The sequence below is a fragment of the Odontesthes bonariensis genome, chromosome 19 (assembly GCF_027942865.1).
Source record: "Odontesthes bonariensis isolate fOdoBon6 chromosome 19, fOdoBon6.hap1, whole genome shotgun sequence".
NCBI classification, from domain to species: domain Eukaryota; kingdom Metazoa; phylum Chordata; class Actinopteri; order Atheriniformes; family Atherinopsidae; genus Odontesthes; species Odontesthes bonariensis.
The window spans coordinates 20,937,405-21,221,399 of record NC_134524.1 but is presented as its reverse complement, the minus strand read 5'-3'; the positions used below and the strand labels follow the sequence as shown (position 1 = coordinate 21,221,399).

General features: G+C 42.1%; 15 protein-coding genes and 2 long non-coding RNA genes across 27 annotated transcripts; 13 read left to right on the top strand and 4 right to left on the bottom strand.

Annotated features, from left to right (window-relative positions):
- Positions 1-3,115: 3,115 nt before the first annotated feature.
- Positions 3,116-9,808, bottom strand: vbp1 (von Hippel-Lindau binding protein 1). Its single transcript, XM_075451316.1, has 6 exons — positions 9,693-9,808; positions 8,716-8,840; positions 6,924-6,990; positions 6,455-6,553; positions 4,675-4,813; positions 3,116-4,108 (listed from the first exon to the last, which is right to left on the bottom strand). Exons 1-6 carry the CDS (start codon positions 9,771-9,773, stop codon positions 4,032-4,034), a joined length of 588 nt encoding a protein of 195 aa, XP_075307431.1. The 5' UTR covers positions 9,774-9,808; the 3' UTR covers positions 3,116-4,031.
- A 1,568-nt stretch (positions 9,809-11,376) lies between these two features.
- On the bottom strand, positions 11,377-19,863 carry LOC142368879 (E3 ubiquitin-protein ligase TRIM38-like). Its single transcript, XM_075451081.1, has 8 exons — positions 19,793-19,863; positions 16,844-17,434; positions 16,480-16,575; positions 15,558-15,791; positions 15,120-15,267; positions 14,922-14,948; positions 14,419-14,594; positions 11,377-14,323 (listed from the first exon to the last, which is right to left on the bottom strand). Exons 2-8 carry the CDS (start codon positions 17,429-17,431, stop codon positions 13,940-13,942), a joined length of 1,653 nt encoding a protein of 550 aa, XP_075307196.1. The 5' UTR covers positions 17,432-17,434; positions 19,793-19,863; the 3' UTR covers positions 11,377-13,939.
- A 14,341-nt stretch (positions 19,864-34,204) lies between these two features.
- LOC142368709 (GTPase IMAP family member 8-like) lies at positions 34,205-49,667 on the top strand. Its single transcript, XM_075450900.1, has 4 exons — positions 34,205-34,322; positions 36,363-37,188; positions 45,354-45,442; positions 48,585-49,667. Exons 1-4 carry the CDS (start codon positions 34,316-34,318, stop codon positions 49,364-49,366), a joined length of 1,704 nt encoding a protein of 567 aa, XP_075307015.1. The 5' UTR covers positions 34,205-34,315; the 3' UTR covers positions 49,367-49,667.
- A 3,923-nt stretch (positions 49,668-53,590) lies between these two features.
- Positions 53,591-60,176, top strand: LOC142369040 (E3 ubiquitin-protein ligase TRIM21-like). The gene is made up of 10 exons (XM_075451268.1): positions 53,591-53,651; positions 54,440-54,670; positions 54,758-55,130; positions 55,275-55,370; positions 56,041-56,274; positions 57,127-57,274; positions 57,464-57,490; positions 58,406-58,470; positions 58,579-58,701; positions 58,901-60,176. The coding sequence occupies exons 2-10, from the start codon at positions 54,444-54,446 to the stop codon at positions 59,285-59,287; spliced, it is 1,680 nt and encodes a 559-aa protein (XP_075307383.1). The 5' UTR covers positions 53,591-53,651; positions 54,440-54,443; the 3' UTR covers positions 59,288-60,176.
- Positions 60,177-63,070: 2,894 nt separating this feature from the next.
- On the top strand, positions 63,071-67,831 carry LOC142368839 (cerebellin-1). The gene is made up of 4 exons (XM_075451036.1): positions 63,071-63,202; positions 63,915-64,572; positions 66,702-66,821; positions 67,352-67,831. Exons 2-4 carry the CDS (start codon positions 64,267-64,269, stop codon positions 67,547-67,549), a joined length of 624 nt encoding a protein of 207 aa, XP_075307151.1. The 5' UTR covers positions 63,071-63,202; positions 63,915-64,266; the 3' UTR covers positions 67,550-67,831.
- On the bottom strand, positions 63,796-65,223 carry LOC142368840 (uncharacterized). Its single transcript, XR_012767435.1, has 2 exons — positions 65,055-65,223; positions 63,796-64,203 (listed from the first exon to the last, which is right to left on the bottom strand). It is a non-coding gene; the product is annotated as an uncharacterized LOC142368840 (long non-coding RNA).
- A 12,454-nt stretch (positions 67,832-80,285) lies between the features above and the next one.
- Positions 80,286-95,840, bottom strand: ripk3 (receptor-interacting serine-threonine kinase 3). Of its 3 annotated transcripts, none has more exons than XM_075451586.1 (14): positions 95,769-95,840; positions 90,144-90,307; positions 89,894-90,062; positions 88,640-88,795; positions 87,611-87,759; positions 87,415-87,447; positions 87,135-87,184; positions 85,303-85,464; positions 84,965-85,047; positions 84,771-84,834; positions 83,370-83,434; positions 82,251-82,302; positions 82,013-82,149; positions 80,286-81,233 (listed from the first exon to the last, which is right to left on the bottom strand). In XM_075451586.1, the coding sequence occupies exons 2-14, from the start codon at positions 90,299-90,301 to the stop codon at positions 81,048-81,050; spliced, it is 1,464 nt and encodes a 487-aa protein (XP_075307701.1). In that variant the 5' UTR covers positions 90,302-90,307; positions 95,769-95,840; the 3' UTR covers positions 80,286-81,047. The 3 variants fall into 3 exon arrangements, with proteins under 3 accessions (XP_075307701.1, XP_075307700.1, XP_075307702.1); XM_075451585.1 differs by lacking the exon at positions 95,769-95,840 and adding an exon at positions 93,245-93,341; XM_075451587.1 differs by lacking the exons at positions 87,415-87,447; positions 95,769-95,840 and adding an exon at positions 93,245-93,341.
- khnyn (KH and NYN domain containing) lies at positions 94,852-115,056 on the top strand. Of its 2 annotated transcripts, XM_075451584.1 has the most exons (10): positions 94,852-95,188; positions 97,464-97,731; positions 102,687-102,821; positions 105,332-105,641; positions 105,816-107,184; positions 107,956-108,086; positions 111,123-111,219; positions 111,318-111,425; positions 111,520-111,621; positions 111,726-115,056. In XM_075451584.1, the coding sequence occupies exons 2-10, from the start codon at positions 97,501-97,503 to the stop codon at positions 112,114-112,116; spliced, it is 2,874 nt and encodes a 957-aa protein (XP_075307699.1). In that variant the 5' UTR covers positions 94,852-95,188; positions 97,464-97,500; the 3' UTR covers positions 112,117-115,056. The 2 variants fall into 2 exon arrangements, with proteins under 2 accessions (XP_075307699.1, XP_075307698.1); XM_075451583.1 differs by having other exon boundaries at positions 105,332-107,184.
- A 5,788-nt stretch (positions 115,057-120,844) lies between these two features.
- Positions 120,845-145,449, top strand: LOC142368436 (adenylate cyclase type 4). 2 transcript variants are annotated; one of them, XM_075450601.1, is made up of 27 exons: positions 120,845-121,121; positions 123,914-123,958; positions 124,232-125,584; positions 129,226-129,435; positions 129,531-129,692; positions 130,314-130,463; positions 131,091-131,245; positions 131,466-131,577; positions 131,706-131,833; positions 133,379-133,537; positions 133,629-133,788; positions 133,915-134,091; positions 134,308-134,339; positions 134,480-134,533; positions 134,739-134,802; positions 134,911-135,008; positions 135,119-135,203; positions 135,447-135,584; positions 135,667-135,744; positions 135,939-136,114; positions 137,277-137,361; positions 137,500-137,658; positions 138,096-138,242; positions 138,339-138,446; positions 138,657-138,771; positions 141,804-141,928; positions 143,988-145,449. In XM_075450601.1, the coding sequence occupies exons 3-27, from the start codon at positions 124,643-124,645 to the stop codon at positions 144,120-144,122; spliced, it is 3,954 nt and encodes a 1,317-aa protein (XP_075306716.1). In that variant the 5' UTR covers positions 120,845-121,121; positions 123,914-123,958; positions 124,232-124,642; the 3' UTR covers positions 144,123-145,449. The 2 variants fall into 2 exon arrangements, with proteins under 2 accessions (XP_075306716.1, XP_075306717.1); XM_075450602.1 differs by lacking the exon at positions 123,914-123,958.
- A 156-nt stretch (positions 145,450-145,605) lies between these two features.
- Positions 145,606-156,320, top strand: cyld3 (cylindromatosis (turban tumor syndrome) 3). Its single transcript, XM_075450974.1, has 17 exons — positions 145,606-145,707; positions 145,930-146,155; positions 147,234-147,351; positions 147,629-147,786; positions 148,941-149,414; positions 149,559-149,664; positions 149,801-150,276; positions 150,551-150,716; positions 151,960-152,101; positions 152,358-152,474; positions 152,689-152,780; positions 152,882-152,945; positions 153,612-153,807; positions 154,188-154,296; positions 154,452-154,570; positions 154,908-155,115; positions 155,253-156,320. The coding sequence occupies exons 2-17, from the start codon at positions 145,985-145,987 to the stop codon at positions 155,435-155,437; spliced, it is 2,901 nt and encodes a 966-aa protein (XP_075307089.1). The 5' UTR covers positions 145,606-145,707; positions 145,930-145,984; the 3' UTR covers positions 155,438-156,320.
- A 219-nt stretch (positions 156,321-156,539) lies between these two features.
- On the top strand, positions 156,540-163,473 carry emc4 (ER membrane protein complex subunit 4). The gene is made up of 6 exons (XM_075451393.1): positions 156,540-156,684; positions 157,345-157,489; positions 158,239-158,353; positions 158,649-158,802; positions 158,978-159,138; positions 162,666-163,473. Exons 2-6 carry the CDS (start codon positions 157,386-157,388, stop codon positions 162,699-162,701), a joined length of 570 nt encoding a protein of 189 aa, XP_075307508.1. The 5' UTR covers positions 156,540-156,684; positions 157,345-157,385; the 3' UTR covers positions 162,702-163,473.
- A 2,286-nt stretch (positions 163,474-165,759) lies between these two features.
- Positions 165,760-177,042, top strand: lpcat4 (lysophosphatidylcholine acyltransferase 4). The gene is made up of 13 exons (XM_075451557.1): positions 165,760-166,248; positions 168,246-168,609; positions 171,261-171,373; positions 171,454-171,514; positions 171,797-171,855; positions 173,156-173,190; positions 173,939-173,993; positions 174,327-174,409; positions 174,792-174,917; positions 175,012-175,168; positions 175,646-175,738; positions 175,854-175,989; positions 176,293-177,042. The coding sequence occupies exons 1-13, from the start codon at positions 166,159-166,161 to the stop codon at positions 176,457-176,459; spliced, it is 1,539 nt and encodes a 512-aa protein (XP_075307672.1). The 5' UTR covers positions 165,760-166,158; the 3' UTR covers positions 176,460-177,042.
- A 7,849-nt stretch (positions 177,043-184,891) lies between these two features.
- On the top strand, positions 184,892-186,155 carry nop10 (NOP10 ribonucleoprotein homolog (yeast)). The gene is made up of 2 exons (XM_075451027.1): positions 184,892-185,098; positions 185,748-186,155. The coding sequence occupies exons 1-2, from the start codon at positions 185,045-185,047 to the stop codon at positions 185,886-185,888; spliced, it is 195 nt and encodes a 64-aa protein (XP_075307142.1). The 5' UTR covers positions 184,892-185,044; the 3' UTR covers positions 185,889-186,155.
- A 1,530-nt stretch (positions 186,156-187,685) lies between these two features.
- Positions 187,686-216,342, top strand: slc12a6 (solute carrier family 12 member 6). 5 transcript variants are annotated; one of them, XM_075451611.1, is made up of 28 exons: positions 187,686-187,845; positions 190,483-191,235; positions 196,129-196,223; positions 196,885-197,013; positions 198,484-198,630; positions 198,725-198,779; positions 201,511-201,641; positions 202,110-202,336; positions 202,432-202,556; positions 202,694-202,879; positions 203,788-203,952; positions 204,167-204,265; positions 204,559-204,616; positions 204,738-204,912; positions 206,475-206,593; positions 206,695-206,793; positions 206,867-206,986; positions 207,158-207,262; positions 207,552-207,720; positions 207,829-208,024; positions 208,124-208,293; positions 208,394-208,525; positions 208,732-208,839; positions 209,622-209,678; positions 212,051-212,125; positions 212,287-212,519; positions 212,611-212,744; positions 213,945-216,342. In XM_075451611.1, the coding sequence occupies exons 2-28, from the start codon at positions 191,022-191,024 to the stop codon at positions 214,034-214,036; spliced, it is 3,615 nt and encodes a 1,204-aa protein (XP_075307726.1). In that variant the 5' UTR covers positions 187,686-187,845; positions 190,483-191,021; the 3' UTR covers positions 214,037-216,342. The 5 variants fall into 5 exon arrangements, with proteins under 5 accessions (XP_075307726.1, XP_075307727.1, XP_075307728.1 ...); XM_075451612.1 differs by lacking the exon at positions 209,622-209,678; XM_075451613.1 differs by lacking the exon at positions 212,051-212,125.
- A 753-nt stretch (positions 216,343-217,095) lies between these two features.
- Positions 217,096-230,141, top strand: tox4b (TOX high mobility group box family member 4 b). Of its 2 annotated transcripts, none has more exons than XM_075450720.1 (9): positions 217,096-217,224; positions 221,166-221,234; positions 223,653-223,940; positions 224,023-224,283; positions 224,364-224,684; positions 224,876-224,956; positions 226,959-227,603; positions 228,573-228,727; positions 228,852-230,141. In XM_075450720.1, the coding sequence occupies exons 1-9, from the start codon at positions 217,219-217,221 to the stop codon at positions 228,907-228,909; spliced, it is 1,884 nt and encodes a 627-aa protein (XP_075306835.1). In that variant the 5' UTR covers positions 217,096-217,218; the 3' UTR covers positions 228,910-230,141. The 2 variants fall into 2 exon arrangements, with proteins under 2 accessions (XP_075306835.1, XP_075306834.1); XM_075450719.1 differs by having other exon boundaries at positions 217,096-220,589.
- Positions 230,142-231,937: 1,796 nt separating this feature from the next.
- On the top strand, positions 231,938-245,604 carry supt16h (SPT16 homolog, facilitates chromatin remodeling subunit). Its single transcript, XM_075450612.1, has 24 exons — positions 231,938-232,329; positions 233,434-233,526; positions 233,790-233,960; positions 234,937-235,089; positions 235,196-235,342; positions 235,432-235,583; positions 236,131-236,303; positions 236,863-236,953; positions 237,033-237,106; positions 237,257-237,366; positions 238,076-238,141; positions 238,258-238,356; positions 238,775-238,890; positions 239,104-239,257; positions 240,179-240,306; positions 240,411-240,673; positions 240,752-240,870; positions 241,266-241,504; positions 241,621-241,696; positions 241,856-242,025; positions 242,121-242,250; positions 242,331-242,457; positions 242,602-242,676; positions 244,736-245,604. Exons 1-24 carry the CDS (start codon positions 232,264-232,266, stop codon positions 244,831-244,833), a joined length of 3,090 nt encoding a protein of 1,029 aa, XP_075306727.1. The 5' UTR covers positions 231,938-232,263; the 3' UTR covers positions 244,834-245,604.
- A 23,329-nt stretch (positions 245,605-268,933) lies between these two features.
- Positions 268,934-270,306, top strand: LOC142369158 (uncharacterized). 2 transcript variants are annotated; one of them, XR_012767529.1, is made up of 5 exons: positions 268,934-269,275; positions 269,367-269,437; positions 269,641-269,699; positions 269,780-269,833; positions 269,950-270,306. It is a non-coding gene; the product is annotated as an uncharacterized LOC142369158 (long non-coding RNA). The 2 variants fall into 2 exon arrangements; XR_012767528.1 differs by having other exon boundaries at positions 269,641-269,833.
- Positions 270,307-283,995: the final 13,689 nt, after the last annotated feature.

Sequence of the window (283,995 nt, the reverse complement as noted above, 5' to 3'; positions counted from 1 at the left end):
CATGAAGGGTTCCATTTTTTTACAAACTTCACATTGGGCTTAAGTACTCCAGTAAATTTTGTGTATATCCGTACTCAAGTTATGGGAAGGACAGACCTACTTTCTCAGTTTGTCAGAGACTGTATCCCTCCCTCTTCTGACCTTAAAGGGCTTTTTCTGTTGAACGATTTTGTGATGCAAATGTATTACTCTTTTGAATGCATATTGTTTTGAGAAGCAACGCCAAAACGAGGCTGGAACTCGGCTCACAGGACGCAGCAGGGGGTAAGTCAATGTTCATAAGTGATATTGCTAATATGGAATGTCATACAGCTTCATGTCAAAAGAGGCGAACTATCCCTTTAACCAAGTACTTGTGATACCTAACCCGAACTCTTTAATGCCTAATCAGGTAGTGGGCTACAGTACTAGACAAAGGAAACTGAAGTCAAAAAGAATAAAAATAAAGAACCACACTGTCAACTTTGGATAGACGCCCCACTTTGAGGTGGTGGCTAGTTTTGTGATCTCTGGACTAGACTCGACTGTCTCTATGCTACTAAACAGAGGATAAACAAAGTCAAACTACCTAAATTTGATGTTTCCCAAACCAAAAAGCTGCGATACTAACACTTAACCAAGCAGCATATGGAACGGAATGTAAACAACTTGTTATTACAACAAGAAAGTGGGAAAATATGCTTTCTGAAGAACTGCAGTTCCATTTGTGGGTCCTGTGCCTTTCACTCACTTCCCCTCCGGTTGCTTATTGGGACCCGATTGCCTGCGTATGAGACTCAACAATGACGTAAGGACGGTCACCAAAGGACACCTTGTGCATCTCGGAGACGTTATGGGCTTTGATGGAAGTGCAGTATTTGACACTCTGTGAATGAGAATGGGTTGTCCTAACTGCTGTAAAGATTAACCTTCAGTTGGTCCTTCACATGCATTACTGTCCCATGAAGACGCAGAACTAAGCCTGCATTTAAATGGCAAAAGAAACAAAAAAACCTGCTTGAATGATGCAGTGAACAAAAAGTGGTTTAATCTAAGGGAAAGGGACAGGTTTACAAGGATTCTGTAAAAAAAAAAAAAAAAAAGACTTCAAAACTGCATTAAATCGTAACCGACAAAAGACCTTTAGGTTTTGTTTTTTTTTGGACAACTAAGACGGTGACGCCTGATAATGCTGATATAAGGAGCACACTAATGTGTATTTTAGACGTGAAGCCACTGCCGGTTAGTTTTGCGTCACATCCAGAAGGCAGAGCAGCTCGCAAGGTGGGCAACGCACACGTGCCGCTTCATATTCGACATAAAGACTCGACCAGTCAGCAAGAAGTGGATAAGCAAACTCTCCAAAACGTGCATAATTTCTGAGGCATTTTCAGCCAATCTGTTGTTCAAAACATGAAAAAACCAGATACCTCCAAACTGAAACTTGGGGAACTCGTGGACATCATTGGTCCGAACATTTCAAACAAACATTTCATGTCCATTACCTTTTCACAGACAGTAGGTTTAGGGATTCAACCAAACCAGGTTGATGAATATCATCCAGTGGCAGTCACTTCACATTTGAACCTTTGATTTCCTGACAGATCAGTTTTAGAGTGCCAGCCTTGTACTGAAAAGGATTAGTCTGTTGGGTAACAAAACTGATTTCTTTCCCCTTGAACATATCCTTGTTCCCACAGGTGCTGCGTGCTGTACTGTGTGTCTTCTATCCCGTCAAAGATGACCATTTCACCTCCTCGGCTGTGCTCATCAAGCAAACTGAAAAGTCTTTTTTTTTTCCTCATCTCATTTATCTCATCTCACTTCATCTTTCTAGCTGTCTGGACTACTGATTCAAGCTAATCAGTTTGGAAAATTGGTATTGTTTCGCATGTCTTTTTTGAAAGCCTACTTCCTCCTGGATGGTTTACGCAACTTACACACATCATAACATTTGGCTAATTCTGGAGGCTCATGCTGTGCCTTTATTTAAAGTTCTTTAAAATATCAAGCTCCTGTTATTTTTATTCAAAGCATGAAAACGACTGGCCGAGGCTTGATTCGTTCAGTGAGACGTCCACAGTAATGCACCACCGATGCTGCTGGCAGGGCCCTTTTGCCACATTTGATCCCTTGTTAATGGTAGAAACACCAACAGTCTTGGCAGAAATGTTCACAACAAGCTGAATAGTTTAAATGGCCTAAAGTCTGCAGAAGGAGCAAGCTTTCAAAAAGCATGATTCAGCATAATTCACATGAATAACGAGGGGAATGTGCATGTGTGCCAGCTGTTGAATGAGCTCACTTCTTGAAATCACTTTACAGCAGCAGATAAGATTGCGATGACTATCAAAGGCACTACTTTGGACGGCGCACGTTTAGTGATCTTTAGCCTACAGTTCGCAGCACGTTTCCTGTTAAAAAGCTACTTAAATGAAGCGTAAGAACTTTTAAAGGTTTTTCAGCAGAGTAAAGTGCATCCGTCTGGCAATCGGCAATCTGCCGCAGTTTTGCAGGGACAGCATTCTTCTGGTTTATTTTTGTCTCAGTCACAGGGAAGATTTTATTGCCCTACGAGCACTTTTTACGTTTTTATTGCCTTAGTCAGCTGATAGCCATATGCGTTCTGTTATTGAGCTTTTTTCCTGGCACTTGCAGAGCCATCGTGGATGCTGTTGCTGAAGGAGACGCAGGCTTCTTCTCAGCCGTCATGACACGTCAACATCGAACGTAAGAGATCTCTTTCAACCCCGACGGATAACTTCAACTGAAGTACGGGCATGAGGTCGGTTGAGGGAATTAAAATGATGGTCAGCTGAGCAGCTGTCATTGCGTGCTGGACTCTTATTTCATTCTGATGCTGGAGGAAGGAGAACGATGGGGACCAACTTCAGATAAATGGACAACGCATCAGAAAGCCATTAAGATTCTACATGCAACCTTATTTTAGAAGTTCAGTGTTGCTTTTGTTTTGTAAATATACATTTCCCAGGCCGTTATTTATTCTAATTGAAAGATATCTTCAATACCGATGCTCATCGTGACAGCCTCGGCCGGCAGTTGCACACGTTTTCATCCACTCAATGCAAAAATCAAGCATTTTTCTAGCAGCGGAAAAATAAACACAGAGCACCCCTCAAGGTCTCGTTTCTTTGCCCAAATGTTCATCTTTTACTTCATTCATTATGTAATGAGTACAGTGAAAGACAAATAAATACAGACAGGACAGCAGCAAGGAGGAGCGGAAGACGGGGAGGAGGAGAAGAGATGGTGGAGTGTGGAAGGTCAAGGGATGGAGGGCGAGCAGCGGGTTTGAAACGGGACCGAAGCTGATCAATGTGAACCCCCAAAAAGTCTTTTAGTAACTGGAAACCAAAGCTGAAAGGCAAAACCATTTTATTCTGTATTGGTCTTCGGTTGATAATCGCCAACTTGCTGAGCAGACTCCACTCGGAGCACCGGCGAGCGTCGGTCTACAAAAACCTAAAGGCCCATGTGTGAGTGCTGTTGCAGGGTGAGAGAGAGCACAGGCTGAGGATAGAAAATGCAGGGAGGAGAAGATGGGGTGAGAAAACCCTCACTCAGAATCTGCCAGAAAAACAAAAAACAAACAAACAAAAAAAAAATACAACAGGAACATATTCAAATCGATAAAAAGAATACAAAACTGCTTCGTGGCCTTTTGTTTTTTGTTAGTTTTTACTTGAAAAAATACTTTAAAAAGTAAGAAGTCAACAGAAAACAGTGGTGGTGGTGGTGGAAAGTGGAAAGCTTGGCTGGACAAAGTGGACACTGAAAATCAAACTGAAGTTTTACGTATGCTCGATTCCCTCCGACCTCACAAATGGCGCCCGCACATCCAAATAACCTCAATGAGTTCAAATCAAGCACGGGCAAAACTTGCAGAAGTGTTTCAGAGCCGTCCTCTCTGAGCCGAGCTCTGGGGTGACCATAGACGTGACTTTGAGGGGGGGGTGGGGGTTTAACATTTCTAAATGACTGTGAAAAGACAGTGAGCACAAGTGGATGTGGACTCGCGAGTCCTGCGGTTATTAAGACTTTTCAACTGATTTCAGGAGGTTTTCTTTGCTCCTTCTCTTCACGTCCCAGTTGTAGACGCGTGCCATGTCTGAGGGGAGCAGCGAGTTAAGAAGAAACAGAAACGAGGGCTCTCACGAGCAGATGCACATTTCCTCATGTGTGCGCTGAAAGATAACAATGCTTATGAATGCAAATGAATGGAAACTTCTCTAAAGTGACATTTTTTTTTCCCTCCACAGCAGATTAATTAACCAACTTCAGCTTACTGCACATGGAGGCTACAAGTATATCGCCCATCTGCTCTCATATTGAGTACGTTTATCAAATTATTTCAAATGCTGGGACTTTAAAAGAATTTTCCCCTTAAAATAAAAATGCGGTACACAATCAAATGTTTATCGAATAAGAACAGTACTACTTCTGCTATGACTAACCGTGCAATCACGGCTCCACTCACACATCGGCCCAGCAGGTGTCGCCATTTGTCTGCTGCATAAAACGCCCCCAAAGCCCACAACACGTTTTCACCGTGTTTATTCGGTGCTGAAGACAGAAGCTGGGTCGATCCCTTTAGCAGGAAAAGCTGGAACAATAAGTGTGTGCGTGCAAAAGAAAAACTGAAACTTTTATCACCGTAGCACTGTGGAAGGATACTGACTTCGGTGGTGGTGAACTGGTCTCGCAGGAAATCCAGATCATCTTCGAGCGTCTCCAGGTTGCGAGATGCTGTGGACAGGTTCTTCTCCAGGAGAGCCTGGGCTTCGTCGATGTCGTACTCTAACATGACGTTGGCCTTTAAGGGAAAGGAGGGGCGGTCGGAAGCACATGAAATGAGAAGGACTTTCCACTGGTGGCATTTTTATTCCTGCAACAGCACTGCGTTTCATGCAAATTAATATATAACAACTGTTAAAGGGGACCGGCGGTATTTTCAACATTAAGCCTCTTTTATGAGTCGTCTGCAATGTTTTAGAACCCCCCTCAACGCTTTTTCAGAATGGCAAGTCATATGCATGTCCTAAAAGGTCCGTAAAAGCACCATAAACGTCCGTTTTCAAAATCATCAACTCACCGGAGTGGTTACTGGTGTGCACTGGTAATCCATATCAAATTTCGTGGCGAAAAGTTGCTTCTGTCGTGTTTTATTTGACATTTTGTAAATCCCATTGAGTTCTATGGAAGACTGGATGTTCATTGATATTACTCCGCCATCAAGTGGTGTAGAGTATAGCAAGTCAGATTCAACTGCTGAGCGGAAGTTTATCCACGGCTGTGAGGTGGCTAAGAAAATAGTTCGAGCATGAACGAGCTGCCAAATAATGATATGGATTACCAGTGCACACCAGTAACCACTCCGGTGAGTTGATGATTTTGAAAACGGACGTTTATGGTGCTTTTACGGACCTTTTAGGACATGCACATGACTTGCCATTCTGAAGCAGGTTGAGAAAAAGAGGCTTAATGTTGAAAATACCGCAGTTCCCCTTTAAAGGTTCAAATGAGGTCAAGAAGACATTATCCACTTAAATTAAATCGTCTTGTGCAGCTTCAATGCAGCCTGATGCACTATTTAACACACACATATATATATATGTATATATATATATATATATATATATATATATATGTCTTTAACATATAGACATATATATATATATAGATATAGAGAGAGAGAGAGAGAGAGAGAGAGAGAGAGAGAGAGAGAGAGAGAGAGAGAGAGATTTCTAATTAAGAACAAGTTATTTTGGAAAATGTTAACATGATGAAAAAAAACAAGTGTTTATAGTACTTTATATCGCACAACAAAAATGCTCAGTGTCTCACTTTGATATTAAGATCTGATTTATTGGTCATGCATACACACTAAATTTGTCCTCCGCTTTTAACCCATTCATTTTGGCACCTGTTGACACACACATGCACAGGGTCACACACTCAGAGACTGATGCCAACCTGGAGCGGTGGGCAGCCATTCACAGCACCTAGCACATATTTGTCAGTTAAAGGCTTTCTAGTTTCTTTCGCCATCTTTTACCACGGATCTAATACAGATCACGGTACAGCATCAGGTACAGCACTACAGTCGCCACCCTCGACCACAACGGATGCAGTAATCGCGTGTGTCCGAGCTGGATTAGCGCCACCAGGTCTCACCGGAGGCGTGCTCGTGCGACTGCCGTACTAAATACAGTACAGACCCCGCCCCGTGTTCTTTTCTTCTTCTAAAATCCAAATATTTTCCAGATGATAGACTGATGATGCACCATGGACTTCATCAGCGCTGGTTGTCAGATAGGTTTGCGTTTGCCTCCTAAGCAACAACCGGCAACTATTTGCAGGTTTCACTGCGTTACATCTGAGAGGCGCATCTGGCATTACTCTGACGTTTCCTCCAACGTTGTGGAAATAAAAGCTTTGCCTGATCATTACTTACCCCTAACCATAGGCACACTTTGTCGGTGGGCGGCACTGAGGCCTTACAGTAAACGTTGTCAGCCAATAGGAAGTGTGTTTCCATGGGTTCTGTGGTTTCCTGTGGGAACAAAAAAAAAAAAAAAAAAAAAAAAAAAAAAAAAAAAAAGGAGATTATGTGGTTGGTTCACTTTGTTCAGGACTTTGGATAAAAAAAATAGAACCAGAAGCTTAACTGCACTCTGGATCTGATCAACATGCTTAGAAAGATGCTGACAACTCCAGTAGTGTTGAAACTCATTATTAAGCCATTCCTGTCGTCCTCTGGAAGGCCTGTTAACATTAGCGGCCGACCAACCAGCACTGACTCAGTTCCAGTTTCCTGCTTTGCTTGTGATGTTGTGTAAGTAAACTCAAATCTCAGAGTCACATTCACCAGCGAACACTTGTACAAGCAGCCAACAGTGGACAGTTAGTAACAACAGCGCTACCTTTTTCTTCTGCATGTGCCGTAGGATTTCTAGCGTCTGTGTGATTTGTGGGATCTGGTTTTTCAACCTAAAAGAAAAGAGAAATAAATTAGTTTTACGATAGAAAGAAAGAAAGCCATCATGGGAATCTTTACACTGTACTTTCCTTGAATGCGAAGTTAGTTTGTGTCTGCTGAAGCGAGACCATTTTAAGCAGCAAGTAGAACCACGTGGCAACTCAAACTCAAAGTTTCAATTCAGAGGGCTGCAATGCTACTCCAAAATGACTATTGATGATATTAATGCATCTTTATTCTATACAAAGCTTTATTTTTTCCCCCTTCATATGAGAAAACGTTGTACTTTTAAGGCAAAGTATTTGTGTCAACTTATTAACTTCCAATACCTTCAAATAAGAACACTATAATCAGGAAGTATGTTTACATTACACTAGAAAATACCCCCCCCCCCCCCCCCCCCCCAACCCCCCCAAAAAAAATTAACTGTGTTAGTCCCATCTAAACTGGATTTTAAAATGTTACTCTGACCAAAAATGGCATGAAATCGAGCTTTTTTTTTTAAATCCGGCCGACACACCCAGATATTCCACTCCTGCATGTATGCGCCGCTGGACTCAAATGCACCTAGAAGCTGTGTACATGCTTCAAATTCCCAACTTATTGGCTTTTTTTGTAAAAACATTAATCCAGATGAATTTCCTAAAAAAGCTTCTCTCATTCACATGTTTTCTGTTTTTTTTTAAATTTGTGACTGAATATCAGCTCATTAAGACTGCGTCAACCTGCGGTCACTGAAACGATTTCGAGACTGCCGCTCTGCTCTAATAAAATCCTGATTTTATAAGCAGCACATGACAGCCATATTCAACCTGCTTTCTTTAATAATTCCACGATTTCAGTTTTGGGTTTGTGTCGAGTTTTGGAAACGATGCATAAATCTTCGCGATAGGACAGTTTATCTCTCAGCTAAAAAGTGTGAAAAGGTCCTGGTTCTCAGACCAGATATGGACCCAATTCTGTGGTAATAAAAGTACGAAAGAGTTTGTAATTCGCTTCATATTTGTGATGAAACTAGTCCGTCATGTTTAAAAAAAAAAAAAAACATGATTTCATCTTCACAGAAGACGTAGTGCTTCTAAATGCTAACTCTTTATGCAAAAACACAAGCTAGCCGACTGTGACATGAGAAACTCATAAAGACAGCACTATGACACAAAATACATTCTTTTTTTTTTTTTTTTAATCTTGACTACATCACATCTACCGTATTTTCCGGAATATAAGTCACACTTTTTTTTTTTACATAGTTTGGCTGGTCCTGCGACTTAATATCAAAATATATATAATTTAACATGTTTTTAAATGTTAATTCATACTGACTGACATGACCTAAGGAGTAAGAATTGCCATCTACAGCCGCGATTGGACACTCTAGGCTAACTATACACTGCTCCTGAACATCTGAAAAAATTAACTTAAAGACGACTGAGAAGGAAAATCCTATCCTGCAGGTAGTAAAATGCGCAGCCGAAAACTGTAATTGAGCAGCAGAAGGAAAGTTTGGAGCAAGTGAGAAAGTTGTGAGGGACTGGCGAAAAGCAAAGGTTAATCTGACCGCAATGAAGAAAACAAAGAAAGTTAATACAGCCATCTGAAAGCAAGACGGCCAGAGGTGGAGGAACGAATTCAGAGCACCAGTGCTATAATAAGAAAAAGTGAGTGAGAAGCCCTGGACATGTGTAAAGAACTGTGGAACTTGTGCGTGTGGTCAAGTGTTCTTCAGGTTGTGTTACCTAAGTTTCTTCTGAGACAGATTGAGCTCCATGTATTTATATTTCTGGTACTGTTCGTCCAGCCTCCTCAGCGCCGCATCAGCCGTCTCATTGCCGGCCTGCTTCATAAAGGAGTCAACATCCTCCTGTACAAAAAAAAAATCCACCAAGAGTGAGTCCAGACAAACTAAATTGAAATCCTGAGAATTGACAATGACAGGTCAGATTAGAGTGGGATTTTAAGCAGACACTGCTCAGTTAAGAATGTTTGGTAAGACGCATCACAATGAAAGGCAGAAGAATATATTTTTTTTTTTTAAAAAGCAGCATCCTCGTTCCTTTCCATTCTCTCTTTAACTAGTGACAAGAACATTAATACAAATGTTGTAGTTTATTTTTGACGGACTTGTGCAAACTGAGAAAAGTTTTTCAGTTAATGCCTCGTTCACTTCTTCTGAAACTTATAAAATAAAATTCACTCTTACTGAAAGTAGTCCCTTGTAAGGTTTTTGTTAGAATATATTTCTTAAAAGATAATTCTATCCAGTACACCTGCAAAGTCCCCCCGAAGAGGAGAGCTGACAGCCAAGAGACTGCACATATTAAGCTGTATTCACTACTCTTCCAGATGTAACTGCTCATTCAAATACATGGGTTTGGTAATATTTTGAGAGAACATTGAATGGGGAAAATTATAACGAGTCAACCCCGTTATAACTCCTAGTTAGACTGACCAAATGAATATTTTAAATCTTAGAAAAGAGAAAATGTACACTAAATCTAAGAAACGGCTATTACACAGACAGCAATGCCCATAGATGGACGGGGAGCAGCCGCCCAACATGCACACACAGCAGGATTAACTATGTTAGCTATACCGTTAGCTTAGCTAACTAGCTCGTTAGCAAGCGTGACGCACGTAAACATCGGCTACAGCTAGAACGGTTTAATTCCACAACAGACAAGTGACACTCGGAGAAATGTCAGGCTTAACGCACCACAAACACTGCTTCGGGGATTCCGAGGTGCCTTTTCTTTGTCGCCTGGACGGCATTGCTGTTGTCTATGGTCGCCGCCATGTTGAAGAGAGGCTACTCCTTCTTCCTGACGTTCAAGCATGCGCACAAGTCGTCTCTCACACTCTCTCCACAGCTCTCTCTCTCTATTTCGTTTTCTTGATACTCTGTCCACCAGATGACACTGCTGTTCATTGTGTATGTTGTGCTTCACGGTTCAAATAAGGTTTGGAGAGGACTTGTATACAGGGATTTCTGGAGTATTTTTTGAGCCCCTGCAGGGATTTCCATGGCAAAATAATGTCTGTTTTTAAAGCAGTGCTGCTCAAAGGTGCAAAGGGCTTACAATATTTATTTTTCGAATAAAATACTGGTTTGTGAGGTTTGCAAATCATTGCATTCTGTTGTTCATTTACATGTGTACACTGCATCCAACTTTTTGGGGGATTTGGGGTTGTATATCATGTTGTTTAGTGTTTTAATGCCTCTTAGTATTAGGAGATCTTTATGAACAGTTATATTTGGTGACTGTTGCAGTTTGAAATCTATCTCATGTGCTCAATCGATAGAAAAATCCTTTAATTTCAAGTCCTTCAGCAGTGTATTTTATGTTACCCTTGTGGGAATACGCTCTGTGGCTATTTCCAGCGGAGGTTTAATCCATGATGAGAAATTCTTGTGGTGGGTTGCATGAGTTCAGAGGTTTGAAAAGGCCGACTTGGACATGCTGTTGTTGTAACATGGTCAATCGTACCGATCTTTTATGGCAGCAGCCTGGAATGCAAACCGCATGGAAATGACTGTTCCTTGATGGAGGCAAAGAGTATGTAAAGTTTCCAATTTGATTGCAGTGTTTCTTCCCTCTTTGTACATCCTTGTACAACAGAAATGATCTGTCTTAGTCTTCCATTTTTCACTCGATTGTTGAATTGATTCAAAAACAGTTGAAACAAACACAAAAATAAAATCTGACAGCTCACACACAAATTTCCTTGAGGTCATGTTTACGTTTGATCCGGAAAATTCAGCACTGACAGCCACCATCTTGAATCTCACCAAGAGTATTTTACAAATACATTTCTGCAGCCTCTCGCCAATTTTTAGAAACACGGTTCATCAAAATTCATGACTGCTGACATAAAACAGTAGGTTATGTGTAGTTTCCTTGATTAGACACTTTATCAACCACACAGCAATCAAATATTAGAGTTTCCGGAAGCAAAAAGTACTTTTAATTTAAATGAATAGGTAAATGAAATAGTTGACAACAAGATGCTCGATTGAGACATCTTCTGCACTGGCCCATTCAACGCTTCATTTTAACATTATCTACTTCAATTAGCATTTCATAAATCCATGTTATGCCCACTCCCCTCGGGGTAAAACGAAAACAACAACCCCAGACTCTCCTCAGTAGCACGGTCTATATGGTGGAAAGTTTCAGTTTGATAATAAAAGTGTAAAAAAAAGTCAACATTTCAAACATCATTAATAGAATCATCATATTACCATACTATCTTTGGTGGTGGTCGATTGAGAGCAGCTGAGGGTTGTCTTGTCGTATGTAAATTAGAAGCACAAGGCCTGCTTGGTCTCACAAAAATCCACTGTTCCTCCAAACTCAGAAAAGTTTTGTGGTAGTATACAAAGATTTTATTAAGCTTTATTTATCAATATTTCATATTAACAACGGATACAAATAGTTATGTTTACTACTAAAGATGTAAGAGAGAAGTGTATTACCGTCCTCTGTAGTTTTTTTCCAGCTTCAAAGATAATTTTTGTGTCTTTGAGTTGGAAAATTGAACCTTTCCTATAATTTCACCACCACTCTTAACACATGTTTCAGCCACAAATGAAGACAAACTAGACAAAAAGCACTAAAAGCCTTTCATCCAGAAAACAGATGTTGAAATTAGCAGCAAGCTAGCTAGCTAGCAAAGCACAGGGTAACCTAGCTAAAAGTATCATAGGAGTTGCTGGACTTGGATTCATCAGGTTCCCAGTAACAGAACTCTAAAAACTAAAATGGCATTTTTACAGAATGTCTGTTTGATATGCACAAAAACAGAGAACTGCTGTCCCTTCAATTTGGTCGGTTTAATGCGCTTATCAAGTTGTTAACGTGGCTAAACAAGTTGTTCTAACAAGTTTGCAAAATCTTGCATAGCCATAAAACTTGATCAATAAGAACTTAAATTAAGCAATTTACTGAGTTACCAACAACAATTCGTTGAACTTTTATTTGAAAATGAGCGTTTTTTTTAATGTCATGTTTAATTTGATCACATTTCAGAATCAACATTGCAAGACAGTTTGCACTAATATTCGAGTGCCAAATGATTCCTTTCTTCTGCAGTGATCCTCGATGGGTTTGGACCACAAAGCCTTTTAAATGCAAATCACATGGAAACACGGATAGTCTTTTGAAGTTGATGGAAAAGTCTTGCAAACCAAATTAGCCTTCTGGGCAAAGAATAACATAACCAACCCCTCTTTATTTGAAAAACAAAATCACCATAGAAACATTGATCAAAACATGTTGGTCATGGCATTATTCTTGCACAATTTTTGATAGATTAATGTGATGGTAAGGGAGATTAAGGAGCACCATAGGAGCACCGAGTAGCTTGATCGCTGTACCACGAAAGCTCTTTCTTTGTAGGCTACAGAGCGAATGTTGCATTTTGTTTACATCTAAGACATATCATCAAATTTAAATCCCGTTATCCCTTCTAAAGCAGCGCTATAAAAAATATTTTGCTATACAGCAGTACAATATTAAGTTTTGACTTGAAAATGGGGCTCAGAGGGTGCAGGTATTTATGTGCGTCAGTGTAAAAATCCTACACAATACCAAATAGGCTACAAAGTTAATTTAGGGAGAAACTACAGATGGTTTAAAGTCTATACTAATTTATACCGCTCTGATGTCTGATTAATCTAATACAAGAAATAGAGGCACATACAGTTAGCTGTTGTGTAATTGATGGTATAGCTATATTAATCATATGGTAAAGTTTTAGGGCTCTTTGTGACATGCATTCATCAGATCAGTTACAAAAAGTGAGTCAAGTTAGTCCAGCTTGTTTAGAGACAGAGTGTTCTTCTTTCTTACACTCTTAATGTGTTCTTCAGTGGGAATACTACAACTTTTATGACAGCTGTGTTTAGGCAGAGGGCAAAGGTTGAAGGATCTTTCATACTGGTTCATAAACTGCCCTTTTGAAACCTTTTGACAGCGAGATTTGTTCAGCCACGTCAGCTTTTTTGCAGGAAAATATGACAATATTTAGTAGTGATACTACTTTGCACATAAGAGGACAAAAATAACCTTCCACAAGGGCTAAAAAGTATTTAACTGCTGAATTCACGGGAAAAGTTGATAATTTATTTTAAGCGAAAGCCATTTTTTTTATTGGCTTCACATCCCCATCTAATGGCTACATCCATCTTTTGCATACAGTCCATGTGTGAACTGTATGTCATATATAATGAGGATTAGTGCTGATCTACAGTCATTTCTATGATATCTTGAGTTAGTGTTTGTCAGCAAAACAAAACCAGGCAACAGGCCATTCTTTGCTCGCATCTTGTTTGTAAAAAAACAACTTTGAAACTGGAAAAAGGTTCAGTTTTTACATGAAGTTCCTGCATTTTTAAGCAATATGAATCACTATCAGCAGATACTTCTACAGTTCCACACCACTGACTGCATTTGCTATAAAAGAAGGATGTCACCACCATGACATCATCCACTATTTGCAAACTGGAGTTGTTAAGCCTTGATTTTGGCATTTGGTCATCACTATTCTTAGTCGTTTTTCAGCTAGAACTGACATTTGGAAAAGAGGGTGGAGGAGCTGAGGAGGGTGAAACTTGACAGCCAGTTGAAAATAAAATACATGATGGCCATACATTTACACTTTTGAGGCCTATTATTTATTTAAGGATGGATTTATTTTTAAGCACATTAAAGAACTCTGATCAGAGGGAGAGAATCTAAAATCATAATGACTGGTGGAAAAGCACAGTATTTCATGAAAGAAGTTCAACAAAGAAGTTTTCTTAACGTGAGTCCATTGGAGCCATTTTGAAGCCATACCTTAGAGGCTATCACTGACACTCTATATGAAAACACAAATAGCAAAAAAACCAACATATTACTTAAAAACACTGAATCAGCTCTGTATAAATATCAATCCCATCTTCAGAATATAGTTAGAGGCTCATTCTGGAGTCGACATCACATCATTGGCAGCCTTGATAATCAATGGCTCTGCGTTCTTCCCATCATCAAAGACTCCTGGACTGAAGAAGGGGAAAATCCTCTCAGAGAACAAACACCCGGTAAAGGTGTAGATGTGAGAGCCTGCATCCGCATCGAAGAACGACACCGTTCCTTCCTCGTGGTCTGTAAACACTCCGACAGTCTGTGGCTTTTCATGGAGAGCAAGAAGGACAGAGGGGGAGTCCAGAGCTCGATACTCACTGCCGTTCCTCAAACGCACCGTCCAAAAGCCGTTCTCTGGCGTGGAGGTGATCATGCCTTTCCTGTTGACAGTCTCTTTGACCACGCCCAGGTCCCAGAAGGTCTTTTGACCCACAGCAACCTAATTTACAGCCAAACCCATTACAAGGATTAGTGACACTTTTAGTGTTGGTGGAGCTTCAGAAGCGACTGTGGTTGAAAGAAAAAGCAATCCACCTGGAAGTAGAACCTCCCAGACAGGAAGCCTTTCTTGCCCAGAACGCAGATGACGGGGTCGAAGCGTTGGGGGTTGTCAGGGACGATGTGCAGCAGCTCACCTCGGCCCGCCTGCTTTCCATCAGCTGATAAGACGATGTTTGGATGGGCAGTGTGTGGGTCCAACACCACATCGACTATAGAGATAAGGCATTGTTCAAACATTACCGTCACAAATGGCATTATTTTTTCTTTTCCACTGCCAGCCTTTTACATGGATTGATCACCCAGTCTACAACCACCAGTATCAAAGGTCACGAGTAGGAATCTCCTAGTCTTTGGGGAAGCCTGCAGCATAACTGAGAAGGTTAAGGGTAATGAGCAAATTAAATGGTGAAATAGTTCAGAGAATAAATGACTGGACACAATTGATTGTAAGGTTAAATGGGGAAAAAAATGGAAAAATGTGGCTTCTTTAGTTGATAAAAAAGTGATTTAGATATCAGTGTTAAACATGTTCATACCTGCATATTTCTGCATCCTTCTCATCTCTGTCAGAGGAAAAAAGAAAAGAAAGTAATGCTTTGAAATGTGTTTAAATGTAAGGACTGTTTGTCTGACCTTAGTGTGTATATGACAGTGTTAGATTAAATTTTTCATCTCATGAAAAATATTATTTCATCTTGAATTTAATGGTAGCAGCCCGTCTTAGCTCACTTTACCTTCTTTCTTCAACCTGTCCAGTTCATTCTTTAGCGTGACATCCAGTTTGGACAGCGCTCTCCTCACCGTGCCCACGCAGAGCTCAGGGTGGACGCCGATTTCCATCCATTGTTTGGTGGGTGGGGGCGACATGAGAGAGGGCAAGCTCTGCCACAGGGAAGAAATTCCAAATTTTTGCATGAATGTGTCATATTTTCACCCCCCAAAAAATGGTGCACTATCAAGGCCAAAATTGTTTCCGACACAAAACTACAAATTCATTTTTTTTACCACAAAACCTCACCTTCATCTAATTGAAAAAGAGTTCATGTGATGGAAACGCTGGGTCGGATAGAGAAACACATATTCCTTCCCTCTTTTTTATCAATCTTGTTCAAAATCCTTGCCTTCCTAAGTTAAACACCCCACACTCACCACAGTCTGATGTCCATGCTAACCTGTAAGAGATGCAGGTGGTCATCGGTGTTCCCCAACACCTCCAGCTCAGTGTTTCTCCTCTGCAGCTCAGTGACTTCCTGCTGCAGCTCGCCGATGAGCTCCTCCGCCCTCCTTTCTGTAGCCTCTTGCTTCTCCTTAATCTCTAGGTTGACTTCAGCTCGTATCTCCTCGATGGAGCGGCTCAGAGATGCAAAGAGACGATCGCTCTCCGTCATCTCCTTCTCTGCACTCAGCTGGATAAAGATATTAGAAAGCATGTTTGAACTATAACCGTGAGTATATGTTTCAGTGACGATCAATGCATTAAGCTCAATAAACTTCTTTCAATTAAACTTGCCTACTTCTGGGTCCATTTTTGTTTTATTTGCCCCAAATAGCAGGGCTGGAAATATTTAGTATATCTGAAGAACCAAAGAGAGCAGTGGAAGGTATGCTTTAATGAATTCTATGCTGTTGGAGAAATCCGTATCCCTGCTGCCTTTTACCAGGCGGCTTTATCAGCATACTGCTCATATGAGAACATAAATAGCAAGTACACAATGATGCCATGATCATGCCTTCTACTTTTATGGTCTTCCAAAAGCCTAAACTGCTTTTCTAAACCCATTTCTGATGACAACCTAAACGTAAAGTGAGGAAGAGGACCTTCTTTCTTTCTCCAGCATGAAAGCTGATGTGGAGATATGTTTTACAGCACGAGCTCACCAAATCTCACGAAACTTGGTTCGAGAGCGTCGGCGAAACAAGAAGCGCAACGTTTTGTTGCAAGTCGGGATCACATTGGTTAAAGCTGTGAAACCCAGCATTGGCCTCGGTGGAGTACACGAGATCCCCTATAATTTCAAATGTTTGATGACTCAACTCCATTCATCTGCTTAGTTCAACTAGATGACAGGAATGAATGTTTCCATGACAACTTACTGTGCTAAGCTTCAGACAGTTTTTAATCTCCCCTGCTTTCTTCAGTCGCTCCTGGGTGGTCTGTTGTAAATCTGCCCCAGTCTGCTTCATTTGGACCTAAACAGGGAAAAAAAGAGAGCAAACTTTGAGTTGTTGGTAGAAAGCATATAATGTATAACATTTAACTCAGTTACATTGGGACATTCATAGTCCTGAAAGTACACCCTTTTTCAGTTCTAAGGTGTTACGCTTTTTAAAAATCATGTCCTGACATGTAAATTCTTACAATTAAAATGGGGCGTTCTTTCTGTCTCACATGATCTAGTCTTGAAACCCCCCGTTGTCTTAGACCCACATTCTATAAAGCAGAATATCCTCCATATACCTTCCTCTCGTTGCTTTCCTCCTCCATAGTGACGGTCTGGTGCTCTTTGTGCTCTGTCTCGGTGCAGAACTGACACACACACATCTGCTCGTCCCTGCAGAACATCTCCAGCAACCTCTGGTGCTTCTTACACATCCTGTCCTGCAGGTTCTTCACCGGCTCCATCAACTTGTGCAGCTTCAGGGTGACGACCCTCCGGTGTGGCTCCAAGTGGGCTTCGCAGTAGGACGTCAGACAAACCAGGCAGGACTTTAGGGCCCTCACCTGCTGGGATGTGGCGGCGCAGACGTCACACACCACATCACCCGGTTTGGCTGCAGACAGCGGTGAAGCCGACGAGCAGACTATAATTTGCTTAAACGAGTCGGCGAGCTCTTTGAAGGCGGTGTTGATGCTTATTTCAGGCCGGGAGGTGAAAGACTTCTTACAGGTGGGGCATTGGCACGCATCACTGCTGTCCCACACAGTCTGGATGCAGGCTTGGCAGAAGTTGTGTCCACAAGGAGTGGTCACTGGGTCGGTAAACACGTGCTGACAGATGGTGCACTGGAACTGTTTTTCCGGCAGCATGTTGCCCGAGGAGGCCATTATCTGTACGACGAGAAATGAGGAAGTTGTGATCAGCGAGAGGAAGATCTTTAATCTAGGAAGTGCAGAAAAATCACTGTCACGGGCAGAAAGAGAGCTGCTTACCCATGTTGCTAGTTTTCTAAAACAAAACAATGATACCAGTGATTCTGCTCCCATTTGTGTGCAACTGTGTAAATACGTTGAAGCACAATATGTTTTTCCTAAAATTCAGGATTCATATGCCCAGCTCTGTTTGCTTTGGTCAGTGCATTTGTCATAGTTTTCTCCACAAACCACATACACAAGGCACACCCAGTCTTTACTCAGATTAACATAACAGCATGTCACAATAACAACATAACAACGGTTGCACATTTACACACTACTACCTCAGACATGAAATTACATTCCTGCAGTCCTACCGAAACATGAGTCAAACATCTGATCCAAAAATAAATACACCGTATTGTTAATACAATTAACTGCTCACATCAGAAGTCAAGACTTTGAATTGGTCATTCCAAAGCATTGGCTTTATTCCTGTCAACCATTCTCTGGCAGAGCATTCTTGCTTGCTTAGAGTCATTGTCTTGTGGCACGATGACCCATCTCTTAAGGTTCACTTTGAGAATATTTGTCCTGGCATTTTCTTTAGACTTGCCACCCCTCCTATTCCACACCCTATACTGGAACGTAGCGTTTTTCCTCTCCCCAAACATAACGTCGATAAAATTGCAGATGGCGATATGTTCTTTGTGGAGATCAGTCTGTGCTTTCCAGCTGTGCACTCGGTTGTTTTACAGTATTATTCCAGTTGTGGAGTCATTGACATTAACACTAGCCAACATAAAAACAGCCCTTTGACTGAGTTCCTCATAAATTAGCTTTGTTTATCCCAGTAAAGATTCAACTTTGATCATTTTTATTATAGGAAAAACATTATGCCTAGTTACAACCAGCTCTCATTCCACTGACGGAAAACTCATAACTATCTACCCCTTTATATAACAGTACATTAACTCAGACGTTCACACATACTCATGTATATGTGAACATGTAACATTGGATAATAGCCCTCAATAGAAAATAAGCAGTAACAATATTTCTAGGAATGGTTAAAGGCTTAAGTGACAGGATTTATTTTATGCTAATCTAGCTAAGACTAAGACTACAAGTTATTTTCATCTTAATGCTTTACAATCTAAATCTTACTGTTTATTTCTTATGAAAGTGTACATATATACTATCAATCACATTCCAAAGTAATTCTTTACTCCCTCACTCTAAACTAATAAGGCGTTAGATATCAAATTTCGTTGTTAGCCACAACAACTACTCTGTGAACATTAAGCAAAAACTGATTTCAGTAAAAGAACTGCTTTAACTCATCATCCAAATTGCAATTCAGACTACAAGTTTTCATGATTTGAACTTACCACTGTGCTAACCTGGCCTAACCAGATGCTTAGCTTAATACTGGAATTAAAGGAAATTGACTAGCTTGGATTTCTCCAAAATTGCTTGCTACATGACACGCTATTCTTTCTCGTTTATTCAATCCAATTTGTTAGAACAATATTTTGTGGTTTTCCAGAACAAGACAAACGTTTTAGTCCTTTTTCCCTTTTTAAAAGTGGTTCAGATTATACGCCGCAGAAAGTGAGAGACCTGCCATTAAAGCTGCGGTTTTTAGTGGCGGGGTGCAGATATCGCTTGGAATTGGTATGGAAGAAGACGACATCATGCATGAACAGGGCTACCAAGAAATCTAAGAATTGGACATAAAGCACTTTGGTCACATCATGGCACTATGTATTCAGTCATGAATAAGCTTGGTATACAAATCCTTGTGCATTCAAAGTTTAAAGGTCCACGCTGGTGTTTCCAATGTGGCTGCTGAGTGACCAAACTCATTCAGACTTTTAGGTTGAAGCAGCTGCAGCTTCATTTACATAGTGCCTACAAATGAACGGTGTCAGTCCTCTGACCTAAGAGCTAAGTCTGTTTTCACCCACATACTGAACTACCCTTTTACACATGAACACAAAGACACCAAAGGTGACTAAAGGGTTAACTCATCTCGTAAATCCACTAAACTGTTGCTCAAAGCTGCTTACTTCTTCATCTGTAAAAGTAAAAAGGCACAGTGGCACAAAACAAAGCCCATTTAAATACAAATATCAGCATTTGTAACATTCTATGCTTTTCTGAGCAGCAGGTCAGACATAATTGGCTAATATCTAACAGTTCCTCTTTTCATCTATCTGTGACTGAACCTTTAAAACTGATCAATGAGCACTTTCTCAGTCTTTTTCCACTATAAAACATTTCTATTATTAAGATAATCCTTAGCTCTTACTGCATATTGCTCATACTTACTTCTCTCAGTTGAAGCAGCCACTTGTGCGTGACGGCAGAGCAGGTGACTCTGCTGTATGAGTTAGCATGAATACATTACAGGCTGAGCTGTCACACAGGGAAACGTAACGTCAACAGTTATTCATCAGCCAAGCCCTCCCTCTCCTAAGCCACTCTGACCGGTTTCTCTGTTCGCTTCACTTAAACCACCTAATCTTAAGATAGCTGCATTTCCAGCACAGCCCATCATTAGTTACTGTGCCAACACAACAGAACTGGCAGGTTGTGGCACAAACTTTGTGTATGGATGTGAACATGTATATGTGATCATGGAAATACTTGATAATAGCCCTTAGACAGGGTAAGAGTGTGTTTGCGTCATGGGTGTGGCGTTTGAGTCCAATGGTTAACATTTTCCACTTACAACAGACCTGAAGTATCTGCTTTAGACAGCAGACAGGTTGGAGGAATGCTGCAGTGCATTACATGGTTAAAGGGACACATTTAGCTTCAGATAAGAGCAGTGTCAACATGTTAAAAGCTTTCCTTTTTACACTTGAATAAAGGCAGTGCACATTAGCGTACAGGAAAGACTATTATTGATGGAGACAGAGTGGTTGTTATTTACCCTTTGTGCCTGTCAGATAACATCTTGAGCGCAACCAGTTGTAATTTGGAGCACATTTTCAGATAAGAATATATGTGACAGGCAGTCACGCGATGGGGCATTTTACCAGTGGTGGAAGCCTTTGCTTCCTTTTCAGTACAGTACAAATTTGAAATACTCTCGGCTTCTACTCAACGGCATGTCAGAAGGAAACGTTTTACTCCTCTTTGGTTCACATGATTCTGATTTTAGAATGTTTCAAGATTTGATATCTAAAAAATAAAATGGTTATGAACGAGACTATTGCCAGTCAACCATACCATGAACATCGATGGACAGTGATGGTGTGGGCGTTCAGCCTGGATGGTCTTTCTCATCTTTGGCACGAAGAACCAGATTTAAGTAGTTCACAGAGAAAGCTGAAACGTGTCCACTCTCTTTTTATCCATTTGAGATAAGTTCGTGCCCAGAAATCTCAGTGGCGTTTCTGCAGAGTAGATACACTATATTGCAAAAAGTATTCACTCATCCATCCAAATATTTAAATTCAGGTGTTCCAATCACTTCCATGGCCACAGGTGAATAAATTTGAGCACCTCGGCATTCTACAAACATTTGTGAAAGAATGGGTCGCTCTCAGGAGCTCAGTGAATTCCAGCGTGGTGCAGTGATAGGATGCCACCTGTGCAACAAGTCCAGTTGTAAAATGACATCCGGGGTCAGGTGAGGTGCATAGTGCGCAAAGGTCGACAACTTTCTGAAGAGTCAGTCGCTACAGGCTTCCAAACTTCATGTGGCCTTTAGATAAGCCTAAGAACAGTGCGTAGAGAGCTTCATGGAATGGGTTTCCATGGCCGAGCAGCTGCATCCAACCCATACATCACCAAGTGCAACGCAAAGCGTCGGATGCAGATGTGCAAAGCACGCCGCCACTGGACTCTAGAGCAGTGGAGACGCGTTCCCTGGAGTGACGAATCACGCTTCTCCATCTTTGTGGAAACAGTTTGGGGACGGCCCCTTCCTGTTCCAACATGACTGCAGCTGCACCAGTTTACAGGAGAAGTTCCATAAAAACATGAATGAACGGAATTTGGTGTGGAAGAAGTTGACTGGCCTGCACAGAGTCCTGACCTCAACCCGATAGAACACCTTTTGGAATGAATTAGAGCGGATACTGCAAGCCAGGCCTTCTCGTCCAACATCAGTGTCTGACCTCACAAATGTGCTTCTGGAAGAATGATTAAAAGTTCCCATAAACACACTCCGAAACTTTGTGGAAAGCTTGCCCAGAAGAGTTGAAGCTGTTATAGCTGCAAAGGGTGGGCCGACGTCATATTAAACCCTCTGGCTTAAGAATTTGGTTGTCACTTAAGTTCATATTAAGGCAGGTGTAAAGGCAGATGAATACTTTTGGTAATGTATTGTATATTCTGAATGTAGCAGAGGACTGTGCTGACTGAAAATGGTTTTCGAAATGATCCCTGAGTCCATGTGGTGATAACAATCGCGGTGGCTTGGTGAGAAAGCTCAAAGGTCAAGTCTCTCCTGGGCCTTTATGCGCTGAGATTTCCCCAGACTCCCTGAATCTTTTTACAAGATTATTCTCTACGGATGTCAAAAGATCGATGCAATTTCTTATTGATTTCATATTGTTTCAGATCTGGTCAGTAGTTCTCTGCAGGAGACGGATAAAAATAGATGAGCTTGCATGAAAAGACTACTCCGTGGGTTAACGCTCCTTTTATATCCAATACTGGCACCCCCACTTGTCACTTTCATATTTCATAAACTCTTCTTTGCTTCTCTCTCTTTTCTTTCTTTTGCTGGGTTGCTGGCATTGCATCCTACTTTTATTTTTTTGTTACAAACCCTATATAAAGGCACTGAAAGTATTTTTCTTTTCTTTTGTACTTGTGTTTGTTAAAAAAAAACCTTTTTAGGAAATGGGGTTTGTAACCTTTGTGCACTCTTGCCATATTACACCATCTCCTGATAAAAAAAAAAAACTTTCCAGAGGTATGCCAATTTATCCAACCAGGGCACCACGCATCAGCTTACATTAGCATGCTGTTTGCATCAGGTGAATCTGTGTGGTTTCACATCTGCTTTGTAGTACCGAAGACGGCACGAAACTAAATCAAACTCTAAGTCACCTCCAATTCAACTGGCGAAAAAGACCCCAGGCTCTATCTTCAGTCTCTTCATCTACATCTTTTATATAATGCACCCTAATCTTTCAGCAAGGAGAGTTATTATTCACCCATAAGTTGATGGTTTTCCATTCATAATGCCTCCTTCATGTGATTTGCAGGAGCGTGACTATATCGGAGGGTGTTTTCCTGTAGGGAGGGATCTTTAAAGAAGATGTAAATGGCATTGTGACAGTGATGCAGTTTTTGCATCTCAAGGGGACTCAGATATATTTAAAGGGAGCAAGTCAGGAGAAAACAAAGGATTGAGGGAAAAAAGGCAGGAAATAAGGAGGCGTGAGCGCAAACTTTGTCCACAGAGAATCAAGACAAATTTCGGGGAAAGGACGACTGTTGGGGAGTTTGGAAATGTTGCCCACCTGCACTCCAGTATATTCAGGTATACAATATGCCTACCGATTAAGATGAAAGCAGATAAATTGTTATGTTTTTTTAACCTTTTTATTTTCTGCACTTCTAAAGCGTGGAAAAGAGATTGACAAGTGACTGGTCGTAGATGGACCAACTCATTGTAGACTAACTAAATATCATCAGATAATGTTAGAACAGTTCCTGAAAGTAATTTTTTTTTCATCAACAGGGTTTAGAGGGGCCATACTATGTACTGTCCTTTTATCAGGTAAGTTTGCAGACTTGTTTTTAATTTGACATTACATGCAATGGTTTTCTTCAGAGAGCATGCTTACAATCCCATGCAGACATTTTCAAAGAGAGTTGACCCTCTTTCAACTGATTTTAATTTCAAAGTACATTTCTCCTTCCTTACACTTTTCTGCCACGTTTTTCTGTGCAGGATGGTCAAACACTCTTATGTGCTAATATATTTGGAATGCTCAGAACAACAGTCGCATCAAAACGATATTCAGCAGCTACTGTTGAGTATGTCATCAAAATGATGGCTTTTTTTTCTCAAGCGTACATGGAAATGTGGGGTCAATTTGAACCGAACCCGCACAAAGAAAAAGACGATGCATTTTTCCCATTGACGAGGAGGTGTGAATTTAGTTTTTAATTCCATGTCCGACTTGTTTAGGGATTTGACCCGATCTGTTATATGCAACGTGTTAAAGATACACCAGTATCTGGTCTGTTTGATCCACAGCATGCTTTTCCTCACACCTTTCACCTTAAATTAAGATTAAGATCAGATTTATTGTCATCCATACATGCATACACACAAAATTTGTCCTCCGCTTTTAACCCATCTAGGTTGGATGGGTTAAAAGCTGGAATGGGTTGGATTCTTGTTTAGAATAAATGCGCACTTCAATAGATGGCTTCATTTGATTTTCCTAATTCTAATGAAACAACATGTGTCTTTGATCGAAGGACTTGGTTCATGTTTCCGTCGGTACATCGTTGTTTCTGAGGGCAAGAATTGGTTTGAAGCCCAAAGCTACTGCAGAGAAAAGTATACCGACCTGGCCACAGTAGACAGCGAAGAGGACTTGGAACGATTGGTAGCATCTGCCGGCAGCGGCTACAACGGAAGAGCTTGGATAGGTCTGTATGACATATGGTGGAGCTGGCGGTGGCCAGAGGGTCACCTCTTTCAACAGGGAAATTACAATACTGAGTGGGACCCTGACCAGCCAGACAATGCGAGGAAACGGTGGGAGATATGCGGTGCTCTATTGAAAGGCACTTGGAGTGATGTTGACTGTGATTATTCACAGCCCTTTGTGTGCTACAACAACACAGGTGGTGGTGAGTAAAAAGGTTTCCTGTTCTAGTTTCTAAAATTCCAAAAAAACAACAACATAGAAACGTTTTTACATTTATTATCTGATGTCTATTTACAAGAATAAAACCAGCAAAAAAACAGCCAAATGACACGATTTATCATTTTTCCATATTCTTTTTACATAGAATAGAAGAATAGAATAGAAAAATACTTTCTTCATCTAATTCTAAATAAAAAAAATAAAAAATCATGTTTGCAGAAGGAGTATGTTTGACTGTTGCTTAAATGGAAATAAGGAGAATTTTGAGTAGCAGGAGTATGAGTGAAAGAAGTGATGATCTTTCAGGCTCGCAAAACACCTCCACGAAGAGATATTTCTTGATAAATGAACCAAAGCCGTGGCATGAAGCTCAGACCTACTGCAGGCGGCACCACACGGATCTGGCCAGCGTGAAGACGAAAGCAGACGATGAGGAGATCAGGAAGGTGGTGGCCCATGACACGATGGCTTTGGTTGGCTTGCACAGACACACCTGGATGTGGTGGTCAGATGGGTCTGTGCACAACTCCCAACACTGGGTGGGGGGACACCCTGGAGGCCAAGCTGGAACAGACTGCGCAGTCACCATGCTTGACCCCGTTAACAGCGGAAGGTTTGCCGAAAATAGCTGTGAAGACCCATTTCATTTCATATGCTATGAACGTGAGTTGTTTTCCATACCAACTCATACCAACTTTGCCTCTTTGACACAGTTGAATTCAGACCTCTTTCACAGTGGAGTTATTCTATTTTGCGCGCAGGCCCAAAGCCGATGTTTCGAATTAAGATGACGGCACTGAAATCTACGATTGACTTGAACGACCCCGCCGTGACGGAGGCCATCCTGACTCAGGCAAGTGTGGGAAGAGATCATACAATATTCAATTGGAAAACGCAATATGAAAAAAATAAAATAAAGGCAAAGGCTTTTAGATTAGACTTTATTTTTTAATTATATCGTGTGTGGTTTTTTTTAACGTGTTTCCGTGGAAATCTCTCTTTTGCAGATAGAGAAGAAAATGAGAGAGGATGGGATTGCAGCAGGATTTAAACTGACGTGGGTAAAAAGGGCTGACAAGGACATCTTTTACAAGGAGAATCAGACAGGTGTTTGATTTGAAGTCCTATTTGCAAATGAAAGCGTAGTGCAAACTTTACTTATGGAATGTCTGGAAGTGGGTTTTGTCTCTAAGTTTAGTAGTCGAGGCAAAGATAGTCAAACGTCCTGATTAAATAGTTCAGAGTTACTTTTAGCAGATGTTGTCGTGGCTCAATCCACGCACACGTTGTTGCAAATTGTTTTTTTTTTTAGAAAAAATGTGTTCGGCTATTTGCACTTAGGATGTGTTACAAAGTCAGCTCTATGAATCGTAGTGGGCGAGTCACCATATTTATTTCAGATTTAATGCAGAACATATGAACATTTCCACATTTTCATTTGGGGTTAATTGATGAGTGAGTAGGTTGTTCTTGAAAATAACAAATGTGTTCGGCTATCAACATTGCTTGCGTGTTATGGACTTAGCTTTGTGTTGGACGAAATTATAGTAGTTAAGGAGTTATGGTCAAAAGTTTCTCTTTAATGTAACTTCACTGTGTGGAAATGTAATGATTTATAAAAAAAAACCATTAGTGCTGTCTACTAACTGGTGGTATGTGGTCATTTATAATGTGTGAATATTCAGTCAAAATCTGTTTTATATGAATATAATATTTTCGCAAATCTAGCATGTGTGTGTCCTTTGTGTCAAAAGTTTCTTTATTTTCTATAAAAGATCACTTTTAAAGATAAGTGATCTTTAAAAAAAACTTGTACCAATATGTAGAATGATTAAATGAGAAAAAAACTACATAAAACATGTCATACAGAACAATGTGCACTTAGTGAAAATGTATATAAAAGACAGAAAATGATATGACTAGGGCTGGGCAACGATTAAAATGTTTAATCTAATTAATCACATGATTTCCCTGATTAATCACGATTAATCGCATTTGTACGCAAAAAATTTTAGCATTTAGTTTTATTTTAAATGTACGAATATGTATATGAATGAAAGTGTCATAACATTTATTGTGCAAACACACTTTTAACATCAGCATTTTTATGTAGTTTTTATGTAGAAGCCTCGCTCCACTGTCTGTTTCGGTTTTACCGGACCGGTAAAAGGTAACCAATCAGGTTACGAGCTGGGCTCTGCTGCCTGTCAATCACCGATTGTGCACGCGCGATACAAGGTAGGCTCGTCCCCACACTTATTTATCTAGACTATTGAACTTCATTTCGGGCTAGTCTACTTACTGTGTCTTCCATGATCGCAAATGACAGGTGAGTTGATGAATGAGGAGTCGTGTAGGCGCATCGAGTTCTCATGTGTTTTGAAGGGGCGGGACAGGAAGTTGAATAACTTTTTATTTTTCGGTTAAAAAATAAGCATTTCTTGCATTTTGCGACTACGGAGGTCACCGTTTTCAACTTCAAGCGTTCTGATAGATCATGTAAACTCTTAAAATGCCAAAAAGTAGGACTTTACATATGACAACAACAAATCTTGCAGACTGCAGCTTTAAGTGATATTTTAGACTGGAACTAATACGGTGAGAAGATAATTCAACCTGGCAGTGTTTACAGATGACTTTGGTTCTGTCGACTCCGCCGTCTGGAAGAACTTTAAAATGAAAATGGCCGAGTAAAAGTTCCGTACCCTTCTCCATGTTTGGTGGATCCGCCGATTACTTTTTTTTCCGGTTCCGCAGCAGACAGCAACAGACTTTTACAAAATAAAAGCCTGTGAGCAACAGACTTTTACAATAATAAAATTAATAATAAAACCTGCTCTAATGCACGATAGAATATTTGTCGGCGTGAAATAATTGATGAGTTAACGCGATAATAACGAGTTAACTCGCCCAGCCCTAGATATGACACAATAAAATGGGAAGTTACATGAAAATAGATAGTTTTATAAAATCACATTCCAATGAGTGAAAATGAGATTTCAGACCCCATATTTAATCATGGGGAGGCAAAATGGTGTGAAGTGCAAAAATGACAATGACATTTAAGGAGCTATGAGATTAGTTCAGAAAAAATGAGGCTATAAGATTACTGGATAATAGCAATGATAAGGAATTATTTTAACAGTGTAGAAACAAAGTGGGGAAGAGAATAGACCTGCAAGAATAGCTCATTTTCACCGCGGAGGAATGGAGACAGAATAAGAGAATATATGTATTTTTTTAAGTTTCGTCAAAAGAGGGGGCAGACTACGAAAAATAAAAATGATAATACATTTTAGAAAATTAGTTTTTTGTGATTAAAAAAGCATGTTTTTCCAAGTGTCTGAAGTGGCACCCATACTCAAAAATTCTGAAATGCCCTTTGCCCGAAAATATCTAATTCAGTGAGCGGTTCAGATTTACTTCATGGGCCGAGCTCAAGCAGATTTATCCAGCCCCTCCACCACCATCCAGCTTCAACCTCAATTAGCGCTGCATTCACTGTGCTTTGCACAGTGGGAAGTCAAAACTCTTTTGTTTTTGCTTTTTAAGTTATGCAGCTATGAATATCTTAAGTAACAAATAAGTGAGTTATGCTCCACTGGTGCTTTCTAATGTTTTGTGTCCTAACTGGGAAATCCTACTTATTGCTAAAGTTTTATTTGATACATCAGTAAAGAACTTAAAGAACTTCCTTTTAGGCAGTGCATGCTCATAAGAGTTCGAGCGTGAAAGTTATACAAGGTGAGCATTTAAAAAAATAGTTATTGCGCCCAATGGAACTAGTGATATGGTAAATGGATTCTACTTACAAATGGACTGTATAGCGCTTATCTAGTCAGACTGACTCCACGTTCAACCATTCACGTCAAGACTGGCTGAGATTCTGTTTTTTAAAAGAAAAAACTGTTTTCTGATTAAGCCTGCGCTTTAGGAAACAGACTGACCTCACTGGTTGAAATGCAAAGGATAAATAAGGTATAGAACAGAAAGCATGTGGGGACCCAAACAGTCTCCGTTTTTCAATGAAGTATGTTTGAAAAAAGAGAAGGGGAAAAAAAAAACCACTGCCAAGCATATCCTCGGTGTACTCCCTTCCCTACAAATAGGCCCATTTCACCCTTTCAATACGTCAATGAGCGATTTCTGTTTTTAATAATAAAGTTGCAGAAATTAACATTACTTCAAAGAAACTTATTCATGAATATAAATAAACAATAACACAAGTCTGTAGATACCCAAGATGCTACCAAAGGCACAGGATGTATGTAGATGGGACTGGATGGTGTTTCATGTAGGTGACCTGGGCTTAAATCCCTCGCATTAAAGGTGCTACCTCCAGTAGGGGTCCTTAGGCAAGACCCCCTTACCCTAACTGCCTACCAGTGTAAGTTGCTTTGGATAAAAGCGTCTGCCAAATGCAAAAACAACATAAACAGCTGTTGCTGGATTATTTAACTGGCTATGGTCACTGTGCTGCACAAGCTTTCTTTTCAGTTCTCTGACTGACTTCCTGTTCACAGATGACATATTTTCTTGTTACAGGCTTTGCTGAGCTTAAGGTGGCGCCAATGAGTTACAATCACAATATTTAACATCTAATAAATCTAAAATAACTAGGCAGACAAGGTAATGACATTTTTTTTTTTTTTTTATCACCATTGTCGTTGTCAAAAGGAAACTTGACACATTCTTGGTACAAAGTGAAATCAGGGTAAATATTATCTATTATGAATTTAATCAGGTCCTTCTACAATATTTGGTTATGGTCTCAGTATCAAAAAATAGAACAAAGATCTTGAGATGTACAGTCCACATTCTATGGAGAAAGTGACTAATCCAAACAGGGAACCATACATCACCTCGCGTTGGTGTGCTGCTTGCATCAGGTAACACCTGTTTTTACATCTGTTTTGCATTTCTGAAGACAGCACTGAACCAAATAAACCTCTATGACCTTCGAATGTAGCCTCGCGTGGCAAGGGCGTCACGGTTGTCCTCACTTTTTGCAAGTCAAAAACAGTATTTATAACTTTTATCAGTTTAGTTTTCAACATCCGAAGATGAAAACAACAGTAAGTCACCTTTATTTCAACCAGTGATAGACCACAGGCTCTGTCCAAAGCTGTTTCTACACTGTGCACCAATGGTCATCACTCTTTCAGCTGATCAAGAGAGGCGCCTGACACCATAAACTCATCAGCAGTCATCCACGAGAATCTTAGAATTTAGATTTATTTTAAATTATTTGCTTATTTTTTGGTTGATAATTAGTATTTTTGTTTAATTTTAGTTGTTTAGGATAAATTGGTTAGTAATTAAGTACATTTTTTTGGGGGGGGGGGGTGCATTTTACAGTTATGTTTATTTTTAGTTTGGTCACCTTTAAGTCAAAAGTTTTTTATTATTATTATTTTCATAGACAAATAGTCACTACAGTCATGATTGAAGGTGTCATTAGTTCTTCATTCGGTAGACTTTTTTTTGTTTGTTTATGTAGTCAATATATAGTCTTTCGTTGGTTTGTACAGACGCACCTGGATGTGGTGGTCAGATGGCTCTGTGTACACCTTCAAACACTGGGTATGGACTTACCCAAAAGACCTAAAACCCCCAGAACACTGTGCAGTCACCAGGATCGACACTGAATTCCATGGACTTTTGTTTAACCAACCTTGTTCCAAGATCCATGAATTCATGTGCTATGAAGGTGAGTTGTTTTTCACACCAACTCATACTAATTTCCCCTCTTTGACACAGTTGAATTCAGACCTCTTTCACAGTGAAGTTATTTCTATTTTGCGTGCAGGCCCAAAGCCGATGTTCCGAATGAAGCTGACAGCACTGAAATCTATGATTGACCTGAACGACCCCCCCGTGACGGAGGCCATCCTGACCCTGGCAAGTGTAGGAAGAGATCATATTTACATATAGCCAGACAAACCTCCTCAAAGAAAGGCAGTCACATTTAAAAGAGGGCAAAATCTTGGAAATATAATTTTTTTTTCTCCTTAGTGTTGTAATCGTCTTTGTTTTGCAGATGAATCAGAGGCTAAGAGAGAAGGGGATTACCGCTGCGATTAACATGACATGGGTGAAGAGGCCTGACAATAAAATCTTCTACAAGGAAAATCAAACATATGTTTGATATGGAGTCCTATTTACAAATCAAAATGTAGCACAATCTGAATTTATGGAGTGTCTTGAAGTGTGTTCTGTCTCTAAGGTTTATATCCTTGGCCAGGGATCTCAAACTTTGGTTGTGGCGGGGTGCTGTGCTGCAGGTTTTAGATGTTTCCCTGCTTCAACACCCTTAATTCAGATCGATGCCTCATTGGCCGGTTTGTGCAGAATTTAACAATCTTTTGAAGAAAGAGTGTGTTGAAGCAGGGCAGCATCTAAAACCTGCAGGACAGTGGACTGATCCCCCGAGGTCCAGAGTTTGAGATCCCTGTTCTCGGCAAAGGTAGTAAACCTGTATAAAAAATTGCTATTTAATTATTTCACTTTTACTTCAAACGTTTAGGTTCAGTGAACAAATAAATCATGGAAATTGTTTGCTATCTTATGCTGTTAACTAGTTTATTTCAGTGGCTGGTGTTTTGTGTGGATATACTTTGTAGTAAATGCGGTTAAATCTTTGTTTTAACAGGAGCTTGGGTTGCTTGAAACTTTATTTTCCCACGCTGTCAGATATAAAACAGATGCAAAGCTATGCTCTTCTCATCTAAACTGTATATTAAACTGGGAGATGCCTTCTTTTAACATGAGTGCACAAACCATGAAATAAATGTTCTGTTGGAACGACGCTGGACTCGTGAATTCTGTTCTGAAAAAATGCAGTGTTATACAGGTTCACACTTCACAGGGACTAGTTCAAAGTTAATTTCATTGTGTGCGTTCTTGCTATGTACTCTGGCTCCACCATTCCAAAACGTCCATGTTGGATAAAGCAGATCTGGAAAATGAATGAACTTTGCCTTAAGAAGTCACGGTCATATTACAACTTATGGCAGAAATTCTGCTTTATCCTCAGTTAATAAGGCAGGGGTGCATGTGTGTGTGTGTATAGAATAAAATAAAATATCCGCACTTGACAGAACTTGCCGGCACTTATTTGATCATTTTTGTTTACTCAGCGGTTTGGAAAAATCAAACACTTTGACGGGGTCACTCTTGGCTCAGATCATTTTCTGAAATTCTGAATCGGTCAATTGAGAAAATAATCTGTAATTAATGATGAGCCTGAATAATTATAATTCTAAGAATTTCTGTTCTCCTCACATATAAAGCTCTTAATGACCGAGCTCCATCCTTAAAGATCTCATTGTAAGATATTTTCCTAACAGAGCACTTTGCTCCCAAACTGCAGGTTTACTTGAGGTTCCCAGAGTTTCTAAAAGTAGAATGGGAGGCAGAGACTTCAGTTATTTGATATTAATTAATTGGATTTCTTTGGCTTATGATTCCAATGAACTGAACTCTAATTGGCTTGAATTGGACGATATTATGGAAGTGCCTTGAGATGGCATTTGTTGTAATTTGGCACGATATAAATAAACTGAATTGAACTGAATTACATTTACATCATTACAAATGAAATATAATCATTTTATATATATTTTATATTTGATCTAATAGTATTTTATAGTAAATATAGGAGTCGCAGGAAACAGTTTTTATTGCATATCATGTGAAGGAGTATTTGTACAAAATTGGTTTCCTATTTTTGCTTCAGTAAAGCCTTTGAACACTTCTTTGGGAACATCATCCGATTGTTGGCACCGGGCTTGTTCTTGCACACCACTTTTCCCTCCTGCTGTCTTCTCTGGTAATGCTGCGCCATTTTAAAACGTCCATTGTTGGCATGACCCCACATTCCAAGCGTAATTTTCTAACATCAGTTCATCCGCTCAGCTTCTTCGTTTCATGCTTGCAACGTATATGAAAGTTAATCGATGTTACACCTGCATACGTGGGAAATGCATTTTCTAAATGCGTGAATGCCATCGAGCATGTGACACTGACACAAAATCAAGTTTCTGATGTTGAAAATTTTAGCAAGTACTGTTACTGAACTTTTTTATTTGCACAGTAATTTGTGTGTATTAGTTGCATAAATCGTGGCACCTGTTACTGGTACAGTGTGACTGAATGTGCTCATTTGAACCCATTCATGCGCAATACCGTGAGTATAATGTGTTTGCTAATGTAAAACTAAACAAAACCAACAAATGGTAAAAAATAATATTTTTAAACATTCTCCTTCTTTAAATCCCTCTTTATAATCCAGGGTTCAAAAGTTACATAGAAACCTTGAATGCTACTTGACTCCATTACTTTTTTTTAAATGAGAGATGCTTTGACTGAGAGGAAGGCACAGTAATGAGTGGCTAAATCTGCCCAAACAACAGAAGAACATATATCAACAAATGTGGAAGCAGAGCGTCAGTGTCTAAGAGCACTACTCACTCGACGCATGAAATTTTCACCCTCTTCCTCTCAGGCAGAAGGCTGCGCAGCCTCACTTCCTCAATCGATTGTTGGTATATGTCACCTTCCATGATGGTTCCTCTTCTTTCTCTTCTTCTTCACTGGCTTTCAGCTGCCTGTTACTGCAAGTACAAATTCAAATCCTGGAGGCAATGCCTCTGATTTACTCCTGGATCTTTGTTATTTGTACAGTCTCTGGGTGCTGGACTTGAAGTGAAACCCTCCATGCATTCTGAGGAGGTTTCAGTGGTTCATGTGTTATCCTTTGGTCAGCTTATTATACCAGCAGGGTATCTGATAACTGGCAGAAAATACTTGGTCTAAAAAACCAAGGTATTTCACCATCTTATCTTTTGATTTAATTCGGATTATGGAAGTTTCAGTCCTCCACATGCAGACATGGTTGCTGCCGTCGCTGTACTGACACACAACATTAAACTGTCATTTAATGGAGGACAAAGACATGGTTTGGTTACTAATGCAGACATGTTTTACTCCAAATGTTTGCCTTCTAGCAGAGCTGCATGGTGACAGTTGGAAGGAGGCAGCAGGGCGGAAGAGAAGCAGTTGTCTAAAACTTCGATCCATGCATTTTTTGTGTTTTTCTGGTTTGTCTGTTTAGTTTCCATTTAGTTTAGTCTTGCCATTTCCTCATCTTTCCTCAGTTCCCTCCTGTCAGTCGTCAGCTCCACTCCCTTCACCTGTATCAATTATCCTCAGCTACTCACTAATCACTCTCCCCACAGTATTTAGTCTGTTCTTTTTTCAGTCTGTGTCAGATCCTCCGTCAAATTATCCATGAGTTGGTTGAGCGTCCTTGGTTTTGTACAGTTAAGTTTTTGTCGTGTCTTCTTTAGGCGTTGTTGTTTTTCTAGTTTAGTTTTTGTGGTTCTCCAGCAGTGGCTGTGAATTTCATTTCTATTTATAATAAAGCCTTTAAGTTTCCTCCTGGCTCCTGTCCCGTGTCTGCATCTGCAATCTGCATCCTTCGTCTCCATTGCTGAACCCTAACAAAACTTTCCAACCCATTTTTTAAAAAATCTATATTTAGTATAAGCACTGAGACTGCATATCATCAGGTTCTGCAGAATGATAGTCAGGTAAGGTTCACAATAACATAGGCTTAAGGTCATTTTAAGTCCTCCTCTTATGTTCCTAATGTGAACAAAATAAAACTGCATGTGTGTGAATGATGGGGAGTGGCTGGGATTAGGTTAAATTTCAACAGTATATTAAACCTCTTGCACCGTTTTACACCCAAAAATTGTACCACTCCTTTTACTGTAAAAAATACTATTTTTGACTCAGGTCTACAGTTTTTTTTTATAACATAATATTTCACAATCTCGATGAGGCGGTACGTCATTGGTGGAAATGACGTACAAAGTAGAAAGAGAAACTAAATCGTGAAGTCTTCAGAGCTCAGGAGCAGACGCAGCACCGAAGCTGGCAAAACCTTTTTGATATTTTATCAGACAAATCTTCACTCTGTGTCGCGCGCTTCTTCATCATGAACGGTGAGTCACATTGGCTTCTTTTACCATTCTGTGTCAACGCTTCACATTGAACTTTAAACAGACATTTACTCTGTTATCTATTTAGCACCCGTCTGGTCAGCCTAAACTCGGCTTCCTTATTTGTAAGCGCGGCTTGATGGCAAACATGTAGAAAATAAATGCTGATGATGCGGAAACCTTATGTGTTGCGGACATAAACAGGATTTATGTCCAATATTTCTCTGTCTATTTTCGGCTGAGGCATCTAGAGCAGAATACTCATATAGTTAGGGTTACAGATACCAATATTGTTAGAGATCTAATGTTTGCCATCTTCTACTTCATGTTAGTGTGTCAATATATATATATATCTATATATATATAGATATATATAAATAGATATATGTCATTATAATTAACATCTGAATCAATCCCTTAATTGAGCCATGGTTGCAGCGAAGGAGACACATAGCCTACTGTGATGACAGCCTGTAAACCCTGAAAGACAGTGAATATTTCAGAGTGGTTCATGGTGAATGTTTTGCTATGATGTAATAAAAAAATAAAATAAAAAAAAACAAGGGCAATGGTACATTTTCTTCAAAACGCCATCAAGTCCACCAGTTGAAGTGACCAAACATGTTGTTTGTTAAAGCTAAGGCTGTCAAACTCGTTTTCCCTGAGGGTCACTTCCGTATTATGGCTGCCCTCAAAGGGCCAGTTGTAACTGTAAGGCTGTAATTATGTAACTACCCCATAACCTGTTGGTAATTTACTGTTTCTGTATTTATTTATTGTTTAGCTGCTGCAATCTCAGTCTGCCTTTTAATTCACAGTCAATTTGTTGTTTTTTACATAGGCAAAATTGAGCAAAACGTAGCACAGTGTTTGGTGTCAAAATACTGACGTAAATTGTACTCCTTAAACAGCGACACTGCCTCATAACACAAACTATGAACCCTTTTTTTTTCCTTCCATCCATCAATTTTTAGTATCCACTTAATCCAATTCAGGGTCGCTGGGCGGGAGGGTAACAGTCAGTGGGGTTACATGGCACTGAAAGGATCGGACTATTGGCTAAATTACAATAAGAATGAGTTGAGCAAGGGTAATTATCCTTGGATGTATGGTGGTGAATGAATCGAATCATAGGCACAAAGCATGTCATACTCCGATATGATAGGTGGCGCTGTACCCATTTCAACTATTGCTAATAGAGCCACTTCCTGTTGACCGCTTCACCACTAACAACAACAAACTCAGGTGTTCGAGAAAATGGCGAACGAAGAGCAAGATGAAGCTACGTCCCTCTACATTTCGTTTGTGGTGAGCTGCTTATTGCACAAACGCGATGCCCAACGGCGCATTCTCCATCGCGTTGTTTGTTTCTTTCTGACGGCGACAACAACAGTAATATCGTCTCTTCAGACTTTCGGTTCACGACCTCGGGAAAAAAATCTCGAGCATGTGCTGAACGCAAAGTCTAATTCACCACGTGCTTCACCCGTTTGCAAACACGTTTAATTTAACTTTCAACCGAGTTATCTCGGGGTCTTAATCCGGTCGCGAGTAATCCGATCCGACCCAATTTCTTGTCAGATTCAGGTGTCTACATGAACTTAATAACTCAGTCTTATTGTAATTTAGCCAATAATCCGATCCTTTCAGTGCCATGTAACCCTACTGAGTGCTAACCACCCCACCGCCATATTGTAAGGAGAAAAGATATCTGTATGACTGTAGAGGATGCTTTCACATGGTGGGTCAGACAAGCATTGTGAGAGATGCCAACAATTGTTTTAGTTCGGTTAGGTTCAGTCAATCACATGACATGACTTTATTAAAAAACTTGACTAACTAACAAAATAAATTGACATGGATGCCAGTTTTACAGCTCAGATGTAGCTTCTCTCACAATCACTGGACACTGCATATTTCTCTGAGAACATTCTCCAACATGTATGTGATATTACAAATTGGCTGAATACTATAATGGATAACTTTTCTTCAGCGATGTCACCCATAAATATCTGAAGAAAATACGTTTGTGCTCTTTCCTAGGGTCAGATGAAACGAGGATTGTGCTGCTGGGAAAAACAGGTTATGGAAAGAGCAGCCTCGGAAACACCATATTGGGAGACAGCCTTTTGAAGGTAAAATTGTCTCCCAAATCTGAAACAGGTGCATGTCAAAAAGAATCCAAAATTGTCAATGGAATACGAACCACAGTGATCGACACTCCTGGTTTCTTTGATACTGAAATAGATGAAACAGAGCTGAAGCGTGAGATCATAAGGTGTATTGTTGAGTGCGCTCCTGGGCCTCACGCTTTTCTCATTGTGCTGAAAGTGGACCGATACACAGTCCAGGAGAAGGATGTCATCACAAAAATCTATGAATATTTCTCAAAGGAGGCTTTGAAACATGCTGTGGTTGTCTTCACACATGGCGACCAGCTCCCTGAAGGAAAGAAAATCGAGGACTTTGTTCGTGAAAGTGACGATCTGAGTCGTCTGGTCAAAAAGTGTGGTGGCAGGTGCCATGTTGTTGATAGTAAATACTGGAACAACAACAAAAATGGTGACTACAGGAGCAACCAGTTTCAGGTGAAACAGCTTCTCAACACCATAGAAACGCTGAAAACCAGAGAAGGCTTCTACACCAATGAGTTCCTTAAAGAAGTGAAGAAAAATAAAGGCGGTAAAGATGTGGCCATTGCGGACTGGCTTTATTATTCGCTCATTGGTGTCGCAGTTGGAGCAGTTTTGGGATTATTCTTTGGTGCAGTTTTATACCAAACACTTGCTTGTGCAGTCGTTGGCGCAGGCGTTGGCGCAGGCGTTGGCGGAGTCGCTGGCGGAGTCATTGGAGCTGCAATAAGATTTATGCGATGAACTCATCAAAGGAGGCTGTGGGAAAAACAGCGTATGTGGCAAATGGCATATGATGTGAATCGATTTATTCATCGATTGTCCTTTTTTTTGTGATGTAAATCAATTTGACTTGGAAAATCAGTTTCTTTTGTTGTCCATCTTAAACGACCCATCTTAAAAGGAGAAAGCGTGTAGAGTAATTCTGGATGCCTTTGAGTTTGAAATGTTGGACTTTCTGAAAGGTGGAAACCGATAAAGCAAAAAAAACACCAGGATGAATGTGCAGATTTGAGTTTGCATTTTCAAAGTTGGACCAACAAATAAGTCACTCTCAGAACGCAAAGACTGCCATGCAGCAGTGATAAGAAACCCGCCAGATTTCCTGGAAACGGTTTTTCCTGTAAATTTTGCTTTCTGCATGTATGTGGGGTGGCTGGAGCTCAGGAGGAAGAGCAGTTGCCCACCAATCAGTGGGTTGGTGGTTCAACTCCGGCTTCCCCGGAGCCACATGTCAAAGCATCCTTGAGCAAGACACCAAACCCCACGTTGCCTACCGATGCATATGTGTTTGAATAAGTAGGAAGCACATAGTTATGCATAGACAAAGACACGTTTTGTGAATGTAATGCAGAGATACTTATTGCGCGGCTCCTCAAGCTTTAATTGGTGGCTCGCACTCGCATAGTAGCTTATAACAATATGGTAACAATAACAATAATTATTTTCAAATAACATACAGCGAATACTGCACAGCATTAAGTATTTTTTATTAAGTTTGCGTTTTTGTAGTATTAAAGGTGGGGTAGGGGATCTTTTTCTGGAACATCTTTTTACATATTGCTTGAAATACTCTTCACACCCCCATTGCAACCAATTAATTAAACGTTTTGACACAAATATGAAAAGTTTTAGTGGCCTCTAGAACGTACAATCTAGGAAAAACACTATCCAATCATACTGAACGGACTGTTCACAATGATTGGATTCTGATGCCGTCTATCAAACTGCAATCTGCTCCTCCCTCCCCCTCCTTCCCCCTGTGCGCGTACCCTGCTCCGTGAACGAATTACGCGTCCAGAAGCTTGGCAGGAAGCTAAACTAGAGCTAGCTTGGCTAGCACCTAGCATTATTAAACGTATAGTTATCATATACTAAATACTAAATACGGCAACGATCGATGCTTGCTGTCAGAACAGCGCTCGTGCACCTTCGTGCTCGTGTGCGTCCATGTACTCTAGAGGCGTGGCTTCGGGGGGAAAGTGAAGAAAAGGGTTGGGACTTTTTACCTGTGTATTTTTAAAATACAGCTTCGCTGGACTCAAAATCCAGGATCTCCTACCCTACCTTTAAGTATTTTTATTAAGTATTAATTAAGGCTTAATGGTGTTTCCTAAAGGGGGCACTGTTAAACGGCAACGCAGCCCGCTTAAACCACCGTCACACTTGACCGCAGCGCACGCTAGCTCCTTTAGCCAGCGCGAGATGCAGGCACAATGGATCGGTTTTTAATTAAAAAAAGACAAAAACAGGCACAAAAACCATGCTCATCTTGAATGTCTCACTATGATTACAACAACAAACTAAGAATACAACATGAAGAAAGTCAAGGACATGCATGCCAGCTTCCGCTCATCCCAGTATTAAGGTAAATGTGGTCTGAATTGAAGATGTATTGGCTGTGTTGTTTCTTTTTTTGTGGGATGTTTTATATGTAGAAATGCATATTTGCAAAAGGGGACTTAGTATGTTGTTGCAAAAGTGGCTCTTCCCTTGATTTTGCTCTGCCAATGTGGCTCTTGTGAAAAAAATAGTGAGTATCACTGGTGTAGTGTTAGAATGGGTCAACTAGACTAAAAAAAATTCCTTTGATACTTAAAACTGAATATGAATTTAACTGCTTTTTATTTTCAAATTTCTTTTTTATTGTTGCCTAGTAATTGTTCACATGTTGAGTGAAAAGCAGTTTGAATTTGTTTTAGTCTAATCGGGGCAGGTTTTATACTTTTATCATTTATATTGATGTATACTGACAGTGGTGGTTGTGCATGATTTATTATTCTCTGTTTTTGCTCATGATAAAACAAATTGTTCATGTATTCATTAAGTGTATATTTCTTGTAAACATTTAACACTGAATGGCAAATGTTTAAAAGGCTGATTTCAATAAGTACCATATTTCTGTAATTTAGTCAGATATAATCGACAAAGCTGGCTCACTAAGTGATGGATGTTGCTTGAATTAATTAACATATGTACTGCAAAGAAGTTTGATTGGAAAAACATTTTGTTTAGTATGTTCACAGTTACAAAGAGTTAATACTTGTCAATTATTCTTGTCTTTCTAATGTGACTCAAAGCTAAACATTTATTTCTAATTTGAACAAAACCTAACACTGTAAACAGCTTTGGTTGAAATGTTGGTTCATGAATCAAAATGGATATTGCTCAGAGTTTCAGCTTTTGTAGCTTGAATCATATTTGTATACCCAGAAACTATTAGCATGAAATAAAATGTCAGTAAATTTTGTTTGTCAAGACTTGGTTCCTGGATCTCTTCTCAACATGGTGGATCAACTGTTTTCAATCTAAAATTTCTCTCGACACAGAGCAGCAAGCGGCTCCTTAAAACCACTGCCTGCAAATGCCTCTGGTTTCCTGGAAATGCTCTTGGTGTCCAGCCAAGTCAAAACTGAAACTGAGCTCTGCAGCCAGTTTTTTTTTATCAGACAGGAGGAAAGGACAGCAAGAACACATAATCTAGCATTATCTGAGTGAACTTTACTCTGCTTTGCTTTCTTTTTCCATCATGAACAGTGAGTTACATTTGCTTCTTTAGTCAGCGGACATGAGAATCTGAAACGCAGAGTCTTTAAACACTACTTCGTTCTTAGGTCTGAATCAGTCACGGAGGACTGCAGACACGTGACTGCCAAAGTGGCCTGCAGATCCTCCCTTCCTGTGTACGCAGAATTTAACAGAGCAATATGTGAGTCATGATGTTCTTCTGTCATCTCTTTAGAACCCATCTTATACTGCATATGAACAAAGAGTTTTATTTGCAGAGACTACAACGTATAATCACTGATGTGGCGGTGTTGTCTAAATTTGACCTTTATGATGATTACAATTTATGCACCTTTAAGAGATTATCAAAATAATACATTTGACATGAAGCCCAAGCATAGCACACTCTGGCAGATCATGATAATTATGTCTTTAACTGCCATTGCACAAATCGAATGCAAACTTTGGAAACAATGAGTTATGAAAGGATGATTAAAAACAAGAGACGGAGACAAAACATGCAAATGGGCACTGGCACAGTGTTTAGCAGCATAGAACAGGAAACAGTGCTCTTATTGCACATTGGAGTTCATGTTTTTTTTTTTTTTTTTACTGCACATAGGTAAAGAGCTGTTAAAGAGCCTGCTGGTGCAGGTCTTAATAGAACTGCAGCGCTGCCTTGCTGCCAGGGGTGTGAACAGGGAGTTTCCAGGGTCAAAAAGGAATCTTGGATGATTTTTGTGTCTCTTTGCAGGCATATGGCTGCATGTATGTCTGTAAGAGAGTGACTGTGGTGATGATTAAGTATTCAAATACTTTACGTCTTAGTGATTACAATTTATCATTACAGTACATACATATATCATTTACTAATAGTTTGTGTGTATTGTGTTAATAATTACATCCTTAATTGATGAGAAAACATATATTGTGATAAATTACCTATCCCAGCTGTGGGGGCGGTATAGGCTCAAAACACCACAGGAAGTGAGAAGAAGACTGTCTCTGAGGTTGGCATGAAAAGTGTGACAGCCGCTAATACTGCTAACAACACAGATTCAAAGCAGGATGAGAGAGAGAAAGAGCAGTAATTCTGGATTGGTTGAATTAAGTAAAGTAATATAACGCATTATATCTAATAATTTGCAGGGTTTACAAAAAAATCCCTTGTGAAGGGTGTTCGAAATGTTAGAAAGCTTGAAATAAAAACTCAACTCTTCAAATGGAGTTGAGTTCCCTTTCCTTTCCAGATGGACACACCTCCCAGGTTTGCAAACTGCAAAGATCTCTTCCATCCTTCCTCTTATCCTGGCCACATTGTCCAGAGGCAGCATGTACCTCACATCCACAGTTCTTCCACAAGGGGAGAGGACATGATCTGCTCTCCACACCAGTCAGTTCCTAGGTCAACTTGCCAAGCTCATGATCGGCACACCTTGTTAGTAGCCACACTGAAAAAAACAACTCATAAGATTTACTTAAAAAACCCTTTGTAAGTATTTGCACTCAAATGATTTAAGTAATATTTAATGCTGCAATATCAAGTAACACTCACTTGCCAGTATCAAGTAAATTTTACTTACCATAAAAAACAGTTTTGAAGATATTAAGTAAGATTTACTTAATTACATCTAAGTTTTAAGTTATATTTATTTAAACAAATTAAGTAAAGTCTACTTGTTTTTCATAGGCAGGAACATCATTTTACTCAAAATTTTAAGTAAATTTTATATATCTGTATTATTTGCTGTTATGAAGTAACAGATTTTAACGATACACTTTCAGAGTAAAGTTTATGTAGTATTTCTAGGTTCATGTACATACAACTATTAAACATTTAAATTGTATGAGTAAACCAAAGTAAAACTTACTCTTCCCCCATAATTCATGTATTACGTTAATAAAATGTTTAATTTTACTTAAGAAGCTCGAGTTCTTACTGAATCTTAAAAATACAAGGTAGAAATTATGAGTTACTCTAATAGAGTTTACTTCACCAAAAAGTCACTTTTTTCAGTGCACCGAACTCCAACTCTCTCGTGCAGCAACATTTGTCCAACCAACTGCAGCAAATGTACGGCTGAGATATCTTCAGAGAGCAACACGAGTTAGCATGGCTACTAACTCTGCAAGAACAAGAAAGAAGCAACCAGTTTCCTTCTTCCAAAAAAACAGAAAAGATTGGACATTTACGCAGCACCGGACTGTCTAGAACTCTTTTTTTTTTTTTCCACAAGGGGCAACATGGCCAGAAGGCAGAACTGTGGTAACACACTGGACATTGGACATTGGACACAGCTGAGTGTCAAACAGTAAAACTATGCTGTATATGTACTGTATTGATCTGCTCTTTGAAATTTGTGTTGTGATCATTTTTAAGCAGCTTGGTTCAAAGAGCCATCCTTCCCCCTTATCTCATTTCCCTACCTGCACCCACTGAATTCCTCCATTAGATTCCTCCATTTGGTGGGAGTCCATCCCACCAGGTATGTGTGTGAGGGATTTAATGACAGATGCAAAGAGAGATGAGGATAGGTGGCTAATGTAACACCACTGTCATAAAAACAAATCTATATTCATACATTTGTTGTCATGTTGAGGTGGCCACAAAGACACCACCAAAAGTCCACAAGAATGTCAAGCTTTCTGGCCTGCAAAAATTCACACACCTCTTAAAACCAACTAAACTGACTTGTTTAGTTGTAGCTCAACACTTTATTTCTGTCAGATAAACATCAAATCTGTTTGCAGCAAAGTCTATATTCACTTTTTATTAGACTTGATCAGTAAGGTGTGATTGATTTATAATCAATGTGCTAATGGCATCCAGTTTCTATCTCCACTTGATGCATTTCAGGTTCCCGGGGGGGAGCCTATCCTGACATTGGCCAAGAGGCAAGGTGCACCTGGACAGGTCGCCAGTGGGCCACACACAGACAAACAACCATGCGCACTCACACCTACTCCTTTACGGTAGATTTAGAATGACCAATTAACCTGATATGCATCTTTTTTTTTTTTTTTGGACTTCGGGAGGAAGCCGGAGTACCCGAAGAGAATATGCACAGAAAGGCCAGGAATTCAGACCAGGGACCCTCCTGCTGTTACTTCTTTATGTCTTTTAGGTTTTAAATATTGGAAGAGAGTTTCAGAACTGGAAACAGTTTTATGAAACCATAAACTTTACATACTGTTAACTGCACAACCTGTAAAAAAATGTTTTTCCCAATATGTAGCCTACATATCACTGCAGCTTTGTATTTCTTTGCTCATTTTACACAATAAACGTAGGAACAAAATAGTATTATAATATTTTTATATTACAGGAGGATGAGGATGAAATCATATTGGCCCTCATTTATCAAACTTGCGTAAGACGAAAAACGTGCGTAGGTCGTGTGTACGTTCTTTTCTGCGCAAAGGTTGGCATTTATCAAATCCATCGTGAGCGCAGGAAAGATGAAATCGCCACGACAGGTCTGAGGCCGTGTACGCACTTTTCCATTTTGACTTGCGGTGACTGCAATACAGCAGCGTCACTAGTGCGTGCTCAGGAGTCGCAACAAATCCCTTGGTTAAAATGACAGACTTATCACTTTAAAGAAGGCCCATGTTTTATTTGACTTCAACATAAATATAAACATAAACGCAAATTAAATAAATTAAACAAGTACAACTCCGTAATTGGAAGAGTGATGGCTCATTATTCAACCGTGCACCCTCACACCGAACAAGAGAGGCGCTTTAACACTGCGCATTCGCGCACGCGTGCCACTGTGGAGAGGTGTATAGGGCTCCTAAAGCTGGATCTGTCTCTCGGCTGCGGGGGGAACACTATACGCCCGAAAAGGTATGCAATATTATTATAGCATGCGGGGATCTCCATAACATTGCCCAAAAAAATGGAGTGCCATTTCCAGGTGTACATCCAGAGGACCCCGCACCCAGAGATCCCTACCACCAGCCTGCACAGCCAAGAGCGCTCAGGAGGAGAGAGGAACTTATTCAGCGATTCTGACTTTTGGTAAGCATTCTGTTATTCAAGGAAAAAAGAAAGGAGAACAACGATTTCTTTCAGCATTTATTCTGTGACTTCAGTGTTTCATTTATGTCTTTCAATGTACTGTCGATAGATTGCATGGTGTGTGTTAAAGCCATCATCCACTTCACGATCTCTGTTTGTCTTTCTAGGACCTCTGTGGTCAACACGGCTGGCCGGTGTGACGCTGCAGACCGGGGGGGGGGCAGAGGCAGGCAGACGCTTCGGATGTTGACGGGGCCGCGTATTCGTCGCGCGGGTCAGGTTGCCCGGATGCCACTTCGGATTCATCTGTGAATGAAAAATATTAGTTTGATTAGGAACCTCATTTGTGTTGAAAATTAAAGCAACTGTTTTATTTAAACGTCTTGGGTGTGCAGTCATTCTTACCATTCTCGAGCTCTAGCATGGGCGCATCAGTGTGAAGTTTCCCTGGCACGCCCGATGAGGACGTAGCTCCGATCAGGCCAGCCACCCTCTCCTCCAAGGCACTCAAATCCAAACCTGGATTCCCCCCCCCCCCCCCGTCCCCCCCGTCCCCCCCGTCCCCCCCCCTGTTTGTGACATGCTGCATCGGAGAGCTGCGACCTTCTTTTTTGGCCAATTTCATATCGGACCACTTCTTCCTGATCTTACTGGAGAAAGATTTAATTTAATCTGGAGTTTATCACATTTTATTGACCATCACAGTAGGGGAAAATACATAACTTGTCCGGTCTGCGATTTACATCGCCAACGCTGTTGACAGCTGGGACGGCTGTCAACGCTGTTGGCAGCGTTTCTTTGCCGCCTTTCGTCTATCCATGTCGCAAACTCTAGAGGTGCGGCCTCTCAACCCCCTTTTGTAGAAGGCGTGGTTAGGATCATTACGATGGATTTCAGCCGCCGGATTTATCAACAGCCGCTCGGTCTTACGATGGGATTGGTGTGGTACGCATGTTCTGTAAATCTCACTTGAGCCTCTGCGTACGACGAGTTCTCCGCTCATATCTACGATGCTTTCTACGACGGCTTGATAAATGAGGGCCATTCTGTTTTGGAGAGCAATAAACATCCTCTGCACAGCATCCTGGCAGGACAGTGAGGCTCATCTCACTGCGCTGCAGGACTGAGAGGTTCAGGAGGTCCTTTGTCCCCACAGCCATAAGGCTTTTTAACAGTGATTGCTGACTTTGATGTTTTGTCATGATCATCTGTGGCTGTGCTTTGAGTTCTAGGCGGGGCTGGGTAGGTCTCTTTACTGTGGTAATTCGGCCTCTCCAAGCTTTATTGTAAATTGATATTTTCCCAGCGTTGCTTACCTTGAACCTGTGTTTCCAGTACTCACCCATCTCGTCATCCTCCGTGTCCTAACAGCATATCACCGTCCAAGATTGGATCTCCAGCCTGTCCGTGCCTCAACCTGCCTGCTCACCCCGCCGTGCTCTCTCGCCTGTACACAGCCTGTACCCTTCCCCAGCCTTCACCTCATCTGGATAAAGTAAGGACATAAACCCCCCTGGAACCTGGAGACCTCACTTAACCCTCTTCCTCTTCCTGCAGCCTCCCCGGTTATCTCCTGGATTCAGTCTCCACTCTGCATTCTCATACTGTAAATAAACACTTTTATTTTGAACCTAGTCTGCTCTTGAGTCCTCATACTTTTCAGGCGGCTACAATCCAGCCGTGACATGTTTTTCAAATGTATTTATTTATGTATGAATTTATTATTGTTGTTGTTATTGTTCTAATGTAAAATCATTGTAAATATTAATATTTTTTCTTTTTTAAGAAACAAATTTGAACTACTAATTTTGAATTCCCCCCTCTAATACCTGAATAAAGTATTATTCTATTTTTATAGATGTTTTAATATTATAGATTATTTCACCAATGTTAAGTAAAACCAATAAAACTTGAGTGGATATTTTGCAAACATCATGAATTGATTCTGACTCAGTCAGGACCTATTCCCCACCGGTCGGCAGGGACTAACTTACATCTCCTTCTGCCTGTGAGGGGGGAACTACGGCTGTATCAATGCGCCCCTTCTTCAGACGCACACACAGCGGCATACTTTAATGGGAAGTCATGTGTGGAGTTTTTTTTTTGTAACATCCCGAAAGTAAAAAACGACGCTGCATGTGACTTAGGGCTGAGGTACATCTGGACTTGCTCGTTCAACATATATGAAGGAATAATCATTATGTTTTCATTTCAACTCTTAATTACAACTGAGGTGCTCTCTGTAAATAAAGAATGAGACAGATTATCTGAGTGTTGGTGTCATTGGGTGTCGAGAGTTTGGAAAAATCCCCCCCCCCCTTCTCTTGCTGTCTTTATTTTACATTTCAAGCACAGATTGTATAAGTTTTCTGTTGTCAGCCACACAAATAACACGATTATCACCCAAAGTGTGCAGAGATTTTAGGCACAGAAACAGGGATAGGAACATAGAAAGCTTATCATGCTGAATATTTGCCTCCTTGCAGCCTGCTTGTTGCAGCAGTTTGTTGATGGAACTATTCTAGGAGGGCAGCCAAGTGGAAAGCGAAACTAAAAACTGTGGCCAGTTTTGAGCCAGACAGCAGAAGAGGAAACGCGACCTAAAGACGCATTACCAGACATTCATCTGAGGGGTCGCATTCTTCTTCATCATGGACGGTGGGTTACATTTTCCTCTTTTATTCATTCCGTGTCAGGGAAACAATAATCATTGAGCTTTAGACACTAACATTTACAATGTGCGTGTCCCAAACATGTGGACAGATGTTTCAGAAACCAATCGAACCACTGTAAAAGGGTTATGCGGATACTTCAAGTCTCCCCTGTGTGGAAACAGATGTTAACAGAGGGGCACATATTGGACTCAGAACGTGGAATCATTTTATTGTTGGACTTGAACATCTTTACAACTCCATTTTGTGAAAGCCAGCGTTTATTGCTCCTTGCACAGATATGGCAGCCATTTTATATTTACACAGAGAGATTTGTTCACGGTGACCAGCTTTACCTGATTGGAGAGAGCATTACTTTAACATTCTCTCAGAATAACATTAGCTTTCCAACAACGTGTATGGAATACATTCAAATTAGATCAGTGTAATTTCATACTCAATGGAAAATACATTTAACTAAAGCAACAGCCTGCAGCAAGAAGGAAAGAGCAAAGATATGGTTTTCTTTTCTTATCTTTTTAGAAACAAACCTATAATAGAGTACGACGCTGAAGTTGGCATCCGATTCGTCAGCCTCTGATTCGCGAATTAAAGGGATGGGCATAAAGGGCCATTTCACTGCATTTTTTTTGCATTTTGATCGACCAAAACAAGGTCCTGTATGGAAACTACAATAGTTCCACTGCTCAAATTTGGATGGAATTATTCTAAAGAGGTTGTAGATTCATTAAAACCTCGTTTGGGATTGTGAAACGTTTTTCTAATTTGTGAAAATGCAGAACAGGGCCATTTCACTGCATTTTTGGTATTCCGATCACCATAAACTGGGTCCTGTATGGAAACTACATTAGTTAGACTGCTCATATCTGGATGGAATTATTCTAAAGAGGCTATAGATTCATTAAAACCTTGTCTGAGATTTGTGAAGCCTTTTTCTGATTTGTGAAAATGCAGAACAGCGCCATTTCACTGCATTTTTGGTATTCTGATGTAACTAGTAACCAGTGTAACTATTGTAGTTTCCATACAGGACCTTGTTTTGGTCGATCAAAATGCAAAAAATGCAGTGAAATGGCCCTTTATGCCCACCCCTTTAATTCGCGAATCGGATGCCAACTTCAGCGTCGTTAATAGAGTCGCCAAAACGTTTAAAAAAAAAAGAAAAAAAGAAGGTTGATTCGGAGTCCATTGGGACCCGTTCGTGAGTCGACAGATTAATGAACCAATGATCATTAACTGATTCATTAATGAGCGAGCTTCCTTCTCTCCAACTCACTGCTGCTTACTATAAAGCTTACCATTTTTTGTTTAGCAATTATTAACTAATCATTATTCATTTTAGACAAGGAGTTACGAGTAGTTAGCCAGCAGCAGCATATTTGTTCTGAGGTAACTTCTAAAAATGTTGTGTTTACTACATTTTTTCTTTGAAATGTAGTACCCACACAGCAAAATTGTTCTGCTAAATATGCACCTACATCTGGCCCACAAACCGCAAAGAACGACGGCCCTTTACTGGCCCAGATCCGGTTTACCAGAGCTGTTCCACACATGGGCCACCACTGGGACCATTGTCAGATCTGGCCCACATCCGGTTCACTTACCACTTCCCCAAGCCAGCAGTCGGCCAGAAGTTGCAGCTTGATGCCAGATTTGGCCCAGACCCGTCTGCTATCAAATTTCACTAACTATTATAGTATTATGTATAATGGTAATAATGTATACATCATAGTACTAGAATCTGCTGGGACTTCAGCCTGTGTTACATTCTGGACAGAGTTCATGTCGGCTCATGTCTGAATGCTGACAACACTGATAGCAAAACAACAAAGTTACTGCCACAGTTTTCCCTTTTCTTCCCCCGACAGTGTAATATTCTGAAGTGAGAAAAGTAAAGCAGGACTGATGGTGACTGTTTTTCTCCTCCTAGTGCCAAACACGCTGAGGATTGCCCTGCTGGGGAAAACTGGATCTGGGAAGAGCAGCCTGGCTAACACCATACTTGGGAAAGTTGCGTTCAAAGTCAAACATTTTTCCGTCACAGAGGCAAGTTTCTGTCAGGTGGAATCCGGAACTGTCCTCGGGAGAAACGTCACTCTGATCGACACTCCGGGTGTCTTCTCTCCAGGGGCGTCTGAGCGGGAGCTGAAGCGTCAGATAGTGAGGTGTGTCACAGAGTGCGCTCCTGGGCCTCATGCTTTTATCATCGTGCTCAAGGTGGAAAAGTTCACAGAGCAGGAGGCCACTGTCATCAGACAGATCGCTCAGTATTTCTCTGCAGAGGCGTTTAAATATTCTACCGTCGTTTTCACGCATGGCAACCAGTTATCTGAAGAAATGACAATTGAAGCTTTCCTCAGACAAAACAAGCTTCTGAAAGATCTGGTGGAGAAGTGCGGCGGTCGGTGCCACGTTGTTGATAACAAGTACTGGAAAAACAACCAGCAGGAGGAGTACAGGAACAACCAGGTCCAGGTGGCAAAGCTGCTCAACACGGTAGAGAACATGGTGATGGAGAAGAGAGGAGGCTGCTACACCACCAAGATGCTGAAAGAGTGGGAGACGGAGCAGCTACCGGTCCTCAGGATGTTAAAGTATTTGATAAGAGTTGTGACAAACAAGCCTCTGAGAGCCATTCTTGGTGTGGCGGTGATCGTAGGTGTCATTGTCCTTTTTAACGCTGTGAAAAAAACAGCCACAGAGATCATTTGAAGGAACATTTAGATGTCAGATATTTCAGCTCAAAGATCCCTCTCTGATTGATTCAGCTCTCCATTTTCAATTAATCAATACCCTTCATGTGGGACTCTCGTTCTTTTTAATGTTTCTGAAGAATTTGCATAGTTATTGATCTATTGCTCTCTGAAAGGTGTTTCCGTAAAGTCAAACTGAAGTGTTCAGGAAATCTTGATATATTTAGATTCTATAAGAAAATCTGTTTATATGACATACTTAGTGTATACTGTTAATGTATCATTAAGTGGCCATTAAAGTACAAGATATTTAAAGTTGATCTTTTGTTTCATTCAATTAAACCAAGGAGACTTGCTCATAAAATGACCAGCTCTGCATTTATTTTTCTTCTACAATACAACACTATATGATACAGCCAATGAGCAGTTTGCGTGTTTGGCTGCTTCTCGTGTCATATTTCCGCTTTGTATGTGGTGTGTGGTGAGTAGCCTTTTAAATTACAGCCACAGCATATTTACTCCAATGCCGAGTGTAACCTTTCCTACTGACGGTGTACCAGTGCAGCACAGAACGACATTCTGTTGATGCCAAGAAGCCATGATGAACTCTAAACATGCCCTGGCTGGTTCTATTGCTGGCAGGGTCTGGCTGGGCGGTACGGTTCCTGCTGGGATTGGGGGGGGAAATCCAGAGCACTGGTGGCCCAACACACTAGCACCAGCTGTGATCCAGCCTGTCACTGGCTGTGGCCACTGGTTGATGCTGAGTAAGTGTCGAAGGTCAACATCACTGCTTTATATCTGGCTGCTGGAAGGCTTCATCTTTCTGTGGATACGGGGGTTACTTACAGACAACAACATAAACTTCCACACATTCATCGATACGCACCAGTACACCTTACACACACACCTGTCATTGTCTGTTTTTCTGTCTATTGTACTTTTTTGTCCTTTTGTGTTCCACTGTTGGGGATTCTAGTCCTCTCTGACTAAATCAAGGTTTTTTTAATCAATAAAGCTTGTTAGATTAGATGGTCAAAGAGGGCTGAAGAAATAAATAAAAAAATATATATATAAACTAAACTGCTAATCTACTAATCTGATGACGAGGCCATATGAGGTAATGGTCTTCAAACCAAGCCAGGTTATACAAAAAACTGTTTTGCAAGAAGAGTTTGTAAAAAATATAAAAAAATGCAACTTGGACCTGCAGATGGAGCTAAAGGAAAAGGAATTGATATGCAGTTCAGACTGCACTGTCTGAAGTGAGCTGCATGATGATCAGTCCTGTGTTAAATATTGAGCTCAAAAAGCCTTTGAGTATCATATTCACTTCATCAATAGCAGCATGCTCGGTGTGAGAGGAATCGAGAATGTGCAAACTCAGTTCCAATCAAGTTGGGACATTGTGCAAAAAGTGTTAACAATTTAGAATGCGATGATTTACTAATCTTGTAAGTTAACCATTAGTGTATTCACAAGGTATTCACGAGGTTCCCACCTGATGACCCCAATATTGGTCAGCACTGCTCACTGATCTATATAGGGAGTATAGGGAATTATATGGTCCATTTTTTTTCTTTAGTACAAGTTTCTTGTGTTTACCTTAAATCACAATTGAAAATCTAATTTCCTAGTTCCAGGTATGTAGATTACAATCATTGCTGTTCCATCATCACAGTATTTCAAATACAGCTTAAAACTACAAAAAAGCGGTCGTGTACAAGGCGTTAATCATGAGCATCCAATAGTTGTTTTCAGCTGTGTCACTTGTGTACAGATCATCTGAATCATTTGATAACCGTGTACTGCAGACATTTTGTGAAATTGAAGTTGTAAATCATTGCATTCCGTTTTCAATTCACATTTTACACAGTGTTCCAACCTATTAGGAATCGGGCTTGAACAAAAAAATTGTTTTTTGTCTGCTTGCCTACACTGTCACTCTTCAAGCTTCAACAACAGAGGTGTCAGATGTTGCCTACGGTCAGTCCAGCGGCATCTTTAGCTCCACAATGTGTGATATTCTTTGTGTGATAAACAACTTCCGCTGTTTTCTGACAATCCTTGTTTATCAGAGATAAATCAGAGACTTTGCCTCTGTTCATAATGAACGGTCAAAATTGATGTTATACATACAAGTAAAATCATATTATTTACAAATCAAGACAATAAAGTCACAGAAGATTGAAACAGTAATGTCATGTCCTCCTGAGGACTAAAGTTCAAACTCTGGCTGAACCACTCTAAAATATAGATATAGTTCTTTAACCTTTTAACCATTTCTCCACCACTTTGGCAACAAGTTTCAGAATATTGTCTTTATGGAAGGTCCATGATGGCTGACTGTCTTATATATCATGACTGAACCTCTATGGTGTCACTGTAACACAATGACCCAGTCTTTACAGGAATGACTCAAACTGTATACGAGAAACTATGAGTTTCTGCCACTATATTTCTATTTTTATTACTTATATTACTTTTTACTGTCATTGTTATTCCTATTATTAGTTCAGAGGAAGGGGGAGGAGTTGTAGCAGAAGTGAAAGGACTTGTGTTATCATTGTATGTGCACTCGTATTTCCAGTTTTAGTATAAAGGAAGTTTGTTTTCACTTTGTATGTTTGTGTCGTGCCAGTATCCTTTCAACTGGAGAAAAAAAACAAGTGTACACATTGTCAAATAGGCCGGGGAGGCTTGGGGCTTGGCCCAGGCAAACCGGTGTGGAGTAGAGCAGGTCTCAGGAGAAGAGAAAGCTAGTTGTTGACAGGAGGAAATGTTAAGGGGCACAAAGGCAGTGGCTCAGGCTAAGCAGGGACGGTGGTTGTATTGGGAAGAAAAAGCTTAGTTGGAAAGAGCTGTGGAGTATGGAGGAAAGGAGTATTAGATTTTCGATAGGGGCAACATGTGATGTATTGCCAACTCCCCAGAACCTAAAACTCTGGGTAAATGGAGACCTGTTATGTTCGTTATGTTCAGGTACTGCAACTCTAAGGCATATTTTGTCAGGTTGTAAGGTTAGTCTGTCACAAGGCCGGTATACATGACGACATAACCAACTATTACGAAGCTTAGCTGCAGGTATTGAAGATAAACGAAGGCAGGTAAACTTAGGAGGGTCTAAGTTGAAGAGAGTGGCAATTTAGTTTGTTTAAGAGGGGGAGAAAGTAATAAGAAAATAAGGAGGCAAGGCAGCTTAGATGATGCTTGTGATTGGGAGATGCAGGTAGATTTAGGAGGAAAACTTGCTGTTCCCCAGGAAACAGTCTCCACAAAATATAGGCCTGATATAGTCCTGTGGTGTAGGAGTAGAATGAGAGTCTATTTCATAGAGCTGACTGTTCCTGGGGAGGAATTAGTAGCAGAAGCATATGAAAGGAAAAAGCTTAGGTATGTGGAGTTGTTTGTCACTTTGTCTGCTCTAAGAACATCCTGATTTTAAAACTGCAGCGTCACCAGATTAAAATAACCATTCAAGTAACTCAAAGAAATGTGTTCAGTGAATTCAGCTGATTCAGTTTATCTCCCACAGAAGGTTAGGAGTGACGGAATATCTTGACAGTTTTCTCATTATGCTCCACAGCTCTGCAGCATCAGATGTACCTCAGTCAATAACTCGATTTTAAATCAAATTGCCAAGTCAAACTGTAACCATAACTCAATTCAGCTGTGTAGACTTACTGATGCAGTATAAAACTACACAATATAATGTTTGCCTGAACTGTTATGAAATTTTCTGCTATGAAAGGTTTGAGATGTTTTAGATGGTGAAAAATGACTTTTTCTCAGGCAAACCGTAGCTTTTAGTTTAAAATCGGCCCTCAAGAAACCTTCTGATTCTCCAAACTGAGAGCACTGTGATTGCTGTCCTCTGTGGGTGAGACATCAACTGCTCGTAAATGCTTCATACAACAATACCTTAAAGAGAGAGGGAATATAAACCATCCCGTTCTAACCTCAAAGGGGAGCAACAATGAGGAAATCACAGACATTGAGTTTCAGCAAATAAGAGTTGTTGTCATTGTGCTCAGCTCTACTTCATACAAAGAGAAATGATACTAAGACTGATGAAGGCCAGAAATAGCAGGTTTTTGTTTGTACCAGGAAGGGCTGTGTAACTAATTCATTTTTGGCTGAGTGCTAAGAACAGCTGAGAAGAAGAACCAGAATTGCCTGTTTGCTGCTTTGGCAGATGAGGAACCTTTAACACGTCACCTTGTGCATATTAGGAGAAAGAAACCTGTTTCGAGGCACTTGTGCTGCATTCAACTCAAGAGAGGAGCATCTGTCAGCTCACACAGGTAAGACACCATTCAAACTAAACAGACACTTTGGAGAGTAAGAGCATACGTGACAAGATGTGGCTTATGTCTTTTTCCGAGATAAACTGACTTTTGCAATGAACATTAACGATGCAAGGAATGTTTTGCCAAAAGGATTCTCAGTGATTAAACTATATGAAATGTATTTTTTGTGGATGTGCCAACCTTTTAAGTTCAAATGAAAATGCGGTTTACCAATGTAGGAGGGCACATTACTAGGTTATTAAAAGGTAATAATGTTGTGGACCTTTTTTTTTTTTTTTTTTTTTTCAAATTCAGTTTGAAAACAATGGGCAAAGAAACGTGCAACACCGCAACATACTTGGCTCAGATTAAAACTGCTACGCCCTGAAGCTGTTCTGATATATTTGTATTCCTGCCAAATTCAGAATGTTCCTTTGATATTATCTGAGATGTTTGTCGGATTTGACGTGAGCCCGAGACTCTGAAGGCCGAACTATTCAACAAAAAGTTCATTGTTACAGTTTAAAGAACATAAGAGATGTTGAAGTTTCTAAAAGTATTAAGTTTATAAGGCTGTAAAAAATGATACACATGACTGTGAGTATCTTGGTCACATCACAGTGGTTGTTGCACAGTCGGAATTGCTGCTCTTTTACTATGTTTAAAAGCTAAACTATTGCATGCAGTTCAACTCACAACTGCCTCTTGCAAGAGCCAAGAGTGCTCACCTCATGTTTTTCAGTACAGCAGAAGGGTTTCACTTGCATATATATGAGTGTAACACAATGCAATTCTTTGAGCAGAAATATGGCCTCCGTATTGTCGGAAGAGGAGTTTCTGTGCGTCATCTGTCTGGATTGCTTCACCGACCCCGTCTCCATCCCATGCGGCCACAACTTCTGCCTGAAATGCATTAAACGTTTATGGGATATAAAACCTCAGTCGGATTGTCCGCTGTGCAAAGAGTTGTTCCAAGTGTGTCCAGACCTCAGGATCAATGTAGGCCTGAAAGACATCACTGAGAAATTTAAAAGGTATGTAGATGTGAAACACACTTTGATTTTGACAAAGTTCTTTTCACAAAACTGAAACTGACTCGTTCTTTTTTTAAAAACCAAAAGATCTCTGAGGGAAAAAACGGCAAACAAGCCAGTGCCAGCAAAGAGACAGACGTCAAGACAGTCCTCTAAATCTGAAGACATTCCTTGTGACGTCTGCCACGGAAACAAGCTGACGGCAGTAAAGTCGTGCCTCGTCTGCCAGGCGTCGTATTGTGAAATGCACCTGGCGCCTCATCTGAGAGATCCAGTGATGACGAAGCACAGGCTGACGGATCCGGCCACCTTCGCCACCAGTCACCTCTGCCGAAACCATAACAAGCCCCTGGAGATGTTTTGCAAGAGAGAGCAGACGCCTGTTTGCGTGAAATGCATGGAGAGGGACCACAAACACCACGAGGTCGTGCCCATAGAGAAAGAGAGCAAGAGGATCATGGTCTGCTTTTTCAAAAAGTCATAATGATTCATCACACAAACAATCTCAGCCTTCTTCTCTTTGTATTGTATTAGTCATCTAGCCGTATTCCAGGTCACTGTAACACATTTGTTCCATCTGTTTTCTTATCTTGAACCTTTTCAGACTCAGATGAAGACGTCCCAAGCGGAGATTCAACGGATGATCCAGGACAGAATCAGAAAGACCGACGAGATCAAGCACTCGGTAGAGCTAAACAGAGTAAGGCTGGCCTTTTGATTGCTCTCTATTTGAACCATTTCCCGGCAAATGTGCTCTCTGTAAGTCTTTCAACATTTCTGCCGAATGTTTTTCAGAAGTCTCTAATCAACACAAATACTGCTGCATACTGTGCTGGCACATGGTCCAGAACCATTGGTGTTTCATTGCAAGGCACTAGATATCCTTTACTTTCATCACATTGCACGAACACCATATCTGTGGTTTTAATCTGAGCAGTTTATATCCCATGTGGGACCATTGCTTTTATGTTTACTTTCTGCTTTCAAGTTCAGGACTATTCGGTTGGGTTTGGACACCAAAATTATTCAATCAGCTTTCGAGAAACATTATGCTTTGTTTGCTGGCACCAGCCCGCTTCCCTCCTTTCCATTTTCTTGGTGTCATTGGGGATGATTTATGCCTCAAAGTCAGCACCAACAAAGAACATTTGGCTCCAGTCTTAAAGCACTTACCTCAGATGTTGACAGACTTCAGTAAGACCCATTGAGCCACAAGGTGGTCATGGTGGAGTGTTTGTCCTCCAACTGGAGGGTCAGCAAACTGATCTGCATCGTGTCCATGTGTCGAATATGCTCATTGGTGCATAATTGAAGTGCAAGAGTTCCAGGCAGTACTAATTTAATTCATTTCAATGTATGCATATCTGCAGAAAGATAAAGAAACAGAGATACAGACAAGTGTGCAGTTCGCCACAATGATAATAAGTGCCGTTGAGAGAAACCAGGCGTTGCTCATCGATGAGATTGAAAAGAAACACGAAACAGCGGAGAAAAGAGCGGAGGAACTGCTCAGCGAGCTGGAGGAGGAGATCACTGAACTGCAGAGCAGATGCAGTGAGCTGCAATACCTGGAAGACACCAAGGACCCTCTTCATCTCCTGCAGGTTTGAATCCTGAATACTTATAGTTGCAGTTTGATTCTAATACAACCCCCAATTCCAGAAAAAAGTTGGAACGCTGTGTCAAATGTAAATGACTGAATGAATTTACAGTCCATCTGCTCTTCTGTCTGTAGGACTGGGTTTCGATGATTTCTTCAAAAATATATGAAAGTTTGATGCATCTGATCAAAGCATAGTTTTTCCACTTTGCCTCGGTCCATTTCAAATGAACTTTGGCCCAGAAAGACGACAGTGTTTCTTCGTTGTACGATACTGTGTTCTCAGACTTCTGGAAGCGTTTCTGAGCCCATTCAGTGATTTCCATGACAGAATCGTGTCTGTTTTTCAGTGCCCAAAGATCAAAGGCATCCAATTTTGATTGCAGGTTGTTTCCCGTTCACTCAGACATCTCCAGATCCTCTAAATCCTTTGATGATATTATTTACTTCAAAGTCTTCGGGTTTGTACGCAGTTTTTTTTCGTAAATTGCTGAACCTCAGAAACAGCCTTGCAACTGAGAGACTCTGCCTCCCGAAGGTGCTCTTTTTATACCCAGTCATGTTACTGAGCAGTTGAGAAATAACAGAATTAGTCACGTGTTCGTCCTCCATTTGTTTTTAGTTCCACCGACTATCCAGCATTTCCTTGCCCCTGTCCCCACTCTTTTGTGTGATGTTGCTGCCATCAAATTCAAGATGAGATGACATTTTTTTTATATGAAATGATAAATTGTCTCACTTTGTCTACGTTTGATATATTTTCTATGTTTTAGCATGAATTAAGAAAAAATGTTTTAAGATTTGCAAATCAATCCCCATAAGAATGATTTATTTGTGTCAATGAACAACGTTTTAGAGCTTTCCATGTTTGAGTGCTCCACCATCCACCAAGGACTGGTCTGAGGTCAGAGCTGAGCCTGATATTTACATAAGGACCGTGAGGAGCGCTTTCTCCAAGCTGGTGGACATCTGCCATGAACTTGAACTGAAACTGTCTACTGAAGGTCAGTGATTTCAAAGTAACTTTTTCTTACTTTGTAATGTTAGAATCCTAATGCAATATCTTAATTAGACTTGTTTTTATCTATATCATGTTTCATACATAAACTGCCGGAAGAATTTTCCTCCTAAGGGTTATTGAAGAACTGAACTGAAATTAACTGACTGAGTTGTTTTTGTCCGTTTCTTTGCAGAAGTAGGCAAAGTCAGCGAATATGCAGGTACGAGTATGAACTTAATAGTGGATCTAAGTGCACATAAAAATGGATGTCATCCCAGCATCCGATCAACTTTGTTGCAATGCAAGCACAGAAACAAACTGAAAGAAGAGTAAAATAATCAGTTTTTTCTCCCAAAATACGTGGAATCAAAATATTCGGCCAAACTTAAAGGGATAGTTCGCCTCTTTTGACATGAAGCTGTATGACATCCCATACTAGCAATATCATTTATGAACATTGACTTACCCCCTGCTGCGTCCTGTGAGCCGAGTTCCGGCCTTGTTTTGGCGTCGACGAAGGTAGTCCGGCTAGTTTGCTAGGGTCCCAAAAATAAAGCGTCTTGCTTCTCAAAACAATATGCGTTGAAAAGAGTAATACATTTGCATCACAAAATCCTCCCTCCAGAAAAAGTCAGACCTCACAATCGCTTGATGCTATTTTTGCCTCCCTTCATATCAATGCGTACAGCCACCTAGCAAAAGCCGCACCTGTTACGGTGTTTACTGCTCGGAAGCAGAGGACTGCTCAGTCTGCACTTCGGTTTGCACAGTTTACACAGCCCGTAGTGATATGAAGGAAGAGAGAAATAGCGCCAAGCGATGTGAGGTCTGACTTTTTCTGGATGAACGATTTTGTGATGCAAATGTATTACTCTTTTCAATGCATATTGTTTTGAGAAGCAAGACGCTTTATTTTCGGGACCCTAGCAAACTAGCCGGACTACCTTCGTCAACGCCAAAATGAGGCCGGAACTCGGCTCACAGGATGCAGCGGGGGGTAAGTCAATGTTCATAAATGATATTGCTTATATGGGATGTCATACAGCTTCATGTCAAAAGAGGCAAACTATCCCTTTAATCGTCAGTAATGATCAGTAGCTTTTCCTCTCCTCTTCTTCTCGCTTTGTGTCTCCAGTGGACGTGATTTTGGATCCTGCAACTGCTGCAGGTTGGCTGGTTCTGTCCCCAGATGGTAAAAAGGTACATTGTGACAAAAGATCTGACGGCATGATCCCAGACTACAAACCGTTCAGTGTTCTGCCATCAGTGTGTTTGTCGTTGATGAATTAAGATGATGGTGATCCACAGGTGAGCCTGGGCTCCCAGCAGAGGAGACTATCTCTTCCTCATGACCACAGAAGGTTCGACTCCTGCGTCGCTGTTCTGGGGAAACAGAGCTTCACCTCTGGTCGACGGTATTGGGTGGTTCAGGTAGGAGTGCAAAAGATTTGCGGTGTTTTCTGTGCGACTACTGTAAATCAAAGTAAGATTTTGTTTACAAGACATCCATGTGAACTTTTGGACAAACAAACTGGCTCAAAACACTTCTTCAATCGAATTTTTGTGGATACAGCATCCTTTCTTTGAATACTGTCACATGGCGGCCTGTCTTGTTCACTCTCTGGTGCAGGTTGGAGATAAAACAGACTGGGATCTCGGTGTGGCCACGGAGTCCATCAACAGGAAGGGGTCCATCACCGTCCGTCCTGACAACGGTTACTGGGCAATCTGCCGACGGAAAGGTGGGAGTCTGCGGGCCTGCGCCGGACCCTCCATCACCCTCAACCTTTACGAACCCCCCCAGAAGGTTGGCATACTCCTGGACTACGAGGAAGGATCAGTGTCCTTCTACAACACAGAAGCAAAGACTCATATTTATACTTACAGGGGGTGTAAATTCACTGAACCTTTGTACCCGTACTTCAACCCCTGTCTTCATGACAACGGGAGGAACATGGAGCCGCTGGTCGTCTGTCCCGTCAAAGCCGGTCAGACTGTAGAGACCGCGGCACTTTGAACTCAGGGTGAGATTCGGTGGCAAAGTCCACATTCGGTGCTGAAATTAAATCAGATTTTATGCAAGATAAACCATTTCCCATCTATACCCGTAAATGCACCTCTGTACATTTGGGGGAGAACTGGAACCAGTTGTGCCGCATGTATTCACAAAAAGTAACACTAAACACGGAGCTCAGTACTTCATGACAAACACCTGCGTGACCAGGAAATGGATCAAATGTGAGCTTTGTTTTGGTAGTGCCTAAAGGACAGGGCGGGTTGTTGTGCTTTTTACACATACCCGTCCAGGCTTAGTCAGTTCAATTTTTTCAATAGGATTTAGACAAGCAGATTGCATATGAAGGGGTGAAATTAACAGGCATCGTGAGCACTTTGAATTGCGATGCACAGATTATATTCTGGCAGGCTGGCATGATAGTCCAGAGAGACAATCTTTTCTTATTGTGTAAAATGTTTCGTTTTTTTTGTTGATTGAAGGCTAATTTGGCCCGTTGAGTACTTTGGTCCAGGCTGAAATATCACATGGGAATCAAGTGGACCAAGCCCCGAAGGATGATTCTCACTCATTTTTTTTTTTTTTTGTGATGCCACCTTTTCATCTTGCTCCTTCATCAGGTCAAAACAGTAAATTGTTCTCTGAATACTGCAAAAGTAATAACATAAGGCGAAGTCTCTCACATGATTTACTTTGTACTCATGAATTAATTGTCTCATGACCAAACAACTTTTCTAATTAGTCTTTAGTAGACTTATTGTGGAGGTTAGAATATTAAAAATATATTATTTCAGTAACTTCTGTGGTAGAATGGGGGTTTCAACAATTTGCTACTGTAATACATTGATTTTGGACTATGCTGCATTGAAATAAAAATATGAAGAATGTAAAACACATAGTATGGAGTGATTATGCCAGAGAGGTCTGCTGCCTTAACTCGTGTAAGTTCACAAACAGTATCTAAACACATACATATGCAAACACCCTCATATATTTATGCATACATATACAAAGTGCTCCCTGAATACTGCCCTTGAAAGGCTACCTGAACAGGTTGACGTGTGAAGTCCAAACTCCACTGCCATATACGTTTTCTTTCTAACCCTGCACCTAATTCATTTCACGTCTCACCGCTCCATGACCACATGAGGGCCTGCACAGTGTTCGATGGGGGATTCATAAACGGCCGTACAAGGAAGTTTGGATAAGTTTGCATCAACCTCTAGTGGTAATCACTGGATACGGCACCGTTGACACTGAATGTCATGTGCTTTGAAACTTAAAAGGGGAGCTCTTGGCTCATGGAATATGGACAGTGCATCATGCAACACACCAGTGAGACACGACAAGACGACATTCACAAAGACACAAATACTCAGACAACAGAGAGCACATGAAAATCACCATAAAGTTTAATTGGCACAGTCGAATGTTTTGTCAGGTTAGCGCTCTACAGGTAATGTAGTTTTGTGGTACTGTTCAAAGCTGTATAAATATATTTTGGCAGATATTCAGCGAACATTAACAGTGTGCATGTGAACATGATTTTGGCACAAACGGAAGCCCCCCTTCAAAGCTGCTCTCAGTCACACATTTTTCAGTTTATTGACTCAGACAGCCTAATGCGTCAGAAATTATTATCTAAAACCCAAATCCTGCGACCATGGGAACGAAGATTGGACCAGTAAATCTATTTACCACAACGGGCTCGATGCAGAAACCTTATTACTGCTGACAATGTCCCAGTCCGTCAGTCACTCCAATGTGAACAAGATCTCAAACTTGGATCTTGCGCTCTCTATTTTTGTCCACTTTTTGTTATTTTCTTTCTTTACTTTGTCCTTTTTGTCTCTTTTTTCAGTGGGTCTGAATGGATTTTTTTTTTCATTTTCCCACATGCTCAAGCAAACTTTGTCTCTTGTATCAATTGGCTCTCATATAGTCCATGAGCTACGGTTCTTTTTTTTTTTTTTTTAATATTTTTTGGGGCTTTTTATGCCTTTATTATAGGACAGTGAAGAGAGACAGGAAGCAAGGGGCAGAGAGAGGGAAATAACACGCAGCAAAGGGCCGACCGATGCGGGATTCAAACTGGGGCCAGCTGCACGAGGACTATAGCCTCTGTACATGGAGCGTCTGCTGTACCCACCACGCCACAGACCGCCCCTGAGCTACGGTTCTTAACCAGTTTAAATAGAAATAACTTTTAGTCTATTTCCATCTGGTAGAATTACAAGCTTACTTATTAGGTATTGTAAGCCAAGACTACTGGTAACTGAGCAAGATCTGCAGGTAGGTATTTTACACGAACAGAACCACTGGTATACCCTGCAGATGCTGACTACTCAGTGGAGACACCCCTTTTCCAGCAAAGTAAGACACTTCTCTATGGTTAAAGGCCAGGCCTTCTCTGGTTGTGCACAATTGGCTTTAAACTTGCATAATTACAATAATAGAATTGTACTATTCGTTCGTTTGTCCATTTTCCGTACCCTTCATCTCATTCAGTGTCACTTTCCATCATAAGTCACTCAAAGTTAGCTTGTAAAACCTGTAAATCTAAGTCCAAAAAAAATCTCTCGAGTGCAAAATTGTCGAGCCTTCAGGCAAACTCACCATTCAAGTAACTAAAACGCAACATCTGTGCAGTGAATTCACTTATAATTGCATGCAAAATACAAGTTATTGACATGCTTCGGTCAATAACTTGATTACTTGTATGCTGTCAGAAGGACGGTGGCCAAATTAGGTGGTCAAGTTGAGCTGTAACCGTCGCTCAACTCAAGTGTGCATGTAGCTGTGTTGATTCTCTTTTTAACATACTGTCAATAACTTTGATAGCCGAGGCTATGTCTAAAGAGAGTAAAAAATTGTAAAAACAAAACCTGTTGCCCTTGCAATTTCTCTTGCCTTTCCTCCGTAGCAACCATCAAAGAGGTGATAGCCTCATTGTTGGGTTTGTTAATCTTTATAAACTTGATTAATCCACTCAAAGAAGGTGCTTTGATTTCAACAACAGTTTCGGTGTCAGAAGAAGGGTTCCTCAAGTGGTAAATTGTTCAAGCCAAGAGTTTCTCTAAAAACACTGGTTAGAGAGGGTGGACTTGGTCTGAATGACTTGGAATTTCATGCCAACAGGGCAGATGATAAAGTGAGAGCAAAATGCCATCAGGTGATGGTGGCTTGGTAAAAAGCTTTTTAGCCCTAACAAAGTGATCTTATTGCATCAACCCAACCAGGAAGTGGCAAAAGTACAGTGCAGTTAGCAGTGTCATGTTATCGACGAAATGTCAACAAGAAGGGGAAAAAAAGACTGCTTTTCCATCAAGGTGTTAATCTTATGTCCCACTGTTGAAAGTGTTGTGCATAGTCGCACGTTCACCCCCCTGGAATGATATGAACAAAACACTCGTACATGATGTCTCCTCACATGTGGAAACGCTTATATGAGCCGTATCCCTTTGGTCTTTTTGGTTGTAATGAAAGTTATGCACAAACTATTTGGTCATTCTGATTGGAGAGCTTGTTGACAGAAAAACCAAGATAAAACAATGTACACCGCTAAGCTATGACAAGATGTTTACTTAGAAGAAATGACAGATTTTTCCTGTCAGAGAAAGGCTAAATGGCAGTCCTTGTCGTCCTTTGTGCACTTCAAACAAAAAGAGAGGATGGCAGGGAAGGGAAATAGGTACAGTGGGAGGTCATGGATTTGTGAGAACAGAAGGGTGACGATGCTCGTGATGTGATTAAACGTCTGCTCTATCGCAGGGGTTCCCTGGAACAGAGAGACAGTCGCAGAGAGAGAGAGGTATAGGAGCAGAGATAAAGCCGAAGGTAACAGGGAAACAGAGCTCTTGGGACGCTTGAACTGGACTGAGATAAGCCGGCTTCTGTGTATCGCTGGAAGAGAGGCAGGTGGGTGAAGATCTGGAAATATTGAGCATGTTTTAAGAGTGGAGTGTGTAGAAAAATGCTTTACTTGGTTAGCTGTGTTGATAAAGACTTTGGGTTTTTATCAGTAGAACAAACAAAAACCTTTTCAGCAGAAAATGTTGCAGCATTTGAAATATATTTGAATCATTTCTAAAACTGCTCAGGGACATTTTCTTTATGTTTGGATGACTTTGATCCGCGTTTGTCGTGAGTGTTTTGTACATGTTTGTGTGAAGGAATGCAAGCACAGAGAGAGAGAGATTCAATTGGAAAGGTGCTAGATGTTGTAGAGAGGTAGTGTTTACCCACAGATGGCCTCTCGGTGGTGGGACTGTGATAGTCCAAGGTCCCCCCTCCTGAGTCAAGCTGGCAGCACCGACGCAGGCATCTTCCTGGCCAAAGCCTGACCTCATCAGTTATTTTGTACCACAGCATAATAGGATTTCTATTAATATCCACGCTTTTTCCTCAGGCCTGAATAAGTCCTGGTCTGTGTTTTATTACATTTAAAACGTTATAGGTTATTTTGCGACTTTGAACGAGCCATACGACCCTTCCCCAATATATTCACCAACTTAATAGACAAATGATGCTGTTTATTTGGTGTCCACATTGTAACACATTTTGATATTTGGAGAATTTGCAACGTTTTATACAAATTTTCATGTGCAATTTTGTGTCATGTGATTCACAGGCTTAAAGCTTAACTTCAAAACCAGTTTGTGTTTATCGGTCGAGGACGGGTTGCCTGACGGCCATTCTGCCAGTATGGGTAGCTGTCATCTTGATGTCAATTAGTGGTCATCTCTAGAGAATCCAACTCCAACAAGCGTTGGCGGAAGTTTTTCCAGATGACTCCCTGAATCCTTATATGAGATGAGAGGAACCCCTCATTGATCTTTTCCTTCCAAGTGAAACTATGGCCTTGTTGCTGAAGTGAGGTGTACGCCAAGAAGTTCACACTGAGGAGTTGTGGTGGCTTTCTGGAGAAAGATTACAAAACAAAAGAACCAGAAAACACTGAGAGTTTACCCTCATTTGGAAGCATGTCCTGTCACTGTACCCCTCCTGCACCCTACTTTACACCACACTCAGTCTTTCTGGCTGGACTGCTGCTTCTCGGCCACTGGGGGCCCTCAGAGGTCAGCTGCCAGAATGACACGGAACCAATCGTGTTGGAAGGAAAGTGTCTTGTTGTGTGCGACTCCACCCCATCAGCCGAGCCATCGGGAAATGCTCTGGGCATGTCGGTCAGGTCAGGAACCGGTCGGGTGGCATTCTCAGCAATCCGTAACACCAACCATGAACCCTCAGAGATGAGCAACCGCACCATGACCATCTACTTTGATCAGGTGGGTTGGAATATCAGGAGGAAGTAAGGAATCTACAGTATACAGTAACTCTCCCAGAAGCAAAAACAAATGCCAAAACAATGGTGCAATTAAAGCAGTGACTTATTGATTATGGAGCCCCCTACAGGTTTGGAGTGCAACTGCACTGCTGCTGTATATAAATTGTCATAACTCTTTTGTATATTTTTTATTTAGTTCCCAAGCTGACCCTGAGTTGCTACACCGGCAAAAAGAATGTAAGGGTAAATGTTTAGTAATATTATACGATTTATGCTTCCTAACTTAGCTGGAAAGGAACTGAACCAGCAGCGGTTATTTTTAGTACCAGTTTCTGAACGTGTTGTGAAGCAAGCTTCCTCACCATGTAGCGTGGCCTGTCAAACTGGTTTTGTAGGCTAGTGATTAAAAAAAATGTCAAGCGTGTCACAAGAGGAACAACGCAAGACACTGCAAGCTAGCTAATTTACTTTAGTAATACTTACTAGTTTAACAGCGGGAAGGCTAACTCAGTGTCCCTGTTAGAGACAAGTCAAACATCAGCTGTTTTCACACCGAGATCCGCTACCATCGCGGGTCCAAATTGCCACTTCATCCCGCGTTGAGCAATGTGAAAGCTTGGCGTATTAGGTGATCCGTGCCGCCTGAAGCCGAGTTCCGGGGGCGTTGCCTAGTGGCAGAGCGTCACACGAAACACATAAAATGCTGGGCGTGTACAATGACGTAGGCACAACCCATGCGTCGGAGGTAGGCCTAAATACACCTGTCTGCATCAAATTTTTCAAACCAACGATGGCAGGACACCTTGAGGACTTCTTTTTGTTGCTGGCTGTTTGTTCGGTCACGCAAGTGTATATGCAGTTCATGGAGATGTTATTTTACAGGGTGTGGATGATCACAACGTGGGATGCCGCCGAACAACATATGCGGAGAATACAAGAGCACTATAATGTCCAAGTTGAGGAAATCCATCGACAATTTGAAGCAGAAGAACGCGAACAGCGTCGACGCAATCGACGAAGACGTTTAGCTGTCATGGCTCTGAACACACATGTGTCTGTGAGCTGTCCATCCTGTCTTTTAAACTCCTCACGTCACGCCACCCCCACGTCCTTCCCGCGTCAATCGCTTCCACATGAAACTCGGCTCGGCAAAAAGACTAGGGTCCGACGCGGGTCGAATGGCGAATCGAGTTGACACCCCAGCCCGGATCGTCAGTGTGAAAGGAACAGCGGACACACTAAATTTGCGAATTAAACGCGGGTTCTTCCTCAGTGTGAAAGGGGCTATGGACTGACTATCTACAGTTCCTACATTCCATTGCTTAAAGTTTTGTTTTTGTTTCATGAACTCGGTTGGACTGGTCTTTGCATCGGTTTCATTATCTACAACGTCCCTGTGCTAAAAAGAAAAGAAAAAAAAAGTGTCATATGTTTTTGTTGTATGTTGCATCTTTGAGTTCTTGATGTGTTTTTGTGACATTTTGTAGCATTTTTGGTGTTGTTTGGTGTTATGTGTTTTGCCAAGTAAAGCCACTAAAACTATCCCACCGCTCAAACTTGACATCTCCAATTAATTAAACCTCCTAATTAAAATAACAGGCATGAGTCTGCTCCTGTATCAGCCCCCAACCTTCTAGGTTTCCCTCATTCTTCAGGGACTTTCTGCCATTCTACTGCATGAGCAGTAACTACACCTGGTACTAACATTGGGTACTAAGGTTTGACTCACAGTTCCAGGGCAGGTCTGGACTGTCAAATTCTCATTTACCTCCCATTGTGCACTGGTGCTCTAGCTTTTGAAATTAAACTGCATGCCACGGTGTTAAGGTTGGAACAACGGAGCCTGACTGCAAATGGGAGCAAATGTAGAGGAAATTTCTTGCAGCTTGATGTGATGAATGATGTATTTCATTTGATATCTCCTTATCATCCCTCTTTTTTTCTTTCTGCCTCTTGCAAACATGACCATATAAAACTACTTGGAAAAATGTTCAAGTCTTAAAAGTCACCAAATTTCAATGGATTGTTCCCTTTTTTTCCCTTTATTTTTTTTTTTTTTAAAGTTCAAGTCAACCAGTAATTAGCTCTGGGGCTGGTTGAATTTCTTCTCTCTTTTCATCTCCCTCTCAGATCTTAGTGAATGTTGGAAGCCATTTTGATCCGGCGAGGAGCATCTTTGTTGCACCCAGGAAAGGAGTCTACAGCTTCAGCTTTCATGTTGTAAAAGTTTACAACAGGCAGACAATACAAGTAAGGACAGTGGTTTTCTGGATAGAGTGACATTTTAAAAAAGTCTCTTTGCTTTCTGCAGGAGATTTACAGAAGGGGATTGAATCAGCTGTGTGAAACATTTGCATAGAAACAATCCAAAATCAGGTAGTCTAATCGTCCAGTCTGAAATCGCAACACAAAGCTGTAAACAGCCTGGAAAATGTTGTGTTTATATGTTTACCTTGTGATAATTGTCTATACATCCTGAGTACAGCATTATTTGGTACCATATTAACACACCTAAGCTTGTGCTGATCAAGACATCTACCTTCTCTGCCATGACCAGTAGTTAATTCACCTTGTACAGTAAGAGGCATTGCTGAAATTGTCTATGCTAGAAACTGTTGTAAATTCAACATTTTATCATGCCACTACTACGTATATGTGCAAGAACCAATGTATTATTTGTGCCATTTCTAGATAATTCCTGTCTCAAGCGGCTCATAAAACATGACACATTATCACCACATTGAGATCATGTCTTTTTATGCATGAATCACCTTTCACAGGTGAGTTTGGTCCTCAACGGCTGGCCGGTGATATCAGCTTTTGCAGGAGACCAGGACGTGACCAGGGAAGCAGCCACCAACGCCGGGCTGGTGATGATGGAGCGAGGGGACAAGGCTTACCTTAAACTGGAGAGGGGAAACCTGATGGGAGGGTGGAAGTACTCCACCTTCTCAGGGTTTCTGGTGTTCCCCTTGTAGGGTTTGTTGAGGTCTAATTTAGAGCGGTCATGTTGTATAGCAGGTGTTAAATATGGGCCGTTTAAGCCCTTGACGTGAAGGAGAAAGCAATGATGGATACACCCTGATGTTAGAATCCACATCAAACTGCTTCTCTCGTGTAACAGATAAATGGGCAAATTCACTTTGCGCCAAGTAGTCCTGAATGTTTGCATTTTCATTGCAATTATTATCTTCTGTCTGTGACGTTGAATGTATTGTGTCATCTGTCCTTGCTTACAACAGGTATTAACTTGTCAAATGTTTGTGCATGAAACAATGCAATGTATGCAAAAGTTTATTGCAATAAAGAAAAATTATTTACCTTCAGTCGATATATCTAGCTATCTATCTAGCTTAGCATTAGCTCACTAACCTTTTCACTGTTAGCTAGCTTGGTAAGATGCTAATCGAGGAAGTTTCAAATCCTCCCAAGTTATAGAAAAAGAGTTCCAGCAACATCAAATGTATGTATGAGATACACAACACCGTAACACAATATTATTCACAAAATCACTTTTTTGCTATTGGGTGGAGTGTAATTAATTTTTAAGTCACTAATATAAATATCACTTGCAATTTATGACACACTGAATCTTGGTCAGTTGCCCGCTGCATTGATTTTGAATATAGAGAGTACCCTCAAAGCATCACTTTTGGACATTTAGGGTTTCCCAAGCTGGTAAAGTGACAGTTTAGGACACTTGGCGATGTGGATAAAATGGCGGCTACGCTTTCCCAGAATAAAGTTTATTTTATTTTATATTTCAATGCCTAACCAGGATGCTTCGCCAAACTTAACCAAATACTTTTATTGCCGTACTTTAAGTCAGTACATTCAATTCATTACAAAGTAGTGCCGTAGAAAAGCGAAGGAAGACCAAATAAAGACTGGAAGTAACAATAGAAAGAAAAAAATGCAAGTGAAAAACAAGAAAGTCCAAGATTGGACTGCATCAGCTACAGCCACAAAACTATAACTGGCAATGAGCAGCAGTTCTCTATGCATCCATTATTGATGCTAAAGGGATACTCTATGAATTGAAAACTGACTCAAGAGTTAGTCTTTGGCATTGCCAACTTGGCGATGATAATGTGTTGACAATTCACACCCTTATATTTCTTTGTAACACTTACTTTGTCAAGGACCCTTTAAAAACTTCTATTGAAGGTTTGTCTTGTAGCTCAAGACCCATATTTTCTGGTTTGAGATGGAGTTTATCCCAACTTACACTGAGCAACAGGTGGGGGACACACTGGACTCATGGGCAATTAAGAATCCCTAATGAAGCTAAGATGCATGTCGCTGGTTTTATCTAGGTATAGCCCTGCATATATTAAGTAGATTCCATTTTATACCTTTTATGTTTATGTATTTGGCAGATGCTTTTATCCAAAGCAACTTACACTCATATCCCAGGCAGTTAAGAGGGTCTTGCCTAAGAACCCCTACAGGAGGTAGTACCTTTCATGGGGGTGGGTCAGGTTTCAAACCCAGGTCACTCACATGAAAGGTGGCTATCTTACCACTACTCTCACTACTTGGACAAATGAACTTTCCAGTACATTTCATGAAGTAGGTCTCCAATACATATATAGAAATAAATTATCCTGTAGTGTTAAACAAATTAAGATAATATTATTTGAAAACTATAAACAAAATTGGGAAATTCTGTACAAACCTAAACTTAGGTGCTGTTTACACATACCCGGGTATTTTGAAAAACGAAGACCTTTCCCTTCGTTTGTGCCTTTCGTTTATACACAAACGGAGTTTTTTCCTCCGAAAACGAAGCTAAAAAAAAACTCCGGCAAAAGTGGAGATTTTTTAAAAACTCCGTTTAGCGTTTGTGTGTAAACTGGTTGAAAGAGACGAAAACGGAGTTTTCAGAATGGAATGCGGAGTTGTCATCGTAGTACAGAGCCCCGCCCCTATCCGCCATATTGGCAGGATGCTAGCGTGATAACGCCATTCATTGTTTATCTGGCAAGCATGGAGGTACTAGCAGCATTTCTGTTGTTGAGAGCTATACTCGCTTGTGTGATTTTGAAAATTACAGTCATACAATGTATTGAACAATAAAGACATTTTTCACGGCTTTAGCAGTTTTATAGTCCAGCGCAACGTGTAAAAGTAGCTCAGTCTCGCTATCAGTCCACACACATGAGCCTGGCGCCATATTTTCTTCTTGAAAAGGATCCGGAAGTTCTTCCTGTCAGCGGTTCTCTATTAGGCTTCTGATTGGCTTGTGTGGAATTCTCATTGTTCTAACACTGCCACCGTCAGGCTTGGCGTAATTTAACAGCTCCTGATAGCGTATCAATGTAGACGTGTTTTTTTTTTTAAAACGGGGCTGTGTGCACCAAGTTTTTTTTTAAAACGAAGGTTAGAAAATATGCGTTTATCAAAATACCCGGGTATGTGTAAACAGCACTTTAGAATGTATTGTTTGATAAAGTCTGTCTACCATCCAGAGCACCATGTCACCCTGAACCTTAGCAGAGCGCAGAGGTCTGTTTGTGCCCAATTGAGAAGGGGTATCTTGCCTCTGGCGGTTGAAACTGGACGTTTCCATGCAATCCCAGAGGAGAACAGAAAGTGTCACCTGTGTGACTTAAATTAGGTGGAAAATGAGATGCATTTTGTGTTTTACTGTCCTTTTTACCATGAAGTTAGACTTAAGCTCTTCCTTCAATTGACCTTGGAATGTCATGATTTATTTTCTATGTCTGATGAGTGCAGACTTACATATTTGTTTAGCGAGAAGGTGTTTTATTTAGCCCAATATGTGTTGGAAACTTACCAACAACGCAGGAGAGCGCTTTATGTTTGAGTGGGGTTGTTGTTTACTGAGGACTGTGTACGCTGGTTTATCAATTATGAAGATGTTCTTTTGACTATTGCTTTTTGTTGCTTGTGGTGTGTCTTGTAAGCCCATGCGGGCTGGGCACCTTTTTGGTGTATGACACCGTTTAATAAAATAAACAAAACAACAACAAAAAACTATCCAGTTTTTATTGATTCACTTCTGATTGATTCATAATCTGTTTTATCGTAAAATAGATGCATTTATTTGTTTAAAAGCTGTATTGTTATTGATTGCATTATTTTGAGGAAAAAGATTTTCATAAATCTTCTACAGTTTCGCCAGTGTTTATTTTACTGTGTTGCCAAGGCATTTTTTTAACTTTTATTTTATTTTATTATCATTACCATTTTTCTTTTTAATTTATGTATTTATGTTCCTGTTATTTATGTTTTTTTACCCCTGTCTCTCGCCCAATGGCTGCTGGGATTGACCTCAGACCGCTGCTACCCTGAATTGGATTAAGTGAGTGTAGAAGATGGGTGGATGGATGCTTATTGACAATAACAATAACATTATACAAAACATTCTGACATAACGCGCTACACAAATGTTTTATATATGACTCCATGAAAATAGAGGGGGACACAGCAGGCTTACAAATAATATTATGATTCTTTATCATGAATAAAGTTGGTACATCATTGGTTTATCGTCCCTGCTGATACACATCGACAGTGTGATTCTCGGTGGTGGATCTGATGACAGATGGAGGATTGGCAGTGAAAACTGGAACCAGTGCCAGAAGCCTGTTGGGTTCACACTGGACCATCGCAACTGATTAGTGTCAGCTTCCTGGTGCTCAGCAGAGGCCTGTGTTAGTGCTTTAGAGAGTCGTGTAATGAATACAAAACTAAGCGAAGGAAAGACTTTGGCTAGAAAATCATAGTGACATCGATGTAAGCGGAATAAACTCATAACTAGATGTGTTTTTTTTTATGTGTTTTCCTATTACAGATATATGCAACAATGATAATTTAGCCTTGGCTATAGATCAGTTTGAGTTGCTGACTTTAAAACATTATCTTAATTGTGGGAGGTCATGTATTTGAGACGAGTCATGGGAGCAATAGACAACAACTCTCACAGAAGTCTACGGGGATAAAAGATTAAATTACTGAGTAGAAAAACAGAAGTTATATATTTCTTTGGACTCTCAAATGAACAAATTGATAAAGTTAATCTCAAAAAAAAAATTTTGTGAGTTCACATCCCTACATTTGAATGTGTCAAAAGAAATTTGTTAAAATGCGGGAACGTGTGAAAATGCTTCCATTGAGCGAGTTAACTTGAAGAACACCCTTGATTCCTTGATATTGCCAGCACGCAACACTGTGAAAAATTCGACAGACAGAAAGTGTGGAGCAAAACTTTGGGTTCTCTTGAACTAACAGGCGAGCGAGACAGAGACTTCGTGACAGCTGAAGCTGTTTGATCAGGCAGGAGTTGAGAACTCACTATGCCTTAAAAACTCCCGACCAACTCCGGGCCTCCCGACCAGGCCAGAAACCTAGGTGTAGTGATGGACTCAGACCTAAGTTTGGAGAAACACATTAAGGCAATATTACTATCACCTTAAGAATATATCAAGGTTAAAAGATCTGATGTCTCAGCAGGACCTGGAAAATCTAGCCCATGGATTCATTTTTAGTAGGCTTGATTACTGTAACAGCATCTTTACAGGTCTACCTAAAAAGTCAGACAACTGCAGCTTATTTGGAACTCTGCTGCTCGAGTCCTCACTAAGACCAAAAAAGTGGACCACATCAGTCCAGCTCTGAGGTCTTTACACCGGCTGCCTGTCCATCAGAGGATAGACTTTAAAGTTCTGATGCTGGTCTATAAAGCTCTGAATGGTCTAGGACCAGAATACATCAGTGACTCCCTGACCCAGTATGAACCTTCCAGACCCCTCAGGTCATCTGGATCCGGTCTTTTATCAGTTCCCAGAGTCAGAACCAGACATGGAGAAGCTGCATTCAGCTTCTATGCTCCACATGTCTGGAACAAACTCCCAGAAAGCCTCAGATCAGCTGAAACACTCAGTGTATTTAAGTCCAGATTGAAGACACACCTATTTTGAGCTGCATTTGAATAAAGCACCAAATCTGAAGCTTGAGTTTCAAAACTTAATCACATTTTAACTAATGTAGCACCGCGTTAGTTCTGGCAGACCACGTTAGTCAACGCGCCCTTTGCCTATTGGCTGACGCCGACCCAACCCTTATGGCTGTCAACAACCAGCTGCGCTCAATGGGTAATCAGCTGCTGCTCGCAATTGGATGCTGACATTTGGGGCACTTCATTTAAACTTGGTTTGCTGTCACTGCTTTTTTTTTTTGCTTTCTGCTTGCACCCACCACCTCCCCTGCTCCACCGACTTCTCATTGCCAAACAATGTCATACTGTTGTTCATTGTTGCTTGCTCTGTTCTAGGGGGTTTGTTGCCTTTACAGCAAATGGAAGGCACTCCACCTGAGGATGCTGCTGTTCCCTGTCTTGGCTTCCATGGAGCTCATGGAAAAGTCGGGAACTTCCTCCGAACAGAGCCATACCGCCAAACACAATTGTATGCATTCAGAATAAGCTTCTGAAATTTATATCTGTTTCTTGTCTCATTTTGACAAGAGTGGTTCTGACAGAACTTATTTTATCTATTGTTCTTATTTCTTTCTTTTTTGTTTAAAATTTAAATCTTGCTTTTTATTTCTACTGTTTTAATGTATCTGTAAAGCACTTTGAATCACCTTGTTGTTGAATTGTGCTATACAAATAAACTTGCCTTGCCACCTTGAGAAGACTTATTTCTTGTGAGACCTCTTAGGAAAAAATTGGATTTAAGGAAAAGATAAGAGAATAGTACCAAAGACAAATCGCATAAATCGTCATTTTGTCATTAAGATTATAATACACAACATACAGCAAGATAGATATATATATATATATATAAATAAATAAAAAAACAATCAGTAACTGTCATGGTTTTGCGAAATTCTGTATTTCTGGTCCTAATTTAGTTTTCTTGTTAATTCAGCCTTTTTGTTTTTTAGTTCTCTGTTCTGTTAATTAGTTGGTATTTAGTTCAGTTCATTTGGGTTCCTGACTTTGTTTTTTCTGGTTTCTTCAGTTTGTATTCGTCATGTCATGCCTCAGTTCTGTTTCACATTCTCAACCCATAGCTTTCCTCAGTTCCCTCCTGTCTGGTAATCAGCTCCTCTGCCTTCACCTGTGCTCACTATCCTCAGCTGCACTCATTCACTAATCATTCTCAGTCGTTGCAGTTACCACTTTGTTCTTTGTCCTGGTCAGTTCTAATTCATGACTGTGTTCATAGTCATTATCAGATTTTGTTTCTTGTCTTCCGCTTCTTCAGTTTTTAGTTTTCTGGTGTCCTGGCTACTCTGCAGTTTTTGTTAGTTTTGTAATAAATTAAGTTTAGTTTTTTCCCCTAATCTCCCTGCCTCAAGTCTGCTTTTTGGGTCATTCTCATCTTTCCACCACCCACGACAAGACAAAAATATTTAGAAGTAAGTAACAAACCTCAGAAACTATTCTCAAGATATCCTAAGCATGAATGTGCAGGACCATTGCTTCACAAAATACAGTCTGTTTCAGGACAGACAAATGGCAGATGACCAACAGGAAACCTACAATTGTTTTGAAGAATTTCATTTGGACCTGTATGTTTATACTTCCAAAGCAACACGAAACAGGTTAGTTTTTCAGTTTCTTAACAGTTCTGCGGTACAATATTGGAAAAAGAGTTTTTATTTCCAGCCCAGATAGCATGCAGATGTGGACCCATTTAGGCACTGTAGGCATTCTTCTGGCCCGGACTAAACTGGCCCTCGTAGTAAATGCTACATCTGGCCCAAATATCACAAAACAAATATGGCCCATTTTTGGCCGATATATGGCAAGTTAGCAACGACTAATCCGGATGTGAGCCTAAAGTGGCCCACATATAAAGAAACACACTTGGCCCACCTATGTTGAAACATATTTGGACCAGTTTTGGCCGAAATATGGCAAATTAGCAACGACTAATCCGGACGTGAAAACTCCCTCTGTGGGACAAGTGCGGGGGCGTTTGGAGCCCGACCGTTAACATTTGAATCGGTCAACGCCACTCTGATTGGCTGAGGCAGTACTTTGTCGTAACCCGCCCACCTTCGGGCCTGCATTTATACTGCGTGCAGAAGAAACTGGCCGAATTCAGCCTAGTCGGATCCACCGGAAAGTTGGAGGTAAGTTCGGTTCAGCTTATTTAAATGTATGTGTGAGATATTTCAGCTTTGTTTCTCTCGTAAACTACCCAAACCTGCTTTGTCTACAAATGGCATTGTACCTCTTCAAATAAGGTTGGATAAAATTGGCTATAGTTGAAATGTAATTACTTAATTATACAGCTTGATGCTGCGACCAAAATACAGCCACGAGTGAGGTTGACATTTTTCAAGAAGAAACACGGCTTGCTCTGTGTTCATTAGTTACACGAGTCTGAAGTTGTTGCCACAGCTCCAGACCGCTGGGACTGGAGAATTTGCTTTATTTTGTTTTATGCGACTGAGGACTTCTGTTATGTGTTAGCTTAGCATGCTATGTTATTGACGGACGTGTACGGGTATTTTTTATTTTTTTTTTCTGTTCGGTTATGATTAAGCTAAATTGAAAGCTTATCAAAAACAATCCGCTTGAACTGTAAATGCACAGATATGTTGAATAGATTAAATATGCTGCGTTTTGCGTTGAAGAAAAGCGTTTGTTTTCATATGATGAAAGGCAGTTGATCGCGTCCTTCCGGGCGCCATTTTAGATGTGTAAGGACCACGTGAGCTGATGGCTGGCTTGGTTGGTAGCCGAGCAGGGTTTAGTCAGGCTCAGGGCTCCAGACTGCCACTAAATGGTCGCATTTTGCCCCTAAAACGTGAGACGGTGTAAGTAAATTTTTCATCTGCTAGTGCATTTGCTACCAGTAAATATTCGGATTTAGTACTACATTATGTGTTTGTTTTTTAATTACCGTATATACGGTCATGATGATGAATAATTGTGCTTATCAAAAATTACTGAACTCATTAAAAGTAAACTGCTCTGTTGAAATGCATGTACTGATATACTATGATGTATCAATGTTTAATAGGTGCTCCTATTTCTTTTTCAGAATAACAGTCTGCTGTGCTATGGATAAAGAACACTGGAATGCCACCCGCAGTAATTTAAGGAAAAGAGCTGTGAGAAAAGTTAACCAGTTCTTTGACTCTTTAAATGACATGCTTGAGTTTAACGTTGAAGACGAGTGCGGTTTTCAGGATGAAGCAATTCCTTCCGACGCCTGTCAGTGGCCCTCTGACTACAAACCTGATGAGACGGCAAAGGCCATAAAAAATGAGGAGCAGCCGCAGTCCTTGTGGGAAGAAAACAGAGTTCGGCTTATACATACAGCAGGTATACACATCACATATTTACCAGAATTCAGGCATTTAAAAACGTATACACTCTTAATTATGATTTCTGAATCTCTTTATTTACAGCAAACTCCAAAACTGCTGATGGGAAACTTCCCCTGGCAGAAACCCACGCTGACCTACGGACGGCAAAAGAAGAAGAAGAAGAAGAAGACGACATGCCCAGGAGAAAACGAAAAAGACTGTAAGTATTCAAAGTCACTACTGTACGATATTTGTGAGACATTCAGAATTATTACTTTATTATCCAGTGTCAATAACTACCACCTCACTTGGAGTTTTGTGTTTTTCTGCCATGTAGCAAAGATTTAACAAGGTGAATTCTTATTCAGTTCAGTTTTGAAAGTAAATCTTTAGTTGATACAATTAATATAATTTTCTTACATCATTGTTGATGACTCTCCTGGTACAACACCTACTACACAGTACGCCTTGTTTTGAGTCTGGAGTAAAATTTAGCTCTGAAAACTGAATCTCTTCATTCATCTACATTATGTTGAAGGAAAGATCTCTCAATAGGGGAGAGCATAAGTTGAGCATAGGGACACCTCTTGTTGCTAAGATACCATAAGAAAAACAATGAGCATATGACAAGATATTTAGGATGAAGGCTTCATTTCATGGAGTCTGTGAAGGTAAGAATCATAAAAGTGGTTTGACATTTACTGTATGTCTATATTTAAAAAAAAAAACACTTTTTTTTACTCTTGAAAGTGATTTTTTGTTTCTTTGTTTTGTTTACTAGTAGTCTCTCAATCTTTTTCAATTTCTTCCTTCTCCCATTCCCCTCTATGCAAACACAAGACCAACCATTCCATTTGAGAGTGATAGTGATGACGGTACTGCTGTCAAAAGAAGGGGATCATTGCCTGCGGCCCCCAAAATAGAAGGGCCAAGTGTTGAGTCGAAACTTGAGAGAAGGGCCCTTAGCGCCCAATCACAGTCAAGGCCTGAACCTCAACAACTCGGGCGTCAATTGGTGAGCCCTGAAAGGACAGAGAGCCCTGAACAAAGTCCGCCAGTGGCCAGCCCGGGTAATTCAACTCCTGCTGAGGGCCAACCATCGTCAGCCACAGGTGCCTAAAACCTTGCTCATAAATGATTATATTTGCATATTAATGCACATACCCTCTTTTTTTCTGTGACTGTCTCTGTATGAAAGCATCTTACAATGCCTTTTTGGTTTTAATTATTATTATTTTAATGTATGCTGTTATTTATTTATTTTTTTAGCTCTTCTGCGTAGACTACTTGCAAACCAAGAGATGATCATGGATCAAGTGAAGAGTCTAACCCTCGCCCTTGAGAAGATCCAGGGAGAACGTGTTGGTGGGCAGGAGGTCCTCGAGGGGGATCTCTTCCCACTAAAAGACATGGGCTCCTTACTGGCTGTGGAGAGGCGTGTCAGGGAGGAGGCAGACTTTAAAAAGAAAATGGTAACAACGCATTTCTCACTCTAGAACAGGGGACGGCAACCTTTGGCACGGTGCGGCGTAATCATTGGCACGCTCACACCGCCACAAGCTCATGAGTCAGTAGCTCAGCTGGAGAGGGATGGGAAGGGAGGGCAGTGTTTGAAGTGGGATCCAGCATTATTATTATAATCTTTATTTAAACTTGGAGACATATTGAGGAAGCAACCTCACTTACAATTGTGAATACAGGTAAAATATATAAAAAATAGGATTGGATGTGGCCGACATGGCTAGATTAAAATCCCAGGTATGTTTTGTATTTTTTTTTTTTTTTTCTCGTCGCATTGTTTTATTGTAGTGGCACACTTATTGACAAGAAAATTTCTTGTGTAACAAAGGTTGCCAACCCTTGCTCTTGAACTATTTCATGCATGTCGGTGTTGATGCTAGATATATTTATTTATTTTTATTGGAGTGAAGACTGTTCTAAAGTAAAGGGTGGTAGAACAAATGGTTTGTACATCTGTGGGAAACAAGTCCTCATGCACAACAAAAATGAAGCTCAGTTGGTCACGGGGACATCTCAGGTGAAAAATAAAGAAACCACAGCACAGTGAAATGACTTTACTTAAATTTATTTAGTCAAAACACTTTTTCTAAAACTGTGGTACAACTAATACTGCCCATATCAACCATGTTTGTTCTTTTTTTCCTGAGATCGCTGCTTTGGGTGTCATCGGCGGGGTGGACATTAAAGACGCGGTGTGGAGGATAATGAAGAACTGCTTCGCCAACTCCCTGGCCAAGCAGCTCAACTGGCGGGGCGTGAATGGGAAAACGGCTTTCCACAGCCTCCAAATAAAGGATGTCATTACTGGTAAGTGTTAATTGTGGGTTGTTTTTCATTGTGATGTGTCTTATGAATGGGCTTTCCTTTTCTTTCATGCTTCTGAGTAGTTGCTATGGTCAAATAGGGATGCTGAAATGAATCGTATAATCGATTTATCAAGATGTGGATGATTATGCATCAGTGTAGTAGCAGACAATCTTCTATTCTGTTACAATAGAATGGCATTGATTGTTGATTAATCAATCAGCTGAAGGGCAGAGTCTCCAATTTTAGTAATGGGCTTGTCATCAAAAGCTAAAGTTTTTTTTTTTTTTTTTTTTTTTTTTTTTTTTTTTTTGGTAAATTTTTTAGGAACGGTCAGAAACAACCTGTTAACAGCCACTGCCACTGACCAGGAGGTGGAGGCCTATATTAAAAAATGGCTTCATCTCGCCGGAGACAGGGATGGTGGGAGGAGAGAGAGGGAGGAGAGAAGGCGTGCCTCGCAGCGCACAGGTAAGTCGGCTACAATACTTTTTTTTTTTTTTTTGCAGTGTGATGCTGTTGGACAGAAGTAATCAAGATGAAGCTTCCAGCATGTGTTTTTAAAAAAAATAAATAAAAGTGCAGGGTGTCTGTGGGAATCCTGACAAAAAATCAACTGTGCATAGTTCCCCTCTAACATGAACACAAAATAATGTAAACATTATGTTTTATTACTGTGACTTTAGGTTAAATGTTTGTCTGAGTGTTTGAAGCTGCTTCACTCCGGCTCACATTGCTTGTTATCAACCCCAACTTTCATTGTTGTCTGAACAGAATGAGGTTGAGCAAGCAGATATTAGCAATATTATAATATATCATACAGGGCCATTTTTTGTTTGGTCTCCTTGTGTTTTGCACTTCACTGCCAACCATATACAGTAACCACAGTACTGCTTGACTGAATCAACTAAATTTGTTCTTTTGTGCATTTCTTATAGGGCCACAAGACGGATTTGGATTGTTGTAGGTCAACGTGTTCCTTTGGCCTGAATTGTTTTGCCTTTTGTACAAGTTAAAAAAATAAAATTTAGTCTAAAAAAAGTCGCTGTTTGTTCATTTCTTGAATTCTTCAGTAGGTTTCCTCATCTTAGACCCCAAGATGAATCCCAACAAGACTGAACCACTTCATGTCACTATTCAAACAGTATCTGGAGATGCCATAATGGCATGTAGTCACAAATTCAAATCTTTTCTTATTTGACATACCATTTTTATCATGGTTGTGACTCCCTAAGTGTGCAGGTTAGAAAAAGTCAGAGTCTAAACCAGTTCTGACCAGAATTAAAATGCACAGTGGCCCACTTTTGGCAAAGGGAGCGGACCGCCCAAGTGCCATCATTCCTTGCTGTATGTGGGCCAGATATGGAGCAAAACTCTTTTGGTCCATATCTGGGAGAGGTTTACGAAGCAGTTAACTGGTATCTTACTTATGACCAAATAATTTTTACAAGTCATTTTTAAAAAGTCACTGGCTTCTGTATTAGCAGGAACCATTTTAAAAGTCACTGGCCTCTGTATTAAACCAATAACAGCAGTTATCTGTTGAGATCAAGCCAGCCTTCTCCCAGGTGGGAGAAGATATCTGATCATATCGTACTCATGTTGGAGTGAAGATACTGATACCAATTATGACATTGGACAGTCAGAATGCCTTTGGTTGCACTAAACTTTTTTTTTTTAATTGATTGACACCTTCCCCTAAATCCTTTGTCTTCACATTGAACATTCAGTTCTCACCTTTTGTATTGTAGTGGGAGATGGCCTGTTTCTGTTGCTTTTCAGTCTAGTCTGGAACTTATAGTGATCAGATTTAGAAGTCGTCCTCACATTAAGGGTATCCAAGTGGCTACATTAGAATGTGTGGTTACACTGTGTGCCGATGTTATTTAGATAGCCTCTGATAAGGGTATCTCCCCTTTTTAGATTATATAAAATCATTCAGTGGTAAACCAATGCTAACAGAAAACCTTCAATAAGCCCAGGGAAGTATTTCTCAAGACCACTTTAATTGATTACAAGAAAGTCTGGCAAAATATTGAGTAATGAGTGTAACCCAAGATTTGGCAACTATTTCAACAAATAAAAAAGTAAAAGAACTTGTAAAAATGTAGGTTTTTAATGCAGTCAAATGAAGGAACTCACTCATTTCGGTGTATAAAATGGAGTTTTTCAGAGAATTTCTAATTGGATCACAAAATTTAAACAAAAACACGCATTCATCATAAAACAGAAAATTCATTCTTGTTCCTAATCTATCAAAACTTAAAATTTTAGGCATAATACAAACAGATATATTACATGTGTTTGTGCCAACACTTCATTGAAGCTACATCAGGGCTGAACTAAGAGCAATATTCAAAGCAAACATGTCGTTGTTCAAATGCAAACCTGCGTCGTCAGAAAATGATCTTTTTTAACAAATATACTTTTCTGTTAACAAACGAAGTTTCGGTGAGTCTAAATATTTTCTCAGCTTTGGACGTCAGTTTAAAAGAAAAGCAGATCATTGTGATAACTACCAAAAACAATAGACTTTTTCTCATTTCCAAAACCACCTGCATACACAGTACTTTGTGGAAATTCCAGAGCATATGACTGTAGATTGATTACAGTAAGACTTTTTTTAGAGAATCAATGAGGACTTCATAAGAATTCACAATGGATTATGTTAAAGGCCCTCGTGCAGCTGAAAGATTACATGAACACTGCCTGATTTGAAAACCACACTGGGGAAAAATTAGTTTTAAAAAAAAAAATGTAAAAAATAATTTAAAAAAACGGAGCTTCTTGTTGTCAAAGAAAAAACAAAGTCTGAGGGGAAAAAAAGAGAATCAGAGAGTTAACCTCTGTCTTGCCCTACTTAGTGTAGTGGGATGTCGACGGTACTGGCGCTGTAGGGTGGCGTTTCCTCTCCGTAGAGTTTGGGCCGAAGATGTACATGCTGTTGTTGTTGCCAATCTGAAATCCCGTCACATTGGAGAAGTGCATATTGACCCCATGGGCAGAGGGGCAGGGGAAAGTGTCAGGACTGGAGAACTGACGCTGCAGAGGGAAGAGAGAAGAACAGTGTTTGATTGGAGATATGTCTGTGAACATCTCAGCCCCAACATAACAATAGATGTCCCAATGGTTGCTGCTAACTGGCACCTTCAGGAGAGTGGAAATCTAAAAAAAAAAAAAAACAGCACTGTCAACTTGTCAAAGGAAGAGTCGTGCAAACTTTTTCAAGCATCTTTCCTTATAACTGTTTCTCTACAGCAGCTAGTTGCTTCAAAAGTGCGTCATTGGCTGAAATAGCTAATCTGGCAGGCGAGCGGGGTGTTCCATTTGTCTTAGAAGTCGTAAGTCAAAGCTGGGTTCCAGATGCAAGTCAGAACACCAGCAGGACTTGCTCATTGTCGTGCTGACTGATCAAGCCATTACAAGTCAGCCTTCATACCCTTTCCATCAAACCTGGCAGCTAAGCATAGTTTCACAATTGGTAAGAGACACTTGAATCGGCTAATTAAAATGCAAAAAGCCGATGCTGCATAAACATGGGAGACAACATGGCCATAGGTAGATGCACATGTAATGCCAGATAAGTGGGATCAATGCAAAGACGGATATTTTTTTTAATCCTTGCATCTCTGGACTTCACCTGTTAACAGAGCCCTGTTACTATGGCCTTTATTATCCTTCGGATTTCTATGCTGTCATACTGTTCCTCCTTTATTTCCAAACTTCGCATTGTGACAATACCAAAGCATTTGGTCAACTTATCTTTCAAGGCGTCTTTGGGAAGTCTTATCAATTTTGGGTCCATGGATGCAAAAACCCACCTGGTATTGTGGCGACAGATGCTCCTTAAAAGCCGGCTGGGATTTTTTCGCTGCGGCGCCTTGAGGTGAAGGTTGAATGGGATGAACAGAAGATGCTTTCATTTTATTGTCAGTTACGGATCGCCCTGGAGACGAATCTGAGAAGGGAAAACATTCATCTGATACACAAAGCCGTAACGGATGATTTGTTTGTCTGATTAAGTTCCCTTTCCTGTTTCCATTTTAACTTCCTCCTTACCTTTGACTCTTGTTCTGTCTCTTTCATTCGGAATCACTCTGCCAGCCATTTCCTGCAAAGTGCAAGGTGAAGTTTGGTTACGGCTCAAGAGACGGGGACATTTTTACTGACTGTGATGCCAGTTGATAAAAGAACATATTGTGCACTGCAAAGTAACAAACTACTTTCAAAAATGTTGAACTATTCCTTTAGCAACCCGTTAAAAAGCTCTCTCTGCTCTCAACATCTTGAATGTGTTGTGTTGAGGGTTTAATATTACCCTTTATTATACATATTTATGCATTGTGCTAATATAGAATTGACACACTCCTTTCTGAAGGGAACAAGCACCGATCCCACATGCTTACAGAGGTAGCCAAAACAGGTGGGATGAAGCCTGTAGTTGGAAAACTATCAGGCACATAGGACACAGGGAGATGGGGAGGAGTTTTCCCACACAGGGAGAAGACATCTGAATGGATCAGAGTAACCACGGCTTCTCCCCAACGTTTGGACCAATACTATTTACATCATATTTGTATGGCAATACAAAAGTATATTTTGTAAAAAAGCGGTACATCATTGAACAACAAATGTTACAATAATCTAATCTAATCTAATGAATGTTCATTTAAGTTTTACAGACAAAATCACTAATCTAGTTTTTGCAATGCTGTGGTGTGACACTGGCCAAAAGCTTGCCCGCTTACATGCAACCGTAATGACCATAATACAGTATAGCTAGTGTGTTATTTTATCTACTGGCTATACTTTGATCAAAACCTCACTCACAGTCTCAGGGCTTTCAGATTTGCTGTGATCGCCACTCTTTCTTGTGAAAACCCCTTGCAACAGGAAATGATGTAAGCAACATGTGCACCACCGGATTGACCAATTTGTTGCAAATCTTCCAGGCCGTGTTGAAAGGCCTGGAAGTCGATATTTCTTTTTGGGTTAAAAGACCAACATCTTTTGGCAATTCCAAAAGACTTCTATATGATGGAGATTTAAGGCTGTTCTTTGATTTCCGTGAATTAAACCTACTCAGTGTTTTGAAGCTAAGCCTTTCTGCATACAACTCCTTTCACGAGGGTTGCATTTCTTGTTTGGCTGTGACAGGAAGAATATGCTGAACCTCACCTGAACTGGCAGGCATCCTGTTGGCATAGTATCACAGTTGTTCACAGCTTCAGCTCTGGTACTCACTGCGAAATAAAATAACAACAAAAAAAAACATTTCTGTATCTTAAACAGACTTAAACCAACCTTAAAGTTGCTCTTGGCAGAAAAGAGAATGTTTGAAAAATTAGAAATTCAGCCACAGGTATTGAATTGGGCGGAAATAGTATGTAAAAAATGTGTCTATGTTCTGTGCAGCTAAGATATACAATGGGGAAACTTAACAGGCGGACAGGACATTCCTATAATGCCACTTTGTGCCACTGAATTGAAGGTGTCTAGTCTTTAACAGCAGTAGCAAAACTACAAAATGCTGCCTATCGTAGTGTAAAGATGAGTAATTGTTTGTGAAAAAATAGTAATTATAAGGGTTAGTGAAAGGTATTAACTTTGTCAAAACCCCGTCCCACAAAGAAACTGCGTTCAGCAGCTATGATGCTAAATGATAGAAAAAGAGCCGAAAGAAGAGGGAATATTGTTTCTTTTCTGTTGCTGGAGACGGCTTTTAAAAGGCAGTAAAGTACTGAAATCTGATCCAGAACTTTTTTCTCTGGATTGTTAAGTTAAAAACTTTGCTTGTGCTACTTGTTATTGTTGTTCTAAGCCACCTCTGTTTGGGATGTGCGAATTGGCTAAAAGGGTTAGCAAGAAAAACTTTTTTTTTTTTTTTTTGCCTATGAGTCAGAAACTATTTATAAAAAAGAAAACAGAGTTACATACAGGTATTTGCAACCATGTTTGTACAAAAAAATAAATAAATACACTGTACAGAGTAAACTGTACTAGTGTAAAGGTGTTAATGTGTTAGCTGTTAGTCAGCCATTTTGATTTTTCACTGAAAATTAAAGGAGCTATCGTAATCCCTCGTCGTCGATTTGGAGGGGCGGAAAAAGATATGTAAATTTCAACATACACCTCTTCTGGTAAAGAAAAAAAAAGCCCCCTCATGCTGATTTTTTTTCTTTTTTTTTCTTATACCAAAGTTATGTAATCTAAATTCAAAACTTGTGTTTTGACCAAAGTATGTTAGCTCATGAAGACAATGACCTTATAAGCAAAAGAAAACGATTGAAACCGATACTCTTTTTTTGTAACTAAGAATTACGGACAGCTGAAAAGTTAGCCAGCTGTCCATTACCTTAGCTTAGCTTAGCTTAGCTTAGCTAAGCACAAACAGTGGAGGAACGGGCAATCTCCTAACCTGTCTCTACACAGATCCATCCAAACAAAATATATATCACAATAATGAACTTGAAATGGGTTGGCAAGAATATCTTGCCAACCCAACCCTTATCTCTGAACAGAGAAATAATCAATTAACTATATATTATACACTGTAATGAAATGATGTTAAAAAAAGACCTTGAGCCTGAGTAATAGAAACCCTCTGAAACTGCTCCGTCACTTGTTCTTCTTGTTTTTGGTCCTGGAAAGAGGAAGAGAAAGAGCGAGTCAGTTTGTGAGTCAGATTAAAAATAGTAATGTGCTTTGTCATGTCAAAAGTTTATGTCGACTTGACTTGCGTGTGTGTGTGATGAGATTTTTTTATTCCTCACCAGTTTCTTCAGCACTTGATGGACAGAATCTTGAATTGCGTGTTTGTGCATCTTATACAGTTCTTCTGTCACACTGGTGCACTCTGAACACAACAAGAAGACAAGAACATTTTAAAATCGGGGCCAAGCATCACAAAACTGTAGACTTCCATATTGGTGCCTGTGTGGTGCTCCTGTATCAAACTGTCAGCTAACTGTTGTGGTACATGACTGATGATGGATGCATTTAGCAGAAAGTAAGGCATGAACAAAGTCACTCCACACGTATGGGGTTGTAAAGGTATCTAACTTTTCCTCTTGCATAGTGATTTTCATGGTAAATGAGGTAGTTTTCTTACCAAATGAGGAGGGCCTTTGGCTGGGTCTAGCTTCCCAGCATTTTTGCATGAGATCCATCAGTCTTGTCAACCCTGAGCGCCCCGCAGTCTGACATCTGATCTCATCCAGCAATGGACGGTCTCCCTTCGGGATGCGAAACCGCACTATACTGGACAATGCATCTGTAGGAGAGGAAGGTCGTTAAAGGTGTGTTGGCACGAAGGAGCTTTTCTCTGCACCGACACTTATCGGTCTTGTCAGTCTGTTAGCAAGTCTATGCGAACAGTACAATCAATCTAGACTCGGTACTTCTTTTTTAGGAAGAAAAAAATCTTAGCACTGCTGAGCGGGTTGGGCAAATGTACAGTTCATGTGTTTCCCTGAGGTCAATAAATTCAGCATATACAGAAACCATGGCGGCTCCCAAGACTGTGTCCTGCCAACGTTTCGTGTTAAGAGTAAACTTTGGGCCTGGACGGAGGTTTTGCTCTTTCCATATGCCCTTCCAGTTTTCCACTATTTCTTGACAACTTAAAATTGTGCTAAGGAATAGTTTTATCCTAACAATGGATTAAAAGCCAATATTGAATGCGAAAGATGTTACTTGAGGATACTTGAAGTGATGATTTTCACTCATTTCTGCTGTTCCCATCAGCTGTAATTTGTGTTTTCATAGCTTTGAGTTTGTCCTTGACCTCAGCGTCACTGTTGTTTCCCCTCGGCTGCTGTTTTCAGCAAAGAAAAGCTCTGATAAGCCTGTTACACACTACCAGAATGCAGGCAAAGTTACGGTGGCCATGCCATGACAAACTCAAGGCCCAAAAGTTTTCAAAAATAAGTATTCGATCCTATCAATGGCAAAAATAAAGTCAAAAGACAGCTGAAGGCAAAATGATCTTCGGGGCCCGCTGCAGCGAGGACTGTAGCCTCTGTACATGGGGCAGCTGCTTAACCCACTACGCCACCGACCGCCCCACCAGGGTGCATTTATTTAGCTAACATAAAAAATACAGGCCTAACGTGGAGTGAGACCATTTCAGAATTGACTGGCCAGCCTTCTCCGGGCTTCACCTTTTATTTACCGATGGGGCTCTTCCTAATCTCGGCCTTTCTATTTATTTTTCTCAATTATTTCATTTTAATCCTATACACCTTTATAATTCAATGTGGTTCTCCCACCTTCTTCAATTTAATTCAGTTATATTTACATGGCACCAAATTACAACAATTGTCAACTCGGGGCACTTCAAGGATGCAAAAACCCACTCCACGCCAAATAGAATCCAATACATTGTAATCCAATCAAATCCAATTCATTAAATTACAATGTACTCCAATTCATACATACAGAGCCAATTCAAAGAAAGTAGCCTCGCGAAGGAAACCAACAAATTGCACGGAAACTTAAATTTGATCCAATCTCCCATCCTGAGCGTGCACAAGGAGACCGTGGAGAGAACAAACTCCTTTTTAAACGAGAAGAAACCTCTGGCAGAACCAGACTCGGGAAGGGTAGCCATCCGCCTCGACCAGCCGGGGTTTGAGTGGACAGAACAGAGGGAGAACCGTTCCTTTTTTTTTTTAAATGCTCGAGTTTGAGTTTCCGCCCCTCCAGATATGCCCAACTCAACATATTTCCTAATGATATCGCTCAAACATAACACTCATTAACTCATGTGTACTTCAATGAGATACACGTAATCACTTCTAGGGTTCCATACACGGCATGCATACATAGCACAAAGCTGGTACAAAGGTTAAACATTAAATTAAATATAAATGTAGTCTCTACGGCTCGGTCAAGAAAACAACCAGTAAGCAATGTCCACGTAATAACAAGGTAGTCACTTACTAGCATACGGTTTTTTCCCTGTGACGATGGACCACAGCAGTATACCATAGCTGAAGGAGAGATGAACAGAGTAAGACGTCAGGAACAATAGTTTTTCTGCTGTAATCTTCGCGGTTGGCTCAAGCTTTGTTTCATCCTGTCATCAAATCAAAAACACAGCCAGTATTGGTATGTGTGAAGCCTGCGGTGGAGGTGTTTGGGGGTAGTTTAGCAGAAGAGGAAGTCACGTGAGCACCTGGAAGTTTAATCACCACTACTGTGTCATCCTCTGCCATCTTACCTGAAACCTGACAGAGTCGACCTGTCTTCACCGCTGATTCACCGTTGTGAGGAATAAAGAAATGTTTGCACTTACTGGGTTGCACTGAGTTTATTCACTGCTTTTTTCAACCTTTTGTTAGAGTTAATACAAGCCAAAATGAGTTTGTGTTTTTTTCCTTTCATGTTAATTTAGAAATGGTCCTCTTCTCTTCTACCTGTAGATATCAGAAGCCCGTGTAGGACTATAGGCGATGCCAAATGCCTCCGGTGGCATGTAGTCGATGGTTCCCCCCTCCTCTGAGCTGTCCTTCTTGGAAGTTCGTGTGACGCTGTGGAAACACCTGGCGAGGCCAAAATCTGTAAGCTGGAGAGAGGGAGGGATGGACAAGTGAAATTAGGATAAACAGGAACGAGAGGTAAGTCATCATGTTAAAATGAAGTTAGCTGCTCTATAGTTCTATAGCAGAAATATGAATTTCTGTATGGGTCTTATGGCTGGTACATTACTGCTCGTACCAGTGAAATTCAAATAAAAAAAAAAGAAAGACATTTTTAAAAAAAGGGAGAAAAAAAAACTAAATCGAATTTTCGGCTGGGAGAAAAACATGTTTTGTTGGTATCAGGTGGGGAAAAAAAGCTATGCCTTAAAAGTACACGTGATGTACTGGAGTGTAATAAAAACAGATCAGGGCTTTAGAAGATTTTTTTTCATTGATAAGAAAATAGCAGTAAAGCAAAGTTCTGTTTTAAACCATTTGGTTTAGGACAGGAAGTAAATCGAGCCAAGATACATTTGTACATTCTGTATTCTTATCCTCTCACGTTGATGATCTGTTAAAAAAAAACTTAGACACAAATTGCGATTATTGTTATTATTATCAAAGTTGTTTTTGTCATTTTTTTTCAGTTTTAAAAAGGCGTTTTCCTCCGCTGCAACCACAAAGAAAATTGAGCAATGCTCTTTTCTCTCTGTATTAAACTATAATGACTTTAAGATTGTTGGATCAACAGCCAACTTCTTTTTCCAACTTTATATCAGGTTCCACCAATAAACATATTATCGAGGCCTACTTTTAGAATTCTTCTAAACATTCCCAGGGTGCACTCGGGCTTCTTAACGCTGCTTTCTTCTTTTATGCATCTAACGCATGGAATGAGCTTTAAAACATCATCAGTTTGCAGAACATCTTTGCTTCGCCTTGATTGCAATGAGTATGCGCTGCCTTAGAGCGTGGGGCTCTCACCTTGGCATTCAGAGAGGAGTCCAGAAGCACATTGTTGGGCTTCAGGTCCAGGTGCAGCAGGGCGGGGGAGAGACTGTGGAGGTAGTTTATACCCTGAGCCACCTGGTGACTCAGTCTGAAGGCCAGCGGCCACGGCGGCGGTCCTTGTAAAGTGGTCTGTTCGGGGAGGGTGAGATTGTGTCCATAGTTACACATTTAAACAGACTACTGATTCTTTTAACTCCTTCTGCACTGCCCTTTTTACTATTCTAGCCCATTTCTACTACATTTTCTACCTAATAACTTTATTTGTATTTTGGGCTGGGCAACGATTAAAATTTTTAATCTAATTAATCACATGATTTCCCTGATTAATCACGATTAATCGCATTTGTACGCAAAATCCAAAAATTAATTCAAAAGTAGTTTATAGCTTTTAGCATTTAGTTTTGTACTGCCATATAAATGAAAGTGCCATAACATTTGTTGTGCAAACACACTTTTAACATCAGCATTTTTATGTAGAAGCCTCGCTCCACTGTCTGTTTCGTTGAATGACTTGCTAGTATCAGTTGTGTGTTTTGCCTTTAAGTGATATTTTAGACTGGAACTACTACGGTGATAAGACAATTCAACTTGGCTGTAAATGCAGGAGGTTTTTTTAAATTTATTTTGAAATACGTGCTTTTATGTTGAAATAAGTAAAACAGGAAGTAGCGCCGGTTAGTAAAAGTTCCGTACCCTTCTCCATGTTTGGTGGATCCGCCAATTACTTTTTTTTCCGGTTCCGCAGCAGACAGCAACAGACTTTTACAAAATAAAAGCCTGTGAGCAACAGACTTTTACAATAATAAAACCTGCGTTAATGCGCGATAAAATATTTATCGGCGTTAAATAATTAACATGTTAACTCGATAATAACGAGTTAACTCGCCCAGCCCTGTTTGTATTGTTTTTAACTTGGGAGAAACTGTAGTTCTAAATTGATGATGGCTTTCTTACATTGGTTCCTTTTAACAACTACCTGGACTAATCCCTTTTATTCCGTGGCCTACAATGATAACCATGACATGACCTAACCAACTCAGTTTGCTGTGTAACCCTGACTAAACCTGACCAACAAGGCTTTTCTACTTGTTTCTCCTTAATACATTCAAGAAAATAAGGCGTCAAGTCATTGAGCTTCATTCTCTGGTGAGGACTTGCAAAGGGATGCAACAAAGGGTTGTTGAGATATTTCCGTATGGAACAGAGCACTGGATTGGATGAGCATACCTGCATGGAGGCCAGCGACCCTCTCTCCATGAACTCCATGATCAACCCGAGCTGTACCGAGGGTCCAGAAGAAGGCGGTCGACCCTTATACAGCCCATAGACGTGAATAACATAAGGGCTGCTTCCCTGACGCATCATGTCGACTTCACGCAGCAGACAGGAGCTGGTCCTGTGTGTGTTGGTTTGTCCTGTCAGTAAGTTCTTTCGTTAACTGCTACACAGACACCGTTGGCAGAGTGTAATCACTTACCCGTCATCGTAATGAAGAAATTTAATGGCCACGTCACAACACCACAGACGATGCCTGGCTTTGTAAATCTGTCCGAAACCCCCGGAGCCAATCACATTCCAGCCTTCCAGAGCGGCGTCTCCAATCTCCACTTGAGCTGGACTGCTCCTCAGTGCCATAGTTCACTAGGCAAAAAAGCAGCAACGTCCTTATGATTCTATGTCATAGGCGCTGAATTCGAGCATTTCTGTTGTGTAGTTATTGGCTGCTAAAGGCTTCAGCATGCTCACTCCTTCTTATCTGAATTCTCCTTGTTCAATATTTACACTTGTTTAAGCGTGTTCACTGATTCATACCGCAAATGAGATCCCAACACTGCCATGTTCTTAAGGAACAAATGCGTTTAGTTTGGATCATTCAAATTTCGAACGTACCCAACGAGGATACAGCGTGTCCATGTGGGGCCCATAAGGTTCAAATTTGGGCTGCAGATAAGGGTCCCATGTGGGTTTGTCCGCAGTTTACACAGTGGCCTCACCTGTGTTTGCCCATATGGGTTTCAAAGTGCAACTTGAAGGGTTAGGGGTTAGGGTTACCCTAAGCCTTAAATTATTCCAAAGGCAATACAGATAAACACATCACACAAAGTAAAAGAATATTCACATTCAAATTGGCTAAATGCAAAGTCCAACTAAAGCCACACAGCAACTTGAAACCTATATGGGCAAACACAGGTGGGGCCACCGTAGAAACTGCGGACAAACCCACTTGGGACCCTTATCTGCAGCCCAAATTTAAACTTTATGGGCCCCACATGGACATGCTGGCTGGGAAAAGGTGCCTGTACATAGGTCCACTTGTAGAAAGAGTGTTTTCTATCGGAGGGATCATCAAACTGGATCCACCTCACACTAGTCTTTTTACATTAAAACAGAGACGGCTTTCAAAGGGGAATCGGCCATGTAATGATGAGTCTACTGCTTCCAGGGGAGGGTTTTTATGCTTTTTTTTCTCGTGTGATAGCATTCAGATGGTAGCTATCTTGTGGATCTGGAGCACTACTGCACACCATCATTTCGGGTACTGATATGCATAGAAACAGGCACAGCAGGGAAGCAGTCATGTGTAAACACTTAGACATAACAGGCACCTTTCAGATGTATCACTTTCAATATGTTCAACCAGAGTAGGTACCAGAGTTTAAAGGCTTGTCAGCTAACCCTCTAAAAGTATGTCTAACGTCCACACAAAGTAGACGTCATAAATAATAAACTGAATACACGTGATCATTTCACAAGATAAAATCCGTCATCTGGCGACTGACATGACACAGCACAGACCTTTTTGCTGAGCTTTTAAAAGATTTTATGTCACCACACTTGATACATGAATGGAAGCTTATAGTTTTAAGGCTTTCTTCATTGTTTTGGGAAAAATGTCAGACATTAGTTATCAGAATATGAATATCTGAGGACAGTCTTTGAGTTACATTTGGCGTCTTTAGTGGATTTGGATTCATATATTTGAACTTTAGTCCACAGCAGCCAGTGGGAAGTATTATAATGAGTATGTTTCATATGTATCATATAATCTTTTAACAAATAGATTAATCGTTTTTAATGTTTAGAATGTCCCAAAGCCTTTCCTTTTTGGAGGATATGATGTCACATGAAACAAGCTAGTTTTAGACTGAGAGGGTTAAATATTCACTACCTTTTATTTGACAAGGAAACTTCAAAATTGAAAGGCTGCATGGCCACTACCCCCGAAGAGGGCGCTTCAGATTTGGCCAAAGAGGGGAATCAGAACTGGGCCTGAATGACCACGAGTCCAGCATCAGGAAAAGGCTGAACACCAATCAGTGGTGAGCATTGCCGGACCGTAAAGCCACTGCTCTTGCCACTGTGGCTCTTCAGCATGTTTCATTAAGGCCCCAATGGACAAGCCACAAGGTTGTTTTAAAAATGTTTTGATACAGGTTTATTGATTTAATTAACAAAAGGACCTCATCCCATGTGTGATATCTGCGATGGTGATATCATAATTTAGTCCTTTTTTAGGATGCCTTGCGATGATTTTAATCAATTCCCTGAATTCTAAAGGAAAATGTCAGGACATCTCTCTGTCAACTGAATGTCAAGAGGCGGTTTATAGTACAGTTACTGAAGATATGGGTACTGAACACACAAGTCTTTTGGAAAGGCCAAGTCAAAGTCTTGACCTGAGTCCAATAAAACATTTTTGTGGTAGGAGCTGAGGCGAGAAGTGCACTTGAGGAAACTCACCTCAACGTTAAAATTTGAAGCCGGTAACCACGGAGGAATGGGCTGAAATTCCTCCAAACTGACGTGTAACATTCAGATATATGATACATGGTCATCCTTCACAAGCAACAGATGACCAAGTCGGACGTGTTGTCCCATTTGTTTTATTGGACCCTCTTTTTCCACTCATAAGACGTGAGACAATCAGTTATGTTTTAGGTCATATTTATGCAGAAATTGAGTTTTTGAAGGGCTTTCGAACCTTTAAGCACCTCTGTAAGTAAAAACTGAAACATGACACTGGGTATATGCCCTTAACCTTTCCATTCAAGGCATAAAATACTTGTTCGGTTCAGCTCTTGATGCCTGGTCAGAGTATTTCAGGAATATAATAAATGGAACATAAAATATAAATCGAAATATAAGCTGCACGCAATTCCACAAGGGTATATGTTTTAGTAAGATAACCAGAAAATGGTTACTGCCCCCCCTCCATCCGCTTTCTTACACCTACACAGAAAACAGGAAACCACATTCCTCTTTTCAAAGAATGCTCTATGAAGTCCACACCGTTGAATAAGTAATGAAAACAGCTGTAAAATGCGGAATCGTTTTACAGGTGTTTCTGTGTGTTATGTCAAACTATTTGTCGGTTTCGTGTTGCTCTGGATTGGACATGTACAGAGAAAGGACCTTACGCTAAAGTTTGAGGTTAGAAACGAATTTAAAGTTGGACGAATTCAAGACAAACTCACTACGATAGAGGCTCACAGATTAACACCAATAGGAGTATCAAGGGGATTTTTTTGTTTGTTTGTTTGAAGAAGAAAAAGAAGAAGAAGACGGGGAACCACTCACCCTTTGGGACCTGCTCTGCTCCCTCATCGTTCAACCGTAGTATCACGCAGGCTCTGGAGTGTAAAAAACCACCCTGCTCATTCAGTGACTTTCTACCCGCTGTGGAAGCATTCAGTGAAAGCAGAAGTGAAACCACCAAAGAGCCATCCCATTAGACTCCTTGTTACTTCTGCTTCTATACTGCACCGTAAACAAGACCAACCTTCTTCATTCAATCTCTGTTTGTGCAGATTTGTCTGAATACTGGTACTGGTCTCAATTTGTGTACTGTTTTAAAAACAGTAATTTACTGTCAGAAAGTAGACAAAGCATCTTGTTAACCTTGTTAACCCAAACAACAGGTTTGGAAACTGCAGACAGGTTGAACTTGATTTAGCGAGCAGAGAGTGTTAAAATCAGCAGGATGAATACATGGGAAAATAAAAAATGACACAGGCTGAGAAAGCAGGCCCCACATTTTATTTTATTTTTATTTTTTTACTGGAACTGATCAATAATTATGGGCATAAATAGGAAGAGTCAGAGGGTACACGTCATTCACCTCTCACCAAAACAGACTGGTATTCATTGAGAAACTGAAAGCTTTACTGAAAGTTTGTTTTTATTTACAGTGACGGGGTTAAAGAACTGAGTGTGTGCGTGGCGAGAGCTCAGGTTAAAAGACAACTACTTTACAGTGGAGTAGCATTTTTTTTTTTGTTGCACACCGGTTACAAATGGCTGGGTATGACCCGGCGAAGCTCGGACTGCGATACTGGCTGTCCAGATTTCTGCCTGACTCCTTTAGGACTGTACATTTCTGCCTGATAATACCCAAAACGCCACCACAATTGCCTGCTGAAGTGATCCCCATCACACATTTTTTTTAAATGGCTGGCCTCTACAAGCACAGAATACCCACAAAGTCCAAGGAATAAAGCTTAAGGCCCAGGTACTGTGTTTCAACAGGCTTCCCAAATCTGGCCAATAAGAATAAAGTTGGCTTTTATGGATGAAGGGGGGGCTTTAATAGAAGGGGGTGAAAACTGCTTGTTTCAGACAGAGAATGACTGTGTCGTTTTATATGACTTTGTGGATATGTTGCGTTTGTTATAGTACCCCCCATTTTTAGATTTGCGCACAGAGGATGTTGTGTGGGAGGAAACGTCCTTTTTCCCGTCTTTGTCACAAAAACCCTCTTTTCAGTTAGCAAACACAGAAGCGAGCGTTTTATGGAAACTGGACGTGCTGCCTCGAAGTGTTACACACGGCTACCACTGAAGTCTGTCACTGGGTTGGACGCTGTAGCAACAAGAAAAAAAAAGGGGAAAAAAACCCGCCTCTGACGTCAGTGGAAATCCCCTTTATCTCCTGTTTGACTCTGATAAAAAAAACCTCAAACTAACATTTTCAAACATATATCCTAAAAACATCATCTATAGATGTGCTTTTTTCTTCTTCTTCTTTTAAATGTTTATTGCCAAGTGTCGTAGAAATCATTTCGCTGAATAAACGTGCAACAGACGTACACAAAGGAGCAATGTGTGTGACTTTAAGACATATTTATCATCCGAATCATTTCGCGTGTTCAGAGCCGCGCATGACTGTGATAAAACAATATTATCAAGCTATTACAGCCCTCGTCTCATAGCCGAATCGACTTCAAACCCTGCCTAACAGCAGTTGGGTTTAGTTTCGGTTTTGTGTTCGGGGTTTTTCACCCCCCGACGTGATGTTCAGCCCCGGCGCAGGCTTCCTTATCCGCCCGGCAGCCGTCGCAGCTCCAGCGGAGACGCTCGGCCCAGCTCCTTCCCTCCTTCCCTCCTGCCCACCGAGGATCGATCATTGCAACATTCGCTGAACTCTGGACTCGTGTTTGTTGTTGCTGTATAATTGCGGAAGACCCGGAGCGAGCGGCCGCTGGTGGAAACGAAACTCCTGAGGGCTCAGAGCGACCGACCTCACGTAAGAAAAGCGACACCGAAAGATTTGACAATTCTTTTTTTTCTTTTTTTTTATGTCGAAAACCTAAAAAAGTTGTGCTGCTGTGTTCTGGCACGAGGGTTTTCTCCGTTTCCCGTTTGGTTTCTGGATGGCACAGGCTCTGATCTTATGAGAGACATGTTTCCCAACATATTATCTCATCGGGGCACATCGAGGACGCTGGCTTTACGCGTTCTTTAGTTAACGAGCGTTATGTTTGAAATAGACGTACTGCTAATAAGTTACAGGAGTTCATTGTAAACCAGGCAGCGTAGGAGTGTTGTTGATCAAAAGCAAAGGACTGCGGCGTAAAAACGGACAAACATCTGTCATAAGTTGTCAGCGCTTTGTTTACAGGACATGTTATTTCAGGTGTGGATGGAACGATTCCGTTTCAGGCTACTTTAAGCGCTTTACTATGCGCCAGCACTCAATTGGGACTATAAGATCAATAATGTGCATTGTATTTCACTTGCTTCTCACCCTCCCTCCCCCCCGCGCCATTTTTTTTAAAATTTAAATTATTATTAATCTATAACACTGTAAGTAGATGACTCCATACCTCCTGGGTTGTGACTCCATTAGGTGTCTAGTTTGGGCCCCTTGTCATGTTTCACTTGTCTGTGGGTGAGAAAGTAAGGAGAGAAAATAATTCCCCTCTGATGCTTTAAAGGGACCACAACCAGGTACAGTAAAAGGCTGCTAATGCATTTGTGCATCAATTCTTTATGCCTCCCCTCTGCTAGAAAAAAAAAAAAAAGTTCAGTCTCGTTTCTTGTTAACATGTCTACAAGTTGTACTGTATAGTGACATGACATGACATTTCACAAGCATAACCAGCCGTCAGTGATATGGGCGGGGATATGTGTTTTGAATCTGCAGATTGCCAACTACAATCTCAAAAAGGCGAGGTCACACAGCCAATACGTTTCACATAGAGGAACAAAAGACATGTTAAGCATGGGCATGTTATGAAGAGAGTCATTTGGCTCACAGGGGGTCACCTGCAAAGGAAGTATTAGAAAGGATTAACTGCTCACCGATTGGTTGAGCGAGCAAGAAACCTCTGGCTGCTTTGGTTGTGATCTACCAGCTGTCTCCAAAGTTGCTATCAGCTGCCTAGCATCCGCAGCTAGGCGAGGCGATGGTGGCGATGCAACAACAGTACACCAGCAAAATATGTAACAGCTTGGACATGTGTATGTCCGTCATCAAAAAAAAAGCCCATTGCAAGAAAACACTAGACTTCAGTTCAAGTCAAAGTTCAAATTAGGACAAGATTTGAGTGTATCCTGAGGAGCCACATGGATTGGGACAACAAGGTCAACAAGGCCAGTGTTGGTCATCTTACTTTAAAAAAAGTAATAAGTTACAGTTACAAATTACTTCTCCCAAAAAGTAATCGAGTTAGTAACTCAGTTACCTCACTGTAAGAGTAATTAGTCACTCAGCAAAGTAACTGTGACGTTATTTTTCATGTTCTGTACGCTATTGCGTTCTATAACATCTTTGGCGTCAAAGATGTTTATGTCAACTGATTGAGGAATAAAAACACTAAGTACAGTATTTTAGAACATTTGGTATTTATTTGAACTCAATAGATTGCAGAGGCAGACGTGGATAAAGTCTTTTTTCCTGGGCATAGAGTGCATGTTACGTAAACATTCTTGCCTTTAATTTCAATGAGCGAGATGTTGTGCTGGTACTTCCAGTTTGAGGAACGCCAACCTCTGAATTTCCCTAGCTCGTCGTCATTGTCGCTGTCTTGTTGTGTTTGGCAGTCAGAGCGTGCAGTGAGACAGCGTGAGCAGGGCCCGCCCAGCCAATCATCATCCTTCATTCAACCAAATTCTCAGCAACGGCGTTGCAACGATGGGAAAAGTATAAATTCGATTACTCGTTACTGAAAAAAATAAGGCCGTTAGTAACGCCGTTATTACCATCACTTGTCAATTGTTATATTGTTTTCTGCACCTCACCAATAGTGTCCCAGCTCTGACCTGTTAACGGTTGCCAGATTTTATTAAGCTCTTGGTTTGTCAATTTGGACCATTTGATATATACTGGTGAACACAGCCATAATTCATACCACATCTGGGCTGAATTCTTCTTCACTTGGCCTGCTGGATTTAGGCCATTATTGGACTAAATCATTTTGTCTTTATGAGCACAAAAAAACCATAGAAGCCTTCACTTTCTCTTTTCACCATCACAACTCAAAAACTACTCTCAAAAACTCATGTTTTTTATTTCACAGTATGTTCGACTCGCTGCCAGCGATTTAAGAAGACGCGATGGACAGTGAAAGAAGCGATGGGGGCGAAGCAGGTGACGGCGAGCCGGAGGTTGAGGATGAATTCGCATGTGCCGGGATGTTGCGGGGATCTCTGAACTCACTGCATAGCACCGTGGAGCGGATCTTTAGGGTGACCTTTGGAATCGGAGCAGAGGATTTGCCTCACGGCAACAATGGTCAGATCTGGCTGAAACTAAGAGGGCCGAGCACAAGTGTGACAGCCGCTAAAGTAAGACAATTTCCTGGTTTCATTGTACAAAGTTAAATCACTTCTTTGTGCCCAAAAGTTTGTCAAATATTTGTAAAAATCATTTAAAAGGTTATTTAATATCACCAGTATGTGTCATCAAAGCTGCATGACAAAGTTTGTCAAAGTGATCCTCATCACAGATTTCTTTATATGATCATGTGCTGCAGCTGTGTCTGTCAGTGCTTCCCCCCCCCCCCCCCCATCGTATAGGATAAATAAACAACAAGCACAATGGTATGTCCAAAAAATTTTAAATAAGAATCTTAATCATGATAGTAAATGTATGCTTTGTGTTTACAGCGATTTAATCATAGCATAAAAGTTCAAAAGTCAATACATTTAGCTGCAAATAAATAGGTTATCGTAGAATTAGATGATGGTTGCCATCCTCTGGGATTTTCATGTAAACAAATAATATCTTAAAGGTTAAATGGGGATGTGGCATTAGGTTTGACTGAAAATCGGGATTTAAGATCCATCAGGAATCTTTATAGGAAACCTGACACTCAAAATAAGGAGAGAGATCGTTTCAGTGTTAGGTTTAGGTGCAAAACACATCAATTTTACAAAGCCATGATAAATTTCATGGGTCATATCTTAAAGATTCTTAAAGTGCACTTCTTTAGCCTTGTTAGAGATGCAGTACTTAAAAGGTAAAAGCGAAACTGCCACAATTAATAATATCTAGGATAGGATCTCCGATAAACCTCGGCCTTTGGAATAATTCTGTTCTTTCTCTGGAAGACTCAATGAACATACTTATTGTTACATTTGAGGTCCATAAGCTTAACACTAGTTAGTAAAAGTGTGGGCAGTATCATTTCTCTATTTATGCGTAATTTAGCTGGCTTTTCATGACTTGATGCAATTTCTTTGAATAGGCTAGAAAAGCTATACACTAATTTAGATCTCTCATAATGTTACCTGAGTCATTAAAGAGTTGGTAAGAAGATGACATATACCTCTTTTAAAGGAATGCACACGATGTCATCAGACATGTGACTGGACTTTAAGCCACTGAGTGGGGGGAAAAAGACAGCTGGCTCAATGGCCACGGACTGTTTGACGCAAATAAAAAGGTGAAGAGCGGTGCAGCAATCGACTGTACCAGACTCAGAAAGAAGTCAGGGTTTCTTTTAACAAAGTTCTTTTGATTTCATCCATGGTTTCAGATTTAATGACAAAAATATGAATGAAATAAAGCATCTTAGAATGAACCTGATTTCAGGTTTTTTGGGATTTTTTTCCCGGCGTAGAAAGGAGGTACACATAATCAGCAGGAAGCCAATTTCTGACCAAATGTCACTCAGTGGGGTTATATGGCACTGAAAGGATCGGATTATTGGCTAAATTACAATAAGAATGAGTTGAGCAAGGGTAATTATCCTTGGATATATGGCGGTGAATGACTCGGATCAGAGGCACAAAGCATGTCATACTCCGATATGATAGGTGGCGCTGTACCCATTTCAACTATTGCTAATAGAGCCACTTCCGGTTGACCCCTTCAACAACAACAACAACAACAAACTCAGGCATTCAAGAAAATGGCAAACAAGAGCAAGATGAAGCTACGTCCCTCTACATTTTGTTTGAGGTAAACTTGCTTATTGCACAAACGCGATGCACAAGGGCGCATTCTCCATCGCGTTGTTTGTTTCTTTCTGACGGCGACTACAACAGTAATATCGTCTCTTCCAACTTCTGGTTCACGACCCCGGGAAAAAATCTCGAGCATGCGCAGAACGCAAAGTCTAATTCACCACGTGCTTCACCGTCTACAAGCACGTTTAATTTGACTTTCAACCGAGTTATCTCGGGGTTTTAATCCGATCGCGAGTAATCCGATCCGATCCAATTTCTTGTCAGACTAAGGTGTCTACATGCACTTAATAACTCAGTCTTATTGTAATTTAGCCAATAATCCGATCCTTTCAGTGCCATGTAACCCCACTGAATGTCTGTGGTCTGCAGAGTCTTTGGAAGGTCGCAACGATCCCAGAAACCAGGCGCCTTTAATTTGAAGATGGTATTCATTATTAATACTCCCTGTCCTGTTGATTCTGGCAGCAGCCATGTTGAATGTTTTGATCAGTCAAGAGCTGGCAAGTCCCTCACCGTAGGCGTGTCTAGACGGTGGCACTGACGCAGGTGCATACAGCACTGAATACTGTCTCATGGCAGGCTTCTGACAGCTGCTATGCAAGTGTGAAAGCAGCTCGGATTAAAAGGCATTCTTACAGATAACTGACTCAACATAGAAACTTGATCAACAAGTCTCATCTGAGTTTCACAGCTAAATTTTTCAACCTAGCGACTCATGAATAATGACATCATGTTTTGTTCACACAGAAAATAAAGTCATTTGGCCATTATGCTTGTAAAGTAGCTCAAGTGAGCAAAGTTTGTCCTTGTGCAATGGAAAACAATATGCAGCACAAATGCTCACAGACGAGTTCAGCAACCTTTTTCGTGGATAGCGTGACCGAGATCGAAGATATGAACAAGTACTCATTAAAAAATATATGTATATGGAAAATAAATGGGCACAAGACAGCAAAACAAAAGGACTAGAACTCCGAAAAATAAGTCAATAAAATCAGGAACCTCTCAGTTCTCTCATCTAGAATTCAGTTTAGAATAATCTAACATCACAAAGAAGAAAGTTTGAAGAGATTAAAGAGCTCAAATTATTGGGCTCTTATGGTTCCTGATCTTATTGTTGGGGGGGGGGGGTCTGCAACTCATACCATACACCCCTGCATCACATCTTGTCTGCATCTGTCTGAAAGAGCTAGTTTGCTCTGATTAGTCAGTGTAGGAGAGTTCAGGGATGCTGCTCATTATTTGTGTGAGGCTGTGGCAAAACCTAGCCACAAGGTAGGCATTATGCAAATGTATTATATGGTGATGTAGACAAGTAATAAGGGGAAAAAACACCTGGGGTGTGGGACTGATTCAGAACCAGTTCCCTCTGGTGTAGAGAGGGAACGTCTCTTTGTTGTGGACTTTAGGCTTTTTTAACATCTGAAGCCCTTTGTCCATACACACAAAGCTATGAAACACACCGAACGAAAGGGAAAATCCCCAAAAGCGCTGTTGGTTTTTGCTTCCTGTCTTTGTGTTGTCTTCTGTTCTTGTAACTGCGTGGCGGTTTTTACCCCTGACCTTCTTTGAGCCCGATGCATGTACCTCGCGTGCACACAAGAAACCATGGGTGCAGAACCTGCCTCGAGTAAGTGTGAACACCCCAAGCATTCTTCAATCCAAGCCCGCTGACGCTGACATTATTATAGGGATTTAACCCTGACATGAGTTGGAAACAAAACAGGCAATAATAGTGCACTACAGTATACAGTAACCAGTATGATGGTGATTTTTCTTTTCTGATTTTGTTTCTTGTTCATTTTGATGATGTACTCTAATTTTATTGGGATTGATACAAGTTTAGTAACAATTTGTAAAGATGGCTGTGTAAAACCTCTCCAATAAGACTTGAAAAAAGAAGGCAAATTCATCTGATCATCTTCAAGCAAAACTGTAGCTATACTGTACACTGCGCAAGTAGCTTTTTATTGCAGAAGTTGCCGGTCCTCAGCCAGTAACTGATGTTATCTTTTGTGTGAGCTGATGCATGTTGCCAGGTCTGTGGTTGCGCCTCATTTCTTCTCCACTCTTCACAGAATGAATCCATTTTTTTCTATGCACTCGTTATTTCTCTGCAGTTTAGTTAGACGGCCCAGGTTCTGCAAATTCTGGCATCCAGGAAAGATACATTTCTGTGACGGAGGTGGAGAAGTTAGCTAGCTAGTTGCTGGTCCGAGGCTAATGTGTTGTAGACTAGTAGGTTTATTTATAACGGTCAAGCTTTTGGGGACGGGTCAGTTTCTGCTCACCTTATGAATCCAATCCTGCTCATTTTTTCTAAACACTGAATGAAGCTGCAGCCTAAAGTCCCATTTAGTTTTTTTTTGTGTTGTTTCTGGGTTTTTTTTCCAAGAATTTCCACTCAAGCTCCTTTAACAGTGTGCAATTTTTAGCTAAAAGAAAAGCTGGGTTCCATTTTTAAGAAAAAGCTTAAAATGGATGTTGACATACCTCCCCACAATTTATCGCTGGAACACTGGCTGCATATGTTTTTGGACATTCTTTATCTTGAACTTTCTTCTGCAAGGACAAATGGTGCCAAACCAAGGACGATGCAAACTTGGTCCAATGGAATTACCAGAGTTAAAGACTTGTTACTGAAGAAAATCCAACAAAATTGTCTGTGTAACTGTTTGTGAACTGTTGTAGTGACTCCCATGTAGAGGGGTGGGGGGAGGGAGGGTAAGTTCAATAGCTGTACTCTTGTCTATTGTATTGATATTTGCTTGTGAAAATCAATAAAAAATTTGTACAAAAAAAAATGGATGTTGACAGACAGACACATGTAACATATGACAAATTTGATCAGAAAATTGGGACAATTATTTTTTTTTGACTGCCGCTTCAGGCAACGTTTTTCAAACTCACTAATCAGTCAATTATGAAAAACCAAGGCTTAGTAACACCGAGCAAAAGTGCAGTAGTGGTATCGAGCACTGGGACAATGAGACATGTCATAAAAGTGTTCTAAAGGCACCTTTACATGCTTGTTCTCAGCCTTTATTAGTTGACCAAGTTTGTTCAAATATCAGCAAATTGTGGATGTTGCAGCTAATAGAAAGAAAAGAGAGACCATGTGATTCAGCGGAAAGATGTGAAACAGACGAGTCAGTGGACCTGCAGCACACATAAATGATCAAGATACACACGGAATGATCTATCTTTGAAATGTTTTTTTAAGAAAAAGCAGTCCTCCTCAATATCGGCACAGACTGTCTAGATTTTAGCTATAATAGTACGGCTACTTTTACAACACGACCATGAGATGACACATCTCTGTCTTTTAGTTATTTGTGAAGGGACTTGTGAATCAGGAGGAGCAGCAGGAAGTTTCGTACCCCGGGGTCCTTCACTGCATCTTCTGTGGAGCCAGAGGGCTGTTCGTGGACAGCCTGATAAGAAACACCTCAGCACATATTGTGGTAAGTGTTGCACGTCGACGTCATTACTACAGCAATCAATTTGTGTTCATTTTTGGGAACTTATCCATTGTTTCCCAAACTAATGAGCTAATTATCTACTATGAAATGTCAGAAATGATCGAGCAGTGCTCAGAGTTTGAGAGATGAAGAATAGATAGAAGAATAGAATAAGAGAGACATTAACTGTGAGTCCAATATTCAATTTGAATTCTTTGCGTATGTAATCTCTGCAAAGAAGAGTGATATGTTTTTATAATTTGTCACCCTGAGAGTATTTAAAAGGCTATAACCATCACCCTGAAACTGACTTTCATTGCTTAGCCATAGAGGTTTAAAAATGAATTAACACAAGGCTCTAAAAGGGTTGGAAGAAGTCAAAAAGGCCAGTTGAGGCCACGTTGAATTGAAACACTTGCATCACTTAACAAATGCCCCGCCAGCTTGGTGTGTCATGCTCAGGCGTTTTCCACTGAGAGCGTAACAACGATACTGACTTGTGATATCTAAAAATCACATTCGTTATTCCAACAAAAAACACATTATTAGTCAATATCAGTGTTACGTCATCAGCTGAGATTTTGTCACACGTCTTCAAGAAATAAAATCTTCCTTTACATGTAAAACCACGATGTGGTCATTGGGAATTTTTAATCTATTTTAAACATGATTTCTTAGAACGCAAATGTAGAACTGAGGGAAAAATGATCTGCTTTTCGACATCTTTCTTTTTCACTTATAGGCGTTAGTTGGGGAGGCAACGAGTTGGGAAAATAACGTTACCGATGTCTCTTCCCTTCATTGTAGTAATTAAAAATTGTAGTTTTTTTTTTTTTTTTAAAGACTCGATCCGTTCATTTTAAGCGCTTTAAACTCGGTGTGGCCGATGTCATTGATGGGTTAAACCTCAGCTGAGGATGATATCATAGGCTGTTGATTTTAATGTATGTGAAAGTTTCAGGTTCACGTCAGTCATTTGTGCAGCAGACTGGGTTGAAAAACAAAACAAAAAAAAACCTGATACCCCATATTTATTTGAATGATTGAATGAGAGCCGTCCATCGTAACAGGGAGCTAACGCTGGAGGCTCAAACGAAACAAAAGCAGCAAAAAAAGTTTGCTCGACTAACAAGTCTTTTAAATCCCTCACATTTTAAAGATGGCTTTCCACAACTGTAAAATCTTTTCTGCATTTAAGAAATAGCTGGTACAAGGCCCAATTCCAATGAATTTTGGACATTGTGGAAAATTTAAATAAGAAGCAGAATGCAGTGATTTGCAAATCCTTTTCAACCTGTATTGAACCTATCTATTGAATACACTGCAAAGACACTGCGCATGTTTACCACTGTGTTGCAGCACCTTTCCTTTTAACAGCACCGAATAAGCGAAGGAACTGAGGATGCTAATTGTTGAAGCTTTGCGGGTGGAATTATTTCCCATTCTTGCTTCAGTCACTCAGCACTCCGGGATGATATTTTGCGCTGATATAATACCCACACTCTTTCACTATGAAGCCATGCCGTTGTAACATGTGCAGAAGGTGGCCTGGCATTGATTTGCTGAGTAAACAGGGACGTCCTTGAAAAAGAGTATGTGTGCACCTTTCAGCATTAATGGTGCCTTTACAGGTGAGAAAGTTACCCAGTTACCGCAGTGTTTCTGATACATGGTTTTCGCTTCACATGGTCAGGTTTTAACTTGCACTTGGATGCACTAGATGTAGCGACAGGCTGTGTTAACTGACAGTGGTTGCCTTCAGTGTTCCTGAGCCCACATGGTAACATCCTTCACAGAATGATGTCGCCTGAGGGATCAAAGGTTCACGGGCATGCAATGTTAGTTTTGCCGCTTTTGTACAGAAATTTCTACGGATTCCCCGCATCTTTTTTTGGGGTGGGGCTTTTTATGCCTTTAATGACAGTTGGAGGGAAACAGGAAGCAGGGGGCAGAGAGAGGGGGAACGACATGCAGCACAGGGCCGTCCGATGCGGGACTCGAACCGGGGCCAGCTGCAGCGACTGTAGCCTCTGTACATGGGGCGGCTGCTTAACCCACTATGCCACCGACCGCCCCGGGGATGCTCTTTTTAAACCCAATCGGGACATTCACTTATTTCCAATTAACCTGTTCACTTGTGGAATGTTTCTCACAGGTATTTTTTTTTAGCATTCCTCAACTTTCCCAGAGTTTGTTGCCCTGCTCCAGCTTTTTTGGAGTATTTCTCAAGGCATCAAATTCAAAATGTGAATATTTGCCAAAATAAACACAATAAAGTTCATCAGTTTGAACATTGAATCTTGTGTCTTTGTAGTATATTCAATTGAATGTAGATTGAAAAGGATTGCAAATCGTATTCCGCTTTTATTTACGTTTTCCCAAAATGTCCCAACTTCATTGGAATTAGGGTTTGTAAGTTGTCTTGTATCTTTCAAGCTCTTGTTACATCTTTATCTTGCTGCCACGAAGTATGAGCTCAATTCATGCAGATCTGTTTTCCTGTTACCAAACAGGTTGGCTCGCCTGGATTCCTGCTTATATCCGGTCTCGCGGAGCCAGTGGTGCGAGCCTACTCCCTTATTGCAGACCTGGTGGCGAGGTATGAGGGCACACAAACCAGACGCACAGACTTTGGGGAGAAAGCCTTGGGTGAGTCCCTGGATTCACGCCGAGCCTTCAAAACTCTTGTGGAGAAATGGGAGGACAGGCACATCCTGGACCTTCTTGTGCTGCCGGGATCAGTGAAAGAAATCCTGCTGGATTTGGTGAAAGAATCTGGCCCTGGATTGGGCCCGAGCCCAGCGCTGGTGGATGGGAATACAGGTGCTAAATCTCGGGGGGACTCTACTAACATGTGGGAAATGCCACAAAATGCCACTAAGCAAACACTCCCAGATCCTTCCAGCTCTACGGACAGATGGGGTGAACGGATGGATACAAGTCTTTTGGAAGACTTTGCTCAGGACTCCTTCTTTCAATCTTTTTTTCCCCCTGCAGGCAACAGAGGGAGGGCAGAGGGTGCCGAGGACAGACTCCCACCCGCTCCACAGGAGATGGGAGAGGAACAGCCCATGCAACAAGCAACGAGCATCGAGGGCAATCAAGAGGATAAAGAACAGGAGCCACATTTGTCAATGGGAAACAAGGAGTTTTTGCTTCTTTTGAAGTTTTTCACAGCTATGGGTTACACAGAGGATGTAGTGAAACGAGTCCTTGCGAGAACAGGACCGAAGGAAGCATCGCAGATTCTGGATTTGGTCCAGCAGGAACAGGATCACAGTGATCGGGGGCAGGCGATTGGTGGTAAAAATCAAGAAAGTGTGGCTTTGAACCAGGGAAACAGGCCCTGTGAAACAGAGCACAAAGAGGATAAGAGCGAAGCTACAGGAGGAGGTAAGACGATAGGTAGTAATGGAGAAATAGTTGAAGTCCAACAAGGAGAGGAAGAGGGGGCAATTGGAAGGATCAAACACTGTCAGGGAGAAGGCAGTGTGGAGATGGGGGTGATAGAAAAAGAAGAAGACTTTGTCTTGGGTGTGTTGAAAAAAGCCGCAGTAAGCTGCGGGTACACCGAGCAGAATGTAGCCAAAGTCTACAACATGATGCCTGATGGATCTACTCACCGGCTGCTCCTGGAGCTCCAGAGGGAGGGGATCAGGGAGACAGATGGCTTCAGGGAAGAGCCAAGGGAGATTGATGATGTGGTGTTGGAAAAAGAAGGGCCAAAAGTTGGACCAGCTGAGGCCGAAGCGAGAGGAGAAGTTGAGCTTTTTAAACTTGAAGAAGAAAGAAAATCTGATGCGAAAGGACATGTTAGGGCGCCGAACCTTTCTGGTTCTGTAGCAGAGCCAGATTTGTGTGTTTGGACTAACAAACCACAGCCACTGCCTTCAACCCAATACACTTCCCAGCCAAAGCAGCACCAGCCTTTACAGTCCCAAACACCTCACAAAGTCCACCTGCCTGAAGTCAAAGGGCCACCCATGCCTACTTATTCTTCATCCCTTAATCCTCCACTCCCCAGTTTTCAGTCTAACAAGCAACATGGCCAAACTCGACATTGGCCAGAGTCAGCCACCTCGAAACAAAATCATCAACCTCACAACAATTCCTCATCCTCTAAACGCCATAATTCAAATTCCGTAAAGCAAGCACTTCAAGCTCAACCCTCCATCTTCTCCGTCAGTGACTGGCCCTCCACCGGAGCGAAAGAAAGACGTTTCATGTCTTCTTCTTCAGTGGTGGTGACAGGGGAGCAGCGCTTCCTGGAGGGTCTGCAGACTTCCTTTGAGCTCAAACTAACAGACAAGCCTGGAGACCCAAAACTGAGGACGATCATCATCGATGGGAGCAATGTCGCGATGAGGTGGGAAGTGTGACAAACTCTGTCTATAACAGTCTCACATATTCATTTTTCAGGTTATGGGAATATATGTTTAAGTTGATGGTTCCCCATATAGGTCTAGAAAATATATTAATTTCAGGGTTGAAGATATACCTTCAGTTTGACCTTGTTTCCTATTTAGATTAGAAAAGCTGAATAAAGTATTTTCTATTCTATTCTATCTAGATTCATTCTTTCTGGGGAGGTGAAGCTGAAATGACTCACTAGGAACTCAGAAATTCCAACTCACCCCCAATAGCATTTATTGGTGCAGTGATACATTTATTTGCCTCCAGCCAGTTAAACAGAATAATCATATTCAACATGTGTTTGCATAACCGTGTCATCATACGGACCAAAACAGTCATAAAAAAACCTTTTTCCACAGCCCCGCCATTGGTCAAAATCTTAAAATGCTTTGAAAGAGATGCAAGGGTCACCAAACAGCTGTGAACTTCAGTCTGCGTGATAGTTGACAGTTTAAAATATATAGATAATGTGCTCACCAACCACATGTATGATTTGTTTATCATCATAGTCTTACAAAGGGGCGTCAGTTTGGTGTCTTAATTGCCCACATTTGTCAGAGTGGCAAAAGAGAGTCGAAACAAGGATGGCATTTTTAGTTCCAAAGGTCCTCTGAACTGTGATGACGTCAACTCATGACATCATTTTTGTGACATTGATTGTCCTTTTGGGATGTATCTGATTTTGTGAGCAAACTTTACAGTTATCCCTACATGTCCTCTACAGTCACGGGCTGGGTCATTTCTTCTCCTGTCGAGGAATTGCTCTCGCTGTCCAGCACTTTTGGGACCGAGGCCATCGTCACATCAGTGCTCTGCTGCCGCAATGGAGGCAAAAGAGTGACCCCAGGATTAAAGGTATTGTGAACTTGACATATATACATAGTAAAAGCATTTTAAGAGTTTGCATAGTACATACACTTTATCGACGCAACTTCATATTATTTTTACTGACAGAAAAAAACCTTACTTTAGTCTTGATAATAATAATAATAATGGTTAAAAGATTGTATGTTTCAGCTTCTCTCTTTTGTCTGTACTGCTCTACACACAATGTGTATCTACATTTCTAAAGCCAACTCAAGTGTCAATGCTGACTAAAAACCACGAAACGGAATATTTATGCCAAAGTAATACAGAAGGATGCCGTCTAAACTGATGATTTCACTTTGAATGGTATTTCCTGCACTTCGCACGCTTCTATACGTTACTGAACCCCCTTTTACAAACTCATCATTGAAGACTGGAAAGAGTCTCTAATTATAAGAGGAGCTTTTCTCCCATTAGTGCATCACTAACCCAAATAAATCACTGTCCTCAGCCATACTGATGTCAAAAACACCCCAACCCATTTTTCATATAAAACGGCTTCCTTAAAAGTCAAAACGTCTGTGAATTAATGATCAGACAATGAATATAGGCAGTCTGGTGAGCTTTATGATGAGACACTGACTCAAACGTTGTTTACAGTCCAAATGGACCATCCCTGCTGATTACTGCAGTAAGATTAGATTTATGATCTGCATGACGTGTCAGCTGACAATGGAAATTTTACAACAGCGTTGTTTGCGAACCTGGATGCAAATAATGAAGAAGAAATTGCTCTATGCTCTTTGACTCAGTGTGTTTAATATCAACAGAGTACATCCAGCAGACTCTGCTAGCCAAGAAAAAAGCTAATACTGACAGTGCTAATCCTAGCAAGAGACCAGAGTCCCAGTTAAAAACAAAAACTGTCAACGTCCAGATAATTAATAGTAGTGTCCCAGTTCTCTGGTAGTGTTAGAAATTGTAATTTCTCTAGGAAACTTTGCGCCTAGTAGTGCCTGTCTTTCCTGAAGCCTGGATGCGCAGCCAAGCTAGCTTGCTTTTTACCATTTAAATCGAGCAGAGTTTGGAAGGAGGACTCAGTTACAAGCACGTATTTCTGCATCAACGGGGTTTTTAATTCCAATTTAGAGACTCTGAATATGGTAAACAATATTTCCATGACAGTTCTTCCGAAGTCTGGGCTCCACAATTCCAACCGTCCTCAACGGAAAGGCTCGGCCCAGAACAATGAAACATTTTTTTATTATGATAAAACTTGAAACGAATACAGAATTGAATAAATTTGATGTAATCAATCACAATTAACTAAAAAGAGCCATGCGAATAATCACAGTTAAAAATTGTCATTGCTTTACAGCAGTAGGTAAACATAGTTTGATTAACAGAGCAGGCTCCATTCAAAATCAAATTAGATAACAAAATCCACCATTTTGCACATGTGATACAAGGAACAAAGTGTGTTCCATGTATCACTAAATGTTTGTAGTCATGCATTTGTAGGTATATTTTATTTACTTTGATGAAATGTGGGAAAAAAGATAGTTGAATTTGCCATTTTTCCATTTTGAGGGGCATTCCCAAATGTGTATTTCATGTTGCAACTGTCACAGATGGTGGATGAGTTGCACCCAAAGAGCAGACTTAAGGCAGGTGAAAACAAAAAGTAATTTATTTATATAGGATCTATATATTTTTTATATATATATATATATACAAAACAGTAACAAAAGTAACAAGCACGTACTACTCCAGAATACCAAAAACCAAACACAGAAACAAAATCAAAGAACAAGAAGAAAACCAGAACCAGGAACGAGAACAATAACGCAAGTGGTTGAGAATAACATGAGGAGCAGGGGCGGTCCTAGAGGCGGGCCGACCGGGCAGGCGCCTGGGGCGGCATCGCAGGGGGGTGAAAAAAAAAACAAAAAAACGTAGCACCTGATTGTATTTTAACTGCCTTAACCCCTTAGCATTCCTGGTGATTTCCCTGAAGGAACGCCTGAAAACTGCACTTTTTCTTAAACGATTTTTCTACCTTCGCCTAGATTTAAAAAAAAAAAAAAATGTACCATGAAAGATGCTTGTAATAGCTAAAAGGCCTTAAAGATGGACTCAAACAGTGCCAACAGGTCCTAGAAATGTTTTTATTCCATATTTAATATCTTGTATATCAAAATATGAGATTATACACCCTTTTCTGTATGGATATGTCTAGGCGACTTTGTACAGGGCCATTTGGAAAATGATAAAAATAATATTAAAAGTAATAAAAAAATAATGAAGGGGGGTTGGGGTCGACAGCACCGGGTTTCGCCCGGGGCGTAAATCAGTGTCGGACCGCCACTGATGAGGAGGCGAGGATCTGGCAACAACTGAGAGAACTGGAGAGCCTAAATGCAGAACAGAGTGATTTGTGGATGAGAACAGCTGAGGAGATTGAACACAAGTGGAATGAGTGGAATTAACAACCTCCTAAACAGGGGAACTGAGGAAAACTACTGAAAGAGTGTGAAACTGAACTGAATAAAGACGAGAGTAAAGACAAGAGCAACAAGAAACAATACGAGAAATCAAGACAAGAATAGAACGTAACAAAAACCCATGACTTAACAAGCAAGAAAAAGGAACAAAACCCAATCAAAGCATGACATGAAAAACCAAACCAAAGTCCACAAAAATACAAAAACTACCAGGTCTTTCGTTTGGAAAAATGAGCTAAGATTCCTCCACATTGATTCATCAGTTGGTTAAATTTCCCCTCCAGCATTTGAAGCCTTTCTTTTGGTACAGCTCTTGATACCACAGTTATCCTTGGAGGGTTCAAAGTTGCGAAACCCTTCTTGGGTGTGTACGCGTTTATGTGTATGTTTATGTGCTTGTGTGCCGTTACAGAGAGAGAGAGAAGAGATTATAAAGTGCGGCTTGGGTTGTATTCTTAGTCACGTTAAAGGGCAAAACGAACCAGGACTGAGTATGGCCTTGTGGTCTGCGCTCAGCAAGTGTGTGGGCGTTTTCTCTCTGAGCAGACAAAACATTGTGTTGTTTGTTCCTGCCTCTCAGAGCAGCACTATCTGACGGAGCTGCAGAAGCTGGGCCTGGTCTCCTACACCCCCTCCAGGGAGGTCCACGGCAAGAGGATCAGCTCATATGACGACAGGTGGATGCGCCGTCTCGTGCCATAATGTTTTTTGTCTGGAGACTCTTGGTAAACTTTGGCACGCATTTCTTTTTCCCTCTTCTGCCTTTTTTCCACAGATTTATACTGCAGCTTGCACAAAAGACAGATGGGGTGATTGTAACCAATGACAACCTGAGAGACCTCTCGGACGAGTCCCCTGTATGGAGGGACATCATCAAAAAGAGGTAGAAGAACATTTTAAGCAGGATTTGTTTTTAGCTCAGGCATAGCTGAGCAGCACAGCAATGATGATCATAATTTGTACTGGTATGATCTCAGACTTCTTCAGTACACATTTGTTGGGGATCTCTTCATGATCCCCGATGACCCTCTGGGCAGAGGGGGGCCTCACCTGGATGATTTTCTCCTTTCAGAGCACAGGTAATAAACCAGTTAGATGTATCGTAACTTTTGTGTTGTCCTATGTGTTGCTGTATTTGATGCTCTCTGTTTTTCTGAATTAAATTCCACGTTTCCCTTTTTAGGAGTCCCATTCCAGGAAACCACTCTTTTGCCGGTCTAGCCACGGCTTCCTCTTCCTCCAAACCGCCACGCTCCCAAACTGAAGTCTTAAACTTCCGCGACCGAATACCTGGGGTCGCTCTGGAGCCATCGGGCGGAGGCGGCCGCGGTAAGGGGAGAGTCCACGGAAGAGGGTGGGACGTGGGACACCAGCACCAGCAGCATGGGGCCACAGGTCCTGAACTGATGCTCAATATGGACAGGACTCCAGAGGAGACAGCTGGCCTCAGAGAGCAGCTCTCTCAGGTTTTTCCGGATCAGGACAACATGGTGACGCTGGTGCTGCAGTGCCACACGGCAGAGAAAGACATAAATGTGCTGTCTGATCTGATCTTGGAGCAGCAAAAGGACTAGGATTGTCTTTCTATCAGTTTCCCCCGTGTTGATTCTGAATTTTCCTGCTGAGATTTGCCCCTATTTAATTGATTTGGTTTCCCACCAAAGCAACTGCAGCGAACCATGATCTGCAAGGATACTGAATTAAAAACAAATACTGGGCCAAACATTAAACCTGTGGAAATGATCCATGAAGCTGTGACCAGTCTTTGCAATCTTACAATTATCAGCCCGATTTTACCACATTTATCTCCCTTCTGTCATCTCTACAAGCATCCCGCTCCCCCCTTTTTCAGTGTCTTGCACTTAATTGATACTTTTGTATATGACACTGTAGATAAGATGCAGAAGCATGCCCGAAGCTACAAAACTGCACCTCCTCAGAAATGTAACAGCTATGCTGACTTCCGTAACTGCTTGGTTTGCTTGGTTTGCCGTGGCTACGGAATGACAGGAGTGCCACAAAAAATAATGAATCTGTAAAAAGAGAAAGTAAATGAATGAGTAAATAAGAGGAGGGATTTATTAAACGATAAATGTGGAAATATAAATAATATGAATAAAAGAATAAGGATTTATTGTTATTTGTTTTATTATTTTTTAGTAGCTTTTGGTTGAACGATTACTGTTTTAATTAAGTTATTTTTTAGTAGATTTTTCTTTACTGATTTTGCTGTTGTTGTCTCTCAGTAGCTTTTGCAACCACCCTTACTGTATTGCTTTGGCTTTTTCTCAGTTGCATTTGTCACTTTGTATTGGTTTTGCTTTTATTTTAGCCTTTATTTTACTTTACGTTTGCTTTTGCTATTCCCTCATCTGAATTACTCTGAATTACCCACTCTTTGTGCTACTCTGGAATGAATGAATGTGCAGTTGCCTGGTCCTGTGACCTACAACCCCAGACTCACAAGCTAGTGAAGTTCACTATAAGACTATAACTTCGAATTCACTGCTTTGAGGCTTCACACACTTGAACACACAAATTCCTGCAAATTTCTTTTGTTTTCTTTCAGGGCAGTACTCAGAATGGGATAAAAGCAAAAAGAGATCAGATCATTGAGATGGGAAAAGCAAAAGCAACTCACAAATATCAAAGACTGAAGGAATAGCAAAAGTAAAATCAATGCTAAGAGGAAATGGCAAACAGTTGAGAAAAAGCTCAAGCAATCTAGGAATGATGATAGCAAAATCTATGGATGAATAACAAAAGCTACAGTAACTGGGAAATAGCAAAAGCAATAACGAAACTATTAAAGCAAAGCCAAAAGCAAAAGGCAAAAATAATGTAAATCTGTTAAAAGCTAAAAATTCCTCATAGACATTTCCACATTATTCTATGTCATTCCCATTTATGTTTTTAAATGATCTAAATGCCTTATTTGTTCATTTATTAATTTCTCTATATTTCCCAAATGAATTTTTATTATTCTTTTACAGATTTTTTTTTGTGGCACTCCATATAGTCTGTATATATAGGCTATGGTACATGCTGTAATGGTGTAGTAATCAGGTTTTATGTTGATGCTGCTTTGGTGGGAGAAACAGAATTAGAAAATGAATTATGTTAGAAAAGACTGACATGGTATCAAATAACTGCCCACAATGGCCAAGAAAAGCCATTAGGACATAGAGGACATTGTTTCCTGATGATGAGTTATCGATGGGCAACACTGACCTGCATCTCTTTCATATGGTGTTTACTAAAGAACTTTTGGAATGACAAATTGCAAAGTCATGTTGATTGTCATATGTATTTTTGATGGATAACTGTATAACTAATCCACAGGTTTTTGGCACTATTGTCAGGCCACCGCTTTGGTCCAGGCTTCGCTGTCTTAAAGAATTTGATGAAATACCGTGACATTTTGTTCAGATGTAACCCTGAAGATGAATTCTAACTTTGCTTGTCCCTCCTTTTCCCCTTGTGCCTTTTGCCCAAACAGTGTGATTTATCACAGGACACCAGCAAAAGTAATAAAAATCCGGTCAGCCTGGACCTAAAGCCGGTCATAGAGCAACTATAGGAGCTCAGGAAGGTTTGTTATTGTGGGAAATAAATTGGGTCGTCTGAGTTGTGGCCTTTTAAAGGAGCTCCAGTGCTTCTTCTGTTATCCACTTTCAGGAAAATATTTTCTGAAATTAATTGAGATAAGTTCATTCCACAATTCCTTGTGATCACTGCTTTCCAAGCGACATTTTCATCCAATTATACTTATTTGGAGTCATGTCAATGAATATGAGGTTTGGTGATGAGTGTAAGGAGCGTCTCACACTTTTTTGGCTTTTTCTGTTTCTTTTTAAATACCAACCTTGATAATGAAGTCATATTACCCGTATGTTATATCTTATAATGAACTACATGATATATCCTCAGTGAAACAAAACGACTAGATCACATTAGACAAAATATCTACACTGCTTTTGTCGGCATGTTTTTCAAACAGCTGCAGTTTCACCACTGTGGTCCCCCATCGCAGCTCAGTGTAATGGGACTGGTTTCGCGTGTCTTTTTCTTATGTACTTCCAAATTTCTCTTACCGTCTTTCCTAAACCTGGTTGACAAAATCAGGAGCAATGGGAAAATGGGTGGTTGAGCTTAGCTGAGGATGATTGTGATGCGAAACTCCCTGAGAAGTGGTGAACCAAGCTTTCGTAAATATTCTGCACACTTGATGCTGTATTGTTAAGTTATTGTAACCCGGGGCTTATGTTGTTCATAATGTTTGGTGTAAAAATCATACAAAGTGAGACTGGATGATGAAAAAGATACCAAATCCAAAGAAGACGGAGCACATTGAGAATGAGGAGTTTTTCCATGCGTTTCTAACTGAGAATCCGATTTTTAACTGATTTTTAACACACCATTTGTGAAAAAAATCTTATTTTAATTCCTTTATATGTGTACATTTTAAGTACTTAATAAAGATATGTCTTGAAGAATGAAGTAATAGGTATGGGTTTTAATTATTTCCTGTAAAACTGTTTGTATTAATTTAGTTTTTGTGTCCCATAATCAGCTCATTTGAATTGAATTGAACAACTGGAAGAGCGAGAACTTAAAAATCTTTTTTGAACGAATCATATTCGCACAACTTTTATCTCGGTAAGACACTGTGACATATACTGGCAGTAGGAAAAGCACGATTCAACTTTTAAAGCTGCGGTATATTGGCAGTAATGGCATCTGTCAACTCAAATTCTGAAAAAACGGTTAAAAACCTAAATGCAAGGGCGTAGGAATGATTTTAACATTGGGGGGGGGGACATATCGGAAACCTGGCAGATATAAAAATCATTTTTTGGGAGGTACAAATACGAGGACACATGCCCCCCGGTTGCCTAAATGTCCTGGTCATGCTTCCACGTTGAGAAGATGAAGTGAGGTCAGCTGAACATGAGAGAGCCCCAGTAAGCTTATGCATTTGTTGGTGCAGTAGTGTTTCATTTCTTGTTCTCCCGGTCATGACTCCTCTACGATAATTTCCCTCCAAATTCAATAACTGTTAGCCCCAGGAACAATATTTAGGGACCGAGCAGTGAAACTGTAAGGACCCTATTGTATCTGTAAGGTTTATTATTATTCCGCCGTCTTTCTTTCCGTCTTATTCTTTGCAAAAGGTGCTCGAAAACTCATGAAATTTTGCAAGCACGGCCTGCCAGTCGACGACATGAAAGAATCTAAACTTTATCTTTTTGGGAGTCGCTCACTGACTCAGTAGCTCATTGACTCCTACGATGCTTAAAAATGGTCCCCGCAATGGGGTTAGTTTCGAGTGGGACGACAAAATTCGGTACACTCATTCATCATGTCCAGACGCACAAAAAAGTCTCCTGCCGCCATGGTCCCGATTCCACGCCTTGCATGAGATCGAACTTGTCCTATAGATTTACTGCTACAGACTTCAAACTTGGCCAGGTTACTCTTAAGACATGGGGGGAAAAAATTCATGGGGAAACTTTTTTAAAACTTAAAGGGTGTGGGCGTGGCGATGCCTCAAAGTTTGACAACTCGCCATCACTCGCCACAAAAAGTCGCTTATAACTCCCACATACATTATCCAATCTGTCCCAAACTTCATACGGTGAATGCTGGATGAAGCCTAAACGCCCACATATAATCATAGTGACATCCACCTATAGCGCCATCTGCTGGTGTTTCGAAACGTTGGATGGAAAGTGCGTTTTCGTGCTAATTTTGACCGATTCCACGCCTTGCATAAGATCGAACTCCTACCTACAGATTTAATGGTAACAGCTCCAAACTTGGCCAGGTTACTCTTAAGCTATGGGAGGAAAAAATCATGGAGAAACCTTTCCAAACTCTGAACGTTGTGGGCGTGGCCAGGCGGTGAAAATCGTGTGATGGCGTTTGTGATTTGAAAGCCTTATCATCATCGCAAAGCCATGAAACTTGGCACACACGTCCACCCTGACGACCTCGTACGTATGTAAAGGGTATCATGTGTGGGTGGAGCAAAATGGCTCATTGGCGCCCCCTAGAAATTTTCAAAAACCCCTCTGCATTGGGGTTATTATGTGCTCGTACGTACGCAGAGGGTATCGTGCGTGTGGGCAGAGCTGCGCGACTACAGCGTCCAGTGCATGCCCCAACGTACGCACATCCCCACGTACGCACACCTCGGTCCCGCTCACAGCTGCTTGCAGCTTTCTAGTTTATTAAATTTCCCATCAGTCAGAACGGTTCGCATTCTGATCCATTTGTCAAGTCATTTATTAGTTTCTGAAACAACTTTTTTGTTGTTGTTGTTGTTGGTGGTCAAAATTCCTAGAATATTGTTCATGACCAAGAGCCATGTTGGTTTTCCACTCAGAGATCCTTTTATAAGCTAAGTTTGGGATTTGACATAGAATTTAAAGGGAGCATCTGTTAAATTTTGCACATCATTGGCAGTTCTACCTTAAGTAATGTCATGTGAGTCAACGCTGGTTGAGTCAAAGGGTTATAAGTTTGGAACACACATGTACAACAGAACGGAGTGAGAGAATTCCCTCTTTAACCTATTTATTGTTTGGAGGTAACTATTTAAATTGCAAATGTAGCACTACTCTGAACCCAAACCTAAAATATATAGTCCAACGTTGTGCGAAGGAAGTTGACTAAGACTATGACTCTCTTTGACTCGCTGTTTCCATGCCGCATCAGCTGCTGAACTGACAGAAACAAACAGTTGTTCATCCCAGTTTCCACCAGAGGTCAGACTTCACCACTATTTATCTGAAAATGTGAAGAACAGTCATACGGCGCGACGTCACTGTCATCATATAAGCCTTTGTCCAATTCATTTAGGCTACACATGCAGGATCACACAACTGTTGGGTTAAAAAAAAAAACGTTCAAAAGAGAGAAACAAATTGCATGGAATATTCAACTGAGTTTGCAAATAAGATATGTAATCCTCTGGAAACCGCCACACAAAGATGACCTTTGTTTCTTTGGGTCAACAGGAGCAGTTTCCTGTTTCTGCCTGTTTCCGGAACAGAAGTCTGTTGCCACAGTTTCATGTTTAAATCCCAAAAGAAGAAGGAACCACTCTTTTTTTTTTTTTTTTTACGTACCAACTGCCTTGTTTTTTTTTCATCTCACTGCTTTATGTCTTAAACAGAACTGAAAAGGCCCATTGAGTTTCTCTTCTGCGTAAAAACGAAAGTTTCCACCGTAAATGGAAAATACCTGAACGCAGTGAACGTAGACACTAGTCGCTGTAGCACGTCCTCTATGAAACAGTTTCTCTGAACTCTGAGTGAGTTTTAGAGAGGAATGATTGACGTACCAATCAGAAAACTTCCCTCGAACAATCAAGCAACACGTTGAGAAGATGAAAGTTTCCCAATATGACCTGATACTGACAGAAACGGTGAATATCAAGTAATCAATGTAGTAAATAAATAAAAGTAAATAAGACAACATCAGACAGTTTAGAGACACCTCCCTTCAGGGGATGTGGGTTAAAAATAAAGAGAGACAGCGATAGAGATGGATTTATCCAGAAAATGTTGAAACCAGTTGTCTTGTTTGTTGTGTTCGTTTCCGGCCTTCCGCTTCCGTTTTTGCTATCGGGACATTTTGTCTTGTTTGTGCGGCGGGAATGAAAATGATAACACGACACATGTCCAGTATTTGTGTTTATACAGGAAGACGTCTTTCTTTTGAACTTCACAGAAGAGCAAAGAGCAAAGAGTCTTTCCGAGAATAGAACCACATCAAACCGGTTTGGTGAGGCTCTTAACAACAGAGAAAATTGGACCGCGCAGCTATTTTGGGAACATCCTGAGTGAGACCGTGAGGTTTAAAGGCTTGGTGCAAACTTGAGGATTAAAGGTTACTTAGACGAGAATTCTGTTGTACAATGTATATTCAGCATGTGTAGTGATGGACTGAGAGGCAGCGGGCGGTGACTGTAGGGCCTCTTTTGGCCACGCACAACCATTTTAGCCCACCTGCACTCTGCATGTTGTACAGTGATGGAGAAGTACAGCTAACACATTTAAACTCAAAAGAAAAATAATTGCATTTCATCACTGATATGATGCTTTATACCCGAATGACGACGAAAGCACCCTGTAAGGTTTTCATTTCTCCTTGTGGGGATTTTATTTCTCTTTTCAGGCCACAAAGTCTTTATGGTCTTTCAAATCACACAATGACCTTTTCAATCCCCAGAGTTTCAGTTCATCAGGGTTACATCAGTTCAGTCTTGTACACATTGACTTTGCATGGTTAGTTACCCTTTTATATGGTAAGTTTTTCTCTTGAATGTTCAGTTGGTTGCTTTTGATGCATTGAAACCCTGCTCTGTGTGAGCAGGTAGCAACGCGAAGGTATTGTCTGTTGGGGTTATATATCGGGATCTCTCTCTTTGTTCAAATCTGCCATTGTACTTTGTAACTGCACGGCACAGTGGGACGCAGGTAGACTGATTACCCTCTGCTGTGGGACAGAAAGAACAGTGAATATCTAACATTATCCCCTTATCATTACTATTTGATGACTGCCTGCCAGGTCTTTAAAACAAATTTAAAAAAGCAGCAGCTGCACCATACAACGTGTGTGTTTGCTTATGTCATAAAATACTTTTATTGGCAACATCGGGAATTATTAATAAACCAATAAAGCCACGTGACCCAAGAAAAATAAACAAGAAAGACAGAGGGACAAACGAACTCAGAGAGAATGAATTCTCCCTTCAAACCGCCATACAACTATTGTTGTTTCAATACACCACGTTGCGTGTAATCTGTTGCCTTACGCAGATAGATGCTAGGAGGCTTGCACATGTATCTAAAATGAATGCAGTCTTCAAAAACCTTTGAAGTTAACTCTTATCACCCTTATGCTGATAACAGAAGTGTTTCTGATGATCAAATCTAAGGCAAGGCAAGGCAAGGCATCTTTATTTATACAGCGCATTTCATACCACAGGCAACTCAATGTGCTTTACATAAAGACAAGGCATTTAAAAGAACAGCATAAAGCAGCATAAAAACCAGCAATTTAAAGAGAATAAAAAAATAGAATAAAAATTCAAACACAGTTAAAAGTAATCAAAGAAGAGGGGAAAAATAAAAATATAAACTCAACCATAAGCACACCGAAAGAGAAATGTTTTTAACCTGGATTTAAAAGTGCTTACAGTTCTGCTGGTAGTTTGTTCCAGTTGTGTGCAGCATAACAGCTAAAAGCTGCTTCACCGTGTCTCAACTAAAAAGGTAGGCTACTGACTAATGAGCCAAGGGAGTGACGGTAAACTTACATCGAGACTGCTCCTGACTCAAGGAAAAATGCATCTGTCAGCGTCATACCTTGGAGGTGAAAACAACGCTGTAAACGCAAGCGTTCGTTTCAGAATCGTTCTTGAATGAACACGTAACACGGCGAGCTCTTACAGCGTTCACTCATCAGTCTAATTACAGTAAGTATCCCTGCTGCATGTTGCTCTTATCTTACCTTTGCAGCTTATTTGCCTTGTCCTCGCACCTGTTTATATTCCGTGTTTGCATTGTTACCATCTCATCTCCAGACCTGCCCAACATTTGCACTGCTTTTATTTAAGCTAACACCATTTTTTTCCTTCACGTTTGCACTGATTTCATCTCGTCCGTTACATTTTCAGCTCAACTTTGCTGTCTTTTTGTCTAGTCTTTGCACTTCTCGATATATTCTTTGGGCATGCACTTAAATGACGACATTCAAATGTCTGTCAGACTTCCATGCATCTCTTGGATGACTTATTTGCAAAAGACTTCAGAACTGTGACTCCTATGTATTGTATGACTCCTACTGATAATTCATTAGTGTGTAACTTTAACAATATATAAGGTTCTTCGTTACTGTATTATCAGATAAGTGAACTGATCGGCTTCACATATATCTTATACAGGTGCGATATATTCAAAAGAAAAAAAGAAAAGTACGTTGACACCTTTTTATAAACATAATTCCTTCTGTGTACTTGTGTAATGGTGAAATCAAATGAATTCGTTGACAGTATTGCCAATATACATTCAAAAAGATTGAAAAAAAAATAGCTTCAGAACATCACTAAGTGCTGACAGCGTTCATTCTCCCCTCTGAAGAGGCAGCCTCAGTCTGACCTTTGACCCGTCCTGCCTCTCCATCTCTCTGCCTCTCTGTTTACCTTCCTCCTGTTTGCGTGGCTGCTGGACCAATGCGCTCCTGCTCGCGTCCGCGCGCGCACGCCCACGCTCTCTCCCACACCTGCCTCGCGCCCCGAGCCGAATCTTCACTCTGCGGCTCGTGCGCCGAACAAGACGCGGACTTTTTAAGGTCTGTCATGTTTTTCAAAGAAACATAGGCTTTGTTTTTTTCTTCTTCGCGGACACGGTAGCTTTTCGCTCGCATTTTAAGGGTGAACCTGCCTGTTTTTTGCTTCACGATAAAAGGATAAAGGAGGAAGCGGAGGGAATTTGAACCTTATCCCGTCAGAGAGCGAACTTAAGTTAAAGTGACAGGGAGACCGACGATAACATTAATGAGCAATGAGGTAAGGATGCCATCTGTATTTTTAACGCTTTTACTTGAGCTTTTGTTGAAGACCAACAAGTGTTTTTTCTTCTTCTTCTTCTTCTTCTTCTGCTTTGTCGTAAAGTTAAATTGGCTCTTTTATCTCCTTCAATTCAGAGTAAGACCTTTTTTATTTTTATTAAACACTAGCTCCAAATTTTAATGCGACCAGCACTTGCTCATTATGTTCTTTTGCGTTATACACGAGAGAGATTTCACGCTTTGGTTTAGCCATCCCCGGAATTATCCTATGGCTATCCTATCACACCCTTAAATACGCCAGCTGGTTTTGATTTTTAGACCGCTTTCTATGAATAGTGATAAACTTGACCTACTCAGCTGACAGTGTCTTGATTCGTCCACTTTAGAAATGAACATGTCAGTGTTTGACAGGTAGGCATCTCTCTGTTTAAGTGTATATACATATTTGTAAGTTAGGCTACCCTGAGCGCTTGAGCTTCGTGTGAAAAACCCTGAAATTAAGCGACAACAACTGGCCTACATTTTCTCGTCACACCTTGTTAATGTGCCTGTTACTACTTTTGCTTGTTTTCGGCGACGAAGCCGTTGAAATATTGTTATGTTTCTTCACTTACATAAACAGCAATAAATGATGACTTGAATCCCAAGAAACAGTGTATACATATCAATCCGCCAAAGGTGCAATTAACCTGTAAGTACATTTGTCACATTAACAAAAGTAGTACCGTTTTTCCTATTGAAAGTGAAGCTGTACTTTCTAAATATATTGTGTTATATTGAACTGTATTTTCAATACATAACAAATATTCAGAGATTTTATATAATGTCAGGCCACTGGTGGATGTGAGAAGATGGGCCTCAAGCCGGCCGACTTATAAAACACATGAAAGAACCACATTTGTGTAATTTTTGTGGTTTATTTGCGATCCACTTTCGACTACGTCGCATCTCTTCCTGTTTGTTCCATTTCTCCTTTGATCATTTTGTATCTTTTTGTATCAGTTGACATTTAATGCTGATCATTTTTGTGTCAGATTTCAGTAATTTAGCGTGTCTTTGTAACTGTTCTGTGTCTCTTTGAGGTAACGTTGTGTCACATCCGGGTCCATTAGTGTCTCTAATGATTTTTTTTATTATTATTATTTCTTGCTATCTAAAAACTACAAATGACTCAACAGCTACTACTTTTTACCGATGTCTTATCTTCCCTCGTCAATCATTGCAGTGGGTGAAGCGTTACTGGACTGGGTTTGATCTGAGGCAGTGTTGGAAAATGCCTTTTTGTTTTTTGACAAGCAGAACAAAGTAATGAAACCAGAAAGAAAAAGAGGAAAAGGATACCAGCCAAACAGCAGTTCACTGAAATGAGAGCGATATAAGGACATCCATCACCACAACAGAAGTGTGTTTGACTGTAACAGTCGCAGTGCCCCTACATGAAGGGGAGAGTGTTGTCAGTTGATATAAAATGGCACAGCATCAGGGTTGAGGTGAAAGATAGGATTCAGATTGACTCCATAATCCCTCTGCAACTGTTGATGTTAGATCAGAGGCATATTTGCGACAAGGGAGGCAGATTAAGGGATGTTTCATTCCAGGAATTTACGGCGACCCTGGAGCAGATAGGGTGTGAGGATGGCCGCTGTGAGATTTTGCTCCCTGGTTGGGTACAGAGGCAGTTGGGTTTCGGACAAAAGTTAAAGAACACCCTCTTTTCAGATTGGGAGTTTTATGTCTCAGGTCATAACGGCAACTGATCAGGTTCTTTTCCAGGTCTTAAAAAACAGTAAGACAACCTCAAAAGAACGGTAACGCATGACATATTACATCATGTCCTTCTTGGCTGAACAAAAACTCAACCAAAATGCAGAAGTAGCGTGTATAAAAACTAAGTACACCCTCACTGCCGACACAATTAAGAGATTAAGCAGCAGCCAGATGCTGCTTATCAAACGCACTTGATCGACTGATCATCAACAAGTGTGTTGCCAACAGTCACGGAGGAAAGACATCAGCAGTGAGCTAAGGGAAGCAATTGTTGCTGCTCATCAATCTGGGAGTGGTCGTCAGGTCATTTCCAAACAACTTGGATGTCCTTAATGCTACAATGGAGAAAGATTATTCACATGTGGAAACATACGAGACCATGTGCCAATCTTCCAGCATATTCACCTGAAGCTTAGACCGTCCTAAGAAATCTGCTTAAAGAAAAGTTACACCAGACTCTGCAGGCCTCAGTTAGCAAGTTAAATGTTAAAACTTCAATGTGGTACCATTAGGAAGAAGACTGAACAAATTTGGCTCGTTTGGGAAGAGTTGTCAGGAGAAAGCCTCTTTTCTCTAAGAAAGAACATGGCAGCACAGCTTAGGTTTGCAAAGTTACATCTGAACAAACCACAAGACTTCCGGAACAACGTCCTCTGGACGGACCGGACCAAAGTGGAGATGTTTGATGTTTTAGCACGTTTAGAGAAAGCCAAACACAGCATATCAGCGCAAACACCTCTGATGGAGGCCTGATGATTTGGGCTTGTTGACCAGGCCTTTGACGTCATACAGAAAGCAATTACTAGTAATTATTGCGAAAGATTGCTCAAGCTACTGAATCACGGAGTGTACTGCGACTGCATTCTGGCGTCGTTTTTGTTAAACGTGGTATAAAATGTCATGTGTTGTTGTTCATCTGAGGTCATATTAGCCTTATTCTAAGACCTGTTAAGAACCAGATTGTTTTATACGATGTCCTGATGAACAAAACCTCAAAATGCATTCTTTCTCCCGTGACTGTAGGTGTTGAATGGAGAAGAAAGAAAAAAAGCTTTTCATGTATGCAGGGTGAGTCACTGACATTTCATTCCTGTACACACCTGAGCACTGTACAGTATGTGTTTTGTGTATTGTGTTACTGGGGAAGAGCCCGCAGCTTGACTAACAAGTTTTTTTGCATAATGGGGAAATGGGTTGAAGCGGTCTGTCATTAAAAGGATATTAAACCAAGCTCTCTGAAAGCAAAAAACTCTGACCTCAACTCTTTTCTCTGTGCTGATTGTGTTCCAACCTTATTTATTTTCTCCTTTCTTTGTTTTGTCTTTGTTTTTTTTTTGGCAGGAAGTCTCTTCTCCCTTCAAGTATGGCTCAGCGCTCGTCTGATGAGATCCCTCTGGAGTTAAAGATTCCTTATCGATCCTTTGGACCTTAACAGATCATCGTGAGCTCAGCCAGAACATTTATCACCACCTTTAGCGTTTTAATCGTCACCTTCAGCTTTGTCACTGTGTTCAGATCAGAGGAGCTTGACTCTCTGGAACATTCTCCAAATAAGCAGATTTTTAATTTATTTAACCCGGCACACAGACAGATTGAAGTCCTTTTTGCCTTTTTTTTTTTAAATCTAAGGAGATAAAGTTGGAAACACTGTTCTGGTGTGCGTTTATCACAGAGACAAGCTGACAGACAGCCAGAGAAAGCGACGTGACAGGTTGATAGACTGTGAAATTCTTCCCACACGCTCAGATCACCATGCCAGACGAGTCCACAGATTTGCAGGACAAGTGTGAGCCTGGAGAAGAGCCGCCGCATGTTTCTTTAGTGCCGGACATTGTCGTCATCTCCAGTGATGGAAAGGGCAAAGGTAACATCCTGCAGCTTGATGACTTCAGTCGCTTAAAAGACCCCGCACACGGCAGTGCCATCAACACTTCACGAGGAAATGATAGCACAATGGATCTTCCTGGAGAGAGCCAGTCAGGACTCAGCAAATCCCAGGTTTCTGTGGAGGTGGGTGTGGCGAAAACAGCACACGCACCTGAACCTCTTAAGTCCAATTCTTTGTTGAGGGGATCAGGATTGACCCTGCCGAATACTGAATATAATGCAGCCAGCTCATCCTGCGATAAGCTGCGAAATGAGGGCAGGACTTCACTGCAAAACAACAGCTGGACGGATTCAGACTACAGCAGCACAAAGTCCAGCCCCGGTTATGCTTGCACGAGTTTCAGCACCGATAGCTGTGATGAGGAGTTGGAGCTCGATGAAAAGTCCCTTGAGAAGACGAACCCCATCTCTCCGGTAAACCTGTCTGAAAACAGTTTGGACACTTCTAAATCAGACAAAGCCGTCCAAATTACAGCGAATGGTGACGTGGAGAATTCCAAGGCAGACTTGACCGTTCAACCAGACGTGAAGAGCTCAGTCAGTTCAGCCGCTACACCCGAAGTTTCATTTCCAGCCAGCCAAAGCAGAGACAGCATCGATGTCAGGTTGGATGAGGGGGACGGAGACGATGACGGGCGAAGCACCCGATCCGGGCGGAGTGTGAAAGAGGGGGTGTGTTGCTGCTACCAGGCCTTCCACAGGGCTTTTCTGCGGTGTGTCGAAGAGACTCCGGCCATGCTGTCTGGACTTGTGCTGTCTTTACTCTTCTGCGTGGTCATCATCATTGTCATCCCCACCACCGGAAGGGTGAGTGAGAGCTTACAAGGGCACGCGTGACGTTTTCAAACTTTACATTTGCCCGCCTCATTTTTCTTTTGGCATAAGTTAGTGAATAGAAAGGAAGAAATCCTGGACATTAGCAAGTCCAAGTTTATCTTCTTAGCATAGGTCTCAAACACATTTTGGACAACATCTGGTTTTCCCCAATGAGGAGCAATACAGATGGTATACTTGCTTATTATAGTACGAGGGAAACACCACCCTTGAGTTCAAATATAAACCAGGAAATGTAAAGCATTTTCTCAATATTCATCCTCAACAAAATGATTGATGATTTAGAAAAAGAAGAGGCGGAATATTTCTTCAGATTAATTAATAAATGACTTATCCAGTGATCATTACACCTCTGTTATTTTTATTAGTAGCCGGATTAATGATCTGTAGCAAATCAGTTCAAGCGAAATCAAGCTAGTCTGTGCGGTCAAAGAGAGGATTAGAAATAAACCTGTGCTCTTATTTAACACGCATCAGCGCAGACATCATCAACAGGATCAACGGCATGATGCTGAAGCAAGTCTCACAGCCACCTCCAACAAAGTGGAGCATTAAACCTGTTCTGCAAAAGCACTGCAACATTCTTGTCTACGTGACTCCACATTCCCACTAAACAGTGGAGCACATGAGCACAGTGCATGAGGTGTGCGGGTGATCAGCATTAACTTGCATTTAAAAAGAGAGTTTTGTGCCCCTCACATTATGTGTTTAGACACATTTTAAATTGGAGTTAACTGAACTGTGTAAACACAGGAAGAGGGAGGTTAAGTAGCTGCCAGCTGCTGCTAATCAAATGCATTTGATTAAGTGATCATCAGTAAGTGTGAGCACCTCTATGAAAAAGGGGAGCTGTTTGCTCATAATGCACGTTCGGAGAAAACCAAACGCAGCATATCAGCACAAATGCCTCATACCAACTGTCAAGCACGATGGTGGAGGGCTGATGATTTGGGCTTGTTCTGCAGCCACAGCAGCAAATCTACAACAAAATGGCTGACAAGGAACAGAATAAAGATTTGGCAATTGTCCAGTCACAGTGCAGACCTCAACCTGACTGAAATGCTGTGGTGGAACCTAAAGAGAGCTTTATGTTGATAAATCCCAGTGAACCTCAGTGAACTGAAGCGAAGTTATAAACAAGAGTGGGACAGCATTTCTCAGAGACTGATACAGAAAACGATGGCTTTGTTACCATGACAAGTTAATGCTGCCAAAGGTGGTTCTACAAGCTAATGAATTATGGGATGCACCTACTTTCTCATAGCCTGGGTTCCAGCCGAACTTAGCCCCGCCCATAACATTTTTGGTCGGGAAGTTCGGTCTGGCTCTGCTCAGTTGGGAAATCTCAATGCTCGACATCAAAACAGTCGACCCAATCAGATTGCCAGGGCGGGCTTTATACGATGATGGACAGATGATCAACAGCGACATTATCGACTACGTCACTAAAGAGCGCTTGGTTTGACTTTGTTTGAAACAAACATGGCTGCCGCTGGAGAGCTAGGGTATGTAGATTCTGCCATCGAGTCTGTTCTACAGGATCTCCACATTGCATTCATTTTGAAAGACGAACAGAGGAACGCGATAAAGGCTTTTATCGATAGAAAAGATGTTTTTGCCGTCCTTCCTACAACAAGTGTGTGTCGCTTAATCTACATCACATACTACGTTGCTCTGATTGGTTGTAGGTCTATCCAATTGAGCGAAGAGGCATTTTTTCTCCTGGTTCGGTTGAAACACGCCCCATACTCAAAACTCTATCGAGCGGTATCAGACTCACATTCTGACTAGAATCGTGAGTATGACGTAGTCAGGTTAACTTTCTCACACACTTGTCTTGCATTTGGGCTTAGTTTATATTGAATGAACAAAGCATGCTATAACAATTGTTATTCAACCGAGACCTCATTTGTCTCATTTAAGACCTTTTAAGGGTTGGACGATTTTTTTTTTTTAATCTCAGGACTGAAAGAGGGTGTGCTTTTTTTTTTCCACATGACTGTATCATACACCATTGCTGTAGAATGACTAACACCTCCACAGAATCATAGCTACACATCACACCTTCCCAGACGGCAACAGCAGTGGTTGGTTTGCTTTGTAAAACTGCGGTTGCACCTCAAACTGCTTTCCTCAAAGATTAACCAGAAAGATGAAGTGTCACATGCTGTACTTGCATCACTGATTATCAACTTCAGTGGCATCTCATTCTTAATCCAGAGGGTTTAATATGACGTCGGCCCACCCTTTGCAGCTATAACACCTTCAACTCTTCTGGGCAAGCTTTCCACAAAGTTTAGGAGTGTGTTTATGGGGATTTTTGACCATTATTCCAGAAGTGCATTTGTGAGGTCAGACACTGTTGTTGGACGAGAAGGCCTGGCTCACAGTCTCTGCTCTAATTCATTCCAAAAGGTGTTCTATCGGCTTGAGGTCAGGACTCTGTGCTAGCCAGTCAAGTTCTTCCACACCAAACTCACTCATACATGTTCTTATGGACCTTTGCTTTGTGCACTGGTGTGCAGCTATGTTGGAACAGGAAGGGGCCGTCCCCAAACTGTTTCCACAAAGTTGGGAGCATGAAATTGTCCAAAATCTCTTGGTATGCTGAAGCATTCAGAGTTCCTTTCACTGGAACTAAGGGGCCAAACCCAGCTCCTGAAAAACAACCCCACACCATGATCCCCCCTCCACCAAACGTTACACTTGGCACAATGCAGTCAGACTTGTAACCGTTCTCCTGGCAACCGCTAAACCCAGACTCGCCCATCAGATTGTCAGATGGAGAAGCGTGATTCGTCACTCCAGAGAACGCGTCTCCACTGCTCTAGAGTCCAGTGGCGACGTGCTTCACTGTTCTTGAGCTAATCTAATCATGAAGATTGGAGGTCTGAAGTACTTGACTCTGCAGAAAGTTGGCAACCTCTGCACACTGCGCCTCAGCATCCGCTGACCCCGCTGTCATTTTACGTGGCCTAACACTTCGTGGCTGAGTTGCTGTTATTTACAATCGCTTCCACTTTGTTATAACACCACTGACAGTTGACTGTGGAATATTTAGTAGTGAGGAAAATTCACGACTGGACTTGTTGCATAGGTGGCATCCTATCACGGCACCATGCTGGAATTCACTGCAACCCATTCTTTCACAAATGTTAGTGGAAGCAATCTGCATGCCGAGGTGCTTGGATTTCTACACCTGTGGCCATGGAAGTGATCGGAACACCTGAATTTAAATATGTGGATGGATGAGTGAACACTTTTGACAATATAGTGTAGGTATAAATGCTCACAACAGCTTAGATTAACTGTGTGTGCTTCACTATTGATCAAATAAGAATCAATTAAGCAAATCTAACAGTTGACTACACATAGGAAAAATGATTATTTAAATTTTAAACCAAACTTTGATCCTTCCTCTAAATGAAAAAATGAAGATAATCTGTCTTTGCTGAAGTTTTACAGCACTGCCTTTTAATTAAACGTTACTCACTCACTTCCCCACTTCACTTTATTCATCAAGGAACAAATGATTTGCTTTTTATTTTTTATTTTTGACTCTAATTCGGTTTTTTGTTAAACCTTCAAGAAAGCGCTCATTTTCAGTTGTGCAGTTCACTCCGCAGAACCTCGATGACCATGTCGGTGCCCTGTCTGTGGTCTGTGTGGTTCTCTGTCTGAGCGCCACCCTGCTCATCTGCCTGCCCTGGCTCGCATCGCTGAGACGCTGTAGAGGGGCACTGGCCCTCTTCGTCTGGGGCACGTTGTACATTACTGCCATAGTCTTCATCTTCACAGGAGGACCTGTGACGGCGTGGGAGCAGGTGAGAAGGAAGCAAAAGGGAGAGAAAAAAAGAGTTTTGTATGCAGGAGATATAGTTATTTTGAACCTTTTCTACTTCTTTTCTTACCTTATCAGGTAGCATTTTTCCTCTTCCTCTCTGTAAGTGTGTACACTGTGCTGCCCCTCTCTCTGGCCTGGGCCCTCATGGTTGGGATAGGGACCAGTGCTTCACACATCATCATCATCAGCACATATGTCCCTGTCACCAGCCCGGAGACACCAGACCTGGCTGTTCAGGTAAAGGCTCGAGCATTTGAACATATCGAAAACTATTTCAACCTGCACAAATGCAACGATAACCATTCTGTTTTTTCTTTCTGATGATAAGAGGACCTTCGCCATTAACATTTGCCGCCGTTTGGATTGACATTTCAGGTTGAATTTGGCAAAAGACACAAAGGTGCAGGTGACAAAGCGTCATAAGTAAATGAGGGCATAAATTTGCAAATTATCTGACCATCTAGAGAGTTTTTAACCTTTTTGCATACATGACAACTCGGCACCCTCATTCAAATGTTACACGAAGTTTGAGCCAGCCTGCACAGTGGTATTTTGTATTGTGTGGCCAGCAAGGAGGAAAAGCAGGAAAAATGTAAATGATCGGAAGCACTAGTTACTGTTTTACGAAGAGGTTCTAAACCTGGCCATGCATGAACAGGTATTTGTTTGTGCAAAACGCTTTGTGTGCTCTCGCCTTGTCATGACGTACCTCAATGTCCACTAATGCAAATGAGAATCTTCCTTGCTTACTATTTTACATATACACTGTAGTATACTACAGCGTATGTTCTGTGCTCTTCAAACGAATGTCAGTGGAGAAAGCGTAAATGACCCGCTTTTCTCTCACTGCCTCCTCAGCTGGTGGCGAATGCTGTGCTGTTTGTGTGCGTGAACTGCATTGGGGTTTTTCACCTGTGGATGACCGATCACGATGTCAGGAGATCCAATCGGAAGAGAGAAGAGTTCAGCGTCATACGTTCCCAGAAGGATATAAGAAAATACCAGCAGGTTGATACTCCATCTTGAGTTTCCATTCCATAAATACACTTATCTACTTTCCACACTTTCTGTGTTCATTCTGTTTGCACCTCACGTATGATCATACGCCTGATATGTGTGTCGGGTTCACTCACCCCAAAATAGCCTTTTCAGATTAAGTTATTTGAGTCTCTTTGTATAGTTCAGCAGAGGTAGATATTTATAAATCCGCTTCTCCGGGTTTCCACGAGGCTGCTTGTTTAATTTACTCTGAATTTAAAATCATTATCTGTAATCGCTCTCATTAAAGGGCTCTTTACATGGACAGCCACAACTTGGTACTTGTATGCTTTTCTTGCGAATAGGTCAATAGATTAATCATTCACTTGTCTGAAGGTTCAGCAGTGATAGATTAAGCAAATCCAAATGGAGACCATTCATAGCAAGTAAACAGAGATGAAACATGATCCACTGAGTCAACATGGCATGGCTTTAAGAAGGCCACCTGTGTCTTTTACAGGCACGGCGAACAGATTGTCACAGATGTAGGATAGAAATTCAGTGACTCACTGCACTGGATCTCGCAAACTTATCACCCACCTTCTCCTCTCACACGCCCCCCCACCCCCTGCCCCTTTTGTGTTTCCCCGGCAACAGGAACGGCTCCTCCTCTCGGTGTTGCCACGCTACATCGCCGTGGAGCTTAAAACAGAGGTGATAAAGCGTCTGTCCAAGCCCAAGAGTGAGAAGGAGAATGAATCCAACTTCCACAACTTTCACAGCCTTTACATACGCCAACATAAAGACGTCAGGTGACGATCACACAGTTGTATGTTGGTACATGTTGCCAGTTTTTCATGGTTTTGTTTCATCTTGTTTTAATTATTCCCAAACTTCAGAACAAATCTGGGAATTTTTTTCATTTGTCTTTTTGATTTTCTGACCAGTCTCTGTATTCCTTCTGTAGGAATCAAGCTGTTATCATATGAACACGTGTGTAACAGTTGTGTGTGCCTGTGTGGGTTTCTGTAGCATCCTGTATGCAGATATTGTGGGCTTCACAAAGCTGGCAAGTACGTGTACTCCAGAGGAGCTGGTTGCTGTGCTCAACAAGCTTTTTGGCCGATTCGATGACATCGCCAAGGTAGAAATACTACATTTAGCTAGAAGGGACAAAAAAACACAAACATATTTGTTCACAAAGAGCCGCTTTTTGTAGCTCTAAACTCTGAAACCATTCCTTTTCTCCACTCTGTTTCGTTCACTGTGTAGAAGAATGGGTGTCTTCGCATAAAGATCCTGGGTGACTGCTACTACTGTGTGTCTGGGCTGCCTGACCCCATTTCCACCCACGCCAGAAACTGTGTTCAGATGGGGCTGGACATGTGCACTGCCATCAGGTCTGTTTGTCTGAATTTATCTAAAGCTCGACTGTTTTTGGCCCGTATAGTTCAGTATTTCGAAGCATTGTAATTTGAATCCGATGTTACTGTACCCCGTCCCCATTCAGTGTTTTATTCAGGACATTCAGGACATATTGAATATACAACAGAAAGGTGCTGATTGCTTCTGAAAGATTTGTACCAGATGCAGCTGAAGCTCAACTTGTCGCTTCACTGCAGCTTACGCGATTGGCCGAAACGACCGTGTTCTATAGACCTGAAGGGAAATGCTGATGAACCAAGGCTGAGAAAATCTTTTAGTTCCTTGTAAAAAGTTTGTAGGATGTTGAAGTTTTAACTGTGCTCCTTGGTTGTCATTTTCTGACTTTCTGAGGTTACAAACTTATGTTCAATGCAAAAACGAAGAATTAGCTAGACAATTTATGTATAAGTCCTGAATGCCCATATCACTTTATCACATTTCTCTCTTAAGATTGAAATTGTTATTTTTCAGTGTTGTTTTCTTTGTCACTTTAACCTTTTCTGTCTCCGCTCTGATTGGAGGTGAACTCTCAATGATGACTTTTAAGAGATGAAAGTGAGATACTGGTGATTATTTGTGTTTAGGAGACATTAAAGGGATAGTTCGCCTCTTTTGACATGAAGCTGTATGACATCCCATATTAGCAATATCATTTATTAAATTTGACTTACCCCCTGCTGCGTCCTGTGAGCCGAGTTCCAGCCTCGTTTTGGCGTTGACGAAGGTAGTCCGGCTAGTTGGCTGGGGCCACAAAAATAAAGCGTTTTGCTTCTCAAAACAATATGCGTTCAAAAGAGTAATACATTTGCATCACAAAATCGTTCATCCAGAAAAAGTCAGACCTCATAATCGCTTGGCGGCGGCGCTATTTTCTCTCTACCTTCGTATCACTACGGGCTGTGTAAACTGTGCAGACCGAAGTGCAGACTGAGCAGTCCCCTGCTTCCGAGCAGTAAACACCGTAACAGGTGCGGCTATCGGCAGGTGGCTGTACGCAGTGATACGAAGGGAGAGAAAATAGCGCCAAGCGATTGTGAGGTCTGACTTTTTCTTTTGAACGATTTTGTGATGCAAATGTATTACTCTATTGAACGCATATTGTTTTGAGAAGCAAAACGCTTTATTTTTGCGACCTCAGCCAACTAGCCGGACTACCTTCGTCAACACCAAAACTCGGCTGGAACTCGGCTCACAGGACGCAGCAGGGGGTAAGTCAATGTTCATAAATGATAATGCTAATATGGGATGTCATACAGCTTCATTTCAAAAGAGGCGAACTATCCCTTTAAAGTAAAAGATATTAAGAGCAAACCCAATAAAAACGGTTGCATTGTTGTGACAGTTGTTCCAAAAAGAAAAGACGGATTTGAACATGTTTCACGTTCATATAAGACATTTATTTTAATTTTTTCTAAATCTTTTCTAAATCTTCCACTGAAAATATACTCTGAACTCCAAATGACCGAACATAAATGCCAAAGCGCTGCTGTTCTGATTTGAGTTTTCTGTTTGTCTTGTAGTAAACTGCGAGAGGCGACGGGGGTTGACATCAGCATGCGGGTCGGCGTTCACACCGGCAACGTGCTCTGCGGCGTGATCGGCCTGCAAAAGTGGCAGTACGACGTGTGGTCCCATGATGTCACATTAGCCAATCACTTGGAGTCTGGGGGTCTTGCTGGGTGAGAAACACCTCGTATCCGACCACAGAAATCTGCCTTAGTGGGAATGCATTTAGTTTTACCACTTTTGTTGTTATGCTGCTACAAACAGGCGAGTCCACATCACAGAGGAGACACTGCAACACTTGAATGGAGCATACCAAGTGGAGGAAGGGGATGGAGGGAGTCGGGATCCTCTTCTTAAAGGAAGGCAAACATACCTAGTTATTGATCCTCACAAGTCGGACACGGTTTCCCGGAGGTTCAAAACGGTTAGTGGCACCGTGTCTGTGAGTCCGTTTGCATTTAAAATGGGTGTATTGCCTTCCATGGGTTTGGTGAACAGCGTTTTATCTGTACTGTACTGGATTATCATTAATTCCATTGGGGCATTTCAGGGGAACAGCCTTGAAACAGGAGAGAGCAGGCAGCGGGCGTCCATCCGGATGTCTCAGTACCTCCAGTCCTGGCAGACCATCCACCCTTTCGCAGACCTCAGCAACCCTGAAGCCAAGCGACCCAAGAAGTCAATCATCCCCATCAAAGACGTCGTGAAGCGATCACAGCTGTCTGCAGTAAGTGTTTGTGCTTCTATTCTGCTTGTAGGTTAGATTCTTCATCAAACCGAGCTATGCTATAAAGAGAAGTGCAGTACTGTATAAACCACCATTTCTGGGCCTTTGCTTGTCTCTTGCTGGAATTTCATCATGAAATCTATTGCATGTTCGAGGGAGGTGACGGTGTATTATGAAGCCTTTGATTCTGACAATATGTGGATGTGTTTGATTCAGGGTCGAGCACCTTCTCATGACAACGCCGGCTGGTAAGTTTAAAAAAAGAAAACTTCAGTTATTAATGTGAAGAAGTCCGATCAAGCTTCTTTGCCCTGTAGCACAAAAATAATCTGTCGTACGAGAGTGGCATGAGTTTGTCTTTCTTTGATGTGCTCTTGCTTTGTTTCAGTTTGCCTGTTGATAACAGTGTGAGAGGCTCTCTGGACACTCTGGACACTGCGGCGTGAGTTTGTCTTCCTTTCATTTTTATTGGGCTTCTTCAGCGTCAGTAGTTAACACTAAATACGATCAATTGCATTTTATATTCCGTCGGAGGCTATAGTTATCGTCACAATTGTAGATCATTTGATCCGTACTTTGTATGTCCGTGATTATTTCTGATCTCCTTTATTCTTCTACTGCTTTTGTGTCTCTTTTTTTCCGTTTAGGAGGAGAGCCAAGAAACTCAACTGTTTGACTCTGGTTTTTAACGACCTCAGCTTAGAGAGACAGGTAGGTTTGCTCAGGAGTTTTAGCGAGTTGAAGTGTGTAGTGTTTTTGCAGCCTTGTGAGTATGAAAAGGAACTATTCGCTGCAACAACGTCCATTTTTGTTTTCCAGTTCCGCCTCTCAGAGGTGAAGGGTTTGCACCACTCTGTGAGCTGCTTGGCCGGGATCTTTGTGACTCTCTTCATCGTCCAGATGCTCGTCTCTGCTAGGTAAGTGGGGCTTCTCAGAATCGCAGACATCGTTTGCTCTAGCAATGTCTGCAGTTCTTTCCATTCTCTAACTGAAGGAGAAACACTGTAAATAATGACAATCCTTCCAGGAACTTTGAGATGGCAGTGTCCTACGGTGTGACTTTCCCAGCGATGGTGCTGCTCCTGTTCATCGCTTTCACTGGATACTTGGAGGTAAACAAAAACAATAAACTGGATAAGTTCTAACAGCTGACTAACAGTATACGGCTCAGTCAGAGAGATCCGATGCCTCTAAATAGAATACTACACACAGTCTTATCTATTAAACCTTATAATAAAGGTGGATGGTGTGATGATTAGGCAAACCATTAACGATAATCTTTTAAAACATATTGTGTTTGGAGGTATTGAGCTATTATTTATTGTTATTGACTTTTCTTTATTCGTCTTTCTCAGAAGTGGCGCTCCAAGATGCCGCTGAATGTCCAGTGGATATCGGGGCTTTCCCGCGGCGTCTCCACCATCGCAGCACTGCGGCTGTTTGTGGTCATTCTCTGCATGCTCATCACCTCGCTGATGGCCGTCCTCAACTTTGTGGGTTTCTATATTTGCAAAGCTTTCAAAAAGAACGTTCTGAATGGGATCATTTTTATGAATTTGCTCCTCCTCCTTCCAGTTCTTTCTCCCAGGACAAAACTGCACCTCAGTCACAGACAAGATGGAGCTCGAAGGTCTCAGACTCTACACTGTGCCCGTAAGTGCTGTTTTACCCACAAAATACAGAACATGACAACAGTTTTTTGTTGTTTTTTTAAATTCCTTTTATGAACGCCTCACATCCAGACACATTTTTTGTCTTCTGCTTTAAACTTGCTCTCAATCACTACACACCTAACCTGTTTGCACATGTTTTTCTCCTCCCATCCGCCTCTCTTTGAAACTATCCAGTACTACCTGTACTGCTGCCTGCTGGCCATGCTGGGAGTGATCGTTTTCATCAGGATATGTTTCTCTGTGAAGGCTCTGCTGCTCACGCTGGCTGTGGTGGTGTACCTGGCCCTCTTTCTTTATGTTTACGCTCACAGGTCCCAGTGCCTTGTTTATCTGCTTTACAGTGACACAAAGTGAGTAACCCCGCATATGCTTGGATGTTTACTCTAATCTTTAATTAGAAAATTACGCGTAAACGGGAGCAAATCTTTCATTTTCTAATTGAAAAGTTGTAATTTGGGGTTTTTGATACTCTGTACTTTGTAAGCTGCAGTTGTTTTATTGAGCTTTAACTTCAGTAATCCGCACCTGTACTGATATGCTATTTATCAAAGTGATGATTTACCTTTTATCAAAAGCAGCTGTCACGGCTGACATGAAACCACAGAGATCAGGAGTTGAGTCGTAGTCAGTGACCCCAATATTGATCAGTCAATAGACACCTCGATCAGGACCCCGATCGGTACATCCCTCCTCGTTTGCCTCAAATCCTGGCCTTACAGAAACTACAACCCCCTCTTTTGCATTTTTTTTTGTTTAAAGAATGACTAAAATTAGTGAGAGCAGTTGCTGATTGATTTTCTGTTGAACTAATCGTTGAGCTTCTTGTTGCCTCTTTAGACTGAATAGTTAATCAGTAATGACGATCATCTCTGCAACATCAGAAGTTAACCCGCTGTGCATTCTATAGCAGGTCAGCTTAAAACAAGGCATGCTGTGTGAAATGTAGCCAAAGAGTCTAAATAACTCAAACCCTTGCTTTGATATACATCGGGCAGAACGTAAATAAATTGCAATTTCAAAAAAACAAACGAATGTATAAGCAAATTGTCAGTTAATTGAATCAAAGTGTGAAGTTTATTGCTTCAGGTTCTATGGTTCAGGTGTGTGAGGCATGTTTTGATACTGTTGGTTAAATTCTGTTTGTTAAGCACTGTGTTCATGGACATGATGTCACGAGGGACACGGCTGTGGGTCAATACGTAGACTCACTTACAGCTTTATCAGCAGTCCACATACTTTCCACTTGCCCACATTCCCTGCTCTCTGCAGTCATCACACAGCCTCTCTTGTACAAGTGAGGTGTTGAGTTTCCTGCCTTTTGTCTGCAACCCAGAGTCCAGATTGTGAATCCTTGTCTGGAGTTTCAGATCGCCATCATTTATTCAGCAGAGCCCCCCCTTGGGGTACAGGCTCCATTTAGATACAAAAAACTTTTGTTTCAGGAGATATGTAATGGAATAGCAGTTTAGCGGTCTGCTCAGCAACTGAGACTGTGCATGTGTGTCTCTGCAGGCCCGGTGTGCTGAAGGACCCTCAAATCATGTCCGGGATTTGGCTGGTCATCTTTTACATCGTGTGCCTCATACTGGCCAGACGGGTGTGTGTGTGCAGATGTACCTCTCCTTTTTCTGTAACTTTGAATAATCTGGGAGATCCCATTTTCTCCGTGTCACACACAGCTCTGTTGTTCTACACTGAAACTCGGCCTCTGTGTTTCTCCGCCTTTCTCTCTCAGGATGAGCTGGGTTGCCGTGTCGATTTCCTGCTCGAGCGTTGTTTCCAGACAGAAAGAGAGGAGATGGAAACCATGGAGAATGTCAACAAGCTGCTCCTTCAGAACGTCCTGCCACTTCACGTGGCCTCTTTCTTCATGGGAAAAGATGTCCGCAATCAAGTAAATCAAACCAAAGAGGCAGAGATGCACAATAACTTTTTATGGCTTTTCTCCTGTTGGTGTGAACTTAACAGTCTTACAAAGCTTTTAATGACCAAAAAGTGGAATAACACACTAAAGGGAAAAGTCCAAAAAGCATAAAATGACCTCTTTAATGCAGAATAAGTGCATTTATGTAACCATATTATGATCAAGCTGTAGTTAGCCTTATAGTATATTAGTTTTTAAGAGATAAATGAAACAGTTCACTGATATTTGTGGTATTTACACGTCTGATCGCACATACGACTTCTCAATTAACAGCATTTGGAAATATTTATTTTAAAAGGATGTCCGTCTCTTTGCCAACATTCAACATTCAATTATCTTTCTTATCAAAGTGTTTTGTTTGAGTTTTGAAGTGACACGAACATATTTATTTCACACATCTGTTTCAGGACCTGTACAGTCAGTCATACGACTCCGTGTGTGTGATGTTTGCGTCGGTGCCTCAGTTCAAAGAGTTCTACAACGAGAGCAGCGCCAACAGGGACGGCCTGGAGTGCTTGCGCTTCCTCAACGAAATCATAGCTGACTTTGATGAGGTAAAAGGAAGAAAAAAAAAAGACGCTGTTAAAAGCTATTTCTGTCAGCCGGCAGGTCTCTGAATCAGACTCCCTTTCTCTGTCTCTCCTGCACAGCTTCTCTCAAAGCCCAAATTTTCCTCAGTGGTGAAGATTAAGACAATAGGCAGCACTTACATGGCTGCTGCAGGGCTCACACACTTTCCCCCAGGAGACGACAGAAAGGTTTGCACTTTCAGACACTCCATCTAAAAAGCATTTCCATCCGGTTAAACTAAAGTTGACTACTGTAAGAAAGACCAGGATATGAGCATGTAACATCCCTGTTAATCTGAAAATACACTTTTTGAAGTGTTTGATGGATCAAATGAGAACAGCATGTTGTGTCTAACCAATGATCTGACTGACTAATGTGGCCTTTGGCTCCCCCTACAGAAACTTGACATGTCCTACAGCCAAGTGCGCTCCATGGTGGAGTTTGCCATCGCTCTGATGGGCAAACTGGAGCTCATCAACACACACTCTTTCAACAGCTTCAAACTCAGGATCGGTGAGTCTGCTCAAGAGCAACACTGACACGACAATTCAATTCAATTCAATTCAATTCAATTCATTTTTATTTATATAGCGCCAAATACAACAAATGTCATCTCAAGGCACTTAGATAGTAAGTGCAATTCAAGCCAATTGGAATTCAATTTAATTAATAATAATCATAATAATAATCACGACAGCGGACAATGCTTCCAATAAAATGACTACCATGATCTGATCATGTAGATTATAAAAAACTGCTTCAACTTTAAAAAAAAAAAAAAGCCTTCGCAATTCTCCTTTATTAAATCTGAACTTTTGACTTCTACATGATCTACTTTTACTGGATTATAAGCTTTTTAGAGCTTTCTCCTGTGAGTTTAGAGCTTTAAAACCAGATGTTTTCCCCCCAGGGGACGATACTGCTCTACATCGCTTTGGCTCGGTCAGACAGAAACTGTTGCCTCGGCAAAGAACCTTTTGACTTCACAGACACATGTGCCCGCTCATTATTGCGTGCCTTAGATAAATTATTTGCTTTACACTAGGGCTGGGCGAGTTAACTCGTTATTATCGCGTTAACATGTTAATTATTTAACGCCGATAAATATTTTATCGCGCATTAGCGCATGTTTTATTATTTATTTTATTTTTGTAAAAGTCTGTTGCTCACAGGCTTTTATTCTGTAAAAGTCTGTTGCTGTCTGCTGCGGAACCAGGAAAGAAATTCATTGGCGGATCCACCAAACATGGAGAAGGGTACGGAACTTTTACTCGGCCATTTTCATTTTAAAGTTCTTCCAGATGGCGGAGTCGACAGAACCAAAGTCATCTGTAAACACTGCCAAGTTGAATTGTCTTCTCACCGTAGTAGTTCCAGTCTAAAATATCACTTAAAGGCAAAACACACAACTGATACCAGCAAGTCATTCAAGGAAACAGACAGTGGAGCGAGGCTTCTACATAAAAATGCTGATGTTAAAAGTGTGTTTGCACAACAAATGTTATGGCACTTTCATTCATATGGCAGCACATTTAAAATAAAACTAAATGCTAAAAGCTATACACTACTTTTGAATTCATTTTTGGATTTTGCGTACAAATGCGATTACCGTGATTAATCAGGGAAATCGTGTGATTAATTAGATTAAAAATTATAATCGTTGCCCAGTCCTACTTTACACTTAATAACTATTTGAGTTGCTAAACTAAACTAGATGTTTATGGGTACATTTGTGAAATGGCTTTTGAATGGGAATAAACACAAGCTGTTGTTTAATATCTTCAGATAAGACACAAAAGGCTTGCAGAAACTGATTAAAGGCCTACAGAAAGGTGATTTTTTGCACAAAACTGAAATAGCAGATCGATTCCTTATGTACCATGGAATTTTTTTATGATTTTAAAATAATTTTAGGCCCCTGGATAGTCCTGATTAGGCCCAATAAACTATCACCACATTTGACTCGAATTTGGCAAACTGGAACGACAGGTGCGTGACGTCACGAGTGCCAGCTGCTGGAACAATCACCAGTAGTTCCAGTAGCGAAGCCAGCAGTTTGCCAGACCTGGACAGCTTCTTCACGGCAAATTTCGATGTGTGCCGCGGGACGTCGCTTGGAAATATAAAACGTTGGGTTCAGTGCAGTTTTTATTGCGAGTAGATGTACGAAGTGCGTGTGTTGTCCTCAGCACGAGCAGCTCACACCACCGGGGACAGAGGAAGCAGAGAGACCTGCGGTCGGACAGGAATCCACCTGGCGGAGAGCGAACACACTCTCCGCCAGGTGGAGAGTGGAAATCAGCCGGCAGAGCGATCATGTCCACGTCGGGGCTCTTGATGATCGCTCTGCCGGCTGATTTCAGGGCAACCATCCCGCGGTGTGTCCGCTCTCCGCCAGGTGGATTCCTGTCCGCACCGTAGGGAGCTGAACACGGCGGGATGGCTCCGGCTGATTTCACCAGAGGAGGCAGGCGGACAGGGAGGCACAGACACAAGTTCCGACCGCAGGTCTCTCTGCTTCCTCTGTCCCCGCAACATTTGAAACTTTTCAGGTGAGAAAGTAGTCGTTTAGATCCCCAACGTGTTGAAAACCTGACAAAATACCGGCTGTTTACCATTTTGTTCCCACGAATTCGGCGCTGCTAAAGCTAGCCGCAGTGAGCAACGCACTTCCGGTTATTTTGACAAAATAAAATACCCGTTGCCTTTTATCATAGGGAAAGCCATTACGTGCTGTTGTTTTGAAAACAGGAAGTGAACCTACCCTCGTTGTAGCTAGCTTGAAACTGCGGTTTTGACAGGAAATGCCGGGTTGCCACCGTCCTGCAGTGCTTCTGTCTCGGCTTGTATGGTGTGGCGGGGCAACTGATTTGTCACTCACAAAACAAGTTGAATTGTTGCTAGATTCAGCCAGATTGAGCCCGAAAGTCGCTAGATAATTTTTTTTTGTCGCCAGAGATGGCCAAAAGTTGCTAAATCTAGCTAAATTGGCAACACTGAGGGAGCCAGGAAAAACCATGGCACTTGTGACGTCACACGGAAGCCCCGCCCCCAGTCTGGAATTCCAGGAAGGTTTCCTGGCGGCAAATTCAAAATCGCAAATTTCATGCGTTTATGAAATGTTTTGGTGGAGTCCAATGATCATTATTGTTCCTCTGTGTATGTATTATCATTATGTATTGGGTGTAGTGTCAGCTTTCTGTAGGCCTTTAAATGCTATGAGTCATCCGCAGAACCATTTTAGCAACAAGGGGAAAACACCCCCGACTTGTTTCTCCACCTTGATTGTGCCAGCCTCTCCTTTAACAGGCCAGAGCCCCACCTAGCTAGCAGTCAGTTTCGGTTGCCGTTGGTTCCTCCAAATAGTCTACGTAGAACATTTGGGCTGTCTGACCTCGCCTCATGGGGCTCTGCAGGTTTTTGGTTTTTCAAACCAAAACTGTGAGGACATCTGCAATTAAATGTGCCTGGAGGCGATTTTATCAAATACTTTTGATATTCATCATCGATATAAACACCTTATGCCTTTTCTGTGTTGCCTGCAGGAATAAATCATGGCCCAGTGATCGCAGGAGTCATCGGAGCCCACAAACCTCAGTATGACATCTGGGGGAACTCTGTTAATGTGGCCAGCAGGATGGACAGCACAGGGGTGCTGGATAAGATACAGGTCAGAAATCCAGCTGGAAGACGTGCAGAAATGAACAAGAGATGTTGAATCTTAAAGTTTGCCTCATTATTATGTTTAGAGATGCACCAACAGTGATTTCCATGGCTGATTCTGATTCCGATTTCCTTTCTAAGAACTATCATCAATAGCTTGCAAAATCATTTTTGACCAAAAAAAACCTAAATGCCGCATTCGTACTTTCGGATATGAACAGAGACGCACAAATATGGGGTTTAAACTTAGGGGAAGATGAGGGGAAAATAAAATAAAAAAATCAGCTGATTTCCAGTAAAAAGGCCAAACATAAAACTCTTCATCTCTCAGCAGAGGCTGTGAGCAGTAGTCTCTATCTTTGTCGAAATCAGCCACCAATCTGACCAATGATAAGCCGGCACTGGTGACTGAGGTGGCATTTGGCCTGAGCAGCTACTTCTTGGATCATCTATTGCTGGAACATCTCTCTTGCAAAAGAAAGTTTTTCTCTCAGCGGGGTGTCCCGGTAAAATAAACAAACGCACCTCTTTCGTTAAGCGGCGTATGTCTCTTGTATATTGTAAAAGCCAAGAGCATGGTTGCCAGGTTGTCTTTTTTCTTTACCAGCTGTCAAGTTACACTTTCTTATGAATATGAATGTAAATTCCAACAGATCGTGTCTGACAAACAGTCTGAAAATCTGGCTATTCGAATCTGCATTTGATTGCATGTAAGCTGCAGTTGTATTTTACTGTCTGTAGGTGTCACTATAAACACTATACATGTGTCAAACATACAACCACCACCTGCGAGAGTATTCCCTTTGTGGACGTTTTATCTAAATAGAAGGTGAAGTACTGATGTAAACATCCGGTGAATGAGACCTGAGACGGTAAAGTTACTTATTACAAAAGAAGACCCCTCTACTCTCTGATGGAAGACCCTTCATTTATAAGTCACCAAACGTACAATTCTTCACCTTCTGCTGCCTAAAATCTATTGAGACGTAATTCTAAAGGAAAACTTACAGCAGCGGCGACTTTTAGTTGTACTTTGATGAATGCAAGTTGCTCAAAAGTCCGTCCATTTACAGTGCTGTCGGCCAAATGTCAGTCATAACCACCCGTGCCTATGAAGACGAGCTTCAGCACGCCAGTAACCGAAGCAGCAGATGATTCGGTAGATTGTCGGCCTCAGTATGCTGGCTGTCAGCCAATAAATGCTAATACCAGCCTCTCTACGCTGAAGCACAGCAGAGGCAAGAGATGATCCAGTGAGTAGCTGTGCTAGATGCATGAATTACCGCCCACGTTGAGTGAGAAACCGCCGCCATCATATCATTGGTGGAATCGGTGGCTGCTCTCAGCAGGGATATAGCCTGCCGATACATGTGTAAGTCTCTGCCAAGTGCCTTATTAGTCTTTTATTTGGCCCCTTTATTGCACCATGAAGAATTGTCCATTTCTTTTTATTATTATTATTTGGGGCTTTTATGCCTTTAATGGACAGGACAGTTGAAGAGAAACAGGGGGCAGAGAGAGGGGGAAAGACATGCAGCAAAGGATGATGGGTCCGATGCGGGACTCGAACCAGCTGCAGTGAGGACTGTATCCTCTGTACATGGGGTGTCTGCTTAACCCACTACGCCACCGACCACCTCGAGTCGTCCATTTCTGATAACCTCATAAATCAATACATCCCTAAATGTCAGTTCAAATAAAAGGAAAAAAAATCTCATACTTCCTAAAATATATTACAAAAGAACTATATTTTCAAGGGTACAGTATGTTGTTTTTCACTCAAAGCTAGTGGTGTCTCCCTAACTGGGCAGTTTCACTCTCCACCTGTTTGGTAAACTGCTGCCTCATCACATTTCTTTCATGCCAGTTTACATCTGCTTAAGCTGAAGCTGGTAACTGAACCAGTCACCAAGGAGGGAAAGATGAGTTGGTTCGGGGATACATTTCATAAGCTTTTTTTTGGGGGGGGGTCTTTTTTAAACTGAAACACAGCAGATAAAAGGTTCTTGGACGGATATGAAAAAAAAACAACTCATTGTATTCTCATTGTTCTACTGTGTTCTCAGGTGACAGATGAGACGGCCCAGATGGTCCAGAGTGTAGGATACAGCGTCACGCTCAGAGGAGTCGTCAACGTAAAGGGCAAAGGGGAGCTTACCACCTACTTTGTTAACACTGATCAAACTTCTCCTCAGTTCTAATCCATCTAATTTTAACCGGCAACACCTGCCTGGGTTGAAAGTTGACCCGGTGCAACAGTGTGTCACAAACTCACCCCACACTACATGACTCATTCCGGTTTCCCCGCGGAGAGAAACAGTCAGTGGCGAGGACTAAAACTAGAATGCTGCTGCGTGTTCAACCAAGCTTGCAAGTCATTACGGACACCTACGTTGAGTCAACTGAAATGGATAAGCAGCAACAGACAACACTCATTAATCATACATCTTCGAAGCTGCCTTAGTCTTTTGGATGAGACACTAAATAAAATCCCCACTGGGAAAAGAATTACACAAGACTACAGTTGGCAACAGAAAGCAGACAGCTTTCTACTCATTTGCCAACCATGTTGCTTAATCCGTCTGTGCTGTATCACTCTGTAAGCATATAATAGAAAGTGTGCATTCTTTGGTACTCTTATCAGGGCGTAATCACATGCATTGTCCAGTGACAAGAAACAATGTTTACTTATTTTCTTTGGTAACAATAAGGCACCAAAAAATATGTTTGTTTTTTTCTCAAAAAGCAAATGCATACCCTTTCCTACCAATTTGTCCTAAAACTCACAAAAGTTATTGCTCAGATTTTCATTAAATGTAACACACTGGTACATTCCCTGTCTTTAAAGGTTGTGACAAAATGGGGCAAAGTGATGTTTTCCACTCCCCACCTTTTAAATGGCCACTGTAAGAAAAGCACAGGGTGACCCTGAAGGGGGTTAAAAGAAGGGATTATAAATATATATTTTTTCTCATTTCTCTGTAACTTGTGTTTTTACTGTGAAACATTGGGTAGTTTTACCTATTTAGCCTTAACTGCTTCAAATTTAAAAAAAAAAAAATCACACTTTCACTGCATCAGTGTTGGTGTTGGTGCATGTTTTCGATGTTTCCCTCCAGCACACCTGATTCAAATGATCAACTAGTCATCAGGAGGATAGCCTGATCAGGAGCCATTCATTTGAATCAGGTGTGCTGGAGGAGGGACACTCAAAAACATGCAGGGCAGTGGGTCCCAAAGACAGGAATCGAGAAACACTGGCTTAAACTGACCAAATCACACTGTAACACAACTCACCTGCCACAAAAGCTTAGAAGATTAAACATCTGACATTGCACTTTCTAATTTGATTGTTTTTGAAGGGACCTCTGTATTACAACCTATTCTGTTTGTGCAATGTTTATTCTCCACTGTTATGTATTTCTGTAAGGGACGATGAGAACTGTGAAGAGAAAAGGAACTTCTGTAAGTTCAGTATAGGGAAATATTTTTCTATTTTATTTATAAACTAATAAAAAAAAAAAATCATCCACTGACGTGGGTATGTTGCGTGTGCGTCTATTTCCTAAGTGCATGAATGATATGAGGGACGGTGGAATTTCCCGTGTGGAAAACGCCCACATCTACTCTGATTGGCTCCGAATCCTCCATTTTTAGTTTCAAGCATCTTATTGGTGCACATGGCGTCACTCAACCTGCTTCCTGGTGCGGCTCGAGTTTGTTATTGAACGAAGCCTACTTAAATGTGAGGGGAAATGTTGACGGTTGGAATTAATAAAAAAGTTGGTGAGTTCTTCTTAAACATGTACAAGTTTTACCGCTTTGTTTATTTTAAAAGAAATATGTAAAACAGGCTCCTTTTTTGCAGACAACAACTTGAACTTGAACGTGGAAAGTTTAAATGCGAACCTTACTTTTCTAAAGTTATCGTCCCTTGCGGGTTGGAGGGGCACACTTTGTCCCTCTCGTCGCCCTGTCTCTAACGAACACAATGTCTTGAATTTGTAGAAAAAGAGGGGCTTAATTCCATCGTCAACCAGCTACATGTAAAGACGCTTCCAATATGGCAGGGGCTCACGAGCAGAACAGGAAGCGCCGTCCCACTAAATCGTTTCTGATCTCGACCGACCTGCGGGTCCAGGATCAGCTGGATGGTACCGTTTGGCTGCAGCGAGGTTTCATCTGTCAGGAGCAGGAGCATGACAAGAGCAGGGGGGACTTCCTCTGGGTTAAGGTACCAACAAGCACTTTCACATGCACAGATTTGAAACCATCACGTGGAAACTGTTGCTTGACTTCTGAAGATTTTGTTTGAGGAATCATCATTTTAAATGTAAAACAAGGAGAATATCAAAAAGTTACCAACATTACTGCAAAAGGCAGGATTTCTGTCAGACCAATTTGGTCGTTTAGTGTCAACATGTAGTGTCTGACATTGTATCTGTAATTTTTACTTACATACTTAATATTAGATAGATAATTTATCCCAAAAGCAGCCAGGTACAAAGTACAAATGCAGTATTAAAAATAAAAAGGAAACAAAAAGGAATGAAAAAACAATTAAATAAATAGTCAGTGTTGAGCATTTGAAAGTTTGACAGCTGTCGAGATGAATTCATGTTTCAAGTATGGAAGGTCATTCAATTTCCCTTAATTATACCAGCTTGGGTGGTTCATTCCTCCACTCATCCTAATGTGCCTGGCTGTCAGTGCCGTGTAGCACTGGAGATGATCCCCCATAAGCTGTTGAGTCACCCCTTTTACTTTCTCTTTTTTTTTTTTTTGTGCATGGTAGGCGTAAAAAACCCAGTCAGAAGAAGTTGGGATGGTATGGGAAGAAAACCTGGCGATTCTTCCCTTTTAATTAGACCTTTACGTCGGTGAAGACGGTGTCATTTTGTGTCATTCTTCCTGCAAACGCTTATAAAAAAACGATGCGTTTGGAATATATAGCTGAAGGTGGCTGTGCGTTGTCTGTCTGAAGATGACGTTTTTGCATTTTTTAAAAAAAAAAAAATTTTATGCCTCCATCTCATAAGTGTAACTGAGCTTTTGCCGATGGTGCCGAAAATTACTATTAGGCTTCCTTTTTGCGCAGTGAAAGTGCTGCTTACTTGAAATTTGTGACAAAAATATTAATAAACAAGCAATGAAGCTGACAAATGTTTCGGAAACATGAAATATCTCAGGTTTTTCACTGTCTCTAGTGAATTAAAAAGTCAGTGGTTAATGTGAGACTGTTTCCTTCATCCTAAATCCTCCTCTTCTCACTCGCATATTTGTCCTCCTCCAAACCTCCTGTTTTCCTGCAGGTGTTAGACAATGGGGTCATGTTAAAAATAGAGAGGAAGTTCCTGCTCGAAGTCCCAGCTGAACTGATGGGCCTGCTGGAGCCCGTGTTGGATCTGGAACTTCGACTTAACCTTCAAGGTAAAACGTTAACTTATGTCCGAGGTGGCGGCACAGTGCATGGGCCAGTAGCAGCTATGTTTCTCAGGAGCTGAAAATGGAAGGAAAGCCCCAGACTGTACCACCAGCCAAAAAACTAACAGATCGCTAACAGCATTCACATCCTGTCACCTCCCATCCTGGGCTTTGCTTAATCAGAGGTGCATTTCTAGCCTAGAAAAATCACCCAAGCACATCTCTTCAATCAAAAGCAGCTACTCTGTGTTTGTTTACTTGTTTGTGTGTTGTTTTTTTTCAGCCAATCCTGGCAAGCTGCAGCAGCTGGCTTCTCTGCCTGTCTATGCCCCGCTGTGGGTCCAAATAGGCCAGCAGGACGAGCTGGCAGAGGCGCAACTCAAGTACATCGGACCCCTGGCCAGAGGGAGCAGCGCTGTGCATTTTGGGGTACAGCTGAAGGTAAGCTATTTAATCACAGCTGTTGCATTTTTTTTTTTTTTTTTTTTTTTTGTCCTTTATTTTTATAGAAAGAAACGATATATATAGAACAAACAGTTGGTCATCTACACATTCATACAGACATTATGCTGATGGAGATAAAAGTCAGTTCATACAGTAATGGCTCAGTGAGCATCTCTTGTGGCCACAAACACAATCCAGTATTTTTTTCCCCAGTATTGCGAATACTTATTGCTCCGTAGACTTAGCGAAAAGGTCATCCTTTCCATATTTTGAATATTTGTCACAACATCTATCCAGTCCGTCTCTGTTGGAGGTGAAGCCTGCAACCATTTCCAGGTTACAGCTTTTTTTGCTGGCTGCTAATAATATTTTTAAAAGATATTTGTCTCGCGTCAGTAAATGGGGTGCTATATTGCCGAAATAGATTGTGGAAAAAGAGCAGTGAATTTCTAGCCTGGGTGCCAGCCGAACTTAGCCCCGCCCATCAAATTTTTGATCGGGAAGTTCGGTCTGGCTCCGCTCAGTTGGGAAATCTCTATGCTCGACATCAAAACAGTCGACCCAATCAGATTGCCAGGGCGGGCTTTATACGATGATGGACAGATGATCAACAGGGACAGGATCTCCACATTGCATTCATTTTGAAAGACGAACAGAGGAAGGCGATAAAGGCTTTTATCGATAGAAAATATGTTTTTGCCGTCCTTCCTACAACAAGTGTGTGTCGCTTAATCTACGTCACATACTACGTTGCTCTGATTGGTTGGAGGTCTATCCAATTGAGCGAAGAGGCATTTTTTTCTCCTGGTTCGGTTGAAACACGCCCCATACTCAAAACTCTATCGAGCGCTATCAGACTCACATTCTGACTAGAATCGTGAGTATGACGTAGTCAGGCTAGTGAATTTCATCACCAAAAATATTTTGGATTATCCGCATGATCTCTTGCCAGTATGGTTGAATAGCTTGGCAGCTGCAGAATATGTAGCAGTAGCATTTTCACACAGTCACTCCTTCAGTTAGGACCAAGGGGGGGGGGGCATATTGTTGGCATAGTTTTGCAAAACTGCAGCATTAACTGTCGCCTTCCTCGCAGGGTTACCCGAAACGGGCTCATTAATACTCTGGTTTCCCTTCTGTTCCCCCTCCAGGGCTCAGCAGCAGGCAAAGGAGTGGGCAACGGCTCCTTTAAGGGCCACCGCTACTTCACCTGCCCCGATGCCTGCGCCCTCTTCGTCCCGGTCAGTCACATTAGGCTCCGCCACTGGTCTCGCACCGATGATTCAGACGCACACGAGAGAGGCCGCCACCGAGACCACCACCGCACCGAGCAACGTGGGAGCAATGAGCGTCCAAATCCTCAGCAGCAGCACAGGCGTCACATTAGTTTCCATCAGCATCAACCAAGTAGCCCGCCACAGCCACATGGCATCCTACCCCGAACTGCCGACTCTGCACCCGTCACGTCTCACAGCCAGGTCCACGTCCCCACATCGCCTCCGCCGTTCTGCGTTGGCCAACGAGTGTGTTTTCCCCTCGAAGACGCCGTCCACGCCGGGGAGGTACGCTTCTGCGGTGCCCTGGCTGGCCGATCCTCATCTGGAATGTATGTCGGCGTCCTTCTGGTCAGTATGGTCATCATCAAATCCACAAAAGCACAAAGTAAGACCGTAACAAGTCAGAGAGGCGTTGAAACTGTAAGCTTCGTTGCTTCATCTTGAAACACCAGAGCCTTGGTTTGATGTTTCACTCTGTGCTTCACTTCACAGGACGCTCCTGTCGGTAAATGGGACGGGTATTACAAGGGAGAGAAGCTCTGTCACATTCCATCTTCCATCTATGGACTACTGCTTCCAGTCAGCAAGGTTTCCTCAGGTATGGCCACAGTTTACCCTCTTTAAAATGGATTTGGTTCGGCAGTAATCTCAGCTGAAACGCTCGTCTCAATGAACAAAAAAGACTCGGTGATGCTCTGGGCCTTAAATCTATTTTGAAATTTCTCTGCCCTCAGAACAAAAATCCTATCATCACACTCCTCCTCACCAGATTCCCAAATCGATCCTGAAGCCAGTACTGCCCCCTGTCACTAAGCCGTCCCCAACGTCGCCGCCTGCTGCTGCTGCTGCCCCCAGGACTGCTCTGTTGCCCCCTTCCAAACCAGCGCTTGGACCTCCTCCTCTGCCTCCGCCGAAACCCACCCAGCAGAAACCCCAACCGACTCCCCCTCTACCGCCTCCAAAACCCCAAAGCCCGGCATCGCCAACCGCCTCCGACCAGCTGCAGTACGCCGAAGGCATGTACAGGCCCCCTTCGCCTCGGAGGACACCGGATCCCGGTGAGAGCTCGGGGGAGAATGGAGAGGCAGGACCGGGCAGCGAGTTGGAGGTGGGGTCGATGGTCGAGGTGAACGAACCGCCGCTTTTCGGCGTCATCCGCTGGATCGGACAAATAAGCGGCATTACTGAGGCAGTGGCTGGAATCGAGCTGGTAAGGAAACTTTGGTTTCAGTTCTTTCATTGACCTAAATACAACAGCTTGAGTGTTTGTTTTCTTTTATTTCATTTTTTTTATTATTTGAGATTTTATTTAAAAAAGACCTGATGTACATAAGTAGAGACTGAGGTAGCCTTTGGGAATAAGTGCTGACATATTTCATGAGTTCATTTTACTATTATTCAGCTACTTGATTTTATTCATATTTTTTACATGCATCAAAGCAATTAAAGCAGATTGTGATATTGGATTTTTGTGTGTGTGCCAGGACGAGGAGCTGTCCGCTGGGACTGATGGCAGTTATCTCGGCGAGCGTCACTTCCGTTGCCCGGCCAACAAGGGGCTGTTTGTCAAGCTTCGCAACTGCAGGCGTGACTCCAGGTTCCCCGCCCCCGAGATGCCCGTTAATCAAGTGGCGCGATGCAACTCCATAGGTAGGACAGCACCACCCGCACTCATAGACTCCACCCGCAGGTGGGAGACGGAGGGTTCTGATCCTTGGCTTGTTGTGGGGCTCTTAAAGCCGTCTTGGCACCAGAGAAGTCGGAAGATCACACTGAGAGAGACGGAGCAGGGATCAACTTCACTAGCGTTTTTTTTTTTGTTTGTTTTTTTTTGTTTTTTTTTTTGTTTTTTTTTTTGTTTTCCCCCTATGTTGGCAAATGTTAACGACACACATTTTATGTACAAGTTGAGTCTGTAAGTTCGGCCCAGCCCCTTATCGTGATGAAATCGGCGATAATTTGCCTCAGTAAGTGTGAATATTAGAACGCTTGATAAATTGGGCTGCATCTCTGCTGCTCAAACTGCTTTCCAAAGCAAACCGAAATCCCCTGTGCAGCTATTTTAAAGGGGAACTCCGGGGCATTTGAAGCGCATTTCCATTGCTAGAGGTTGTCAAATACTGATAGTAGGACACAGAGAGGTGCAAATCTGCGCTCCCTGTGTGGAGATCGCGCTGTTCGCACAGCGTGTCATGCGAGGCTAATACGTGGTGGCTAAGGGGCAACTGCTAACCCTTCCACGTAAAACAACAACTTGCACACTGCAGAAACGTCACACCACTTTATAAACCATCCGACAATAAAGTCACAAGCCTTACCATCAAAACCATATGCATGGTTCTCACATTACTGGCATGGGGACGTTACAAAACAACTTTATAAACTAGCCGGACTACCTTCGTACACGCCAAAACTCGGCTGGAACTCGGCTCACAGGACGCAGCGGGGGGTAAGTCAATGTTCATAAATGATATTGCTAATATGGGATGTCATACAGCTTCATGTCAAAAGAGGCGAACTATCCCTTTAAGGTTTAATGGACAACTTGTTCAACTTGCTGAGCCGCAGCCATGGCTGCCGCACCGACTTTGCCTTTTGTTGTTGTGTAGCTGTTGGTAGCACTAAAAAAAGCCCATCAAAAGCGCTGTGAAGGAATGGGAGCCATGTTGCCATAGCTGAAGAAACAACCAAACACACACACACACACACAGACACAGCAGAGAGGGTTGCTGAAATATCCCAGACAATGGCTCTCTTAGATGGCCGTAAATGTGCCCTTCACTGTCTGACCGACTTGTTGAAAATGTGCTGACAGAGAGGATTCTAACGTGTTTGAGGGTGAGGTTGCCATTGGTTACGTAAGACTGTTCCTCTGTGTGTCCGCGGCTGGCAGCGTTTGCAGAGTGGGGCAGCGAGCGGGTGGAGGAGCACACTCCTCCCGTGGGCGCCGAGGATGCCAGAGAGCTCTACCGGGGCTGGAAGAGAGGCATCCAGGGTCACCTCAACTCCTGCTACCTGGACGCCACGCTGTTCAGGTGACCCAAGGCGTCCACGATAACCACAGCCTATGTGTGGATTTATTTATTTTTTTTAAGATTTACAGTTTAATTAACCGGGATCTGTGTCAAATTTAGCTCCGATGCAAAAGTCAAAGGAATACATGTTTCCATTCGGCCTGACGTCATGTTGACAGTGCATCTGTTGGTGTTCAAAGAAAAGAAGAAAAAACTTGATTGCTCTGTAACAAATGGAGCAAGGCTGCTTTTCTTATTCACCCGTCTGTGTGTGCAGTCTGTTCTCCTGCTGCAGCTCAGCAGACTGGGTGTTGTTCTGGCCATCCAAGCCTGAAACCGACCAAAGTCAGGCTCAGGACCTGCTGCGCTGCGAGATAGTCAACCCACTGCGAAGGTGTGTGTGTTCGCCTTTGGCTCTTTCCCTTAAATGCGGATTATTTTTCTTTGCCAATCACCTTCCTGTGTCAAGTGTTTCCCCTGCTGCTGCTAAAAGGACATTATCGCTTCACGGTTTAAGGGCCCGAGATACCGTGCAAATACGTTCCTTTTGGTAGTTTTACAGTCCACAAGAGACTTCCAAAGCATGCGTGTGCTGTTGTGTTTCTTAGGTATGGTTACGTGTGTGCCAGTAAGACTATGGCCCTGAGACGGCTGCTGGAGGCTGCCAACGGTGACATGGGCTTCACCAACCAGGAGAAAGGTTCGTATGTGACCTCTGGATTTTTTTTATTTTATTTTTTTTACCCGCTCGTTTATCAGGGCTGAGGAATGTCGTCTCACCGCTCTCGTTCTCTCCGTCAGATCCCGAAGAGTTCCTCAACAAGCTTTTCCAGCTCCTGAGAGTTGAGCCGCTCCTGAAGATTAGGTAAGTGCTCGCCGGCCCCTCGCTGCCGCATACAGACACACGCCCTGCTCCGTTGTCACGAACCCCAGTTGATGATTGGATGTCAGTGGCTGTTGGTTGATGAATATTACGACAGGCACTGCTGCTCTCCTGCACTTCCTGCATTCTTCTGAGAGGTAGCAGGGCAGACGCCTAAGCTTTGTTTTTTTTGTTTTTTTTTGTTTGTTTTTTTTTTTAAATATAGTTCCTGCCATCATGCCAACATTTGACTCGAGGCCGTTTTTTTTTTTTTTGTTGTTGTTGTTGTTTAAATTCAAATGACCTAAATATGAAACAAAAATTCTTACAGTCACTGTGAGCGTGGACATTCTAAGTCATGTCTATCTTTCTGGATTTGACCTCATCTCCACAACCGGTGAAAAGGTGGAAGAGATCATAAGATGAGACATCAGCAGATTGCAATTCATTCTTGTTTCTTTCAGTCTTTCATGTTTGATTTTTACATGTTCACCGTTCTAGAAGTCTCTAAAACACCTTGACAAATGACACGGGGTTGTTTTTATGCAGATTATGTTTGGAACCTCTGCCCCCGGATTGAACCTTTACCCGAGTTTGCACTGTTAAAGATCCTATCAGAGAAGAGTCCACCTGTGCCTGTCACCTCTGAAATCCGTCCTTCTTTTCCAGATCAATGACTCAGCAGCCTCAGGAGTGCCACCTCTACCAGCTCTTCCCACCCACTCTTCCTCCCTCCTCCCCCTCCTCACCCATTTCCCCTGTTGCCTCGCCCATCCCCCTCTCGTCATCCTCGCCCATGAGCGTCGCCAGCGTTCAGGCCCTGCTGGAGTCCTCGTTCCACCACGCCGGCCTCAAGTTTGTCGAGGTTTGCGAGATTATGGCCACAGAAGGAATCCACTTTGCCAGACTTCAAGTTATTTGCAGAAACGTCACTAAAAACATTTTCAGACAGATGTTTTTTACTTGTTCTTTTCCCGTGGACGGTTTTGATAATTTACCACTTTGCTCGCATCGGTTTGGCCCGACGGCTCCAAGCTGTCCGCTGATGTGTGATGTGGACGGACGTCTCAGTTAGTCACCTGCTAAATAGTTCTTCAAAGTGCCTGCCGCTGTAAAAAAAACAAAAACAACAACCTCTCCACAGCCCCGCTTTCCAGACGGTTTGGTGTGACAAACCAGTCGGCATGTGAGGTAAAAGCTGAGCTTAATGCGAAATAAAACTGGGTGCCTTCATTTCCCCACCAGGCTCCCTCCTGCCTCCTGCTGCTCATGCCCAGGTTCGGGAAGGACTTCAAAATGTTTGACGCCATCTTGCCTACCCTCAGTCTGGACATCACAGACCTACTGGATGACAGTAAGAAAGACTATAGCTTTTGCAACAAAAGGGCCTATTCAGTGACTATTTATTTATTTTTTATTTTTGTAGCATTCGTCGCCTGCGTAACTGGAGTTAATGTTTAACGGAGAGTGAACACATTACCCGCTCTCTTCATCCTTGTCTCTTGGCAGCTTTGAGGCAGTGCACCATCTGCCAGGCAGTAGCTGATTGGGAGTGTCTGCAGTGCTATGAAGACTTGGACATCACTCCCGGGCATCTTAAACAATACTGTCAGACCTGCAACACACAGGTAGCACTTTCTTAGCCAGATACAGATGTTGAGCCAGATCTGGAAAGACCGCATTCTGCATAGGTCTAACTAATGTTTATGTTTGTGTTGGATTTCCTCTATTTTTTTTTTTTAACTTTAATTGACTTCCATCAACTACTCACAGTGTAGTCACTTGCTGGGAACACATTTGAGCATTATGGCCTTAAACTTGATTACAGTTTGTATTGAGTTTACTTTTTTCAGTGGAAACGGCACAGAGCTGACATGATGTCTCCTGGTTCTCGTTTCGGGTGTCTTCTGTGTCGGTGTCACTTTTAACTGATTGACTTCATCCGTCCTGTCTGTCGATGATCAGGTCCACAGCCACAGGAATCGGACGTCCCACAGCCCAGTGAAAATAACTGTTCCTGGGGGTCCGTGGCCAGGGCCTCTGACCTGCACTCGCCGACTAATGTCTCTCTTTGCTGTGACGTGCATTGAGACCAGCCATTACGTGAGCTTTGTCAAGCATGGTCCCTTAGCCACAGACTGGCTGTTTTTTGACAGCATGGCAGACCGGGAAGGTGAGAAAAATCTATTCTTAGTGTAAGGTTTTTTTGGGTGTGTTTTTTTTTTTTTTTTTTTTTTGCTTCGATGGGTCAAATCCAAAAACGAACACCGTTAAAGACTTTCCATTTTTATTCTGTGTGCTCTCGACCAGGTGGTGAAAATGGCTTCAACATCCCGCAGGTGAAGGCTTGTCCCGAGGTGGGCCGCTACCTCAGCCTGTCGGAGGAGGAGCTGGGCAGAGTCGACGCGGCCTCCTTACGGGAGTCCGCCCGCCGCCTGCTCTGCGACTCCTACATGTGTCTGTACCAAAGCCCAGAGCTCAGCCTATACAAGTGACGCATCCCAGAGACGCGCACAGATCCCACAGACTGAAAACCGAAACAAACACCTTCTCCTCTCATTCTTTGTCTTCTAAAGATGTTGGAGGAAAAATATTGCACTCGCGAGATATTATGTTTAATAAGGAACGGTCTTGTTTGGTTGTTGGGAAAAGAAAGGTTCATGAAGTCGCTTCGCAAAGAATGTATTTAGTTTTTTTTTTGTTTTGTTTTTTTTTGTGATAAAATGCAGTTTGTGTTTCTTTTCTGATGTTATCATTAATTTGAACTCTTAAAAATGTTACATTTTCATGGGGCAGATTAGGTGTTTTTTTTTTTGTTTTTTTTTCTTTTGGACATCTGCTTTCATGTTGTTAGTTTAGATTAATTTTAAGGCATTTCTCCTTCAGGGAGAACTGCAACTTGAATTTGCACCAAACCTGGTTAAACTGTCATCATAAGACATTTGATCAGGGCCTGAGAACATCCCACAGTCTATCTAGTTTAAGTTGGAAAACGAGGTAATAAGCTAAATCCACAAAAACGGCAATACTTACACACTCATAATGTGCCTTATGAACAAATGTGCTCTACCTGAGCTTTTTTTTTTTTTTTTTTTTTTTTTTAACAAGCGTGAAGGTTCTGGTAAATACTTAGACTTCATTTCTGAGTTTAAACTGTGCCTTAATAATGTACCCACACTGTACAGAACCACTGGGCCTGTAACATGTGACTCATATACTTTCCAATTCAATTTGCACTGCTTTATTTACTTGTCACTGTTTATATTGCCTTAAACTGACAGTATAGACTGCACACAGATGTTTAAATGTTTGTATTGCTCACAGGTTGTTTGATATATTACAATTGCAATGTCTCATTTAATAAAAGATTTGAAATGAGCTCGGTCTGGTGTTATTATTATTATTATTATTATTTTTTTTATTGTTTCAGTTTGTTTTGTTGTTTTTTATATTGTTTATCTGCTTAGTACATAAAAATCAAAGGATAAATAACCACTTAAATCATTCCTCAATGATTCGCATGATGGATTACTTTATTTGATTTGATTCAAGGCGACTGGGAGTTATGACGCAATATCCGCTTCGGTAGCGCATTACGTCATCATTGCGGGCCCTGACCGGAATTAGCAAGTGAGTACTGTTCGACTCGTCTCTTTTGCCTTACCTGTAGGCTAACTTTCTTGTTTTTCAGCACAAGTGACTTCAACAAAACGATAGCAGCTGGTTTGGATGTTTCTATAAGGTAGGTTCATCTTTAACTGAAGCTGTGTTGTCTTTATTTCATTCAACGTTATTTCCAAGCTGCTTTAAATCGACGTGAAGTGACTAACGTCCTGCTTTGCGTCGAGCTGTCTCGGTCTAATAAGCAGAATTTCTCTTGAGACTGGCGTATTTATCTCTATTTTTGCTCAAAGACCCGAAACCGACCGATTTCCGCTATTGCTAGAGGCTAAATCATCCTGCCTGAAATCAAATTTCTGTTTGGTTTGTCGTTATATTGGTTATCATCAGTCAGAAAAAGTCTCATGGCTCACGCCGGTGTGACATTTTAACGGTCATGCCAATGTGAAAATTAAGCTAGTATTAGACCTCCCATAGTCAGTTATTTTTAATTTAACAAATAGTGCAAGGAAATATTATACTTGAGAACTGAGTTTCATGTTAATTTAATAGCTTTAAAAAATATGATAGAAATATCAGTTAGATATGCCTTGGGTAGATGTTAGGATTTCCCTGTTCGTGTTAAGTTGGCACCATGACATGAAGTCATATGTTAAAGGTTATCTTTTCTGATACTTTTGGAAGTTTGGAGGGTTTTTATATGGTTTATTAGCTGTTACAAGTTGATTGATTGAGTTGCACAATGAGGTTGTTGTCATCCTCTGTGTTTTTGTCTCCCTAGGTGCTTTCTGTCTCTGAGGTCCAGCTGTGAAGTTTGTTACCATGGCGTCTCCAGGGGGACAAGGAGGAGGAACTTTGTCCACAAGAGGAGGCGGCGGGGCCAGGAGGATGAAGTGGGCTCTGGAGCTGAGCTTGGGCAACACGAGGTAGGCACAAAAGCAGAACAACCAAACATTTCATTTGTACATCTGAGGTCCACGGAAAGCGTGTGGGGAATACCACCAGTGGCATTTTTGCCCATTTGAAAAGTTGCTTGGAAATTTCAGTTTGAAAATGATTTTGTTCCATTCTCACATTTCCAGTTGGCACCTGCTCGCTTTATAAACCCTCCCAGGAAGGGTACAAGAAACCTAATTTTGAATAGCATTTTACTAAATGTAGCTAGGAAGTTCGTTCATCAGTTAATTTTCCACACAGGTCTATCCTGTTCAGGGTAACTTAAGGCTGGAGCCTGAACCAGCAGACTTTAGCAGGAACAGGGGTACACCCTGGACTGCCATTCTGTCACAGAGCTAACAGCGCAGAGATACAGACAACCATCCAGACACACACTCACACATCTAGAGGCCAAAGTAAAGATAAGATCTGTTGTCTTTTCATTGCCTGAAAATGAGTCTATCCTATCCAAAGTTGACAGAGGTTGCTTTTTGTTTGCCTTTTTCTTTAGTCTTGGTTGTGTAGTTGTAATTTACGCCGCTACATCCTCCACACTACACCTTCAATTGATGCTTCATACATCAGTTAAAGCCGTTTTTTGATGAAAAACGGCACAATGCAGACGGATACTTGTGCAAAGCTTTCACCCTTCACAAATGAGTGATTTCTTTTGCTTTCCACACTTTAGCACAAGAGTTTGATGAAAGCTAAAGTGTTTGTGCCGCTCTTTGCATTCCAGAAGTCGCGGTGACAGGCAGGGCGGTCAGGGAGACGTCGTTTACCCCATCGGCTTCTCTGAGAAACCTGTACCCGACACCAGCATCCAGGAGACAGACAAGAACCTGGTGGAAAAAGTGAGGAAAGATTCACCCTTCACTTTATCAGAGACGGACACTGTTCGTGTTTTTAAAATGCTGTGCAAGAGATATTGCACACAAATAACCTCATTAAAGTCCGTCTGTAAGTGAAAAACCCATTAAAATCAAATCCAGACCTTCTGACACAACATTATTAGATCACAGTAAGCTAAATATGGGGAAACACCTCTCAGTTGTTGGCACAAAACACTTCAACAGAAACTACAAAAAAAAATGATGCCACAAATATGCTGCTCGGTACGAACCTCTGTCTCTTCTTCCTGTTGTGCAGCGCTGCTGGGACGTGGCCCTCGGGCCCCTAAAACAGATTCCAATGAACTTGTTCATCATGTACATGTCGGGCAACACCATCTCCATCTTCCCCATCATGATGGTCTGCATGATGGCGTGGAGGCCCATACAGGCGCTTATGTCCATGTCTGCCAGTGAGTGTAAAGTATTCAGGCTGTTTTGTTTTATCTGTCTGTGTGAATACTGACCAGGTATGTTTTTTTTTGTTTGTTTGTTTTTTTGTTCTTGTCTGGCTATAAACTGCTTACAATCGGCTTGCATTCCTCTTTGTTTCCGTCTTGTTCATCCCTTTGTCTTCTCGCGTCTCAGCCTTCAAGGTATTGGAGAGCTCCAGCCAGCAGTGGCTCCAGGGACTCGTCTACCTGGTCGGTAACCTCCTGGGCTCGGCCCTGGCCATCTACAAATGTCAGTCCATGGGGCTGCTTCCAACGCACTCATCCGATTGGCTGGCTTTCATAGAACCGCCTCAGGTAATGTCACAGACCTGCAGTAATCACAAACGGCTCGGAAACATTTTGGTTATTGGAAAAACGCTTAAAGAAAAAAAAAAAGATGTTAAACTCTGTCACTCAGGTGAGGACATTTCAACAGGTCATGACAGCCTGTGAAGCTAAGTTTGCAGAAATCCATTTTTCAGTTTTTCGTCATGCCATTTGGTATGTTTGTGCTCCAACAACAATGAAAAATGTGTATTTAGGTGTTTGTTACAGATTGAATCGACAGGGTTTTATACCTCTCTTAGACCTCTTCACAGGGCATCTTGTCCTTTAACGAGCTGTACTGCTTGCTTTAGCTCAGTAGAGGGCAGGACATGCACACTCTAACTTTTCCTTTTTGGATTGAGACAGAAATGAATGTCAGAAACCCCTAAAATGACGGCTTTTTTAAGAGGCGCCGTATTTGTCGACGGATATGTTAAAGCCCACCTGGGCAGTTGAGGATTTTCGCGTGGGTTCGGCCGGAAAAGGGATTTACTTTGTCGTGTTTAAGGCGCACGAGCTGCTTGTCGAGCTGAAACCTGCAGCACACACTGTAAACGCAATGTGCGCACTCCAGGATATTCCTCCAAGCAAGAAGATTTCCAAACTAAACTGGTTTCAGGATCACTTTCTGATTGACTCAGATCCGTGTTGGGTTTTTCTTTTTTCGAGGTCTGGTTTAATCTTTAATTTTATAGAGTTGTTTTATACCTGTAACTTCCCTGAAATGAATGAATGTGGTCTTTGTTTAGGGCGGGTTGTCCTATTGCACCGCTTATCATATGCATGGCTCTGCCACAGCGTTACAGCCGCCTGCCTGACTGTCTGGATTCCTCTCGCGTCACCAAACAGCCATAATCTGGTGAATGATTGGAACACAACATGTGGGGCTGTCCTGTGGGGTTGGTCACTGCAAGTTTCAGATCTGATGCTTTAGAGACGAGGTCCTCGCCTTTTGTCACGTTCCTGCAGCTGTTGTTGTAGTTTTTTGCACAGTAATGCCAGTAATGTCAAGGTCGGTGGCACTTGGGCAGTTACATTTGGATCAGAACATCTGTATACATCAAGTATCAACAGTAGATTGGATTTTCGCCGTAAGGCTGACGCACTTTTTGATTTCAGGTTTATATTTGTGTGTTCTTTAAATGTAAATAGAATGTAATGAAAGTGCAGCTTTATAATAAGTAAATAGATTGATGCAACCTGAATTCCAAAAGAAAGGGAGCTGCCGTGTAAATTGTGAATTGAAAACAGGGTGCAGTCATTCCCAACTTTTATAAACCAATACGTTATTGACATCGGAAGATGGAGACATGCCGGGGTTTCGAAGGTGAGACGTTTTACTATTTTTCGTGAAAAATATTACGGGGCTACGTTTGCCACTGAGTGCCATCATCTCTTCTTTTAACAGCGGCCTGTAAACATCTGGGAACTGAGGACTCCTACTCTAGTCTGATGTCAGATTTTAGCTGCTCAACAGTTCTGGGTCTTCTTTGTTGTATTTTGCATGTAATGATGAGCCAAATTACCTTTCAGTTGGTGAAAAGTCTGGACTGCAGGCACGTCAGTCCAGCACCCGTTCAGCATATGTTGCTCTGTAACCTGTGTATACCTTTCAGCATTGATGGAGCCTTTCAAGATGTGCAATTTCCCAGTTCCACAGGCACTAACGCACCCCCCAGTGCCATCAGAGATGCAGGCTTTTGAGCTGAGCTGCTAACAAGCCGGTCGTGCCCTCTCCTCTTTAGTCTGGAGGACGCAGTGCCCATGATTTCCCAAAAACTGTTTAAAATTTGGCTTTGATCTGACCTCAGAACAGTTTTCCACTTGGCCTCAGTGTGTTTTAAACAAGTTTTTGAGATGCAGAGGAGATGCAGGTGTTTCTGGTTCATATTCCCATATGGCTCCTCTTTAACCTGCGCTGTGTTCACTGACGGGGATTTCTGGAAGCATTCCACGTTGCCTTAATTAGCTGCAATATGTCCCCGACTCCTAACTTGTCAAATTCAAGATGAAATTAAATAATGTCTCGCATTGTTGGCACCGATTCTTTCATTGGAAGCCCCAAGAACAAGCTGGAGAAAACCTTAAATTAAACAAAGTATTTATTAGTGGTCACAGGTAAAGTGCGGCAGCGCTGGACTCGTAGTGACAAAGTTCTTGCAGGAAATCCGTCAGGCAGAGCCCGGATATCTGGGTATAATTCATATTTGTCTTCTTCACATTTATCTTACACGCAGCAGAGTATAATTGGCCAGTTATGAGTGACGTGAGCAGGCCAGCCACCGTCCACCTCATGTTCTTTGGATGAGATATGTGTGTGTGAGCTTTGTTTAAAGGCCTCAGTATGCTTCTCCGTCGCTATCCGTCTAGTTATGCCATCTTAAAGTCAATGGCTGCGTTCGAAACCGCATACTACGTACTACATACTTGCAAACTGCATACTTCCATTCTGCATACGGCATACTCGTCGATCAGACAGAATGTAGAGCGTTTACCCACAATGCATTTTGCTCCTGCCCGAGCCGAAATCAGCCGCCCTGAAGCTGATTTCGCTTAAGCACTAAACTGTAAACTTTAGCAACATTTGAAACATTTTCAGGCGAGAAAGTTGTCGTTTAGATTAGATCCCCAACGTGTTGAAAATCTGACAAAATACCGGCCATTTACAATTTTGTTCCGGCGAATTCAGCACTACTAAAGCTAGCCCTTGTTTTCCTACCATCCAGGGACCACAATGGAAATAAGCTTTAGGGCTTTTTTGTGTTATCCCTGACTATTTATTTCTTTTGATGTATGGTTCAGTTGCTGTACCATGTTTTACAAAATAATAGTTAAATAAATTCATTCATTCATTCAGCCGTAGTGAGCGACGCACTTCCGGTTATTTTCAATAAAATACCCGTTGCCTTTTATCATAGGGAAAGCCATTATGATACAATTGGTGCTTTTGTTTTGAAAACAGGAAGTGAACCTACCCTCGTTGCAGCTGGCTTGAAACTGCCGTTTTAAAAGGAAATGACGATCGGCAACGTCACGTTACGTTGCATCTTGGGTAGTTTGAGTATGAGTAGTAACCTCATGATGCATACCCAACATTTCGGCGAATCTAGTATGCATCCGGGAACTTCTCGCTTACTCAAACTCGCTTACTAACTCAAAAAGTTAGTATGAGTAATGGGAGTAGTAGAAGTATGAGGTTTCGAACACATTACAGTACAAAATAGGAACATAGATTATGTAGAAAAATACACAATACATGTCTGAGAACAAAGCCCATTTCAGCAACATTCTATGCGTTCTATGTTCCATTGTAAACGACAAGATGGTTTATTAGATTTGCATTCTGTTTTTTGCTCCATTTTACCATCTGCGCTTTTTGCGGAGTTGAAAGTCGTGCTTAATTGTGAAACTAAACTGTCTGTTCAGTGCATTCCCTCTGCAGCGACTCGTCAGAACGGCGACGCTTGTTTTGAGCTCCATCTCAGTACTTCCACACGTTTGTCTATTCTCAACAGAGGATGGAGATCATGGGCGGCGGGATGGTGTTGTGAAGAGGATGCGGCATGCGCGCGTGCTGGATTTATGCTGGATCTGCAGAGGTCATATACTGTACATACCCCACTTGCACCACCCCACCAGGCTACCCGTCGCAGCTGAGACAAAAGAAAACAAAAAGAAACCAACAAAAGTCTGCATTTCGGCTGATTCCTGATCACATCAGATCCAACCTGGACCATGTTTGCCAAAACAGGCTGCGTGTTTTTCTAAACCGGCGGCAGGGTGTGTGGCACAGTTTTAAGCCAAGGTTTTTATCCACCATACACACACACACACACACACACACACCTATATCCATGTTTTTCTGTTTTGTTTTTTTACAGAAACTTACATTTCTTTGGCCCGCTGCTCTAATTTCCGTCTTTCTTTTCTTTGAACTGTCCGTAAAACTATAAAAGCGAGCTGATGTAATTTTACTGTAAAGTTCACAATAACAGATTATTTACAAGGTTATTATCGAGCCTACAGTTCCAAGTTACACCAGCTGATAACGTCAATAACAAGAGTTTTGTCTGCATAACTCCTGAGAGGAGTCTGTCGAATATTTGCCCTTTCTTATTTAGTTCTGTTGCAGTAGAGTCAGTTTGTAGTGAAAGGCTTCGCTTTTGTCAGCATGCTAGCAGGCAGCATATACTAACCTGCTCTAATTTATAGGTCTGTTTAATTTATACTGATTTTCCTTGTGAAAAAAAAATCTATCAAATAAATCCCTATTGATTGAACTGAAACGTTTTTGACTGTCAATAAACGTGTTGGATGAAAGAAGGTGTTTGGCTCTTGCCTTGACAATTGTTTTTTTTCTATTTCCAAGATGGCCCCCTTTAATGTCTTCTAACTGATTTTTATGTGTCGCTACGTGAGAAGAGCTGCTTTGAATCACGAGGTGTTCTAGACTATCCAGAACACGTTTAAAAAGTCTGATTCTCCAACTATGTAAATGTGTAGGCTATATGTGTTAAAGGAATAATTCGCCTCTTTTGACATGAAGCTGTATGACATCTCATATTAGCAATATCATTTATTAAATTTGACTTACCCCCTGCATTCATCCAGAAAAAGTCAGACCTCACAATCACTTGGCGCTATTTTCTCTCCCTTCGTATCACTCCGTGATTGCCGCCTGCCGATAGCCGCACCTGTTACGGTGTTTACTGCTCGGAAGCAGGGGACTGCTCGGTCTGCACGGTCTACACAGCACGCAGTGATACGAAGGGAGAGAAAATAGCGGCAAGCGATTGTGAGGTCTGACTTTTTCTGGGTGAACGATTTTGTGACGCAAATGTATTACTCTTTTGAACGCATATTGTTTTGAGAAGCAAGACGCTTTATTTTTTAAGTCCCAGCCAACTAGCCGGACCTCATTTCGTCAACGCCAAAACGAGGCCGGAACTCGGCTCACAGTACGCAGCAGGGGGTAAGTCAAATTTAATAAATAATATTGCCAATATGGGATGTCATACAGTTTCATGTCAAAAGAGGCGAATTATCCCTTTAATACATTCAGTCCCAGTCCAAAAGTTTGGACACAAATACAACAATGCGATTCATATTTTTAAGTATTCCTCGATATGGTTCTAAAGATGGCTCAAAAGTACTGCCACCGGTAAAGTATTATTTTTTGTGTTTCATATTGATTGTTAAAACAATGTGGAAATGGAAATTCAGCTCAATGAAACCTAAGTGGGGGAACGGTCGGGCATTTCGTTCTGCCTCTTTATGTTTTAACCCACAGTGGGAGGTTGGTTTCAGCAGCGACACCCTAAGAGAACAATAACTGTCAGAGCAGAGGCGAAACTTGTCGCGCCAATAGCAGCGAGTTTGTGTGGCTGTTGCAAAGTACGAGAGGTGGACTTTAAATAAAAAGTTCCAGTCAAAGTCAAAGTGTTTTTGATTCTGATGGAGCTCAGTTGTGTGGATTTTTTTTCTTTCATTACATGTCCCAGACACCGTACAGTATGTTTAACTGTATGTGTTCCTCCCTTCCTCAGACAACCATACTTTTCAATAGTTTTCCTAACTCCATCAGAGAAGTCATTTGATCATTTTTGAAGATACTCTACCTTCTACAATCCACAGAGACTATATGCTTTTAAAATAGTCGCACAAAAAAAGCTTTAGAATTTCGAGTGGCTGCCAACAGAGAAGAAGATGGGTGGTTTGATCCATGATCTCTGTAGTCTTTAGGCAAGATACAGTCAAATACATTGAACAAAAAATAAATAGATAGATAGATAGATAAAAAATGTGAAAGTAGAAAGCCATGGAAATTTAAGGACTTGCATCATCCATAATATTACAAACTTCCGCCGCCAGGCAGCTTTTTGAAAGACAGCTAGAAAAAGGCCTCAAATCTAATTTATTTGTGTATGTGAATGTTTTCACAGCTTTAGCAAGAAAAGTTCACTGTAGGTATAGATGGATAGAAACTATTGACCATTTGCCACTTTCCACCAGTGTTCGAATTACGGGGGGGGGGTCTGACCCCCCCGATTGAGACTTGATACCCCCCAAATGGGACTAAATTACACTTTTGTGATGATAACGTATTGTTGTGTTTGCATATCATGATATTATTATGATATTTTTTTTTGGGGGGTTTGACGTCATCAATTGATCCGCAAAAAAGTCCGCTGGATAATTCGAACACTGCTTTCCACGATTACAATAGCTTGTCTGGTACATCTGTTGACTTAGCTCATAAGACTTTGTTCCATTAAATAAAAAAATAAAAAAGGAATTGTTATATAAGACTGACTACTCAAAATACAAGCTGTTTCAAAATGAAGACACTTAAGTGGCCAAATAAGGGACACATACATAAAACATAGCAAACATGAGAAAAGTGTTATTCACTGCATGTTCTAGCCTTATTTTTTATCATGATTTTTTTTTTTTAATTATTATTATTATTATTTTGATGCACCAAAATCATTTTCTCATTTTCTGGCAGCAACGAGCTTCTATAACATGTCCCCGCATTTGAGTTTCGGGACCGGTTCGACTCGCCTGACCCGACGCTGAATGGCTGTGGGCCGGTCTGACACGCCGCGAAGGGGCGGGACAGGTGAGGGAAAGGCTACAAGAAAGAGGAAAGGATGAACTTTTTGGCGTCAGTCTTTTACATTGCGGCTCGTCATGTGTGTGAGCAAAAACAGACAACTTTGTTTTTAGCCGTTCGTGTGCTGTTTTTGTCGAACGTGTTTTGTTTTTCCTCGCGAGTTTTTCTTTATTTTTAAGGCTAACGTTCAGGTTTTTGTTTTTTTTAATTAACTGCGCGTGAAGCTGTTTTACCACGAGACGACACCTGTTTGGCAGTTTTTAAAAAGTTTATTCGCGTCCTTCGGTTACGGAGAAGTTTTTTTTTTTTTTTGTAGTTTGTTTTCACCATTTAAAACATTTTTAGTCAACTTGACGGTTTTTTCTTTTCTTTTTTTTTTTTTTTTTGTAACTATGGAGACCCACGACTCTCTCTCGGCAACGCACGAGTATCCACATCCGTTTATCCACGCGATTAAGCTGACAACAGCCCAGAGGATAAGGGTAAGGTTTTGAATTATTTGCTCTCCATTGACAGCACAACCACTGAAAGCTCTTGATATACATTCACGCATGTTTATGTGGGTTTTTGTGAAGGAGATACGATTCATTCAGCCACCTGAAACTAATTGGGCTGTGGTTTGACTGCAGGTGTTCGTTGGTTTAGTTTTTTTTTTTTTTTTTTCTCAAAGTGGACTCCCCACTTCCGAAGTGGCACAGATGAAGTTGAAATGAGACACAACAGTCTTTCTGTGCCTCATTAATTTGCTTTATAACTTTTTGTGTCTGTGTATCATTTCAGAAGTGGCACCAAATAAATAGAAACATTAGTGATAATTCACTAAACAGGCAAGATATTAGTTTTTTTTTTGTTTTTTTTTATTGCAAAAAAACACTTTAAAAAACGTAAAATCCCCATAAACCATGTTGTATTTCTTTTATCTTCTTTTCTGAAGTTTTTTTTTTATGTAGAAGCCTCGGTCCACTGTCTGTTTCCTTGAATGACTTGCTGCTATCAGTTGTGTGTTTTGCCTTTAAGTGATATTTTAGACTGGAACTACTACGGTGGTAAGACAATTCAACTTGGCAGTGTTTACAGATGACTTTGGTTCTGTCGACTCCGCCGTCTGGAAGAACTTTAAAATGAAAATGGCCGAGTAAAAGTTCTGTACCCTTCTCCATGTTTGGTGGATCCACCGATTACTTTCTTTTCAGGTTCCACAGCAGACAGCAACAGACTTTTACAATAATAAAATAAATTTAAAAAACTGCGTTAATGCGCGATAAAATATTTATCGGCGTTAAATAATTGGCGAGTTAAAGCGATAATAACGAGTTATCTCACCCAGCCCTAACTTAAGGGATAGTTCGCCTCTTTTGACATGAAGCTGTATGACATCCCATATTAGCAATATCATTTATGAACATTGACTTACCCCCCGCTGCGTCCTGTGAGCCGAGTTCCAGCCGAGTTTTGGCATTGACGAAGGTAGTCCGGCTAGTTGGCTGGGGCTTAAAAAATAAAGTGTCTTGCTTCTCAAAACAATATGTGCTCAAAAGAGTAATACATTTGCATCACAAAGTCGTTCATCCAGAAAAAGTCAGACCTCACAATCACTTGGCGCTATTTTTTCCTCCCGTCATATCAATGCGTTCAGCCACCTGCCTACAGCCGCACCTGTTACGTGTTTACTGCTCGGTCGGCACTTCGGTCTGCACGGTTTACACAGCACGCAGTGATACGAAGGGAGGCAAAAATAGCACCAAGCGATGTGAGGTCTGACTTTTTTCCTGGAGGGACGATTTTGTGATGCAAATGTATTACTCTTTTGAACGCATATTGTCTTGAGAAGCAAGACGCTTTATTTTTCTAGCCCCAGCCAACTAGCCGGACTACCTTCGTGGACGCCAAAACTCGGCTCACAATACGCAGCGGGGGGTAAGTCAATGTTCATAAATGATATTGCTAATATGGGATGTCATACAGCTTCGTGTCAAGAGGCAAACTATCCCTTTAAATGTTTAGTTTGAACTGATTTGATTCTTAACTTGTTTTCCAGACTGTTCTTGTTGTTCTCTGATATTTTTTGGTTTAGTTTTCACTTTTTGTGCACTCCAGGGCCAAACAAACACACACACAAGCTATAGATTCAACATCACCTCAAAGAACACAGAGGCTTTTACACTCCTTCCTGACTCTAAGCAAACTAGGTGAGTCATAAAGGTCTTTGGGGAGGGCAGGCATAACTGATAACGTGCCACTGAATTGTGTCACATCATTGGGCACATTGGTGCGGCTCGGCAACAGCGGATGGTTGCTGCACGTGCTGCCGTATGACCGCCATACAAACTTCTCCACATATGGAGAGGTAAGTTTGTATTACAGTGTTGGAAATGGGGAGTTTTTTTTAAAATTGCCCCAAAAGAATCCCTGCCCTATAAAGACGCTTACATGTTGATTAGAACAGTATTTAATCTTTTCTCCCCCTCTGATGCTGTAGGGAATCATCCTGGGCAGCGTCCTCTTCCCTCTACGCATCACTCTGGCGGCTTTGCTCTTCCTCATCACATGGCCTCTTGCCCGACTGCGACTGGCAGGCCTTTCTGCAGAGGAGCGCTCGCGACCCGTAACGGGCTGGAGGCACTGGTTTTTCCACCCGATCATCCTGTTCTTGAGCCGAGCCGTGTTCTTCTCCCTGGGTTTCCTGTGGGTGAGGGTCAAAGGTCGCAGGGCCGGCCTGAAGGAGGCGCCGGTTCTGGTGGTGGCGCCCCACAGCGGCTTCCTGGACATGCTGGTTCTGTGTCTCACCGAGCTGGCGACGGTGGTGTCACGTTCGGAGAATACCAGCCTGCCCGTCATCGGAGGTAAGCGGCTGCGGCTCTGGACTTTAGCAAGTTAAAACGAGGAAAAATGCCAAGCTCCACTCCGCTTCTGGTTGCTTTCTCTGTTTTGAATCGGTGGAAGTTGCATATTTCATTCGGGACAGTCAATCGGCAGAAATGCAGTATCGTAGTCATGACAAAAGCCCCTTTCACACTGTCCAAATTGCACCTTCGACCCGCGTCGAGCAATGTGAACGCTTGGCGTGTCAGAGCGACCCGTGTCGCCTGAAGCCGAGTTCAGGGGGCGTTGCCTAGTGGCAGAGCGTCACACGAAACACATAAAATGCTGGGCGTGTACAATGACGTAGGCACAAGCCATGCGTCGGAGGTAGGGTTAAATACACCTGTCTGCATTAAATTTTTCAAACAAACGATGGCGGGACACCTTGAGATATCGTTTATGCAATTGTATTTGCAGTTCATGGAGATGTTACTTTACGGTGCGTGGGAAACCGCGCTCTCCCATCTTCCTCGCCAGCCCTTCCAGCAGAGGTCCATCTTTCACCGTCCCTGAAATGTGGCGGAAAATAACGTCCTCTGCTCGGAGGTTGAGGCGCTCGCGGACCTCCTTGTCTCCCCAGTTGGCTATATTAAAAAATGTCTCCAACTTGATGTAGGCCAAAACAGAGTAAAACTTGTCCTCACCTGTCGCTGTTGTTCTGAATCAGCTGTCCATTCTGTCTTTTAAACTCCTCACATCACACCACGCCCACGTCCGACCCGTGTCGATTGCGTTCACATCAAACTCGGCTCGGCAAAAAGACTAGGGTCCGACGCGGGTCGAAAGTCGAGTTGACGCGGCAGCCCGGGTCGGCAGTGTGAACGCAACAGCGGACACGCTAAATTCGCGAATTAAACGCGGGTTATTCGGCAGTGTGAAAGGGGCTTATGTTTTCGTGATGATAAGTAGCTTGCATCAGAAGTTGCCACGAGTCTCCTTTCTTACTGCTCAACCTTGTTGCAGCAGTATGTCACTACCATAGCCCATAAGGGACAAACTAAACAATTGGTTTTCCCTGAAGGTATGATTTTTGCCTCGTGACATTGTTCATTGTGAGAACTGCCTTTTTTTTTTTCTTTTTTTTTTTTAAGTGTTATTTAAGACCTGACTGTTGTTCTTGGGCAGCGACCCTAACTCAGGAAAACAAACTCGACCCAAAACCTCAATGGGAGCCCCCAAATGGTCCGTGAGTCCCTGTAGTTCCATAAGATTTGATCTATACAGACTCCAATCTGACTTGCTTTGTGAAAATCCTTTCAGCCAAACCAAGGGTGTTATTCAGTGGGGTGAAGGCTCAGGGTGTTTCCGCAAGAAGCCGCACGCTCTTTCAAGAACCTCCATCGAACTGTTGTTGAAGCTGTGTTTAGTGTTAAAATATCGCAGATTGTCATTTTCTTTTAGTCTTTGTCCTTTTACCCCAATTCTTCAGATGACACGTGTGCATATTATGGACTTTGAAACCGGCTTTACCTTTTAATGAGGTGGCTTTTGTAGCCTTTATTGTCGGACACAGAGGAGAGCTTTGAGATGCCAGATGGTTCGCATTTTTTTAAAAACGCTCATTTTCGAATCGGGTTACGAGTTCTGTTTAGCTCAAGTTGTTTGTCCGTGTAAATGGCCCAGGAACGGAAAGGAGACTGTTGGAATTGGCTCTGAGTGAGCATTGGGGGTGTTTTTTTTAAATTTTTTTATGATTCTCTGCTTATTGACTCACCCAGAACTTCTTTGACAGCTGCGGACCAGCAGGAGCGGGTCAATAATTCATTCCTCGGTGTTTGCCGCTTTCAGATCAAATGACACTTTTAGTGCCATGCGCCCGAAGATAAGAAATCCCACACAAAGTTCTCCACCTATTACTTGTTTAACTCATTGGCTGCCAGCCATTTTCAGTTCAGAGCCACCCATACTGCCAAGTGTTTTTCAGTATTTTGACTGATTTTCCAAGACTCTCAGAAAAGTGTGTCTTATGACTATGTACACACCGAAATTACCAAAAGAAAGAGTAGACTCTCTTCTTTGATCAGGAAAAAAAAGTTTGTTTCTACCATTTTCAGTCTTTTAGTAATAGACAGTAGAACATGGGTTGGTTTCACCAAAATCAGCTGTTTGACCCAAAAAACGGAGAAAACACGCTTTTTCTTTTTTTGTGCAAAGTGGCACTGCTGCCACCTTGCGGGTAATTTTGCCAGTATATTCTCTGTTTAGTGTTTACAAGCCTAAGATTTAGTGACGAACTCCGCTAGATTGTCCCCCAGCCCGCTCCGTTAAAAAACGCAATTGACGTCTATAGACGTCTTTGGCAGTGAACGTTTTTTTTTAAATTGACGTCTATGGCACCGAAAGAGTTAATGAGAGCATTATTTAGAATAGATGGGAAGATTAAACCAAAAAAATATATAAATAATCATGAAAGGAAGTCCAAAGATCAACAAGTGACTCACTCCATTGGCTTCTAGTCTGCTCTGGTACTTCCTCTCTCTCTTTTTTTTTTTTTTTTTTTTTTTTTTTTTATTTATTTATTTTTTTTCTTGCTTAGTTTGGACCCATTCCCTGTTTTTGTTTTTTTTTTCCCCTCCAATTTAGTTCTTGTGACTGTTTTTATGTTTTGTTTTTCTCCTTAACTGTGTTTCAGCTCTGCTGGAGTTTAACCAGGCTGTGATCGTGAGCAGGAAGGATCCAGAGTCGAGGAGAAAGGCCGTCGCTCAGCTCAACGAGAGGCTGACCTCTGAAGGCCTCTGGCCTCAGGTGAGAGCTCGATGCTCGTGTACCTCCGTCTCAGTAACGGGGCTCAACTCGTACGCTGACATTTGATGTTTCCTGTCTAGATGCTGATGTTTCCCGAGGGAACTACAACTAATGGCCGCGCTCTCCTCAAATTCAAGCCTGGTGAGTAAAACGCATGCAAGAGAACATGAAAAAAATAAAAACTGAACATGTGGTGCTCTTGCTAATCAGTGCAGTCTATCCGGTCTGTTTTTATTTCCTCCATGACTAAGACGGAACATGCTGCTCAGGTGATGTTTGTACAAATCACGTTGGAATGAGTGGCACGAGAGAGAGAGAGAAGGGCGTTGCAGCTCGTTGTGTTGCAACCTAATGTCTGACTGCTCCTTGCTCTGAGGTATTTCTCTCGGTCATTCCGGTCTCTCTTCTCCATTTCCACTCCAGGTGCCTTCCTCGCCGGAGTCCCCGTCCAACCAGTTCTGTTGCATTACCCAAACAAATTGGTGAGTGGAATCGCTGGGGTGGTCGGGTTTATTTCATAGATGCTTGCAGCTGCGAAGTGAGGGGAGGCCCTTTCAGACATGGATGATATAAAAACGATTAACGGTGTTGATCAGGCAAACGAGCAGCTTTCTGAAAAGTGCTGTACAATGCATGAGAGACTGCACAGTATAGACTTTAGAGGGGGGGGTGTGTGTGTGTATGGGGGGTGATTTGTATAAAAATCTTGATTTGATTCGCAACTTGAAAAAATTGACTTTCTAAAAGTATTTTCATCCTTTTGGTATCTTGCGTTTTTTTTTTCTGTTTTCGGTGTAGTAAAAGCGTAGCAGTCGGTCACACCCAGCCCTGGTATTCAGCAGTTTGAAATGGAACAAATGATAGATTTGGCAGGAAATCCAGCTTTTCTGTTCGGAGCAGGGCGTAAATTCGTACAGTTCCAGTGCGACTGGACTTTCTTGTCCATCATGCATCACCAGTTGCCGTCCTCACTGAAGCCCATAGCTGATGCAGTGGGTTGCTGATATGAACTCGGTCGAATTGCTTTTAGGTGCATTTCAGTGCGCCTTCATTTGACCGTGACCGACTTCAGCATCGACAATAACGTCGACGTGGAATATAAAGACTGGAGATAAATCGGCCGCAGTGTGCCACCAGGAGTGGGCTCACAAGAAGTGGCTGCTCTCCACGCAATTGCTTTAAGAACATCATGCTCCATGTCGATTCGGCGCTGCACTTCAATTTGTCGCTTTTTTTTTTTTGTTGTTGTTTTTTTTGTTTTTTGGTGGGGCATATTGAGGTGGATCAGTCAGGAATTCATCTTCGCTGTAACTGTACAGAAGCATCGGCCAAATGTCCAAGAGTCCAGTCAGGTTTATTTATAGAATATACTTTGGAGCTAGGTGCTGATTTAAGTGGAAAAACAACCCTGTGACAAACCAAAAGAAGTCCTTCCGTGTTGTTTTTATGTCATCATGTCAAAGACTTGAGTCTTAAAAAGGCGGATGGTGTGGTAGTGAGATGCATTACATCACCTTTTTTTGTTTTTTTTGTGTGTGTGTGTGTGTGCCTACATTTTTAACAGGCTGTAGTCATGTCACTGGGCATAACTGTAATGTTTGACCAGGCCAGTGTTTGCATACCTGTCGGGGTGTTTAATGAGGGAAATGTGAGTGAAATGAGGCGTGCAGTTAAAAACAAAACACTCCCTCTGTCTGTGCCAAAGTTTTTTTTTTTTTTTTTTCTTCTTCATCCTTATAAAGTTTCCACTGTTTGACGAGTGCTTTTATGGCTCTTCCTTAGGATACCGTCCGCTGGACGTACAAAGGAACAACCTGGTGAGTTCCTCAGTCTTTCCTGGGCTTGTATCTGTCGGACGCCGCAGCGGTGGAAGCGCTGGGTTGCAACACAAGCAGGGCGAAATGTAAACTCTGGAGCTTCCAGGAATTCCAGCCTCCTTTTTTTTTTTTTTTTTTTTTTTTTTTAATATATCAACTCTCTTAAGCATCGCTGTGTGCTCATAAGAGCTGTTTTGGTGAAAGCTGAGTCTGAGAGGCAACTTATTAGATCTATATCAGTCACAACTGTAGTTGGATGAAGTCTTTTTGGGTTTGGACATTCATCTTAGTTAAAAGATGAGATAAAGACAGATAAAAATGGAACTTTAGAGTCTCAAACGCTTTAAGAACCTTCAAAGAAATGCATTTAGATGTCTTGAATTGTGATTTTAGTTTCTACTCTCATTCATTTGATCATTCTCCCAAATATGTTTGTTCTAAGCATCTCATGTTGTTATAGAGGAGTTCGTCTCACAGCGCTGTCAGTCCAGACCCACTGTGTGTGTTTATGTTTCGGGGGTCCTGTTTAAACTGTCGGTGCCTGGTTTACGTCTTCAGTGCTACAATCTGGTTGGCCTGGTCAGCTACAGCTACCCGAGCGGTCGGCACATGTTCTTAGACGAGAGATTAGATTTGAAGCCTTAGAAATGGACCCCTTCGACGGTCTTTGCAGTCAGTTTGGCGCTGAAGTGAATTGGGCACCTGTCAGGAGTGCTGTTGAATGAAATGTGATCTTTTTATCCATCAGGACAGAAGCACTGTGGCACACCACTTCACAGTTCTACACCAACATGACAGTTGAGGTGAGACCATGGGATTGATTTCACAGAATATTCTCTAAACGGATCCGGCAAAGATCTTAATTAGCAGTAATGGTGTGTGGGTGTCCGGAGGTGTAACTGATCGTTCTTAGCCAGGTCGGTCACCACTTCTTGCCTTGTCATAACATTGCTTTAAGAAAGGAAAAAAAATCTTAACAGGGAGTGTTTTTTTTAAAATTTATTTATTTTTCTTTATTCATGATCTTATTTGTCTCAAAGTTGACCCTTTTTCTTACCATTAAGCAGTTGCTGTGAGTAAATGAAAGAATTATGTCCTTTTTTAATTTATTTTTATTTTTCTAAATTGTGCCGCAGTTCCTGCCAGTTTACAACCCGTCCCAGGAGGAGAAGAATGACCCCAACCTGTATGCAGACAATGTTCAGAAGCTCGTGGCCAAGTAAGATTTGTCAAGCACACAGATTCATATTATGAAAGCTAAATAAAAGGACTGGCGATAATTGTGAGTTGAGGCTTCCCTGCACTGCTGAACACTATCTACCAGGCATCTTGTGTCTTGGAGCTGTGACAGGGCTGTCCTTGCACATGGCTGCCACTAGATGGTACCGATGAGCCATATTTTACTGGTCAGCTTGGAATAGTGGAAGAGTTTTGTTATAAGTGTTTCAACTGGTGTGTTCAGGTCTGTCTAGTTCAGAGGACCTGAGGTCGAACTCACCTTTCCGTGGAACTGTAATTACTCACGCTCTGGTTCATTTGTGGGAACCCCATGGCTGTCACATTGTTTAATTAACATTGTGTAATTGGGTTCTGTGCCTCAGGGCTTTAGGAATCCCAGCTACAGACTATGTGATGGAGGGCCGAGTTCCTGTGAGTAAACTCGGCGGTCTCTCGCTGCCTCTGGACTCTCCTGCCAGGGAAACGCTGTCACTGCTGCACAAAAATGGGTAAAAAGAAAAAAAAAGTCCTTTTATGTTTGGCTAAATCTGCGTAAATGCTGTTTGGCTTTAATGAGCGTCACTTTCTTTCTTTGTCTCTCAGTCTGGGAGCGCATGAGGTAGAAGTGGCGCTGGACAGAATGACTGACAGGTGTCGCTCAGGTGCTCCAGGGTCAAAGGCCAGCGCAGAGGAGCTCGCCTCTATTCTGGCATTGACGGATAAACGAACAGCCGTCCGTATCTGTGGCCTGTACTCAAAGGTATGCTCATTTCTGTCTGTGTGTGTGTGTGAATATCCAAGATTAACTGCTTGATTTATTTATTCTAATTTATTTTTTTCCAACTTCGCTGCACCTATTTCTGGAAACGAGATTGGATGGTCCTCTGGGCTTCTCTTTGATGTTACCAGTCTGGTGTTTAATCTGGTGTTTTCTGGGACTGTAAGAGTTCCTGCGGCTGTTTTAATGGAAGCCTCGGATGTTCCAGAAAATGCCTCTTAATGCAGTGCAGGTTTTCTGCTGCCAGTAACATGCAGAAGGTGTAGAGAAAGCTGCTTTCCCTTCTGCTCTTCAGAACGCACACGGGTCTGTTCAGAGTGCAGCCTCGGTGTTCGGAGAATGGGAGCAGTTTGCTAACAGATGAGTGTTTGTTTCAGTGCCGGCTGTTTGCAAGGCCTGAACCGGATTGAATCTCCGTTCACACGTGTAAACCCTTTTTTTGTTTGTTTCCATCTTCAGGATGAAAGTGTGGACCTCAGGCAGGTCTGTTTGAGTATTTCGGCCCTTACCGGATTCACCAGCTTCAAGTCACTTCTTCACACTGCTTTTCCTGTAAGTCCTCGTTTTATCCAGAGGATCGATGTTCCCCTGACTGCAAATAAAGAAGATGAACACCTGCTGCTGCTGGTTTCTCTTTGTTCTGAATGCGCTGTCTCTTGTTTTGCAGTTGTTTGACACAGAGGGCAGAGGCAGCCTGAGTGCAGGGGAGCTCTCGGGCCTCATGGGGGCGCTGCTGGGCCTTCCCCAGCACAACACTGCTGCACTTTACGCCGAGGCCTCCAGTCAGGGCACGCTTACGGAAGGTGAGCATCTGTGGTCATTTGGTCGTGTAAGTGGTGCTGGAACAGGGAGCGTCCCCTCAGTAAGAGTGTCGGCTTGGTGCTGCCTCCCCAGCAGCATGCTTGGTTACTTCCAGACAGGCAGCTGTTTCCAGCACGAGCGAAAACTGTGAAATACAGTCTCATTATTGGCACAGAGCTTACACATTGTACTCAAACAACCCCGAACAGAGTTGAGACGGTTAGAATGAGGTTATTCTAAAGGCACAGTTATGGCGTTGTGTCGTTGTCGGTTGGCATTAAACTGACGGATCATTTGGCCCACAGAAAATCTGCTGCGAGTGCTGACGACCCACCCGACCTATCAGAGGGTTTTAAGCGAGTACCTGATGCCCGAGGAGGCGGGCTCTCGAGGGTCACTCACTCTGCTGGCCAATGGGAAGGCTGTAAACAACAACGGAGTCGCTCACAAAAGTAAAAAGAAGTTTGAATGAAACCGTTTGGGTTACGCTACAAAAGCCTCATGACTTTTTTATTTATTTATTATTTTTTTTTGCCATCATGTTTGAACTAGAGTAATCGACGAAGAATTGTATTTTTGTACATTTTAAAGAATATATATATATATATATATATATATAATTTTTTTTTGTCTGACAATGATTTTTGATGTTTTTAAGTCTGGCATTAGTTTGCACAAACACTGACAAGCCAAAATATGTCTTGAAGAAGGGTGAAAGGATGCTACAGTGGCTTTCTGAAGTGTGTGGGTGTGTGTGTGTGTACCCAGCTCCTCGTGTGTATGTTTACCAGTGAGCCTTTTTTTATTTTTTTTATTTTTTTATAACTTACTCAAAATAAATCTGTCACTTGTTGTTTCAGAGCTATTGAGTTAACTTTGCCATTTAAAATGTTATTTATTAAATTTCTCATGTATGCTGACTTTTTGTGATGGGACAGTGGTGTGTGTGCAAAAGAAACTAAATACTGTAAATCCTAAAATGGATTTTATGAAAAGGAATAATTCTTTCATTTTTGTGATTGTTGTTGACAATAAACTGAACTCTTTTAATTAAAGTATTTTTTTATTATTTCTTCTAACCACTATCATGTCTTTATGTGGAATATCTTTAAAACACAAACTCTGGATCCATGCGCTCCCGTTGCCCATGATGACGTCTGCTGGTAGCTTCTTCTTCTTTTTTTTTTTTTCTTCAATCCCTCATTTCCTCTAAAAATGTCCCCGTTGCGGGATGAATAAAGTCTATATCTAATCAGAATCTGTTACTTTTTTCTCCTTTTAAAAGTTTTCCTTTTTCAGCTTCTTCTTCTGCCTTTTTGAAATTTTAGACTTTACTCCCAAAGTTTTTGTTTCCAGGACTGCAGTCCTTTGTTGCGGAGTTTTTTGATTCGACTCTGGGAGCAGAGTGGGGGGTGATTTTGGACTTTCCCCGCACCTAATGGCAGACTGTGCCCTCAGCCTTGTGGTGGGATGCTTGGCCTCGCACCGGTCATCCAGTGCTGCCTCTCTTGGACCTTTCGGAACATTTTTCGCACCCCTTAATGATTCTTTTTTCATCTGCGTCTGAGCAGGACGACCCCCGTTTCTGGAAATCTTGGCTTTGTGTGCCGTCAAATCTTTCTTTGCAACCTTGGCCTTGCCTGCCGTCTTTTCCGCTCTCATTCTTCTGCTTCTTTTTGTTGGACTTGCAGCTGGCAGGAACTGTGGCTCACTTGTGGTTTCCTGCAGGTTTATCTCCAGTTCTCTCTTGGGTGAGGGCTTCGTCTCTGAGCATTTGACTCTCCCCCTGGTCGTGGGTGTTGTCTGTACTCTTTCTTCTGCCGCTATACTCCTCGTTCTTGGCCTCACAAATCCAGATGTTTGATTCCCCTCCTCTGGTCTCTCCTTTCCTTGAGTCTTGGATGAACAAGTCTCATTTGGCCCCATTTCTGTGCAGAAATGGAGGGGATTCCCAGCATACACCTGTAATTTATGCATCTCTCCTGTAAGCTCTTTCTGTTCCTCTTTCTCTGCTGTCCCTGAGCACTGCCCTTTACACTCGCCCTCCTCTCCTTTAAATAATTGTCTTCTCCTCGAGTACTTTCTCTGTTTTTCCCCCAAATCCCCCTTTGGGGTGAATTCAGGTGTTTTCGCCAAGTTCTTTTCAGTTGGTTTCCTCTCCCCTGCTCCTACCACTGAGCACTTTTCTTCTTCTTTTTCACTTTGGCTGGGCAGCCTCGGAGGTTTCGGGATGTCTTTAATGTCCACCTCCTTTTCAAAAACCTTTGTTGACCAAGTTTCTGCCACGCTTTCCTGCTTTTGTGTCTCTCCTGCTCCAGCACACGTCTCCAGATTTTCTCCGCATCCTCTCTCGCTTTCACCTTGTGCTTTTGCTCCGAGGTCGGCGGCAGGTTCCGATCGGGGTGGTTTTGCCGTTTCATTGACCGAGTCTGAGAAATTCTCAGTTTGGGTTGCGTGAGAAGCAAACCTCTTTTGCTTGAGAAAGGAGCAGTGGTGGCAAACGCTGGCGCAGGTGTTAAGCAAAGCTGGGCTGTCGTGTTCTTCGCCTGGTGGAAATATGTGACCCTCAGGTGTAGCCTCAGTGGAGTCCTCTTGAGGATGTGGCGGCAAGGGCCGGGAACTGGTTCCCCGGGCCTCCTTTGGTCCCACCTTTTCTGGTGACGTTTGTCCGGTGTGGTTTGGTTCGGTCTTTATGCTCGGAGGATCCAAGACTGGGCGCTGAAGCGTTTGGTCACCGTGTGAAGTCGGCCGAGATGTCTCCACGGTGACGGGTCCGTTGCTGACAGGAAGTAGGTGTGAGTTCTCTCTCAGGGTTGTCTGTAGGAAAAGAGGGAGATGAGTGAGAGATTACAGTATTTTGGGAATTGATTTAAAGTTTCACCACAGACCTGAAATGCCAGGGGATCAAATGAACATGGCAAGAATTTCCTGCAGATGATGTTGGAATAAGAAAGCAGGGACCTTATCATAACATGCTGCCTTCTTGTACTCATCCACACAGTTCTAACAACCCGCCAACAATGCAACTGTTCTTTTGCCGATCATCATATTTAGATTCTTCTACCTAGTAACAATGTTCTTTGTTTAATTGTATTGCTGATATTAAGCAGTGGTTGGCCCAAAGTTTTCTTCATTTAAATGACTGAACTGAGTTCATTGTGTTTTGGGGATACTGTGACGGCTGGCTTTGCCTTGTCTTGAAAACTTAGTTCAACCGCCAGAAATCTGGGAGTGACCTTTGACAGTCATCTGAGGTTGGACAAACAAATGAACAAGGTCATCAGGACTATGTTTTTCCAGTTGCGTCTCCTGGCCAAAGTTAAAATGTTTTTAAGTCGTGATGACCTCGAGAAAGCCATCCATGCCCTAATAAGTTCAAGGTCAGACTATTGCAATGCGCTTTATGTCAGCGTCTCTCAGTCGCCTTCAACTTGTGCAGAACGCTGCTGCCCGTCTTTTAATCAACACCAACAGACGTGTGCACATCACTCCTGTTCTTAACTCCCTCCATTGGCTTCCTGTCCTTTATAGAATTGATTTTAAACTTTTAATGTTTGTTTTTAAAGCTCTTAACGGCCTCGCCCCATCATATTTATATGAGCTTTTAACAGTCCGCAATCCTGGTAGAGCTCTGAGGTCAACAAATTAATTTTTACTGGAAGTCCCCGGGTCAGAATACAAACCCTGGGGTGACCGAGCCTTTTCTGTTGCTGCCCCCAGGCTCTGGTATAAGCTCCCCGTTAAGCTACGTCTTATTTCTGACCTGGGCCTCTTCAGATCTAGGCTAAAAACCTACTTATTTAGGATTGCTTTTAATACCCAGTAGTATGATGACACTTTTATCTTATTTGATCTTATTCGATTTTGTTGTATTTTATTGCTCTTACTGTTCTCATATCGTTTTTATTTGTTTTTACTTATTCTTCTCCTTATTTATTACCTGCTGTAAAGCACTTTGGTACATCGTAAGGATTGTCTGTAAAGGGCTGTATAAATAAAGTACATTTATATTTACATTTTACCTCAGCTGTGGCTTTGATCCTTATCAGACGGAAGCAAAGCTATAATTTATGGTACGATAAGATAAGATGCAGTATGATAAACTTTATTGTACTTGTTGGGATAATTGTCCTGGACGCAACTGTTGCTGTCACGGTTACGGCAAATTTAAATGGCAACAATATAAATTCCACATAATTCCCAATGCATGCAGTCTTTCGTAACCATTACAAATGACACATATTGCACACTTGCAACAGTAAAACGCCACGAATGGGTCGGGTGCTGACTTGGAGAAGCCTGCATTCACCCCTCCCAGTCACCTTCAAAATGTGCTGCTATCAGGGGAGTTTGGATCAGATGACAGGATCCTTCCTGTCAAATCGATTAATGCAGGCTGGCTGCAACAGTTTTTGCAGACTCATATAAATGTCTAATTTTACAACGGAATGAGACGGTGGAGGCTCACTTAGACGGTCCCTCCAGTATCAAAACACACTTGCAGTGTCAGTCTGTGACGTATTCCTGGTAATTTACCACACGACCAGTTAAGATGGCAACCATGTGGAGGTACCAAATGGAAAAAGGCTCAGTTTTGAAGGACACCTTTGGTGGGAGGGTTCTAAGGTGCGAGCATAGGAGTCCAGGAGAGGAATCAAGCTTGTGCGAATTGGGAAAGGAGTCAAGGGGACAGTCTTACGGCATGCTGTCATCCAACAGAAACGATAAAACAAAGAGCTGAAAGTGCAATGGTGAACATTTACGGCGCTTAAACACTCGTTACCTCCTCCTGTTGTTGCCCCAGGTCAAAAATATCAATGGTGTCCGGGTCTGAGGAGAGGAGGGAGTTCAGCTGGTCAGTATTCAGGATCGACTCCACCTGACAGAAAGAAATGTGGATGAGTCACGTGGACACAGAGAAATAAAGTCCTACATTCCACCTGTATGATCCACACTAAATGGAGACATTTTACCAAGTGTGTACTATTTCCGTACCCTGCATGTGAACAGAATCTGTGGCCTTCAGCATGTGAAGGTGTACAAAAGGATCAATTAGTCTGAAATGATTAACAGAGGGTCTAACATCTACTGAAACATGATCACTTACAACGTTATCATGGGTGTTTTATTAACACTGCATCTCTTGTTAGTGAACCAACAATGGCATGTCGTCACTAATTACATGACAAGGCATTTGGATACCTGAGTCCTCATTAGCGAGCCCACAATTCCCATTATTCATTTAGAGTATTTTGCACTATTCTCATCATTTCGCTTTATTATCGTTGATCATTATTTCTTCTTCTACAGTGTGAAATATCGCAAATTGAATCAAGTATTCTGGAGGAATTTCCCTGAGTAAAGGGCAAGGGGGTGCAAGGCTAAATTGGACACCGGTGATCTTCAGTCCCTCAGGTTGCGTTCCACCAAAAACCATTCAACAATGGTTGATGTAGCTGCACAGGCAAAAGGTACTTGGAAAAAAAAATAAAATAAAATTTGACTTTGTCCAAAGGTGCCGTTAACTTCTCTGGACTAGGAGGCATCTGAGATGGACCGTCACACAATGGATAGGTGTATTGTGGACAGACCAATCAGTATTATTGGTCCAAAAGTCCAAAAGCAAGGCTCTATGGCGGTATGGCGTTGTATGAGTATCCTAATTATACACCAAGACGAGGGAAAAACACGTTCTGCGCACTTTACACAGACGTGTCTGTAGAAGAAGAGGTTTTCCTGTACTGGACTGACCAGCCTGCAGTCCTGACCCGTCCCCAGTAGAGATTGTTGGAGAATTCAGAGATTAAAAACAAGCTTGTATTGCACACCAAAAAAAAATCGAAATAGTTTCCCAGAGCCAGGCTATCCTTTGAGTATTTAGACAGGGAATGGCAAGATTACAAAGATAAAAGATTGATTGCCCCACCTTTTTGGGGAGATTTAACCTACTCTGTCCACCTTTACCTGGAAATCCTTTTCTTAACACTCTGCTTCACTGAAAATAAAGTGTTAGTGCGGAAAACTGTGACATGGTAATGCTACTGATAAACATACTTCTGTCATGAAGTCCTCATCGCTGCACAACTCATCCAGGTACTCCAGAAATGAGAAGTTTCCTGTTTCTCCTTTCTCCCTGATGTCACACTCGTCTTTTCCTGGAATCTGAGAGAGAGAGCGGGGGAAACAGGTGATGGCGAGTTAGTTTCACGCAACAAACACCAATTTACAAATCAGGAAAGGCGTCAATTCTGACAGTCTAAAGGTAAATCCGATGGTTTCTACTGCCTAGAGTTGGGAACCTCGGGACAGAGCGAGTCCATTATCGTCTTGTAGTCCGCGTAGGCCTCAAATGCGACGAGTTGTTCCTCCCAAGCAGGTGAAGATCCGGGAGAAACTTTGAATTCTGTTAGCTTGTGATCTGGCTGGTTTTCTTGGAGCTCGTGCACTCCGGGTGTGACAGTTCTCTGCTGTTCTCCTGTGATGAAAGACAGAAAGCATCAGACAGGCCGAGTACTTCAGAGTTCTTGCAGTGACTAAATACTGATGTTTAGCTTTAAGTCTGTGTTTAGTATGAGCACCGTTATTCTTCAACACCACCCGAACCCTCCTAGACCAGCTTTCTTGTCAATTATTTAAGCAGTTTTCAAGCTTCGAGTAACAAAGTGCCCAAAGATGTCATTTAAAATTGGTTCCTTAACCAAAAGGCCATGTGTCGTGTGTAGACACAATCAGTCTGTCATCCCTTAACCCATAAGAACCCGGACCCATTTCTACTTAGATGAAAATTAAGGGGGTCATAACACAGACTAAATAGACCACATAGAACAAATTTCTGACATTTTTTTCAAAATACCACCCCCCACTGTCAGAGATCTGTAATGTGACATATATGTCACATTGGGCGTTAATAAAATAGAATAGAAAAATACTTTATTCATTAGTTCAAATTCAAATTCAAATTAGTCAAGTAGCTCAAAAAATTATTAATATTTACAATGATTAAACAGGGCAAGCAAAAAAAAAAGCACATTCCCTCAGAACATGGTGGGGTTGGATTGAAAATGTGTGAAAAAGCAGCCAATGTCCAAACCAAAACCTTGAAAAGACATTCAGAAGTCTTGCAGAAGTATTGCTCAAGACCACTTTAAAAGATGAGAGGGAAGTCTGGCTACTTTTGCATACTAGTAATGTATGGCTGCACTTTTTGTAAGGTTTTCATCTCTGACCTTGTGTCTTGGCCTCCTCTCCGATTGTCTCTGACTCCAGCGTTACATTTCCATTCAACTGCTCGTTGTCTCTTGTCCTTGAATCCCTGTGGTCAAGAATACGCAGTTTGACTCAGTACCACATCAAGGATTCACCAATATAACAGAAAACGCAGGGGCTATCAAAAGTGGCGTTGATCCCTTACAGAGCTGGACTGCAGGTCTGATGGACAGGCACCGCCTGCGGGCACAAGCACCAGCGGGGATGAACTTTAGACTTGAGGAGCCATGGGTGAGGAGGTAAATATGCACAGGAGCAGACATCTGATGGGCTGCTGATGGGGGCCAGCATACAGGGACACCAACAAAACCCCTGACAAGGTGGGGAGGAGAGAGGACTCATATTCATCCAGCTGGAGTCATGAGGAGCACATGGGCTACACGGGAGTGATGGCATTCCAGGTTGGACACCAGCACCAGGAGGCGATGTGGTGTGGAAGCCATGGCAGAGGGGGCTCTGCTGGGCTTGGATGGGCTGAGTCGGGCTGTGGAGAACATGCTGCACCGATAGCTGGTCCCTTTGATCACAACACAGTCTGTTTCTGAATATTTCTGCAACTGTGGGCGGCTTCAGCAATGCAGGGTGAGACATTTTTATCTGATGAACCCCCAAAGGACAAAACGCTTCACTTTCGAAGATTTCGTAGCTCACTTGAGGGACATGTTTGTGATTATCTGGACCTTCCCATGGAGCGCATCTGCCAGCAGAAAATAGTGGCGAGAAATGAGGGCAGTGTAGGCCTCCTGGCTGAGAATAATCCGCTCTGTCATCTAGGATGATTTCAGGCGGAGAGGCCAACGCTGGATCCATCAGCTCTGTGGGTCTGTTGAATGAAGCTGTCAGAGGAAAGTGAGAATTCAAATAATACACAAGATGGGTGGATATCAGTGAGGGACTGAATATATCAGTTCCATAAATGACAAGATACTGAGTATACTTGCTGTGCATTAACACAGACATACAGTTGGTCGACCATTTAATTTTTTTAAATTGTACACACTTAATAACACTACTGTATAACAAACATTAGTGCTTATTCTGTGTTAGTACTGACTCAATGTGCCTGTACAGGAAGTATGCCAAATGGCAGTTCTTCAGTGTATTAGTTGTACCCATTAGTAGCAAATGACACATATCACAGTGTGATGAATTAAGTCTCATTGGCTTACCTTTCTTGTTTGTGATAATTATTGTTACGCCAATGCTGCAACATGCGTACTGTCATCACAGTTCAAAACAAAAATAAACACCATTCAGGTTTTTTTTTAAATTTGAAGCTTTATACCCGAACATTCCAAACTTGATATTACTTGAAAGTTACATCATTTGTAGTTAAAAAAAATTATTTTTCTTTTTTAAAAAAAATGTCGCAGCTACTTGAAGTTAATTCTCGTGTGTGCTCACAAAGTTATATGTTGTTGATGACAAACCGGTATTGTTGTTTTTTAAACAAAGCAGCACAAAACTCTCTGTATTTGGTGTATGTATTTGCTCTGATTAAAACAAATATTGAAGAGGTTGAAAGAAAAATAATATGACATACTTTTGATAACGTTCAATAGTGAATTGTGGGCGTTTGATATTTAAACTCAATTCCCCATGGTGCTGAGCGGCCTGCGTACTGAACCGGATATCCGCCCTGTTTTTCTAGCTAGGAGAAATTGCGCTACACGTGGGATTCCGTCGCGGAAAGAGTCTGTTGGCTTTAAAATTGTACGGTTTTTCGACCCAGTAAAGCCTAACTGTTTTTCATTTTCATCTCAAAAGCTTTGAAGTGAGCTTTTTGCCGTGATGTTTCTGCAGTTTTACTTAAATGAAAGCGGGGACCGAGTCTACACCCTGAAGGTAACGCTAACGTTGTGTTTACACCGTTTGAACGTGACGTTATAAACGTCTTTTGGCTCGTGGGGTTCATAATGTTAAACCTGAAACTGTTGTAGGATCGAAAACTAACTTGTACCAGTTAGTAATAGCAGGGGAAATAACGATTCCTGTTTATACAGTGAATAATTTTGATTAAGGTTTAAAAAAAAAATTGGCAAAAAAACACCCCTAGCATTTAATTTTTGATCAATTTTATGAGTTCTTATGAGTTGTTGGTTCCTTGGAAAATATGAATCTGTCTCCATACGTTATTGATGTGACGTCATTACTGCGAACTTTTATCGTATTATTAACACGATCATTACAATTAGAATTGTGGGGATTTAGTTGGATTTCGTCACACAAGGACTCACCAAAGAGGTTTGGAAATGACAAACCAACAACAGCAGCAACAAAACAGTACGATGTGTTATTTGTGCCAGAAGTAAATGCTCTAAAATTGTTTGTAACTTTATTAGAAAATATAATACCTCAAGCAGGTACAATGAAAGAATTGTTGCCCATAGATTTCTGAAGTATTTCAAAATGTACACGCGAGTGTATATTTGGTCTTTATATCATTATCCGACACCAACACTCAAATGACTCTTTCTGTGTTTGCCACCAACAGAAGGTGAGACCCGATGGACAGCCCACCACCTCGGCCCACCCGGCTCGTTTCTCCCCTGACGACAAGTTCTCCCGCCACCGGGTGCAGTTGAAGAAACGTTTCGGCCTTCTGCTCACCCAGCAGCCCAGGCCTATCATGTGAGAGAGCGGCGACCGGAGGCAGGAGAGGTGAAGGGATGGAAGGCGATCAGAGCAAGGGATGTGGGGATGGAGGTGAAGATGAGGCTGCAAAGAGAAGAGGAACACAATTCCTGACCTAAATTTAAGAGACTACTGGTGCGTTGGAACAGCTGTTAATTTACACAGTCTTGCATAACATTGTCTTTTTGGCATACATGAAAGTGTATTGCTGTGATTTTCTGTTTTTCTTTTCTTCTTAATGCTGAATAAATTTTGTTGATGGTTTGTATGCAGTTGTCCCTGTGTGTTTTAAAGTCCAGACTAAGTGACAGCCTATAAGGGGGGGAAATATTGAAAAACGTTAAAGATAAAATTTGGATACTTCCGTATGGGTCACAGTGGCCAAATGAATAGTTTTAAGAGCTGGTATTCGCATAAAGTCGCCTGTCAATCAAACAGCTCTTTTAGGAGGTGTTGCCCCGACAGGGAATGCTCTCCGTGAAAACCTCTGCTTTCTTTAGAGACTCGATAGTTTCATTATGTAACTTAGAGCTGATCTTTTAACTTTTTTGTGACACTGCACATGTTTTTTATATGTGTATATACACTAAATTGCCAAAAGTTTTCACTCACTCATCCACATATTTAAATTCAGGTGTTCCGATCACTTCCATGGCCACAGGTGTATAGATCCAAGCACCTCGGCATGCAGAATGCTTCCACTAACATTTGTGAAAGAATGGGTTGCAGTGAATTCCAGCATGGTGCCGTGATAGGATGCCACCTGTGCAACAAGTCCAGTCGTGAAATTTCCTCACTACTAAATATTCCACAGTCAACTGTCAGTGGTGTTATAACAAAGTGGAAGCGATTGGAAATGACGGGAACTCAGCCACGAAGTGTTAGGCCACGTAAAATGACAGAGCACGCAGCCACTGAACTCTAGAGCAGTGGAGGCGCGTTCTCTGGAGTGACGATTCACGCTTCTCCATCTGGCAATCTAATGGGCGAGTCTGGGTTTAGCGGTTGCCAGGAGAACGGTTACTTGTCTGCCAATATTAAAGTTTGGTGGAGGGGGGATCATGATGTGGGGTTGTTTTTCAGGAGCTGGGCTTGGCCCCTTAGTTCCAGGGAAAGGAACTCTGAATGCTTCAGCATACCAAGAGATTTTGGACAATTTCATGCTCCCAACTTTGTGGAAACAGTTTGAGGACGGCCCCTTCCTGTTCCAACATTACTGCACACAACTGCACAATCCAAGGTCCATAAGGACATGGATGAGCAAGTTTGGTGTGGAAGAACTTGACTGGCCTGCACAGAGTCCTGACCTCAACCCGATAGAACACCTTTTGGAATGAATTAGAGCGGATACTGCGAGTCAGGCCTTCTCGTCCAACATCAGTGTCTGACCCCACAAACGAGCTTCTGGAAGAATTATTAAAAATCCCCATAAACACACCTAAATCTTGTGAAAAGCTTGCCCAGAAGAGTTGAAGCTGTTATAGCTGCAAAGGGTGGGCCGACGTCATATTAAACCCTCTGGATTAAGAATGGGATGCCACTTAAATTCATATGAGTGTAAAGGCAGATGAGCGAATACTTTATATATATATATATATAGTATGTATGTATTTTTTTTAAATACATTTTTAATTGATTAATTAAGTTTTTAATTTTTTTTATACGTTTTGAAAAATTGACGAGAAGGTATGCCCTCTTTTTTAACTAATTAACGCTTCTGCTTGTCTGCCCGGACTACATTTCCTACACACCTTGTGGTCACCATCACGCATGCGCAGGCCGTTGCAGCGACGGCAAGTACATTAGGACTGGACACGCACGGTCGCATGTTTTTTGTTGGGTCGGGTTGGTAGGTGGAAAGTGCCGACAAAAATCCCGGGAGGGGAGCTAAGTGTTCTTGCATGCAACTGAAGACACTCGTGCTTTGGAGGGATTCTTTTAAAAAAAACTTGAGACAGGTATGAGTTGTACCAGTTTGGTTAGTAAAATGTATTATTTTCAGTTAGCAGAATTGACGCCGTACAGGTCTGACTGGAGGTCCGTGGAGTTGACAGTTTATCGGCGGCGTGGCTAGCTCCAGGGTAATGTTAGCTTCGGTTAGCTGTATCGTCTGGAGCGACCGTCCGAGTCCACCTCTTCCGATACTACCACAGTATGCCTGCTGCTACCTCAGCGGTAGCTCAGTGCTGCGCACCCTTTTCTCCCTAATGTGATGATAAAAGATAACCACTGATTTCTTAGAAAAGGCCAATTACACGCACAGTTTATCCTGAATTAAAGGCGCGAAGATTTTAACTGGTTTGTGTGCGTTAACGTCAACGTTCAAATTGCAGCTTCATACAGATGCCGCAGTCCTTTTGTTTTCATAATGCGATATAAGGCCAGGTTTGACACATTTCTTATACAAGCATTATTACCACTTCTGTATATATAATAACACTGGGATGTGGTTACCGACCGGTTCAAGCCAGAATTTTTATAGCTAGCTTAATTGGCTTAGAATGTCAACTATGTGGCGGTTTGCATGCGACCAACGTTATCATCATCATCAGGATCAGCTGAGCTTTTCTTGAGTTTATGGTCCGGGCTGATTAGATAATTGGTGTCCCATTTGATAGAAATTTGATGTTCTTGTCCCAACAGCATACAGTTTACATCCACACTACTTTGAATCAGAGTAAGACGGCACGGTCTCCTTAGTCTGATCTAAATCTAAATAATCATTGGATAATCCAATAATGATAACGTATGGGGGAATGAACCTTGATGTTTGGATGTCAAGTTTTAAATAAGCTCTCGATTGTACCTCTGTAGCAGCTTTCTGCTGGAAAAAAAGAAAAGTTTTTCAAATAAATGAACTCAGAATGTCTTTAAAACGTGAGAAAGGTGGCTCAAACAAAGAGGGAGGTGTTCAGATTGAACTGACATGTTTTTTTTAATTATTTTTTTAAAAGGTGCTTGACTAGTTCATGTGAATTCGGGGTAACTTATCATTAATGATCTTTGATCTGCAATATAGCAAGGAAGGTGTTGTTTTTTACTATTTCTGTGCAAATTAAATGGGAAATGGTGGCCAAAGTTGTGCAATGCTCGAAAAGGGAGGGGGAAAAAAATAAATAAATCAGAGCTCAATGGTCAAAAAGGAGAACAAAATATCCTGTTCCAAGTGGTCATGTCGTCACATCATTGCTTGGGGTTGAAGTTTATGCGGTTACTGTTTGCTCGATGCCTCTGCTAGTGTTTGTCGGTGGTTTTTATGGCATTTTAGCAGCAAATCCAGGAAAAAAAATCGCCACCTCCAAGTTGTCGGGGCGGTCCGTGGTTCGGGAGGTAGAGCAGGTTCCCATCCGTCCGAAGGTTAAGGGTTTCATTCCCGGCCTCTGCCGTCCACAATATAGTGGTTCTTGTGTGGGATTGTGCGCCCCACATTGCCTCTTGATGTGTGTGAAGGAGGGTAATGCACTGGATGTAAAGAATAAAAAGATGCTGGGGACTGTGGCTTGTTCTTTGAAAGGCTCAGGGTCGACAAGACTAGAAAAAGCAGCATGTAAATGCGGAATGTTTGCCATTTATCCTTTTTTTCACTCGGCCTCGAAGCGAAGCACCCTGGAAACAAGAATGAAATGAGAAAATCCTGACTAGTTGCTGTGGCTTTTCCAGTGAGTTTGCCAAATGAAGCTGGAAGTGTACGTAACGAACCGCGCGCTCTCTTCCCTCGGTGCCTCTTTATTTCTGTGTAACCCGGCCTCGTCGTCTCCCCCTCATCCACCTCTGGATTTTGAAGGACTAGACTGTGAGGCCGGCAACAACAACAAAAAAAAAAGCATGCCTTGCCTCTGCATGCAGGGGAGCCAGTATTCACCGGCACAACCGGTTGGAACCGCTCTCCTTTAATAATTAAATTAGAAGCCAAGTTGAAGGCAAGGAAAAACATTTAATTCTATCCAGCTGTCCTGTCACTTTCTCCCCAGGATGAGAAGTGTAAACTGGTCCACTTTAGAAGGACAACAGTGTACGTTTACACTGGTTATTGTTAGATAAATCTTCCATTTAAAAGAGCTGCCATGTTGTTTTAAAAGGATTTCACCCAGGACATAAACCATCTACAGCAAGACATTCATGTTTTTCATGTGATGTACATAAGAACACAAGTAGGTGGAAATGAAAAAATGTGTGGACATTTCATTGTGAGGCGAGACAGGGGTCGACCTGTGACAAACGAAGAAGCTTTTACCCCGCAGCTGGCGTCCCTTTAAGAGTGCATGAATATGTGGTATGAAATGACAAAGGGAGTATTGTGGAGCTGCTAAACTGAGTATTTTCACAAGTGCACATGATGCGGTGCTGTTTGGTGCTCACTGTTACATCCGACTACGAGACCTTCTGAACAGGGAGAAATCGGAATGCAGACAGTCTGTGTTGCATAGATGGAGCTTTGTGCAAATGTAGCGTTCTTTTATTCAATCCCACGGTGTACCGTTTTATTGAAATGAATTTTTGCAAACAAAATGAAATGGTTCTTCTTCATATCTTTTTTTTGTCTGTCTCTCTCTCTCCCTCTGGTTTCCTCCCGTCCTCTCCCTCACCCTAACCAGAGGCCTTCTAAAGCTGTGAAGGGCCTTTTTATCCCTCCAGGTGCTTGTCAGACACACTTTAGTTCCGTCTCTCGAGAACCAGCAGGTCCAAAGATGAGGTTAATGCAGGCTGTGCGTTTTTAAAGGTTTAATTTGAAATCACAAGAAGAGACAGCTTCTTATTGTCTCATGTGGCAGCTCAAAACTGTTTTGCTGCACATGTCTTTTGACAGAATTGAGCATCCTGTGCTGGCATCGCTCACAAAACAACAAAATTTCTATCTGAATCGGTAAATGTTTTGACTCTGGCACGAAGAGGGGCCTGTTGTACCGTCTCTTTCATATGCCTGGTGCACAGTAACCACTTTGCTTTAATGGAGAATTTCAGCAAAGAAAAAGGGAATTGTAGAGGCCGCTGTTACCTCAGCATCAACTGGGAGACAGTCTAGCTCGGCTCGGGTCAGCACGGCCCTGAAAGTTAGTCTGTGACTCCTCCTACCCCATCCCTTTTCTCCAGCATCCCACACAGCACCCCGATTAACTTTTCCAAGTGAGCTGCCATGGCATCGGTGCGCTTCACTGTGACGCCTACCAAGGCGGAGGACCTCCCGGGGATGTCCGACACGTCGCCTGACATCAGCTCTCGCTCGGGTGCCCGTGTGCGCTTCGGTTCCAGGGAGAGCGTCAATCGAAGTGACCCGCTCAGCGAGGCGTCCGCAGGAGGGACGAATACAGGAGGGGCTGACACGCCGGAGCACTTCGGCGTGGAACAAGGTGAAAAACTCTCTCGTACACACAGACATAACATGTTAATGCGTCTCTGGGTAACGTAAAGAAAAATCTCAGTGATGACACGCTTGCTTCACGCCAGCAGTTCAAATGTAAACAGATTTTCAAAAGTTTTAAACTACAGGTGTGGTAGGTAAGTGTGATGATTATGTTCCTCTTGGAGGCATCACTGAGGGATAAAGTCTTTGGTCCGGACATTAAATGAGCATTGAGTTGTTGTTTTTTTTGTTTTTTTTGGTGGGTTTTTTCCAGACACCTGTTGCCATTTGAAGCTCTTGGCACCTTTAAATCTTCAGAGATCACCAGGAATGGGTTGCCGTGTTTTGTTTTTGTTTCTTAGCAACAACTCAGCTGAAGATGTCCCACAGCAGCAACCGTTGACACGGGTGAACTTTCTGAGTTGACAACATGGACAGGAACTCACAGCCTACAGTTGAACATCCCAGTGACATGTCTGGGATTCCATCATCTGTTGTTAACACGTGTCACAATCCCTCCTTTACTGTTAACTCCTTCTGCTTCTATGATATGAAAGCTGGGTTGAGAGGAGTTAGAATTGTTCCCAAAGTCATGTCTTGGTGAAACGGATAACATAGCTCCACGCCATCCCATTTTATCTGCCAGTGATCTCACATTTCCAAGAATGATCAAGGGAAGAAATTATTTAATAATTGTCCTCCTTGCTCTCCAGTTTCCTCCTGCCTTAAAGCTGCAGTCTGCAACTCTTTTTCAAGCATAATGCCTGCAACTGTCTGGGGATTCTGAAAGTAGTACATTAAATACCCCAATACAAAAAAAAAAAGAGTTCTCTAGGTCCCCCAGTGTTTCCCGCAGCGCATTATAGTCAAGGCGGCCGCCTTAGCACACTCGCACTGCCGCCTTGCCAACGTTCGCAAAAAAAAAAAATATATATATATATATTTTTTTTTTTTTAAACCGAAGTAATAATGCTTCCAAGTAACCCCCCCGGCCCATTCCAAGTACCCCCCCCGGCCAACGACTCACCACCTTGACTAAACAATTTCCTGCGGGAAACACTGTCCCCTATATGTCCCGCTAGGTCCCTCCAAAGCCAGCAGGTTTGTTTACAAAATTGCAGACCGGACCGGTAAAAGGTAACCAATCAGGTTACGAGCTGGGCTCTGCTGCCTGTCAATCACCGATTGTGCACGCGCGATACAAGGTAGGCTCGTCCCCACGCTTATTTATCTAGACTATTGAACTTCATTACGGGCTAGTCTACTTACTGTGTCTTCCATGATCGCAAATGACAGGTGAGTTGATGAATGAGGAGTCGTGTACGCGCATCTGGCGTGCACGTAGACGTGCACGAGTTCTCATGTGTTTTGATGGGGCGGGACAGGAAGTTGAATAACTTTTTATTTTTCAGTTAAAAAATAAACATTTCTTGCATTTTGCGACTACGGAGGTCACCGTTTTCAACTTCAAGCGTTCTGATAGATCATGTAAACTCTTGAAATGCCAAAAAGTAGGACTTTACGTATGACAACAACAAATCCTGCAGACTGCAGCTTTAAATCTTAAATGTCTTCTCTTCTACTGATCTGGAATTGGAATTGGAAAGCTCAGTTAGCTCCTCCCAAATGCAAATAGCTTCCTTTTTGTCATGGTTATGCATTAAAACAGACTTTTAACTGTTGCCAGAATTATTAGCCGGAATCACAGCAACAGCAGCACAGCGTCCAAACCAGCGCATTGGGAAAGCAAGTTAGAGGATCTTAGAATATAGAAAGACTAAGTATATGCAGAGCTACTGCAGCAGGCTGCCCCAAGCAAAGAGCCATTCTAGAACAACAAAAAAACATGAATACGTGATGCGGTTTAATTTCTGATGAGGCTTCAGTGAACAGTAGGTGGATCAACTGAAGGTCCAGATGCATCTCAGGTGCTGCGTCAGGTCTTTGCTGGATGTTTTTCTGTTTCCTAAAGACACGACTTTCAGATGCTGTCCATTTGCTGATGTGACAGTATTGAGAATCTGGCATTGAAAGCCACTTCTTTTATGGAATCAAAATCCAGACACACATGTAGGGCTGTTCATTAGTCAGGCGTAACAGAGAAATATGAGCGTCCAGAGCAGAACCGGCGAGTTATGCTTTGCTTGAATGTAGGTGCTTCACTGGAACAGTTATCAGTTGTGCTGGCTCAGGGTTTTCTAATCAGTTGAGTGTGTTATCATATGTTGATGCCTGCCCGCTTATATTTCTGTGTCTGTACAACAAATTCCCAGGAATGAAAATATGTAAGTTCCCATTTGACAGGCTGACAGCGCGTCAAAAATGTCGGTTTAATGGGAACTAAAGGGAGAAGTGCTGGTTTAGAGTATTTCTGATGCATTGATGCAGCTGGAAAGTGCACTTTAAATATGCGGCTCTCTGGGTCATGAAATTCTCGGATTTGTTTTCAAAGTCGGAGTCCTAGTGTCCGCGATTCCTCAGAAGCTTTTCTGCAAAACGAGCAACAGCTCAACTTCTCCATTATTGCAGTGAACAGATGCTGACGAAGGTGTTGTTCTGAGCGGCCCCCACAGCTGTTCTCTTCCCACCTACAGAGCAGATGCAGTGATTCACTGCTTTAGGTGATGGAAGCTGACAGCAGAAACCTTTTCTCATGGACTTAGATTCAACAGGTGCAGATGAATTGCCAGTTAATATCGTTTAAGATGCGACTGCCTGAGAGGAAACGGAGGAAAGAGGTTGGTAGTTGCCTTTTGACTAATTTAATTGTGCAGTTGTCATGTAGAGTGCAATAATCCACTTTCTGAAAGTATGGCTGTGTGGGTTCACGGGTTCAAAGGAGCTGTAAGTATGGAGAGCTGTAACTGTATTAGCCGCACTGATCCTCTTAAGCAGTCGCATAGTAGTAAGAATGCCCCACGTTCTTTAATAGCTTTCCATAAATAGAAATGGAGACGGTAAATCCGATTGAGTTTCATTCAGGCTGTTGTGGCGCAGTAGTTGTCTTTCCAGCCTGTCCATACCACACCCCCACCCCCTGAAGATGTGATCCATACTTTTTTACACCCATAAAGTTCCATTCTGAAGCTGTCGTGCATAAAACTCTCAGTCTGATACATCCGGTCCGGCAGCTTTCTGCTTCGCCGCTTCTGCACACAGATGCAGCAGCACCCACTCACGCGGCGCTCAGGTGTGGCCGCCTTGGGTTGAGGACTCCCGTTTGTCAGCTCACGCCTAGACAGAACAGCTGTGTTCCCTCGGGTTAAGCGAGGTGGGAATATTTTTCGTTCAGCAGCTGAGACACAGAGACAACAACAGTGGGAACTGTTGCCAAACTGACTGTGGGCTTCTGATAAGAGTTTTGCTCATGCCAGTATTGATATTTAAAGAATCATACGGTTGAGATTTGCTCCAGACTTTCTCTGTGTTTATCACACGTGTCTGTTGACCGTGTTGCTGTGAGTTGCGCAACGCTGTGGTTCATTGGCCCTGTGTTCTAACCTGTCTGGCCTGGACGGCTTTCAGATTTTTCTCTCACTGCGAAAAAGATAAAACACACTTCTGTATTGCTTCTTGAAAGTTCAGGCCCTTAAAGAATACGTTTTTTATTTCTGCACGAATAAGCGAGTATATGAACATATGTGGAAACGGCACGTTTTCTTCACAACATACTATGAGCCTTCCGCTTTAAACATAGCACTGGTTTATGATGAAACAGTCTCTCTGCAGGTGAATTAATCACTAACCTTCACTGCCAATGCTTAATGTTTGAAAAAAAAAAGAATATAAAAAGCATTAACCGATGAACCACACACATATGAATGTGTTTGTCGTAGAATGTCCAAAAAAATGAGGAAATGTTGTCTGCAAGTGAGCTGTACTCTACAAAAAGCTGTTAAACGTGCAAAGAAGTCCTAAAACTGTCAAATCTTTTAAAATTGCTATTTTGGAGCCGTGTAAGAGGTAAAGTCTTGGAATGTTTTCTTAAGGAGTCATCAAGATTCCCTTGACCTTTGACCAGCTCTCCAGTAACTAACAAATAAAGCGCTAACGTGACGACAGTCGTGTTATCGGACAACAGCACTCGTGAACTCTGTGAATCTTGACCGCCCCGTTCGGCGGGTTGAGTTACCCGGGGAGATCCCACAGCTCAGCGTGTGGACACGCTTGTTTTCATGCTCTGAAACACGTGTCCTTATCAGCTTGGTTTTTCCCACCGTGCCAGCATGCTGTTCAGCTGCTGAATATTAACCCGGCAAGGGGTTTTTTCCACGGTGTGGAGTCTGTTTCACCCCCACTATCTTTGGCCAAGTGAACCCAAGGACTCAGCAGGTTGGGAAGTTACCACCCACCAGCCAGTTTTAACCCTTTGTTTCAGAGACCCCCCCCCCCCCCCCGATCACATTTTGCACTAACCGTTGGACCAGCGTTTACTTGTTGGTTGAAGCTAAGACAAAGGCTTTGTCTTCTGCATGGATACACTTCAAAATGAAACCTTCATTCATCAAAGGAAATGTTTATAGTGCTGAACGCACAGAATGGCGTCTTTCTTCCTCATTTCCCGAGACTCGTGCTCGGCGTCGGTCTGAAGTCATGTCGGATTGTCTGCATTTAGAGCCGTAGGGACTTTGCTGCCGTTGGCGTGGGGAAGCAGGAAGGGAAGTGATGTTGCTGACTTAGGTGCTGCTGACGCAATGATCTGTGCTGACTAAGCCAGAGCCGAACTGGTGACATGGTGGCGGGTTTTTATCAGGCCGCGCGTGTGTCTGTATGTGATTAATAGTGAAAATGTGTGCCAACCCTTCCAGGTCACGATGACGGCGATGACGATGTCCCCATCAGTCTTTGCTGTTGTTGCTCTCTTTCTTGCCTTTTGATCTCTTTTTTTCGTTCCCTGCAGGTGATGGAAATTCTAAAATCTCCAGCGTATACATCAACAACACCCATGGGATGGATGACGATGACTTCTACGACAGAAACTTGGCCTTGTTTGAGGTGCGAAAGGATTTGCCGTCCAAGCACATTTCAGTCACGTAGTTTGCATTCTGCAGACTCTGTCTTGTGATCATATTTGCTGAAATTGCTTATATGTTCACTGTTACTGTTCTTTAAGGCAACATTATAAAACCTAATGCTGTCTGTTTTTTTTTTTTTTTTTTTTTGCCAAATTGTCTGTGCCAAAAATAAGCAGCTCTAGGCTTGTGGGTGCAGCTAATTTCAGCTTTGAGTGTAGATTGCAAAGTTCTCTGGTAATAGCTCCGTTTTCTCCCCCACCTCTTTATCGAGTAGCTGTTTGGTTCTTTGTCTTCTCAGTTTCCTCTTCTTTTACCTCCTCCGTTGCCTCTTTCTGGCTGTCAGCCCTCTGACACCCACTTATTCTCGGCTTTTTATGCCTTCTCTGCCTTTAGGTCTTTTCCTGTCCCCTGTTTGTGCTCTTTATCTTCTTTCTGTTCTTCCTGTCTGTTCCTTTCTGTGTTCCTGTGACACCATCTGACCATCTTCCTTCCTTCCTCCTTCTCGGCAGTTTCTTTTGCCTGCCGTGCGCCTCTGGTTTTCCTTGATGCTTTCCCAACTTGCTACAGCCCTGAACAATCATCCAACCCCCCCCCTCTCTTCTCACTCTGTTATCTCCCCACTTCCTTCCTTGAACCAACAGGAGGAGATGGACACCCGACCAAAGGTGTCGTCTCTTCTCAGCCGCCTGGCCAACTACACCAACCTGACGCAGGGGGCCAAAGAGCACGAGGAGGCTGAGAACATCGGTGAGAAGAAGAAAGCCAGAAAGGTGTGCACGACTGCGTTTTTTTCCCCCCAAATATCCAAATCCTAAAACGTGTGCAGTAAAAAAAAACGCATTTAGAATAGCAGAAGCTCCCTAAAACGCACAAAAAGCAGAATATTTGGTTAGAATAAGGAGATATTCAGTTAGTCTATGACCCCAAATGTACTTTGACCTGTTCTGCTTTCTGTAATCATAACCGAGATGATATAATGGTGGTGCAACAGTTGCAGAGTTGAAATGATCTTTAATCACAGCAAGAAATGACTTTGACTTGATGAACATCGTGCAGGACGTGACTGAGATGACATGAAAGACTACAGAGAGGAAATCACAGCGGCTCTCCTTTTAGAAAGACGCGCATCTGCTCGTCAATCAGCGATCATTGAGTTCCTGTCTAGACGAATCATATCTGCAGCTCAGAGGACGTTAGGATGTGACCCCGGTGTGCACCGCAGCGCTCGCTGATATGGCGCCTACAGGCCCAGATAAGACCGTCTGTTGTGGTGGTTGAGAGTAATTCAGCCTCTCCACCCTGCTCTGCTTGTGCACCCGCTGACGCATTCGCCAGCAGACGGCAGAGCGAGTAAAAACCCAAACAGTTTTAATCTCCCCCTTCTGGCCCCACAATGTGTTCAGTGTAAGCACAACCGTGCGTCTTGGGCATCGTGGAGTGACTCCCACAGGGTACCTGCTTCCAAGGGATTAATTTGTGGCTGAGCCTAAAAAATAAATAAATAAATAGATAAATAAAAAACAGCCAAACAGGGTTAGAAATGTATGAAATGCACATCTGCAGCTACTGTAGGCTAACATCCCAGATTCCCTTCACACTGCAGTATAACCTCTGCTTCTCGGAGTGTGAATTATGTGTGCTTTTGTTTCTTTTATATTTTGAACAAGGTAAACAGGATTCTATCCTGTAGGAAACATTGGGAATCACTGCCTTGGAGTCTGTAATATGTACTTTGTTACTCTTTGGCCATAAGACTGCTTAACGCACATCCACCACCACCACCACCACCCCCCAATGGACATGGACAGTACTCGCACATCTGTATTTTACATTGTACCTGGGGTCGAACTACACACTTCTGTTTGTGCAATTCCCGTAAGGCTGAGTGCAATATTTAGCAATATTTCTGCACTAAGGGCATTTTATTTATTTTCATATTTTTTTATTCCGAGTGCTGGCACATAGCACTTCCATACCTATTTATATTGTATAGCTTTCAAAAATTTTTGCGCTGTTGACTGGAAGCCAAGTAACGACATTTCGTTGTCAAGACTCACCTGTGTTTTTTTTTTTTTTTGTGCAATGACAATAAAGAAAGTCTAAGTCTTTGTTTAAAAAAAAAAAGAGGGAGCTTGAATACACATGTGTAGATCATCAGAATCTCCAGACTTCAAATGGAAAACGGGAATGTACCGTGTTTTTTGTTGGTATAATAAGTTGTGCTCTGTTCCCCTCTCCAGTCGCCACAAATGGGGACGTTCATGGGCGTCTACCTGCCTTGCCTGCAGAACATCTTCGGGGTCATCCTGTTCCTGCGCCTGACCTGGGTGGTGGGAACTGCCGGGGTGCTGCAGGCCCTCTGCATCGTCTTCATCTGCTGCTGCTGCGTGAGTGTTGGCGTGTCGGCAGACGGGGCACCATGCCGCAGGAAATGAAAGCTCTCTAAACACGGCTGCTTGTGTGCCTGTCTCTTCTTTCCAGACAATGTTGACTGCAATATCGATGAGTGCAATCGCCACTAATGGAGTTGTGCCAGGTATTGCTCCATCTCTACACCTGTCCTCAACATTCTCTCCATACATGTGGATTAAGGCTGGGGGGCGATGTGGCCAAAAAAAGTAGATCTCTAGGTAGAATCGGTAGTATGTGATATATGCATGTTATTTTCTGCCGCTATTTGCCGTCATGATGTCGATAATAGCACCACAGATTTGTAACTATTTGCGTTCCGCCTAATGTTGAGTAGTGTCAGTTATTCTCACAATAAGGACATTTACATGACACCAGAAACAAAGCAACACTGGACCTTAGAAATGCACGTTAGTGCTACCAATATCGTACTAAATTAAGCGTCTCAAAACTGGACTAACACACCCCAGATGGGGTTGGAATCTGCATGTTTACTCTCAGTTAAACTCAAAAGGAAAACTCAGCCCGTTAAGGACTACATGTTACGTTGAAGTTGACATGCACGCATTTCAAGTAACTTAAAGGCAAACGTGTGTGCATTGAATTAGGCTCTATTTGCGTGTTTGATGATCTATCACAGAGAAGGTTTTAGATGCAGTAGAATGTCTTGAATGTGTTCTCACACGTCAGACATACCTGGGTGGACGATTGAGACTGAAGTGGCGCCCGCTAAAGGCGCACGCTGACCACGTTTTAGCGATGAAGTCGCCTTCGACGACGTCTGTGCTTGGTCCATATCTGTGCACATCAGAGCCAGGCTGCTGCTCCGCAGAGGAGGGGAGAGAGCTCTGGTTAAAGCAACTTGTGTGCAGTTGTACTGTCACAAATGTGCTCAGTGGCACACGGCACCAATTTCTGCCACCGACCTGTTTTAGCTGCAGAATCTCATAACAGCAGTAAAGATTTCCCCCACTATTCACATATTTATTTCAGTTTCTAAAACTGGAACTAAGTAAGCGGTTCGGGCATTGCTCTACGCTTACCCACAGTTGATTTGCATGCACGGCGTGACTTGCGCCTTAATAAAGTCCAGATTTATTTCTTTTTTTTTTATGCAAGCACACCAGAAAGCGTGTAGGGAGCGACAGCCTCTGCTGCCCCGCTTCTTCCTCACCGTCGAGCTTTTGGCTCCGTGTGAGCGAATCTGCGCACGTCGTCTCATTGGCCGCACGATGCACACCCAGCAGACGGCTGGATTCCTTTTTCATGTAATACCCGACGTTCTGAAACGCAGCCCGTGCATACAAAGGGCGAGGACGTACAGGGGTTCAGTTTGGGACATTCCAGTCGCTGTCTTATTTCTCAGATGATCCACATTTTTATGGTGACCATTTTGAGTTTACCCAGCCGAATCCCTCCCAGTTTCCCCATCTCATCTTCCAGCTGTAGCAGCACTGATGAAGTACATGTTTTTTTTATTTATTTATTTTTTCTAACCACTGTTATTTCTGTTTGTCCTGTCTCTCCCTCTGTCTGCCTCCTCCTCTCTGCATGTTCACACATTTAAAAAACCCAGGATGTTTATCTGCCATTGACCTTACCTTTCACAGCAATGTGTATAGATGGATATCACAAATGTGAAAGTAGCGTGATTTACTTATTTACTTATTTTTTTCACCCATTTTTCTTTTGCCTCTAGCATGTAACATTTCGAAAAATTAAATGTAGACCGAGCGGCCGCTGTAACATAGAAAATGACTGTCTAACATGTGCTTTAGCAGCTGGCATTTCATTCCACGCTTTCTTGTTTCTCACCCGAGCAGCTTCTGGCTCTCGTGCTCTCACCATCTTGTCTCAGATGGTGGTGAATATTTTTATGTATGTGGTCTACTGTGGGCGGTGGAAAGAAAGGGGAAAAAAAACGGAAAAAGGGTTTGGTTTCTGAAATGCAGCGGAGCACTGGAGATGGTTCAGCAGGTCACTGACGGAAACCAGTTGGATCTCTTCTTTAAAGTCGATGTCGCAGCTTTAGCGCACCGCTGTGTTAAGTGGCTGGCTCAGGATTGGAGCTACATTTAAACCCACAATGTGACATTCTTGTGCGCATTCAAATGCTTGGACGAGTGGTTGCATTTTGGAAACCAAACACTGGACTCTGAGCTTTCAGTCGGTTTAAAAAAAAAAAAAAAAAAAAAGAAAGTCCTAATATGCCAGTCCCTCACGTACTTTGTTTTCTCACCATTTCACATTGTATCGGCAAAGTGTGAACGCTGTTTTGGGTCTGCTCACTGCTGGTTGTGTCTGAGCAAAGACCTAATTTCAGAAACAATGATTTGACAATAGTATAGTTTTCCATTGTCTTGCACGTCTTCCACGCAGCCAGCGGGATGGGGGACGTCGTCTTTCTTTATCCCCAGCTCGCTCGCTACTTTTGTAACGGCAGTGGCAGAAAAGCACTGTCACGCGTGGACAAGTCAAAGACAAAAAAAAAACCAAACAGCTGTCATGTGCCATTTGCTGATACCGTTTGAGAAAAGTCGTGCTCCATCTTCTTACTTCAGCGTGTCATGTAGAAGATTGCTTACTTCTACAAGCATAGGATGAGTTCTCTCATCAGCTGTCCTCTTCTCCCTCCCTTTACCTCCCGATATCATAATGTTACTAACCATCCATCCCCCTCTCTCTGTCTTTTTTATGTCCCGTCGGCTCTCACCATCTTTTTACAATCTGTTTCTCCCTCTTCTACTGTCAAATTGTTCTCTTTTCTTCTCTCCCTCTGCACCTCCACTTCCTCCATCCCTTGTGAACCACCTTCCCTCCTCTTTCTCTGTCCCCCCCTCCTCCCCTTCCCTCTCCAGCGGGAGGCTCCTACTTCATGATCAGTCGCTCTCTGGGCCCAGAGTTTGGGGGAGCAGTGGGTCTTTGTTTCTACTTGGGAACCACCTTCGCTGGAGCCATGTACATCCTGGGAGCCATTGAGATCTTTTTGGTAAGCTCCCGCTTTGTTGGTTTGGCCAACGCGGCCATCTTGGACTTCAATCACTGTCCACCTTTTTGTTGTTGTTTTAATTCCCAACCGCAAAAAGAGCTTTTGATATTTTTATCATAGAAATTTGTGTTTCCTGCCATTTCAATAAAGTTAGGCGGGATCTTTTGGAAGAGTTATCAAGAAACTAGTCATAGATTTAATAAACAGTCATTCAGCATTAGAATACCAGGCAGAAAAATGTTAGACTGCCCTCAAATCTAATATTGCCCCAAAACAAGCCTAATCATTGCAGCGTTGCCCACAATAGTCTGAAACCCGCTCAGGAATTTAGATAACTCACTTTTAGTGAGTAATTTTAAGCCTTGTCATGAGTTTGATGCACTTAGATGATTAGATACTCTGCTTTAGATGAGCAGTAATAGTCGTGGTTTCATCTTTTGCCTGTTTTCACTCTCCTTTCTCTTCCAGCTGTACATCGTCCCTGAAGCGGCCATTTTCACAGACGGCGGGGCGGCCATGTTGAACAACATGAGGGTGTACGGCAGCATCTGTCTCCTCCTGATGTCCTTGCTGGTCTTTGTGGGCGTGAAGTACGTGAACAAGCTGGCATCCATCTTCTTGGCCTGCGTCATCGTCTCCATCGTTTCCATCTACGCTGGCGGGCTGGTCTCTGCCTTCCACAAGCCGCATTTTCCGTAAGTGTAGATCACACATGTCCAAAGATCATCCAAAAGTCTCAGTTCTGATCGTCTGCTGTGTTTTTTTTTCTTTTTTTTTCTGTCTTTTGCAGTGTGTGTATGCTGGGAAATAGAACTATCAACAGCCATAGTGTTGATAACCAGTGTCAGAAAACGTTTCTGCAGGCCATCAAAGAAACAGAAGAGAGATTTGAGGGCAATGTCACGGTGAACTACGGTGGGTTGTTTTTTTGTTTTTGTTTTTTTTTTACTGTCAGAAACCAGGAGACTGTTCCTGTCAAGTCACACGTCGGACTTTCATTTGTTGAGTTTTTTTTTTTTTTTTTTCCTAACAAACACGATTCCACCCATTAGAAAACGGCACAGTGGAGCCCACCATTATCCCAACCTTCGCCCCCGCCGCGCTGGAGAAGCCCACCTCGCTTTGGGTGGCTTTCTGCCACTCCAAAGAACTCAACGCCACCTGCGACGCATACTTCACCGCCAACAATTTCACTGAGATTCACGGGATCCCTGGTCTGGCCAGTGGGATAATTTCAGGTAGAGTTGATTGTGAGTTGCTGTTTTCCAGTCGTTTTATCTCAGCTGTAATAATGGCTGGTGGTTAGGACACAGTGAGGACACAGTGAGGACACAGTGAGGACACAGTGAGGACACAGTGAGGACACAGTGAGGACACAGTGAGGACACAGTGAGGACACAGTGAGGACACAGTGAGGACTGGTTATGTTAGAGTCCTTCTCTGCGTACTGAATACACATTCAACACTTCGACCTGTCGGAAGTTCCCAGACCTATTGATGATGGTTTTATGTTCCTTTGCAAAGGTTTACGGGAAGGAACTGTCATTCATTACATCTGCGCTCCTTAGTCTGGGACTGGTACAAATGTCCTGAAAGGTTGGCTCCACCGCACAAATGCAAGGGATTGATTTCCCTAACTTTTTGAAAATGACACCTTGTGATTACAAACATTTTAATAAGGTAAAAAAAAAAGTTTTCAGATCATCATAGTTGATCTGAAATATTTGAGCGGTGCCAGTTTTGATATGAACACAAAACACTTTACATTGTTTGATTTTGGGATATGTGCCGATAGTGTGCCTCCCTCTCCTCACTCGTATACATAAAAAAAAAAAAGATGAATGCAGTGCTTGTTCTGCCTCTGCTTTGGCAAATGTTGAGTTCTAGCTGGAAATAAAAGCAGTCAGCTTGCTTGCAGCCTGCTCTGAGCGCTGTGACAGAGGAGCCGAGTGTCGAGTTGTTGCTCCGGTTGAGTTCAGGAAGGCTTTAAACCATCGGCACCGAGGTTGTTCCCCACCTCTCACACCCCTGTCAGGTGGGATGTGCTTCAGGCTGCCAGCAAACCCCTGAAGGATGCGTGGGTGTAGCTTACAGATAAATGCATACTCCCATTAACAGGCTCTTGCTGACTCTCTTCACCTGATAGAGAATCTGTGGAGCTCCTATCTCAGCAAAGGGGACGTGCTGGAGAAAGGCTCCCTCAACTCCTCTCAGGTGGCACAGCCGGTGCCCGGTGATAACCCGTACGTGTTTGCTGACATCGCCACCTCCTTCACACTGCTGGTGGGCATCTTCTTCCCCTCTGTAACAGGTACAGACTTGTCCTGGTCTTCTTTAAATGCAAATCCTCTAATTTTAAAGGGCGACTGACAGAGGCATATTATCGCTCTCTCTACGATGTTTTTTCTTAATTCTGTAAAGTATGATGTACTCAAAGCTATTTTGCACAAGTAGTAATGCTGCAAAGTTTCGGGATGACATTATTCTATTCTTCCTCCCTCTAACGATTGTCTTCTCTCCCACAGGAATAATGGCCGGCTCCAACAGGTCGGGAGATTTAAAAGACGCTCAGCGCTCCATCCCCATCGGAACCATCCTCGCCATCCTCACCACCTCCCTCATCTGTATCCTTGACATAATTTCATTTCCCAGCAGGATGATTGGAAATAAAACACCGCTTGCCAATGTGCAACACATTTGTGTTCATGGCTACCTTTTTTTAAAGAAAAACAAACAAAAAAAAAACCCTTCCGTCAGCTGAACAATACTTTTAGCCCAAATCCAGTTTCCAATTTTTTTTTTTATTTTTTTATTATCAGGCATTTTTTTATCTATTATTATCCAGGCTGCTGCTTTTTCTCATCATAGTGTTGCCTCTTTATTTCATGATTTGTTTTCCTGAGTGCTGTCCCTCCAGACCTGAGCAGCGTTGTGTTGTTTGGTGCCTGCATCGAAGGGGTTGTCCTCAGAGACAAGTCAGTACATCTCTGTCTCTGTCTGTGTCTGTGTTTGTGTGGACCAGAGGGAGACAGGTTTTACTCAGTGGTCTCATTTAAAACGAGCTAAAAGCTTGAAAATGGATTATTTCCTCTGTAGGTTTGGAGATTCAGTGAAAGGCAACCTCGTGGTTGGGACACTGGCTTGGCCTACTCCCTGGGTCATTGTGATCGGCTCCTTCTTCTCAACATGCGGTGCAGGCCTGCAGTCGCTGACCGGTGCGCCCCGTCTCCTGCAGGCCATCGCCAAGGACAACATCATCCCCTTCCTCCGGGTTAGAGACACAGAAATTTCTCTTTAAAATGGGGGACAAGCTTTGAGGAATTGCCCCTGTTGAGCCTCACAAATACATCTTCTTACTTCTGTGTTCTACAGCAGATTGTTCTGTGTAGATTTAACTCAAGGATACAAGGTCAAACCCTTCTATATATCGGTCACAATGAGCTTATGAGATAAAAAAAAAAAAAAAAAGTCTGATCATTTTATGCCAGAATTGGTTTTAGTTATTGCTATTGGTGCCTTTTAACCACCTCTTTGTGCTGCAGATCTGAAAAACTGCCTCCTTCAAGGTCAAAAAACCAAAATGCCCCCACGCTATGGCTTTATAGTAACATCAAAGTCACTAAAGCGTAACTCGATGAATTGAATATTAGAAGATGGTGCCCGTAAATCCGATGGCAGAGGACAATGTGGAAATAGTTACTGCTCCGCTAGTTTTATCCTGCCTTACTCACCCAGATGATTGGAGATTCTTCAGAAAAACCAGCACAATGTTCGCAGTCGGCTCAAATAATTGTGAACAAACGATTATGTAATCATTGTGACATGCCTGTGTTTGCTTTGATTTGCAGGGTATTTGTTTTATTCAAGGGTTTTTTATAGTGATGCTCCGATCGATCGGCTGCCGATCATGATCGACCAATAATGCCCAAAAATAGCCTGATCGGCGATCGGAAAAATATGCCAATCAAAAAACCGATCACGTGACGTAAATTACTAGCAACCACTTTCTAATGTGGTACGTGACCGAACAGGCAAAACCTCTACAGTGCATCTCGACAACATGACCTCTCCTGTCTGGAATTTCTTCAAAGTGTGTCAGAAAGATGTGAAACTTCCTGCGGTCACGCCATCTGCGCTTCGGAGAGGCACGGTTGCGCTAGCTACACTGGAAAATCGAGTGCCCGTTTACATCGTGTCGTACGGTAAAGCGTGAGCGGATTTATGGTGCATTCAAGTGCACCCCGTAAACTCAGAAATCTATATCGAAGTTGATGTTTCTTTTGTTGGAATACATACACCTGTCATTACTTGGTTGTTTTTTTTACTACATTCTTTTTAATGATTTAAAACAAAATGATAGAACAAAATTATTGAAGCATATTCAGAATCAAACTCATTTCTGCATAGTCAGATTTGAAAACTTCATTTAGAACCAAATCAAAATGTTCTCTGCCGACTCTGCAGATTCATGTTCTACATGTCCCCAGCTACCTCTGACGGTTTAATTTCTATAAATGGTGCACTCTCTGCTAGATGAAAGGCATGGAAATGTCCGATTCCTTCCGTGATCGGCAATCGGGCAGATCATGATTTTGGTGATCGGTTCAAAAAATGCTGATTGGAGCATCACTAGTTTTTTAGCATTTCCAGTTATTATATAAAACACTGCTAATTCTAACCTGCAGCATGTAGAGATGGTTTGTAAATGTCAGCATTGAAAGTATTTGAACAGACAATTAGCACTCTGGAGGGATTTAGAGGGAAGGATTTATTAACTTGTGGGTAAACTGCTCCTTAAACTGTTGGCTCTCCCTGACTCCGTGTTTCTGCCAGGTGTTTGGCCACGGGAAGGCTAACGGGGAACCCACCTGGGCTCTGCTGCTAACTGCGCTGATAGCCGAACTTGGGATTCTCATCGCCTCTCTGGACTTGGTGGCTCCCATTCTTACAATGTAAGACACTGCTGTGTACATGTGTATGAGAATAAGAAAGGAGGTGGATACCTCCTCCCGCCAACCTGGGGGCTCTCTGTACTAATTTTCTGTCTCTTCAGGTTCTTCCTGATGTGCTACTTGTTCGTGAACCTGGCCTGCGCCCTCCAGACCCTCCTCAGGACACCCAACTGGAGGCCACGCTTTTCTTACTACCACTGGTACGAGCAAACACACACACGTGTTCAAACACAAACATACCCATGAATACACCTTTGGTGCTTGTCTGTCCAGGACTCTGTCATTTTTGGGAATGACCATCTGCCTGGCACTAATGTTCATATCCTCTTGGTACTACGCAATCGTTGCCATGGTGATTGCCGGCATGATCTACAAATACATTGAGTATCACGGGTATGTTGCCATGGAAATGTGCTCTGTCCACATGACTGTACATTTTCAGCACAATCTATAATTGCTTGCATGTTGTACTTTCGGTTGAGCTTGTTTCCACTTTGAACCCAACGTCCGTTTTTCTTGTGACGTCATGTTCGACCCTTCTGTTTGTCCACATATGTGCACCAGAGCAGAGAAGGAGTGGGGGGATGGGATCCGTGGTTTATCACTCAGCGCTGCTCGTTATGCCCTCCTGAGATTGGAGGAGGGACCTCCGCACACCAAAAACTGGAGGTGCTGAGTCTTGCTTAAAAAGTTTCTATTGGTCGCTGTTTCCAGAATCTCAAATGAACAGACTTTGTGGCTGGGGTGGGGTCCAAGATGTGCTAAATACATTACTGAATGGTGAATAAATGACAAAATCTGCTGCGCTAATCTCTAAAAAAAACCCAAACAACTTCTGTTTCTGGGCAGTCATTTCCTAAAGTGGGAGCTCTGCTTTTTCTCATATTTGCAAAGAATCGCAGTCCATCGATTCTCACTTGCTCACACGCTCGTTTTTTCCCATCCCTTTACTCCCCAGACCCCAGGTGTTAGTGTTACTAAAACTGGACGAAGACGCTCACGTCAAGTCTCCGCGCCTGCTGACATTCGCCAGCCAGCTGAAGGCGGGGAAGGGTCTGACCATCGTTGGCACCGTCGTCTCTGGCAACTTCCTGCAGAGCTACGGAGAGGCTCTAGCTGCTGAGCAGGTTTATCTTTCTTCAGCTTTCTCATCCTGTTGCTGTTTGGGTGAGGAAATGCCGACACCCGTAGGTCACGTTCAAAGCCTTTTTCAACTTGTACTTCTCCTCTGTCAGACCCTAAAGCACCTGATGGATAAGGAGCGCGTGAAGGGCTTCTGTCAATGCATAGTCGCTCAGAAGTCGCGGGAGGGTATCAGCCACATGATCCAGTCCAGCGGACTGGGAGGAATGAAGCCCAACACCGTAGTGATGGGCTGGCCTCACGCCTGGAGGCAAAGCGAGGACCCGCAGTCCTGGAAGACTTTCATCAGTGAGTTAGAGGATTGAGAAGAATTCTTTTATTTTTTTTTTTCACAGGTTTTTATTAATGAGCCAGGGGGCTAACTGCACTCCCCCCTTTACCTTTCAGACACAGTGCGGGTGACCACTGCAGCCCATTTGGCCTTGCTGGTCCCCAAGAACATCTCTCTGTTCCCCAGCAACAGTGAGCCCTGCACAGAGGGCTACATCGACGTCTGGTGGATCGTCCACGACGGTGGGATGCTGATGCTGCTGCCTTTCCTCTTGCGTCAACACAAGGTACTCCAACAGCATCCATCTTAGAAATGGGAAGAAAAAAAAAAGACTGCCAAGGGTTTTTGTCGAAGGGTTTCGTTTGAACTCCTTTGTCTCCCCTCAGGTGTGGCGTAAATGCAATATGCGAATTTTCACGGTGGCACAGATGGAGGATAATTCCATTCAAATGAAGAAGGATCTGGCAACGTTTCTTTATCATCTACGCATTGAGGCCGACGTGGAAGTAGTTGAGATGGTAAGCCTACGAGACTGAGGCCAAACGGTTCCTCCTGTCGCCTTAGTTTTAAAATCCTAAGAACACGAGCTTTCTGCTCTCTTTTTCAAATCTCTGAATTTGCTTTACTCTCACTTTAAGGTATGAAAGGATCCTTTTGAACACGAGGGATTTTTGTACAACAATGATACAGAATTCTGAGTCTGCCTGTCCCGTCCTCTCTGCAGCATGACAGCGATATCAGCGCGTACACCTATGAAAGGACTCTGATGATGGAGCAGAGGTCTCAGATGCTCAGACAGATGCGGCTTTCTAAATCCGATCGGGAGAAAGAGGTAAGTTTAAGTTCATTTGAACGCGTACGTAACGCCTTCACTGAGCATAGATTTTGAACATCCAACCTGTAGCTGAGAATCACGGTATTTTTGGGATCTGTGCTATTGGCTCTAGAACAACTAAATGCTAATTAATGGTAGCCAAAAAAAAAAGAATGTACCTTAGTATTTTTAAATCTTTTGCATTTGGGGTTTGCCTCGCCAACACTATCCATGCATGAGTGTGTAATCTGTCTACAGTACATTGTAAATGTGTGGATAACAGCAACTGTTATTTTCCTCAAAAACAAGCATCTGTGTTGTTCTTCTGCCTCTTGCCCATTTTGTTTGGTGTGTTTTTGAATGAGAGATGGAAACAAGCATGTGTGTTGTCGGCATGCTAAAACCCACACGGTTGCAAATTGTTTGGGCTTTCCCGCGGTCGGCTGCAGGGGGAGGGGGTCCTAATGGACCTTTCGCGCAGATAACAAAATTTACCTCACCAAAAAGCCTTGCATAGAAGCGGACGCAGGAACCATAAATTGGCCTCAGCTGTCTGGCTATCAGGTTGTCCACCACTGGGATTTATAACAACCTCAAATTGCTTTTGGAGCTCCTGTGGCGGCTTATCGTTTTACTCCACGAATCCCTCCGCCGTGTCGAGGGAATTATTAACCCACTAGGACGCCTTCAGGGCCTGCCACATCTGGTCTTACTGGGTTAATTGAATCAGCAGTCGTATGCGAGATGAGCCGTAACACACACACATCTTGTTTGTGAATGTCGTGCATCATTTTTATTAGGGAAACCCTGGTAGCAGCAGCAGTAGGCCAGAGGCAGGTGGAGCTGCAAGAACTCAGGTGAGGTTTGTGGATACAGTGAGATGGGAGGTCATGATATCACACTTTGATATTTGTAAGTCATAGATAATGTTTTGGATATATGTTTTTCTATCCAAATGGTTTCATTTATAAAAAAAAAAAAAAAGGGGGGGAAGTTTTAATTTGATTGAAAATTTAAAAGGGAAAAAAAATCTATCCAAGTCTTGATTTAAGGTAAAAATTGTCTAAATTGACAAGATAAGGGGTTAATTTTCTTTAAATCGGCTCCTAAGTCCTTGTTCCCCCCCATGGTTTCCACATAACATCAGTTTGTGTTCGGTCATCAGTCAGAGACGCATGAAAGGACGCGGCTGACATTGCAAGGTGTTCTTGTGTAACTAACAATCAAATTCAAGGACTTCAAACCCACTTGGGACAATCTCCTTGAAGAATCCAACCCCCCCTTCCCCCCAAAAAAAGTTGAACACAAGGACAGCAAGTCCTATTCAGCTTTTTTTTTTTTTTTTTTTTTTCTTTAATCAAAATTCATGTCATCTCCTTTTGCCGCTGGTCCCCTCAGAGGGTACGCTGGAGTTTTGATGACGTAAGTAGTCGGTAGTAGAGTGCGAAGTAGAAGCAGTTTTTAGCCCCAATGCACACCTCTGACCTTCTGCGGGAGTAGTGGGAACCCTTCAGAAAAAGAGTGGACCTCATTTGGAATCTATTCTCTGATTGCATATTATAGATATGATGGATGGAGTTTTGCAGTTTGACGGTCAACCTTTTTTTTTTTCCTTTTTTTTTTTTTCTGTCTCTTCCCTCACAAAGCTGTACATTCATTACAAGTGAGCGGCAGATCTGTCTGAGAGAATTGAAATTGCCATTCATTGGAAGATTTCATTTCTTTATAGGGATGTCACGATCAGGTTTTTTTGCCTCCGAGTCATTTGATTTTGAGTATCTGCCAATAACCGAGTCCTGATCCGATACTTCTACAGTACATAAAAAAAATGAATAACGGCAAAGAAACAGATCCAGGATGTCCCTGATTATTATTTTATTCACCTTATTTTATCATTTAACACTTATAAACAGAGCACTTCTGTGAGGTAGCTTGAACAAAAAAAGTAATCAAGTAATATACAAATTCTTCACATTGGAGTTTAGTGCAACAATGTTTATAAATAAAAACGAGCAGCAGCTCTACTTGAAATACCTGGCAGGCATGTAAACAAATAAGCAAATTAAAGTGGCAAAGTGTTGTAAAGTAAGGCCAGTAATGTGCTTTAACTGCACTCCTAATTCCTACTCTCCTGCTCTGGCTTCCAACATCACCAACATCTCTACCTTGTCAGGTTTGAGCCTGTTCCTGTTCTCATCAAGGATGTTAGCCATGTCCTCGCCACCTCTTTAAAATCCCAAGTTTGCATATCTCACAGTTTGGAATGGCAACATTTTTGTCATCCACTTTAAAATACCTCCACACCGCAGAAATTCGCGCCCCCCAGCCTCAAGCTGTTGCCGTGCGTTGCCGTGCGTTGCCGTGCGTTGCCGTGCGTTGCCGTGCGTTGCCGTGCGTTGCTGTGCGTTGCCTTGCGTTGCCGTGCTTTCCTTGCGTTGCCTTGCGTTGCCGTGCGTTGCCGTGCGTTGCCGTGCGTTGCCGTGCGTTGCCGTGCGTTGCCGTGCTTTGCCTTGCGTTGCCTTGCGTTGCCTTGCGTTGCCTTGCGTTGCCTTGCGTTGCCGTGCGTTGATTCTGTGTGGAGTTGAGACGGTCTGACTCTGTACCGCCACATTACAGTAGATACTAAGCTGTTATTTTTTCCTATTTGTTTTGAAATATTATAGTTCTGATTTTTAAAAAATAAATAAAATATTGTGAATAAATGTACATGTGTATATATAGGCTATATATCCGATCCCTGATCGGGATGAAACGTCTGATTCCGATCGAGTCTGAAACCACGTGATCGGATCGGGACATCCCTAGTTCTTTATCTGAAGGATTTGATGAAAAGCTAAAGAGTCTCATTCAGTATTTTTATTTTATTTTATTTTTTTTATATATATATATATATATATATATACTGACCTGGGTCAAATATGCTTGTTTATCCCACATTTGCCTTTCATTAAATTGGCTGACCTGAAAGAGCAGTTATCCTTCACTCCAAATACATTTTAGGCAATCTTTCTTTTCCTTCTCCAACCCCCGGACTCTCGGACGCCTTTTGACTCGGGTCTTGTTTCTTTTTTTTCTTTTTTTTATTTATTAATTTGATAGGAAATTTAGCTCCGACACTCCTGCACCCCTTTAGTTCTTCCAGCGTTTTTGCTAGAGTAGAAGCAGAGTAGATGTGATCTTTTTTTTTTTTTTTTCTTCAGCAAGTTAGGTGACCTTGTGCTGTCTGTAGGTGTATCTCTCCCCCAGGTTCGGGAGTAGCGGAGTCCACCCATCAAACACCGTCAAAGGAGACAGAGGCAGACAGGTACAAAGAGATAGACAAACAAGTGTAAGAGTCAGCAGGTCGTTGTTAGGAGGAGGGGGGAGGGCGCATGAGGTAGAAAAAAAAAAAAAGAGAGAACAGGATGGGACTGAAGCGGAGATGAGATGAAAGAGCGCACTTCTGTGTGTCTGTGTGCAAACCAGGCTCAGCTGGTGAAGGACCGGAACTCTATGCTGCGTTTGACGAGCATCGGGTCGGATGACGACGACGACACGGATGGCGGAGAGCGAGACAGAGCTGTGAGCAGCGGCGGCAGCACCGAGCACCACCGGCGCGTTCAGATGACTTGGACCAAAGAGAAGACCTCACAGTACAGAGCAACACACTCTGGCTGCTCCACACCGGAAGGCTTCAGAGACATGCTGAGCATCAGGCCGTGAGTTGGGAATAATACAAACATCTCTGGTAAGGCCACGGCATTGTTGTCTCTTAGTTGGGGGGGTTAAATGTGTCTTGTGTTCTTTCAGGGACCACTCCAACGTCAGGCGGATGCACACTGCTGTCAAACTGAATGAGGTCATCGTCAACAAATCCCACGATGCCCGGCTTGTTTTGCTCAACATGCCAGGACCTCCCAGGAACACTGAGGGAGATGAGAACTGTATCCTAATCACTGAAGCTGTTGTAGCTTGTTTGTTCTAAAAAGTAATGCTCCTAACTGGTACACATCGTCAAACACGCATTTTCTTACGGTTTTAACTAGTTTAAGTAGAAAAGGAACGGGTGTTGTTCCACATTCAAAGCATTGGACCTGTTGTAGCATGTTTCTACCACTTGGGGGCAGTATCAGAAGTAGGTGGAATAGTTTGAGGTGTGGGCAGCTCTACCTGTGATGAGACGTTGTTGTCAAAGGTCCCCTACCTGTTAAAGCCAACTTTTAACTTTTAACATTCTGCTTACGTAGCGCATATGTCTCATGATACGAAGAATGCAAACGCACCGTTTGGATCCTGAGACGGGTTGGAAGAAATCTAGTATTTAGTGTATGCACTGCCCAGTTGAAGCAGCACGCAATTTGGTCAAAATTTTGCTTTTTTCTTTTTTTTTGAGGGGGGGGGGGGCAAGACGGTGACGAAGCTCCAACATGGCAGCGGACACAACGTTACCGTTCGATGCAGCCTTAGAAAGTGTTTTAAGTAGCTTAGAACGCAAGTTTACTTTTATTGAACTTTTTTTTCTTCTTCTTCCTCGTCGAATTTCTGTCGTCATCTGGTATAAGTGATACAATTGGCTATGAATCGTGCGCAAAGCAGCATGGGAAGAACCAGACGCCATTTGATAGACATTCGTAGCGCCCAATAAACGGCTCTAGGCATTTGTAAACCACGCCTCAAATACGAGAAAATGCACACCTAGTTCCCAGACCACCATCTCATCGAGATTGTGGACACGTCAGCCAGGCTAGATGAATGTTGGAAGTCAGGCAGGTTTGAATCCTTCAGACATAACTTGCTAGGCTCGCGGAGATGTCGTTCTCCCATTGTATGATTTGCTGCATTGAAAAAGTTGGATATTCAAAGAGCTTGGTGAAGAAACTGCGCTTTGCTCCGGAAACTCACCAGAATTTAGTAACACATCGGCAAGACCAACCCAACTTCTAAAATCTTCAACTGCACAAGGGCAGCCGTTCAGCGATAATGCAGCCATTTCAAATTCTTTCATTTTGAAGCACTGAGCTCTAGATTTAGGAAAAGGTAGAGAAAAGCATGTATCACTCTTCTAGCACTAAGAATGAAATGCTTCAGTGATGTTTTAAATCAACCTGCAGCGTGATGGAAATGTTCGTTAACCCGCTCACCAGACATGGAGTTCTTGGAAGTTCTAACTGAAGGTTTGGAGCGTGTCCTGTTAGTCCGAGGTGGAGGAAGTGAAGTCATCACCATCTACTCCTGATTGGACAATCGCAGGAAGCCAGCGTTAAACAAGCAGCCAATCATCCAAAGCTGGGAGCAGGGAGATGATTGGATCTGGGGGAGGGGCGTTGGCCCACTCAGAAAGACTGTCACTGACTGCAGCATCAGTCGTCACGCCCAACAGCCCACACAGCCCTTCTCTTGTCATCTTCACACCTTTTCTGCCATGACAATGATTTCCATTCCACAAATGCCAAGTTGGAATAATGCCAACACAAATCCACGATTGTGCAACAAAAAAAACCACAAAGTGATCAGTTCTCTGTGTGTGTGTGTGTGTGCGTGTGTGTGTGTTTGTCTTTCTGTGAGTGTCAACCTCCTGAAGGATCTTTAATCCGTCGAAGAGACCAGCATTTGGTTGGGAGCAGGCGCGTTTGGGTGGTGGACTAGTTAATGGTGGGGGGCGGGGGGTATGAGAAGGGTCCCAGAACGGAGCAATTCAGCTCCACTGACAAGACTCAGGGTTGCTTTTTTGTACAGAATGTATTTTGGAAGTAGGTGTGAGCTTTTGATGTGAGGCCTGAATGTCTGAATTTGTCCTCAAAGGCAAAGAGGGGCTTTTTTTTTTTCTTCTTCCCAGCACAACATGTAAAGACTGGAAAAGGAAGGTCTAATTTAAAACCCACTTAGATGAAAATGGATATCAGTGTCCTGACTGAAGATTTTAACAATTTTAGGGGAACTCTAATTGATAAGACGTTCGTTGCACATCAGTTTGCTGCATTCTCAGAAAATGTTTTATCCACATTATAGTTGAAGGAGCAGCAACTTTTTAATTATTTCCTCGCATTTGCCTGCATTCGCTGCTATTTCCTAGAATCGGATGTCTCCCGTGGAAGCCCAATTTTATAATGAGAAACAAAAAAACCAAAACCTTTTTCCTCAAATTTTCTTTTATTTTCCAACTTCATTTCTGGGGTCAGTTGTTTTCATTGTGAACAGAACTGAACCTGGAAAAACAATAAATAACTAAATGGTTACTAACAGACGGTGTTGCTGCAGAAATTTAAGCGGGAATATTTTTTTTTATTTTTATTATTATTATTATTATTATTATGTTCGATACGGTCAGTAAAAATTGTCAAAATGACGAGAACAAAATTGGACGCAGTAAATCAAAAAATTTACGCAGTAAATAAAAAAATTATTTTTGGAGGAAGAAGAGTTTTTGCATGAAAACTCCAAGTTGGGAGCCCACTCCAACCCACACCCTATACATTTTTTTTTTCTTTTTTTGTAAGTAAAAACATTCAATGAAAGACTTAAATTTGTCAGAATGATTAAAAAAAAAATTCAGAATTATTCTTTTTCTTTTAGGATTTTATTTAACTTTTTTTTTTTTTTACTCCCTGGAGAAAATGGGCTTCTGTACTACCCATTACTCCATAACCGTGAAAAACGACTTACCGAGAGGCACATATCTTTAACTGTTAAACCGTTGCGCGGCAGTGGCCTGCTCCGATAGTGTGTGTTGTCAGCTGTGCGAAAGGAAATGGGTGAAACGAGGAGGAAGGGGCATCTTTCACTACGTGTTTTTTTTTTTTTAATTGTTTTTATTGTTGACGTTCAGTTCCTGAAAAACCAAAATTATATCAATGCAAAGGAGCGCATCAGAGGTTGTCCCTGTGCCGTGCTGTCAGCTGGCCTATGTCGGACTACGTGTGAATAGTTTTTGTTATTTAGCGACGGGGTTCTTTCAACGTAAAGTACGTTTGTAAACCTGAGGTTTCTACTTTTTTGGCTGTCGTTGTGAAAATCTCGGAAAGGGAAGAGCCTGGAAGTTGTTGACAGACTGGAACCTTGTGGAGTGGATAACTGCACTGCATGTGTGTCGATGTTTGTATGTGGATGTGTGAATGTTACTTATGCATTTTGCATTCCTTCTCAAGAGGGCATTGGCAGTTTTGTGTGGTGTGAGCTTTTCCCCTTAAAATCAGCTTCACTGCACACCTGAAATAAATGTGCTGACATCCTGTGCGCTGTATGTGTGTGTGTGTGTGTGAGTGTGTGTGACTGTTGAGCTTATCGCTGCAGTAAATGAGCATGTCCAAACTAGATGAGTTTGATTCCACTCTTATGCTTTGTTCTCGTTGTTTTTTACGGTATTGTTCGAGGATTCTGTTATGTTTTTACTTTCTACACATTGTTTTCTTCCTTGTACAGAAGAACAAAAAGGATCGTTGAGTTTTATCTTGTTTTTTTTTTTTGTTACATTAATATAAAAGTGAATCAAAAAGTTTTTTGCTTGGAAAAAAAAATTAGAATAAAAAGGCAATTTTGATTAAACGTTTCAAGATTGTGTTGCTTTGATAAGAATATGTCTGCCTGTTAGAAGCAGTAACGGTTTAACTAAGTTTCTTTTTTTAAGTTCCTTGTTTTCTTCTAACGAGGAGTTTTCTTTTTTTTTAAATCAAGGTAATAATTTTTATATAAATCTTTATAATTTATGCCATTTTTGATTAAGAACACATTCTGGGGTTATTGCATTTTGCATCGGCAGCCAAGAACTGCTTCACTCCACCATCACTGGACCCAATTTTTTATTTATAGACAGGGCAGAACAGTTTCTAAGAGATAGAATATGTTAACACAAAGATAAAACAATAAAAACGAGGTTGTGGGGATACACAAATACACTTTAATCTGTTTCCACCCATGTTTTTTTTTCGTTGCTGCGGATTAAGGCATTTGGTACTCATGCAAGACAAATAAGGAAACACATTTTAAAATGACCCATTTATGACAAGTATACAATGCAACAGACCTACAGAAACAATTCAGCTGACAAACAATTTCTGATTTATTTAAAGTACCATTTAAAAAAAAAAAAAAAAAAAAAAAAAAAAATCTTTTGGTTCTTTGAAGATTGTAAAATGTTCCTGTTGATTTTTATTTTTTATTTCTGCGTATAAGAAGTATTGACAAGTCGGGATTTCGGGACTAAAGTCATTCAGTAATGATGAACACAACTGCCACGTTATCTGACTTTTATTCTGGAACGCTAGCTTTTTCATGCGTGACGTTACTTCCAGACGCGCGAGCAATCCGGAAGCCGGTGCCATGTTGTGAAATTTGAGGAAATCAGATGTGAGCAGATCAGAAGTTCACACTAGCAAAAGTGGGATTTAAAAACAAAACGTGAATCAGATTTCGGGGGTGAGCATGGAGGTAAGAGTAGTTGGTATTAGAAACTTTTGACACAATAAAAATAATCATTATTGTCAACTACAACACACGATCTTTGGTTGTCACAAACACAACAATGATGGCCTTGTTGGGAGCGGATGACCCGGTCTGACCTGATTAATTATCCCTTTATTTAATTGATCTATTTAACTTGACTTTATCCAATCAACCATTTAGTGACTGTAAATCCTGCGCAGTAAAGGCCCAAGTATAAACAAGTTGTTCTTAGTGTGAGACGGTGTTACACCATGATTTCAAGGGTTTGCCTTCACCATCAGTCACCGAACCAGCTGATGTTAAATGTCTGCTCACAAGTTAAGAGTAAAACCGTTATACCGGTAGTGAATTGTTGGGGGTGGGGGGGGAATCCAATTTACACCTCAGCTCTAAGGATTGCGTTGGACTGAAAGAGGCAGAACTTGGGGTAAGATTTTCTGCGTCAAAAGCTGAAATCAGTCGAGCTCCTAAACTCTGTTTGTTCTTGAAACATTAACGAGCCTTTTTGACTTTATGAAAGTGTTTCTTGTTGAATGTCGTACCCGGAAATTGTTATTGCAAACGGTAAGAATGTAGCTAAATTAATTCTGGCTTCGAGTGGATGGCTTAAGCATAGCGACGGGCAGCTTCCTGTCGTGGCTTTCAAAATAAAAGTAAGCGCTCGTCAAACTTTGTCAACAAAAGCCCATCAAATTTTCCTAAAACTCGTACTTTGGAGCGTTGGGTTGTTGTAAGAGGTATATATGTTTGAGCCTGAATGATTGAAAGCTTTTATTCAGTTTAATTGTATTTAGGAATTGTAACGCAGGTAAATTCCAACTTATAGTTTTATTTGAATTGTCATAAGCAAAGTCAAATACAGTACTTCAAACTGAAAATATTCACATAAAAGGATACGCCTTTCGTACCGAGCCATTCAAATTAAAAACACAAATGACATGAGCAAGCCCGGATGAGTCATTTGCAGTTTAATTGCTCCTCATGACATGTAGTTTATGACCTCAAAATACAGTAAAAATCTAGTTACCCATTAACTGGTCAACACAGTGTACACAAATTTAGACACAACTAACCATCTGTTTTGAATGAGTAGATGAGTTCAAACTTTAGACTAATACCATATGTTTTGTATAACTTGGGCAAACTAATAGTGTTGGCTTTATACATTGAGCTCGAGACTTTCTAAAGCCCCTGAAATGTCAGACAATATACAAACTGTAGCTGTCTGCCTCCTTCTCTTGCCATCCCCTCATCCCAACTGGTAGAAGCAGATAGCTGAACACTTCGAGTCTAAAGCTGTTTTTCCTGTTTGTTCGGCGTCTTTCTTTCTTCTTCCTTTTGTCATCAAGTGGTTGCTCCTAGGTATTTGTTGGCTTTCTCGCATCATATTGCTGTAAAGAGCCTGTAATATGACCCTAAGTTATGATGATTTTTAATGCAGTTTGGTGAAGTATGAATGGAGGTGAATTAAACTGAAAAAATCTAATTGCAAATTGTTCTACAGTACCCAGACAGCTCTGCAGCTTTAGCCACTCTTTGAGCTCTGTTGTGAGGCTTCTAGATTCTTGCAAAATTTTTGCAAACTCACGATCACAAAAGAACCCGTCTGAGCACACACATCTGAACCAATCTGTGTTTTAAGCGTACTAATCACCAGTGTCTGTGTGCTTTCACAGTCATCCATCTAATGGTAGTCTCACACGAGTAAACAAAAGGCTGATTGGTTCAAAGTTGCTTGTGATAGAGTCAACTCTGACCCTTCAGTCTGTAGTCTGAGGCTCTTATACACCCATCCAATGCGAAACACCAGAAGTGACAAGAGGCTGGGTCTTTTTACGTCGCTATCATTTAAACCAACAAAAAAAAAAGCGCTTGAACACACTGAAAAAAGGACTCCAAACTGCTTGCCAGGATGTACAATCTGCACCTGCGCAAGGGGATACAGCTCGCCAATGCTGATAGGGGCAGTAGTATAGTCGTGATGCAAGCGTTGCTTGTTTTTCAGAAATGAAGACGGCAAATGAGATGAGATTGTGTGTGATATGTTGAAGGTGGTCACGAACAGCCAATCTGAGTGAGCTCTAGTGACAGCTGCGAGGGCGATTCTAAAAGTTGAATTGAGCTGAAAAGAAGATGTGAGCGAAGTCCCACCAAGGCGACAGGGTGCACACACCAAAAATACGAGGGAGACAGTCGTTCACTGACGCTCCACACACAATCGATGGCGGAATGTTGGCTTTTGACGACGATCCTTCATTCTTTGGAAGAGGAGAAAACCAGTACGGTTGTTGCGGATGGGGATCACTTTTGTTTAGATTGAAAATGTAGCATTGGTCTTGGATGCGAATGTGCTATTTGAGCAGGTGGTTTTTGGTCTCTCATGTGTGTCAGGGCTGAAGGCTTTTAAAGAGAGAACCCCAATTAGGTTTTCCTGCTCATGATGATACACTTCGTTTTATCTTTAGCAATTATTACAATTCATTTTTCGTTTTTTTTTTGACCAATCTAATCTGGCGCTGTTGTTTTATTTTGAAACCCCAATCGCTCCACATCCGGCCTTTTCTCCGTCGAACATGACAGCTCTCGTGTAGCCCATCCATGATCCGTGTATCGGGATCCATTGAGCGTCCTGATCCGGGCCAAGACCGAGCAGAAAACGGGGATTCGCTCTGTTTTCCTCCACCGTCGGACACCTTGAACCGATTACGGTCGTTTTCCACGTTCCGGCGGCCATAAGCAGCCCGCCCGTTACATGTCCACGGATGAGTTAGCTCCACGCGGCCGCTGACTCAATGCTACGCTCGCGGACCGGCAGACAAACGGGCGCCAGGCTGGTGTTGTAGTGAGCACCGCAGCTTTGCGTCAAAGCCAGCTAAAGCTAAACCGTTGTAGGACAAGTCAGCAAGAAAGACAGTTAATAGCCACGTTGCCCCGCGAGCTCGCCAGACGGCGGACAGGATATTTTTGGCACGGGAGCTGGTCAACACATGTCCACTTCTCCCATTTATCTGTGCCGAGACTGCTGTCGTTGACAGCTTTTGAATAAGAAATAACGCTAACCTTGTCACGGTGTTTAAGGGCTGGTTCTGAGAGCAATGTGAAACGGCTTCAACGTCACCTTAAGAATTTTCAGGCAACACCAAAGGGAGGGAATTTCGGCAAATTGCATGACTTAAACACAGAGCTTTTGACAGCACACACACACACACACACACACACACACATGAGGCCCGGTTGAAAAGATGGACCTGAATTTTTATTCGGATTTGACGGACGGTACCGGACAGCACGACGGGGATCCAGAGTTTCTGGATCCGCAGACCTTCAATGGATTTGACTCTGACAACAAGGTGACTATCAGGTGGCGACGAGGCGCGGTGGACGTTCTCATAAGTGCTTTGAGTTGAATGTCAGTGCACTTTGCTCTTGTGTTTGTATTTTATGCTACCTGTGAAATCCATATTTTTCTTAACAAAGCACCTTTACCGCCGAACGTCCAAGAAATCCATGAACATCTGTGTCTCATTAATCATCACTTAAGCCACCCACCCTCTCTCTCTCTCTAATATAATCTAACATCCTACTCCCGTTGCTCAAAATGAAATGAACGTTGATTTAACACAATGTCTTGCACAGTCTGCTTGCTTCAGTGGGCACATCCTGCACACTGCAGGAGGAGCATTTTGAATTCAACGAAAACGGGCAGTGTGTTGTGGCTCTTTTGCTCTTTCGCCTCTCATTCACTTTGCATGGGTCGACGTGCACTGCCCGACTGAATTGTGGGTCCTCCGCTTCCCTTTGCAAGTGTCGCCTGAGTGAGAGAGAATTGAGATGAGTTCGGGTTCAAGAGAGCCTGAGTACAAGACGCAAAAATTGCCGGGGAACCCCGCTGCTACCCTCTTAACTTGTACACCTGTGTGTTTCAGTTCCCCGGAGGCAGTGACAACTACCTGACAATTTCTGGGTCCGGCCATCCCTTCCTCTCTTCTTCCGAGGTAGGGCCCACCTTGTGTGATGGCACTAGGTTTTGTTTGTCACGACAGAGCCCCCCCCTTTTTGCTGCTTGATGTTATGTTGATGAGCCTCAAAAACCAAACAAATGCAGGTCCCTGCCTATCGTTTAAATGTGACCAACGGCGCATTCAGCGGACAGCTGCGCCTTGGTGCTGCGTTGCCCGGCCAACTTAAGTCCTCATAAAGCCATGAAGTTATAATGAGGATAGGATAAATCCTCCAAAGGATTATGTAGCCACACCAGAGGCGTGGAGTGATGTCTTAGTAGGGGAAACTTTGGGTTCTTTTCGAGGTTTTGTGGGTTAAAGGAGTCTTTGGCCTGCTACCAGGGTATACATCGCCATGGTGACTTAGGCTGGAGACCTAACCCGCTTTGGACAGCTTCGCGTCGCTTTCAGTGTGCGTTCTACTTTCACTTTCCTTGTTTTTGTTTAGGCAGTCTGTTTTTTTTTTGTTTTTTTTTTTTTGTGAGAAATATGCAGCTCCAGGTCCCTGTTTGTAATTGATGAGCTGCTGCCAGCACCGCCCCCTTCAGAGCCAGAAACCTGGGTCGGCTTAGCTGCATTATTTGGTGTTGATTGGGAGGGTTTGCACAGCTGTCTGACCAAATGCTAGCCTCTTATTGCTGGATGATATAAAGATTACACCACGCTGGACTGGTGACAGGTTAGCACGCTGAAAGTGTGGCATGTAGCAGTAGCCCAGAGTTCAGTCCTTACAGATCAAATATGCTTATTGTAGGTTTTTTTTTTTTTTTTTTTTTCTTTAGACTGTTCTCTTTTTGATGTCTCACCGTTTCCTTCTGCAGTTTTGCACCGACTATAGCAGCGTGGTTAAACATAGGTACACCAGTTAAGACCTATCCCATCGCTTGTACCGATCTAGCCCCTGAAGTCCGTTTCAGAGACTCCACGTGAGACGTTACGGTTGGCAAAACTTTTGCTTCTGTGAGGAATAAGTGAGCCGCGCCCGCATCTGCTGCTGTCCTGAATGCCACAACATTGAGTGGCCAAGCGACCAGTTATTCAAAGATTACCGTTTCTCCCTCTGAGAAGCCCATGCTTACTTATGCTGTCTGCATATCAGACGCTCCACACTCCTTCCCACTATAAGACTGAAGTCGTTTCAGTGTCGTGAGAGCATATAAAAACAACAATGTCAAATCAAACTATTGACCTTTCTGCCCTCGTTGGATCTGACAAGGTATGAACTATTTATGAAGGCATTTCACACACACTTCCCCCTCCACTTCAGACACCTGTTATAGGGTGAGTCATCAGACACCGTGTCAGACTACGCGTTGAACAAGCTGCAACTCTGAGTCATCCGAAGTATTAGGCAAAATGATGGTCGAGGGCAGGGGGGGCTTTTATTAGTAGCCTTTTCAGAAGTGTGTGGGAGGCAAAAAAATATAAGATACGTCAGGCGTGACATTAAAGGGATAGTTCGCCTCTTTTGACATGAAGCTGTATGACATCCCATACTAGCAATTTCGTTTATGAATATTTTCTTACCCCCCGCTGCGTCCCGTGAGCAGAGTTCCGGCCTCGTTTTTCGCGTTGACGAAAGTAGTCCAGCTAGTGGGCTGGGGGTTAAAAAAAAATAAAGCGTTTTGCTTCTCAAAACAATATGCGTTCAAAAGAGTAATACATTTGCGTCACAAAATCGTTCATCCAGGAAAAGTCAGACCTCACAATCGCTTGGCACTATTTTCTCTCCCTTCGCATCACTGCATGCTGTGCAGACCGAGCAGTCCTCTGCTTCCGAGCAGTAAACACCGTAACAGACGCAGCTGTCGGCAGGTGGCGAACTGTCCCTTTAACATCCTTGCCAGGTTGTCATCGAGGATCGAATCCTCAATGTCACGGTTGAGAGACGAGGGCTCTTTCGACTAAATGCACGATACTTTAGTTCTTTGATACTTTTAGATTCATTAGAAGAACAGAAGAAAGTCCTTGATGGTGGAGCACTGTGATTTAAAAAAAAAAAAAAAAAAAAAGAAAACACGAATCCAAATCTGTTCTTTTATTGTGGCGGTCACAGCATTTCGCTCGGACTGGACTGATCTCTGACCACGTCACGACAGCGAGCAAACGCTCCCCTACACTCTATGAAACGATCTTCATCTGAAAAACGACTTAAATGTAAAAATAAATAAATAAATGAAGTCTGCAGGGACACGGAGTGGGCCCGCCTGACTTGGTCCAGTGTTGCCACACAGACGCTCTGTGATAGAGGAAGTGTAAACAACTGTCTGATCCAGAGGAGACCCTTTGTAAATGTCCCTGCTGTAGTTGTGATCTGCTAATAATTGTTCTTTTTTTGGTGTTTGTTCACTCCTTTCCGTGCCGATTTTCCCTAACTTTTCGTCTCTTCCCCCCGGCTCCACTGCCCGCCAGACCTTCCACACTCCCAGCCTCGGCGATGAGGAGTTTGAGATCCCTCCCATCTCTCTGGACCCAGACTCGGCGCTCACCGTCTCCGATGTGGTGTCTCACTTCGGGGAGCTGTCGGACGCCGGTCCCTCGGACAGCGTGGTGGTTCCGGGGAACGCCGTGGTCGAAGGGGACGACCCGTCCTTTGCTTCCACTTATGTCAGTGCCCCCTCGCAGGGGCTGGAGCACCTGAGTCTGGGAGTCATGACCCAGTCGGGAGGAAGCGCTCTGTTGGGCTCCTCTCTGGGAATGGTGAGGAGTCCAAGATGTTTTACTGATCTCGACAATTCTCCCCGCTTTATTCTCCTGCTTACGCCGTCTTTCCGTCCCCTAGGATCTCGGTCATCCCATCGGCTCTCAGTTCAGCAGCTCGTCCCCGGTTACCATTGACGTCCCTCTGGGCGACATGGGCCAAGGTTTACTGGGGTCCAACCAGCTGACTACTATCGACCAGTCAGAGCTCAACGCTCAACTGGGGCTTGGCCTGGGAGGTGGAAACATATTGCAGCGACCCCAGTCACCCGAAAACCCTTTGTCGGCCACAGCGTCACCCACCAGCTCGCTCCAGGACGATGACATGGATGACTTCAGAAGGGTGAGCCTTCAAAGTGTTTTCATAAACCGTTTAACCGTTCCATCCTCTAACACGAAGTATCGTCTCTCCCTTCCAATCAGAGCGTCCTAGTCGAATCTCCCGTCTCTTTGGCCGTCTCCCCTGGAGTCATCTCTCTCGATCCGTCGCCGTCCGAGTCGCCGCTCTCTGCCCCGACCTCCAGCGTCTCCTCGGCCGCCGGGCGGAAAGGAGGGGCAGGGGGAGGGAAGAAGGGGAAGAAGAAGAAAGACCCCAATGAGCCTCAGAAGCCCGTGTCGGCCTACGCTTTGTTCTTCAGGGACACACAGGCAGCTATAAAGGGACAAAACCCCAACGCTACGTTTGGAGAAGTGTCGAAGATAGTGGCGTCCATGTGGGACAGTCTGGGGGAGGAACAGAAACAAGTAAGAGGGGGTTCCGGCAGTCCTGGGAAAGTGAGGGCTGTAGATTTTCACATCTCGCTAAGACTAAAAACTTTTTGAGATGGCGTGCTGTGTGGATGATGAAAGTGGGAGAAAAAGGGATTCGAACACACTTTTCATGTCGGCGATTGATTTCCCCCCTTCTTCTTCTTTGTTCTTTTTTTTTTCCGCAGGTTTACAAACGGAAAAATGAAGCAGCGAAAAAGGAATATTTGAAAGCGCTGGCAGAGTACAGGGCGAGCCGCTTTTCTCAGGTGAGTGACGCTCGACAGGAACTGCGACGCAGTAGAAGCACGAAGATGGGGGGCTGTTTCTTTTGTTTTTTTTCTAGTGATGCATTTGCTTTCAGGTGGTAAGGGACAATAGCACGAAATTCTCCGTCGTGATTCTATGGCGTAGTTTGATGTGTGTGTGTGTTAGGGGTTAAAAAAGTTTAAAAAACATCCAACTTTGGCGAAATATTCGCGTCAGACAGCCTATCAGCGTTGAGATTCTGGACGACAGTGACGTGGAGACAGATGGACAGGCGCTGTCTGTGACATGCAGATGGAAATTAGCTTCTAAGCTACAATCTGGTGCAGGTCATCTCTTTACTTTGTAATTAATGTACTTTGCACATGGTCCCTGACTAAATAAAATAAAAAAATTAAATCACCGCCTCCAGGAGTTGCGTCTGGATGACGGCCGCCTCCAGCGGCACCCCAGGCCCACCAGGACCCAGCCCGACGACCCAGTTTGGTGGCCTGCTCGGGAAGATCGGTGCCGTGATCTCTCGGCGGGACGCCGGCTGCAGGCGCTCCGCAGCTGGGCCGCGGCTCCGTTTCAGCTGCGGGGCGCCTGTGGTTGGTGTCCTGCCGAGAGATCGTGGCGCCGGTCCTCCCAAGCGGGTCGTCGGGCTGGGTCCTGGTGGGCCTGGGGTGCAGCTGGAGGCGGCCGTCATCCAGACGCAACTCCTGGAGAAGGCGGTGAAATTATCCGAGCTGCACCACCGGATGATGTCACTGATCCAGACACGACGGCGTGTGCGTTTCAGACGAATCTCGGACTGCCACAGCAGGTACAAGGATGCGATGGTACTTATATCAGCCATGGATAGCCCCTTGAGCTATTCACTCGTTTTTTACTCGCGCGAAAGAGGCGAAGGAGGCGAGGGATTTCAATTTACACCCGCGGCAACACTCGCGCGAGTAACGCAGTGCGATCACTCGCACCGCGTTTGGTGGGAACGCACCGTAACACCACAAGGTAAACCCTGCTTTCTTTGCACTGGATTTGAGTGTCACAAACACACATACATGCGTACGGCTCTGATGGCTGTGGTCCCCGTGTCCCAGCACGGCATAACTGAGAAATTAAGGGGAACCGGTTCATTTTAGGATGAAAACTTGTTCATTTTTTTTATCTGTTCGCACTGAACTTTAAACTAGCTCTTTTGAAGTTTAATATTTCATTATTCTGAATCTCTGAAGGTAGATGCAGATGGATCGTTGTAGGTATTGTTCTAAATGGATAAGTGTGACAGCAGTGATGGAGGTAAAACAAACAACCGACAGCCAATGAAAACACGTCCTCTCCTCTGTGAGGCTGAAAGATGTTAAGCTCCTCGTCTGTACTCCACACGGTTCTGATTGGTGTTTTTCATGTGAACGAATGAATGCCATCCTGAAAAAACCCTGTGGCCCCTCCTCCAGCCCTCCTTGTACTATATACCGCTTTCCAGTGTGGGTCAGGAGGACTTTTATCCATTTTTCTACTTTGCAACTGAGTCCAGGAAACTCCTTCCAGGCTGAAACGCCAAGATAACTAACAAAGCAGGATGGAGCTATTTTTTTTTTTACTTTAACACTAAACCATCTCACATACTGCCAAGAAACTTTAAATGTTCTGTGGCTGGCTGCAAAAGAAACGACAGAAGTCTCCATCATTATTTATCGATGTATTTTTCTGTAAGTAGGGTTGTGCAAAGTACTTCTGGACAATATTGTAGATATGACAAAAAAATATTGAATGACTGTTTTAGTCCCACTAAAAGTAGACTTTCAAAAATCCACGTGAACATTTTAATCTAACTTAATTGACAAATGTTGCTTTGAACTCAGCCAAAGAATCAAAAACTCTTGTCATTCTTCTGTGTTGAACACTGGAACAAATCTGAAATAATATCCTAAAAGGATGAGAAATTTGGGCAAGAGGTGCACAGCACACTGGTGCTTCGGACCTTTTTAAACCTGTTCTTCTTCATTGCGTCCTCCTCAGGCTGCCATTGAAGTCATGGACACCGAACCATCGCCCCCACCTCCGGCTCCTGCCCCCGTTCCTATGGTGACGACCTCTCCTGCCACCGCAGCGGCCAGTCGCCCCACCAGATCCCAGCACTACAACCCCGAGGAGAACACCATCACCAACATCTGTACCTCCAACATCATCCTGGACCTGCCCCAGGTCACCACGCGCTCTCGCACCGGCGCCATCAAACCCCAGCCTCCGCCGGCGAGCTCTGCCCCCAACCTTCCGACCGTCACCAAGATCATCATCAAGCAGACGCCGCTGCCTTCTGGCGGGGTATCTGTCACCGCCACTACCGCGTCGTCGCCACGCCAGCCGCCCCCGCTGCAGCAGATGCAGAGCACCCCGCCTCCGCCCCGGCTGCAGCAGATGGTGCACGCCCAGGCTCCTCCGCCTCTGCAGGCCAAACCGCGGGGGGCTGCCACTGCTCCTCCTCCACTGCAGATAAAGATCGTCCCCTCATCACGGCAGTCGGACTCAACGTTGCCGGTCGTTGTGACGTCATCAGGGGAAACGCCCACATCGGGGGCAACCGCAACAAGTCTGACGGTGGAGGTGGGGCATACGGATGGCGTGGTGTCGGCCGGAGAGGAAGTGGCAGAAGCAGAGGAGGGGGTAAGTTGAGCTTGTGTGTTGGTGGGCACGTCGGACGTTTTCTTGCCTGGTTGCTACCAATGTTCCCTCTAATTTTTCATGTGTCTGGGCATACACACGAGCTCCCTGAGCACACTGAGGACCACTGTGAGCAACATCAGGTGTGCACCCTGTGGCCACACACCAGTATCACACCAGTATCACACCAGTATCACACCTGTTCAAAACCTTGGATCATAGCAAGTTACATGGCTTATTAGAAGAATCAAATCACGGCAGCTATTTTCATTGGTTTACTTTTAATATAAGTGATTTAGCCCATTTAAAATGAAAAAGACAAAACTCTTGTCGTTCATGAGATGTGTAGTATGTTATCTGTTATATGTGAGAGTCATGTATGCAGCCTGCATGTTTTGCAGAGTAGACCTTTCTCACTCGAAAAAGGAAAAATCTCACCCAGTTTCACCGCTTGTTCTTCTATTTGCACTCAGACAGCCATTCCATCCTAAAAAAAACGCATTTCTTTTTTACTTTGGCTTGGTGAGTGGATGTGTCGCTGGCGCTGCCCGTTCGTTTCGCCATGATAAGGGGCGTCTCCTAACTCCGCCGCACTGTTGTTAGCTAGCTAACCTGCACGGCGCGTATGGGCAGGGCACATATGCAAGCACTATCAATGCTCTGATTGGCTGCATAGCGTAAGTAAACCGTATCGTGTCATTGGCTGACCACCCGTCACTCACTACGTTATATTGAAAAATGGTACAGAAAAAACATTATTGGTCTAATTAATTAGATTAGATTAGATTAGGTCTAGTATTAGATATTAATTAAGACGTTTATGGTTAATTTTATTTTATGCGCTGCATAGATTTTCTTGTGCGCTGAGAATGTGCGCGATTGCGCAGCTTAGAGGGAACATTGGTCGCGACATAATTTGACAATAAATGTCGCGCAATTGCCTGAGTTTGTCTTTTTTGCCTCCTCACTCAGATGGAGGTGGAGCTGAATGTGGCCCCTGGTCCGAGTGTGACACCCACAGCCAGCCCAAACATCTGCGTGCGGGCGGGCTGCACGAACCCCGCCGTGGAGAGCAAAGACTGGGACAAGGAGTACTGTAGCAACGAGTGTGTCGCCACACACTGCAGGTGCGTGCGTTCGTTCGTTTGTTGTTGGTTTTTTGTCTTGGCCTGTTTCCAACAGACGACTTTTCACTTTGCCGGGTCGTTGGTTTTTCTTTTTTTCTAACGTTCTACCCTTTCTCCTCCACAGAGATGTTTTCATGGCCTGGTGTGCCATCCGAGGGCAGAACTCCACCACGGTCACATAGGGAAAAGACACACCTGACCGGGGGAGGAGGGGGGAGGGAAGGGGGGGACACAAAGAGACACAAAGACAAAGCACGAAATGCAAACAAACACGAATAACTTAAATAATAGACTCAGGTTTGGGTACATTACGGTTCAGTTTTTATCATGCTCACGTCATCTCGGGGACAAGAACGAAGACGGCAGAGTCGCAGGAAGGTATCTGAAAGCCGCCGCGGCGTCCTTCCCTGCAGCGGTCTCACTCTCCTGTCTGCAGGGTGCTGTCGAGAAAAACATGGCTCACATCCGGAGAGAAAGCTGCTGCTCCAATTGTTTCCTGTTGATCATGTTGTGAATTTAAACTAGGGACTTGATAAAAAAAGAAAAGAAATTATAATTTTATTTTATTTTTTTTTTTATGGACTAATTTTTTTTTTTTTTTTTTTTTTTTACTTTTTTTTTTGAGTAGAAAAAGCGGGAAGAATCCTTTTGATTAATTCATTTTACTCTAATGATTTCAGAACGACTACTTCATATGTGTGTGCTCTTCCCTTTATTGAGGTCTGAGGTCACAGTGGATGAAGTATGACTTTTGTTTATTTGGGTACTGGGTCAGTACTGCATTGCTGCGTTTGTGCCGACTGGTCAGCGGCAGCTTCGGATAACGTTCAGACCAACGGCTGTGCAGAGCACAAACACTCTTTAAAGTTACATTGAAGGCGTGTAAGAGGGTTGAATAATAAGACTACCACCAACTAAATTCAGTTGTATCAACCTAAAAAGCCACAAATTGGGGGGGGGGGGTCACTACGGGGAGGCACCCTTAGTTCAAAGGTCGTTCCTTCAAAAGTTTAAAACAGGTGCTAATATTCTTTGTCCTCATTTGTTCCTGCGACATTAAAGCTTTTTAAATCTGTGGTGCATATTTTGCTTCACGAGGAAGACTTGGGATCAAATACTCTGTTTGAGGAAGAAGAAAAAAAGAAAAAAGTTATTAAGAAGTAACCTCACCAGCTCTGACGACACCACTTACTGCAAAGGGATATAGGGTAGGCTGCGAGAGGAATATCGTCTTCCTTAACATGACATTGTGTCAACCTACCAACAAATGTTGAATATCGGATTATCATGGAAGGGATGTGTCCAAAAAAGCTGTTCCCCCGTCAGATGGAAGGATACAGTTTTTTTGATTTGGGTCATTGTGGATATCCTGGAAATGTTTTTAATTCTGGAATAAAAGTATTTTATCTTGTAATATACATTTTAGTGATACGCATCATGGAGAGGTAAACCCTTTTCTGTTTGAAGGTGTTGCATATCGGGGCAGGATTTTCAGGAAGTCGCGTGAAAAGCACGTGAATACAACTTCAAATGCCAAACACTTCACGTGTTACATGATGCAATTATTAAACAAAAACCGAGCCACGGTGCAAAGAGGAAAGACGTCGGGAGTGATCTTTGAAAAGCAATCGTTGCTGCTCATCGGCCTGGGAAAGGTCAGAAAGTCGTGTCCAAACAATTTGGAGTCTGTCATTCTACAGCCAGAAGGATTATTCACAAATGTTGTTTGTTGAATGGATGTCGATGCAGGTTCACCCCAAGGTCAGACTAATGGAATAGGGGGAAAAAAAAGAAGCTAAATCTCAGTTAGCATGTTGAATGTTCAAGTTCATGGCAGAAGATTTAGAAAAAGACCGAACAAGTAGGCCTCGTGACAAAAAAAAACGGCACAACGTTCGTAATTTTGCAAGCCGACACATCAAGACCACAGGAACACTGTCCTTTGGACAGACAAGGCCAAAGTGGAGAGATTTGGTCATAATGCCAAAACACAGAAAACCAAACGCAGCATATCCGCACACATGCCTCATACCAACTATCAAGCACGATGGTGGAGGGCTGATGATTTGGGCTTGTTTTGCAGCCACAGGACCTCAACAGCTTTTAGTCACTGAGTCAATCATAGACTGACATGACAATGACTAAAAACACAGCAACAAATCTCCAGCAGAGTGGTTGAAAAAGAAAATAATCAAAATGTTGCAGTGGTCGGGTCAAATCACAAGATTCCAACCTGCCTTTAAGGCCTGTGGTGGGACCTTAAGAGAGCTGCGAAGAAACAAATACCCACGAATCTCAATTGTCTGAAGCAACGCTGTCAGTGCAATGTTAGACTGATAACGTCACAGAGAAAATGATTAATTCAAATCATTGCTGCCGAAGGTGGTTCACACTTCTGCATTTTTCCTTAGTTTTTGGTAAATAATGACGTGCCACGTGTTGCTGTTCATTTTAGGTTGTATTAACCCCAATTTAAAACCTAGTAAGGACCAGATGATTTTTATGTGCTGATTTGTTCAACTGTTAATTGGATAGAGGCTTTAATTTTCCTCATTTTTAGGGATGCATCTGCTATGCCTCCAAATATTATCTCAGTGGGTACACATCATATACTGTATAGTAGAAATATATAACGGGGGAGTTGGTTAACAAAGGACGGGTAGAAAAACAGTGTGATTAGACCTCTAAAACACAGTTTTCACACACAATTTTTCTGTAAATTTACATATTGAATTTGTTTGTTAGGGATGCCAAAATTTTAACGGATATGAAATATTTTCACTATGATTTCTGTTTATTAAAAGAAAATAAAGAAAAACAAATTTCAAATATTTTTGCAGACGTGTTACTGTCGGGGCAGTTTCTATCGCGAGACTGGCGCAGGGAAAAAACGTTTGATGACGGTGGCGGGAAAACCCACCGTGGCGGGAAAATGCAGCGTGGTCAACACAAGATAGGGGGCGCTGTTGCACAAGCGTTACAAATTACCTCCAAAATGCGCCACAAAACAGCATTACAAAATGACAAAAAGAGAAATCATTTCTCCCAGCTTTTAACAGTTTTACTTATTCTCTTGTGAAACAATTAAGGTAGTATTACAAAAGAAACTGGGGTTAGAGGGCATTAGTTTTTTTTAAAGTGATGTTTATTATCAAATATGATATGTAAAGACTCGGCGGGGGAGGGAGGGGGAGAAAGGAGCACAGGAGGAGGGGGTGCTTAATTATAACAGATTGGTGTATGTGTGGCTGTGTGTGGCGACGACACAGGGAGACACTATTTTACGTTTTAATCATTTTCATCACGTCCATATTTCGTGCACATTAGCGCATGGTCGGGTTTTACATGACTTCTCAATTGAAAAATCCTCGGTAGTGAAATAATAAGGCAGGCGGCAACAGCATCTCGTAGTGGTGTTTGGATCCCAGCAGGCGTGGAAGGAAAGTGCGCTGTTGTTAGTTGACACTCATCACCATCATTATCCGGCCTGCTGAGAGGCGAAGCCGGGAGCTGGAGTTTGCAACAGAGGTCTCACCATGGCGGTAAACCTGGACAAGGAAGCGTACTACCGCCGCATCAAGAGATTGTACAGCAACTGGAAGGTACATTTTCCCAATACGAGGCGTGTGTCGGAGTCATTGAGTTTGTTTGAGGTTATTTCGATGCAAAAAAAGTGTGCTGCTGGAACCGCTAAGTTAGCCGCGTTTTTCCTCTGAGAGAGTTGAGTGTTGTCGTTGTGATCGGTGATGTCTCCCGGAGCTCATTTAGCGTGGACAACCAGACTGAACAGACAGCGCTCTGCACATTTGAAACACTTAATTTGCACAGAAAACCTTTTTCTTTTGTTTGTTTACTTTTTTAAAAAAATTCTCCTTTAAGTATCTTCATCAAATAGGCTAGCTACCTCATGTTAGCCCTGCAGTCCTTCCATTCACCACGTTAGCTAGCATGCTAGCATGATAACTTCACCTCCGAGCTAACTTACTAGCCAAACGTCAAAAGCTGTATTTATCATGTGTGTGTTATTTGACGAAGAAACCGTTTTTAAAATGTCTCCAGAATGCCATTATTCACGTGGGCTAGCGTGACATTTAGCTAACTGCAAAGGTGTTCACACATTGGCAATTTGCACCTCAAGTGCTCGCTACATGACAATGTTAGCTGGTTAGTTAGCATCAGAATAACGCCAGCATCCATGTAACATGTGCAGCATGTCTACAGCTCTTATGAATACATTTTCGCGTAGTTTGAAACGTTATAGAGCTTTATGTGATCGTTTGTCAACTTTGTTTTTGTTGGTGAGGTTGTTTACTGAAGTTGTAACATGTTGCCTGCTTTAGTATTCATCTTCGTATCAACCCCCGTAAATAACATGCAATTGGTCTCACTTAGCTTTACGCTAGGTATACATGTATCTCGTATTGCATTTTAGCTAAGAGCGTTTAAAGGACCTTTTAATGGCACCTGCACGCCTGCATATCGTGCCAGGTGATGTAGCATCAGGTGTAGATGCTGCTTATAAAGCTCCTCTGTGTTGCACATGGATTGTAAGCATTGCTAACACAACGAGCTCCTCGGCGGCTACTCACAAGAGTTACATGAAATGTGTGCCTGCGCAGAGAGTGGCCTCGGGTGTCTATAGTCTACGTTGTACTTTGGTGTGTCATACATAGCATCACAGTGCTTGTCTTTGTGTGATTTTCCAGAAAGCAGAAGATGAGTTTGGGAAAGTCGACGCTATTGTGGTGTCCGTGGGAGTGGATGAGGAAATTGTGTATGCCAAATCCACAGCCATTCAGGTAAGTGCTTGATGCCAAGTGCAGGCCTCTGCATAACTGGATTGTATGATCTGATTTACAACAATTTACTGCTGTTAGCAAATGTTCTACACACAGTCTTTTGGGGGGAATTGACTCTTAATAGCATTATCACTAAGATGTAGTTGGATGAACATTTTCCACAAGCTGTAGTGGGACTCGTTTGCACTGTTTGTTGGTTATACTGTCCAGCTTTATGTGGATGGTTAACCCATTGCACGCATGCCTTATATCTGTCCCCTCAGACCTGGCTGTTTGGCTATGAGTTGACGGACACCATCATGGTCTTTTGCGACACCAAAATCATCTTCCTCGCCAGCAAGAAGAAGGTGGACTTCCTCAAACAGGTGGCTGTGACGAAAGGCAATGAGAATGCCAACGGTGTGCCGCCCATCACCCTGCTCACCAGAGAAAAGGTACCCGAGGCAGTTGAGTTATGGCCAGACATGCGCACGGTTATCCTCTGTTGACTGAAGGTTATAAGGGTGGGATTTGTTGGTTACGAATGGGTCTGTCCAAAACAGGGATTTGATTTGTTATCGGGGAGTTTGAGAAAGCAGGCTTGGTGTACTTCATGACTAAAATGTAACGAGTATCAGCTCGTGAAGTTCTTCAGTCTGATAACTGACTGAAATTGCATGCTTCTTATGTGGCGTTTTTGTCAGAAGTTTCAATGAAACTTCTTTGAGGCATTTGTTTTCCTTGTTTTATCTGTGGTCTACTTTGAAGAAGACTTGGTGGTTTGGTTCTATCTGAAGAACAACAGCGTTGTTGCAGATGTCTGCTACATTAGGACAGGATTTTTTTCTTTTCCCACCTGATTTAAACTTCAGTTTAAAGCTGCTCCGCTTGTTGGAAAGTAGGTTTGTTGAAACACTTTAAAGATTGGTCACGTGAGCTTTGTTGATCTAAAATGCCGTCACAACCCAAACTTAACATTGACTTAATCACCCGTCAGCTGGTTGTTTCTCTTCGTTGTGACGTCGGGTAGCTTTTCTTTCTTCCGTTTTTTGTTTTTTTTCTCTACCAAACTGTGAGAACATTGTAAACCCTCATTCACTGTCAAGTTATGAATGCAGTCTGTGATTGGTAGATGGACTCTGCACAAAGCATCATGAACGGCTAACAAAGACAACAGATTTCCACATGGAAGAATTTAGCTCAATCAGAGCTAGAGACCTTCCACTTGCCACCATACAGAGTTTAGTCACCTCACTGATAACATTGAGCCCTGATTAGTGCGTCATAATGGACAAATGTCAGTTAGTTGAAAACACAGTGGCAGCATTTATCTATATCCGTCTCTTGGTGTCTGTGTGTGTGTGTAAAGTTGATCCCATTCTTGGAAAAATGTAAATGTTTTGTTTGTTGTGCGTCGTTTGTTCTTTTTAGAATGAAAGCAACAAGGTCAACTTTGACAAGATGATCGAGGCGATCAGGGGTAGCAAGGAGGGGAAGACGGTAGGAGTGTTCAGCAAGGATAAGTTCCCCGGAGAGTACATGAAGAGCTGGAACGACACAATCACAGCAGAGGGACTGGAGAAGGTGAGACAACTCCAACTGGATTTAAGACTCGTGAGCAGACGGCTGGAATAACACCTCCTCTGTTTGTGTTTTGAGTTGTGATGAGCACTTCTATGGTGTCGTGCAGGTGGACATCAGCGCTGTGGTGGCCTACACGATGGCAGTGAAGGAGGACGGCGAGCTCAACCTGATGAAGAAGGCGGCAGCCATCACCAGCGAGGTTTACTCCAAGTTCTTCAAGGAGCGGGTCATGGAGATCGTCGACGCAGACGAGGTGAGAAGGCCCCGCCTTTTTGTCGTCGCAAACAAACGTAGGCCGATGTTCTTAAAACGTAACATGCCGGCCGTCGCCCTCCCCAACAGAAAGTGCGGCACAGCAAGCTGGCCGAATCGGTGGAGAAGGCAATCGAGGAGAAGAAGTACCTGGGCGGCGCAGATCCGTCCACAGTGGAGATGTGTTATCCTCCCATCATCCAGAGCGGCGGGAACTACAGCCTCAAGTTCAGCGTCGTCAGGTAGCTCGCCTCTTCTCCGCAGGAACGCAGGGGCATGTGTTGATTACAGGAAAAAAGTAAGAGTATTGGGCTGCCACTTACAAGTTTTAAAAATAAGCCAATGCCCACAAAGGTCCCCGTGTTTGTCAGTTTGTTTCAATACTTTCTTTTTTTAAAAATTTATAATGCATTGTTTGGAACAAACTGTTGGTGTCAAATATGCTGTAAATCCTCGTCAGCGTTGAGCTGCGACGTTACTACAGCAGCCCCCGAGGGACAAGTGAAACGCTGGCTTTCGAGCAGGCCTGTTGAATGTTTCCGCGACCACTCTGCTTAATTTTGTTCAGTCGTGGAAGGGGAGATCAAGGATATTATACCCATCACTAAGAATGCAAGGGACTGGGAGTTAATTAACTGCTGGTTGTAGCATCAAATTTAGCACAGCGACGTCAAAGTACTGCAACTGAATTTGCTCCAAACTGAAGCCCCAGTTAGACATGTCGCGTTTGTGTTCTGGCTCAATCAGAAAGGACCAAGTGTGCTTCAATCACCAATTCTGTTGTTCCAGCGACAAGAACCACATGCACTTCGGTGCCATCACGTGCGCCATGGGGATCCGCTACAAGTCGTACTGCTCCAACCTGGTGCGCACGCTCATGGTGGACCCCTCTCAGGAGATGCAGGACAACTACAACTTCCTGCTGCTGGTGGAGGAGGAGCTGCTGAAGGAGCTCAAGCACGGTGAGTTCAAGGGCCTGCTGGGAGTGTGCGGAGCTCTGAGCGCACCGAGGAGTACGTTGGTCATCAAAGAAATGACGTGCTTTGTATTTTTGATTGTGTCTTTTCTGGTTTTGTTGTTTTGAGCAGCTGAGACTATTGTGGATTTGAGGAGATGTTTCTTGTTCTCTTTAAGCAAAACTCAGTCTCAGATAATCTTAAAAAATAAATAAACTGGGAATTTATTTATTTATTTATTTTTCTCCCTTAAATGACTGAAACCAGGTTGACACTGTGACGTTTGACTCTCCCAGCTGTAAGATGCCCAAGAAACAGTCACGATCTCTTAATTTGGGGCCTTCCAACGATGGTTCTGACGTCTCATTGTGAAGAAAATCTAGATGTTTCAGTTGGAACTGATGTGACTTTCTGCTGTTAACAAGTGAAAGCAAACGGCACACATTTTTAGAAAACATCACAGGGGTTCGCCTTAGCCTACGATGCGGATAGCATTGTTTTTTTTTTTTTTCCCCACTTAAAACTGAAGCTTGGGCTTACAAACGTTTTCTCTCTCTCTCCACAGGTGTAAAAATCTGCGACGCCTACAACAAAGTTCTGGAGTACGTGAAAAAGGAGAAATCGGACCTCGTTGCAAAGCTGACGAAAAACCTGGGGTAAATAGACAAACGCGTTGCACCTTTTCAGCAGCGTACTGGCGCATTCCAACGCCCCGCTCTCCGTTTCTGTTCACAGCTTTGCCATGGGAATCGAGTTCAGGGAAGGCTCCTTGGTTGTGAACGCTAAAAACCAGTACAAACTGAAAAAGGGTGAGGTCGTCTTCCTTTTTGCTTCACATTGATTGTTTTAAAGCGGCGACGGATCAAACGGTGGGCACAAAAAAGAACAGTCAGTGCTTCGAAAACTATTTCTTTTGCCGTTTTGTTCCTCATAACAAGGCCTCGGTTTGTCTCCACCAGGTATGGTGTTAAGTATCAGCTTGGGTCTTTCTGACCTGCTGAATAAAGATGGCAAGAAAGAGGAGCAGAAGTACGCCTTGTTTATTGGTGACACAATTCAGATCAATGAGGTGAGCTGCGTTTTCCTCCTGATGAGTATGGAAGTTTTTCTGTGCCAGCAGTTTGAATACGAATTTCTAATATTTAATTTTTACAGCATCAAAATCAGACTTTGAATCTGGAAAAACCAACGGTGTTAAAAAAAAAAAAAAATTAAATTCAGTGGAAAAAGAACCAGACTCAACATCCGGGTAAACAGGGAGAAGCAATCGATCCCCGTCTCAATTCATCCAATGGCAGCCAATCAAGTTACGCTCCATTGGAAAGATCAGCTCAATAGATATTAGTAATATCTATTGCTCAATTTTACTAACACAAATGGCAAATAAAGTAAACTCACTCACCGAAGCACCATCACCATCATGTTTGGTGGACATGGCTGATCTGTCCAATGGAGCGTAACTTGATTGGCTGCTGTTGGATGAATTGAGACAGGGATCGATTGCTTCTCCCTATTTACCCGGATGTTGAGTCTGGTTCTTATTCCACTGAATTTTTTTAAGTTGAATTCTTTTCCACTTATTTTTGTTTTTAGAAATTGATTTTCTTTTACACTGTTGGTTCTTCAAATTCAAAGTCTGATTTTGATGCTGTAAAAATTCAATATTAGAAATTCGTATACAAACTGATGTCGTCAGTTGATAGATGAGGCTTTTTTTTTTTTTTTTACCCCCCCTTCTGTTTTTGTTTTTTAACAACCCGAAATGTTTTCTGCGACAGGAAGAGGTCGCCACGATACTGACGCCAGCTAAGAAAAAGATCAAAAACGTGGGGATCTTCTTGAAGGTGGGTGTCCGGTGCTCGCCGGCGCTTTACGTCAGTCACGACCCGTCCTGGAACCACGAGCTGAAGCTGAACAGTTGCCGTGTCTCTGTGTTGTTTTTTTTTTTTCGTTTTGTCAGAACGACGACGAAGAGGACGAGGAGGAAGACGGAGACGACGCCGAGGAGCTGCTGGGGAAGGGAGCCCGGAGCGCCGCTCTGCTGGCGGACAGAACCAGAGTACGTGTCGATGTCTGTGCTGTTGCACATTGCGACCGGTGATTAGTGTTTTCTCTGCTTTTGATGGAGTGTCGATGACTAAGAGTGTGAATGTCTTTGTACTCTTATTAGCTACTCGGGAGGGTAAGTATTTGCTGTTGTTGTTTTTTTTTCCTTAATTCTCATCGGCTGAACTTACTCAGTTGCAAAACTGCTGACGGGGAAGAGTTCTCATTTTAATTTGTGATTTTTTTTTTTTTTTTTTTTTAATTTTTAATTTTTGTAATTACTTCTGTGTTTCTTGTTTATTTTCTCCATCTAAAGCCGTAACACGTCCGCTTTCTGCATGTATGTTCTTTTTTGTTTTGTTTCTTTTGGGTGGGGGGGGTTGGCATTCTGTTATTTCATTTGGTCACATATCTTTTTAATCCAATCTTAGAACGAGATGACGGCAGAGGAGAAGAGACGGGCTCACCAGAAGGAGTTGGCCAATAGTCTGAACGAGGAAGCCAAGCGCCGTCTGACGGAGCAGAAAGGAGAGCAGCAGATCCAGAAGTGAGTGTGGAAGGTTTATAAGCCGTTGTGTTTTCGTTCATCATAATTTGCCCCTTTAGTTTGGCGTAATTGATATTTCTGCCGTCGTCGAACGACTTAATTGCTCACCCTTTTTCATCAGCGAAGCCTTATGAGAGCCGTAGCATGTAATGAAGTCCCTGCTCTTTACTCACATTTGCTCATATTTTTATTTATTTATTTTTTCCCTCTCAGGGCCAGAAAATCTAACGTGTCCTATAAGAACGTGTCTCAGATGCCCAGAGAAAAGGACATCAGGGACATGAAGATCTTCATCGACAAGAAGTACGAAACTGTCGTCATGCCTGTTTTCGGCATCGCCACGCCGTTCCACATTGCCACCATCAAGGTACACCGACGCCAACGATTTAAGCCCGATTAAAGTCCTCATGTGTAGAAGCTAGATCAGTGGTTCCTGAGCCTTTTCTTATTTTTTTCCCCTTAGAAGCTTGTATCCCAGTGATTTACAAAAAAAAAAAAAAGAAACCTGTGTTGTCTCGTCCTTGGCTACGCCTTTACAGATCAGTCAGCTGCACTTTCTTAAAACGACCGCGTTGAGCTCGTTAAGTGCGACTTCTGACGGCCAGTTGCGGCCTTTGTTTTTGTCTTTAAGGAGGATGCAGATGGCTGACTCCAACAGGTGGAGAATAATCTGAAACTGTGTTTCAGGAGAGCACGAGCTCTCCTTGAAATGTTTTTTTTTTTTTTAATTGTGCTCTGCATCTGTTTGTTGGGCTCATTAGGGGAGGGATGCGTTGTTGACATGTGCTCTTTAAATGAATGTCCTGCACTTCTGCAGAGCAAACTGACCAGCGTACCTCGGTGTGCGTAATGAACTTTATCCTCACACAGACTTTTCTTAAAAGTAACACGACTCGTTTTGAAGTGCACCGACATTAGTTGAATGTGTCCTGAAACTTCCCTGCAGAGACGCCGCACTTCAGAACTGCACTGTTTAGCCTTTCTGTCACATTTTTATTTATTTATTTTATTTTTTTGTGGTCTGTTGATGGCATCTTTCTTTCGCCTCTACCACATGACGACAAATTCACGTGTATGGCTGTGCGTGTACAGGGCTCACACATTAGTCTTTAAGACAGCAGTGTTACATCTCACGACTGTAGGGGGAGCCAAAGAGCAGAAATGGGCCAAATTCTCTAGTGTTACTTAAATCCAGTAAAGGTGTTATTAGAATGGTCTTGTGCAAATCTAATTCACACTAAATCGATTTTTTTTTTTTAACTGACCAATGTTTTTCTTTGCACTCTAGAACATCAGTATGTCTGTAGAAGGAGACTACACCTACCTGAGGATCAACTTCTACGTCCCCGGAAGCTCTCTGGGACGGCAGGAAGGAAACATCTTCCCCAACCCCGATGCTACTTTTGTCAAAGAAATGTGAGTTGTTTTTTTTTTCCCCCTGCTCTTCTCACAAACAAGCCCTAAAACTTCATTTTTAAACCCCTTTTTCATCGGCGGCGTCTTCTCCCATCCGCTCCCAGCACGTACCGGGCGTCAAACCTGAAGGCCCCCGGCGACACGTCTGTGCCCTCCACCAACCTGCAGAACGCCTTCCGCATCATCAAGGAGGTCCAGAAGCGCTACAAAACGCGAGAGGCTGAGGAGAAGGAGAAGGAGGGCATCGTCAAGCAAGACTCGCTGGTCATCAACCTAAACCGCAGCAACCCCAAACTCAAAGACCTCTACATCAGGCCGAACATCGCGCAGAAGAGGATGCAGGGCTCACTGGAGGCGCACACTAACGGTGGGTAAAGGGGAAATGATCTCGTCTCGAGGTAAATGACGGCCCAGAATATAAATGACTTCTCTCGTCCCTGCACAGGTTTCCGCTTCACGTCAGTCCGCGGCGATAAAGTGGACATTCTTTACAACAATATCAAACACGCCATCTTCCAGCCGTGTGACGGCGAGATGATCATTGTACTTCACTTCCATCTGAAGGTATGTTTGTTGGTTTCTGTGACACGTCTTCATGTTTTCGCTTCCACAGATCCAGACTTTCTTGTATCTTTTAATGTGGTTTTGATCAGTAACTCACTTTTTTTTTTTTTTTTTTTTTTTTTTGGCTGCTTTTTTACTCGTTTTTGGCTCAGTCCTTCTACCTTGTTCGTTCCCTTACTTTTTACTGACACATGAATCATTGAAGACAAAATATATTTATTTTCCTGGTCTACGTGTCAGCAGTCTGGCGACTGTAGCTTCTGGTTCGCTGTGCAGAAAAGATCATCTTCTCGATCCCTTTACATGAAGCCCATGTCTGAAAGTGGCCTTCTCTGGCAGTCTTTAAAAAAAAACAACAAAAAAAAACAAACATAACACGACTCCTTTCCCTCCAGAACGCCATCATGTTTGGGAAGAGGCGCCACACGGACGTGCAGTTCTACACGGAAGTGGGCGAGATCACCACAGACTTGGGCAAACACCAACACATGCACGACCGCGACGACCTGTACGCCGAGCAGATGGAGCGGGAGATGAGGCACAAGCTCAAGTCTGCGTTCAAGAACTTCATCGAGAAGGTGGAGACGCTGACTAAAGAGGAGCTGGAGTTTGAGGTGCCCTTCAGAGACCTGGGGTGAGTCGACGGGGATGTTAACGTTCTGAGCCTCGCTGAGGGTGAGCAGTAAGGGATGTTAGCAGCTGTGAAAGCAGATGGTGCCTGACTGTTTGGCTTGTGCGCCTTCATTCCAGGTTCCAGGGTGCCCCCTACAGGAGTACATGCCTCCTACAACCCACATCCAGTTCTCTGGTCAATGTTACCGAATGGGTGAGTAAGCACACAGATGATTGATAAAATGATGATGCAAGTTCCAGGAAAGTTGTGTCAATCTGCGATACTTACAGAAATGTCCACACATTATTTGGGTTAAAAAAAGAAGAAAAAAAAACAAAACACTTTTGGTTTTATGTTCTTGTCTGTCTCCAGCCGCCGTTTGTGGTGACTCTGGACGAGGTGGAGTTGGTCCACTTTGAGCGCGTGCAGTTCCACCTGAAGAACTTCGACGTGGTCATCGTCTACAAGGACTACAACAAAAAGGTCACCATGATCAACGCCGTGCCCGTCAACTCGCTCGACCCCATCAAGGAGTGGCTCAAGTAAGGTCCCGCGCGAACGCCACAGAAAGCTGGACACGCGGGAGGAGGTCCAAGCGGAACTGAACGCAGAGTTCTCTGTTTTCTGTCTCTCTCAGCTCGTGTGACATCAAGTACACAGAAGGAGTCCAGTCTCTGAACTGGACCAAGATCATGAAGACCATCGTGGACGATCCGGAAGGCTTCTTCGAGCAGGGAGGCTGGTCTTTCTTAGACCCAGACAGTGAGGTGTGTGGTTTTGCTTGTCTGTTATTTTGAGCGGGTCTGACTTTTGTATCTTTCTTGACGGGACTCATTTTGCGTCGCAGGGAAGCGGCGCAGACGAAGACTCCGAGTCCGAAATGGAGGATGAAACCTTTAACCCATCTGCAGATGAGGAAGAGGAGGAAGGGGAAGACAGCGACGAGGATTACAGCTCTGAAACGGAGGACTCTAGTATGATTTTTTTTTTTTTTTTTTTTTTTTTTTTTTTTTAAGGACTTCTTAGTAAACTTGCATGTGATATGTGGTGAAATGTTTTTAAATGCTAGAATAGCAACCTTTTCCTGAGGTAATGAGCTGATTTCTCCCTGCCTGCAGATTACAGTGCGTCACTGGGCAGTGAGGAGGAGAGCGGTAAAGACTGGGACGAGCTGGAGGAGGAAGCCAGGAAAGGTTAGTATCTGCGGCAGTGTAACATGCGCGTATAAATCTATCCAAGATGTTTCTATTTGCTTGTTGTTTTTTGTTTGTTTGTTTTTTCCTCCGACTCGTGTGGAAAGTGATGTTTCGGTATCATTTCAACTGAATTTCCTGCGCATTCACGTCGGCGCAGATGTGAATGCGTTTGCATTCTAAGGCGTTCCCACTGCAGGCAGATTCAGATTTGTTTTTCAAATTAAATTGAAGTCACACTGTGTGCACTGTTATTTGCAAGCGATCGGCTTGGATTTGTGGCCATTCGGCTTCTCGGCATAGGTTGCTGCGGTAACGACAAAGCAGCAGCCGGTAGGGCTGAGCAATTTTATCGATACTGCGATTAGTGATGCTCTGATCAGCATTTTTTTGGACCGATCACCAAAATCATGATCTGCCCGATTGCCGATCACGGAAGGAATCGGACATTTCCATGCCTTTCATCTAGCAGAGAGTGCACCATTTATAGAAATTAAACCGCCAGAGGTAGCTGGGGACATGTAGAACAAGAATCTGCAGAGTCGGCAGAGAACATTTTGATTTGGTTCTAAGTGAAGTTTTCAAATCTGACTATGCAGAAATGAGTTTGATTCTGAATATGCTTCAATAATTTTGTTCTATCATTTTGTTTTAAATCTTTAAAAAGAATGTAGTAAAAAAAATAAAAAACAAGGAATGACAGGTGTATGTATTCCAACAAATGAAAAATCAACTTCGATATAGATTTCTGAGTTTACGGGGTGCACTTGAATGCACCATAAATCCGCTCACACGCTTTACCGTACGACACGATGTAAACGGGCACTCGATTTTCAAGTGTAGATATGGAGGTAGAGAGCTACTGCTGCCACGAATGGGAACTCATCATGCCACAGATGCAAGACCTTTCAATTGATGAAGAGGCCAGTGTACCAGCTTCTGTCTGCATCACAAATCATAAAGACTTCCCCGCAATCCTGAATGCTGGACCTTTTTGCACGTTCCCAAAATTAACTGGAAGAAGCGACCCAGGCCAGCTCTCCACCTCCGTTGGCATTACTGGGCGCTTCGAACAAGTGCACCACATTTTGTCGGTCACCCTGTCTCTCACAGCTGCAGCTGTGGCTCCAACTTCAGCTGGGACCACTTCTCTGGCCCTCCTCTCCCTCTCTGCCCGTTCTAACTCCATCTGGTGAAGTTAGGCATCTGTATATTCTGGTTCATAAAGATATCCCTTTAGCTCTGTGGTAAAAGGGATGTCTTCATCATCGGTGTCGTAGTCAGACATGATTACGTTAACTTTCCGAGCAGTAAACACCGAGAAACAGGCCCGGCAGGCGGCAGCACGTATTGATACTGCAACCTAGTGCCAAGCGATTGTGAGGTGTAACTTTTTCGGAAGATACGATTTTGTGATGCAAATGTATTACTCTTTTGAATGCATATTCTTTTCAGAAGCAAAACGCTTTATTTGTGAAGCCCCAGCCAACTAGCCGGACTACTTACTTCACCCCCAAAACAAGACTGTAACTCAGCTCACAGGACGCAGGGGGGGGGGGGGGGGGGGGTAGGAAAATGTTGATAAATAATATTACTAGTATGGGATGTCGTACAGCTTCATGTCAAGAGGCGAACTATCCCTTTAAGTTAATACAATACAATGTCAGGCGTTCACATTATACAAAACAGTGATAAATTCGTTAATAAAAATGTTGTATAAAGTGCACAGCTCTCACGTTTGTTTCTGTTTGTCTGGTTGTGTTGTCCTTCTGGTTCAAAGGTTGGACCACCAGTCCAATCAGCGATGATTCATGTCAAATCACACTTTTTTTTTTTTTTCCCCCAGAAAATGATGTAAGTGTATTGAATCGTATCATTGGCTGAATATCGTGTATCGTATCGTGAGATTAGTGTATCGCTACAGCCCTAGCAGCCGGGCGCTGATCTGTGCGTTTAAACCTTGAGAAAGTGCTGGGGCCCCCGTTTTAACGCTGCTCTGCGGGAGCGCTTGATATCCTCGCTCTTATCCTTTTTCTCCTTTGCTTGTCCCCCCCCCCAGCTGACAGAGAGAGCCACTACGAGGATGAGGACACCTCAAACAGGAAGAGGAAGATCCCTCCACCGCCCCCACCGAGCAAGAAGAAGCGACGGGCCTAAACTGCATCCACACACACACTCATACTGCCAAACCTAGTTTCCCCTCGACCCTTCCTTCTACCCCAACTGGCTCTTTTGACGCTCACACTTCCCAGACGCACATGCTCAGACAAACGACGTGTATATAGACGTAGAAGTCCCCTCGTTTTTTGTGTTGGCCAGTGGAGTGTCTTGTTGTGAAGGTGAAAGAACCAGCAGGACAGTCTCACTTCATTCCTTAGTAATGTTTTTTTTCTTCTTTTCTTCTTTTCCCACCCTTCTGCCCATCAGGGTTTCTTGTTTTGTCTGTGTGAGTGTGTGCGTGTGCATGTGTGTCTAAATGGGTTTTTATTGCAAGCATTGTTTATTTTCTGTTTAGAAAAAAAAAAGGAGAAAAAAAAAGATTTGTTTCTTAATTGATGGTTAATAAAAGATGACTTGACATATCCTCTGCCAAGTGTTTTATATATAAAAAGAAAACAAAAAAAACCTGATAGACCTGATTCCTTCACCCGCTCGTCTACTTTTCACTTCCATCACGTTATTCTCAGTGTTTGTTAAATTGTGTTAAAAAGGTGGAGCTTTTGCCTTTTTTTGGGGGGGGATGCTGATTTCATGAATTTTCTTTCTTTTTTTAAACGGGGTTTGTAAAACTTATGCATACACACACTCACTCACACACCATCTCCCCTCACACGTGTCCTCTGTTTCCTCTTTTGTTCTACCTGAGTAGATATGATGTACTGTTAATTCTGAAGACCTGTTTTTGTAATAAAACTAAAAGGAACTGTAGCTTGCTTTCATTCTTTCAGGGAGGAATAAACGTGACGGTCACAAGAAAACACTAACCCCGCTGAGGGGTTAATGGCAGGTAGTACTTTTGAGACTGGCCGGTTTTTCAGAGGTTGCTCTTGCAGAACAGGGTACTTCTGATTGATTGAGTATTGCCATCATCTTACAGCCCTGCGTGGGACTGTTCTTTATCCTCCTCACTCTGGATTTCTGAGCATTGCGTCTGCTTTATTTTTTTTTAATTTTATTTGGGATCGCAAACCAAACGCAGCCCTCTAGTGTGGAACACCTGGTGGAACCAATGAACTTTCTTTTGGTCTCCATACTCCTGTGAGATTTGCATCCGGTCCTACGAGATCCGTGGGTTCCCAGTCCTAATGCAGCCTCACAACACTGACCACCACCAGCTCCGATTTAATCCTTAAACCTTTCAGCTGATACCTGGACAAAGATGCAAAGGGTGACGAATTTTATTCTTCATGTTCACATAAAGCTCTTAATGACCAAAAGTACATCATATCTTAAAAGATCTCATAGTTTGAGATGTTAGAATAATTCTGGACTTTGGGTGATTTCAGATGAAATCGTGTCGTGCTCGTGCACGGTGTTACATGACTTGCAGTGTTTCCATTTGTCACTTCTAAATAAAAAAAATAAAAAAAAACAAAACACTGAGGTGATTTTAAAAAAGCATTTGTTTGTTCAGTCTCATTTAAATGTAAACATTTACATCTGTTCTGTAGCAAATGTGCTTTTATCAGGTTCAATTCAAGTTTAATGCGGCCGCATTTGAATAAGTCAACCTGGTGCTGCGGGGCTGGATTACAGGTCTTTGTCAAATGTCCGTGATGTCAAAGGTATGTGCCCGTCTTCGCTTTGGCTGTAAGTTTGACATCGGTCATAAACAGCTGCTCTGCATGGAAAGAGATCGTGAGAAAGGACAGATGGCGGAGCAGTGACCAAATCTAAAGGTTGCTATTTTGAGGATTTTTTTTCTTTATTATTTTTTTTTTTTTTTTCTGTAACGCTGAACTTTGACGTGCATTGTTACAGAACTGGTGGTTTATGTATTTCTCGACCGTGTTGACACTGAAAAGTACAAAAAAAAACTGTGCTGCCAAACTTTCTTTAGATTTATCCATCATAACTATCACTGCTATTCCCACCAGTGCCCTCTAACAAAATGATGACCTCCATGGGTCACTCAACTAGCACTGGTTTGCCTCAGCTGAGCAGCTTCTTTTTTTCTATCTCTGGCAGTGGATCGAGCTGAAGCTTTTTCTTTGAATATCTGAAAAAGATTACTTTACCTGAACACCTGTCGGACCCAAAAATGAATCCAACCGAGTCTTGACTGGAACCAGTCCTCTAAAAGTCTGAATTTAGTAGTAAAACAACAATGCAAAGTTTGTTCCCCATTTGTTTTCTCGGGCACACATGCAAATTGCTTTGTTGGGGACTGGATGAATCCGGCATCCATTCTCAGTGAGGAAAGCAAAGGGAAGCATTCTGGGGTCCTTGTTAGAGCAGCACCTGAATGTGACTCATCTCACGTGTTTCTTTGTCTTTTTTAAACCAACCGTTGGATCATCTCCAACCTTATTGATTGGAGATGAATCTGATGCAAGGTTTGAAGGGACTAAAACTTTTGATCCAGCGTTATCCACATGTCAGAGCTGGCCTTGCACTTTTCCGAGTTAAAGTGCAAAACAGCATTTTGCCGTGCTTGTATAGTTCCAGCCACGGTTATGCTGGTTAATGCTTCCAAAGAAGCGGTCCGGTCCGCCCTCATCACACGAAACGTGTTCAATAACTCCGGCTGATCAGATAATCAAATTATATCCGTGATTTCCATCAAGAATCCTCATGTCACAGTAAACATCCACCCTTTTAAGGACGCTACAGTGGAGTGGGTGATTTGGTTGGAGGAATTGTACAGCAGCTCGTGCATTATGAGCTGCAGCTCAGAGGATGGATTGCTTGTTTGCATCTGGGTTATCAGAATAAAGTTTATCATTTAGGGGGACACAATACGGAGGGGTTTGGGGGCCAAAACATGCAGTCACTTGAATGTTGACTTAAAGGGATAGTTCGCCTCTTTTGACATTAAGCTGTATGACATCCCATATTAGCAATATTATTTATGAACATTTTCTCACCCCCCGCTGCGTCCTGTGAGCCGAGTTCCAGCCTCGTTTTGGCGTTGATGAAGGTAGTCCGGCTAGTTGGCTGGGGCCACAAAAATAAAGCGTTTTGTTTCTCAAAACAATATGCGTTCAAAAGAGTAATGTTGAAGCTCTTAGGACTGTTAAACACAAAAGACATGATGGATAGATTAAATATGCAAAGCGAAAATATTAATTTTCATTTGTCATACATATCTCCTAGTAGCAATGTTGTCTTTCAGATAAAGCAAATCCTGGAATATTTCTAAATGCAGACACAGTTCATTTAGTAAGTACTGTATAAACTAAAGTATTATAAATTAACGAATGAATCCGGCAATTACACAATACCAGCTGCTGGAAGTATGCCTTCCATGTAAGTTTAGGTCTTAGTTATTTATTTCTTTTTTTCTTTCGACAGTAGGAAGTGAAGTGGATATAACCACACCAGATTTTGACAAATACATATACTTTGATATGTAGGGATTAGTACTACAGCAGTGACGAAAATAGAATTTCAAGGCTTTAATTCAAGGCTGGGAAAGGGTAGAAGGGAAGGGAAGAAGGGAAGAGACACACGAGGACAAACGAGCAGCTCACCTGGTCTTCTAAAAACAATCCTCTTGATTTGTCCTCCCCAATGCTCACACAAACAGTAAGCAAATAAATGATCCTTTCCATGTGTCTTGTACACAGTGAAGAGGATGACTGCAAACCAAAACATATGAAATGACGTCAAGGATAGATATATACAATGCTTTCACCAGTCCCTATAATCCCAAACACAAAGAGGTAGCCATAAGGTAAGCATAATCCCGTCCATAACCCTGAATCTCATGCTTTTTTTTTTCTACTTTGCTCAGAAAGTGCTCTTTCGTGCCACAAACATTCCCTTTTCTGAATATGTAAAACTCAGATGGTTCTGACCAAGATGGAGGTGGATAACAAAAACACAAGCCCTGGCTTGTGGTCAGGGACCATTTAGCATCCAAACTTGGTGACAGGAGTGAAGTTGCTCAAGAATACTTTCTTTCCACAGAGGGAAAAACAAAGACTAAGGAGGTAAGACGAGACTTGCATGAAAGCGAGGCCATTTTTGGCACCCTTCTGTTTTCTACAGGTTCTTAGCAGTATTTGTTTTGTGTGTCCTCGCTGCAGATCATGGAAGGAACTTTGAAACTGCTCTTCTTTGGTTTGTACTTGGCTCTGATTGAAATATTAAGAATATTCATGCTTCTGTGTTTGTGTGTTTTTGATGGATTTCCTTCTTATTGACAGTCACATTTTTCATTCATGTGGAAGTCTCAGAGGCAGGTAATAAAATATGTGCTTAAGTCTATCACATCATTTTTAGCAAACTTCTGTTACCACTATTCATGCATGTGAAGTTGATACAGATATTCCTTATTCTATATTCTATATTATATTTTCATTATATATGGCAGACTGCAAGCTTATGGTTAAGCTACCAGTACAACCCTAGTTAAAAAGAAAACGGGAACGCTGTAAAATGTAAACAAGAAAATAACACAATGCTCTGCAAGTCTCATAGAACCAATTAACAAAATGACAAATCAACCATGTCAGATGTTGAAAGTCAGGCACTTCTCAACTTTTCTTAAAAGAGTCTCCAAAAAAAGTTGTGACAGGTCCATGTTTACCATGGTGTAGCATCCCCTCTTCTTTTAACAGCAGCCTGTGAACATCTGGCGACTGAGGAGACCAGTAGCTGGACCTTTGGAAGAGAAATGTTGTCCCATTCTTTGCTGATATTGGACTCTACCTGCTCAACAGTTCTGAGTCTTTGTCATATGTTCAATCAGATTCAACTTTATTCATGCAGCACCAAATTAAAATGGACTGAGGCAAAGCAGAAAACTGTTCTCATTTATTAGAAAATACAATGGAGCTAGAATCCTACATCAGACAACATTCCTCTCCCAAAGTTCCACCGACTGGTCTCCTCGGTTCCAGATATTTGCAGACTGTTGTTAAAAGAAGAGGGGGATGCTGCGCAGTTACAATTACAAAGATTGCCTTATTTCAACTTTTCTGAGACGTGTCGCTGCCATCAAAGTCAAGATGAGCTTCTCTTTTTTTTCCGCAAAGCAATAAAATGTCTCACTCCCTATATTCCACTGGGAATGACATATTGATTTATAAGATTTTCAAATCATTACCTTCTGTTTTTCAATTGACATTTTACACAGCGTCCCATTTTCTTTGGAATTGGGGTCGTATTCGGAGGATAACTTTGAGTGTGATCCTATTATTCACAATCTAGACACAGCAAACTACATCCATGAATACATTTTTGTCACCAATGAAACAATGACTTGGAGTGAGGCCCGGAAGCTCTGCAGAGCGAAATACGATGACCTGGCAACCGTAGCTGATGAGAAGGACTTAAGCAAGATCACTGGCATGCCAGAAAGCTTGAACCGCGCCGTATGGATCGGTCTGTACAGTGACTTCAACCGTTGGAAATGGTCAGATCAACAGCTCAATGAAGAATTAGGTGACTTCAGGCTTTGGGAGACAGGTCAGCCAGACAACGTTGGAGAGGTTGAGTACTGTGTCTCCATGACGACAGAGGGCTACTGGATCGACAAAACTTGCAACGTTGAGACCATGCCTTTCATTTGTTTTAATGGTGAGCTATGCCAGACAAGGTGAATATCAAACTGCAGCAAAGAAGTGATAATACTTAGTCATAGTTTTTACATTTTTACACGTAGAGCGGGATGAGTATGTGCTGGTGACTGACGTGAAGACATGGTTGGAGGCTCAGATCTACTGCAGGATGAACTACAAAGACCTCATCAGCGTCCGGAGCGCAGGCGATAGAGATAAAGTGATACAAGCACTGCAGACTGACAGTTCTGTGCAGAAGGCCTGGATCGGTCTCTCCAGACAGTCTTGGACGTGGTCAGATGGCAGCGGTGTCTCATTTATGCAGTGGATGACTAACCAGCCCAACAACTTCAGAGGATCCCAGCCGTGTGTCTATATGCAAAATGGAAAATGGAACGACGTTGGATGTGACACCAGTCACAACGTTCTCTGCCAAAGTAAGCCAAAATACAACGTGTTCTTTTGCTGTAATTCAATTCTAAACTGAATTTCTCAAAAATGAATTTTGTTTTAGATGTCGAATTTTTTTAACACTGATTTTTGTTTTTAGAAATGTATTTTTTTTTACGCTGTTGGTTTTTCAAATTCAAAGTCTGATTTTGATACTGTAGAGATTCAATATTAGAAATTCGTATTCAAACTCTGATGGCACAGAAAAACTTCCATAAGTGCACCCTCACTGCTCTACTTAGCCAAAACTCAAATAACCACAAGTGCACTGCAATTGTGTGTAATAAAAGGGAACTCCGCGAATGACTGCTTTTGTTTTGGGCTTTAGAACTGATACCGAGAAAAAAGAGGTTCGTGGTGAAAGTGAAAATCAGCTCTGATGTGAATCTGAATTGCCTGCTGAGAGGGACTCGCTCCTGTGGCAGGTGAGAGAAAAACACAAAAGACGAACGCACTGGCACGATAAATCCATCTTCACATGTTCACATCCGCCTACAGTTTCAGTCCCAGCTGGAGAAGCAGGGTTTGACCCATGTCAAAATCAGCTGGCGAGCTGACAGAGATGGATCCGTCTTTCAGTGCCAAAAAGACAAGGAAGATGGAAGCAAAGAAACAGGTGAGCAAGATTTAAATCATGTGAACTGATGCAATGAACCAGCTCCACCTGTTTATGCCTCAATCACCTTTGCTTTCTGCACAACAAGCTACTGATTAGAACATGAAAAAAGGCTTTCCATGTGTCCTTAAATCATCCGGAAATAACTGAATCGTGGATTAACTCTTCATTTTCCAAAACAGGCTGTTGAATAGAGGCCATTCACTGACTCTTGCTTGTGGAGAACCAGAAGTTCCCTGGAGACGAATCCATTCATGTGCTGTCATGTCGATGGAAGGAGTGGTTTGAGTTTGTGGTCTGTTTTTGTGTGACAGGTTGTATATTTTGTGACTGATTTCAAATCTACAGAAAGTATAGACATCTGTTTTTACTCGAGGTGCGCTTTCTAGCTTTTTCAGAACTTTCAACCTCCCTGTAGTGTTCTTCAATGGGTGGAGTTTGTGCAGTTGCCATAGATATCGCTCACCTCCATCTCTCCCGCACCACCAAAAGTACCCACCAGTTCAGGGTTGTAAAAACCGGGTCAATAAGCTGAGAGGCAGCAAATCACATGGAGCTGGACTGGACTAAAGAGTCGTGTAATGATTTTTAGTGGAACAGTCTCGGTCAGGATCATAACATAATACATAATGAGTGACTGTCTTAGTTATTGGATAAGATGTATTTCGGATCTTGATTGTTATTCTACAATAAAGTTTTATTTTGATGCTGTAATCATTGAACTGAAATTTTGAAAAGATGCGAGGAACTTGAGGAATTCATTTTTTTGGTTTAAAGACGAGTGAAAAAAACATGCTTCTTGCTTATAGTCAATTCAACTTGGAGGACTTTGTTCTCCAAGCACTGCAACAAATCGGACATGCCCGAAGACAAAGTCATGACTGAATGAAACATTTTCAGAACAGACAGAGCAGCGCTGTCCACTTTTAAACACGCCGACAGAATGTTCCCAGTTCAAGCAGATTCAGAGGGAGAAAACAAATCTGTTCGATGATTTCTTAGAGGCATTAACGAGCACTTTTTTGCTCTCTATCGACAGGCCCTGAAGCACCACCATCTGCCTTCTACTGTTCCTCCTCAGAAGCGAACTTTTTTTTTTTAAACAAACTGCTACCTTTTTGTGCTGTGGACCAATATAACTACTGCACATGCAGATGTGAAACTACTTGGGATTCATTGTGCAAACAAACAAATAAATGCATGAATGAATGAATTGATCATTTGAAACAGTATGACAATTTACTGATCACGAGGGGTGTTTTTTTTCCAGTTGGTATTTTAAAAAGAAAAAAGCCCACGTATACATTACCATATCTAACTTTACATTAAATTAGATTAGGGTATTTATTGAATTGCCAGTAATGAACAAAAAAGAATAAAGGAGTACATTTCAAAATACTGTATGATGACACAACAAACCGCAGCGAAACAACTATGTCCTTTTGTAATTTTCACAGGAACCGTTATCTATCCAAATACTGCAAGAAACCTTTATTTACACCAAATATTTCCCCCATTAGATTCATTCTTTGGGAGCCAAACGTTCCTGCCCAAAAAAGGACAAATTTTTAACACAAGAAAAAGAACCTCTCGAATAAATAGCAAATGAAAGGTCACGGGATAAGTTGCCACTTCATCTATGCAGTTTGCTCTTGCTCCAACCAACTAAACCTAATATTCCTGTTGGACTGTGGAAGGATGTGCAAACCTCACACAGAAAAGGCTCAACCGAGTTTGTAGCAGAACTTCACTGCTGAGAGGTGACAGTGCTAAACGCCCCTCAAGTGTATAGAAATGAATTAACCTACATGCTTTTATAATAAGTCTATCAATGAATTTCTCCCCATATGTCCTTGTTTGCTTTTATTTATTGTGGCCTTTCCCGGTTGTCCTATTGCAATCCAGGTAGGAGGACTTCTGTAGATGTGGTTATCCTTTATTTGCATATAGATCAATTCAAATGCTCATCTGCCCAATGGGAGCACAGGACACCAATACATTAGGGCTGTTTTTTGGGTTGAAGTCCAGAAAAACGAAGACCAAGGCTCTGGGTTTCAGTGCATTTCAGTCAGAGAAGTTTCTAACATACTTGTGTGCTGGAACGTACTTTTATATTAATGTCCAGAGTACTCTTCAAATCATGGAGTGGGGATTGAAATCTATTTTCATTTGGGGTAAGTTATAAAACAAATCAATCTGTTGAATTCACAGAATCTTTTTGTGTGTTTGTTTAATTTGAAGTAACAGATCACTCAAAGGATTCGTGTATTATATGCAAGACACAAGATAATTCATATAATTTCATTCAGAATTCTTGCACTGACCTTAATTCAGCAATTAAAATTTGTGATTCAGGGGGGAACATTTTTTTTTTCTCCAGCCATAATAACTGACACTCTGCTTGGTCATTTGCACGAAAGTTGAAGGATATTGACTGGGAGTAATATCAGTGTGAAACCTCTTGTTTACAGGGTCGGTTATTGTCTGTTTGAAGGTTACTCACCAGACAGGTAAGAAAACATTTTGTTTGAGAAAAATAGTTTCTAAATACTTTTCTAAATGACTTAGAAATAGAGCCAAATGCGCTCACGTGTGAGAAGTACTCGTGATGCTGGATAACGCCACCTGATACCGTTTTCATCGCAGTCCTTCATCAGAATCGGGAATTTACTGTCATTGTACCCAGTACAGCCTAACCTTAAAGTTTGATGACCACATAAAATAGTACATTGACAACATCGTGCAATACGCACCCCTGAAAGAATATTGCCCCACGAGGTAAAGAGAACCAATAATGACATAAATAAATATGAGGGGTAAAAGGTAACATGCACAAATCTGAATGGTTTCAGGGAGATGCCTATTTTTGTTCTCACACACTGTACAGATGCGGCGATGTTTCATTGGGTAAAGGAAAACTTTGACTTACCAAGAACTCTTAACCTTGTAGCACCCAAGCATATGAATAATCATTGAAAAAAAATCATTTTGGCTCTTCTTGCATCTTTTTGGGTGGGAATAAATCAATATTTTTGGAATTTTTGGAATTGGGCTATTTTTGATCATTTTAGGCAATGTTGCATATTTGCAACTGTGGGCTTTCCTGATTAATTTTGTAATAATACAATTTGGACACCTGACCTCCCATTACCGCTGTGAAAGGTGGACAAAGTAGACCACACCAAACGAGACCAGAACGAACTAGAACAGACCACCGCAAAGCAGAGTGTAATTCACTGACCCAAGAAAATGATTGCTGTGACAACTGTCGGCACATAAAATGTAATGTAAAAAAATATATCACATGAATGTAAATAATGTATGTAAATTAAAAAAATCACACAATGTAATGTAAATAAAAATATAAATAAAAATATAATGTAAATAAATAATGCAAATAAATAAAACGCTTGTTGCATATCTGCAACTGTGGGTGCTACAAGGTTAAATAGAGGCATTTATGGCCTCCCGTGAAAGATTCAGTGCAATTAAAAGTGTCACGGTGTGCAGTTTTGGTTTGGACTTCCGCTCATTCTTTGTGTTATTAGTAATAACACTTATTACACATTATGTTCAACAAGAACTCTCCTCTTCTGTCATCTTTTGACAGCTTGTTTGTCCAGTTAGCCGTTAAATGTCTGTAAAGGTGACATATTATACGATATTATGCCCTTTTTTTTTAAATTTACTGAGATCTTATTGATATGTATGAGATAGGCTTTGATCCAAATACCTGTTAATTCAGGCACAGTGGCTCTTGTCTGACTCCTACTGAAACAACCTTGCTGCAGCACTCTGTTTGGAGAGGTGGAGACTGAGCAAGTGCTCAACCCCGCCCTTTGGGTGAGGTCAGCAGCTACTCTACCCCAACCACAACCAAACCGGAGATTTCCACAGAGTAGCTCGTCGTAATGCACGTGTACCGTTATTTACTGCATTTAAACATTTGGTGTATCATAATCTCATCACACAATTGGACCTGGAGACCTGCATCTTTTTGAGAAACATATGTGATGTTAACAGGCTGAGAGCAGCACATGGTGGTAAGTCGAGCAACGGGAGTGAGGACAGGCCTGGTGTTGACATATGAGATGCATGCTCCTCAGTACAGCTGACAACAGAACATTTCCACAATAAGATGTTTTCATCAGTTCAGCAGTTTGAATACGAGCGGGCGGGGCTCAGAGGCTTTGCACAAGAGGTGGAGTGAACTTAAGAAGGGATTAAAATAAAAACCGGAATGGCTCTTTAAAACGAGGCACCTTTAAAAGGGACACAATAAAATGCCAGGGTTTTGTTTTGGGAAATTTAGACTTTAGACACCCTAATATATGCTCCCCAAGAACAGAAAAAAGGGGATTTTTCCTTTATGTAATCTTTATGGTCCATTTAGACCAACATTCACAGTTATTGTGACCTTAGTTGTGCCAAAAAAATAATTGTTACTGGGTCAAATTCTCTTATAATATCTAAGTCTATGGGGCAGTTTGTTTTGATATGTAATCAGCATCTAGCAGTCAATGTGGCCGTAAACCCTGCTGTGCCGAGTGCTACGGTGCTGGGAACTCCATTACTTTGGAATTCCTATTCAATTTATGATCAATTATTTTTTATTTATTCTTCTTATAATTGCCTCCGTCGCACTCTTGACAGGTAACGTGGCACATAGAGGAATAGCCACACAGTCTGCGGAACCAACTTCAGCCGTAAATGGTCCACTTATGGCCATTGATTATGACCGTAGACCAGCAGATTCGGGAAAAACCTGCGCCTCAGTCCCACTGCAGGACAACCCCTGGTGGAGACTGGACCTGAGGAGTATCTACCACATAACTGGTGTGTCCGTCATGGTATCAACATGCTGTCAGGAACAGCTGAATGGTGCAGAGATCCGCATTGGCCTCAGGAATGACACCAACAACCAAAAGTGATGTCAACAGGAACAAAAGAATAGTTGCTTACCATTAAAACATTAATACTCAGGCACGTGCACAGACATTTTGGGGGACAGGTGCTCAAGCAAAAAAAAGGGCACCCATCGCCAAAATTATACATGAAATTAAAATAATGATAAATAAATAAATAACACAGTCGGATATTTTCAACGTATATATTTATTTTTGTTAACGCAACCAATACTAACTCAAATTATCAAATTGAATAAATAAATGAATAATAGGCAAAAACAAGGCCAGACAAAAACAAAGACAAAACAAAGACGGGCTGATGGGCCGAAACACAGTTGGGGGGAATTGATGACAGAAAAAGTAATTTTTATTTTATTATATTTATAAAAAATTGGGCACCAGCAGAAAGGGCACTTTTCTCATCCAGGGCAAAAGGGCAGGTGCTTGAGCACCACTATCTATCTGTGCACGGGCCTGTTAATACTTACCAACCAGCCTAATATTATTATTAATCCTTCCTGCTTTCCACCAGGTGTGCCACCTTCTCGATGACAGAAGGACAGCACAAATATGACTACAAGTTTAAAATGATGCTCGGTCGTTTTGTCCACGTTGTTCTTCCTGGACAACAGAAAAATCTGACACTTTGTGAAGTCCTGGTTTATGGCACTGTGCTTGGTAAGCCCCCCCCACACACAACTGCAGGTTCATTTTCTGATTCTCGAATCAAAAAGAAATGATCATGGTTTAGGCTTAAATATCCATTTAAGTTTAGTTTCTGTATTGTTTATAGAGCCAATATCAAATCTTAACACGTGCAGATGAAAAACACTACTTTCCAATTCTTTGTTTCCATGCCTCCTGTTGGTACAGTTCACATTAAAGACTCATTGCTCCTCATGCTCCCATACATCTAGATTCTGTTGTGTAATAGGCATTAAACAGAAAGCTTTGCTGTATGTCAGTCTGTCTGGATAGTTTTTGTACATGTTATGAATTCTTGACCTTGTTTATCTCCGTTTTTGTTGAAAGAAAATGTGGCTGTGAGAGGGATAGCATTTCAGTCTACCACAAGATGGAGAACAGCCGGGGGAGCCAGCAATGCTATAGACGGGGTTCAGTTTACCACCTGTAGCATAACCGAAGCTAAACCTGACCAGTGGCTGAGGGTGGATCTACTGGTTCCATACAACGTGACAGTGGTCCAGCTTGCCCTCACCAAAGACTGCGCCGATGGAGTTGAGGTCTACGTAGATGATGTGAGGTCTCTGAAAACAAATTTTGAAAATTGTTTCATAATCGTGTTGACTTTGACTGCAATGTTCACAAACTCTAATTGTGTGATCACTGTTCCTGCAGCAAAGCAGACCCTACTTCAACTCAAATTTGTTCACTGTGGCAGGGATAACTGTCCGCTCATCCATGGAAATAGTTTTTGTGGAAATAGTTATCTGCACTTTTTCCTTTTAAGTTGTGACCCTTTGTTGAACTTTTTAAACAGTTCCAGCATACTTCAAAAAAGACACCTGCATCCAAATGTTATTTCACGAAGCATTTGCTGCAAATTACATATATACAGTGTATTATTAAATGTGCATTATTTTATGAACTATATGATCGTAGAACAACATCAGGGTTTATGTAATTGTATGGTATAAACCAACACCTTATCATTTATTTCAGAAATTCCTGTTAACCCACCACAGTAAACGAATTTGAACAATGTTGAAAAAAATGCACTAGATTTGGGAGTAATGCTTTATAAAATTTTAAATTTCGAGTTTCAAGTTTCAAGTTTATTTGTCGTATGCATGAAAACACAGGGTCAACAATGCAATGAAATGTGTTGGATGAGACCAACGTGCGACTCAACAGTGCGGTCAATAAGAAACGATAATAGTTTGAAAAAAAGGGTGATATTAACATTGAATAAAAGAATGTGCAAAATAGAAGAATTGCAAGTTTCGAAATACAATACAAATACAAGTCTATTTGTTGATGAGCCTGATGGCTCGGTGGAAGAAGGCTCCTGTGTCGTCTGCCCGACGGTAACAGCGAGAACAGTCTGCGCGCTGGATGGCTGTGGTCCTTGAGAATGTTGTTCGTCATATCTTATTGTATCAACACCATAATCTGTTGTAAGGAGTGTTAAACTCCAAACTCTTGTTAAACAATCACCAAAGTGGTTACAATCAACGGCGACAAAACTGAGGCAACTCATCGATGTGGCCTTCTAGTAATTCATTGATTGACAATATCCCTACACAAACTGTCCAGTATTGATTTACATTGCTGAGTCTGGTAGATGAGCAAAATCAAAAGAATCTGATTAATGAAGTCATAAAAAAAATTCCCTTTTATCTCATAGTGTCAGGCATATCTTGTCTTTCTGTCGATCTCTTGCAGATGTTCAGGCATCACCAGCTGTTCCCAGTCTCTGATGACCTTCGATTTCGGAGGGGTCGCTGGTCGCAATGTGACTGTATTCCACCCTAATGTGCCTCTGATTCTGTGTGAAGTCGAGGTCTACAGCAACTGGGAGCATCCTAAAAACACATTCCCACAGCGGCCCCCTTCTGTTGGTAAGAAAAAAAAGGACAATGTTTAATCGGATCTCTTTTCAAACGTCTGCCAAGCAGAAGCGTACTTTCTAAAAGTACCTATGATGTTTGCAGATGTTCACCTCTGCTTAGTTCACCTCTTTTCACAGACATTCCCACGAATCCCTCAAAGCCACACCACACCCTGACAAACCAAGTTGTTGCTGAATGTTTGTTGTCTGCCCACAGATCACTGCTCCTTTGATTATTGCAGCCGCGACTACGTTTTTATTGATCATGAGCCGATGACCTGGTCTGCAGCCCAAACTTACTGCAGAGAGAGCTTCACTGACCTGGCCGCCGTCGACAACCCTCAGGAAATGAACACAATTCTTGACAAGATGCATGAAAAGAACCTTCAGAACTTCTGGATTGGTTTGTATGACGACGTGTTGACCTGGAGGTGGTCCCTGTCAGATGGAGGTTACTATGGAGATGTTAAAGATGAGTTTAAGAAGTGGGCTGCTGGTGAACCCGACACCCGGACCGGCATCCAGCACTGTGTTGGCATACAAGACACGGGGGAATGGAAAGCCCTGGACTGCGGCACACTTAACTACTTTTTATGCTTTTATGGTAATATTACTGCACAAATCCTTTTCGTTAACAATCCGTCTGCACCCGATGGGCTGGGCCACACTCTGATTACCTGAATTGAATTGACAGGCTGACACAACTTCAAGCTTTTTGGCTCATTGAATTAGTTGCTGTATTAGTTGTCACGGCAATAAAAACAGACCCCTCTTAACCTAGAGTCATCAAATGTAAACAAGATTAAATATCTGACCTAAATGTTATTGTTTCACGGCAGCACCACATGTTGTGCTTACTACATTGGTATTATTAGCCAATTCCTCAGGGAAATAGATCATTCTTTCCCTCTAAAACTGAGGGATGAATATTTTAGAGGTCAGATGAGTGGAACTCTGGTCCTATCTTACCCAGCTGCTGTTTTCGGACCATTTTCTTTTCCTATTTTTTTTTTTTTAAGTGCAGAGAATATTAATGAATCTGTGGACTATTCATTTGTGGTCTAAAAGTAGAAACCTTCATATCTGTTCAGAGAATAATTCTATATTTCCTTTTGAACTGTTCTCAGGTCCTTAGTGTGCTGCAATTCACTGAATATTAGGACATAAATGATTAGATCTTATAAATTTAAAAATAACTTAAATTTGTTGTTTTACCTTATATTCTACTCTCAGAGCTAAATTCTCGCACTACTTTTGATTTATTCTGGCTAACTGTCTCTATTTGAAATCATTCTGCTTTAGATTTTTTTCTTCCATAGTACACATACAAAAAGTGTATGTACAATGATGAAATAGTACATATACAACCAGTACAAATGACATCTAGCCCTCTAAAAAAAAAAAAAATGGATTTTTTGTTCTGGATTTGCCAATTTTCTCTTGATTTTTAAATCTTACCTGTTGATAATGATATAAATGTCTATGAACTTGAGAGACTGCAATCATCTTGGATGACTGAAGAAAGTTATACAAAGTGAATTCTTTCACCATAACTGGGATTAGCAAATCCTGGACCAGCTGGTTGATCTGAGATCTTTAAAGTGACATGCTGACTGGAGGTCCTTTCTCTCAACAACTTTTAGCCCTTGTTCCTTTAAATTTGAATGATAAGCACACAAACAGTCCAACAGTATTACGCTTCTATATCAAACTTCATTTACAAAAATGTAAACTTTCGTTTAACTTTACCGTTGAAACACTAGGCGCCACTTTAAAGACTTTTTCTGATTCCAATGTACGTGTTGATAAATCATGGTTATTTCTGCATTCACAGGCAGAGAAGGTGCATCTCAAGCTAAGATTCTTGTGCAAACACCGATGACCTGGGCCGGTGCTCAGCAGTACTGCAGGAAGAGCCACTCAGACCTCGTCCGCGTGAGAAGTCTCGCTGAGAACGAGGAAATCCGGAGTTTGGTGCCGGCAGGGATGCTGGTCTGGATTGGCCTTTTCGGAGACTCCTGGAAGTGGTCTGATGGAAGGAACACCCTTTTCAGATATTGGCAGCAGGGACAAGCTGGCAGTTCAGGGGAAGGATCAAACTGTGCTCAAGTCAATGGAGGTGCATGGAGTAGGAAGTCCTGTGATACCAAATCTACATTTCTGTGCTACTGTAAGTGCACATTAGTTTTAAAAAAACAAAACTTTTTTATAGAATACTTTTTAAGTAGTATTTTTTATTCTTTTTTGTTAAAGGAAAAAATAGTATCACAGTTGTGTCTCTTTTGTCTATGTGAATAACAAAAAAAAAAAAATCTTGGAAAACTTTGTACTTCTGGATACTTTTTTGCCCAAAAACTTCTCACTTTGGGAAAATTAAGCAAAGTGAAATGATGGGACCCCAAACACGTGTCACTTAAAGAACTTTGCGGATGCTAAAATTCTTTTTGATGGTCACATCACCAACTATTTTTCAGATTTTAAGAAGAAGACTTTGGTGAAAATCAGTGCCGACTTTGACATGTGTAACCCTGCGATCCAGCAACAAATCCAAAAACAGGTGAGGGTGGGGAGAATTTGAGCCATTGAGAATACTTCTTGGAATGGTTTATTTGTGAACTCTTTGAAAAAAATGTCCAATTAATCGTGGACATTATAGTCAATAAGGGTAACGACGGTTGTGTTTGTTTCCCAGTTGGAGGAAAAGCTGAGAAACAAGGGCATCAATGATTTCAAGATCCATTGGAGGACGACCGTAAGACAACATTCAAACAAGAAAGAAACAGCACAGTGAGAAAAATTTCAGTGTTTTCTTGTATGAATTCTTAGCAATTTCCTGTTTTATTGTTCTAAGTATTTGTTTCAAGAAATTCTCCTTAAAACTGAACTTGTGCACTTGGATTACATTTTTCAAATGTACTGAAACTGATGCAACTCAAGCCTCTAATGTGATTTGCAACTATCCACTGTGCCCCGTGTGAAAACAAACACTATGAGCCAAGAGCAGTCTCTGCTCAGAGTGGCTCTGGAGGCAGAGCTGAAGCACAGCAGAGAGGGATAGGGAGGGACATGTTGATCAAGACGGAGCTGTTTTTGGAATAATAAAGGTGGAATTGTTAAAACAGTGAAAAACAACATCCATTCTCTTTTTTTTGGTCAAAAATAGTTTTAGGTTTTCTACGCTGCTATTCCTCATGTTCACCTGTTTTTTTCTTCCACAGGTGTTTTTCGTCCAAGGGAGGTAAAGCATGAGCAGAGGCGCAGCTTGTCAACAGGCAAGGCAGGCAACTGCTTGGAGCCCCGAGCCACTAGGGGGCCCCCGAGAGCTGAGGTGCCAAGGTCTCCGCGGATCCTTAAAAAGTATTAAAAAGTCTTAAATAAAAAATACGTTTTTTAAGGTCTTAAAATGTCTTAAATTTCGCCGATTTTCGAAGAGTGGCATTAAATTTCATCTGGGCGGAATGAAAGAAAGATATGTCTGGAGAGACGTTCAAACTTTTGTGTGTGCGCCAGTACTTCCGGTGAAAACTTCCGGTGATTTGACAGCTAGCGCGTCAGGTTAGTAACCTGACTCAGGTCATCTGGCTGCGTTCACCAACTACACGCAGGGGCGTTCCCTTTCCTCAACAAAGGTTAACTTATAGCCGAGAAGAAAGATGATAATATAACGTAGCTAAAAAGACTAGCTTTCTTCAGTAGCCTAATGCTTACCGATTTAGTAGTGATGGCAAAACGAGGCTTTTTGAAGCATTGAATCATTTTGAACCATTGTGTCATAAAGTGGTTCACTACTCGAAGCTTCATTCAATTCCCTTGGGTGACATCTACTGGCGTAGCGATTGTTGCACCATATGAAGCCCTGCGAATGTGATGCATATAATAACACGATAATAACACTTATGTATGTGTGTTGTACATATGGGTTTGTAGTACCTCATTAAAGATTGATTAATTTACCCATGAAATAATAATTTGCCCTCTCCGGGTCGGGAATGAGATCCTTTCCCAAGTGGAGGAGTTCAAGTATCTCGGGGTCTTGTTCATGAGTGAGGGAGGAATGCAGCGGGAGGTTGACAGGCGGATTGGTGCGCCATCAGCTGAGCCAGAAGGAGAAGCTCTCGATTTACTGGTCAATCTATGTTCCTACCCTCACCTATGGTCAGGAGCTGTGGGTAGAGACGAGAGAATGAGATCGCCAATACAAGCGGCCGAAATGAGTTTCCTCCGCAGGGTGTCTGGGCTCTCCCTTTAAGGCTGAGTTATACCTCTTTTAACTGCCCTTGCGCTTGCGTTTTGTGCTTGTGTTAATGGCTCGAGACGTTTATGCTTCATTTTGCTTTGCCGGCGGTTGCGTGTGCTGCTGGCGATTCACCGCCAGGACAGTAGGGTGAGAAGCTCGATCATCCGGGAGGGGCTCGGAGTAGAACCGCTGCTCCTCTGCATCCAGAGGAGTCAGATGAGGTGGCTCGGGCATCTGGTTAGGATGCCTCCTGGACGCCTGGTGAGACACGTCCCACTGGGAGGAGACCCCGGGGAAGACCCCGGACACGTTGGATCTCTGGCAGGGGAACGCCTCGGGGTCCCCCCAGAAGAGCTGGAGGAAGTGGCCGGGGACAGGGACGTCTGGGTTTCTCTGCTTAAGCTGCTGCCCCCGCGACCCGACCCCCGGAGAAGCGGAAGATGATGGATAGATGGATGGAATAATAATTTAAAAACAATGTGAAAATTTTTGGTTTGTCATTCATATTTTCTTTGGGAGTGTGCTTGGTGTAATAAAGAGGGTGCTTGTGTTACCTCAGGTGTTTTTATTCAAGAAAAACAGTTTTTGCTCAGTAGAAGGGCTCAAACGTTTTTGGTTTTTTTTAGCCAATTTCTCCAGCTTTGGAAAATACTCTGTCACGGGGAACAGAGGAGGCTGGTGTGCTGAAGGAACTGTTTGGGTCGAAATATTCCCACACTTTAGAACGCTTCCTCAATGGTTGCTCCATGAGAGAATAATCCAAAACTCCGAATATCAAAAAACGAGACCTGTTCGTAACGTAGGCTATTATACGTGTAGAACGTGGACATGAACCGGGGCTTCAGCCATCTTGAATACACTCAATCGCGGCAAATGTTCAAAGCTCCGCACATCAACTCGAAGCAGTCAGCTGACTCGGTTTGAATGAAGCAGTGAAGTGGTTCAAACGTCATCAGTGACGTCACATGAAGCAAGCTCCGGCCCACTGCTTCACTATAACTACCCTGTCGAGTTTGAAGCGTGCTTCGGAGCTTCGGTGTTGGAGGTAACATCACTACGATTTAGCAAGCCTAGCAGCCTAATTGCTAATGCTAAACGCAGTAACGTTACCAACCATACCCGACGTCAAGGTGTTAGCTGAGCAGGAGCAAGATTATGGGGCTGGCAGAGTTAACTTCATAATGGGTGAGTGCAGGTTTCATTCACTTGTTTTCATTCTTTCACAGGATTGATTCACTTCGTTGGTTTATCCGATTGCTGGCCGCCGAGCCATTATGTGTCTGGGTTTGTGTAGGTTACTGATCATGGTTGTTAGCAGTTGATAGTCAGGTTGTGTGACGTGTGGGTGAGTGTGTATTTTTTCTATGGGTACGTGCCATTGACTGTATGAGCGGTCTGTGCTCGTTTTTTATTTAGATTGGAGATACTTTATTAATCCCGAAGGAAATTAAATTTTGTTGTGTGGTTTATGCAATGCAAAGTCACTGTCCATAGTCTGTGCTTCACGTGAGTTGTCCAAAGTTCTGGTTTAAGTTAACTTGAGTAGTAAAATCGTTTTGCTAGTTGTAAAAGCACAGTAGACATAACTCGAAAATTAGGTTCAATTATGGATTTATTTTGCTCAGAGTCTCAGACAAACAGACAGACAAATGGCAGCGAAAACACGCTCCTTCGCAGAGACAATTGGGCATGATTGTCCTGTAGTGTGTGGTGTTCCCTTGTGCGTTCGAATCTTATGCGATCATGTTCACACACTGAAGCACACATTTCACACTGGACTTTTTTTCAACACCGAACAGCCTAGAGTGTAGTTTTAATATATATTTTTGCCGTGGTAATGGTCTTAATTTTTATTCTTAGAGGTCTTAAAAAGGTCTTAAGTCATTAAATTTGTTGATTAAAAAATGTGCAGATACCCTGGGTGCATTCAATCAGAAATTTTCTAGTTACTTTATAAACTGTCTCAAACAGTGGCGAACGTTCGTGGTGAACATGTTTTCTTTGAACAGTTAAATTTAAATGATTTAGTCAAAGGTTGTCTAGTTAACATGCCATTCTATAATTCCATAATTGCATTGTTGACTTTGTCAAACTCACATAGAGTTCCACTGTAGGTTATGTTCGCGGAGAACTGGCCCCTCAGAGTGTTTGCGATTGTTGGCAACGTTTGCCGGAAATTCAAGGCTAGTGGAAAATAAAAACCATACTTATGAAATCGATATCATGAACAGCTTTACTTGTCACAAAGAATCTTTAAATGAACACAATTATTATTGGATGGCCAGCTGTGGGCGGCTGTAGCTCAGGAGGAAGAGCAGTCACCCACCAATCGGAAGGTCGGTGGTTCGACTCTGGCTTCCACGGGTTACATGTCGAAGTGTCCTTGGGCAAGACACCGAACCCCACGTTGCCTACCGATAAATCTGTCGGTGTATGAATGGTTGTGTGAATGATTATAAAGCACGTAGTGTGTATAGATGTAGACGTGCTGTATGAGTGTGTGCGAATGGGTGAATGTGGCATGTAGTGTTAGAAGCGCTTTGAGTGGTCAGTTAGACTAGAAAAGCGCTATACAAGTACAGTCCATTTACCATTTACCCGGTAGATAAATAGCAACAGGCGAATATCAAGTGCCAACGTAGACAACGTAGTCTTTTTTAGTTATTTATTTATTCTTTACATGTATATTTTGAAAATAACAATGTTTCTCATGTTTGGAACATGTTTGGAATAAAAAGAGGTTTTATTTCATACACTTTTCGTTGGTGTCAGATGTTTTGGTGACGAACACTGGTCGGTAGGGCCCCCTAGGATTTTTTTGCTTGGGGCCCCCACAGACTCTAGAATCGCCACTGAGCATGAGCAAAAGGGTTCAAGGAGTAAGACAGCGAACCGATACTGCAAAGGTCCTTTTCTCAGACCTCAGGTGTCCTTTTGATAGTTAGTTAATAGCAGAGATCTGCAGTCAATGGTAGTTTATATAAAAAAAAGTTCTATATAGTCCTCTATAGGTTCTGGACAAGTTATCGTAGGCAAATGTATGGGGATTGGGCCAGATAATGTAAGTGTAGTGTGACTGGTTGGATGTACAAACACAGCACTACAGCCTGCCATGACAAAAATGAACTTGTAAGCATTGGTATGATGATGCTCATTTCAGCAACAGTTCTTAAAGTCAGCTTACGAAAACTTAAAGCGCAGAAACGGGCTGACAGTGAAGGCCAGGGCTTGTTGAAGCCGTGTGAGGTGGAGGACCAGACACAAATGCAGAAGAGCATTTCATGATTAGAGATAACACTTCTGATGGCCACCCTTCCTGAGTCTGGTTCTGCCAGAGGTTTCTTCCTGTTCAAAGGGAGTCGTTCCTTTCCACAGTCGCCTCAGGCACGCTCAGGACGGGAGATTGGACCGAAGACAAGTTTCGGTGCAATCTGTTGGTTTCCTTAGCTAGGAAATTGTTTTTGAATTGGCTCTATATGAACGAATTGGATTATTTTGTAAATAATTATGATTACAATGAATTGAATTCCAATTGGCTTGAATTGGACTTTATTATCTAAGTGCCTTGAGGTGACATTTGTTGTATTTGGCGCTATATAAATAAAAATGAAATGAATTGAAATAGCCTCTCAGATTCATCCGTACGTGGTCGAACGAGACTCCAATGTTAATGGCAGTGGGACGGCACAACTTCCATCTTTCAACCTTAGGTTACATGTGAAATATTATATACACGCTCCTCTTACTATGTTCACTTGTAAATGCTATTAAAAAAAAGCCAGATTCAGCACTAATGTAGCAAGAGGAGTGCAGTAAGACTTTGTAGGAGTACTTTGCCTGGTACAATAAGAAAAATTCAAGAGAAATCCAGAATGATTTGACCCATATTTATCATGTTTGTTGAAGCTTTGGTCATATTTAATGTGAATATATTCAACTGTAATTTTATAGGCAAGACTAGAAGTCCATTTACTTATTTGCATAGGGGCCAGGAGACTTCTTTTACTTTCATGTCTGACGAGTAAATATAGTAACTCAGTGGGGTTATTTAGCTTGATTATGCGATATTTAGATGTTTGGGTATGTTGGTGTGCATTTTTAAAAAATAATGCCATGAATAGTTTTAACTGACCATTTTACACAAAGTAGAGTAAACACAAAATAAACCTGAATTAAATCGTATATTTTTTGTGTGACCACCCCATTCTTCTTGGTGGACTTGTTCACAGGTCTTAAAAGTACTTAGCCGATTGTCTCAAGGATCAAGGAGAACTCGCCCAATTTCTTGTGTGAATTTTACCTGTCTCGATGCTTCTTTGTAATCCCAGACTGACTCAGGGATTTCGACATCCCAGTGCCCTCTTTTTGTTCGTTATGTGGCTAAATATTGTACTTTATAATTGTTTAATTAGGTGTAAAATCATGGAAAAAACATTAAACATTTAAAGTGCTTAGAGCTTTTGCACATGTGAACAGTAGTTAAAAAATTGACTAAATTACATACAAAGAATTTTGTTATTCATTATAATGATTGTGAATGTACATGGGGAAAAAATAAATAAAGATGAAAATTGCTGCATTTCTGTCACTGTGATCCTGATTTTATTTGTCTGATGTTATTCAATCCACAGAAGATAATTAGAGTAGTTTTACATATACTTATCCAATCTCAGTTAATTACTTTTCCTAAACTCGTGCCAGCGGCTGCCCCCCTGCTTTGCCATTAACACGCTTTATTGTGTTCTTGTAGCTCTGATTTCCTTCAATTTTTTTTTTTTACCTTTTAAGCTTTCAAATCATCTGACAAAACGAATAACCAAACAGCAAACCGAATCTCATCTTGTATTTATACTTTAATCTGTATTAATCTGTAGAGCACAGGCTTTTATCATAGCCCAGCTACCACAGAGCCAACATCCTACAGGCTGAGAATGAAAAGACTATAGAGCGAGTTTTCTGATTAAGATGTGTTTGTAGTCATGACGGACTGTTGGACTTCACAGTTCAAACTCTCCTCTATTATGGTTCCATATGTTTCTCTCTGGGTGATTTGACTGTCAGTTGATAATCAAACAAATTTTGTTTGTCAAAAATATATTTTTGTACCGCAGTCGAAAGTCGAAACAAGTCTGTTTCATTCTGTATATTGTGGAATGTCCGCTCAATGCAGCGACACAGACAAATGCAAAACTGCTTTAGCTCACACTCTGAAAATGAAAAATCTCACAACTTATAAAGTTGTAATTCTTAGGATGTTGCTTTTTACACCGGTAGGTATTCTGGAAGAAACTGAATTGCAGCTGTTAGTCACATTTAAAGCAATTTAGCCAAATAAGATGTCTTAAAAGAGTATCCTCACAATTTTAGATACCTTTAAATATTTCAGGAATTTTCAGATTCCCAGGGTAATTATGAAATCATCTCCGTAAAAAAACTAGAGCATCCAGTTCTGCAGTATGTGTGTGTTTGTGTGGATTTGTTGCCCGTATTCCACCACAAGGTGGCCACGCCAGACCATGCTTGGGACACCCAAAGTGTTTCTAATGCTTCAGCATTGGATCAACGTGCAGTCATATACTTCATGTATCTGTCAGCATTTAAAAAGCTACTCACAGAGGCCACCCTAAGGAACCTACTCAATAATGTATAAAAGGGTAAAAACTAATATTTATTCCTAATTATTTTGGTATTTTAACAGCAGTCTGTTTCTTCAAAATTTCAACACCTGGGGTCCGTTTCACAAAGCAGGTTCAACCAACTCTGAGTCTATTCCTGATCTCTGAGTTGATCTACTCTGAGATGGAAAACTCTGAGTTTTCGGTTCCAGAAACGCTGATTTGAGTGAGGTTAATCAACTCTGAGTAAGTTCACCTTGAGTTTGGCGCGTGCGCCACCACTTTAAAAAGCCAGCATCAATGGAGCCCGGGCAACGGGGAAGAGCCGGGCTACATATTTTACAAACATTGAATTAGAAATTTTAGTGCGCTCATACGGCGAGTTTCAACACGTTTTTAAAAAGAAGTGCAACACCGCTGCAGCAGCAAAGGAGAGGGAGACGGCGTGGGAGAACATTGCTGCTCGCGTCAATGCGTAAGTTTAAATGTATTCCTTTGCAATCAATCACAATAATATTACAGGGGAAAACTGCTTGAATGGTAACCCATTCATTTATTTCATTTAGGTGCAATCCCGCGGGGGAGAAGCGCACTTGGCAGCAGCTTAAGATGAAATATAAAAACATTGTTCAAACAGGTGAGACCTCGGCATGGAGGTACCTCATTTTGATCATGTTTTACACTGTAAAGTAAATATTAAGTGGCTATTTGACTGTGCAGTTGTTTTATCCCCAACATAATGCGGTTTTCACACACATAAATTTCCTATAGATATATTTTTTAAGCCTATTCATACAAATATTTATTTGTCTTTTTTTTTTTTTTTTTTGGTCCCAACAGATTCTGATGGTGCTCTCCGCCTGGTGGAGCCCCCTCACACCACAACAGATCTTGTAACTGTAAGTTAGCAATACTCCAATGATTTTACCATATAGTAGTTTAAGTATACTGAAAACTACCACTCATCTGGGATGAACAGGATGAGGAAACTATGTCTGCTGCCTTTACAGAGGGGGATCCAGAAAGGTCTGAGGTAACATCTTCATTATACTGATAGTTCTCTTCCCATTCCCATTTCTTAACATTCTGGTGGAATATGACTTTTAGCCTACACTAAAGTATTAACACATTCTCATCATTCTTTAACAGTGCGTGGCTGGGCAGCAGCAGGAGGGTCCCTCAACTTCCACTGCACAGATTGACACAGTGAGATGGATGTTCAGTAAACACCAGAGGTTCATTCTGTGGAATGCATGTGTAACTGTATAATTTAATGTCGTCCTTATGCATTTCCAGTTGACGGTAAAAGAGGTTTACAGAATTCACCTGCTGAAAAAAATACCAAAAACTGATAAAGAAATGCTCTACTTGGACCGCCAGATGAGAAAGACAGATCTGGAAATTGAAATACTGGAGCACAAGTTAAAGCTGGGTGCATGGTCACAGGTGACTTATGTTAACTATTGGAACATTAACTGAACTAGCTCTTGTATTTGTAGGAAATAAAGAAGACCAAATGAAATTTGTATTTTCTCTTTATTTGACTGCTGTGGTGATGATGGTGAATTAAACCCTAAAGTGATTATTGCATATGGTGTCTCTGACTGCTCTGCCATCCTGGTTAGCTGGCAGGTGGATGGGGTCATTATTAGCGTCTTCAATTTGTATGGCAGGGTGTTGCTCTCTAATAGTGGCGATATTATGAAGAAAAGCACATGCCACAATTATATCACAAGCCCTCTCAGGGGTCACCCTGACGTGACGTAGGCACTGGAAACGTGCTTTCAACAGGCCTATGGTCATCTCCACCCGGGCTCTTGTCCTGCAGTGAGCCCGGTTGAAGTTCTGTTGGGGGCCTGGTTCAGGGTAAGGGGTCAGCAGCCTATGTTGGCATGAGTAACCCCTGTCACCCAGCAGAAGGCCATCAAACTCTCCTGTAATGCATAGTGGATACATTGGAGTGTATTAAAGGAGGGAGACGAGTGAATTATATTGTGCATATCTTTAGGCTGCTTACCATGTTGTAGTCTGTTGCTCAGGTTAGACTCGCGATAAATTCTTGAGTCATGAACAGACCCAGGCCACTTGGCCTCCACATTCGAAATGATGTTTGCTGCATCACAAATGATCTTGACAGTGCAGAGAATGAGAGATGTTGGAACTCTGATGCAGTCTTTATCATCTTGAAACAGTAGTCCGTCTACATGTACCTGCACATTAATGCTGTGAATGGACTTCCTGTTCACATAATCGGCTTCATTTTGTGAGGTAGCCGTGATGGGGATGTGTGTGCCATCTATGCAGCCAATCACACTGGGAAATCCTAAAAGAAAGTAAAATCACTAATCGCAGTCTGAGGTTGCAGCACAATGTCATTAACGGAATACAATTTAACAGATCTCTACATCATTCACCTGCAATCCTGTGGAACTCCTCCTTGATGGCTCTGACAGGTTTATGTCAAGGGAAAACCACAAACATAGGTAAAAGCCGTTTCGGGGCGAGGCACACTTTTCTGACCGCCCTGCATACAGTTGCCTTGCTCAAGTGCTCTGCATCACCGACATTGTACAAGAAACTTCCATTCGCAAAGAAACGCAGTGCAACACACAATATCTGCTGGGATGTGAGAGCATGACTGCGGTTGGTAATGTTGCTAATGTAAGGACGGATTATCTTGTGTATATAAATGATGGACTGTGACGTGAAATGGTGTCGCTCAAAAAGACAATTGTCTGGAAATGCTAAAACATCAACGCGTGGTCTGATAACTATCGCCGACGAATATTCAATACTCTGCGCAATAATGCTGCACCTTCATCCATGGGATCGTTGATAACATGCCATGCCATGTTCGTGGAAAAAGTCGCCTCTTACTGTATATTATAAATCGACTTCTAGAACTAGTCTGAAAAATATAAATAGATATCTATGCTACATTCTACTAGCCTGGCTGACGCGTCCACAATCTCGATGAGATTTGCAGTGAGAATGAGATCAAGCGCAAAGCAGCATGGGAATTTCCAGGCTAATATTCTACATGAATTTTTATGAATTTTTATGTTGTAGAGTTGTGAATTTATTTTATCAATGGAGAAATTGAGCAGCCTTGCTTTGTTGTCTACAGTAGTAGATCAACCCTCATCTTACATTGAAGCTCCCAGATCAAGGAAGTGGCGTCGACGCAGCTTTAGCAGCAGAAAAGCTATTAGGCTTGTGTTGATAATAATAAACTCCTGGATGATGTACAAACTTCCAAATGCATCGTTTTGTGAGTACAGACCATATTTGTACTACTGTAGAAGTTTGGTGTCATGGCTTGTGATTTTAGTGTGGTAATTTTGGAGATACTGCCAGGATTCGTTAGCGCTTGTACTAAGCTATTCGGGATAACTCAGTAACTCAGCTGATGTTCAGCCAAGATCGGAAAATCTTCGGGTGGGCTACTTGGCTGGATGTTACGGTTCAAATGACCCCAGGGTGAATATACTCCGAACCATCACTTTAAGTTACCTCTCTTTGTGAAACAGGCTAGAGTTACCCCTCTTTCTCGGGGTTGAGTTACCTCCCTTTGTGAAACGGAAAACTCAGGGTTTCCCTCATTTCAGGGTTAACCAACTCAGAGTTTTCACTAAACCTGCTACGTGAAACGGACCTCTGGTGAATTTTTTAGCCCCTTTTTTTGTGAGTGAAATGTTTTTTAACTATTTGACTCGAACCTGAATTGAATTAGATGCATATTTTTTGAGTGACATGAACACATGTGAAACAAATTATTATCCAGGAATTCACTTTAACACAAAATACCAAAATGAACTGAATAAAATAAGTATCTTTCTTAAAGGAGAAGTTTTTTTTTTTTTTTAAAACCTGGTCCTTATTTCTGGCCTAAAATGCGTTCATCTACCCACCGATAACAGTTTGGTGAAAGTCTGCATCCTTCGGAAGATATTTAGATCACTGGAGATCAGCGTATATCCATAGAAAGGGAGAGAACAGGGCAGAGACAATACAGCCTCTATCAGACCGCAGGTGGCTTCTTCCCTTGACCCTCTACAGTTTGCCTACCAGCCTCACCTGGGGTCCGTTTCACAAGGCAGGTTCAACCAAATCTGATAAATATCCTGCGATGTTGCACAAAACTAGCAGTAGCAAACTCCGTGTGAAGTTAGCTGACTGTCACAGAGTAAATGAGCTGTGCTGCAACAACATACATCTTAAATATTTTTAGCATTTTAAATAATTCCTAAAATGCTCATTTCCTCCAACTAAAGACTGTCCAAAATCACCCAAAATAGGCCATCCCTTATTCTCAGTCATATTTGATGAAGTGGGGCAGCTAAAACTGGGGCAGAAAAACACAAGACAACAAATATTATTTAAGTGTTTATTCAGTTGTTTGTGTAGATCGTACACACAGCATTTAGATTTGAATCGGCATGTCCAAATCTGCTAAAACAACATTTCAGTGTGGACACGGTTACTGCAGATCCTGCATTGAGGGTTGCTGGGACCTGGAAGAGGAGGAGGGGAAGTACAGTTGCAGGAGATATTCCAGCCCTGACTTGTTCTGGGGAAACAACAACGTGCTGGCAGAGGTCATGCTTTTAAAACAGTGTGTGGTGGAGTTGCAGTGGAACTGAAGTATACGCCCAAGTCCTCAGGTAAGGTTATAGCACCCCTGTGTGGCCGAACACTTGAAATGTGTGTGTTTTTGTTTGTTTGCTCTTTTTTATTTAATATGCAGTCACCTTTATCTCTTAAAAAATAATTTCCACAGTAATCTTACATTTATAAAAAACATAAAGAAATACAAAAATTAACTAAATATTCCTGAAAAGCCCTTTCAGCTCGTCTTTGTTAGTGGAAAGTTAAGTTCTCACAACCAAAAAATATGTGTCCCACGAAGACTCCATCATAGAGTTATATCTCAGAGCCACCACATGTCACCACAAGGCTTGTTTGGAGACAATTCATATAAACGTAGCCGGATGGGAAATATGTTTTTATTTATGTCCCAGAGGTTTTTACCCTTTAAAAAAAAAAAAAAAAACTGAGTGCCTCCCTTGTCTTTCTGAGTTGAGAAGATTTAGAATATTTATCTGGCTGAAACTGCCAAACTGGTGTAGTCTGGCAACATTAGAATCTTTAAACTGACTTCACCCATACATCACGCCTCGTGTCGCTACACAAGGAATGTTGGAACGGTGTAGAAGCATTCCTGGAAGGATGCAAGCTGGCGTTGGTGCAGCATGTGGTGCGGTGATGTTTCCAGTGAAGACGGGCATGTTATCTTTAAGTGTGGACAACCTGTTCATTTGTCCTTTGTGTAACAGAGTGGATCATTTTCATGATCTCCAGGACAGTGTGCATGTATCCGAGTTGACCCTTAAATTGTAATGTTTTCCACATGCAGGTGATGTGAATGTAATATGGTAAACTGTTCAGCTGTGGCTCTGTGCTTTAACAGGAGGGGCCACTCCAGTTATTTTTGCACTGCTACGTGTTTTTTTGTTTGTTTTGTTTTCTTCTCAGGGTTTTCCATCAGTCGCACATTGTCTTCACCAAGATTGGATGGCATAAAACATTGCTGCTGTGGGTTCAGTGTGCAGCATTGTTCAGCTGCATATTTGTAAACTCTCTGCACAGATTTAATCTTTTATTTTGTCCACTAATTTACAGGTTATAGAACCCCACAGATAATGTGTCCAGGGCTGGTTGATTTCTCCAGGCTTTTTTTTTTTTTTTTTTTAAAGTTGACATGGAATATTACAATCTTCATAGTGAATGCTTGTCTGTTCATAGATATAATTCACAGTGAAAACCTGAAATACTGTCAGAAATGTTCAGGTTGTTTCTAAAGTTTGCATATGTAAAGCCAAACATCAAGTACAACGCAGGTAGTGTCCCCCTCAACTAAACTTTAACACTCTACAAGAATCCACTTAGAAAACATCTTTTTCTCATTAAAAGTGTTAGCAGGGTGCCTGAAATCATAAGATGTGCTCCAACTCCAGATAAATCGCTTGTAGTATCAACATAGTTTTGTTCCCACTGAGCAGCTTTAACATGCAACCATTTCTGCTTTTTCAAGCTGTGATGAATTGTGCGTCATGTACATACAACCTAAATAAATCATTTCCTGGGACAGACAATCTGTTTGAGCATTACAACCAGGGAGGAATGAAGACATGCTCCTGTTAATGTTTTACCAGACCTCTCACATGGACTGTGTTGATCAGTATGTTATGAAAAAGCAACGGCACAATGTAAAGGAAACAGCTGTGAATGTTCATAAGCTCCATGATCACACTGATATATTGTAAAGGGTAAGATGATTTATTTATTTATTGTTGGTCTTGATATACAGCGTAAGTACCATCTCAGGCGGTCTGTGATGTGGCTTAGTTTTTAAAAGCAGTTTTAAACTGACCCCCATCTTTGCACACAGCTTCTACAGTAGCCAATAATCCATCTTAATGAATACTGAAAATGATTTAACAGATTTGGACCAGATGCAACGAATGTTTTTCCCTGTGTCCACATTTAGAGGGAGTGTCGGCTTTTATGACTCTCACAGGTAATTCATTACCTACACTGCCTCTAAAACAGGGTGCAGCACTCATAAGACAGTTTCAATGGTTCAATGTCTTGCCCTGGTCACTGTAACTTGATGAAGTGACTTGAATGAAAGTCGAGATACAATCCGACAGGTTCCAACATAAAAATCATGGCAGGTGAGTTGAGATGACTCATTGTTTCTTTTGCTGTGTAGGTTGAAAGACTAAGGACTGCTTAAACATTCAGAAACTGAAAACTACCGAGCACATAATATTAATCAGAGTGGTATGTCTGCAGAATTACATGAAAGGACAAATATCGTTTTACATCAAACGGATTTGGATCGACTGCGCATCAAAAACCAGGCTCGTTGTAACTTCCTGCATAATGTACAAGTCTAAATATGTTTTGTGAAATGTTCGTGCTGAATGTATGTGTATAAAAGAGATGTATTAACTGCAATCATGTTGTAAAAGCACATCATTGGTGGAATTGAATATCGGTTTGATGGCTTCGTCTGTGGTGTGGCAGGCAGGGAACAGACATGGTGACCTAAATATAAAGCCGGTAGCAACGAAAAAACCCAAAACAAAGTTAGCCAGAACTGTTATCAGATGTTTTGCTGTTAAGCATGAGAGCCTTAAGAGTTTTGAAATAGAATGAACAAAATATGTAGATTATCAGTACACAGATAGAGAGAAGGGAAACAGTCTGCTTGTTAACCGCGAGTGTGATTACAATGTTGAAAAGCTGGCAGCTGACAGTCGCACATTGTCTTCACCAAGATTGGATGGCATAAAACATTGCTGCTGTGGGTTCAGTGTGCAGCATTGTTCAGCTGTATATTTGTAAACTCTCTGCACAGATTTAATCTTTTATTTTGTCCACTAATTTACAGGTTATAGAACCCCACAGATAATGTGTCCAGGGCTGGTTGATTTCTCCAGGCTTTTTTTTTTTTTTTAAAGTTGACATGGAATATTACAATCTTCACAGTGAATGCCTGTCTGTTCATAGATATAATTCACAGTGAAAACCTGAAATACTGTCAGAAATGTTCAGGTTGTTTCTAAAGTTTGCATATGTAAAGCCAAACATCAAGTACAACGCAGGTAGTGTCCCCCTCAACTAAACTTTAACACTCTACAAGAATCCACTTAGAAAACATCTTTTTCTCATTAAAAGTGTTAGCAGGGTGCCTGAAATCATAAGATGTGCTCCAACTCCAGATAAATCACTTGTAGTATCAACATAGTTTTGTTCCCACCGAGCAGCTTTAACATGCAACCATTTCTGCTTTTTCAAGCTGTGATGAATTGTGCGTCATGTACATACAACCTAAATAAATCATTTCCTGGGACAGACAATCTGTTTGAGCATTACAACCAGGGAGGAATAAAGATATGCTCCTGTTAATGTTTTACCAGACCTCTCACGTGGACTGTGTTGATCAGTATGTTATGAAAAAGCAACGGCACAATGTAAAGGAAACAGCTGTGAATGTTCATAATCTCCATGAGCACACTGATATATTGTAAAGGGTAAGATCATGATGATTTATTTATTTATTTATTTTTGGTCTTGATATACAGCGTAAGTACCATCTCAGGCGGTCCGTGATGTGGCTTAGTTTTTAAAAGCAGTTTTGAACTGACCCCCATCTTTGCACACAGCTTCTACAGTAGCAAATAATCCATCTTAATTAATACTGAAAATGATTTAACAGATTTGGACCAGATGCAACGAATGTTTTTCCCTGTGTCCACATTTAGAGGGAGTGTCGGGTTTTATGACTCTCACAGATAATTCATTACCTACACTGCCTCTAAAACAGGGTGCAGCACTCAGACGAAGCGTTTGATGGCTTCGTCTGTGGTGTGGCAGGCTGGGAACAGTGTATTAGGTGACCCGTGTCGCCTGAAGCCGAGTTCCGGGGGCGTTGCCTAGTGGCAGAGCGTCACACGAAACACATAAAATGCTGGGCGTGTACAATGACGTAGGCACAAGCCATGCGTCGGAGGTACGATTAAATACTAGCCTGGGTGGCAGCCGAACTTAGCCCCGCCCATAACATTTTTGGTCGGGAAGTTCGGTCTGGCTCTGCTCAGTTGGGAAATCATTTTGCCTGATAATCAAAGCATTTCCTATTTTACTTTCTGTCTTCATTTTATTCTGTGCTGATTTGGGATTGGGATGGAAGTGTTACAATACATTTTTAAATTCTCTTTTAGCAAATTTGTTCAATCTAAATATGGAAGTTGAGGGAATCTGTTTTCTTTGCCAGGTGTGGTTTTGTACAGATTCGTTGATAAATTGATTTCTGTAGTTGACTCTTTTGTATGCAGGTGTCATTGTTTTTGTCACTTATTTTATGCATTATACAAAGACTGATAAAGGTCACTGGAACAGAGTATCGGCTGTTTAAAGAGAATGTTGCCTTAAAGTAATACTATGTAACATTTCCACCTTAAAATAACAGCTTGAAAAAAATTGTGCGGCTAGAATGAGTTTTAATACAGTGGAAACCGCTTATAGTGATCACGTTGGTCCAGAGCCAATTTGAACACTATAAGCGGTTGATTACTAAAACCGAAGTTGTATTACAGTACAGGTATTTCACTTATTTTTTATGCAGAATATCATCTAAATGCCATTTGTATCGTTTTTCAATGAGAAAAATTAAATGAAACGGATAGCTTCAGCATTTACTGAATTTTATTATCATGCAAGTTTAATTACAGTACTGCGCAGTGCGCAGACATACTGTAGGCTAACTCAAATACAGTACGTAACTTATTCTCTGCTGTGCCGCCGGTGCATTTTTTTTCTTACAAGTCAGGAAATAAAGTTTGAATTCAATCCGCCTTTCAGCACCCCTGCTCGGATCTATGCTCCTCCGTGCCGGTGTTCTGTCGATTTGTGCTACTTGGCGTGAAAACGAAACTTAGAAAATCGGCTTGGCGCATGCGCAAAACCACAAAGTAGCAATTCTCGACAAGTAGGAGAAATCGAATGAACACAGGCCTCCCATCTTACAAGAACCAGCCTGGAGCTTCCAGCGGTCACACGCGCATTCAATCTGCTCTCCTGCACCCATCCTCGGACACATGCTCCTCCATGACTTCCTTTTTCCAGCCATGATTCGCGCGCTTGCTGCCCGGTGTCAACTCGTTACGTTGGCTAGCGAGGCAGAAGCATAGGGCAGAAGCAGACGTCCAGAAAGGAATCAAGGGAGTAAAAAATAAAATAGCTACACGTAGTTTTAAAATTATTTTTGCACATGTTTACATTCATAAAATGGCCAAAAATGAACATTATAAGCGGATTTCTTGATCACTATAAACGAATTATTTAAACAGCATTTGTATAGAAATGATTCCGTCCCAAGCCTTTTGATCCATATAAGCGGTTGATCACTATATCCGTGACCACTATAAGCGGTTTCCACTGTATTACGATTGGCCTGTCTCCTATGCCCTTCGGGGGTCTGAGTTGGAAAAACTGCGCTATGTAACTTTGCTGGAGCGGCCCGGGAGCTGAGCAGAAGTACTTCGACTTGCTTTCTGGCACACCTACCGCAAAAACAAATAGACCCCTCTCACGCTCCCAGGTACATTTGATTACTCTTACCTTCTCGGTCGACATAGCTTGCACCTTCTGACTCCTCGCCGGTTCGTCAACAAACGTGAAACGTGAAAGTGAAAGGGTGTTGTATTTACGACAGTGTAACCGTACATTACCTCCAAGCCTGTAGGGGGAGCTCCATAGTGGGCTTTTTGAGAAGTTACATTGTATCGCTTTAAAGGCCTACAGAAAGGTGATGTTTTGCACAAAACTGAAATAGCAGATCGATTCCTTATATACCATGGAATTTTTTTATGATTTTAAAATAATTTTAGGCCCCTGGATAGTCCTGATTAGGCCCAATAAACTATCACCACATTTGACTCGAATTTGGCAAACTGGAACGACAGGTGCGTGACGTCGCAAGTGCCAGCTGCTGGAACAACCCCCAGTAGTTCTAGTAGCGAAGCCAGCAGTTTGCCAGACCTGGACAGCTTCTTCACGGCAAATTTCGATGTGTGCCGCGGCACGTCGCTTGGAAATATAAAACGTTGGGTTCAGTGCAGTTTTTATTGCGAGTAGATGTACGAAGTGCGTGTGTTGCCCTCAGCAGCAGCAGCTCACACCACCGGGGACAGAGGAAGCAGAGAGACCCGCGGTCTTGTGTCTGTGTCTCCCTGTCCGCCTGCCTCCTCTCTGGTGAAATCCCACCGTGTTCAGCTCCCTGCGGTGCGGACACTCAGGGGGAATCCACCTGGCGGAAAGCGGACACACTCTCCGCCAGGTGGAGAGTGGAAATCTCGGCAGAGCGATCATTCTGCCGGCTGATTTCAGGGAAACCATCCCGCGGTGTGTCCGCTCTCCGCCAGGTGGATTCCTGTCCGCACCGTAGGGAGATGAACACGGCGGGATGGCTCCGGCTGATTTCACCAGAGAGGAGGCAGGCGGACAGGGAGACACAGACACAAGACCGCGGGTCTCTCTGCTTCCTCTGTCCCCGGTGGTGTGAGCTGCTGAGGGCAACACACGCACCCACAGCACTTCGTACATCTACTCGCAATAAAAACTGCACTGAACCCAACGTTTTATTGCCTTCACCACTCAACAAGCATACTAATAGGCTAGCGGCAGCCAGGAAAACCCATGGCACCTGTGACGTCACACGGAAGCCCCGCCCCCAGTCTGGAATTCCAGGAAGGATTTCCAAGAGGCAAATTCAAAATCGCAAATTTCATGCGTTTATGAAATGTTTTGGTGTAGAGTCCAATGATCATTATTGTTCCTCTGTGTATTTATTATCATTATGTATTGGGTGTAGTGTCAGCTTTCTGTAGGCCTTTAAGGTTTAACAATGATGTTTTTCTAATATGAAACATGTATACTGCTGTTCAAACACTGCTCTTTATGCATGTAATGTTAATCATGAATAAAAAAAACCTCCTGTATTGTTGGTTTCTTTTTATCTTAATCATTTACACACACACACACAAAATCGCTCTTTTGACTTGTTTTAAGTACAGGTTGCCTTAGGTTTAAACAGAATATTTGACAGTTTTATTTCCAATGAAGTTCTCACTCATAAGACATCCCAACGTTTCCATGTTTGATTGTAATGTGGAGTGTGGTCAGTGAGCAGCCACAAATACTCAGTCAGATATGAGTTGTTGCAGATCAGCAGGAACAGCTGAGAACAGGATGAGAGGAAGAAGCTCTCAGCATCATCCCCTCATTAAACTACTTCCAGTACATTTCCAAACTGATCTGCATGGAATGTGAAGTTTAGTTTCAGTCCTGTTCTCAGCTGTTCCTGCTGATCTGCAGAGGGACTGAGTTCAAGCCTTTTCCAGGTTCCACTCAATTTTTATCAGTCTTCAAGCTTGTGTCTTGGATCTTAATTGTGTTTAAGTCCATAAAGTCTTGCAGATTGTTAGTTTTCTGTGACATGTGTTTCCAATAAGCTAAAAGAAGCCATGGTAGCTTATCATATATGTTGTGGTTCAGAAGGGGATTCATTTCATTATGTGAAATGGTTTTCTTTTGTGGGCTCCACGTTGGTGTCATGGTTAGCACCGTCGCCTCACAGCGGGACGGTTCAAGGTTCATCTCCCAGCTGGGGTCTATGGGGTGCCGTTTGTAACGCTGCTCACGCTGAAAATAACAGCAACATTTTATCACATTTAGCTTCAAACAATGTTTAAAAAACGTGTGAATTTTTGAGCTTCACTTTTTTGCACATTTACAACAATATTTGTCAACTTAGATATATTTTAAATATTTAAATCTAAATGTTAAATTTAAATTCCATGATGTGGATGAGAGAGCTGCAGAGATCTTTATTCCTGCCAAGGAGTTAACATTATTCTAGTTATTTCCAAGACTCAGCAGGTTAACTTAATACTTAAACCCGATCTCAGTTTTTTCCCCTTTAAACCTACTAGCAGGTCCCACTAGTGAAGTGGACAAGTGATGTGTTGGACCCGTGATGATTTGATTTCGTTTCCTTGCCATGGAAAAGTGAGAACAGCTGTTGTGATGGAGGCTAACAATGCACGGCAGTGACAGCGGTGTTTGGGATGAACACAAAAGACTCAGGGATCAGAAGGACATGAGAGGACCGAGAACAAGACGCAACCAATTCCGGGGGCTCCTGTCCACAACACAAGCCTGACTTGCGAGTGCGGAGCAGACGCTTCCAGCCACAGCCTCATACTGTGCGCATGGAAAGAGCCTGACTGCTGTCCTGGCAGCCGAGACTCAGCGCCCATCTGCCATCAGCCTCTCAACCTGGTCCCTGAGGGAGGGGAGCCACAACCTCCCAAACACAAAGCTGTTGATCTCTGGGTCCTATTTATAAACTTTCGCCTCTGACGTTTAATGACGTGTGACGTATAAAACACGTGTTATGCACGTGTTTTACATTGACGTGCATTGACGTATGTTGTTGAGGCATTATCATCACATATGTTGAGAGCTCTTTGTGACGTACTAGAACCGAGGTTACCATGGAGTCCTTCAGACCAAATCTCTGTCACACCCTTCACACTCCAAAGCGAGAGAGGAGGGCCCACAGTACGCGCAAAACTACCAGGGTGGCACGGGGTGGCAGCCGCCACCCCTGAAAAGCGGTCTGCCACCCCACCTGCCACCCCAGTCAAAAAATACCAACTGATGATTTATTGGATAATTATTGTTAATATCGTTTTAAGATCAAATCAAATGCAAAACAATCCGAAATCGGTGTCAAACTGCAGAATGTTAAATTTGAAAAAGAAACACGTTGGACACACACAGGGAGCTGGGAGACCTCTGTCCTTAGAGGTCTGGCAAGAAGAGAGAGTGTGTGACCCCAACACTGCTGAAATCAAAAAGAAAAACACACAAAGGTTGCAAAATTGAGGTTATTCATTTAGGTGGTGTAAACCTGCTCATATTACCTTTAAAGAGTATGTTGGCATCACCAACATTGTGTGCTGTTGGACAAAGAGGGCTTTTTTTTACATCACACAGCCAGTGGCCATTACAGCACCACAGGGCTCACACCAATGTGGGGCTGAGCTCGCTCTGTCTGGCATGTGTGAATTACCAGGGAGGAAGAGCAGGAATTCATATATTTTTTGCAGCGATAAGCCTGAATTGATAAGTGAAATGGGTTCATGGCTGCTGCCCGTCCTCCGACCCACCCGTTTGCCGTGACTCTGCAACCAACAGCCATTGTTGTCTTCCTCTGCACTTTCTTACATCTCCACCACCTTTTGTGAGTGCCACATTCTGCAACCTGACATCTCTTTTACCCCCATCTGTCATGTACACCACCATGCTTGGAGACAACTGATGAGATACTACTCAGGAAAGTCTGCAGGTCCGCATGGTTTGAGAGCCATTGTCCTCAAAGCCCGTGTCCCCCAGCTTTGTTAGGTACTTCATCATGCCTTCAGGAGGCGCCCGTTTCTGCAGAAAGAACCATCTTAATTAAGCTGGTGCTTGGTTTTTAAAAGCAATTTAAACTGATACTGTAAGGCAAGGCAAGGCAAGTTTATTTGTATAGCACAATTCAACTACAAGGTGATTCAAAGTGCTTTACAGAGACATTAAAACAGTAGAAATAAAAAGCATGATTTCAATTTTAAACAAAAATTAAAGAAATAAGAACAATAGATAAAATCAGAGAAATAAAAAGCAAGATTTAAATTTGAAACAAAAAAGAAAGAAATAAGAACAATAGATAAAATCAGTAGTTAAAATGTGATTAAGATTTGGAGCTTTATTCAAATGCAGCTGAAAATAGGTGTGTCTTCAACCTGGACTTAAATACACTGAGTGTTTCAGCTGATCTGAGGCTTTCTGGGAGTTTGTTCCAGACATGTGGAGCATAGAAGCTGAATGCAGCTTCTCCATGTCTGGTTCGACTCTGGGAACTGATAAAAGACCGGATCCAGATGACCTGAGGGGTCTGCAAGGTTCATACTGGGTCAGGGAGTCACTGATGTATTCTGGTCCTAGACCATTCAGAGCTTTATAGACCAGCATCAGAACTTTAAAGTCTATCCTCTGATGGACAGGCAGCCGGTGTAAAGACCTCAGAGCTGGACTGATGTGGTCCACTTTTTTGGTCTTAGTGAGGACTCGAGCAGCAGAGTTCTGAATAAGCTGAATAATTCCTGTAGTGCACAGGAATGTGCTCTATAACTGTGTTTGAATTCCTTATAAATTGGTATGAGCTTAAAATGTTGCTGTTTTTGTGCCAAAAGACTGTAAGGATAAGACAAATTGCATGTGCCTTTTAGAGGAAAATGCAGTGGGTGCAGACAGAGGAAGGATGTGCTTGTGATGAATGGTGGGAATCATTTGAGGAACTTAAAAATAATATCAGCTCTACATGCACAGTTGCCTACGCTGCATTTTATTCTATGTTTAAAATGTTGTGACTGGTTAACACCTCGTGCAACATAGGAATTTCCCATCCACATTTAGAGGAAGTCTCAAGTCAAATTATTCTCAAAGGTTTGACATTGGCTCCGCCTTTAAAACATTTTTTTTTAAATTTATACTGACTGGATCTGTGAAAAATAC

Coding starts and splice junctions, on each gene's coding strand:
- ripk3 (XM_075451586.1), bottom strand. CDS start 90,301: ATGGCACTGAGGAGCAGTCCAGCTCAAGTGGAGATTGGAGACGCCGCT. Junction 87,760..88,639: donor ACTCCTCTCTGAATGCCAAG/GTGAGAGCCCCA, acceptor CCCTCTCTCCAG/CTTACAGATTTTGGCCTCGC. Junction 82,303..83,369: donor CAGGATGCCTGCCAGTTCAG/GTGAGGTTCAGC, acceptor TGCACTTTGCAG/GAAATGGCTGGCAGAGTGAT.
- LOC142369040 (XM_075451268.1), top strand. CDS start 54,444: ATGGCCTCCGTATTGTCGGAAGAGGAGTTTCTGTGCGTCATCTGTCTG. Junction 55,371..56,040: donor ACTCGGTAGAGCTAAACAGA/GTAAGGCTGGCC, acceptor GCATATCTGCAG/AAAGATAAAGAAACAGAGAT. Junction 57,491..58,405: donor CAAAGTCAGCGAATATGCAG/GTACGAGTATGA, acceptor TTGTGTCTCCAG/TGGACGTGATTTTGGATCCT.
- emc4 (XM_075451393.1), top strand. CDS start 157,386: ATGGCGTCTCCAGGGGGACAAGGAGGAGGAACTTTGTCCACAAGAGGA. Junction 158,803..158,977: donor GCTTATGTCCATGTCTGCCA/GTGAGTGTAAAG, acceptor CTCGCGTCTCAG/CCTTCAAGGTATTGGAGAGC. Junction 159,139..162,665: donor CTTTCATAGAACCGCCTCAG/GTAATGTCACAG, acceptor TATTCTCAACAG/AGGATGGAGATCATGGGCGG.
- vbp1 (XM_075451316.1), bottom strand. CDS start 9,773: ATGGCGGCGACCATAGACAACAGCAATGCCGTCCAGGCGACAAAGAAA. Junction 6,991..8,715: donor CTGTCTCAGAAGAAACTTAG/GTAACACAACCT, acceptor CTTTTCTTTTAG/GTTGAAAAACCAGATCCCAC. Junction 4,814..6,454: donor AAGTGTGCCTATGGTTAGGG/GTAAGTAATGAT, acceptor TTTCCCTTAAAG/GCCAACGTCATGTTAGAGTA.
- LOC142368436 (XM_075450602.1), top strand. CDS start 124,643: ATGCCAGACGAGTCCACAGATTTGCAGGACAAGTGTGAGCCTGGAGAA. Junction 133,789..133,914: donor TTTCCCGGAGGTTCAAAACG/GTTAGTGGCACC, acceptor GGGGCATTTCAG/GGGAACAGCCTTGAAACAGG. Junction 135,745..135,938: donor TCAGACTCTACACTGTGCCC/GTAAGTGCTGTT, acceptor GAAACTATCCAG/TACTACCTGTACTGCTGCCT.
- cyld3 (XM_075450974.1), top strand. CDS start 145,985: ATGGCAGGGGCTCACGAGCAGAACAGGAAGCGCCGTCCCACTAAATCG. Junction 152,475..152,688: donor ATAGTCAACCCACTGCGAAG/GTGTGTGTGTTC, acceptor TGTGTTTCTTAG/GTATGGTTACGTGTGTGCCA. Junction 153,808..154,187: donor CCGGCCTCAAGTTTGTCGAG/GTTTGCGAGATT, acceptor TTTCCCCACCAG/GCTCCCTCCTGCCTCCTGCT.
- tox4b (XM_075450719.1), top strand. CDS start 220,482: ATGGACCTGAATTTTTATTCGGATTTGACGGACGGTACCGGACAGCAC. Junction 224,284..224,363: donor ACATGGATGACTTCAGAAGG/GTGAGCCTTCAA, acceptor CCTTCCAATCAG/AGCGTCCTAGTCGAATCTCC. Junction 224,957..226,958: donor GGGCGAGCCGCTTTTCTCAG/GTGAGTGACGCT, acceptor CGTCCTCCTCAG/GCTGCCATTGAAGTCATGGA.
- lpcat4 (XM_075451557.1), top strand. CDS start 166,159: ATGGAGACCCACGACTCTCTCTCGGCAACGCACGAGTATCCACATCCG. Junction 173,994..174,326: donor ACACCAACATGACAGTTGAG/GTGAGACCATGG, acceptor ATTGTGCCGCAG/TTCCTGCCAGTTTACAACCC. Junction 174,918..175,011: donor TCACTGCTGCACAAAAATGG/GTAAAAAGAAAA, acceptor TTTGTCTCTCAG/TCTGGGAGCGCATGAGGTAG.
- slc12a6 (XM_075451611.1), top strand. CDS start 191,022: ATGGCATCGGTGCGCTTCACTGTGACGCCTACCAAGGCGGAGGACCTC. Junction 208,526..208,731: donor ACGTGGAAGTAGTTGAGATG/GTAAGCCTACGA, acceptor TCCTCTCTGCAG/CATGACAGCGATATCAGCGC. Junction 212,520..212,610: donor GACATGCTGAGCATCAGGCC/GTGAGTTGGGAA, acceptor GTGTTCTTTCAG/GGACCACTCCAACGTCAGGC.
- khnyn (XM_075451583.1), top strand. CDS start 97,501: ATGGACAGTGAAAGAAGCGATGGGGGCGAAGCAGGTGACGGCGAGCCG. Junction 97,732..102,686: donor CAAGTGTGACAGCCGCTAAA/GTAAGACAATTT, acceptor TCTGTCTTTTAG/TTATTTGTGAAGGGACTTGT. Junction 107,185..107,955: donor GGGAGCAATGTCGCGATGAG/GTGGGAAGTGTG, acceptor TGTCCTCTACAG/TCACGGGCTGGGTCATTTCT.
- LOC142368879 (XM_075451081.1), bottom strand. CDS start 17,431: ATGGCCTCCTCGGGCAACATGCTGCCGGAAAAACAGTTCCAGTGCACC. Junction 15,792..16,479: donor ACTGTCTGAAGCTTAGCACA/GTAAGTTGTCAT, acceptor ATCTTTATCCAG/CTGAGTGCAGAGAAGGAGAT. Junction 14,595..14,921: donor AAGGATGCAGAAATATGCAG/GTATGAACATGT, acceptor TTATCTCTATAG/TCGATGTGGTGTTGGACCCA.
- LOC142368839 (XM_075451036.1), top strand. CDS start 64,267: ATGTCCTGTCACTGTACCCCTCCTGCACCCTACTTTACACCACACTCA. Junction 64,573..66,701: donor TGACCATCTACTTTGATCAG/GTGGGTTGGAAT, acceptor TCTCCCTCTCAG/ATCTTAGTGAATGTTGGAAG. Junction 66,822..67,351: donor ACAACAGGCAGACAATACAA/GTAAGGACAGTG, acceptor CACCTTTCACAG/GTGAGTTTGGTCCTCAACGG.
- supt16h (XM_075450612.1), top strand. CDS start 232,264: ATGGCGGTAAACCTGGACAAGGAAGCGTACTACCGCCGCATCAAGAGA. Junction 236,954..237,032: donor AAGCTGACGAAAAACCTGGG/GTAAATAGACAA, acceptor TTCTGTTCACAG/CTTTGCCATGGGAATCGAGT. Junction 242,026..242,120: donor CCCATCAAGGAGTGGCTCAA/GTAAGGTCCCGC, acceptor TGTCTCTCTCAG/CTCGTGTGACATCAAGTACA.
- LOC142368709 (XM_075450900.1), top strand. Junction 37,189..45,353: donor GGAGCTGCAATAAGATTTAT/GCGATGAACTCA, acceptor GTGTCCTAACAG/CATATCACCGTCCAAGATTG. Junction 45,443..48,584: donor CTCTCGCCTGTACACAGCCT/GTACCCTTCCCC, acceptor TTCTCCTCCTAG/TGCCAAACACGCTGAGGATT.
- nop10 (XM_075451027.1), top strand. CDS start 185,045: ATGTTTCTGCAGTTTTACTTAAATGAAAGCGGGGACCGAGTCTACACC. Junction 185,099..185,747: donor ACCGAGTCTACACCCTGAAG/GTAACGCTAACG, acceptor TGCCACCAACAG/AAGGTGAGACCCGATGGACA.